Source organism: Eublepharis macularius, chromosome 1 (genome assembly GCF_028583425.1).
Source record: "Eublepharis macularius isolate TG4126 chromosome 1, MPM_Emac_v1.0, whole genome shotgun sequence".
In the NCBI taxonomy this organism is placed as follows: Eukaryota; Metazoa; Chordata; class Lepidosauria; order Squamata; family Eublepharidae; genus Eublepharis; species Eublepharis macularius.
Genome location: NC_072790.1, coordinates 140,783,269 through 141,071,626, shown reverse-complemented (window position 1 = coordinate 141,071,626; position 288,358 = coordinate 140,783,269).

Sequence of the window (288,358 nt, the reverse complement as noted above, 5' to 3'; positions counted from 1 at the left end):
GAAATCAACATTAACGAAGATTGCTTATTCTATTAGCTCGCCACGTGGGGTTTTGTTCCTGAGTGGGCAGGCGAAATCGAGCCAAAAGCCCTTACAAAAGCGGGTGCCTTTCAAAGGACGACTGGAAGAGAGGCTGCAGCACTCTGTATTTTTATCCTGCATAAATATAGACACAGAGTTGCTGTGTGGCAGGCACCCGAGTACACAAAGAGCGTACATTTGTGTGCGTTCGCGCGCGTGCATTCTCGATCTGCACGGAACTGCAGGACTAAAGAAGAGAAGACAAAGAGGTGGGGGAGGAGACAGAAAGAACAGAAGAAGGAATCATCATTAATTGCAAATGTGCCAGGAGCAGCAAGCTTCCCTAATGGTTTGATTTATAAGCAGGATAATAAAAATCCCATTAGGTTTCTCATTGAGAAAAAAAGAAGCCGGGGGAGGGGGGGGGAGAAAGCCCGCACGTGTGTCACTGAGGCAAGCATTGACGCAGGCAGCTCTGACGTCAGCAGCCTCAGCAGCAGGGACGGGACTGGGTGAATGGAACGGGGGGGGCGGGGGGCGAGCGCGAGCTGCCGCCTCTCCATTCACTCCCGCAGTCAACGCCAATTCGCCTCCCCTCCCCCGCGAGCAGATTCCCGCCTGTGATTGCAGCAGCCCTCATCAACGTGCCAGGCACGGAGCAAGGTGCAAGTCCAGCTGCTCGTAGCCTGTCCCTCGGGTCGGTGGGTGGGAGGGAGGGTGAGGGGATATCTGTGTGGAGAAGCAAAGGAGAATAAAGGAGGAGGGAAGAGGGCATATGGCAGTCTGCCGCTTTGATGCCCGCGTGGGATTGAATGAATGAAGGCAGGCCGAGCCACTCGTCTAACACTAGGCTGAAGGCATTTGCAGGCTTGTTGCTGGTCGCGCAGCTACCCAATATACATCGCCTGTTCCCCTTGCCGGTGAAACCGGGGCGTCTTCACACAGGGTACTCGCTTTCATTTTTGGATTTCTGAGACCTACAAAACGAATGGCCCAATACACCTTCATTGGCTAGCCCAGAAGGTACAGTCCGTTCCAGAACCACTCCTGACTGCTTTCTGTTGCACGTTGTCTACATGACTTTGTTATGTGCTATTTGTGGCACATATGAATGTTGTTAATGTGAGGCAGAATACAGGCAAGAAATCAAATGTACTTTTCCCCAGCAGATTTTATATTTGCATAACAGACTGACACACAAATCAGTATAAACCCTTGTGGGTAAAAACATGCCCACATAAGGCACAAATGACAGAAGATGCGCAAAAATACTTTCCATGTGTGAAAATGACCACAGGATCTGTTCTTCAAATTGAGCCCTAACGTGAAGCTTACACTGAAGAGCACGTTCATTCAGTTTCTCTTCTGCATTCTTCTTCTTCTCACACCAGTTTACAAATGTAGCCCCAAAAAGCACAAGGGAGGACTACACTATTCCAAAGGTAAGATGCAAAAGTAAAGGAGGAGCATGGCATCAGAAGTGCTTGCGTCTGAGGAACAGTCCAGGCAATAAGAATGGGTTTGAAAGGAAACCTACTTAGGTTCCGTGTATGATAGATCTGGGGTGTGTGTGTACATACTGTCTCAGCACATGTGATCCCTATAGGCTGCACAGCATCTGTTCTGCTCACTGTCACTGCCAGGTACTCAAAGTAGCTGTGAGACTTACTTCTGAGTAAGGCAGGCTTAGGATGACTCCCACAATATGCTTAATTGTGAACTAAATATTCAGAATTTTGAGAAGAATTTTAACAATTGTAGTTTGGCTGTTTTCGAGATTATAAGAGGCTGTCAGTTGTGGGTGAGGGATTGTGCTCAAAGCAGATTCCAGATGTACAGATAGAGGACCCAGAAGGGCTTGCAGGGGACCTCATTTTCTCCACCCCCACTATTTCCATTTTCCCTTCTCTGAAAGCCCCTATACCCCTTTTCCTGTTCCTATCCTTGTCACCAACCAATTAGCCTACCTTTATCTGCCCATCTTCAGCTTTCTCTCCTTCACTTCTCTTGGCAGTGTCTACTTGTGAAAGTTTAGGGATCCCATTTCTCCAGTGGGGGTGGGGGATCCCCTGTTCCCAGCCTCCACCCCCCACCATAGCTTCTCTGGCCCATGTGGGAACTTTCACTTCCTTGTCGTGCTGGGAATGATGTCATTCCTGACACAACAAGGAAGTCCTCCGAGGTAAATTCTCCCTGTGTCCCCCCCCCACAACCCCTCTTACCCGCCAGTTTGGGCCCTGAGGGACCTAAAAACCCTATGAAAACTGAGGCCAAGTTGTGTGATGTCGGATGCTGGGGACCAGGCCCAGTTGTGCAGTGGGGAACCTACAAAGACTTGCAGAGGGTCATCTCATGTTCCCCTCTCCCCCTATTTCCTCTTTTCCTTCCCTGAAAGTCCCCATACCTTTCTCCTTTTGCTTCTTCTTTCTCCTCTTGCTATCCACCAGCCAACCTTTGTCTGCTTCCTGGTCTTCAGCTTTCCCTCTCCTTGCCAGCCTCTGGCTCAAGGTCACTCAGTAAGCTTCCATGGCAGAGTGAGGATTTGAAACTGGGTCCCCTAAATCCTAGCCTGAAATTCTAACCACTACACCACAATGGCTTTCATGAGATAGCTGCTGTTGAACAGTAGCAAGCAACTGGGTCTGGGTGAATCATGCAGGCTGCATGGTATCAAATCCCCTGGTGGTTGCTGCTGGGCCTGATCCCACTGCCAAATGCCAAAACAGCCTTGGAAAGGGCCCTACCACCACCCCTCCTTTGATGATGGAAACCAAAGACAGAAGGCAGGCAATAATGTTGTGGATGCCTAGCAATGGCCACTGAGGATATTTGTTTTTTTAAAGCTACAGGGTCTGCTTCTATGATTTGGGGGAAGGGTTAATCCTTTTTTTTTAAGCATTCAGATTTTTCTGCAAACCTGAGGCATTTTCAGGTTTATAGAAAGATCTCTCTTGTATGTTCATGGCTCCAATTTCAGGATTTAAGTATCCACTGATTTGGCCAAGCTGAGCATTAGATATATTGATTTCTTGACTTAATTTGTATCCCACAGTTCTATGAGAAAGTCAGAATGGTATTTTGGTCTCTCAGAGTCTTAAGAGATATGTTACACTGAAGGAGAGAGTCAAGGCCATCCAGTGAACTTCATAGCTGAACATGGATTCATAAGGGTTTTTTCCCGCATGCACAACCAATAATCTTGTTCTTATTACCCTGTCTTCTACATCCCTTTAGTAATTTTTTTTTTTTTGTAAATAGGTTTACCAAATCCAGTTAAAAGATTCGCTGGCTATATGGCATTTTTCAGTGTTGTCAAAATTACTACAGATAGAACATGTGCCGAGCAGGAAGAGACAAAATTCCAGCTTGATGTTTATATCTTTGGGAAAAGATAAAGACATGAACAATACCATAATTTTAAAATAATAGGTTAATGCATTGTGGTAGCTGCCTTTGGAGGAAATCACTGCTGCTTCACACAAGACTATTAAACACCCAATGATCTCTGTAATGCGTACTCTTTCAAAGGGATTATTCACCTTGAGGATTAAAATTCTGAATATAAAATTCTTCTTTGCTTCTGGAAATAAAACTGAACATTCACTTAGGCAGGGTGAGCTTACACATACATGACACTTACCGTGCAATTGTAGGTAGAGTTACTCTTTCATAAGTCTATTGAAGTCAATAGCCATAGAATGGGGTAACTCTGTTTAGGACTGCACAGTAAATGTTACTGAATTTAACTTAGTACTGCGTTCAATTTGATTAATTCCTTGTTCACACAATTTTTTGGGAATAGTTACCTCCTCTCCTTTTTTGCTTTTCTGCTTAATCATACAGCAGACTAAAAGTTACGCTACCTCACATATATATTGTTTCATAGCAAACACTACAGATAAGAGAAAAGGACTGTCAGTCTATGGAAGACAGGATATGCTGAAGCTGACTCCCCACCCTTGCAGCAAGAAATCCAGGCTCTTGAGTAAATGGGTTTTATTGAGATATCTTGGCTTCGCCATACGTATGTCCATAGGATACACAGAAGCAATTTAAAAGCGTCTGGCTGTACACAGGTTCCTTGTTAAGAATCACACAGTGAGTACATGATACACTATAACTACCCCTCTACATGTCCCCCACCCTCTTAGCCCATCCAGCAGAACATAATCAGTAGCAGGACGGATGGAGCTGTCCCAAGGCCGCTGTGGCGAGCCATCCGAGATAAGGTCTCCGCCATACTGGAATCTGGAAAGCAACAAGGGAACAGATGCACGAGGGTATTGCAACATACTATCTAAAACTGTGTAACAGTATGGAGGGACTGTGGGCAACAGACCTGACATTTCTGCTCCCACAAAGGACCCCTCACCCCCCGGGTCCCAGTTTGTCTGGGTACAGTTTGTGGAAGTTGGCCATGAGTCGTGGGGCGTTGACATGGGAGTGTTCGACCCACTCCCGGAATGCTTCGTTGAAGTCTCGCCACCTGGTTAAGTAATAAAGTCTTTTGTTTTTTTATTTTAGAGTCAAGAACCTCCTCTACTTCATAGTGGACTTGTCCATCTATTAGGGTAGGATGGGAAACCCCCTTTTCTGGATGCCATTCGTCCGGGGTGGGGGCTTTTTTCAAGAGGCTGAAGTGGAAGGTTGAGTGGACTTGGTGTAGGTTCTTTGGGAGCTCTAGTTCTACAGTTACTTCATTGATTACCCTCTTGACCGGGAAGGGGCTAAGGTATTTGAGTCCTAGTTTTTTGCATGGCTGCTCACTTCTAAAGTTTTTTGTAGAGATGTACACCCAGTCTCCAGGTAGTAGTTTCCATTGCTCAGTGCGGTTTCTGTCCACAATTTTTTTATAATCCTCTTTGGCTTTCCTTAAGGTTTCTTGTATTATTTCCCACTGGGATGTCAATGTAGACCACCATTCCCCCAGATCTCCAGCTTTATGGGATTCGGGGCTGGTTGCAAATGGTAGGGCCGTTCCTTCATATCCTTGTACTATTTTGAAGGGTGAGGCTCCAGTTGAGCTATGGATTGCATTGTTGTATGCGTATTTGGCAAAATGGATAAAGTCTGTCCAATTATCTTGTTGATAATTGATGTAGCAACGTAAGAATTGTTCCAGCACTTGGTTAGTGCATTCAGTTTGTCCGTCAATTTGAGGATGATGAGCAGAGCTTATCCCTTGTTCAATGCCAGCGACTTGGAGGAGCTCCTGCCAGACGTTGGCATGAATTTTACGCCTCGGTCTGAAATTACCTTGAGAGGAAAAGAGTGTAGTCTTACTACATGTTTCATGAACAAGCTAGCTGTTTTTTGGGAGGTGGGGATAGTAGTACAAGGTATAAAATGGGCTTGTTTGGAGAACAGGTCTACTACTACTAGAATACACGTGTATCCCTTTGAGGGTGGCAAGTCTGTGATAAAGTCCATTGAGATTACTGCCCATGGTCTGGGCGGGGTCTCCAGGGGTTGTAGTAGTTTTGGGGCTTTCCCCACTGAGATTTCCCCATGACGCACATTGGGCAGGATGAAACATATTGAGAGATGTCTCGTCTCATGTTGGGCCACCAGAATTGCCATTGCACTAAGTGGAGGGTTTTTAAGTAGCCGAAATGGCCAGCTAGTTTAGAGTCATGGCATTGCTGTAGGATTTCTTTCCTTAAGCTGTGTGGTATGTAGAGTTTACTGCCTTGGTACCACTCGCTATTCTCCGCTTGCGTTAGCTTGCTTTTGGGTGTGCTCCCCCCCTCCTTTTCCACCTCGGCTTTTACTTTCTCTCTCCACTCTGAAAGATCAGTTTTCTGGCTGATTTGCATTTTCACTGCTCTGCTGCGTGTCGTCACCACCCCTCCCAATTGGGTGAGAACATTGTGTCGATAATCTCCCTCTGGCTGTCATGCTGGGGAATGTGTGAAAGTGCATCCGCTAGGAAATTTGCCCGCCCTGGGAGGTATTTCAATGTAAACTCGAATTTGGAAAAGAACTCTGCCCACCGTAATTGTTTCGCATTTAACTTTCGGGGGGCGTGTAGTGCTTCTAGGTTTTTATGGTCCATCCAGACCTCGAACGGGTTTTTGGCCCCCTCCAACCATTGCCTCCATGTAGTGAGGGCGAGTTTTACAGCAAATGCTTCCTTTCCCCACATGCTCCAATTGCGCTCAGTGTCTGTAAACTTTTTGGACAGATAGGTGCAGGGGCGCAATTTCCCCCCCTCATTGGTCTGTAGTAAAACCCTGCCCACTGCTGTATCACTTGCGTCCACTTGCACTACGAATTTACAGTTCTCGTCTGGGTGTTGTGACACCGGCTCTGAGGCAAACCTCTGTTTTAGTTTTTCAAATGCTTGTTGACATTTCCCCGTCCAGTTTAACTTAGTGCTAGGTTTTTTTCTCTTGCAGCCCTTTGCCCTTGGTTTTCAGCAAATCTGTTAAGGTTAAAGCTACTTGCGCGAAGTTTTTTATAAACAGTCTATAGAAATTGGCAAACCCTAGGAAGGATGGTAACTGCCTTCTTGTTTGGGGTGCTTCCCACCCCACCACTGCCTGGATTTTGACAGGGTCCATTTTAAGCCCCTAATGGGAAATTCAGTACCCTAGAAAGTCCAGTTCCTCTTTATGAAATTCACACTTTGACAATTTCACGGGCAACTTGTGTTTCATTAAGGCAGTTAATACTTTTTGGACTAATTCCACATATGATTTTTTATCAGCTGAATAGATAACAACGTCATCTAGGTAAACAACCACCCCCTTGTACAGATATTTGTGCAGTATTTCATTAACGAGGTTCATAAACACACCTGGGGCTCCTTTCAAGCCGAACGGCATGACCAGGTACTCAAATTGCCCCAATGGGTTATTGAAGGTGGTTTTCCATTCATCTCTTCCCCCCACCCCCGTATTCTCACCCGGAAGTAGGCGTCTTTTAAGTTCAAGGTTTTGGTGTTGACCTATAAAGCCCTATGTGGACTGGGCCCAGCATGCCTTTGGGACTGCCTCTCCCCATATGTTCCCCGGAGATCGCTTCGATCAGCCACTAAGCACTTGCTGATGGTCCCTGGCCCCAGGGAGGTCCACCTGGCCTCTACCAGAGCCAGGGCCTTTTCGGTCCTGGCTCCGACCTGGTGGAACTCTCTGTCTGAGGAAACTAGGGCCCAGCAGGATTTGTTATCTTTCTACCGGGCCTGCAAGATGGAGATGTTTCACCAGGCATTTGGTGGGGGCTAGGCTGTGCTCTCGCCGGCCATACCACTGAAGACCTTCCACCACCCATGCAGGAAAATGCTGTATTTTAATATTTTATACCCGCCAATTTTAACTGTTTATGATATGTTTTAATGTTTTTATGTTTTTACTGTTTTAAACTGTTGTTAAACCGCCTTGAGCCTGTCTGACGAGGAGGGCAGTCTAGAAATGTGATGAAATAAAATAAAATAAGTCCAACTTCAAAAAGACTTTGCCTTGGGCCACCACGCTTAGTAGGTCCCGGATCAAGGGGAGCGGGTACGCATTGGACATGGATATGGCATTTATTCCCCTGAAGTCTGTGCACAACCGCAGGCCTCCATCCTTTTTCTTGACAAACAATACCGGTGCAGCGTGGGGGGAGCTGGCTGGGCGGATGAAGCAGCGTTCCAGGTTTTTGTCAATAAAATTCCTTAGCTCCTGTCTCTCAGTTGGGCTCATCGAGTACAGTTTTCCCTTAGGTCGCTTTTCACCGGGGACGAGTTCAATAGGTCAGTCTGTGCTTCGGTGTGGGGGGAGCTCATCTGCCTCCTTGTCATCAAAAGCTAGCCAGAGGTCTCGATATTCGAGGGGAATGGACCCCTCCTCCTCCTCCGTGAATAAGGTGACTTCTAATGGGGAGTGCGCCTCCCTGCCCCACACCTTCACCCAGGCATGCGTAGCACATTTGTCCCCTTTGAATACTATCATCCCTCTGGACCATTTGATATAGAGGTCGTGATCCCAGAGCCAGCGACTCCCCAACACTAAGAGGTATTTTGCTACATTGCTGACTACATATGTTCTGGTTTCCCAGTGCTCTCCCATGCTGGTCGGAACCAGCTCAGTTTCATATGGGGCTGGGCTCATGCTGGACCCATCCATTTGCTCAAAGACTATTGGTTCTTTTAGTTCTAGGGTGTTCAAACCCAGCCCGTTAACTAAGGCGGGCGACATTATATCGCGGGAGCATCCCGAGTCTATAAGGGCTTGCACCCGCACATCGGTCCCTTTTTTTGGGTTTAATAGCATCACTGGCATAAACAGTATGGCCCCACCTAGGGTGGGGTGATTTCCTTTGTGATCTGCCATTGGGACCGCTTCATGGCAGATCTGTCCCATTTCCCGGATACATCCCACCCTTGGTGTCCAGGTCCTCTACGTCTCCCGGGCTTTCTTCTGCATCTAAACCGGTCTCCGGCTTGCCGTGCTTGGGGGACAGCTTGGGGGACGGCTTTCGGTGTCCCGGTGGGGGTTTCTGGCCACCACAACTCCTATCTGCTGGTGGCCACCATCAGACTCTCTGCTTCTATGGAGAGCTGAAAGGTCTTCCACGTGCAATCCGCCCCGGCCTCTCGCCCCACCTGGGCCTCTGGGATGGAAGTCAATTGGGGGTCCAGGCCACTGCTATGTCCTGTGCCTACGGAGTAGCACACAAACAAAGCTGCAGCGAGCCATCCAAGATAAGGTCTCTGTCATGCTAGAATCTGGAAAGCAACAAGGGAACAGGTGCATGAGGCTATTGCGACATACTATCTAAAACTGTGTAACAGTATGGACCTGACAAGAACATTCTTTCCATGAATATGTAGGTGGGAGGAGAGTAGAAGAATTAGTTCCTTCATGGGACTATCTGCCCTGTTGTAGCTTGCTTGTCTCCTCTTTGCTTGAAATATCTCACTGAATGATACCTAATTATACTGCAGTGATATCACGGTTATGAATTCTCATACAGTTTGAAGAATTAAGAGATTGGGTCTTATGACAGATTTAGAATGTGAACTTTATTCAAACACTAAAAAAAATTAACTCAATAGTCAGTGCAAGTTGGAAGCCTACAGCACATACCTTGGGACGTCTGTCCAAAGTGTTTATCCATTTTTAAATTATTTATATCCTGTCTTTCCCCTGGAGGGCCCAATGTGGCTTATAATGAACTAGCACCAGAGCCCATTGTGTGAAACAATACAATGGGCTCTAACTGTGGGGATTTGGGAGGGCCATGCCGGTGGCGCATCTCTCCCAAAGCTGTGCGCTGGGCCACCGCACCTGGGCTGCTGTGCTTGAGCCGCTGCACTACCTTGCACCCCTAGACCGGACCACTGTGCTGGACCTTCCTGGGCCTTCCTGCTGCCTCCATGGCCCATCAAAAATGGGCTCTAGAAAACAGCTCCTATGCATTTGACCTCAAACAGGCTAAAATCAGCCCACTGTGGAGCGCAGGAGCACTCCAAGGTCCATCGTGCCTCCTCAGCCTGCTCAGGGCCTGCTGTGGGGCTGCTGCTGCACTGGGCCTCGCTGCTGCTGCTGCAGGCCAAAATCCAGCTGAAAATCTCCATCGTGGGGTCCCTGCTAAGGAGGTGGACATGGGCATTTTGGGCTGGTGGATGCTGTGGCCACCCTGAAACCTCCTGCTGCAGCTGGCCAGATTCTCCATGCCACGGGCAGAAGGGCCACTCACTGTGACTGCAAAGACCGCTGGATGGCAGCTGGGAGGGATTGGACTGGGAGGCTCATCCAGTCTGGGTAGCCCCTTGGCTAACTTGGCCAGGCCTACTGCAACTGTTAACCCAGTGAGTATTGACAGAGAGTAGGTTTGTGCATGCGCACCCTCACACATAAGCCCTGATCTCCCTGGACAAGTATTCCACGTGGAAGGATCAATCCAGAGGAGCTGCTGCCCCTCCTCCAAACTTTTCTTTTTCTTCAGTACTCTCTGGGTTGACAGTCTCAGTCAGAATGGGGGACTGGCAGATCCTTGACTACATCTGGATGTTCTCCTGCTGACGTGGCTGCTTGGTGCTCTGATCCTGTGAGAGAGACAGTCAAGCGGTTGCGCACCTGCAATCGCAGGGGAGTTATGAGAGTGAGCACCCAGTCACCCTGACCCCCACTTGCACTCTCTCCTCTGCCTGAGGGGTGAGCCAGCCTGGGGGAGTCTGAATGGAGCCCCAACATGGGCTGCTAGAACACCCCTCCTCCTCCAAAACACCTATGTCAAGTGCAGCTCCCTGGGCAACTGCCTTTTTGGCAGGCATGGGCCATCCCTGGGCAATTGCCCCCCCCCCACCAATGGGCCAATGGCTAGCCTCAACCGTACAGGCCAGTAGTTGGGGGCACTGGTGAGGGGAGAGGAGAGGCTGATGTGAATGAGGAAGCTGGCTTCTTAGGTCCATCTTACCTGTCCGAGTGCCCTTACTTCCTACCCCTGAGCCAGGACTCAGTAGATGAGTAACCTGTAAAGGAACTTGAACGGGAGTTGTTAGTTGGACATTTTGGAGTTAGCACATCTCAATTTTTGCAAAGTACCCCCTGCACACTCTTGCCCCATCACTGTGTGCACTCTCTCCCCCGTAATGCTTTAAGTTCATGCTGCAGAAGGTCTCAGGTGGAGCCTCTGGCCATGTCTCTACTTATCTGGGTACATGGATGCCTCGTCTAGAGGTTATGTAGGGTGGCTGGTGGACTGATTAGGCACTGGGGAGGCAGCTTAGCCATCGCAGGCACATGAGCAGATTGGTCACCAAGGTAGTTGGCATCCTATGCACCTCTGGGCCACTTGGGTAGGGCAGGACATGTGTGCACGTGTGGGTGTGTGTATGACTTTTCCCTTACAATGGGTGTCTATGGGCTACAGCACCTTTTTTCAAGGCATAACTTTCCACTGCTGCTGAAGGCATTCCCGTGCCGGAAAGGGCTTAGAGAGCGAACTAACTCACGTCTTGCTTTCCATCATGCTGGAGCAAGGAGTTATACCCTGGAGCAAGGAATTATACCCTAATTATGCCTATGCCCAGCTGCAGTGGCCAATCTGGTCTACAGATTCACAGAAGAGCGTCTAAAAATGGTACTCTTTTGAATTTGAGTTTAGTTATGCACGAAGCAAACTGACTTTTTTTTTTTTTTTACAATGAAGCTAACTATTGTTGCATAATTATGGCTAGCTATTTTGATGTGAGACACAGCAAATTTGGTGACAATAAATGTTGGCTACATCAGAAAATTTGCCGAAGAAAGGGGCGAGTAATTTTGCATTCTTTTTTGATGAGAAAATACTTTTGTGCGAGAAACTGACTTTAAAAGCATAAAAAAATTTAAATGCCACACCTCTAGATTACTGCCATGAATTCTTCTCCTGTTCTCTTTTGTGAGAAATTTTGATTTAATTACAGGACTTGTTCAAGGCTGACATGACATTATTCTACTTTTAAAAGAAAAGCCAGGAACAGTTTTGGTTTGGAAATAGGTATGTGACTGTTCCTTGGAAATGCTAAGATACACATTTATCCAGAATGTTCAGAGAGTCCTTTACAAATGGTGCTTCGTAGAATTAGTTGATGAGGATATCTTTGGTGTGCAGGCCTCATTGTTTCTTTGAAACTTGCTCATTCACATATTTTTATTTATTTTAATTCATTTATACCTTGCATTGTAGCTTTGGTTGTTCTTCTTTGTTTACATATATTTTAACTTACTTTAGATTGCTTTGAATGTCTAGTGCGGCAGAAAGGTGGTAAATAGTTTTCCAAAAGTAATTTATTTTTTTAATTTTAATTTTATTTACTTCTTTTGGACCCCATCTTTCTCCCTATTGATGACCTAAATCAGTTTACATCTTTCTCCTCTCCTCTATTTTATCCTCACAACAACCCTGTGAGGTAGATTAGGCTGAGAGTATGAGACTGGCCCAAGGTCTCCCAGCAAGCTAAGAACATAGAAATGTAAGAATAACCTCTGGATCAGATCAGGGGTACATCTGGACTAGAATCCCGTTTCACACAGTGGCCAAACTGGAGGGCCAATTGAACAGGCCCAGGCCCTCCCCTGCAGCTGCCTTCCAGCACTAAAATTTAGAGGTTTAACTGCTCATTGAGTAAAGAAGTGTTGCCTTTTATCTGTTCTGAGCCTTTCCCAACAATTTCTAGTATAATGGGAGAGGAAAAAGAACCTCTTTCAATCAACTTTTCCACCCCATACATAATTTTATAAACCTTTATCACGTCTCCCCATAACAATCTTTTTTCTAGACTGAAAAGTCCCAAATTCTCCAGTCTTTCCCCATAGGAAAGGTGCTCCAGCCTTCTAATCATCTTGGTTGTTCTTCTTTGTACTTTTTCTAATTCTACAATGTCCTTTTTGAGTAAACGATGCAAAACTGCATTTTTACTCAAATGGGAGGGCTGCATTGTAGGGATGGGGTCTCAGGTGCTTCACTAACAAGTTGGGGACCATAGACTTCATCACCATTTTTGCCTCATATATTATCTGCTGCTTTAAATATGTACTCCTATGTACAACCAAAGCTCCATGCTGTCTAATGTTAGTTCCAGAATTTATTATGTTTTGCTACAGTATCTCTACTATGTCTTCGATCTTTGCTAATGCTATGTCTTTAAACTTGTATATGTTTACCTTATGGTATTGTATTGAAATGTACTTACTTGATACTGATTGTATTAACCTCATACTGTATAATCCGCCTTGAGTCTCAGTGAGAAAGGCGGACTATAAATGACTTAAATAAAAATAAATAAGTAAATATGGCAACCAGGACTGCACACAGTATTCCAAATGAGGCCACATCATAGCATATATTTGAATATTTGAATGCCCATATACAAGGCATTCAAATATTGTCTGCTTTATTTTCAATCCCTTTCCTAATAGTTCCTAGCAGGGCTTTTTTCTGGGAAAAGAGGTGGTGGAAATCAGTGGGTTGCCGTCAAAGAAAATGGTCACATGGCTGGTGGCTCCGCCCCCTGATCTCCAGACAGAGGGGAGTTTAGATTCCCCTCTGTCTGGAGATCAGGGGGCAGGGCCACCAGCCATGTGACCATTTTCAAGAGGTTCCGGAACTCCGTTCCCCCTGAAAAAAAGCCCTGGTTCCTAGCATGCAGTTTGCGTTTTTCATCACTGCTGCACACTGAGTTGACATTTTCACTGAGCTTTCTACAGCAACTCCAAGATCTCTTTCAACCTCAGTCTCAGATCAGACCCCACCAGCATTTTAAAATATTTTTAAATTTTAAGATAGGATTTTTGTTGTCACGTGCTTATGCACATTGAGCTTTATTCACCATGTGGTTGCTCATTCACTCACCAAATCTAGAGAGAGCCTACTGTAGATCTTTACAACCCACCTTGATTTTCTCTGTCAAGAATAATTTGGTATCTGCTGTAAACTTGACTAGTACACTCAGCCCCAATTCCAAATTATTTATGAACAAATTGAATAGTACCAGTCCAGATACCTATCCTTGTGGGACCCCATTGCTTACTTCTTTGCATTGCAAGAACTGAACATTAAATCCATGATAGATTTAATCCATGGGGATTTAAACATGGGTCTCTCAGATTCTAGTCTGACAATCTAACCACTACTCCCCACTGACTGGGTGCAAGCCGAAACACAGAAAATTATGGAGAGTATTGGGGGGAGAGGGGAGAAAAAAGTAGCTTCACAAAGAAGCAACCCCTGGCCCCTGTGAAAGTTGCTGGAGATTTCTCAGGAAGGGGTGAAATGGAGATACATGAATATAGATGAGGCAAGGTTGGATTCTGGGCCTCACTTGAATCTTTAGAGAATATCCTGTTGTCCCAGAATGCAAGCAGAGGCACTTTCCAAGGGATCAGTGATTGGTAGTTGTGATACCCCCTCTTTGACAGAGGATCCCTTACAAAGGTTTTCTTCAATATCAGTAAAACACCAGAGATCTAGAACCTGGCTTTCTAGTTCCCAAGGAATCATCTTACATTTTTGCAGCACGCCTTGCTGTTTGTTAAGTTTGACTATTACTAATGTAGTTGGCTTGAATGTAGATCTGCAGCTATTCTCCTGCCCTGTGGCCAGTGGGGTTTTCCTTGATGATGATGACTTTTACACAAGTTTTGTGTTCCCATTTGGGCTCACAGCTGCAGCAGATTGTTTCCAAGAATTGTTGACCACCTGTTTCCCCAAGCTTTCTCTGCACTTCCTTGAACCACTTTTGACCTGATGTTTCCTAATGGTATGCAGCTGAAGTTCATTTGACTTCCATGTTGAAGGTCATATGTGCTTCAAAAATTGCACTTTGGCAGCAGTTCCACTGCCCTGTTCTTCCACAGCTGCCATATCCTCCCCTGAGCCACCAGGGGGTTCAGTTCTTTTTTAAAAAAAAGGGAATAGCTAGATCACTATGGCGTTATAACATTAGACTGATCTACTTACTGGGACCTCTGAATTCCCAGATTTCATTTTTTTAAGTTAGCCTCCAGCCCTTTTTGTTGCTGAGATTCAGTTTCCCTTACTATAGCCCCAAAGAAAAGGATTAGAGATTGCAAATTCAGAGGATTTAGCAGCTAGATCAATGTTATAGTGATCTACCTACTGCCAGTTTGAATAAAAGATGCCCCCCAAACCTCCTATCGCATGTGAGAGGAAATGGCAGCTGTGGAGTAATAGGGCAGGGGTAAGGGCGTGCCATAGTGCTACATTTGGGGTTGCCAACCTCCAAGCAAGGCCTGGAGATCCCCTAGAATTGCAATATCTCCAGACAACAAAGATCAGTTCACCTGGAGAAAATGGCTGCTTTGGAGGGCAGAATTTGGCATCATACTCTGCTGAAGTCTCTGCTTTCCCCAAACTCCACCCTCCCTGGGATCCACCCTCTAAATCTCCAGAAATTTCCCAACCCAGAGCTGGCAACCCTAGTTAAATTGGCTGCCATAGTGGCAACAGGAAAATTACAAGGGATTGTTGTGTAGCAATTCACCCCATGAAGTGTCCATCCCAGTTTGGACAATTAGTTGGTTTGCTGATCCTTTAGTATCCTTTAATATGGAGGAGGAGCTGGTGCACATTTCTACTGTTTTCCCATGTGTCTAAAGTAATGTGTAATGTAGGTCCTCCACACATAGGCCCATAAATTCAAGGGTTTAATTCACATGCTCTCTCCCCTTCTGAGGAGGATGACCAGTATGAATGCAGGCCCCAGCAGGCACAGGCCCATCTGTGGAGATCCCATTTCATATGGTACATCAGGGTCTGCTGAAAAGGAACTGCATATGCATATGCAGGCTCTTTGATCATTCAAAAGGATCTGCTGGTTTTGTTGCTTAATGCAGGCAAGGAAAAAACATCAAGCAGGATACTTAACAAGCATTCTGGCTTCCAGAATGCTCTGCAAGAGCCGATGTCCACAGACAGTTCGTTAGATGAGCTGGTGGGGGACTGGCATGACTGTCTCTCAAAAGCCATCGACAAAATTGCTCCCCGTCACCCTCCCCGTCCCTGTGTCAGACTGGCTCCCTGGTACATGGAGGAGCTACGTCAGATGAAGTGGGAACAGAGACGGCTTCAGTGTTCAGAGTTCAGTGGTGGTAGAATCAGGGCAAAGAGGCGAGATCATCTTACAGTATTTAAGAAGGCCTATAAGGTGGCTGTGAAGGTGACGAGGGAATACTTGGCCACCTCCATAGCATCTGCAAGCTCATGCCTGGCAAAATTGTTTCATGTAGTTCAGTCCTTGGTCTCCCTCTCGCAGGAGGACTGTCAAATTAGAAATTTGACCATCAGCTGTGAGGCTTTGGGGAGCTTTTTTGCAGACAAAATCTTGACTCTCTGCTGCAACCTGCCTGCCACGGTTGATACAGTAAGGGAACTGGAGACTCCTTGGCCGTCTTCCTGTCCAACTTTGGCTCACTTCAGCTTGGTCACCCAGGAGCAAGTGGACAGGATCCTGCAGCTGGTCAGGCCCACTACGTGCTCCCTGGACCCCTGCCCGTCATAGCTGGTGAAAGCCAGTGTCGATGGGTTGGGGGCCCAATTGGAGGATATTATTAATTCATCATTGAGCTCCGGGGTTTTTCCTGGGGCATTAAAGGAAGCTGTAGTGAGGCCTCTTTTGAAAAAAACCATCTTTGGATCGCATTGACCCATCCAGTTACCACCCAGTATCGAACCTCCCGTTTCTGGGAAAGGTGATTGAGAGGGCGGTGGTGGAACAGCTGCAGGTCTTCCTGGAAGAGGCCTCTGTCCTGGACCCATACCGGTCCGGTTTTGGTCTGGGACATGGGATGGATACAGTTGGGAGTGCCAGACCCCTGGTGGTGGTGGGAGATACCCCGCCCTTGCCCCCCCACTTACCTGGCCAGCGGGGGGGGGGCGCACACCCTCCATGTGCACTTCCCTGAAGAGCTGCATGCTCCCACGGATCGGACCGGTTTCGAGACGCTGCGGAGCGCTCCTGCACTCCGCAGCGCCTCAAAACGGCCCTGTTTTGGTGCAGATCAGGCCCATTTTGAGCTGCTGTGGAGCGTGGGAGCACTCCTGCGCACCACAGCATCCCAAAATGGGCCTGATCCGCGCCAAAACGGCTGCAGATCAGGCCCATTTTGGCCTGGATTGGGCCCATTTTGGGATTCTGTGGCACGCAGGAGCACTCCCGCACTCCACAGTGGCTCAAAATGGGCCCAATCCAGGCCAAAACGAGCCTGTTTTGAGGCGCTACAGAGTGCAGGAGCTCTTGAGCTCTGCAGCACCTCAAAATGGGCCCAATCTGCGGGCGCATTTTGGGCCACTATGGAGTGCAGGAACGTCCCTGCAGAGTGTGGGTGCACTGAGGGGGGGCATGCACAGCATGATGACATCTCTTCCCAAAAGTGATGTCATTGCGCTTTGCGCGCGCGCACCCCCCTTGCAGGGCAGAGGTAAGAGCCAGGCCCCAATCCCCCACTGGGAGCTTGACGGGGCCTGGCAACCCTAGATACAGTGCTGGTCACGGATGACCTCTGTAGGCACCTGGATTGAGGCGGGTTGGTGCTGCTGATTTTGTTAGATCTTTCAGCAGCATTTGACACGGTAGACCATGAGTTGTTGGCCCACCACCTTGCTGATGTGGGGATTCAAGGGAAGGCCTTGCAGTGGCTTGTCTCTTTTCTCCACGGTCGGGGACAGAGGGTAGCATTGGGGGAGAGGTTGTCCACACACCAGCCTTTGGTGTCCCTCAGGGGGTGATACTCTCTCTCCTGTTTTTCAGTCTTTATATGCGCCCCCTCGCCCAGCTGGTGTGGAGGTTTGGACTGGGTTGTCATCAATATGCAGAAGACACCCAGTTGTATCTGCTGATGGGTGATCGACCTGGTTCTGCCCCTGATGCCCTGTTGAGAGCTTTGGAGGCCGTGTCTGGATGGGTGGCACAGAGCAGGCTGAAATTGAATCCTGCAAAGACTGAGGTCCTGTACTTGGGCCGTGGGCTGTCAGAGGCAGGGATCCATCTCTTGGCCTTTGCGGGGTGGTATCACTTGTGCCCATACCATCAGTCAGGAGTTTGGGCATGATCCTTGATTCCTCATCTATGGAGGTCCAGATTGCAATGGTTGCCCAAGCTGCTTTTTTCCATCTTCAGCAGGCCAGGCAGCTAGCCCCCTATCTCTCAGCCCAGGACCTAATGACAGTGATCCATGCAATGGTCACCTCCAGGTTGGATTACTGTAACTCGCTTTATGCAGGGCTGCCCTTGAGTATGATCCGGAGACTACAGCAGGTTCAGAATGCTGCTGCATGTGTTCTCATGGGTGTTCCTTACAGGACACATATTACACCAATTCTGCAGCAGCTCCACTGGCTCCCTGTGGAATTCTGGATTCGGTTCAAGGTGCTGGTTTTGACCTATAAAGCCCTAAACAAACTGGAACCAGCATACCTGAGGGACTGCCTCTCCCCATATTTACCCCAGAGAATGCTCCAATCAGCTGGAAAACATCTGCTGGTGGCCCCTGGCCCCAGGGAGGCTAGGTTGGCCTTGACTAGGGCTAGGGCCTTTTCGGTCCTGTCCCCAACCTGGTGGAACTCTCTGTCTGAGGACACCTGGGCCTGTTAGGATCTTGTATCATTTCAGCAGGCCTGTAAGACGGAGATGTTCTGCCAGGCATATGGTTGGGGCCAGCATGAGATCCTTACTGAGCCTCCCACTGATCTCCCACTAAGTGTAGGGTTATACAGCATCCACTGGCCGGCTGCCCGATGAATGGATAGAGCACGGGGCTATGTAGTGCTCACTTGTTAGCTGATCCACATATGGGTTGCAGTACATTATCTGTCCACTTCCCTCCCCCTGTATGTTGATGGGCAGGAACCTGGAATTGACCTCATCTTGGGACAGTTAAAATCTGTTTAATTGTTGATTTTATGATGAACCGTTGTTTTATATTGTGTTGTATTTTTATAATTGTTGTACCTTGCCCTGAGCCTGCTTGTGGGAAGGGCGGGTTAGAAATGTAATACATAACAACAACAACAACAATAACAAGATGTTTTATTCATATGTTACAGCCCCTGCTTCACTTTCTCCTCCATCTCTCTCCTCTCTCTCCTCTCAGGTCTAGAGGGCCTAGTCTGCCTAGCAACAAAGTACAGTCTCCCTAATGAGTGGTGGTTGTGGAAAGAGCCCTCAAGTCAGAGTTGACCTAGGGCGACCCTTGGTGGGGTTATCATGGCAAGAGACTTAACAGAGATGATTTACCATTGCCTGCCTCTGCAATCCTGGTCTTCATTGGAGGTCTCCCATTCAATTACTAACCAAGGCTGACCCTGCTTAGCCTCTGATATCTGACAAGATCAGACTCACCTGGGCTATCCAGATCAGAGTCTCCCTAATGGGACAAACTTCTAAATGTTAACAATGTGTTAACTTGCAAAGCCACTATTAAAACACAACAGTTGGACAGTTAAATGTCTGAACCGGTACTGAGGCTTTGATCTGGCTTTCCAATCTGAGCAGCTCATATTTGGTTGTAGGTGAGGCTGCTTTCAGATTGCCCACATGTGCTCATCTGTCAGGTCTTCAACGTATCTGTATACTTATCTGCATACTCTCTGCTTTGCTTCCCCCTCTGCCTATCCAGTGATGACCTGTCTGCTCCAATTGGTCATGGCTGTGTGTGTCTTCAGACCATCAGTCCTGACAGTGCCTGTATCCCAGGAAGGTCCAATGAGGGGATCACGTCCCTAGAACACCCAGGATTCCTTACCTGATGAAGAGTTGCCAGAGTCCATTGCCTGGGTCATGGCAGAATGAATACACTCATCTTATTACATAAATCCAATGTAAAAAAAAAATCAGTGTTAACCAACCCAAGAGAAGGAAATAGGCCTTTTATGCATGGGTATGAATCAAAGTGAGTACTACAACAGTGAGAAACAAACTGAAATGAAATTTGATGAAGAGCCCTGGTGCATGGCATGTTCTTTATGCTATATCTAAACTGTAGCTTTCACCAGCAGTGATAGCATTACGTAAACAGGGTGGAGAAAAATTCCCACAAGTACAGCATTTTCCTCATTCGGATAGGTGAAAGATCCTTTTTTTTGTAAGTCAAAATTGGATGCCCATTTCACTCATAGAATGGAAAAAGTTTACAGTTAGAATGTGTAACAATACAAACTACTTGTCTTCAAGAAGCCCATCTCCTGTGTTTCTGCATGAGTCACTGTTCTGGGCGTACCCCTTCTGAAGGCAGATAACTTTAACAGGAGTGAGGAATGTTCTCATCATGTCCAACACAAAGAAGCAAAAGAATTATCAAAAGGATAGAATAATAATCATGCAGAATTGCAGAGGACAGCCTCATCTGTGAGTGGATATTGTGGGCTTTATTTTCTTGATACACACAGTTTGAGAATTAAAAAAAGACACCAGTGGCAAGAAGGATTTTGTGTTGCAGTCATTGAGTGAAGCTGTATCATGCACACTGATCCTGTTAGTCTGTTTGGCAAAAAGCAGCACAGGAAGCAACATAGTCTCTGGGTGGTTTGCAGATGTCAGGCGCACTGATTCAATGTTCCTAACTCTAGCAAAACCCTCCATCTGGAAGCAATCCTAGTGCTCTCAGTGCCCACCCAGAGTCTTTGTGAAAGACTGAGATAAACACCCCACAGTGTTTTTTCTTCCGTTAGTGTTCAGCATTTGATTCTTTCCCCTCTCTGCCACTGGACTGCAGGGTTTCTTATACATCTCTGTGCCATCTTAAATACAGAGCAAGGATTGCTTGGCACTTTTATTTCTCCCTCTAGTCTGGATTTCAAATTTTATGCCCTTTAATGCATAGTGCAGTCAGTCCTGCCAAGACAGTAAATAACATCATGAATGGCCCTTTGTAAGCACAGCTGACAACTTGGGCTGGTGACACCTCCTTTGATTAAAAATAAAGTGTTCACAAATGGAGCTGTGATTATGGAAGGTCCTTGCTTATGAAGCAAAAAGAAGAAGAAAAGGAAGAAACGTCCACGTATTCATTAGGCTAAAATCAATGGCAGCCTCCATCTCTTGTATGATGAATTTACCAAAGCCTTCAACTACAAGCTATGAGGGCTGAAACTATTATTCGGGGCCTCATTTGGAATGTAATAAGTTTCCAGGTGTTTTTATACAGAGATTACCCTGAGTCCCTGATGCAATCATTTAGGACACTGGTGAGTTACAAACCACTCCCCATCAAAGGGCCAAGCAACAAGTGACGAATGACACTTTCCTGGCAAGTGAACAGACTCATGTGTATTCCTCCCTGTTCACTTGCCCTCCACTTGATCAAATGCAAGCATCCAAGCAATTTTGAGACTTCAGTAGTGATATTTGCAAAAATCTGAGCAGTGTCTGCCCATCATTATCTGCAAGCTATCCCAATCATGTAGACAGTCTCCATGTTGGGAGTACCAGTAGCTGCTAACAATGGTTATGGCAGTTAGCAGCTTGCAATCAATGGGGTAGATCCAAGCATCTTCCAAGTAGCCTTCCTCCAGCTTAAGGAGGCTTTCTTCAAGTTAAGTGGCTCGTCCTCTAAAAGAAGATGTGTTGAAGAAGAAGAAGAAGAAGAAGAGTTTGTTTTATACCCCACCCTTCTCTATCTGAAGGAATCTTGGAGCAGCTTATAACCACCTTCCCTTCTTCTCCCCCCAACAGATCCTGTGATGTAGGTGAGGATGAGAGAGCTGTGACTGACCCAAGGTCACCCAGCTGGCTTCAAGCAGAGGATTGGGGAATCAAGCCCAGTTTTAAGAGTCCTGCTGCTTTTAAACACCAAACTGGATGCAACTTGATTAAGTTGGAGGAAGATTATTTAGACTGGAGGAGGGCTTCATGTTCAAGCCAAAGGTAAAGGTGGGCTATAAATATTGTAATAAATCAATAATCTTTGCTAAAGTAGTAGGATTGGAGTGGGATGCATTCCAATATAGAGGCATGTGTAGGCCTTAAAGAAACATGGTTCTTATTATTAAAATATGCATAGTTGGCTTTTCCTTCCGTGTGAAGTACTGGTTTAGAATCACTGCCCTGTAGTCAGAGGTTATATCTGGAGAGTCTGTGTGAACCTGGCCCTTTGAAAACTGAAAAATTTACACATGTATGAAGAGCCCATACAGATATCCCTGAAGTTATGGTCTGGTCTACCCATGCAGCAGGAAGAGGTGGTTAAATGGATTGTAGCCATTTCAGACTGTAAGAAGAAATGTTTTGTATATTTCTCACCAGAAAACCAACCCCCTCCTCCCGCTCCTGTAAGTAAAACAAAAAGGCCACCTTGGTGACATGTGTAGACTACTTATTTAATCTGAGAGTTTGAATCAATAACCAGGGCCATCTAGTCCATCCCTCTGTCAGCACAGGAATCACTACTATAATATCCCCAACAAACAAGTATTGAATTGATGCTTAAAACCCCCCAACAATGAAGAATCCCCCACCTCACCAGGGAGGCTTTCCCAATGTCAAACACATCACACCATCAGGAAAGACCATGCCTAGAATCAAGTGGGGAGGTAAGGAGGTAGATAAATGAAGAGCTTTAGGAATATAGGCTGTTGGGTGAAGCACTGAAGCTACTTAATTGGCATGTTAGGAGTAGTATGTGTAGCTGGTTTGCTTACTGTCATCTTGTGGAGAATGAAGGCTGGCCATTTTTGAATGGGGTGGGGAGAGGAGGGGGCTTTTAAAAAAAGACCTCAGCTGATAAAGCAGAAAAAAGGTGAAGGCTGGTCTGCTTTCTTGATATAATTTGTTTCACTTCCTGCGGTGTGGGTCCTCCCTCCTAGCCTCTGCTAACTGAAATCATGTCCTAGGGAAGAGGATGACTCTTACATTGTCCCTTTGGATTGGAGCTGACTTCTTCTACTGTAGGGCCTTCCCTCCTAGCCTCTGCTGGCTGAAATCACTTGCTGGGCCTGAGGCTTTCTCTTTACATTGGTGGCCTGGCCGGCTCCAGGGAACTGTGGTAGTCACTCCTGCCACCACATACTCGACAAGAAAGCAGCACTTTCAGGACATTTTCCACAGGACCCAGGAGTTACCGTCTGCCAAACTACATTGGCCAAAGGGCAATACTTTCAAAGCCCAGGATTTAGCTGAGGACTACATTCTTAATGAACCATGGTCCATGAGTAAAGGCTCTGATCCTTTGGGTGAGGAAGGGAAAGGAGTTTGGGGGGTGGGAAGTACTATATTCAACTGTGCAAATCATATTTCAGACTATAGGTCTTCATATGATTTTTGAATGCTCCTCTGGGTAAAGAATATCCTGCAAGAAGAAAAATAGTTCAATAACTAATGAGTTGGGTTAAAACCTGATGTGCTAGCATTTTTTATTTACAGGAAATTTTTTACATGCAGGGAGGGGGCATTTTACATTTTGTTTTAACTGAGCCACTGTCTGACTGCTTTGGTCAAATGGCTGAAAGTGACAAAAAATGAAACTGAATCCAGACAAGATGAAAGTGAAGCTAGTTGGGAAGTCTTGGAGGATATTATGCTTCCTATTTTCAGTCTGGTTCTGCTGTTCCTTGCTGACTCAGTTAAGAGTCTAGGAGTTATACTGGGTCCAGAATTACTGCTGGAGAAGCAAGTTTATGCAGCTACAAAAATGCTTTTTTCCCAGCTCTGTCTAGCTCAGAAGATGGCTGCCTAACTTGCCTTGGCTGATCTGACCACCTGGATCCATGCCACAGTAACATTAAGACTAGATTACTGTAATGATCTCTACATCATTCTCCCCTGCAAGTCAGCTTGGAGATTACAGTTGGTGCAAAATGCTGCAACTTGATTATTATCAGGAGCTAGGCAAAGCATGCATATTACTTGCATTCTGCAGTCACCCCATTGGCTACCCATCAGTTACTGGGCTCAATTCAAGGTTTTGGCTATCACATACAAGCCCCTCATGGGCCTTCATATCTGCAGGACCATCTCTGCCCCTGTCCTGCACCATGACAGCTTTGCTCATGCGAGCGGGCTTTCTGCAGGTGTCACCCTGCAAATGGGCAAGATCCATACATGTGCATTTTCTGTTGTGGCCCCACGCTCCGGACTTGTCTGCCTGATGAGGTTAGGAAGGCCTCCACTCTCTTGGCTTTTAAAGAAATGTGCAAAACTGAATTATTCGGGAGGGCTTGTTTACAGAAGTAACAGAGCTGTACTGTAATGAAGTGGTGGAAAGGTTTTGGTAAAGAGATTGGGACTGTGGATTATACTGTGACTAGTGTGTACTGCCTGTTGCTGTAAGTATGTACCTACATAATTTCTACATTGTTTAATGTGTAATTTTAAAATTCTTATGCTTTGTTTCCACTCTTGTTTCAGATTTCTCTGTGCATTCAGATTTCTGTAATCCAGATCCTTTTGCACTGTTTGTTGGATGTCTCTTTCTGTGTAATCTGTCTTGAGTCTCGGTGAAAAAAATGGACTATAAATAATAGAAATACATGAATTTGGAGCTAGCAAGCAAAGGGATGCTTACACAGGCAACTTTGCAGAAGCAAAGAGTCTCTTTTAAACCAGCCTACTGCCCATGTAGAACAGTGTGCTTAGTTAACCCTTCAGGACAGCACCCACTTGGGCCAGTGTAACTATTTTGCCTCACTAGCCTTGTGTTTAAATCAGGTTGTAAATCACAGTCCCACTACCACCGATTTTAAACCTCTTTTTCAGGTTCTGGGCTTCACAGGAAGTTCAGGGCAGTCACAATATGCCATCGGTCTGGTCTGTAATTATCAGACAGAGACCCCTAAACCAAATCCACGTGGTCCCCTCTCTCCTATTCCCAGGGATTCACCATTCAGGCTGCCCATTCCCTCAGATCGCTACCCTTTGCCCAGCTGAATGCCAAGGTCTATTGGAGTCAGAGACCTCAGTATTTTTTTTCTCATATGCTGCCATCATTTAGTTTAGATATATTAGCCGTGGCCAGAAAAGCTGGTGTGTGTTTTATTTTCTCTGAGACCCCAGACATCCAACAGCAAAAAGGAGTTAAACTTTATTTACAATTTCAGCAACATTTAGATAAGACAAATACAGAGATACATTGTTTCTACTATTTGACCTTTTGATGCCAGTTCATTCTAGCAGTCAGTAGTCACAAAGTATCAGTCTGCAGAACTCTGCTCTATTCAGGTTGCTCCCTTCACAAACTCAGATAATCCTCTTTTCAGGCTGTCTCCTTTCCAATTGCTCTAACGGATCTCAGCTGCCCCCGGACCCATCATTCTGACAGCTCTTAACTGGTTTTTTGGGAGGGGCTGGAACTGGTCCTGCCCATCATACAGGCCCAAGGCCTAGCTTACATGCCCTGCAAAATGAAGGGGTAGAATGAGCTGTACCACAGCAGACTGCAGGTGGGAGAACATCTTTTGAATGCTTTCCTTTGTAAGAACTTCCTGCCAATAAAAAAACCATTGTACAGGAGAAAGGAGGTTCCAGCCTTGCTTTCTGCATGCTGTTCTTTTCCATACAGGAGATAATGGGACCATCTGCATTGCCACCTCATTTTATTGCATGTAAAGAACACAGCTTGCCTAAAAGGCAGCTTGAGGCTAGAGTTTTCAGTATTTGAGTGAATTGCACCATGTGTGGAAGGGGGGGGCACAATTTTTGTGTGTGGTGTGTGTATGTATGTGCTGTCAAGCTGCTTTTGATTCATAGCAATCCTATGAATTAACAACCTCTAAAATGTTTAATCATTCACATGTACAGATCTTGCAAACAGCTCTTGCAAACAGAAGGCCATGGCTTCGCAGTTTTGAGTAAAAATGCTCCACTCAAGATGAAAATGAGCACAAAAGGGATCAAACTGAACAAGAAACCCTTTCCCTGATATGTCAGGGTTTGTTTTTTTTTTTAACTTGCAGAGAGTTGGTGTGGGGGAAACATTTAAAAAATGGCATACGGCCTGAGGTTATGCAAGCCACCACACTCTCTCTGAGCCAGGATTTAGTCTCATTTTTTGCAGGTGCTGACCAGGCTCATCCTGTCCTAGATGACAATGGCAACAAGAAGGATCCCTTTCTGACTACCCAATGCTGCTGTCAGTTTCTCTACATCTTTTATCCAGGGACATGCATTCTGCAGTCTGTTATCCCTGGACTTAAGTTTTCTTTTTATTTTCCTCCTAGCACTTCACCAGACTAAAATATGAAACGGCAAACATTTGTTTATGTTCCCAGCAATGCACTCAAGGGGGAAATGCTCCAGTTCCCTTCCTCCTGTTAAGGAAGGGATTGCATGAAGCCGGCACCAGCCTCTCCGCGTCGCTGGCCTCGGCTCAGTGCGAACAGGCACGTAGGTCTCGGCTGGCCCAGCGTACCTGATGCCAGGCCCTCCACGCAGGAATGTCGCGGTGCCTCCGGATTTTAAGAATGAGCAGGGACAGCCCCCGGGAGCCGAGTCTGCGGGGAGGGGGCGGCTCGCTGCAGTCAGGGCCGCGTGCCTGCTTGCGTGCGTGTTTTGATTCAGGGCGAGCAATGGGAGCGCTGGGCAGCGCTGATGCGGCCGCGCTTGCTCCTATCCGGGAGCCGCGTGCTGTTGGCAGGCAGTTTCTTCGGGTTATTGAGCATCTTTCCGAGTGCAGTTTTTAGAGCACTGGAGCGGCAGCGGGCGAGCGAGCGCTTCGTACCTCGCCGGGGATGACGGCTGCCCCGGCGGTGTGTGGGTGGGGGTTCCCGGGTCATTCCCCTCTTTTGGGGCGCGGCTGTGTATGTGCGGAGACAGTGGGTCCAGCAAGTGGGAATTTGGGGTTATTAGAGCGGGGATCGTTTAAAGAACCTCCTCTCCCTCCCCCCTTACACAACTCTCCTACACCAACTTCTGACACGGAGTAGAGACACCGTCACCAGCCGAACTCACGCACTAACCGGGTAGTCAAGTCTGGGGGGGGGGGGGAGAGCCTATCCTCTGCCGTCTGTGAGGGGATCCGTGCTGCCTTGAATAGCACGTCTGAATCACTCCCCCCCCCTCCCCAGATTATCACAGCAAGTATTTCGGGGCTGCGCTGCTGCCCCGGTGCGCCTGGCCCTTTCTCGTTTGCGCGACGGGCAACAATTCAGTAGGAGCGGCTTTCCTGGAACGAGGAGGGGGACGTTTCCTGATGAATTATTTTGCCCGCGAGGAGCCGCGGGCAACACAAAAAGGGAGGGCAATCCCAATACGGGAGTGGTTTCACTTCCCACTGTTGTCGGAGAAAAGCAAGGGCGTTTGGGCAGTCCGGTCGCGCCCCCCCCCCCTTCTCCAACTCCAAGCGAGTCGGATCCAGCCGGCAAGTTCTGTGGCTTTGTCTCGCCTGGCAGCGGCATTTCTGGCTTCCTGCCTCTAGCTCTTTCTCTGTTCCTGTTCTGTCCCCCTGCGTTTGTTTGGGGCGTCGGCAGGGAGCGGCGGGCTGCAAATCATCCTGGCTTCCAAGTCTCTTGCTGAAAGGTCCAAGCTGCTTACGTCTGAGCGCCCCTTATCATTTCAATGAATGCCAATTGCAGCCTTGGCGCTGTTATAGCAATGAAGCTACAGACGTCATTGCCTCCTGTTGGACGTGAGAGGCGGCCAGCCCCTCTCAGCCCCCTTTGCGCTTCAGAAAAACTCCTTAATTTCCAGGCAGCTTGACAGTCTTTCTTTGAGATCCTGCGCACCAGCAGCCCGTCGCTATACTGATCTTCTCCCCCTAAAGCTCTACAGCCCATAAGCTGCTTGGGGAGAAAAAACAAACCCGGAAAGCGGCGGACTGCGGGATCGAGAGGATCTCTCACCTTTGTGTGTGCTTAAGGGGCAACCAGCCGGGCAAAGGATCCGGCCAACATGTGGCTTTTTGATGCGCGCGTAAAGGAAGACTTGTTGAGCGCGAGATTCGCTCCCAAGGCTCGGGGGAAGACGGCCTCTTCTGGCTCTTACCGCTGGAGTCCGGAAACCTCGAGGCGGGGTCCCCAGAGCGCCTTGAATGTCAGGCGTTTGCGCGCCCCTCGGCGCCTTCTGGACTGCACGCCAGGAAAGGGACCCCCTCGCTTTCAAAGTTGCCGGGAAGGGCGAGACAGCTGAGATAGACCGTGCTGCGTAGTGTGGGGGGTAAGTTGCTTCGATCAAAGCCAGGACGCACCGGCCGAGGAGAGCGGCGAACTAGGAACAAGTGGGCAGAGGGGCGGAGAAGGTGTGCCGGAAGAGCAGCAGTGCGAGCTGAGAGCGATCGGCTTTCTGCCATTCAGCAAAACTAATTTGCTCGATCGCTTTGGAACGGAACGGGTTAAGTAACGCGGGGAAGGGGGGGGCTGACTTGCTCCCGAGGGTTGCGAGCTCCCAGGTCGAGGCCCCGCTGCTACGACACTAACAGCAACCGTGTGCTTCCTGCCAACCAAGCCCCGCCGAGGTCAATGGGGCTCGCGCCCTCCCGGCTCCAGGACCGCAGCCCGAGTCCCCCCAATCCCAGAGTTAAAGCTGGATTCTCCCCGCCTGCTGCCCTGGAACTTAAACCGCCTAGTCAGGCTGCACAACGCCCCTGCAGGCAACTCAGCGCTCTGGTGGCGCTGGCAGGTTCTGGCGAAGCCCGCTAGCCCCCTGCGCCTCTCTCCCCAGCCCCGCTCGCCCTTGTTGTTCCAGGTTCCTTATAAACGCCCCCTTGTAATCTGCAAGAATCCTGTAAAAAAAAAGTATATATTTATATAGCTGACACCCCCCGCCCCCGTGCAGCAGGGCTCGTTTGATGCAAAGCAGCGGAGAGGTTTCCTCCATCTGACCCCCCCCCCCCAATTGTCCACCGTCTTGATTTTGCACCTCCACCTCCCAGTTGGGTGAGGCGCGAGGGAGGGGGGCAGACAGCGCCTATAAAGTGCAACTCTCCTTAGACGTGGGGCTACACGGATGGGGTTGTGATTTGTAGGATCTCTCCACTTAGTCCCTGCCTCTTCCTTGCTCTCCAGCCACTCCAAAGTCTCTTCCCCTCTTTTAAAGCAGCGATTCCTTTCCATCTGCGGCGGCGGCGGTGTGTGCGTGCCTCTCTTTCCCTTTTCTCCTTCCTCCCTCGACACACACTCATCTCCCTGGAGAAAGAGGCGCAAACCCAACTCCCCAGTACCTCCAGATGTCGAAGAAACGTAAAACCCCCGAGGGTGGAGGATCCGGCCTCACTGAGGAGGAACCTGAAACCCGGTTGGGGGACAGCGATGAGCAAGGTAGGGGGGGGAGTCGATTAGTTTGCAATCGCCCGTGGGGAGGGAAAGGTGCAAGAGAATCCCAGCACTGGAATGTTCATGGGAGTTGGTTTTGACCACCCCAGCAGCAAAATCTCTGGAGGCATCTGTCAAATTTAGGCCGGATCACCTCCAGCCAGGTTGTTCCTATATGTTTTTGAGGCATTGTTGAACTTTTGGGAGTGCAAGAGTTAAAAGGCGGGCGGGGCCCGGAGGGGGATTGATTGTTTGATTGTAGGCTGGCTGATCAATGCTTCGCCATTCCCCCCCCCTCCCCATGTGTGCGCACCTTCCATTCTTTCTCTTCCAGACTATGGAGAAGAGATCGGTGTGTTTTGAGGGGTCCTGTGGGGAGGGCACAGTGAGTGGATCTCTATGGACCATATGGAAATAGGGTATATTCCACCTTTCCTTTAGTAAGAAGACCCCATCTCAGTTAGGATGTTGATTGCAGCATGCCCAGGCGTCAAATGTTTTAGTTGCCTTGCACTTAAGGAAAGTTGAGTTTTTCCTCTGCTGCAATCTTTTTCTTTTCTGCACCTTGGTGGCGAAAGCATCTGTTTGCTCTCCTATTAGAAGCTGGGTTGGTTTGGGGGAAAATATCAGCATTCTCCCACCTATGGTATTAGAGAGTTATGTTGCTGGGATTTGTTCTTTCAATTCAAATGCTAGTTTCTCTGCTTATTCAGCCTAACTGGGCCTAGAATTAACTCAAAGCTAGGCAAACAGTATTGCAGGGTTTCTGATTATGATGCAGAGAAAGGGGGGGGGGGAATAATGGTCCAGGTTGTTTGATGATAGCTGCAAAAAACAAGCAGGCAATCCAAAATTCTCTGGTGAAGTCTGATCCAGTTATGCATGTATTTCTTTCTGTGGTAGAATTGAGATGGTGCTTTGGCTTCAGAAAGTGCAAAATCTTAGAGCATGTAGATAGAGAATGCATGACATCCAATATGGAGTCTATCGTCCTCCTTGTACAAGATGTTGAGGATCAAGAAGTCGCAAAAAGCATTTGGGCTTGTGAAATTCACTCTGCACCATAAATGAGCATGGGAGGAATGGTGTGCTGGGTTTTTTTGGTCTAAAATGCATCATATCCAGTTCCTGGTGTGCTCTTCCATTCTTATAATGACGCAGTCATGGCGTTGTACCATTTGTTTAGAAAGGGCTTGTTCAGTTGTTCAGCTTTTTTTTTTTAAAAAAAACCTGTTTTTAGAGTCTTTGCACTTTAGTATTAAAACAATCAATTCCATCCTCAAAGCATTGGTCTGTGGGAACAAATGTACTCACTTGGAGGCAAATCTAGACTTTATAGACATAATTCTATACGTTGTTCTTTCTCTTTTACTCTTGGTTGGAAGATAGTGACTTTATTTTTCTATCCCCTAGAAATTCTTACTTGTTTCATTGGTTCTCTCTAATAGACTTGAAAACTGGACTATGCAATATATCATTTTCATTGGGTTACTACTGGTATATATGGAAGCGCATAGAGAGTGATGTTGCAGTGTAGTGCTGTATATGAGTGTGGTGGCTTTAAAAATAGTGTTTCTCCTCAGACCTTTGGTTATGTAATGGTGAACAAAACCACATTTCTTTAATAACACTTTTCTTATTTTGAAAATACACAAACCACACAATAGAATGCAAATGAAGCCATTTAGGAGTTAGCAGTATATGACTGGCTTGCAAATGAAAGGGTGGTTGCCTACCTCTTGCTCTGCTCACCTCATTCCCCCCTCCCCTCTGCTGCTGCCAAGGCATTGTGTGCGATTCTGAGTCTCCCTTTCAAAGCCTCAAAAGACTGCTGGTCCTCTGCAGGCTTGAGAGGACAGGAGGATCAAAGCACAGAATGCACCGGACTCAGCACTGCCTTCCTCTGGGCAATGCTGAAATGAAGACGTGCCTGGCATTTGCTGGAGGTGAGTGGTATGCTACAAGCCTGGCGTACTCATTTCAGTGAGCAAATCAAGGGTCGCTTCCATCTTAGGAATGTACGTGAACCAAATCAAACCGACTAGGCTTGTGTACCTACATGAGGTACATTCTGTCAAGATTCATGTATGCTCCTTCATACTGAAGAAGTATGGAACTGAACTTAGAATGTTGTTCTGGCTCTATTTATCATGCTAATTTTTTTAAAGCACCCCCCTTCTCTATCTTCCTAAATGAGAGCAAAAGGAATTCTGCTAGCTAAGTGTATGAAAATATAACTGTAAAAACCATTTGGAGCATGCAGTATACCACAACATCGGAGACATTACTTTCTGTACATCTAACAGTGGCCGTGATTTCCCTTGCCCCATTGGACATCTGCTTTGCTATACTGTATGTTATGGATTGTTCTGAAATGATTTCCTTGTAGCTGCATTTAAAAAAAAAACAATTATATAGACACAGAATAATGGGTTTCAATGCCTGTAAGACTGGGGTTTAACCCAGTGGAAAGTCACAACGCATAAATGTGAATCCATGTGGGGCACTTCTACCATTGGCTCTGTTTTCTTTTGGAATGATTGGTCTTATTTATTAATAGATGTAAATCTACTAGGATTTCCAGAGGCTGCAAAAATCCAGCACAATTGTAGAAGCCTTTCTGCTTTAAGTTAATGAAAGCAGAAGAACAGGTGATGACAGAAGGTTGGAGGGACTGATCTAAGTGTTGCCACCTGAATTCTGTGCAGTATGTGGTAAATCAGAGTGTACTCTTCTGGAAAGCAAAGAGGTGTTCTTTAAGAACTGATAGGTGGTCCACTGGCCCATATTATCTGAACAACAAAATTTAATTGCTGCATAACCTCACAATCAGCTTTCATCTCTTTGTCTTGTATATACAAGCCTATGGTACAGAATTTTGATACTCCTAGGATGGCTGTTGTTTCTCAAAAAGCCTTTCATGAATGTTTTTACTACATTTCTCTTCCACTAGGACATATCAAGATGCTGAGAAACTTCAATCTTGATTTCAGTTTGGAAGTTCCTCAGTGTATAGCTTCTGCAGTAATGTAGCTAAATATGGGAGGAGGCACGGAAATAAACACAATTCTATTGGATTAAAAAATAATGGTTTAATTTTTGGTGGGATGGATACATCAGGTGTTCCATTGTGCTTTTCATCAGATGTCTGGTGAAAATAAAATGATGTACCATAAAATGCTGCCTTAATAATTTGTTTTCATAAGAATTTTTTTGCTGGGCCAGACCAAAGGTCTAGTCTTGCACTTTGACTTCAATGGTAACTAGTCTGATGTCCTCAGAAAATTCACAAGCAGTGCATGAAGACAGCAACCATTCATTGTTTGCCTCCAAGATCTGGCTTTTTGCTGTAATAACTAAAAATGAATGGATAGAATACTTTTCAATGAGTTATTTTAAGCGTGTAGATATGTATCAGGTCAATTGTGATTTGGTGCTGTACTTATGAGCTATCTTGGTTAGGATTTGGAACTCCATTCGATAAGACGCTGGAAGGTTTGTAATTGGACCTCCAAGCTTCTTTTAGGACTGTTTTAAACTTCTGGATAAACAGGTTTAGTGGACAACTATACCATGTTAAACAGCTGAGATAAGAGCCAGTTCTTGGATCTCTTTTTCTTGCCGGTGTCTTCCTTGTGTCACTGCTAGACAGCTTTGTGGTTGCATAGTAGCTGGAGTGTTTCATTTCCCTTCACCATTCAAGCAGTTTTTGCATCTGTGAAATCATCTCCCCCAGTCATGAATGGTTGGGTTATGTAATTAAATAACATAGAAGGGGACACTACAACACACAATGTTGTGAAAAAACACTCCCGTGGAAATAACCTCTGTGATTACATATACTGACTTTTTTTAGACTTAAAAATATAGTGTTTATTTATGATTGCTGGCTAATCAATTTGCTCACTGTTTATATATTGCATTTACAAGAGCTCTTTGGCAAGTGTGATAGCATGCATGTAGGCATGAAATATTTTGTACTGTCTGAATATGCAAAAAGTAATGCAACAGTCTTGATTTGTTCATGAATAACCAAACTAATTGCTGAAAAACTGTCTCTGTTCATGGCTGGCAGAACATAAACTGAACTGCCATGTGTTTGAGCATCCCTTGACATCTTTAATTTTCTTTAAAAGTAGCCTGCAGGAATCAGAGAGGATAATTTGGCCTGAAATAATAGTGTTTTTGTAAAATTCCCTCTCCATGGTGTTGCTTGTCTTTTTTCCCCCACTGAGGTTAATAGTGCAAGGGTGGAGGGGGTCTGATCTTGAGTCTGGGAAATAGGAGGGGAAGAGTTAATCCCGCCCCCACCAGTATGTTGCTCCCAATGCAAAGCCAGTACTCTGTGGTTGTTGGGGGTTTTCCGGGCTGGTGTATTGCCTTCGACAATACACCAGTACTCTGTGCTTGCTTTTAAAGAAAATAAGACCTCTGGAACTGCAGTTATGGATCTCCGGCATCTCCTCTGTTTGAGCCCTATCTTTTCCTCCCATCTTGCAATATTAGCACTTGCTTGTTGATGGTGCATCAAACATGTATTGCTTCCTGAGATTTGTAGTTTGGTTTCATTTGCTTGGCACCTACTTCATAACATGAATATGATGGGTATGCACTTGAAAATCCACCCTCCTCCTCCTCCAGGAACAAGAGAGGGTTCTGAATCTAGAGAAAACATTTAGATGCACATCAGTGTTTACAAGAAAGAGACAAGAAAAATCACCAAAATAGACTCCATCTTCCAGGGTGCTTGGTTAGGTGGTTTAGTCACATGGTTCAAAGCAATCAAAGAGTTCCACTGGTAATAATGGATTAATGCTAGGGAACTTGTATATATGCACTTACAAAAACTCCACATGAGGTACTTGCAGAATGTTGGTCTGGTAAAAATTAACTGCACAACTGCTGAATCTTGTTTAACATTCTGCACTGGTGATGAACTTCTGGGGAAATGGTGCTCAGTTCATAATATGGCTGGACAAATCTATGTACTGAACCTGGTAATTATGAACTTGTTTAAATGCATGGATCTCGTCTTCAGTTATATATATTCCAAACATAATCCTAGAAGATTTGTTTGGCTAATTGTGAGATCTGAGTTTGAACATGAGATATTACTTTTTTAATTCCATACAGAGTATGGAATAAAATGGGTATGTAATGGGTGATTCTTTCATCTGCAGCACTGGATCTGAATCAGCCATTTGTGAGAATAGGACAATTGAGGGTATCCAATCATTTATGGGCCTTGCGGAGGTGGACTTTCCTGGATCTCTTTTCTTCTGAAGTCTACTAAACTACCTTAAATGTTGTTTCGGTGTGTGTGTGTGTGTGTGTGTGTGTCACAGGATTCTCATGAACAGCATAGTGAGCAAAGTGGAAGCCAACTGTGGGAGTGGGGAATTGGAGGAAATTGCTTTCTTCTTTTCTGCAAACAGGAATGTAATTTGATTGGAGAAACATCAAAGTTTGACACATGCTTCTTTTAAAGAAAAGCTAAGAGAAGGTTACTGTTAGTATGAATATTGCAGTCTGAAAATGTCCACTGTTGGCATCTGTGTCACTGTAGGAACACTTTGCTTATGCAGATCTTGACATCTTCAATGTAGACAAAACATACTCAATTCATTTTGTATGTTGTTCCAAGTGGACATGATAAAAAACTGCTTCAAATTGTTTTTAATCAGAGATTGCAGGATCTACCCATCTTCACTTTCATCAGTCTATAATTCTCATGTTGCCCAAGAAGCTATTTCTAGCAACCTGCAACATAGCACAAGGTGCTAGAGTTGGGGATCCCAGCAAGAACCTACTGTGTGCATGGAAGCTTGTGATGCCTGAAGACTTGCATAGCATTGGGATGAAAAATATCAGCTTAAATGGCATTTGTTCCCACATAGATGTACCTAGGATCCCATCCCATGGGTCTCAGCTTACCCTGTCTTCTTCCAACCCTGGATTTTTATTTGTTGTGGTTAGCTTAAAATGGTGAAAAATGCGTGCAGAGATAGAAAGTAGTATAGGTAGAGAAATGGATGCATTAGGAAAAGATTCATAGGCTGTGAAATAATGTCTTTTAGAAACTCTCTGGAGAAAAATAACTTAAACTAGTTGCTGCTGCTTGGTCAATTGTTTCTCTCTGATAAATGTGAGCTTTTCTACTCTTGCTCATTCAGGGCTTGTCTACACGGAGAGAGTATTCTTTGATACTGAAGCTATATTGGTAAACCTGGCTTAGTTATTTCAAATTGGGCTTTGCTCCCAGTACTTCATAGACAGCAGTGTTGACCTGGACAGAACTGGGAGGAGAAAGAAGAGAGAGGCATCTACTGAGCTAAGTTTTCATATAGTAGCCCAGTAGGGGTCAAATGACCCACACAGACTTCTTTCCTTTTCAGCTACACTTCTGTCTATATTATGGCTTGATGCAAATGCCTTCTACATATGGAGCTTGCAGCAGAATCCGATTAAGAGCAGCCATATACCCATTTTTGCATGCAAGGCCTACAGATTCAGCAGGGCATAACTGTTGCATTGCATTGTGGGTAGGATTATCACCTCACGGAGCTTGGCCTTTTAGTTTGGGCAGAGAAGAATTGTGTCTTTGAGTGTGTTTTAAAAGAACTTACTGACAAAAGACAGAAGAATTATCCACTACATGGCAGGCTATTCATATGTATGGAAAATAAATCTTTGCTAAGTTATTAAGACAAGATATGCCCTAACACTACTTACTACTAAAGTTCTATTTAATCTGTCCCCAATTTAGAATAGGAGCTGGTAGATTTCTGGAGATATTGGGGATGGAATGTTAGCAAAATACCCACAACTGATTATATAAGTACAGACTTTTGATACCTGATGCTAAACATCATGGGAAGAATAAGCTTTTTTAATGTGTGTGGAAAATTATTTATATACAATTTGGCATAGTGAGCAAATAAACTATTATTTCACAATACTGGAAGTGTTAATAGTTGGTTTATAACAAGTCTTTGAAGTAAGAATCAATATATCTAGTTCTCAGTATTCCCCGTCTGTGAATACATACATCCTGAGATTGGGGCCATTGATAGACAAGAGAGGTTTTTCTACAAACCTGAGAACAGACCCAGGTTTGTGGTAAAATCTGAAATCTTAGACAAATAAATGGGATTTTAAATGCCTTAAAATGATAGAATCAGCATGTGTAGCTTTAAGGAATAAATGCCCTCCGTGGCTGTTGCTAGGCAACCACAGCAGTCATGCTGGCCTTCAACCCTTGGTTTCTGTCAGTAAAAGGCAGGGGAAGTGGGCAGAACCCTTTTCAGGGCTGTTTCAGCCTTTGAGGGAGGACATCAGAGCCAGCTAATGCAACAACCACCACATTATTTCCATGACTCACCTAAGCCTGGATGCTTGCTACTGTTCAACAGCAGCCACCTCACAAAAGCCTGTGTGGTGCATTGGGTAGAGTTTCAGACTAGGATCCGGGAGTCCCAAATTTGAATCACCACTCTGCCATGGAAGCTTGCTATGTGACCTTGGACCAGTCATACACTCTCAGTCTAATCTACCTCACAAGGTAATTGTGAGGATAGAATGGAGGAGAGTAAAATGATGTAAGCTGCTTTGGATTCCAGTGGTGGGGGAGGTGGAGTATAAATGAAATAATAAATATAGCTGAAGATGGGAGGGCAGATAAAAATTAGGTTGGTTGGTGAGTGGGAAGGAGAGAAGGAAGCAGGGAAGGGTGAGGGTATGGGGGTTTCCAAGCAAAGGGAAAGAGGAAATAGTGTGGGGGAAAGGGATACAGGGGAAATGAGGTGCCACATGTAAGTCATTGCAGGTGCACAACTGGGCTTGTCCTGGTGACTGGCACTGCAATTCAGCCATAGTATTTCCAGGTAGAGGCTGCCAGGGGGAAGGAGGGAGGAAAAGCTGAAGACACAGAGGCAGATAAAGGTAGGTTGGCTGGTGGGGTGGGAAAGAGAGAAGGAAGCAGGAAAAGAGGAGAGGATGTGGTGGATTTCAGAGAAGGGATAGATGAAATAGGGGAGAAGAAATGAAATTTCCCCAACAAGTCCTTATGGGTTGCCCAATTGTAATTTCTATTTCTCAACTTAGGATATAGTTTTGTGTGTGCACATAAGTTTTGTTACAGGATCTATTATTTTAACACAATTCATTATAGTAGAAATATGGAATAACATATAGCGGACAGGAAGACATTTCTGTGGCTAGACCTGTAAATTTATTTGGGAATTGGATTAGATTCCTAGCAGCAAATGTTCCAAGTAATACTGTAGTCAAGAATCAAGAAATGTTTGTATTGATTCATAAAATCATAGGGTTGAAAGGTTCCTCCAGGGTCATTTAATCCAACCCCTTGCACAGTGCAGGAAATTTACAACTACCTCCCCTCCCCACACACCCCAGTAACCCCTGCTCCATGCCTAGAAGTCATATGCACTAAAAATCTACATTTTTGATTGTAATAAATAATATGCCCTAACCTGGCTAACCCAGGCAAGCCCAATCTCTTTAGATATTGGAAGCTAAGCAGGGTCGGCCTTGGTTAGTTGGTTAGTAATTGAATGGGAGACCTCCAACAAAGACCAGGTTTGCTATGCAGAGGCAGGGAATGGCAAACAATCTGTTAGTCTCTTGCTTTGAAAACCCCAGCAGGGGTTGCTATAAGTCAGCCATGACTCGATGGCACTCTCCACCACCACCAATAAATCATGCATTTTAATGCATCTGAATATCTCTCTGTAGGTGTATGCTTTCAGGGTGTATGAAGCACAAAAGGATGTTATGGAGTAGTATATAAAAACTTGGAAGATGTGGGTGTCAGGGCTTGCCGCAGCTGCCGCTGGGCGTGGCACTGGGCGGTCTGCTCCTGACGTCACAGGGGGGCCAGGGACTCTGCAGGACCCTGCTCTGTGGAAGGAGGGGCGGTATACCTCACCCAGACTCCCTCTCAGTCCACTCGCTGGCCTGCTCAACCTGGCCTGCTTACCCTCTGTGTCCTCCATCTCCTCCTTCCAGAACTCTCCTCCAAGCCTCCACCCTTGCATCCTACTGCTCTCACTCCACATCATCACTCCTCACTCACACCCACCACCCCAGAGCTCTTCCCAGCCACCCTTTATAGGGTTTCCTTTCTCCACCCCGCCCTCCTTCCAGGCTTGTTCCCTCTCCTGACTGGGCCCAGCTGTGCATTCCTCCAGGTGTTTCCCTCCAACCACTAATCCCTCCTGGGCCCTTTTGCCATGCTGGCAGGGTGGGGTTGAGTGCGAGCCATCCCCAGCTGAGGGCTCCTTGGCCTTGCTCACGAGGAGCTGCCCCAGCCAGCCCTTGTGCTATTGAGCTTGCCTGGCCTTGCTCACGAGGAGCTGCCCCGGCCAGCCTCTGTGCTATTGGGCTTGCCTGGCCTTGCTCCCGAGGAGCTGCCCCAGCCAGCCTCTGAGCTACTGAGCTTGCCTGGCCTTGCTCACGAGGAGCTGCCCCAGCCAGCCTCTGTGCTATTGGGCTTGCCTGGCCCTGCTCACGAGGAGCTGCCTTAGCCAGCTTCTGCGCTGCCTGCTCAGCAATGCTGGGCGGGGTTACCCATCTCCTCCCCCAGAATGCCTGTGGCAGCCCCCCCTGGAGAGGCTTGGCTTCTAGCAACTCCTGAGCCAGGCTGCTGTCTTCTAGCCATGGTGTGGCTCTGGGCTGCAGCGGCGGCGTCCTCTCCCTGCCAGGTAAGGGCTCTGCTTGGGTTGCTGCTGCTGCTGCTGGACCCACCTTCTCCCTGCTGTGTCCCTTTCCCTCCAGCCTGCTTAGCCCCCTCTCTTCCCCCTGGAGGGTGGGGCTGGCTGGTTTCTCCTTGCCCCCTCCACCCCTCTGAGGTACTGGCCTTTTGCCCCTTCCCCATGGAGTAGGTAGGTTCTGGCCCTGGTTGCCGGCTTGGGGGGTGGAGTTGCTGCCACCCTTTTGTCCCCTGCTGTTCCCTCTTGTCAAGTCTGGGGGCTGGGGCTCAGACCCCGGACACACCCCCCCGCTTGGCTTTGAGTTGTGGGGGTCTGGCTCAGTCTCAAACATGCGGGACATATAGTCCGCGTCCACATGCCGTGCCCCCCGGCGGTATTTGATGGTAAATTGGAAGGGTAGAAGGGAGAGGTACCAGCGTAGCACCCTGGGGTTGTGCGCCTTCATGCGATGGAGCCACTGCAGGGGTGCATGGTCCGTCAGCAGTATAAAGGGGTTGTTGGCCAGGTAGTACTGCAGGGCCCCCACCGCCCACTTGACCGCTAGGGCCTCCCGCTCCACCGTGGCATAGCGCTTCTCGGCGGGCTGTAGCTTCCGACTCAGGAAGAGAATCGGGACGTCTGCTCCGTCACGTTCCTGGGTCAGCACAGCCCCGAGGCCGGTGTCCGAAGCGTCTGTGGCCAGTGTGAAGGGCCGGTCAAAGTCCGGGTTCCACAGGGCAGTGGCGTTAGAGAGGGCGGAACGCAGGTCTTTGAAAGCTGCCTCTAGTTCTGGGGTCCACCGGACTTGGTTGGGCAGCCCCTTCCTTAAGCTGTCCGTCAGGGGCGCCGCTCGGGAGGCAAAGTGGGGGATGAACCGCCCATAATACCCCAGCAGTCCTAGGAATCTCCGAACCTGCTTCTTGGTCTTGGGCTGTGGGGCGTCGGCTATTGAGGCCACCTTGTCCGGTGGTGGCCTGACTTGTCCTCCCCCGACCACGAAGCCCAGGTATTGGAGTTCCTGGAACCCCAGGTGGCTCTTTTTTGGGTTCGCCCTTAGCCCAGCTCGTTGGAGGGCCCTTAAGACGGCTTCCAGGTGTTGGAGGTGGGTGGGCCAGTCGGGGCTGAAGATAATAATATCATCAATGTATGCCATGGCGTACGCCCGGCACTCTCCCAGCACCTGGTCCACCAGCCGCTGAAAGGTGGCCGCCGCCCCATGCAGGCCAAACGGCATCTTCTTGAATTGGAGGAGGCCTTGGGGGGTGGCAAAGGCCGTCTTCTCCCGGTCCTCTAGCCGTACGGGCACCTGCCAGTAGCCCTTTGTTAAGTCCAGGGCCGACAGGTAGCGGGCGGACCCCAGGTGGTCCACCAGCACGTCTGCTCGGGGCATGGGGTAGGCGTCGAACTGGGCCACCTTATTCAGTTCGCGATAGTCAATGCAAAACCGGGTGGTCCCGTCTGGCTTGGGAACCAGGACTATCGGGCTCCTCCAGGCACTCCGTGAGGGTTCGATTACACCCAGCCGGAGCATCTCATTTGTCTCCTTCTCCACTGCCTCCCACCGCTTCCTGGGGATGGGGCGCCAGGTAGCCCGAGCTGTCTGCCCCGGGCTAGTTGGGATGGCATGTTGAATCAGGCTGGTGCTGCCTGGCCTGCGGGAGAAGACCCCGGGAACCCGTGCGCAGAGGTCTCGTAGCTGGGCCCGTTGAGCTGGATCAAGCTGGGGGTCCACCTTGGGCGCCTCAAACTCCGGGGCTTCAGAGGTCCACGGCAGCTCACTGTCAGGAAGCTCCAATGGGTCCTCAGCCATGCCACACTCCTCTTCGGGGCGCTCGTGCCACTGCTTCAGGAGGTTCACATGCAGGGTCTTCCGCCGACGTCGGCCGACCCCGCACTGGACTTCATAGGTAGTGGGGCCCAGCACCCTTCGAATCGGGTAGGGGCCCCTCCAAGCGTCCCCTCCCTCTCTGGGAAATACCGAGTGGTGCACCAGGACCTTCTCTCCAGCCTGGAAAGTCCTCATCCGTGCACCCCGGTCGTAGGCGGCTTTCTGCTTCGCCTGGGTGCGAGTCAGTCTGCGGTTCGCCTCGGCTTGGGACTGTTGCACCCGATCACGGAGCTGGCTCACGTACTCCTGTGGGGTGGGCGCAGGGTTGCTGGCCTGGGGCCCCCAGCGTTCTGTCAGCCGGGAGAGCATCCCTCGTGGCTTGCGCCCATATAGCAGCTCGAATGGGCTGAAGCCAGTGGAGGCCTGCGGGGTCTCCCTGAGGGCGAACATGAGCGGGTCGATGTACAGGTCCCACTGGTGAGGCTTGTCCCGTGTCATCTTCTTCAGGGCCTCCTTGACAGTCTGGTTCAGCCGCTCTGCCAAACCATCTGTTTGAGGGTGGTAAGCCGAGGTGAACACCTGCCGGATCCCCAAATTCCGGCAGAGTTGGCGCATGGCTGTGGCACGGAACGGGCCCCCTCGATCCGTCAGGATTTCATCTGGCAGCCCCACCATCGCAAAAAACTTGGACAGGGCCCGGACCACCCCCGGGGTCTGCATGGTTTTCAGCGGGATGACCTCGGGGAACCGCGTGGCATAGTCCACAATCACCAGGGCAAAGCGATGGCCCCGGGGTGTGCGTGGCAGCGGTCCAATGAAGTCCATTGCGATCCGTTGGAAGGGTGTCTCCATGACGGGTAGCGGGGAGAGGGGGGCCTTCGGTGGGCGGCGGGCTGCCACCCGCTGGCAGGTGGGACATGAGCGGCAGTGGGCCTTCACATCTGCATTCACGGAGGGCCAGAAGAACTGTTCAAGGATCTTCTTCAGGGTCTTGTGGTGCCCCAGATGCCCGGCCCACGCATGCTCATGGGCCGTGCGGAGGACTTCGGCCCGGTAGGCCGCCGGCACCAATAGCTGGCGGACCTCCCCCTGGCCACTTGGGGCACGAGCTAGGCGAACCCAAACCCCTCCTTGCTTCTCGATGCGAGGGAGCCGCTGGGACCTCCGTTCATCCCGCACCTGCTCCTCCTCACGAGCGGCTGTCTCTCGCAAGCGCTGCAAGGACTCATCTGCCCCTTGGGCATCGCGGAATGGGCGGTCTGCCGGGGGTCCCGCTGGGTCTTCAACCTGTGGATCTGCCCCTGGTCTGACAGAGGGACCCTCGCCCGGGTCGTTGGCCTCCTCCACTTGCAGAGCAGTGGCAACTTGAGGGCCTGCCAATTCCCCTGCCGCCTCCAGCAGCAGCCCGGCATTCCCGGGGGCGTCTCTTCCCAATTTCTCCGTTGCCTGCTTGAGGAGCCTGAAGAACCCTGGGGCGTCTCTTCCCAGCAGCACTGGCACGGGTAGGTGGGCTACCCGGGCAACTTCCATTTGGTGGCAGACCCCTAGGTACTCTATTGTGATTAGGGCCGTAGGGTACGGCTGGGTGCGGCCCATCACGTCTGTCACCGGGATCCAGCGGTGCACTGGGGTGGCAGCTGGGAGAAGCTGGGGTTGAATTGCTGAGACTGCACTCCCGGAGTCCAATAGGGCTTGTAGGATCAGCCGGCCTATCCTCACGGTGGCGCATAGACTCTGCACCTGCTTGCCAGGCGGTGGGTTATTTTCCCAAACGAAGGCGCAAACCCTTGGCAAGGCCTCTGTGAGCGCGCCGGCTTGCATCTGCGGCTCTGCCGTCAGTGTTAGTTCCGCTGGAGCAGCTGGGTAGGCTGCCTCCAGCCTTCCCCACATCCTATCCTGGCGTTCCTCCAGCCACAGTCCGAGCTCCACTGGGGTGGCGGCCTTGGGAGGCCGCCCCTTGACTGGCGCCTGCGTCGGAACGTCTCTCCCCGTACGGGCCACCAACTTGTCAGGGCTTGCCGCAGCTGCCGCTGGGCGTGGCACTGGGCGGTCTGCTCCTGACGTCACAGGGGGGCCAGGGACTCTGCAGGACCCTGCTCTGTGGAAGGAGGGGCGGTATACCTCACCCAGACTCCCTCTCAGTCCACTCGCTGGCCTGCTCAACCTGGCCTGCTTACCCTCTGTGTCCTCCATCTCCTCCTTCCAGAACTCTCCTCCAAGCCTCCACCCTTGCATCCTACTGCTCTCACTCCACATCATCACTCCTCACTCACACCCACCACCCCAGAGCTCTTCCCAGCCACCCTTTATAGGGTTTCCTTTCTCCACCCCGCCCTCCTTCCAGGCTTGTTCCCTCTCCTGACTGGGCCCAGCTGTGCATTCCTCCAGGTGTTTCCCTCCAACCACTAATCCCTCCTGGGCCCTTTTGCCATGCTGGCAGGGTGGGGTTGAGTGCGAGCCATCCCCAGCTGAGGGCTCCTTGGCCTTGCTCACGAGGAGCTGCCCCAGCCAGCCCTTGTGCTATTGAGCTTGCCTGGCCTTGCTCACGAGGAGCTGCCCCGGCCAGCCTCTGTGCTATTGGGCTTGCCTGGCCTTGCTCCCGAGGAGCTGCCCCAGCCAGCCTCTGAGCTACTGAGCTTGCCTGGCCTTGCTCACGAGGAGCTGCCCCAGCCAGCCTCTGTGCTATTGGGCTTGCCTGGCCCTGCTCACGAGGAGCTGCCTTAGCCAGCTTCTGCGCTGCCTGCTCAGCAATGCTGGGCGGGGTTACCCATCTCCTCCCCCAGAATGCCTGTGGCAGCCCCCCCTGGAGAGGCTTGGCTTCTAGCAACTCCTGAGCCAGGCTGCTGTCTTCTAGCCATGGTGTGGCTCTGGGCTGCAGCGGCGGCGTCCTCTCCCTGCCAGGTAAGGGCTCTGCTTGGGTTGCTGCTGCTGCTGCTGGACCCACCTTCTCCCTGCTGTGTCCCTTTCCCTCCAGCCTGCTTAGCCCCCTCTCTTCCCCCTGGAGGGTGGGGCTGGCTGGTTTCTCCTTGCCCCCTCCACCCCTCTGAGGTACTGGCCTTTTGCCCCTTCCCCATGGAGTAGGTAGGTTCTGGCCCTGGTTGCCAGCTTGGGGGGTGGAGTTGCTGCCACCCTTTTGTCCCCTGCTGTTCCCTCTTGTCAAGTCTGGGGGCTGGGGCTCAGACCCCGGACAGTGGGTTCAAATCTTTGCTCATCCAAACAAACCTAACTGGGTAACCTTGGGAAAAATCTCTTGCTCTCTGTCTAACCTGCCACAATGCCCGACTGTTATTAAGATTTTCAGGATTCTTTTGGCATATTCTAAAATCTACTATAGAGAGGACCGCCTCTCCATGATTTTACTGCTTATGGCCTCTTGCTTAGAATCTATAAGCACGTTCCGGGGAGGGGGGGAGCATGGATCGCTGGTGTATTTGTTGCCTTTCATGTTGGAGGACCTTTGCAGAAACCAATCTTGCCTTTCTGAGCAATTAGAGTCCCAGAATCTGATTGTTTTGGTTTACATTTCTGCAGTTAAAAAACTAATGTGAGCATTTGAAATTCGTACCTAAAGACTGAGGTATTGTATTTAAATATTAGTCTTAAAGCCCTTCAGATAGATGTTTGTAATAGTAGTAGTGTGCTTGCTGTGGTGGCAGGGTGGTGCCCTATTTTTGCTGTGGGCCTTGGGGACTGGTCGGTTTCCTCAGTTGATTGCTGAGGAAAGTTACAAAGGGAATTTTTTGGTCTTTTTTAATGACATCAATGTTGCAACATTGCCATTTAATTTGTTCTTCCACATGTCTGCCCTTCCTTTACATTTTTATGGTTGTGGAGTCAGTTTATTTTCTTCCTCACATGCCTTAAATATTCAGGATTTTCATGTGAGGGTGCTGTCTTCATCAGGGGCAACATCAGTGACATCACAGCACCACCCTTTTATTTTTTGCTAGATCAATATAAGGGCAGGATTTTTGTTAAAAAAAAGATAGAAAATGAACACACTACCAGTCTTTACGGGGGAAGCCTAAAAGGGGAGCAGCTTTGTTATCCATACATAAGTCCTCCCCATGGTCTGAACCATATGACAAACTGACAGTGCCCAGAGCAGCAGCAGCAGCTTGATGCTTTTCAAATTGTGTTGGTTTTTCTGGTGCCAGAAGTGGCACCCTCTCCCCAGACCATAAGGGCTTTTCAATTTTTTAAAATCAATTTCATATCTATTTATTGACCTGTTGTAATAGTAGGCACAGTAGGTTTTCTGAATCCCCGGCTTTCATTCTTTTAAAAAGTAAGTCTCTAGTCCCTTCTTTTGTGGAGATATAAGGGAAAAGTCATATCTCCACAATGGAAAAGGCTAGAGACTTTTTTTTTCTTAAACAAAAGCCAGGAATTCAGCAAACCCGCTACATCTGCTATTAAAATGGTCACTCAGTATAGTTGTATGAAAATGATGATTTAAAAAAAGATCAAAAACAAAACCAGGAAGGGAGGGGAGGAAGGTGGGGGAGTAACAGTTTGACAATGATGAATATTGAATAATGAAAATGTGGGTTGAAGATTGGTGGACATAGGCAGGATAAACAAAACTGAATGAAGTATTACTCACAAGGGGAAAAAATCTACTCAAAACTGGCTTCCGGTAAAAGTGTTCTCAAAAAGAACGGGAAAAACAAAGAAGTGAAAATGAAAGACAAAAAAAAAACACCTTGGAGAAATCAAAGGATAAACTGAAGCAGTATGGGGTCAAAGAAAAAAACTCATGTGGAAAACCGCTTGGTTTTGTACATAAACCTGCTGTAAGCAGATATGGCTTAAGGACATGTCCATGATTCAGTATTTTTAAAATTCATTTCATTTCAAACTGCTTTAACTACTCTGGCTTCCAATCAGAAAAGCTTGGGAAATATAATTCACTAGAATCAGTTTTTTGGGAAGTGCTGAAGATGTCTCTAATCTTTGCATTAGACCCAAGACCCTAGGTCACAGATCAAGGACTTTCTGCTATCCCTACTGCTCAAGGTCCTGTGGCCCCCCTAGGAAATACTGGGCAAATGTTTCTCCATCTACACTCCCAAGATGTAATGACAACTCACACTCCTTGAAATATAAAGAAAGGAACATGAAAAACTGTCTGTCTTGTTAAATAAGCAATGCAGTCCCATAAGTCTAAGGAAGATTTGCCCCACAGGTGTGCAGCTGAAAATATGAGCTCTACTAACAATTCTACTGATGTACAGTTGCCTGGCATATGTGCTTTACGTATGGGTGACATCCAATCTGGTAATCCCCAAATAGTAGGCACCCTGTGGTAACAATTAGGCTCTGCTGCACTGAATTGGATTTGTGGACACTTTTGTCTGTTCACTTGGGGTTATTTACATACTAAGATGTCAATTTTGCTATTTAATGCTTGAAAAATTTAGTAAATCCATAATAATTATGATTGTAGTACTTGTTGCTGTGCTTCAGCTATTAGAGCTGCTATACTGTGAAGTCATTACTGTGAATGCTACTGGGGCTATAGGTTTTAAACAGGAGTAAGTTAAAGAACAGAGAATTTTTCCACAGAACTTTCCAGGGTTAGGATAAGATAGCTGCTGAAGGATTAAGTAGATCTTTCCTGAAGAAAACGTTACATCATCTTTGCCCATCATCTTCCAGAGCCTATTACTGAAGAGGTGAAGGAGGCACTGCTACCATCTTGCTTTATTTCTGCTTAAAGAAAATCTTCTCCTATTGAAATTGCTACTTTATTGGGGAAGAAGGGTCCATACCATTTTTGCCAAGACTGTGGGTTGTATAGAATTGCATCGTCGTTGAGGAGCAAACCATATAGGCCAGGCAAATTGCAATACTCTTAGCTTGGAGGTTGACATTCTCCCACTAGCTGAACAAACTAGCACACTACATACTATTATTTTCTGAAGTGGGTTTTATACAGGTTTTAAAAATCCTGACACCTTAGTTAAAAAAACCCTCTGTAGTGAGTGAATCAGTAGATAACTTGAAACAGATTTTACAATATATTGAATTTTTTATGGGTTTTCTTTCTTTAGCAGACCTTCTCCTAATGGAAGAAGCTGTGTTCTCTTCATTGCCAGGACTTTGTCAATGCAGGTGCCTTCCTGGCTTTCTAAAGACCGTTCATTGTTGGGACTTTCAATGTCTGGTTCCTCTAGGACAGCAGTATGATAACAAGACATATGCTACTGTGTAATAAAGAACATCTCTTCCACATCTGCAGTGATTGGCCCTCTGTTTCCATATGTGCAGCCAAGACCTCTGGTGCATCTAATACAGATATATACGTGGGTGGCTGGGCTTCAGTATTTAAGGTATTAAAAAGCTCTGGCCATTAAGCAGCGGAAAAGGTTATTCTCTTACCTGTAGCTTGTTCCTCACTATTGTGTACCTCCTGGTGCTTGGCTTGTGTTTCCAGTCTTCATCTGCCTTGATCTGTTGCCCTCTGCCCTGGCCTTGACAGGGTAAGGTCAGAACTGAGGCTTCTCCTGTTCCTGTGATATCACATGCTTGCAGCTTTACAAGTCTCCTGCTCTGTGGGTTTTGAGTCTGGGGAGGCTGAAGATTCATGAGCTTTGTTCAACTCTTACCAACTAAGGACATTCTGATCACTACAGGGATCTAAAGAGTATGGGATGGGGATTTATTTTCCTCCTTTCTCACTGAGATTCAAGGGTGATTACTCAGTGTAAGATAATGCAACCAGATAGTATGAGACATCCAACAAAAATGTAATAGGACTAGGATTGCAATAATGAGGAACAATGCAAAAAAAAAAGTATCAGACATAATATAGAAAACAATGCAATAAAAGCAAGATAATGCATACAGTGAACAGTGGAATATATGACAACTCTGTTATAAAATAACCTATAGAAAATTTGTTATTCTACCATTTTGAAACTATTAAATGATCTATCTAGATAGTATCTAGCTTGCAAAATGATGCCTAAAAGGAAAAAAGTTACTCCAAACTGTGTAGTCCAAAGAAACCTATTCAGTCTATGTTTGTTGAGTAAGTGGGTTGCTGAAAGTGTTGTACCATGAAACTGATGGGAAAAGACAAGTTGCCTCTGCAAATCAGAAGCTCACCAATGTGTTCTATAAACATAAATGAGGTTTGTTAGCATTAAAACAGGCAATTACTGAGATGTTTAAGAACTACCAATATGATGTTATATATGCCATGCCTGCTTGACAAACTACCCTCTGACCTAGGCACTTATACAGATGAGTAGTTAGCCTGTCTGATTGGGATTTCTTTAAACAGCCAGAAGGGATAATTAGATGCAGGTAGATTTGGTGACCAGCAGTATGATATGAACCATCATATCTGCAAAAGAAGTGAGGGCCCTGGTTTGTGAAAGTGGATTACTGTTAACAAGATTGTTTCAGGTGGGTAGCCATGTTAGTCTGCAGTAGTAGAGCAAGATTTAAGTCCAGTTGCACCTTAGAGAACAACAAGATTTGTCAAGGGTATAAAGCTTTAGAGAGTCAGAGCTCCATTCTTCAGCTACAGAGAGGAGAGGAGATCCCTGAGCCTTTATATCCCAGACATAAGGTGGGAGAATGTTACAAAGAAGGCAATCAGTATACAAAGGTACAACACACCTTGGTTAGAGAAAGAGGGAAAGGCTTAGGGGTGGGAAATGCAGAAAATTAGCATCTCTAGCGAAATAAGAATCCTGGGGACATGGGCCAGAATAGGAGCATAGGATTCTTATCTCACCTCACGGCAGATACTAATTTTTTGCATTTCCCACCCCTGAGCATTTCTTCCCTGCTCTAATCAAGTTGCACTGTACTTTAGCATCCTGACTAGACATGTGCCCGCCCGCCAGGCCAAAGAGAAGAGCGCTGGTATTCCCAGCAAGGGCAGGAATGTGGGTGATAACAGTGGGTGCCAGGCCTGGTGGGCATGGGAAAGCGGCGGCGAGCCGCCTCCCCTCAGGGGGGGGGGAGTCTGACCACTCACAGGCGGCACCCCCCATGTGCCCGCCTGCCGAGCCAAAAAAGAGCGCACTGGTATTCCTGACATGGGTGGGAGAGGACATGACATTCGGACAGGGGCCTGATTCCCCAGCAACTGCAGGTCCTCACTTCGGGGTTCCACTAAAGAAAATTTCAACAGCAGTGGACAGTACCCACCTTCCTGCCTTGCCGGAAAGGATGGGAGGGAGAGGACATGTCATGAGGAGGGGGAGGGGGAAGATCCCCAAGCATCTGCGGGTCCTCACCTGAGGGTCCCACTGAGGAACAGTGTGGCAGCGGCAGCCAACAGTACACACCTTCCTGCCTTGCCGGAAAGGATGGGAGGGAGAGGACCTGTCATGTGGAGGGATAAGTGGGAAGATCCCCCCCAACCTCCAGCCCAAAGAGGAGTGCGCTGGTATTCCCGGAGTGGGTTGGAGAGGACATGTCATCATGAGGAGGGGGAGGGGGAAGATCCCCCAGCATCCGCGGGTCCTCACCCAGGGGTCCCACTGAGGAACAGTGTGGCAGCGGCAGCCAACAGTACACACCTTCCTGACTTGCCAGAAAGGATGGGAGGGAGAGGACCTGTCATGTGGGGGGTAAGTGGGAAGATCCCCCCCCAACCTCCAGGCCAAAGAGGAGTGCGCTGGTATTCCCGGAGTGGGTGGGAGAGGACATGTCATTATGAGGAGGGGGAGGGGGAAGATCCCTCAGCATCCGCAGGTCCTCACCCGAGGGTTCCACTGAGGAACAGTGCGGCAGCGGCAGCCAACAGTACACACCTTCCTGCCTTGCCAGAAAGAATGGGAGGGAGAGGACCTGTCATGTGGGGGGTAAGTGGGAAGATCCCCCCCAACCTCCAGGCCAAAGAGGAGTGCGCTGGTATTCCCGGAGTGGGTTGGAGAGGACATGTCATCATGAGGAGGGGGAGGGGGAAGATCCCCCAGCATCCGCGGGTCCTCACCCAGGGGTCCCACTGAGGAACAGTGCGGCAGCGGCAGCCAACAGTACACACCTTCCTGACTTGCCAGAAAGGATGGGAGGGAGAGGACCTGTCATGTGGGGGGTAAGTGGGAAGATCCCCCCCCAACCTCCAGGCCAAAGAGGAGTGCGCTGGTATTCCCGGAGTGGGTGGGAGAGGACATGTCATCATGAGGAGGGGGAGGGGGAAGATCCCCCAGCATCCACGGGTCCTCACCCAGGGGTCCCACTGAGGAACAGTGTGGCAGCGGCAGCGAACAGTACACACCTTCCTGACTTGCCAGAAAGGATGGGAGGGAGAGGACCTGTCATGTGGGGGGTAAGTGGGAAGATCCCCCCCCCAACCTCCAGGCCAAAGAGGAGTGCGCTGGTATTCCCGGAGTGGGTGGGAGAGAACATGTCATTATGAGGAGGGGGAGGGGGAAGATCCCTCAGCATCCGCAGGTCCTCACCTGAGGGTTCCACTGAGGAACAGTGCGGCAGCGGCAGCCAACAGTACACACCTTCCTGCCTTGCCAGAAAGAATGGGAGGGAGAGGACCTGTCATGTGGGGGTAAGTGGGAAGATCCCCCCCCCAACCTCCAGGCCAAAGAGGAGTGCGCTGGTATTCCCGGAGTGGGTTGGAGAGGACATGTCATCATGAGGAGGGGGAGGGGGAAGATCCCCCAGCATCCGCGGGTCCTCACCCAGGGGTCCCACTGAGGAACAGTGCGGCAGCGGCAGCCAACAGTACACACCTTCCTGCCTTGCCAGAAAGGATGGGAGGGAGAGGACCTGTCATGTGGGGGGTAAGTGGGAAGATCCCCCCCCAACCTCCAGGCCAAAGAGGAGTGCGCTGGTATTCCCGGAGTGGGTGGGAGAGGACATGTCATCATGAGGAGGGGGAGGGGGAAGATCCCCCAGCATCCGTGGGTCCGCCACCCTCAGGGGGTGGGGGGTCTGTGCCTGCACACCAGGCCAAAGAGGAGCGCTCTGGTATTCCCAGTGCAGGCCAGAAGGTGTGTAATGGCGGCGGCCGCCGGGCCTGGTGGGCATGGGGAGGCGGTGGTGAGCTGCTTCCCCTCAGGGGGCAGGGGGTCTGGTCGCTCACTGGCAGCACCCCCCATGTGCCCACCCACCAGGCCGAACAGGAGCGCGCTGGTATTCCCGGCGTGGGTGGGAGATGACATGACATTTGGACGGGGGCCTGATCCCCCAGCAACTGTGGGTCCTCACCTTAGGGTCCCACTAAGGAAAATTTCAACAGCAGCCAACAGTACCCACCTTCCTGCCTTGCCGGAAAGGATGGGAGGGAGAGGACCTGTCGTGTGGGGAGTAAGTGGGAAGATCCCCCTCCCCAACCTCCTGGTCAAAGAGGAGCGTGCTGGTATTCCCGGAGTGGGTGGGAGAGGACATGTCATCATGAGAAGGAGGAGACGGAAGATTCCCCAGCATCCGTGGGTCCTCACCCGAGGGTCCCACTGAGGAACAGTGTGGCGGCAGCAGCCAACAGTACACACCTTCCTGCCTTGCCAGAAAGGATAGGAGGGAGAGGACCTGTCATGTGGGGGGGGGGGTAAGTGGGAAGATCCCCCCTCCCAACCTCCAGGCCAAAGAGGAGTATGCTGGTATTCCTGGTGTGGAGGGGCCGGGAATCTCTATCTGTCTCTACATACAGTTCTCCAACCATATACCATTCTTTAACTGTTAACATTCTTTCTCTAATGTTTGTGCATACATTCTTGTGTCCTTTTCATTATACTGATATATTCTGTACTGTTTGTCTTTTTCTCTGTTTTTGATTTTCAATCCTTTTCTCCATGGATGTGGCATGTTCTGTTCGATTCTATATCTCCTTGATGCATTCACATTCTATTTCTACTTCTAGAATGGTTGATATCTGTGTGCCCCTTTCTATCTGTTTCTCTGTTTCTCCCTCTCACTGTCTATTTGCAACTTTCTATCTCTCTCTGTCTCTTCTTATGTGATTCCATCACTATTTATCTGAATCTATCTCTTTCTACGTATATAGCTGTCTTTTTGTCTCTTTCAGTAACTATGTTGTTTTCTATATTCCATTCTCTATCATCATCCATATGTAGGCTTGTGTGTCCATCTTTTTCCAATGGTTTTGTTTTTGTTTTCCAATACATCTTTCTATCTGTCTCTTTGTCTTGTTCTGTCCGACATGATGAGGGGGAGGGGGAAGATCCCCCAGCAGCCGTGGGTCCTCACCCGAGGGTACCACTGAGGAGTAATACGGTGGCAGCTGACAGTACCCACATTCCTGCCTTGATAGAAAGGACGGGAGTTGCGGGACACATTCCCACCCAGCTGAAAGGCGTCCCGTCAGTCCCGTTAACAGGGGAGCCACCACGTTGTCAATTGACTGTATCCCTATACAATAGAATCGGCTGCGCAATTGCAACTGAGCTGCGTAACCAAGGAGGGAGCAGTAATAGGATAGTCCCTCATGAAGCAGGGGCTGACCTGATCCGTTGTCCTGCCTTTGTGGAAAGTAGGGGATGGGCAGGACAGGAGACATTGTTTGGACGGGTCAGAGTGGTTCCTGAGAGGGGGAGAAGGAAACCTGACAGCAGCAGCAGCAGCTGACATCAGCCACCTTCCTGCCTTTGCAGGAAGGACATGAGTCGAGCGACCCATTCCCCCCTGCTCAGAGGCCTCAGTGTTTGCGATGGATGGGGGCACCGTGCAGCTGAACTATATGTGAAACAGTTCCTGAGCTGCTGCGCAAGTGCCCAAAGGAGGCTGCCATCAGCATCAACCACCTTCCTGCCTTGCCAGAAAGGATGGGAGGGAGAGGACCTGTCATGTGGGGGGTAAGTGGGAAGATCCCCCCGCAACTGCCAGGCCAAAGAGGAGAGCGCTGATATTCCCAGCATGGAAATAATGTGTCATTTGGACCAGGGGCCTGATCCCCCAGCCACCATGGGTCCTCACCCGAGGGTCCCACTGAGGAACAGTGCGGCGGCAGCCACCTCCTGAGCCATCAGCCTCGAGGTTGTAAGTGGCGCTGTCCCAGACACCGAGGGTACAACCTCCACGAGTGCGGCCTGCCGGATTACTCTGCTCTCACCAGCATTACCCTCAGGGCAAAGTGACCCTCTCACTGACCCCCACTCAGAAGAGCTGGTGGCCCCCTTTCTCCCCCCAATGGATGTTTCCCTGGGTGAGGAGGAAGACAGGCTCGGGTGGTGCCTCTTCAGGTGCTGAGTCAGGGCCATCGAAGACAGGTGCTTCGGGTTTTTGCCCTTGCGCACCAGGATATCACAGGCACGGCACAGCACCACACGGGTGTCATCAGGAAGGGCCTGAAAGTGCCTCCATATGGACGTGTTGAAACGTCGACCGCTAACTGTCCCAGGGGAAGGAGGAAGAACAGTTACAGGCTGCGCTGCGGGGCTGGACACAGATGACAGGGTGAGGGGTGGACTGCAGGCGGGGACACCACCGAGAGTTTGGAATGGGGATGGGAGGTATCTTTCATAACACACACATCATTCCTCCAGGAATCCGTCGCCCGCCGACCCCTCCTCAAAATGTTGAGAGAGATTCTCTCCCCCCTGCGCAAAGACCTCTTTTGCCTCCTCCACAGCCCACACAGGTGAATTGGGGGGAGCGAGAGGACTCTCTGCGGCCCCCGAGCCACACCCAATACTGCTTTCCGCAACGGAACCAGGAGGACTGCCATTGCACTTCACCCCACAACCACCCTTGGCGGCCAACACAAGAGGAAGACTCATTGTGCCACCCAATTAGAATTAGGCAGACAGGAAAGGAGATGACTCTGTGTGCCCTCAACCATGGTGCCCACTGAGCTTGGCCCCAGGGCCTGGCAGCAGCCCTGGAACCAGAGTCTGAGGCTAGAGCTCTAGCCCAGCACACCAAGATGCCTGACCACCAGATCAGGCATTGGAAATAATACTGTGAGCCGTCCACTGCAGTGCCCACTGAGCTTGGCCCCAGAGCCAGGCAGCAGCCCTAACACCATAGGGAGGGAGGGACTAGAGCCCTAGCCCACCACTGCCACAGACCTGACCCGATCAGGCACTGATCAATAATCAATGTGAGCCCTCAGCCGAGGTGCCCACTGAGCTTGGCCCCAGAGCCAGGCAGCAGCCCTGGAACCAGAGGAGATAGATCCCTATCCCCCAAATTGAAGATGAATTATACTCTCTCTCCCCAAAGGCTAGCAAGTGGCAAGCAACAGCTCTGTCCCACTCCACTGCTCACTGAAAGTGAAACCCAGCCTGGGAGCCCATGACTATTTATAAGCACAGGTCCCATTGAGCAATGCAGGAGGTCTGTGTTTCGCCATCAGAGCTGCCTATCAGGGTTTGCAGGGATGAGATTGGAGTGCCCGTGGCTACAGGACACCCCCTTCCTCCTCCCTCCCCTGGGTGTCTTCTCCCCACTTGCAACCTCTTTGCAGCTCCGTGTTTGGAAGGAAGACCTTCCGATCAAGGTAAGCTGGGCTTCCATTTGGATTTCCAGGGCTACAGAAGGAGCGCAGACAGAGTTCAGGCATTCCCCCGGCTCCGTTGGCAGGGGAATTGATTGCTGGCGCCTGAGTGTCTGGCTTCCCGAACTGTGGCCGAACGCACCGAACCAGGTCTCTTCCGAATGCTGGTTCATTGGCTGTGGACGATCACGAGCCGCCGGGTCGCGATTGCGCGATCGCCATTTTCGTGGGTTTTTGAAGTTCGTAATGTGCTTCATGCCCATCTCTAATCCTGACTCCCACTCCCCCCTTTCTGACTGGTATATAAGGGCTGAGGGAACTGGAATTATGAAATTGTGTATTTTATCTTTTATTATGCATTGTTGTTTTAATTTGTTGTACCACTATATAATGTTGTAACCTGCCCTGAGCCTGCTCACGGGGAGGGCAGGCAAGAAATCTAATAAATTAAATTACATTATATCTGATGAAGGGAGTGTTGACTTTTAAAATACCCTGGATTGTTTTTCTGTTGTTAATTTAATAATAAGTAGTTCTAGACCTGTTAACAGTTGGTCGGATCCAGCAGAAGATTTATATGACTACGGGGGCAATTTCCACCAAATTTCCCCCCTCCTGCCCCAGACCTCAGACTAGGCAGCATTTGGAGGGGGCATTTCAGACTGCAGTGGGAGCTGGGGAGACATAGTCATGCTCCTCTGATGAAAATCCCTTCTGTCAGCAGAAATGTCCACTGGACCCAAGCCTTTGCTAGGGTATTTTTTTATAGTTTCCATTTTTATCAATCTTAGGCAAACAATACCAATCAACTGCAATGTGACACTATTAGATGATGACTGAAAACGTCTGGGAGTTGAGAGGACATTGAAGGAGATCCTATTAAGACAACAGTTGGTTAATTTTTTTGCTCAAGGGCCATATATGGATATGGAAATTGCATGGGAGACATAGATGCTAACAAGTTTTTTAAAAGGTTCTTCTTGTATCATTATTATAGCTAACCATCAACAATCTAGAAATTAGCATCATAAGACCCTGTGAAAGACACAGGTTTGCAATAAATCCAATAGAACAGGGGTCCCCAACCCCCAGTCTGCGGACCTGTCCCGGTCCATGGCCTGTTAGCAACCGGGCCGCACAGGAGGAAAGTGGCAGGCATGCGCAGAGCCGGCTCCAGGGAGCAGGTGAGGTAGGTGGTTGCCAATCCCCCCAGATGGGACCATCTAGTTGCAGGAAAACAAGCTCAGGGCTCCCACTGATTCTGCATTGTGGTGAGTTGTATAATTATTTCATTATATATTATAATGTAATAATAGAAATAAAGTGCACAATTGTATCATTCCAAAACCATCCCCCTCCCCCTCTGGTCCGTGGAAGAACTGTCTTCCACGAAACCGGTCCTTGGTGCCAAAAAGGTTGGGGACCGCTGCAATAGAACATCACACCACCATACCATAATCTGAAAGGGCACAGCCAAAGACAAGTCTTCCAGTTGTTCATTCCTCACACCACATATTCTTCTCTGTGATTTGGCCACCTCAGAATTTAAAATATTTCCCCCCACCCCCACCGAGTTTTGCAGACTCTTGGCTACTAAATCAAAGTGGAGCATCCCAAAGATGTGAGACGATGGATATTAAAAGTGAGAGAAGGGGACTTGAGTAGGAGGACAGGGCAGCTTCCTTCAGGGAGGATTGTCTGCATACCTCATCACTGCCACAGGTATCATAGGATGGTGATAAATGACCATCCTATGATGGTGACCATCATAGGATGGTCTAGAAAGTCCATGGGTCAACAGCCTCCAAGTCAAGGGCAAGGGAAGGAAATGTTGACAAAGAAATTGCTTCATTCTTTGTTGGAGATTGTTGCTGTCTAGAGAAAACCCTCTGGACAGCTCTCTTCTGCCCACTAGAAGACGGTTAAGATACTTTCCCCCCTCCATTTCAAAAGGCATTGGGGTCATTGTAGAGATAATCCCTCTTGGCCTTGATTTTATTGTTGCATAAGTTTGAAACCACTTTAGGAGTCCAGCCAAGCTGGGAATGATGAGTAGGATTTTTTAAAAAACGAAGTAGAACCTCTATTGCACTGCTGAAGCTGTGAGGACTCTTCATTGAATGGTATTTACTGAATTGGGTCCAAGCAAATTTAACATACAAGTTGAATAAACTCCCGAATGCTGCACTGGAAAATTTCTGTTGTGTTTTTATTATCAAACTTCTTTTCCATAATGCTTTATTTATTTATTTATTTATTTATTTATTTATTTATTTATTTATTTATTTATTTATTTATTTATTTATTTATTTATTTATTGCATTTCTAGACTGCCCTCCCTGTCAGATGGGCTCAGGGCAGTGTAACAGCATGCAATTTGTAACATGCAGTTTAATAACAATAAAAATATTATAAATAAATAAATATTATACCCATAAACTGCTTTTAGTGCTTTAAAATGAATTTTGTATATCTAATAGGTATTGATTGCCTGAAATTGAACCCTTTACCTTGCTTGGCTTTCCTCCTTTCATTCTGTTCTGAAGAAAGGAGCTGAGTCATTCGGAGCTGAAGGTAACAGCTGCTGAATTAGATACAGGCTCAGATAATGTTTAAAATGCATAGCAAGAGCAGTACTTGACTGATTCTCACACCCCACTTTCATGGCAAATACTGAAATGTGTGTGTGAACCATTGTGGCCAGCTGTCTTCAGTATAAAATCTGCCAAAGGGTAAACCTTTAGGGATCCAGAACCTGCTCTCTCTCTTTCGTTCCTGCGTATATCTTTGCAAGTGCTAATGCTTCTCATCTCTGTTGTCTTTCAAACCATATTTTATGCCACGTATTTGAATAATTTCTCCAGACTTTAGCAGTGTGGATATCACTTTTTGTTTGATTTCCAAATAAATAAATAATCCCTTCATTGTTGTAATATTTGGTTTCCATTGGAAACAGTGCCACTTATTGGAGTCTGAGGTGGGGCAGGTACTTGTAGCTCTGTGGTCAGTTGGAAACAATCTCTCTCTTCTCATGCCCTTCCCTTGATCTTTCAGCTATGTTTTCTGATACTCCCATGGTGTGCACTCTGGGGAATGTAGTTCTTGGGTGCCTGCTTGATATTCAGAGCAACATGTAAGCATGCGTATGAGGAAAGACAGAAAGAGAAAGTAAAAAGACAGGAGAGAAGAGGATGAGGCTTCAGAGCAAGGCAATAAGTGGCATTCATTTACTCAGTGTTTTTCCCATTCAGTTTTGTTACTCCAGTTTTTTTTAAAATTCATTAGGGAAACTAGTAGTTTTCATTCTAACTGCGTTGTTAACAGTGTACTGATCTGGTTAATATATCATGAAAGAAGCTCAATAGGCAAAGAAGATGGCCTATGCAAACTTATGGGCTGTTTGTCATTCTTAGGTTCTGAGCTCATGCCCATTACATTTCAGTATCTGTGCTATTTGTTCAAATACACTTTTTTCATTTTGATGTGCGTCAGTGAGGTTCAGTATTGCTAGATCTTTTAAAAGTTGCTTTGCTTATTACAAGTTGTTTGGAAGCTGTTTTACGCTTGAAACCTTAAAAAATTAGGAATGCACAGTTGAATGTTTACTATTCATGATCTTCCAAAGTTATCTTTTTTATTCTATGTACTCCTTCTCCATATCTTGGACAAGATTTTGAGGGACTGGCAATTAAAATTAGATCAATTTATTTTTAACTCTAAAAACCCAAGAACAGCAAAACTTCTATGGTATTGTCCTATTTGAGGAGGAGGGTGGGGCATTCTGAACATTTCTTTATATTATGATGCATATCAGTTGAGAGACATCTAATTCTTTGTTTATCCCTCTCTAAAGATGTACGCTGGTTAGAGTTAGAGAGTTTTAAATTTAAGGAGAAAGCAGGTTACCATTTTTTATTTGAGAATGCTTTGTGCAAAAAATTAAAGTTGAATTCACTGTCAACATTCCATGGCCCTATTATGGTATGGAGGAAATGGAAAGGGTGCTATCCCCAGGGATCTCCCCATTGACCCCCATTTTATACCACCTCAAATTTGTTTCAGTTAAAAGTTATAGTTCATAGTGTAGAGATTCTTTTCTTAATCAAATCACTTCAATGAATGCAAATATAACGCTATTAAATAATAGTCAATTTTGGACTGAAGGAAGGATTTTGAAAGGAATAAAATGGTTGCTGAAATGTCAAATTTTAAATTTAAAAAGAAGGAAGTTAACGAGCAGTTAAACAGACCATTAACTGAATTTGAAGAATTATAGATAAGAAAGAGGGAATATCGATAAGGAAGAGGGAATATTAATCACTAAAATATATAGGATTTTATTAAATCAGGAACATGTTCCAAGGCAGATGATTAAAAATAGTTGGGAAAGAATTGTATATTAAATTTAATGATCAGGATTGGAATCAAATATCTCAATTTCCCTTTAAATCCATTTCAAGAAGTTTACAAGAACATGCACTAAAGATGTATCAGGGGTGGTATCAGACCCCACTTAGGATAGGCCACTTAATGAAAGTAGAGAATAAAAATTGTTGGAGAGGTTGTGGTGAATTAGGCACATTTCTACATATGTGGTGGTCCTGTCCAGTTATAGCAAATTTCTGGGAATCAATATTTAAAGAGATTATTAAAATAACCCGGGAATAAATAAAACTGATTGTTCAATTACCTTTGCTCAATTTATATAGTAATGAAAATTTTTTATGTAAGTAAAAAACACTTCTTAATTTTCTTTTTGTTACAGCTAGGATAATTATTGCCCAATGTTGGAAAAATGCTAAAGAGATTTCCTTGGATAGGTGGTGCGCTAAATTAAGAAATATAGTGGCACTTGAAAAATTAGCAAATAATATTAGATTAATTCAGGGGGAAAAAAAGAATGATTATTTTAAGATAATCTGGAATGGTTTCATAATTCTAATGGAATTTCCAGAATATAGCTCTTTTAAAAATGTTCTTCAATTGGATGGAGACCCTTATCTCAGATTTGACCAAGGTATTGAATAGTTATTTTACAGAATATTATTATTTAGAAATGGATTTAATGAGCTTATGTTAAATTATAACCAACTTGGATGGAAGCTGTTTTCTCCCCCTCTTCCTTTTTACCTCTTTGTGTGTTTTTTAAAGTTCTTTGTTTGTGATGTAAATGTATCTGTTTGTAGTATAAAATAATAAAAGTATATTAAAAAAAATAAAACTAATTATGATCTGACGCAAACCTTGCCTGATTTAGGAATGCAGAAAAAGCTCTGAACTGGAAAAAAATATATGCAGACATTTAAGATCAGTTAGATCCTTTTGATTTTACACTAATTGTGGTGCTGATGCCTATTTCCCCCCCCCCCAACAGCTAATAGGGGCTGTAAGAGCAGAGTGAATTGGCAGATATGTTCATGATAGGAACATCACCCATTCAGAATACTTAGCCTACCTTCCCACCAAATGGGATGATTCTGACAATTCTGTGTTCAGCATTTTTACTTTCTGCTTAACACTGTGAGGGATTTGTATTAGCACAGACCAGAAAACAGATTTGAAATAGGTTTAACTCAGTTACATGGGAGTGGGACATGTCATCATGAGAAGGGGGAGAGGGAAGATTCCCCAGCATCCGTGGGTCCTCACCCGAGGGTCCCACTGAGGAACAGTGTGGCGGCAGCAGCCAACAGTACACACCTTCCTGCCTTGCCGGAAAGGATGGGAGGGAGAGGACCTGTCATGTGGGGGGTAAGTGGGAAGATCCCCCCTCCCAACCTCCAGGCCAAAGAGGAGTATGCTGGTATTCCTGGTGTGGAGGGGCCGGGAATCTCTATCTGTCTCTACATACAGTTCTCCAACCATATACCATTCTTTAACCGTTAACATTCTTTCTCTAATGTTTGTGCATATATTCTTGTGTCCTTTTCATTATACTGATATATTCTGTACTGTTTGTCTTTTTCTCTGTTTTTGATTTTCAATCCTTTTCTCCATGGATGTGGCATGTTCTGTTCGATTCTATATCTCCTTGATGCATTCACATTCTATTTCTACTTCTAGAATGGTTGATATCTGTGTGCCCCTTTCTATCTGTTTCTCTGTTTCTCCCTCTCACTGTCTATTTGCAACTTTCTATCTCTCTCTGTCTCTTCTTATGTGATTCCACCACTATTTATCTGAATCTATCTCTTTCTACGTATATAGCTGTCTTTTTGTCTCTTTCAATAACTATGTTGTTTTCTATATTCCATTCTCTATCATCATCCATATGTAGGCTTGTGTGTCCATCTTTTTCCAATGGTTTTGTTTTTGTTTTCCAATACATCTTTCTATCTGTCTCTTTGTCTTGTTCTGTCTGACATGATGAGGGGGAGGGGGAAGATCCCCCAGCAGCCGTGGGTCCTCACCCGAGGGTACCACTGAGGAGTAATACGGTGGCAGCTGACAGTACCCACATTCCTGCCTTGACAGAAAGGACGGGAGTTGCGGGACACATTCCCACCCAGCTGAAAGGGGTCCTGTCAGTCCCGTTGACAGGGGAGCCACCACGTTGTCAATTGACTGTATCCCTATACAATAGAATCGGCTGCGCAATTGCAACTGAGCTGCGTAACCAAGGAGGGAGCAGTAATAGGATAGTCCCTCATGAAGCAGGGGCTGACCTGATCCGTTGTCCTGCCTTTGTGGAAAGTAGGGGATGGGCAGGACAGGAGACATTGTTTGGACGGGTCAGAGTGGTTCCTGAGAGGGGGAGAAGGAAACCTGACAGCAGCAGCAGCAGCTGACATCAGCCAACTTCCTGCCTTTGCAGGAAGGACATGAGTCGAGCGACCCATTCCCCCCTGCTCAGAGGCCTCAGCGTTTGCGATGGATGGGGGCACCGTGCAGCTGAACTATATGTGAAACAGTTCCTGAGCTGCTGCGCAAGTGCCCAAAGGAGGCTGCCATCAGCATCAACCACCTTCCTGCCTTGCCAGAAAGGATGGGAGGGAGAGGACCTGTCATGTGGGGGGTAAGTGGGAAGATCCCCCCGCAACTGCCAGGCCAAAGAGGAGAGCGCTGATATTCCCAGCATGGAAATAATGTGTCATTTGGACCAGGGGCCTGATCCCCCAGCCACCATGGGTCCTCACCCGAGGGTCCCACTGAGGAACAGTGCGGCAGCAGCCACCTCCTGAGCCATCAGCCTCGAGGTTGTAAGTGGCGCTGTCCCAGACACCGAGGGTACAACCTCCACGAGTGCGGCCTGCCGGAGTGCTCTGCTCTCACCAGCATCACCCTCAGGGCAAAGTGACCCTCTCACTGACCCCCACTCAGAAGAGCTGGTGGCCCCCTTTCTCCCCCCAATGGATGTTTCCCTGGGTGAGGAGGAAGACAGGCTCGGGTGGTGCTTCTTCAGGTGGCGAGTCAGGGCCGTTTTAGACAGGTGCTTCGGGATTTTGCCCTTGCGCACCAGGACATCACAGGCATGGCACCGCACCATACATGGGTCATCAGGAAGGGCCCGAAAGTGCCTCCATATGGAGGCGTTGAAACGTCGACTGCTAACTGTCTCAGGGGAAGGAGGACGAACGGTTACAGGCTGTGCTGTGGAGCTGGACACAGACGACGGGGTGAGGGGTGGACTGCAGGCAGAGACGCAACCGAGAGTTTGGGATAGGGATGGAAGGGATGTTTTGTAACACACACCTTTCCTCCAGGGATCCATCGCCCACCCACACCTCCTCAAAATGTCGAGAGAGATTCTCTCCCCCCTGCGCAAAGCCCTCTTTTGCCTCCTCCACAGCCCACACAGGTGAATTCGGGGGAGCGGGAGGACTCTCTGCGGCCCCTGAGCCACACCCAACACTGCTTTCCACAAATGAACCAGGAGGACTGCCATTGCACTTCACCCCACAACCACCCTTGGTGGCCAACACAAGAGGAAGACTCATTGTGCCACCGAACTAGAATTAAGGAGGACAGGAAAGGAGATGACTCTGTATGCCCTCCACCACGGTGCCCACTGAGCTTGGCCCCAGGGCCTGGCAGCAGCCCTGGAACCAGAGTCTGAGGCTAGAGCTCTAGCCCAGCACACCAAGATGCCTGACCACCAGATCAGGCATTGGAAATAATACTGTGAGCTGTCCACTGCAGGGCCCACTGAGCTTGGCCCCAGAGCCAGGCAGCAGCCCTAACACCATAGGGAGGGAGGGACTAGAACCCTAGCCCACCACTCCCACAGACCTGAACAGATCAGGCACTTATGTGAGCCCTCAGCCGAGGTGCCCACTGAGCTTGGCCCCAGGGCCTGGCAGCAGCACTGGAACCAGAGGGTGGGGCTACAGCTGTAGCCCAGCACACCAAGATGCCTGGACGGAACAGGCACAGAAACTAAGAATAATAATAGTAATAATAAGAATCCTAATTAAAATGATAATGATTGTGATAATGATTGATTGATTGATAATGATTGATTAATTGATAATGATTGGTGAGCTCTCAGCCCAGGTGCCCACCCAGCTTGGCCCCAGGGCCTAGCAGCAGCCCTGGCAGCAGAGGGAGGGAGGGACTAGAGCCCTAGCCCACCACTCTCACAGACCTGACCCGATCAGGCACTTATGTGAGCCCTCAGCCGAGGTGCCCACTGAGCTTGGCCCCAGAGCCAGGCAGCAGCCCTGGAACCAGAGGAGATAGATCCCTATCCCCCAAATCGAAGATGAATTATACTCTCTCTCCCCAAAGGCTAGCAACTGGCAAGCATGAGCTCTGTCCCACTCCACTGCTCACTGAGAGTGAAACCCAGCCTGGGAGCCCACGACTATTTATAAGCACAGGTCCCATTGAGCAATGCAGGAGGTCTGTGTTTCGCCATCAGAGCTGCCTATCAGGGTTTGCAGGGATGAGATTGGAGTGCCCGTGGCTACCAGACACCCCCTTCCCCTCCCTCCCCTGGGTGTCTTCTCCCAACTTGTAACCGTTTTGCAGCTCCATGGTTGGAATGAAGACCTTCCGATCAAGGTAAGCTGGGCTTTCATTCGGATTTCCAGGGCGACAGAAGGAGTGCAGACAGAGTTCAGGCATTCCCCCGGCTCCATTGCCAGGGGAATTGATTGCTGGCGCCTGAGTGTCTGGCTTCCCAAACCGTGGCCGAACGCACCGAACCAGCCTTCTTCCGAATGCTGGTTCATTGGCCGTGGACGATCACGAGCCGCCGGGTCGCGATCGCGCAATCGCTATTTTTGTGGGTTTTTGAAGTTCGTAATGCAGTTCGTGCCCATTTCTAGTCACAACATCATAATCACATAAAATACAGAGGTATAAATACATAAGCATATTTAAAACAGCACAACCTGTATATATAAAGACAAGTGTCCTGACTGACTGATCAACACCCAGCCCAAACTCCTGGACCTAGAAATGTGAAATTTGGGGAGAACGTTCCTTTTGTGATGTAGAAGCTCACAAAGAAGGGATTTTGAGAAATTTGCCCCCTAAGGGGGTAAAAATGGGTAAAATGTGTTTTCCCATAGGGATATAGCTTCCCTGTGTGGCTGGGAGGCTGCTCATTCCCCTCCACCAACTACCAACTCAGCCTCCCTGAGATCATTTGCATATGCGGCCTTGATTGGTCATCATCCCAACATTCTAAACACTATGCAGGACACATGCAGTACCTCAGGACACATTCTATGACTCCCCGTCATTGAATGTGTCCTAAGGTAAAAATACAACTCCCAGTCTGCCCCTCTAGGGTTGCCAATCTCCCTGTGGGGCCTGGCTTTCCTGTGTGGCTGGCAGGCTGATGGATCAGCTGTGGAACTCTTTTTTCTGAGGAAAAAAATCAGGCAAAGGAAACTACAGACAGTTGAAAAAAGACAGTACAAGACTCCTAAATAGGGATTTTATATAAAAGTCAGTATGGCAGCTGAGTTTTTAAATGTTTATGTCAAGATGGTACACAACCTTTCTAGGATCCATTTCAATGAGAACCTCTCACACGAACCTGCTGAAGTGCCCACCACACCACCCCTCTCTCAATCCAACTCCACCTCACACCTCTTGCAGCCATCACCTCTTACTGCTGCCAAGAAGCCTTCTGGCAGATGTTGTGCAAGATACTCCGATGCTAAAAAGAGTAAGAAACTTAGAGATACAGCAAGGAAATATGCACGTCCTGCTCCTGTGGTACACCAAGCAGCAGTGGTCAAGTACCAGGAAGATCACCCCGAGGTGCACAGAGCTGCAGAGTCTCTCTATGAGCAAAGCAATCCTGGAAGACAAGTAGAGAGGTGCTCACTTCCATGGAAGGTCAAGGCTCATTCAGGCATGGCAGATGATCCTTCACTACTTTTAAGCTACCTCTTAACCTCATCCATACAGAAACACCCCTGTTCAGCATCTCAAAACAAAGCAACATGGCCCAAGTGCTGTGGAACTGTAAGCTCATTGTTTGGGATGAATGCACCTGGGTTCCTAGCCCACAAGCTTCTCCTCAAAGTGGGGGCTGCAGTGATGCTGCTCCAGAACCTCAGCCCACCCAAACTCTGCAATGGCACCAGACTACAATGAAAGCTTCTACAGGAATATCATCGAGGCTACATTGTTTCCCAGCAGTGCTCAGGGGGTGGGGGGAGTTGGTGTTCATACCACGCATACCATTCATACCATCAGAGAACCCCTTCAAAGTCATGAGACTGCAGTTCGCCCTCAAGGCCTGCTTTCCTATGATGATGAACAAGTCCCAGGGGCAGACATTGAAGGTGGCAGGAATTGACTTGAGGGAGGACTGCTTCTCACATGGGCAGTTCTACGTGGCCTGCTTCAGAGTGAGCTCACCCAGCAACCTGGTGATCCTAGTACCTGAGGGGAAAACCACCCATGAGGTCTACAAAGAGGTCCTTCAGTAGAAAAAAAAAGGTTGTACATAGTTTTCACATAAGTATTATAAGTGGATTTAAAGTAGTTAAATACCGTAGTGAAGCACGGGCATCAAGCTAGTAAATATATAAATACACCATAAAATCCAATAGAAACAAACAAGGAAGTATAAAGTACAATAATGATGCCAAGATATGGCATACAAATCCAACAAATACCCTCAATCACTGTGAGGTTAGATACAGGGAGCTCCGCTGAGATCTAACCAGCAGGATTGGAGGAGTCAGAACAAACCCACAGTAAGAAGGCCGGCAGGAATGTTCACCTGCATCTCAACCATCATTATAGGCCTGGCAGAAAAATTCTGTTTTACAGGCCCGGTGGAACTGTAAAAAGTCCCACAGGGCCTGGGTCTCTATGGAGAGAGTGTTCCTGATCAGTCCTGATCAAGGCCAGCTGAACATCCCTAGGGCCAGGAATCATCAGCAGATGTTGATCAGCTGAATGTAATGTCCTCCAGGGAACCTATGTTGAGAGACTGTCCTGCAGATATGTTGTCCCAGTCTGCTAAGGGCTTTAAGACCAAAACCTTGAATTTGATTTGGAATTCAATTGAGAGCCAATGCAGCTGGTGCAGCACAGGTTGTATAAGTGCCCTGATTAGAGTTCCTGTAAGGACATGTGCCACTGCATTCTGAACCAGTTGCAGTGTCCAGGCCAATCTCAAGGGCATCCTTGCATAGAGTGAGTTACAGTGGTCCAATCAGAAGGTGACCATTGCATGGATCACTGTCACTAGGTTGCAGGCGGAGAGATAGGAAGCAAGTTGCCTGACCTGAGAAATATAGAAAAATGCAAATCTGGCAACTGCTGTGACCTGGGCCTCCATTGACAAGGACCCAGACTCCTCACCACTGAGATAGGCAACAATAACACCACATCAAGGGTTGGGAGACGGATTCCCGAACTCATTGGTCCATGGCCCAGGTGCAGGACCTTCATCTGCATAGGATTCAGTTTCAGTCAATTCTGTTTAAGCCACACAGTCACAGCATCCAAAGCCCTGGCCAAAACTTCTGGGGTGGCATCTAGTTGACTGCCCATCACCAGATACAACTGGATGTCATCAGTGATGACAACCCAGTCCAAAACTTCAGGTCAACTGGGTGTGGGGGTGCATATAAATGTTAAATAAGTTTGTGGAAAGAATTGCCCCATGGGAGACACCACATACCAATGGGTAGCTAGGTGACATCTGCTCCCCAAGTGCTACCCTCTGTCTCCCGACTGTGGAGAAGACTAGCCACTGTAAGGCAGCCCCACATGTCCCCATATTGGTGAGGGGGTGGGTCAAAAGATCATAATCGGCCATGTCAAACAGTGCCATGAGATCCAACAAGACCAGTAGTGCCAACCCGCCTTGAGCCAGATACCGATGAAGATCACCTGTGAGGGAGACCAATGTCATCTCCATCCCATGGCCAGGCAGGAATCCGGACTGGAACAGATCCAAGACAGAGGCCAAAGTAGTGATGAGATGGAGAGATAATCTCATCCTTCATCATGACTGTTCTATCTCACAGTTCCTATATGTAATCTGATCCTCCTTTCCCTTGGGTTGCCTCAATGTTTGACAAAAACAGGGCTTGTTTAGGGTGCATGGAAATGCCCTAATGCCACTCCCCTCTGGGATGGGGATGTCTGGCCCATAATTATGCATAGTATAAAAATTTTCTCTGGATTTAAGAAGTTAAACTGAGAGAGAAATTAGGAAAAGAAAGAACTCAAGCCTTCAAGGAAAAGCTCATTTCTAAAGTAAGGCAACTTTTGAGAGGGATTAGAAACATGGGATTTTTTAAAAAAAATACAGCCTTTCCTTGGCTTTTGGTTTCCTGAACATGCTGAAAACTTGCTTAAAAAAATCAAATATATAAAAACACATCTGGCAAAAACAACAAGAAAGAAGTTCAGTGAGAAACAAGGTTTGTCTAACTATTCTCATATTGCTGTTTAGGTTATACTCTCTCTTAATTATCAGCCATATTGCCTTGAATTATTGTCTCATCAATCTGTCAAGCTATTGCTTAAGTAAGTGATATAGTGGGTGGAGCACTTGGTTCAGCTTCTGGAGAAAATAAGGTAGGAATAGATGCTAAATTGCCCAATTTCTTTGTCTAACCAGCATCTGGCACAAGGCTGTTTCAAACATACAGCAATAGAGGGTGGACTTAACAGACGATTGGCTTAACAGAGAACCACAGTCAATCTTGACAAGTGTATGTGTATGATATATGTATTTGCAAATGCCTGCTTGTCATACTAACGCTTTGGACACTTAAGATTAAGTTAAAAATGCATCTGCAAAAAAGAGGATCATGTGTTGCAAAACAGAAGCAAAAGGGAGACTGTGCTTTATAGAGCATTTAACCCTTTTTATTATTTCACTTCCTTGAAGAAATACTCTTTCTTAAATACTCTCTCTTTAAAGAGATGCTCTTTCTTAAAGAATTTCTCAACAAGTCCCATTCATTTAGCTTTGCATCCCAAAATGACGGCTTGGATCTTTGAGCTAGAGGTGGGTTTTCCAGTGGGGGACAGATCAGAATAAAATGTTTCAGAGGCTCAGCAGTCCTTTTAATAGTATGAGTTAAATAGAATTAATTTGACTGCTCTGTCATTTATTGGTTACAAAATTGTGATCTTGTAATTGTAATTTTGATAATAATGTAGCAGCTTTTCCTTTTGTTCAAAGAGTATGGGCAGTCTCTGTAATACAAAAAGAATGTAATTGTTTTTTTGTATGGATATGTGCTCATGCACTCTTGATAGATAAAAAGATAGTATACAATAAACTCTGAAAGACATGGAGAAGGGAAAAATCTTCCAAGTGTGAAGTGTACCCTCTTTTCTGAGTGGGGCAGATAGCACAGCTCAGAGGGCAGCCTTGGTCTTGCTTCACCCCCACCTGCCCAATACCCATTTCATGCTCTGCTCCAATGTGAGAATATCTCCATCATAGCATGATAAGCAACTGCATTTTTGCTCTGAATTCTTTTTTTGTTGTTGACAATGACCTGTAATGAGGCTGAAGCCCTATTAGCAAATATTCCACTCAGGAGAGAGGAACTCTTAAGCAGGAATTTCTTCAGACCAAGGTAACAAGGTGAGAGAAAGGAGGTGCCTCTCTTCACAGTGGCTGCTCTCCTGCAGGCTTATTGAAAGTGCAACTTAAGCTCGCCAAATACAAGTTCACAATAGGGATTCTTGTTTTTCAATGCAAGCTTAAAAAAATACATTCTAGGTATAAACTTGCACCCAAATGTCATTTTAAAAATTGTAATTTTTTCATATTTGCATTCTGTAAAACAGCTTGAATTCCAGTTTCATCACATCAGTTGAAACTATCATTTCACGTTTGGTTCATATGAACCTATTACTTGTGAGGCTTTCTTCCTCAAGTTTGGATTGACAGCAAACCCCTATAAGTCAGGTACTTCAGGGTACTTACATACTTCCGGGATGTTTACAAGTTGGGCATGATGGAGATAACCATGCTCTGTTCTTGTCAGCCCCCGTCCCCGTGCCCTGATGCTAAAGAGAAGTGCTCCAAATCTAAAATTTGTCCTTATTTTCCACTGTTTGTTTGAATAGAGCTTAATGTGTTGTGCTATGGAAATCTCCAGGACAGAAAGAGGTTAAGTTTACAGAGAATGAAGTATTTATACATGGGTGGCAGCCACTGTTTTCTTCTACACATGATGATTCTCATCTTGCAGTGAGGTGATGCAACTACCCTGCTTGCTTCCATAGACAATCAAATCACACTCTGGTTTTTGAGTGTTTGGCACACGTGTGGAAAAGATACCCAGGTCTGATTATTTGGGCTTCCTGTTTAACTACCCAGGCAAAAGGAAAATATTCATTAGAGGAATTGTTTTTCTCAACTGCAGAACAAGTTGGCTTGCTAGTGAAATAATGACTGGCTTCGTAGCATGTCATATGTACGAGACTGCAGTGTTGGCAACTGTAGCTGCCCACTGATTCATTCCCATCTGTTCCTGCCTTACACAACAGTAGGTAACACAGAGGAGGAAACAGAATGCAATACCTTTACATAATGTGGAGTTGGCAGCCTCTTGCAATTAATGGGTTTAGGAGAGGACAGAGAAGATGCTAGTTTTGACTACCGTTACTAGGAGCCTGACCTTAGCTTGTTAGAAATGTAGTGCACTATGCAATAATACGTTGTTAATTGGAAACCAGTCTTCCTCTGTGGCTGTTTTATGGTGGGTCAAGTTCTTGATCCTTGTGAGTCTTCCAGGAGGTGAGAGAACCGCAGGCAAGGGAGATTATGGGTTACTGAGAAGTGGTAAGCTGGTTTATATGGGCACAGTTGCTTCTACATTTTACGTTCTGAGCAATCTGTGAGAAGAATGCCCATCAAGTGAAAATGCCATTATCTGGTACGTATCTTTGGCATCTTCTCCCTGTCTTTGGCTTCACACCTTGTGTCCATTGTGAGAAATGAAAGGTCAGGAAGGTAAATGTGTGTGTAAAAATTGTGAGACAAAAGGAGGGGGGAGAGAGTGGCAAGATAAAGAAGCTCCTTTAATCTGCCTCCCCTTCTTTCAGTTTTTCATGTGTACCTCTCCTTCTGAAGCTAACTGGAACTCTTTCTGGCATGTAGAGGAGAGAAAGGTTGAGTTAGTAGTGACCACAGTCAGTTCTGGGTTGTGAGGGCCCCAGGTAGAAGGTTCTTAGGGCCCCTCCCCTCTTCTACCCACCACCAGGCCCCCAAACATGCCCTCCTTGTCTATCCCCTGTCTGTGTCCTTTCCTTGCCTGCTTGTGAGTTCTCCCACCGCCTACACTCACCACCACTTGCAGTCTTTCCTTAGTGGCATTGGGCAGTGTGTGTAGCAGGGAGCATGGTGGAGCTCTAGTAAATAAGTGAAGGGAGGTTGACAGCAGGGAGCCCTGATAGCTGCCCTGGGCTCTGCCAGCTGCCCCACCTCAGGATATGCTGGTGCTTGCCCTGATAACAACAGAATGGGGGTGAGGAAGATTTGGCCTTGATGGCCTTCCTAAATCTTTGGCTGTTTTCACACTGCCTACCGGCCACGGAACATCATGCTGAGCTCCCAGAACGACAGCGTCTTCCTTGCGCAATTTCGGCGCAATGTTCTATGGCCAGTAAGCAGTGTGAAAATGGCCTTCATCTAAAAAGTTTACCAACCTACAGATGTGTTTGTCTGCTGCAGCTGCTTCTGACAAAACCTGGCATTTTTCTGACGTGGAAGCATTCTTTCAGTCAGACCCCCAACTCCTTTATTTTTAAGCATACCAAAGAGGTTTATTCCTAAAATTAGAAGTTTCCATTTTCATTTTAGATGAGCTGCCAACCTAACTGCAAAGTTTCAGCTGTCAGCTCTTTACCCGTTACAGAATATGCAGGACGGGTCTGGCATTCCCACCCTATGTCCTGGTAACAGTCCGAGATAAACTGTGGGTTCTTCTCAATTGCCACGCACGTGGTACATGGTTCAGGTCACAATTCTGGCACCTGACCAATTTAAGTAGCCTCTCCAGGACTGTGTCGGTTCAGGAAAATGGCACCGGGAGGGAGCCGAAGCCTCTTCTCTGCACATGTCACAATCAAGATCTGACTTAGGCATCACATGTGTGGGAATTAAGGAGAACCTACAATTCACGTCTGACAGTTACACAGGACACAGGGTTGGACTCCAGACCCAACCTGTGTACTAAGGTGTCAAGAGGCACTATATGCGCATAGGGTCATTGTGTGGGTAATGGCAGGCCTATATGTTGCATGATAATTGTTCCCGAACATTATTTTTAACAAAAGGCAGACCAGCATCAGGATAGAGAGGATTGTAAACACTTTTCTCTTGTCCCATTTCTGCACCCCAAATCATTTCAGCTTAAGCTGTTCTTATACCCGTTGAGGAAAAGGTATGGATACTTGTAGCTGCTAGGAGTTGGTAATTTGGGGGGACAGGTAGAAAAATGGTATAAGAGGTTTGTGCACCTCTCTTCCCTTTAAATCTCAGTTCCTGTGGCCTCGTTCTAAAACAAGAGCTAGGAAAATCACAGGACTACACATGGGGAGGTGGAGCCAGTGTGATATGTCATACCAGGACTGGGAAGGTCTAGACTCAAATCTCCACTCAACCTTGGAGCTCACTGGATGACTCTGAGTCAATCACACTCTCCCATCCTAACCTACATTATAGGGTTGTTGAGAGGATAAAGTGGGAGGGGAAAACTATGTATGTTGCACTGAAAAACAAAGGCTGTGTCTTCATGCAAAACAAACCAAAAAAAGAAGATGCTTGAAAATAATGCAGTGTATCTTCTAACAGCTGGCACAGACTGTTCCTCATGAAACTCTAGCCCAGTTATTTTGCTACTATGTGTGTGTAGGCTGGAAGGTATAATAAAATACTCTTTATATAAAAACCTCAAACAAACCCCAGATCCTGGGACCAGTTTCCTTATTATATTATCTGTATAACCTATCTGCATAAAGAAAACATCACATTAATTGCTCCCTATAAGCATTCATGGATAAAATCAGTGACTGCAATCAGGGCCACAGTTTGAAGTAAGGAGAGTCACTCCACCACTTCTACTCACTGGAATGAATGGAATGGAAATGTTGAGTTTTGAAATGCCAGTCCAGTGGAAGCAAAACCTGCTCGCTGTCCCCAACACTGGCAAGGAAAAAGAATTAGCCCAACACTGGTCCTTGGATTATAGGATTCTTATAAGAACACAAGGAAAGCTCTGTGAGAGTGGACTAAAGCTCCATCTAGTCCAGGATCCTGTTTCCCACAGCTGCCAGCCAAATGCCTTCCGGAAACCCACAAGCATAGTAAGAAGGCCACTATCCCTGCGCCCTGCTCATTTTGTCAGTCTTTAAGCTGAATCTAACCAATTGTATGTTGTCAGGCTATGGAGGACAGGATATGGCAGACAGATCCCTGTACCATTGCAAGAAGAAGTCCAGGCTCTTGGTTAAATGGTTTTATTCAGAAATCAAATCATTTCCATATATATGTCTATAGGATTATTCAGAAGCAAGGTAAGCATCTAAGCAATAAGAGCAAGATTGACAGGAATAGTCATTCTTGGGAAAAATGTAAACAGTAAACAGGATTTGTGGCGCGAATTTGCCCTGAAAACATCTCGCATAGCTGTACTATCAAGCTGAGACACTGAGAAAGCAGGAGATCAAAGTCGAGACATAGCAGTGCCTGGGAGTGAGTAGTCTACAAGGTCATGAACACTGAAAATTTCTGCAGTCCGTTAGATAAGCACCTGCAAGCAGCCTGTGAAAGAAACAGTTATGTCATTGGCAACAGGACATCCAGTTACAGTATGAAACATTGGTTCAGTATTAGCATTGGCATGGATAGAGCTCAGACGTGACATATATACAGTTTAACTGAATTTGCTTTTCTATGTTGGGCAATGTATCTATTTTCAGAAGTAACCACAAGTTGTTACAGACCCTGCTGCATGAGTTTGCATGTGAACAGATTCCAATCTGTTAGCTGGGCTGTGATGAGATTCTTATAGCATTTCATCTGTAATTGAAATAGGGAAAGAAAACAGTCTTCTTTGTAGTCTTGAGAAACTACAGTGACACTTATCCTTCTGTCTGACTAGTTGTGATATACCTGCTTAAAGGGAGAATGTACAACTTCTCTCTCTTTTTTATACCAACTTTCAATAATAAAAACCAGTTCTAATGAAAGTTTGTGTAGCATTTTAAAAAGGTTCAGCAGCTTTTGAACATATGTACGACTGCCCTCTACTGGACTATTTAAGAACTGTTGAAGCAAGATTGCTGCTACAGGTGCTGTGATTTAAAGAGGGAGATTGACATGGCTTTTATCGTGCCAAAAATCATCGTCCTCAAATGCTTTTACCCCTACTAGGGAAACCTTACAACTACTTGAACTTTTTCCAATAAAAGAATAAAAGCGGATGCCCTTTTAACCTGTAATCCCTGTTTTCTATATTAAAAGTTTGGGGCAAGTCATGAAACTTGTTCATTAATTTCTCAAATGATTTCTCAAGTTACTTATGTCTGTTATAAAGGCATTTCCTCAGGCATCTGAAATGGGAGTATGATCCTTTTTTAATTAATAGTGTTATATAACAAAAAATCAAAACCTAAAAATCTCCAATTACACAAAAACTAATAAAACAAAAACAACTAACCAACATATAGGAATTACAAAACATACAAATAATACATAGAAATAACATAAAAAGAAAGAACAGATTAAATAAATTAAAAGGCCTTCAAATTTTCTCAACAACAAATATTGGTATCATTTTCAAATTTACACTTGCTCTAAGTAATGATTAAAATCTAATTTCTCAGGAGTCGTATACTATTGATACATCATATAAAAATTCTCCTTAAGACTGGAACGTAATGTAAATTTCAACCCTTTTAACCAGATATTTTTCCATTGTTCCATTAATATATCATAACCAAAGTTTTTAGACCACTTAATCAGACATTCTTTGACTTGATCTTTTTCTGTCTCAAATTTCTACACAAGTTTATACATTTTAGCCAGAACATGTTCATCATTTGTACACAATTCTGTCTTAGACTGATCAAAATCATATTGGCTCTTACAAACTTTAAACTTTTCCATCATTTGCATATAAGTAAACAATTGGCAAGTGTATCCTTTTGCTAAAAAAATCCTCTCTTGATTTTATTTTAACACCACCCTGTGAGAATACTAGCATGTCTTGATATGTTAACCAATTAGAAGGACTTACCAACTCCCTTCTAAAATGTTCCTTTTGTAGCAATAGTCACAAAGGTATTTTTGGACAAATTCTAAGTTTATATTTGTTCCAAATTCTCAACAAGTCACACCTAACATAATGGTTATTAAATTCTGCACTAACTTTGGCTTTATCACACCACAAATAACCATGCCATCCAAATCTTAAGTCATGTACTTCTAAATCCAGTCATATTCTGTTTTTTCAACCAAATCCAGTCTTTCATCCATAGAAAGAAATTTGCAGCAAAACGTGATTTCAGATTGGGCAAGCCCATTCCGCCTCTTTCCTTGGCATCCTTCAAAATGTAAAATTTAACCCTTGGTTTTTCCCTTTGCTGTATAAATCTAAATATATCTTTCTGCCATTGTTTAAATGGTGCCTCCGTTGTCAGAAGTGGAATTGTCTGGAATAAAAATATTCTGGATAAATCATTCGTTTTAATCGTAGCTATTCTTCCCAAAAGTGATAATTGAATTTTCTCCCATCTTGCTAAATCTGTTTTAATTTCATTCCAGTTCTTAATATAATTATTTTGATGCAACATACAATTCATCTTAGTCCAAACAATACCTAGAAGTATGATCCTTTGTTAATCCTGTTAAGCATGAACCTCTGTCTGTGTCTGTCATTGGCCCAAATGTTTTACAGTCCCTTAGAGATAGCTTCCTCTCCTTCAGGCCAGCAACAATGGCAAAACTGTAGCCCAAGGGTGCTAAGATGGAAAGATCCTCTGTAGTGACCCTCTTTACCCCATGTTAGTATAATGATATAAGAGCTAGAGATGGGCACGATCCAAAAAAAAATACCAATTAAGCCATTCATGGATCCGGGCCGCTGCCAAACCCAGGCCACCGATTCTAACCGATCAAGTCCCATTTCCGATCCGGAATCGGGAAGGCCAAGGCGGGAGGGCACACCGCTGTTTCCAGCGATGTAGGAATGAATGGTGGTTGGTGGCAGCGGCCGCCAGGCCCGGCAGGCAGGGGGAGGCGGCGATGAGCCACCTCCCTTCAGGGAGGGAGGGGACATTCACACACACACACACACACACACACACACACACACACACACACACACACACACACACTTAGAGTAGAGGGGGGAGTTTTTAACCCGGCAATGAGCCGCCTCCCCTCAGGGAGGGGACATTCCCAGGGCCGGATCTACGGTTGCCAGCGCCCAGGGCAACCGTAGTCAGGCTCTTGCGTGCGCGCACTCTCCGGGGTCGCCCCCCCGCCCACGCAGCAAGCTGGCTGTCCCGGTGCGCTGTGGAGCTGGGGGCAGTGCCCCCTGTCCTGGGGAAAGACAAACGGCGCAGGCGGCCTCCCAGCCTCCCGTGCTGCCTTTTGCCTTTCCTTTGTGCCCATGGCTTCAGAACACCCCCTTCCCCCTCCCTTCCCTGGGTTGCTGCTCCGTGATTGGAAGGAAGCCTGCTAATCAAGGAAAGCTGGGCTTCCATTCGTGTTTCGAGGGCGACAGAAGGAGGGCAAACACAGCTCATTCCCCTGGCTCCGTTGCCCCGGGAATAAATTACTGGCGCCAGAGTGTCTGCAATTCCGAACAGAAACCGATATATCCGATCAAGTCCCGAACAAGCAAACCCCCGACTGCTGGATCGGTTGCCGTGGACGGAACTGATTAGCTGAGTCACGATGACGCAAATGCCAAAATCGGGTTTTTTTTGAAATCGTAATTCAGATCGTGCCCATGTCTAATAAGAGCTCAAAGTTTGTCTTTTTTCTTAGATACCAATAATGAGCTGTGAAGAATAGCAGAACCACAGTGAGACTCTCTTCCCCAGTGCAAATTTCAAACTTGTGAAGACTAACGAGTAGCTCAATTCTAGCAAAGTTCTATGGGAAATTTAATCATAACACATTTAGACAGACACCATCCTCAGATTGCTTGCTTGCCTTAGACCTCTTTTCTACTGGGCCCACTGTCACGGCTTTTCTTCCTTTTCAGGAGGCAGGCCATTTAACCTACGGGCAGGAAGATCATCTTGGGTTACTTCACCCCCTCGCCAGAATGTTATAAATGTTTTAAGGTTCTGACCGTTTTGACCCTTTTGATGATGCTAGCCAGTAGGATTAATTAAGATGGAAGAAAAATGCTTGCCTTAATTTTTGCCTCTGTAGTCCATGGTCTGGTAATATTTAGATTAGATTACTTCAGTGCATTCCATGTGGGGCTACCCTTGAGGACTATCCAGAAGCTACAGTTGGTACAGAATCACAGAATCACAGAGTTGGAAGGGGCCATACAGACCTTCTAGTCCAATGCAAGATGAGCCTAAAGCCCGTTGCTTCGGGTCCTATCCTCTGCTGCCAATTGGAACAGCTCCTTGGCCTCTTCCAAATGACAGCCTTTCAAATATTTAAAGACAGCAATCATGTACCCCCTCAACCTCCTCTTCTCCAAACTAAACATTCCCAAGGCCCTCAGCCTTTCCTCATAGGGCTCAGTCTGCAGACCCCTGATCATCCTCGTCGCTCTCTTCTGCACCCTCTCAATTTTGTCCACATCCTTTTTGAAGTGAGGCCTCCAGAACTGCACACAGAACTCCAGGTGTGGCCTGACCAAGGCAGTATAGAGAGCGGCTATGACCTCCTGCGATTTTGATGCAATGGCCCTTTTGATACAACCCAAGACTGAGTTTGCCTTTTTTGCCACAGCATCACACTGACTGCTCATACTTAGTTTACAGTCCACTCTTACCCCAAGATCTCTTTCTCATACACTACTACCCAGAAGTGTATCCCCCATCCAGTATTTGTGCTTCACATTTTTGTGGCCCAGATGTAATACTGTGCACTTATCTATGTTGAATTGCATCCTGTTCAGAACTGCCCACTTCCCCAGATTATTCAGGTATTGTTGAATTTTAATTCTATCTTCTTGGGTGTTTGCCACTCATCCCAATTTGGTATCATCAGCAAATTTAATGAGTAGCCTGTTTACCCCTTCATCCAGATCATTGATAAAAATATTGAAAAGTACCAGGCCCATAACCGAACCCTGTGGCACCTCACTGGACACCTCCCTCCAATCTGGCTGCGGCCAGAACATTGACTAAAATATGGTTGTTGGGGGTTTTCCGGGCTGTATTGCCGTGGTCTTGGCATTGTAGTTCCTGACGTTTCGCCAGCAGCTGTGGCTGGCATCTTCAGAGGTGTAGCACCAAAAGACAGAGATCTCTCAGTGTCACCGTGTGGAAAGATGTAGGTCATTTGTATCTACTCAGGAGGGGTGGGGTTGAGCTGAGTCATTCTGTAAGAGTTTCCCAGGGTGTGGAATGCTAATGGCGGGAGGCTTCACTGTAACCTGAGGAGGTTCTTTTGCATATGGATTGGTGCTTGATGTGCTAATCTTCTCTGCAGGGCTATTGTCGGGTGTGGAGTGTTTTGTTGGCCTGGTGTTTTTCAGAACTGGAGCCCATGCTCTGTTCATTCTTAAGGTTTCTTCTTTCCTGTTGAAGTTTTGCTTATGCTTGTGAATTTCAATGGCTTCCCTGTGCAGTCTGACAAAGTAGTTGGAAGTGTTGTCCAGTATTTTGGTGTCCTGGAATAAGATACTGTGCCCTGTTTGAGTTAGGCTATGTTCAGCCACTGCTGATTTTTCAGGCTGTCCAAGTCTGCAGTGTCTTTCATGTTCTTTTATTCTTGTCTGGATGCTACGCTTTGTGGTCCCGATGTAAACTTGTCCACAGCTGCAGGGTATACGGTATACTCCTGCAGAGGTGAGGGGGTCTCTGCTGTCTTTTGCTGATCGTAGCATCTGTTGTATTTTTCGGGTGGGTCTGAATACTGCTTGAAGGTTATGCTTTTCCATAAGCTTTCCCATCTGATCAGTAATTCCTTTGATATATGGCAAAAACACTTTTCCTGTAGGTGACTGTTTTTCCTTGGTTGTTTGATTCATCCTGGGTTTGATTGCTCTTCGGATTTCATTTCTGGAGTAGCCATTTGCCTGAAGTGCGTGGTTTAGATGATTAATTTCCTCATTGAGAAAGCGCGGCTCACATATCCGTCTTGCACGATCCACTAATGTTTTCATTATGCCTCTTTTCTGTCGGGGGTGGTGATTGGAGTTTTTGTGTAAGTACCGATCAGTGTGAGTTGGTTTCCTGTAGACCTTGTGACCTAACTGAAAGTTTGCTTTGCGGATGACCAAGGTATCCAGGAATGAGAGTTTTCCCTCACTTTCTTTCTCCATTGTGAATTGTATGTTCAGGTGGATGTTGTTGAGATGATTCAAAAACTCCCTCAATTCTTCCTCCCCATGGCTCCAAATGATGAATGTATCATCCACAAACCGGAACCATACACTGGAGAACATCGTTCTGAACAACCATCGTTCTCCGGCCGTGAAAGCCTTCGACAATACATTGACTAAAATAGTTGTAGACTCCAGTGTTGTTTCATCTATGCTGGCTCCCAATTTGTTTCTGTGCCCAATTCAGGATACTGGTATTGATATTTAAAGCCTTATATGGCTTGTAACCAGCATTTCTTAAGGACCTCCTTTTCCTATATGAATATACCCATCAACTCCAGTCATCTTTGAAGCCCTGCTTTGGCTGCCCCACCATCTGAGGACAGGCAGGTGGCAACTTGAGAAAGGGCCTTCTTGGTTGTGGCACCAAAACTGTGGAACTTCCTTCCCTGGAAGATTTATTGGTTTCCCTCTGTTGTTGTGTTCCCTTTATTGTTGTTTGTTGTTCCTCTATTTTCATGAAGACTTGTTTTGCTTGACATACTCCCAGTAACTGCTATTTGCCCTCCTTCCTGGATGTGTGCCCTATTGTATTGTTTATTGAATGTCCCAGCTGTTATCGTACTGACATATTCTATGTCTCAGTGAAAAAAGAGGATTATAAGTAACATAAATAAATAATAAATAAAAACGTTTATAAATTGTATTTGGATTGCTTAAATATTTTATATACATTTGTATTTTAGATGCTGTTTTTAATGTATCGATGTTTTTAATATATTGATATTTTCATGTTGAAATGTTTAATGTTTTTATGTATGCTGGCTTGGGGACTCTATTTGGGTAGAAGAGTGGCATAGAAATGTTTTAAATAGAGAATCCTAATCAGGGCTTTTTTTTCAGCAGGAACGCGGTGAAATGGAGTTCTGGAACCTCTTGAAAATGGTCACATGGCTGGTGGCCCTGCTCCCTGATCTCCAGACAGAGGGGAGTTTAGATTGCCCTCCGCGCCGCTGGGCAATCTAAACTCCTCTTTGTCTGGGCAATCTAGATTGCTGCTGGGCAATCTAAACTCCTCTGTGTCTGGAGATCAGGGGGCGGGGCCACCAGCCATGTGACCATTTTCTACAAAGGCAACCCACTGAGTTCCACCACCTCTTTTCCCAGAAAAAAAAGCCCTGATCCTAATTAATCACTTCTGCTCCCCAGGGCTCTTTTTTATAAGCTACAGAGGAGGGAAAAACCACTAACAGTTTATAGTAAATTGGAGTGGATGTGTGTGACATAGGGGGGAATGTGAGCCCAACTCTAATTTCCACTCAAACATCCCCACATAGCACACAGAAGGTGAGATAAAAATGTCCCTCCTATCTGTCTGAGGCTAGATGAGAGCCTCTGCAGCTAGTACTGCAAAGTAATTGTGCTACAGTGCTGGACTTTTCAGGTTTATGGCAGATTACATCTGGAGTTCCTGTTGCACTCAACCATGCTGAGCCTTCCTAGATAATTCTGAATTGTTTTCTATATTTTATAAACCATCCTGAGTCTTACTGAGAATGGCTGACTAGAAAGAAATATGCACTGATGATATCGGTAGGCACTGGAGAGAAGGTCTCTAGCCACACAGGACATCTCAGGTAGGAGTGTCAGGAGCCAACCTGAGGAGTGTGTGGGGGGGGGGAGTGGGAACTTATCTCTCGCACACAAACTTTGTGCATGCGTGCTCCTGCACCTCTACCCATCATGCCGGAAAATGATATCATTTTCCAGCACAATGTGGAAGCATACACTTCGTGCCTTCCCCCATGTCCCTTCATCTTGCTGGCCAGATGAGCAGAGGTTGGGGGGCAGGGGCTGGGGGCAGGGAATTCCCTGCCCTAGGGTTGCTAGTCCCCCACTCCCGCTCTCCACTTCCCGCCTCCACTTACCTGGCTGGTGGGGGGAAAAGTGGGGGAGGGTGGGCGGCGTGCTCCTGTGCACTGCAGTGGGCCAATTTGGGCCCCTAATGGCCCACTGCGGAGTTTGGGAGCACTGCTGGGAGGGCCCTGGAGAGTTCCTGTGCTTCACAGCAGGCCAATTTATGCCACAAGTGGACCCAATTCAGTCCCAAATAGACCAAAATCGGCCTGTTGCAGAGTGCAGGAGCGCTTCCAAGGGCAGCATGAGGCCCTGCTCGATGATGTTACTTCCAGGAAGTGACTTCATCATACAGCCCAGGAGTGCACATGCAAGACACCAACCAAGGTAAGTGCCAGGTCTCCCACCTCCTGTCTGGAGGGTGAGGGAACCTGGCAGCCCTATCCTGCCCCTTGCAGGAAAATGACAACCCTAATCAGAGGTCATCTCTGCCACCTCTTGCCTAGCTGGGGGAGGAAGGAGAAGAGGGCCAGTCAGGGTCCAGTCTATACTGTGCAGGCCATAGCTACCAAGGAGGCCCTGATTGTGCCCTGGCTGCTCTCATAGTATCAGTTGACAGTGTTTCTCTGAATGTTGTGTTATACTGCAGCCTGTGTAGCACATCATCATTGGAATGTACTAGAGCCTAAAGGCCTATGTCCGTTATCAGGCTTGGTAATAATCAACCAGATGGCCAGTAGATGTCTGGAAAAATAATAATGGCAATTTCAAAATAAAATCTGAACAAACAGCATTCATCTTTCCCTTATGTCAACTGAGGTTATGTTGTCATATGTTCTTTTGCTGGGTCCTTTGGACTACCGGTAATCAGAGACGCATGGAAGGCGTATTTGGTCAAACTGTTCATCTTATTGAGACACATTGTATGTATGTAATGGATTTGCTATGGACAGGGAACAAATATTTCACAGCCTAAAAGACCATAAAAATGACACTAACAATGCAGATATACATCAGAGATTGGCAGTACCAAGAAGATAGCTGTCACTAGTGGCAAAGCAGGAATTCATGGCTGTGAAGTAAGGTCATAAAATGGATGGCTGCTTATTGAAAGCTGGCAATGATTTTTTAATATTTTTAAATAAGTAGATTAGAATTTGAAAGTTCTAGATAAAGCTGTCAGGATGATGTGTTGGGCTGCAATAAATCCCGAAGTCAGCTTAGTTCATTGGGGGAAAAGCAGTCAGTCTTTTTGTTTCTTAGTATCTGGTGTAAAAATACCAAAAATGTTTAAGTAGACTATAGATTTTCCTGGTGAGTTGTACTTCACAGTAGAAATGTCTGTACAGCACTGCAAATGTTGTGATTATTAATGTAGGTTAGTTCTGTTTCTATAATGCTCAGTCCAATGAACACAGGAGTAAATTCTATTGAATTCAAGGGAACATTTTTAAGGAGTTGACTGTAAGCCTAAAGACCACAGAAAACACTTCCCAAGACCAACACCTGCAAAGCTTTCATTCTACCTTTTCCTAGGTTCCTTAGCAAATTACTGCTTTATCCTTTCCTCCACAGACCTGAACATGGTCCTTGGGAACTCTGTTGACTCACCCACTTCTTCCTCGGAGATTTATCAGTCCTGCCCACTCTGAATAGTAATATCATTGAGCAGTTCCGCTCATACAGCTAGGATGGTTTGTCCGGGCTGGTCCTGTGCTAGACTGTGGACCATACAGGTGCTTTTAAATTTCTGCCAGTTCACTAATTCTGTACATTGCATGGAACTCCAAAGGCACAAAGGGGCAACTATTGATTATATTGCTGCAACTTGTATACAAAAAATGTTGTGCTGAAATCTTTGCTTCCATGTGTGTGAAACACCCTCTAATGGCCTTGATCCCCATATAAAAATAATAGAATAGACATGGTCATCTTCATTGTACGTATATAGCCTTGAATGTTTTTGTGAGCCACTTGCATGCAGTTCAAAATTTCATACCTTCCCCTGCCCAATTATAGAGAAGTCTCTTTCATTTTAAATTGTAGCTAGGATACCATTAGCAGTGTGTCTCAGGTACAAAGTCAAGATTGCATAATCCAAACCTATAACTCTGAAGCCAAGAGGACAATGCCAGAAACACTGCTGTTTGATGATTAATACTTAACTCCTGCTGAAGAGTGAAGATGAACTGGTTATACAGCAGGTGTATGGCAAAGATGCAAATAAGATCGATAGCCTTCCCACAACTACTAGGCTTACATTTACAGTGGAAAATCTGCTTGAAATCTGTAACTTGGCTGTTCCAAACTGGTATTGCCATTTGAAAAACTGGACTCCTGGCATGCCACTGAAGGTAAACCTCTGTGGCTATACTATTGTTTGCCTGGTTGGCTGGGTATGGGTGCATGGGGATCACTAGAAGACAGGCATTCAGCATAGGCAGATCAGAGCTGGAGCTGTCTGTTGGTTCCAGGCTCCAGAATAGGAGCAGCGTGCTTGGAGGATGCTTGGAGACTTACATATACTAGGGACCATGGGGGAGGGGGTCTTCTCCTTCTAAGGAGAAGACCTCCTTCCTCCCGGTGTACACTATCATCTCACCATGAGTAGCACTCAGTGGCCCAGATAGTAGTGTTAATTGAATCCAATTCTCATCATTTTTAGGCTATTTTCTCATTAAAAGCAATGTAGTTATAGTATCTCTGACCTGGATAGCCCAAACAAGCTTGAAATGTCAGGTCTTGGATGGTATGCAAGGTCGGTCTTTATTAATAATTGGATGGGGGACTTCCAAGGAAGATCAGGTTTTATATGCATAAGCAAACCACCTATGTTAATCTCTTGTCTTGAAAACCCCAGCAGCAGAGGTCACCATAAGTCAGCTGTGACTTGATGGCACTCTCCACCACTAGTTGTGCTATAGAAGTGCAAGTTATCTCAAAGGTATTTTGACATGGACCATGACCTAGTATTGCCATGTCTCTCACATGGGCAGGAAAGGTACCACTGGTAACTTTTGTTGCCCTCCACTACTTTGAGCAGCAGTGGGAGAAATTTTTTTGAAAGTTGGTAGCACATGAATTGTGACATCACTTCTGGGAAAACTTGGAAGTGACATCACATCACTCTGGGAATCACTTTATCTCTATGATAACCAGAAGCTCTGATTTATAGAATTTCTGGAGATTCCTAGAGTGATGTGATGTCCAGTTTTTCCCAGAAGTGATATCACCGAGTGGCCCTCATGTCCCTGCCTCTCAAGCTCCTGCCTATACATCCATGAAATGTGTCATGTTTAAAATCCAGTTCATGATTTTAGTTCTATTTAAGCACAATTTTGTTACATACATAACACATTATTGAAATAGCAACCTGATTTTTTAAAATCCATTTTTCCTGAAAAAGACTAATGCCAGTAACTAATGTACTATCTGTTGAATAAAAATATGCAATTCTTCACAAAATGTTAAAACACACACAGGCTAAATGATAGTTCCCTCCCCCATCCCTTCTTGATACAGTGCTGGTATTTAAAAAAATGCATTAAAGAACTTGGTTTAACATAATTGAGAAGTAGGTATGAAATTACCTGGATCAGAGTCCCATGGCTGATACATTTTTACCTGTTTTAAGATTTCTGTCAGCTTTGGAGATCTTGCTCTTCTGAGTCAACAGATTGCAGATTAGGAATTGGCTGCAGTCTTCCCCAGCACAATCTGCAACAATAATTTTATCCTGTGATTTAATTATATATTCCCAAATTAATGTTCCCATAGAAATGTTAGCTCTGCCACAATGCACATATGTAGTATTATCAAGAACTGTTAATTTATGCTCTTCTCCATGCTGGAACTCTGGGCACTGGTGTGAAGAAAAGAATCCCCAGTATTGAAATAGGTTGCTTTTAGAGCATGGAGGGCACTTGCTATTGGCCTGTTGCAGGGCTCCTTCTGGAGGCAATGGCAAGCACCCAGGATCCAAAGGAGTTTCTACTGCCCCTGGCATTGCAATGCCAAGTTCCTTAATAGCTTCTCAATCTCTTTCACAGATCAACACAGCCGTTCCTGGTTTCTTCACTACCACCGAGAAATTATTCTAGGTTAGCCTGTATTTATCTCATCTTGTCAATAAAATGATCTATGGTTGTTGTGGATTTTCCGGGCTGTATAGCCGTGGTCTTGGGAGACCAAGACCACGGCTATACAGCCCAGAAAATCCACAACAACCATCGTTCTCCGGCCGTGAAAGCCTTCGACAATATAATAAAATCTGTTTGCCACAGATCTGGCAAATAAAGTAGTGGAGCAACTTTTGGTCTCTTGACTGAAAAAATCACGGCAACCACTTCTGCAGGCCACAAGCAAACTGGCCTAGTTTCTCTATGAGATAGTGCGACATGCTGGAAAGGAATAGCCTTGGAGAAGGACAGAATAATATGGCTTTGGGTAGTGTAGAAACAGTTTAGCCCATATCAATACATATATGTCTAGAAATTAAGGTTGCCAGGTCCCATTATCCTCCTGGTGGGAGGGGGGATCTGGCACTTACCTTAGGGATGTCTTCTCACACATGCGCACTTCCAGCAGGCACGATGATGTCACTTAAGTAAGTGATATTTTGTGCCTGGTGGGAACATGCTTACTGCACGCTGGCCTGGGAGGTTTCTGGCCTCCCAGGCCCATTCCCCAGGCCTTTCCCTGCTGCTGTCCAGGTGAGTGGCAGCGAGGGGCAGAGGCTGAGAGCAGGGGATCTCCCACCCTCACCAGGGGACCTGGCAGCTCTACTAGGCCTAAGTGCATGAAGAGTCTGAGCATGGCAAGTGTGGCCAAACAAGGACAGAAGATATAGTTCAAAGACAGGGCGAATTGGAGCCAAACCACATTATATGAATTACACGTGAATAACACGAAAACTTACTTACATGTGTTCCAATGTTGTTTTCAACTACACGCGCCAGGACTGCAGGACCTCCATCGAACCTGTGTTCGCGGTGGTACGGGTTTTCTCCGCATACCTCCAAGATATCCCATCATGCATCTCCCCTTTGCACAGATAGGAAGCAGAAGATATAGGAAATAAGGACGCTGTGCATTGCCGACTTACTGATTGTGACTGTGTACACGCGCCGTCGCGGCTACACTGGAGCAGAACATTTTGAATGCGTGCCTGGACCAGGACACATGCTCATCGATAGAATGCTGGACACAGGCGTTTGGGGTAAGACAGGACTCCTGACACTCACTCGGTCTCGTGTAATTCGTGTTGTGTGGTTCGACTCTTGGTTAGCGGTTAGCAGATAGTAATATGCATAAGAAACCTGTAACATTCATTAAGTTTCTGATGTTTATTTCTTTCTGATGTTCATTATTATGGTTAAAAGTAGCAAGAATGTATTAACAGCCTTTATATAATTTTAGAAGAAGTAAGAGCATAACTTTGTGTGTGTTTGAAATTAAGATAGTTAGCTAAGAATGTGCGCTCTATTAAGTGGGCCCATTAGCCATTGTTAGAGGTGAAAGCCTATAAATATGAGAGTTCTGAACTGATTATCTGCTTCTTCTTGGAATTGTTTATCAGCTTCTCCTTGCCTTGTGGTTCTGCTTACTTTTGGGGAAGACATTTATTGGACTTATTCAATGCTCCCTCTTCTTTTTATAATAATAATAATAAATAACATTCAATTTATATACCGCCCTTCAGGACAACTTAATTCCCACTCAGAGCAGTTTACAAAGTATGTCATTATTATCCCCACAACAAACACCCTGTGAGGTGGGTGGGGCTGAGAGAGCTCCAGAGAACTGTGACTAGCCCAAGGTCACCCAGATGGCTTCAAGTGGAGGAGTGGGGAATCAAACCCAGCTCTCCAGATTAGAGTCCTGCGCTCTTAACCACTACACCAAACTGGCTTTCTAAATTTCGGTGTAGAGTTAATGACTGACATTATCATACCCTTTTAAATTAGTCATTGTTAAAGCTGCTATAGATATGTTTCAATTAAGGATAAAATGGAGGCAAATATTCTTTAGTAGTATTTACTTGTAAACTGTAGTCACCCATATTGTAATATGTTCCTCTTGCTAGGAGGCTAATGGTCACATAGTTAGGAAAGCTAACTAAAAGCCTATGGCTTCTCAAAGAATGCCCATATCTAAAATAAGGTTACCAATCTTCATGTAGGGCCTGGAGATCTCCCAGAATTACAACTGATCTCCAAAGAACAGAGATCAGTTCTCCTGTAGAAAATGGCTGCTTCGGAGGGTGGACTCTATGGCTTTATACCCTGTTGAGGTCCTTCCCCTCCACTGATGTCCCTCCCCTTCCCAAACCCTTCACTCCCTAGGCTCCACTCTCAAATCTATAGGAATTTCCCAACCAAGAGTTGGAAACTCTTCTTAAAAGTCATGCAGAACACATTGCAGAGCATTGTCTGAAACTGGCTTAATGTGGGCGGGAAGGTCACAATTTGTTTTGCCAGAGGGAGGAGTGTCAGAGGATTTCAAAGGTCAGAGGAACTCATGGAGGCAAGATACTCTGGCAAGATAAACAGGGTTTTAATGGAAAGAAACAGGCAGTCCACAATACAGCATCCCTTAACACAGGGGAAAACAGCAGCAATCTTTTACGTATTGCTGGGGGCTCCATACAGAAACCAGTACATCCTTGAGCAGCTCCAGTGTAGGCTTTCTGAGTTTCTTCCACCTGTGTTACATACTGGTCCTCTGCTTACCAAGTGCAGCATCCAGGACCAGGAACACTTGACAGTCTGTTAGGTTATGCCAGCCTGGGGCTACTGTCTGTACATGTAACTCAGAGCAGAACCACAAGTGACAAAAGGCACAGATTGGACACTTGTCAGCTTCCCTCAAGTTTTGATGGGAAATGTAGGCATCCTGGTCTCGCAGCTTCGCTCTCTGACTGCTGTCCAATGGAGTTTTCAACTGTCACTTGTCCAACATTCCGCCAAGCTGCCTACATTTCCCATCAAAACTTGAGGGACGCTGACAAGTGTCCAATCTGTGCCTTTTGTCACTTGTGGTTCTGTTCTATGTTAATCCTTTCTTGGAAGGTTACAGTGGGAGGTAATCCTGCACCTCCTTGCAGCTATGGATATCTAGTGCTGGTGTGCTTGAAGCCAGAATGGGATCACTTGATAACATCATTCCCTGCTCCTCCTCCTCCAGGGTTCTTCCGCAATGGTACTACACAATTTTGTATTTTCAGCTATAGTTAGTGGGTAATTTTCTTTCCTATTCCAATTCTGCATCGTTAGCTCCAGGAATCTTCTCAGAAGTTAGATCTTTTATCTCCCAGTCCTGTGTAAAAACCAAGGTAGCTCCTAGAATTATCTAAGAGCACTAGTTAAAGGAGGTCATGGGGGAACCAGAGTGATAAACTATGTGCAACAATTCCATAGAAGTACCAATTAGAGGTGGGCACGGACTGAAAAATGGACCAAAATTTTGCACGGATCATGATGATTCAGTGTTCGTGAATCGAGTTGTGGGAGGCCTGTTTTCCATGGAACCATGGACTTTTTGCCAGTTCATAGGCCCGTGGTCCATTAGAGCCTCCTGGCACCACTGGCAAGCAGTGGTCCTGCCAGTCAGCTGGAGCGGGACAGGGGGTTAGCGCGCTCCTGGTGCCACGGGCAAGCAGCGCCAGGAGTGCTTTAACATTTAAATCCCCCCTGCTCCGGCTGACTGGTGGGGGTTAGAGTGCTCCTGGTGCCACTTCCAGTGCTGTGGGCCAGCTGGAGTTTAAAGGGCATCCCTCCTCTGCAGGCTAGCTGGCCTGGAAAGGGCCGTTTCCCTGCTGTGCAAGTGACAGGGAATGGGCCCTTTAAACATCAGTTGGCCTGTGGAAAGGGGATTCCTCCCTCTGTGGGCCAGCTGGTGCCCAGAAAGGGCCCTTTCCCTGCTGCGCAAGCTGCTGGCAAGCTGACTGGAGCAAGGGGGTGGGGATAGAGCACTTTTGGTGCTGCTGGCAAGCGGCGCTGGAAGCGCTTTAACATTTAAATCCCCCCTTGCTCCAGATGAAAGCGCTCTGGCCCCGGCCCGGACTGACAAACCAGTTGGTTCATGAACCGGGCTGGGCCATGAAAAGTTCGTGGTCCATGGGTCCATGAAACACCACAGACCATGGACCCATGGCCCATGGGTTTTTCCTGGTCTGTGCCCACCTCGAGTACCAATTCTTCTGGCTAGATCATTGGTTCTGAGCACTAAGGAAATATCTTTGCAAACAATTAAAGGAATGTTACAAAGCCTGGTTATTTGAAAACATACTGTATTTCTTATTGGCCATGAAAAAGAAAATATTAATCACAAATACATTTAATGTGTCCTGCATAATTTAACCATGAGTGAGCCTTTGGCCAGAGTGACTCTCCCATGCCAAAACTGCAGTGGTGCCTATGTCATTCTGGGAGGTCTTGGGAAAACTTGTATTACATTTTGAAAGTACTTCAGGGTCATGAATAGCAACACATTCTATTCCCAGGACTTTACTGGGAATAGAATGTGTTTCTCATCTGTAGTCTGCCTCCAAAGGCTGTGGCCTAAGTATGAGGTGAGTTAAGGACCCATACATAAATGAATCCTTCACTTGATGAACGTTTTAGAAAATATAGAAAATATATATACTATACACTATAGGAAGGAAAGGAATTGGTATCTTGCTATAGATCCAGAGGAGTTAGTTGTGTTAGTCTGTAGTAGCAAAACAGAAAAGAGTCTGATGAAGAGAACTGTGGTTCTTGAAAGCTTATGCTACAGTAAAGTTGGTTAGTCTTAAAGGTGCTACTGGTATGTTGCTATGGATTTCATTCAGGCAGACACGACATGTAAACTACTAAACCAACTTAAAGAATCTTTCCAGCTAACTCTTAGCTAATCATACCATTATCTTGGTTCTGCAACAATTGTCTACCAGTTTAAAGACATCCACAAAGCAGATGCTCAGCCATTGAGCCATAAGCCCTTATGTGGTGTGTTGTCTTCTAGAGCAATGAGGGGGTGAAAACTTCTAAAAATTGCCACTGCACTATGCTATTATGTCATTTCTAGTTTTGGACCTGGAGGTGATGTCACTATATGAGCAATACCTTAGGACTTCCCCAAATTTAAAATCCCAGAGCACTGCACAATACTATGATGTAATTTCTGGGTCCGAAACCAGAAGTGACATAATGGCATCACACAATGCCAATCCCCCTTCCCATTTCCCCCCACTGCTCTATGGAGCTGCTACAGGAGCACAGACCATAAGGGTTGGAGCTTGCACACAACAGCAGGCAACTTGACAGCCTGAGATGGAAATGATAGATAAAATTCCATTGCTGCTGTTGGTCACAATTGAGAAGCTGTGCTTGAGTTTTTTCACCATGGTGGCAACATCAAATACTCTTAAATGTGAGCTGTACAGTAATACTCTTCAAACTTTCCAGACTCAGGATCCACCTTTAACACCCAGGTGACAACAAAGAATGCACTGAGTTGCAAGTATGTGACAAGAAGTAACATGACAATATACTCCTGTGATAGAAAGAGTCACTTGACTTTGGTCAAAGATGAATTCTGTGCCTCGCTGAGTGACCTTTCCATGTTGACCTGTTGCTGCTTTCAGCTTGCATGCAAACAGAGGCAAGAGGTGTAGTGCCCTTGATCTCTTAAGTATGTGAACTAGCAGCAAATATTTCCAAAAAGTAACAAAAATGATGGTGGTATAGGGGCTTATGGATCCAGCAAGCGAAGCTCCACTACCTACCTGACAATCCCAAACCATAGGTTGAATGAAAACCATTGCTCTACAATGTTCCTTTCCTTTAAATCATAGCCAAATAGTATAAACGTATTGGTACATTATTTTGTTATTGCTCTTAATTCCAGTGGGTGTATGATAAGTAATATGTCACAAAGGTTTTTGACATTCAATGATGTCATTCATGTTAATCGAGTAAGATGGCTATTTCTAGATGGCTATGGCTAAAGGAAGTTCAATATGTTTCTAGGGTTGGTTTAGTTCACTAGTGACGATATACTATCACTGTCACCTAGGAAATGAAACATGTTGCTATGGGAACCTCAAGGCTGTATTATTACACATCCTCAAAATGTTGACAGTTTGGGAAAAGGCCTCTTTGTATGTGTGTGCAGGGTATATATAAATCTCAATGTTTTTTCTTAAATCAGTGTTGCAAAATTATAGTGTTGTGTGCTTAATGCTGTATGTAGGAGAAAGGGCCCACTTTGAGCCTGTTTTAAGCTAAGAGGCCCAAACTACCAAGAAGCTTACAAAGTCTCTGATGTTAATGTTGAAGGAATGTGTGGCAGCATACATAGTTTTAATTTTTGGGGTTCTATCGGGTAATGGTGTCTGAATTATTTTATCTAGTTTGAATATTTTCATATGACTTTTTAAGTTCATAAGCTTTCTAAATACCTTTTAAAGCATGCTTTCCTCTTGAGTGCTCTTTTGAATGTTGAATGCAGCTCCTATTTTTTAAAAAGTAATAATATTAGATAATTGGGAATGAAGCTGCAAAGAAGTGGATGCCACCCACATGAATTTGGAAAAGGAAATTTATTTGGTTGATGGGGGGAACAGATATGAAATCCTGTGTGCTGAATTAGGTCGCTATCCCGTAATCAGATAGAACTTCATCTTTAAGTCTCTCATATTAAAATCAATGGGATCTAAGCATGTGTAAATGTGTGCAAAGGCCTCTGAAGGTGTCTTGCACATAATATAGCCAATGGCTACAGGTTCTCAGGCAACTCCAGAAAAACTGGAATGCATGGGCAAAAAATGAGAAAGGTGGTGAAGGACAGAACAGCAGCTTTCATAAACAGATTCAAATGAAACATGAGCACATGAAACTGCCTTAACAGAGGACTGTGGTCTATCATTGTCGGTATTGTTTACTATGACTGACAACTGCTCTCCATAGTTTCAGGCTAAGATCTTTTACATCACTCAGCACCTGATCCTTGAAACTGGAGATCGAAACTAGGATGTTCTGCGTACAAAGCAGATGCCCGGCTACTCAGCCCCTCCCCTGGAGTATTGGGGATACTTAGCAAAGTATGGCTATATTCCTAAGAATATTTATAGAATCAGCAAATAATTTCTTTCCATCCTTTCTGGTAAATGAATGACTGGAAACAGTTCAAGAAGCCCAATTTCTTTTCAAGGGATTCTTCCTCCTTTGACTGTTATGTGGGCTCATGTAATAGCCTTTAGTACAGCTGGGTAATGCTGGCTGGTAAAACAAACAAAAATTATAACTTGCATTCTGACATGCCAAATGAAAAATCAACTTGGAAAGCTTTGCATTCAGCAAATTATTTATCAAACAAATGAAATCTTCATTTTTCTTTTCTCTTGCTCTGAGTATATAATCCCCCCCCCCGCCCCGAGCAGTCTCTCATTCAGTTTTCATAAGTGGTTGGTTTTCACTAATCTGAAATGCATTTACCCAGAAGAAAATATCATTGATTTTAATTCATCCTATGAACAAGTATATTTGCATGGATTAGCAGCCTTCTTTTAATGTTCAGGATGACTTGCAGAGCGTCAAAATAACAGATTTTGAGGACCATATGGGAAAATGAGAACTGTGCTTCAGGCAAAGTTTCTTCTTGTTTTCAGCCAATGCTAAAGTTTGCCTCCAGCATTATTCTGTTCGGACAGCTTGGAAAAGGCAGTCAACCACTCTGGAGTTCAGTGCTGCAGTTTCTGATGCCATACTTACATGCTGTGGACCCCTTATTGTTAGAAGAGGAAGACTTAATACTGTCCCTTTCTTCAGGTTTCAGAGGGGGGAAAACCAGAAAGTTAGAAAGAGAGGTCAGGGCATTGTTTTACTCCTTACTGCCCCAAACTATCCTTTGATATGTAGATGGATTATATCACATCAGCTGGGGCCTTACATGTCTGTCTGTCCCTCCATTCAGTAGTATGTTGGGGAGAACGTTAAGCTAGAGCCCTTCTCTTAGCATCTGTTTATTTTTTTAATAAGCAGGGAAGGATTTTTAGTAGAGATGAACATCAGATGAGCCCTCAGCTGCAGGTTTACCATTTTATCTGCTGTTGGTGAGAACCAGGCCCTCTTCATCTGTCCTGTTCTCTGCTAAATTTTGTAGCTTGTCACTGGTATGTTGCTTGCATGTGTTATCAAAATCCTAGAATCTGAAAGGTCATCCAGGTGAACATCTAACCACCTTGGGAAAGGACCTCTATTTCCATCCTTCACAAATCCATCCTTTACAAATCCATGCCTACACGGGAGTATGCAAAGAAAGGTGATTAGGAGGACTGAAAATTAGTTTTCTTCTCAGACAGGGCTTGGGGAAGTGACAGAGAAAGCTGCCAGGAGACTAGTTAGGTAGTTAAACTTTGCTCAATGAAGAACAAGAATTTACATCAGGGGCTGGATGAAGAGACAGGAATAGAGCTGGTTATCTTGTATCACTTAAGGAAATAGTGAATTAATGACTTGTGAGGGTATTGAAGGAAATATCCCAAGCTAACTCTATTTCAGTAGACTGAGATTCTGGGTCTATTGAGAAGTTCTCTCTCTCTCCCTCTCCCTCTCCCTCTCCCTCCCTCCCTCCCTCCCTCCCTCTCTCTCCCTCCCCCTCCCTCTCTCTCTCTGTCTCTCTCACAACTTCCTACATATACAGTTACACATTGCAGACTCTCTCCCAGTCTTTCTGCTGAAATTTCCACTGAAGGAGGTTATACTTCATGAGTTTCCAACCTCATTTTGTCTTGTGGACACTTCTGGATTTTGCAAACAAATAGTGGACATCATAATAAAATGGCTGCAAGATATGGGGAGGTGACCAACCAGTCACAAAATAGTAGCTACAAGGCAAGCATCATCTTATGGTGGAGGCAACTATTTCCAAATGGGTGCAGACACAAAACTGATTTCTTTTCTGAAGTAACTTCTGCTCCACTGAGGTGGAAGAAAGCTATGATTGGCTGTTTGCTTTACGGAAGGAGGAGGTGGGTGCCAGTTAACACAATGGTGCCCCTGGGCACTGTATTGGAGGTCACTGTTCTTTCCTAGACAGCTGCTGTTGTCTGTTTACCTAACACTTAACCTTTAGCTATTTCTCTTGTTGCCTTACATTAGTTGCTGCTTGTTTGTCCTCAGGTGAAAATGGTACATTGATCTGTTTATTAAAGATGATTAGTTGGGAGTTAACACCATCCTACATTTCCGCTAAGGTAGTCCCTTGACACTTTAAATGGTGGGAAAAGGTTGGCTGAAAATTGTGATAAAAGATGTGTTAATTTTGGTGAAGTCATAATGAAAGCAAGATGGCAATTTGCGTGTCTGCCTGTGGCTTGATCCAGCAACTTTGGGATGTGTTGGACTGAAATAGGTATGAAACAAGTAATTCCATAGGAATGCATTAACTTTAAGATCTATCCTTCCTTCCTTCCACTTATATACCACTTATCCACTATGTCTGGTGCTCAAGGTGGTTTATAGCATACATATAAAATACAAATATTATTCAATATTGAAATGGAATACAAACATTAAAAACCAATAACATAGTAAAATACAAAAATTAAAACCCTAAGTAGAATACAAACATTAAAACCTATACTTCTAAAAGATCGTCTAAAAGAACCATGCCATCCATAAACCCTACTCATGCCAATTGTCTATAATAAATAAATCATATGAAGTCAAGCCAGTAAATTTAAAATTATCTAAATCAGTCTCTGAATGCCAGATGAAACATCTCTGCTTTGCAGGCCCTCTGGAATTTTACTAAATCCTGGAGGGAGGGAGTCTCCTCTATTAATGTATTCCAGAGGGAGGGAGCCGCAACTGTAAAATCCCTCCCTCTGGTTGAATAGAATCAAATGGCCCTAGGGCCAGGATCCACTAACAGGCCCTGAGTTGCAGACCATAGTGGCCAGCTACAAGCCAAGCATCCTCTTACTGTGGAGGCAAGTGTTTCCAGATGGCTATTCCCTGCAGGCACAAAACTGATTTCTTTTCTGAAGTAACTTCTGCTTCACTGAGGAAGAAAGCTAGGACTGGTGGTCCCATAGTGGACCATTAAAACCAACACCTTGAATTTGATTTAGAAACCAACTGGAAACCAGTGCAGTTACTTCAAGATCAAAGTGATATCCACTAACCATGGTGGGCCGGTCAGCAGTCTGGCAGCTGCATTCTCTACCAATTGGAGTCTCTGAAACTCCTTCAAAGGTAGCCCTACACAAATTTCCCCAAAACAACAAATTTTATAGAAAAATGGTTCCCCTTTTTTGAATACACTTCTAAAGAAAATCTATATCCTCCCAATAAAATATACCAAACAATCCTGAATCTATAATCCAAAATATAGCAGATCATTCAACTTGAATTTGTCTTTCCATGTTTTACCTTTCTCTGTTATGTAGTTTTTAACAATTTACCTATGTTGTATTTCATATTGTAAACAGTTTTGTTAATAATTGAAATAAAAATATTTTTTAAAAAAGGGTAGCCCTACGCAGAGTGAGTTATGGTAATCTAGACGAGAGGTGACCATAGCATGAATCATTGTGCAAGGTCAGACCAAGACAAATATGGGGACAATTGGCGAGCCCAGTGAAGATGGTAGAATGCTGATCTTGCCACGGTGGACATTTGCTTGTTTATGGATAGTGTAGAATCCAGCCACACTCCCAAACTCATGACAGAGTCCACCCCTGTAAGCTGGATTCCATCAAGTGATGGAAGAGCAGGGTCCACTATCATCATGGACTGAACCAGTACCATGACTTCCATTTTTGATTCATTTAACTTCAGCCAACTATACCTCATCAACCAACTATGGCATCCAGGCACTGGGCAGGGACTGAGAGCCTCAGGCTGCTTATCCAGTAGGATATAAAGCTGGGAGCCATCAGCATAGTGGTGGCACCCAACTCCAAATCCCTTGACAATCTCTACTAAAGGGAGCATATAAATATTGAATAAGTTTGGGGAAAGAATTGATCCCTGAGAGACTCCACAAGAGAGTTCCCGCCAGGCCGACTTCTCCTCCCCAATGGCACCCCTAAAAGAATCATCCTTGGAGGAATGAGGAGAACCAAGCCTCTCACCCTCAGTGACCAAAACTGAGTGGTCAAAAGTGTCAAACACTGCCAACAGATCTAACAAAATCAGCAGCGCATGCCCACCTTTATCCAGGTGGAATCAGATATTGTCAACTAGCACCATCAAAGCTGTCTCTCTCTTTTTTTTATTAACTACATTAACTAATGATACAGAGGGAAAGAAAGGGAACAAGGGAAGGAAAGAAAAAAAAAACAGCAACATATAACAACACTACACTACACATAATGCTTTCCCTTCATACTGCCATTATTAAAAAAATTACAGCTTTGTATGATATTGATGGAGTGGCTGACCTTGCCAAATACAAATTACAATTCAAATTAAGTCTTCCTCCCCCTCCTGGGCCCCAGACGCAATTCTCTCTGAGCAACTGCAGCCGCAGTGCTCGTTTCCTCCCCCCCTCCTTCAGACTTCGCCTTTTCTTCTTGCTTGGTGTCTTGCTGAAATTCCGGATTTTTGTCCTCAAAATCCCTTAGTTGATCTTCTGATGTTATCTTGTAAGCTTGATCTTTGAAACTGAACCAAATACCTTCCGGAAATAGCCATTTGTACTTTATTCCACGTTCCCTCAGAAGAGCTGCGAGCTTTTTATACTTAAATCTTCTTTTCCGAACTAAAAATGGGACGTCTTTCAGTATCTTGACTTTATTGCCCAAAAAGTCCAGATCCGCATTGTATGAGTTGTATAGGATAGTGTCTCGGATCCTTTTAGATGAAAGATCGATGATGATCTCACGAGGCAGATGACGCTTCGTTGCATATTTTGAAGAAGCCCGACGGACTTCCAAAATGGTGCTTTTTACCTCTTCTTTAGTTGCCTTCACGGGTGTCGCCAATAGTTCCGAGACCAGACCCCATAAATCCTCATTTTCCTCCTCTTTCACGTTCTGGAGGCGCAAAATTGTCTGTGTTCATTCCACTTGTAGCCCGATCAGCTGGTTCTCCACCAGCTTTAACTCTTTATTCGTTGCCCTCACGAGTGACGCATTTTCCCGAGCAGACTTCTCTGCCCCCCCCGCTACTTCCTTAATGGTTTTCACTTCGCTCTCAATTAAGCCCACCCTTTGATCTGTTTCATTCAGCTTGTCAACAAAGGGTTTTATGGCTTCGATAACCGACCTCTTCACCAATTCCTCGAGCGACTCTCCTTTCCCCTGGAGGGCAGCCGAAATTGACTTGCCCAAAGCGGGACTCTGTTTTTTCACTGCCATTTTAGGGGGGGGGGACCGCCAACCAAATTCTGAAACTCAGCGAGGGGGAAGAACGAGCCTTCTTAGCTTCAGATCCCACCACTCCTTCGCGTGCGCTTGTAATAACAGAAGGGATTCGCTTACTTACAGGCTTCCGCCTAGTTCTGTTCTTTGCCGTTTTCCATGGCCCGGCAGCACTCAAGGCACCACGCACGTCTGCCAGCCTCCATAGGAACAGACGGGCAATTTACCCCCCGCATTAGTTTTCAGGGGGCTCTTCCCGCAGCGTTCCGGACCCTGCCTCCCTCACTGGGAGTCCTGGGGGCTAATCTTCGCAGATCAGCCGCCCGGTCAGGGTGCTCGGGCGCTTCCTCCTGGACCTGCGGAGAGGAGCGTCCGACATGGCCGAGAAAACGAAACCGAATCACCATCAGAGCTGTCTCGATGCCAAAACCAGGCCTGAAGCTGGACTGGAATGGGTCCAACACAGGTGTTTGCATCAAGAAATCCTGGAGCTGTTCTGCCACCACCCTCTCAATTACCTTGCCCTGAAATGGCAAATTTGAGGCTGGGCAGTAATTTGCTAGCTCATTCTTATCCCAGGAGGCTTTCTTCAAAAACAGTCTTACTATCACCTCCTTGAGTGAACTAGTGAACTGTCCCTATGTGAGAGAGAAACTAATAATGTCCTTCAAGGATCTTGTCACCACATCCTGGCAGGATTTTACCAACCAGGAAGGCTGGCCGAGGGGCCTGATTAAATTTTCTCTTTAGCAGGATTTCAGTCATCATAGTGATTTTGGAATAATATACTTTCCCTAAAATTGAACCTTCCTATAGTTACTTGCATCACATTCTCTTCTGAATAGTCACCTGAAAGTGGATTCCACAGCAAGGTTAGTAGGCAGTGCTGTTTTTACTGACTGATTGCTTCAAAGACCAATGAGAAACAAGAGAACAGGGACATTGGGGGGGAAAATCCCAGCACAGGTTGCTGAGCAACAATATGACATCAGCATGCTTGGTCTATTTTTATAGCACAAAGGTTGCAGAAGACTGTAAAATCATTTATTTCTTTGATTGCTGAATGAAAGCAATGAACTAGCCATCTTATGATGGGGAGAAAATTACAAGGATGCTCCCACAGTAGGTCCTGTTACCCTCTCCAAATACTATATGCACTGAATGCCTTATATTAAACAGACAGTTTCTATACACATGAAGAATAACTTGAATATTCAAGCATCATCTTACATACTAAGTTACCCAGTATAACAGTGAAATCCTAAGCAGAGTTACTCCAGTCCAAGCTAATTGAAATCAGTGGGCTTAGACTGGAGTAACTCTGCTTAGGATTTCACTGTGTGTGTGCATGTGTTGAGCATGTGCATGCACCAAATGAGCTATTACATCATTGAAAGACCAACATTTAATACTTAGCATTATGTTATGCAGAGAGGACACTTGATGGCCATGTCCTGCTCTCATCTTGTGGGCACTTATTGCAACCAATTGCATACTGTGGAAGTCCATGCAAGTTGATAACTTCTACTATTGCCTGAGTCCACTTTAACAAGCATTTACGTGATGCACAATTCTCAGTGTTTCAGTCTTGTGTGCCTGATATACAGTGGTTATATTATGGGTGTGGAAATAGTGAAAAGCATGCAGAATAGATAGCTGTAAAACTGGTCACAGTAAAAAAGCAGACAACAGCTGTGTGGTGTGGGGAATGCATCAAAATGTATTTTGATAATAGTCTGAGTTGTACTGTTAGGCATGTTTTTACATACGGCTTGCTCAGTGGTGTGTGTTTTACAGTCCTATCCTATACAAGGTTACTTGGAAATCAAAGCTGATGTTTTCAGCAGAGCATATACCCATGTGCATTAGGCCTGCAATGTGAAAGGCATGATTTTTAAAACCTGCATTTTGTTTATTAGAGCTCAGTTAATGCATATCTACCCATTCGCTTATGCTTCTTCATTATTGGAGCCATTCCTCTTGTTTTAAATTTGAATGTGCATATATACACCCATTCATCCTGGACACCTCACTGATTTCTTTTTGAGGAGAGTGGGAAAAATAGCGTAATTTCCGAACTCATACTGTCCTAGTTCTTTTACAACCTCAAAGCTGTTCCTCTCCTTTTTTAATATATCAAAATGATTTGGTGTGTGAAGGGCTACATGTCTGCAGTTAAACATCCTCAACACTATGAAATGTTGAGTCCACAGCCTGATAGAAAGCCCATGTATATGAGAAACTTGCAAAGATAACATTCAGGATCTCAAGAGTCAAACCAAAATAAAATCAATGTAACAAGAAGTGGACTGGTACAGAATACTTTAAAAAGAGGTCGCTCAGCTGATGAGATTAGCCTTTTGAGCATCCTTGAGCGTCTACTACCACCCTGTGGTAGAAACAAAGAGAGACACTCAGCCACATTTTCCTAAACTACAGTGTATATCAGCTTCATGTAACTAACCTTCAGTTGCCAAGAAAACAGGGTTAACATACCTGTAACTTATGTTCATCGAGTTCTTCTGTGCTGACACACATGGGGACTGCGCAGGCGCAGGCCAGCCGCCGGAGAATTCTTTATCGCATCTATAGCTCCGAAGGGGCCGTTTGTTGCGCGCCTCAGCGACCGTTTTCCCGCCCAAACGGTCACATGTCCTTCCAGCGACCAACGGCCCCTTCCCTCAGTTCTCCCTTGCCACTGCTATCCTATACACATAGCCACAATCCTTTAAAACATCGATTTTGTTATAGCCATCACCTTATCGTGCATTGGAATTCACAGCGGGGTAGGAGGGAGGGATGTGTGTCAGCACAGAAGAACTCGATGAACATAAGTTACAGGTATGTTAACCCTGTTTTCATCTTCGTTCTTCTGTGCCTCCACACATGGGAGAGTACCAAGCTTCACAAAATAAGGAAGGTGGGGTGAAATCCAACTCAATTTTATTATATAACACCAGTCCTAGTACCAGGACTAAGAAATAAATAAATAAATAAATTATTGTTCAGTAACATTTAACTTGTTCAATAAATATATATACATATATACATATATACACAAAGGGTCATTGTCAGTTATTACAACAATACCCTCCAGCATCCCTTTAGGAAAACAGGGAGTGAAGGACAGCTTTGGCTACAGAAACCTCTTGCTCTGCATTGACATCCATAGCATAGTGTTTAATAAACGTGTCAGCAGAGGACCACGTAGCTGCCTTACAGATATTAGCCAGCGGCACACCCCTGATGAGTGCCGAAGAGGCTTTTTGAGACCATGTGGAATGGGCTCTGACCTGCAGTGGGCAAACCACCCCAGCCAGAGAATAGGCCTTACTAATGGCCGATACGATCCACCGTGACAGGGTCTGTGAAGATGCCCTGTGACCCTTGTCCTTGGCCCCAAAACAGACAAACAAGTGGGGACCAGTACGGAAGTCCTTTGTCCTATCTAAATAAAAAGCCAAGGCCCTCTTTAAATCTAAGGCATGAAGGGCCTTTTCCCCTTTGGATGATGGCTGTGGAAAAAACGCAGGCAGCGTAATATCCTGCGACAGGTGAAAGGCAGACACCACCTTTGGCAGGAATGTAAGGCATGGCCGCAGGACCACCCTATTACTGTGGAATAGAAGGAAAGGTGGGTCAGCCCTAAGCACTGACAACTCACTAACCCTCCTGGCAGATGTCATAGCCACCAAAAACGCTACCTTGTAGGACAACAAGTCCAAAGGGCAAGTGGCTAACGGCTCAAACGGAGGCAACATCAGCCTCGACAGCACCAGGGATAGAGACCATTGAGGCACAGGGGGTGACACAGGCGGGTAAAGATTAAACATCCCCTTCAGGAACGGGCGGGATTTACAGTGTGAGAACACTGTGCTACCGTCTACCCGATCATGAAAAACGGAAATAACTGCAAGATGGACCTTAAGGGAGGTAACTTTTAACCCTTGGTCCCTCAGCTGACACAGGTAGTTAAATATAAGCCCCAGGGGGCTACTGGTAGGCACCACTTCTTTAGCAAGTGCCCAAGCCTCAAACCTACGCCACTTAGCCTCATAGGTTCGCCTAGTGGACGGCTTCCTTGTGTTCAGCAAGACCTTCTCCACCTGCTCTGAGAAAACTACAGGCGGGTAGGATCCGCCATACAGTCAGGTGCAGCTTTTTTGGTTCATGGTGGAGCAGGTCTCCATTCCGCAGGAGATCCTGCTGGGGAGGCAGACTCACATACGCCCGATTGGACATCTGCAGTAGTTTGGGGAACCATACTTGCCTCGGCCAGAAGGGTGCCACTAGAATGCAATCTGCATTGTCATGTTCTAATTTGTCCAGCACCCTCGGTATTAGTGGGAATGGTGGAAACATATAGTGCAACCTGTGGGTCCACATAAACTGGAAGGCATCCCCAATAGAGAGGGGTCGCTCCCTGCCCTTGAACAAAATATCTGGGCCTTGGTGTTCGCTTAAGTTGCAAACAAATCTATGTCCGGATGCCCCCACATTCGGAAGATCGGCCCAATGTACTCTGCGCTCAATTCCCACTCGTGGTCCAACATGTGCACCCTGCTCAGGGCATCTGCCCGAATGTTGTCTGATCCCGCTACGTGTATAGCCCGAAGCATCACACCATTCTGGATCGCCCAGAGCCAAACGAACGTGGCCTCTCTGCAGAGAATCATAGATGCTGTGCCCCCTTGCTGGTTTAGGTAATACATGGCAGTCGTGTTGTCCGTCTGCACCAACACCTGACGGTTTTGTAGAAGTGCTGTAAAGGACACAAGTGCAAAACGAATAGCCCTTAACTCAAGTACATTAATGTGCAGGTTCTTTTCCCTTTCTGTCCAAACATCTTGTACACATGCAGCACCACAGTAAGCACCCCATCCTAATAGGGACGCATCAGTGGTCACTGTGACCTCAGGATGCTGGTAACCAAACAGTGTTCCCTTAAACAAGTTGTCATCTGACATCCACCAGTCAAGGGAGGATAGAATAGCGCTAGGTATGGACAACTTGAGAGACGGAGGATGACGAAAGGCGTCATACTTCCTCACGAACCAATTCTGAAGTGGGCGCATACGCAGTCTAGCAAAGGGGACCACAGAGGTGGCCGCTGCCATATGCCCCAATAAACACTGGATGGTGCGAACAGATTGGAACCGGTTCCTCTTAAACATGGATACCAGACCCTTCAGAGACTTAGCCCTCTCAAGGGGGAGCAGTGCCTTACCTTCTACAGAGTCTAACATTGCCCCAATATAGGAGACCTTATGGCTGGGCACCAGTTTAGATTTCTCAAAATTAACCAGAAGCCCCAAGCGTTTGCAAGTGCTCAGTACCAATTCCACATCTTGCAGCAGCTTAGCCTCTGAACCAGCCATGATGAGCCAGTCATCAAGGTAGGGAAAGACGGCACAGCCCTCCTCCCGAAGGAAGGAGACCACAGGAGCCACACACTTAGTAAATACCCGTGGCGCCATGGACAGGCCAAAGAGGAGCACCTTATAACGAAACACCCTTTGCTGGTAAACGAAGCTCAAGTATTTCCTGTGCTCCTCACGTATTCCCACATGAAAATAAGCGCCCTTCAAATCAAGGACAGCAAACCAATCCCCTTTCCTCAGCAAGGTGATTACTGCTGACAGCGTGACCATTTTGAACTTGGTCACCCTTAGAAAGGCATTAAGGCCTCTCAAATCTAGAATGGGGTGTAAACCTCCATCCTTCTTGGGGACTAAGAAGAACCGAGAGAAGAACCCTCTCTCAGACCCGTCGTAGGCCACCTCTTCCACAGCACCCTTGGCCAAGAGCGACACTATTTCCGCATCCAGCTCTGCCATAGTATTATTAACAGCCGTTAGAGGCAAGCTACACCTAGGCAGTTCTAAGAATTCCAGCCCGTATCCTTTATCAACGATTGTTAAGACCCATGAGTCAGATGTTATTGACTCCCAGTCAAACAGGAAAGGCTTCAGCCTGTCTGAAAAGTTCAAGGATGCATTCATTTTCGTTTTCTCAGCCATGTCAGATGCTCCTCTCGCTGGCTCGAGAGGAAGCGGCCGAGCACCCTGTCCGGGCGGCTGATCTGCGAAGATTAGCCCCCAAAACTCCCAGTGAGGGAGGCTGGTCCGGGACGCTGCGGGAAGAGCCCCCCGGAATCAATGCGGGGGGTTAATTTCCCGTTTGTCCCTACGGAGGCCGGCGGACGTGCGCGGCGCCTCGAGTGCTGCCGGGCCATGAGAAACGGCAAAGAGCAGAACTAGGCGAGAGCCTACAAGCAAGCGAATTCCTTCTGTTATTACAAGCGCACGTGAAGGAGAGGTGAGATCTGAAGCTAAGAAGGCTCACTCTTCCCCTTTGCGGAGTTCCAAAATTTGGTTGGCGGCCCCCCCCCAAATGACAACAAAAAAACAAAGTCCTGCCCTTGGCAAGTCAGTTTCGGCTGCCTTAAAGGGAGAATCGCTGGAGGAAATAATACGGAGGGCGGTTGGTGAAGCTATAAAACCCTTTGTTGACAAGCTGAATGAAACAGATCAAAGGGTGGGCTTAATTGAGAGCGAAGTGAAAACCATCAAGGAAGCAGCGGGGGGGGGCAGAGAAGTCTGCTCGGGAAAGTGCGTCACTCGTGAAGGCTACGAATAAAGAGCTTAAACTGGTGGAGAATCAGTTGATCGGGCTACAAGTGGAACGAACACAGACAATTTTGCACCTCCAGAATGTGAAAGAGGAGGAAAACGAGGATTTATGGGGTCTTGTCTTGGAACTATTGGCGACACCCGCGAGGGCAACTAAAGAAGAAATAAAAAGCGCCATTTTGGAAGCCCGTCGGGCTACCTCAAAATATGCAATGAAGCGTCAGTTGCCGCGCGAGATCATCATCAATTTTTCATTTAAGAGGATCCGGGACACTATCCTATACAATTCATACAATGCGGATTTGGACTTCTTGGGCAACAAAATTAAGATATTGAAAGACGTCCCATTTCTAGTTCGGAAAAGACGTTTTAAGTATAAAAAGTTCGCAGCTCTTCTGAGAGAACGGGGAATAAAGTACAAATGGTTATTCCCGGAAGGAATCTGGTTCAGCCATAAAGATCAAGCCTTTAAGATATTATCAGAAGATCAACTAAGGGATTTTGAGGACAGGAACCCAGAATTCCAGTGCACCAAACAAGACGAAAAGGAGAAGTCTGAGGGGGAGGGGGAGGAAACGAGCACTGCGGCTGCAGTTGCTCAGAGAGAACTGCGTCCGGGACCCAGGAGGGGAAGAAAAATTTAACTTGAAATTAAATTGTAATTTGCATTTAGTAAGGTCAACCACTCCATCAATATAATATAAAGCTTTAACTTTTGAATAATGGCAGTATGAAGGAAAAACAGAAATGTAGTGTTTAGTGTTTGTAGGGCACCTTCCCCTTTTTTCCACCCCTCCCTCCCTTTTTTTTTCCTCTCTTTTTTCCCATCCCTTGTGTTATTGTAGTCTTTTGTAGTCACTGTTTTGTAGGGTATGTATGTATGTAGTAGTTGTATGTTAGATATTAAAAAAAATTAAAAAAAATGAAAAGTTCAAGGATGCGGCTGGATCATCCTGTCAGTACTGCCTCCCAGGCCCCTGCTGATCTCTCTGCTGGGCCGGGGGCTGAGGCGTGCGGGGTTTGAAGGGCTTACGCCTCCTGGGCTGTTGTGCAGGAGTGTAGTGGCGCTGAGCGTAGGCAGGGTACTGCTGGTAATAGGGCCGCTGGTATCTGCCCTGATGGTGGTACGGAGTGTACCTTGCAGCGTACCGAGGCCTGGAAGCAGGCTTGTCCGCCGGGGCCAGTCCCAAGGACCGGGCAGTCTGTCTGTCCTCTTTCTTTTTCTTCAGCGCCTCATCCGTGGTTGTGGAGAACAAAGAGTCCCCTTCAAAAGGTAGGCCTTCAACCCTTGTCCTCACTTCCTGCGGGAGAGCCGTTGACCGGAGCCAAGAGTGACGCCTGAGGACCACCGCCGAAGCCATTCCCTGTGCAGCAGTGTCTGCAGCATGGCTCCCAGCATTCATCTGCTTCTTGGACAAACGGATGGCTTCTGTCTGCAGCAGGGACACCACTGCCTTCTTGTCAGCAGGAAAATCCCCAACGTAGGCAGCCAGCTTCTCCCAGAGGTATAGTTGATAGCCAACCATGATAGTCTGGTAGTTGGCTATCCGAAGGCTCAAGGAGGAGATTGAATACTGGCGCCTGCCCATAGCATCGATCTTCCGGCCCCCCGTCTGGGGGTACGGAAGAGGGGCCCGACCGACGAGGCTGGATCTCCTCAGCAACCAATGAGGAGGGTGGAGGGTGTTTCACCAACGACTGCCAGGTGCCCTGTTTGATCTTATACATTTGCTCAATCCTTTTAGACGTAGCAGGCTGGTCACAGGGCACCTTCCACACCTTCTCCACTATCTCCTCAATACCTTCCAGCATGGGGAAGCCCACCGTAGCCGGGTTGTCCCCGTAGATCCGATGCAGGAGCTTGTCTTTGGTCTGTGGCATGGCCGAGGAAATATCCATCTCCAGCGCCTTAGCCATGCGAGCCATCTGATCCGCATAGATCCGCAGATCCTCATAGGGGGAGCTGGTACTTGGCACCACGTTGTCATCTGGCGACGGTTCAGACCACGACTCTGACCTGTAGTCACAGACGTCCTCAGCCCCTTCTTCATCAGAATCAGGCACCGACTCTTCTCCTTGGAAGGATGGAGGCAGCCAACCTTGCCTCGAGGTGGATGGCCTCGGTTCCGAGTAGTCGAACCCGGCAGGGGCCTCCTTCCACTGACAATGATAGGCCGGAGGGATGTATGAGGCCTGTCGGTGCCGAGACTCAAGGGAGTGCCTGGAACCGACGCTCCCCACTTCCTAACGGCGCCAACTCTGCATGGAAGACGCCGGAGACTGGAGAGTAGCCGGAGGTGTCGACGGTCGGCTCCGATGGTGGGCAGACGGGCTCGGATCCGCGACAGGGGAATGATCGCTAGGGATCACAATGAAAGCCCCCGGATCCGGCACCTCTTCTGGAGCTGGCGAGCCCAAGTGAGGGGAGGGCGTGCGAGGAACCACCATCACGACCTTGTCTGCTGAAGCCCGACGAGGCGACCAAGAGCGCCGACATTTAGCCTTCTTCGGTTTCTTCGAAGGGGGCTCTGAAGAGGCCCTCGGAACCAACGCCCTCTCAGTGGGTGGCCTTTTGCTTGGGCCTGGCTTCGGATCCGACACCTTCCTAGGGGTCGACTTCCCGGTGGCGAGTTGTTGTGTCGGCGCCGCACCAGCCGTCGGGTCCACAGGCGGCCTTGTATCCGCCCTCTTCGGTTCCGACCCCGAAGCCTTCTTCGGATCCGAGCGCGCCAAAGCCGCGTCTTGGGGCGACTTAACCGGCCCTCGCGCTGGAGAGGCTGCTCTCGACGCCGCAGCACTCGTCGGCCGGGATTTCGACGCCGACTTCGAGGAAGCCACTGAGCCCGCTCGGGAACGCTTTTCAGCGGAGGGGCTAGGGCCAGCCTGGGGGGAAGGCAATGGAGTACCCTCAGACATCACCCGCTGCCCCAAGGAGGAGTTCAAGCGGGCCTTGCGCTCCTGCCGGGCCTTGTGAGTAAAGTTTTGGCAGATCTTACATGCCGAAATGTTGTGGGTCTCCCCCAGGCAAAACAAACACAAATCATGGCCATCGGTTTGGACCATTTTTGCGTGGCACTGAATGCAGTGCTTGAATAAGGCTTCTGAGGCCATATTAGGGTCAGGCAAAAAAAAGGCATCGTCAAAATGGTCCGAGTTTATAATTACCGAATTCAGTCAAGTCCAAATCAGTTAGAAGAAGAATAGTAGAGTCCGAAGTCCGAAGTCAAAACCAGAACAATCACCAGATCAATCACAAAAGCACGGAGCTGCGAAGCAGACGTTCTCTCCAAGCGGCGGCAAGAAGAGAACTGAGGGAAGGGGCCGTTGGTTGCTGGAAGGACATGTGACCATTTGGGCGGGAAAACGGTCGCTGAGGCACGCGACAAACGGCCCCTTCAGAGCTATAGAAGCGATAAAGAATTCTCCGGCGGCTGGCCTGCGCCTGCGCAGTCCCCATGTGTGGGGGCACAGAAGAATGAAGATGAACAATTGTTGGTTGGTTTTTTTCCCAGGGCAGGAGGGCAAGGATGGCTAACTTCTGAACCTACCTTCTTGGAAGCTGGTTCTTCAGAGGTATGATGAATCGATACGTTTGTAGTCCTGTAATATGCATGTTGAGCTAATGCCGAATCTATTGTTAGTAGCATATATAGGTAAAATGCACACTTATGATTTTAAACTTCTTTATTACTATAATATAGTAATATTATTGTATTACCATACCAGAGGAGAAGGGAATGTTGGTTCACCCCCTTTCTCCTAGCAGTAAATAGCTTTAAGGGTATGCTTCTTATGTGATTAGCTTCCTTGTAATGAGAGAGGCCACTGGAAACTGTTGTGCCTTTTGGAAACAAGAAGACTATCAAAGGAAGTAGCACAACTGCAGGTCCTGCATCACATTCCAAAGAACAACTGGACATGAGGGAACTTTTAGGTAGGTTGCTGTATTGGTCTGTGCAGTAGAACAATAGGATTGGAATCTGAAGAAGGGAATTCTGGCTTTTGAAAGCTTCTACCAGGAAAATCTTTTTGGCCTTTAAGTTGACACTGGACTCAAATTTTGCTGGACACCAAGAAAGTTTAAGTTTTAGCCAACTACTCCAGATGAAAGTAACTCTCTGCCCAACCTTCTCTTTAGTTGCCTTCTTTTCTTTCACTTACTCATTCTCCCCACCACCACTTTTTATATAGGTTGCCTATTTAAGAACACATCTTCTAATCTTGTGTTTTCTCACATGTTTAGAACTCCTATTGGCCCCACATTGAAAATTTAACATTAGAAGAAAAATAAAATGATTTTTCTGCTGTTCTTGTTGAAGTCAAACGCAGCATTACATCATAAAAACAAAGCAAAATTTCTTTCTAAATCCAAATCTTTCCAAGCCAGTTTAGGCTATTCTACCAGGGGACACACAGTCCTCCTTTGGTGGGGGTAAAAGGCAACACCTGCATCAGGATTCTGTCCATTCTCAAAATCTTGGGCACAAACTTTCCAGGTGCCAGTTTCACGGTTTCAGTCCTCATCTTTGCCTCTGTGACCAAATAAACAAAGGATAAAATGAAGAAGAGAATGATGCAAGCCTCTTTGGGTCCCCATTGGGGAGAAAGGCAGGCTGTAAATGAAATAAACTATAAATAAAATATAATCCTTGACCATCAGGAAGCCATCAGATTGCCAAAAAGGGTGGTGGTCAGCTGTTCCTTGATACAGTAGGATCGCGATTTGTCATTGTACCCTTTCCAGGTAAAGGGCCACATTGAGCATGATACAGGCCTGGGGTTCCAGTTCTCAAAGAAGGGTAATTGTGTAGGTTAGCAAGAATTAAACACAGACAACATTGGCTACTTTTATATTTTTCCATGCCACCTTTGTATGTGGGTGCACAATCACGTGGAAAGCAAATTTTAGGCTCCTGGAACCCTCCCTTTGTGCGGATGCTGCCTCTGAATTTGGTAAAGTGCTGTTGTTGACCAGGGCATCAGTGTGCCAGATCAGTAGTAGTGGATCTTGAAAATGTTATATGTGACTTGATTTATTTATCCTATTTATTGGTCTTGCTGGAATAAAATACTGTTGCTGTAGCATGGGGCACAGAGCCAAGAAGACTGTCAGATTTGTTAATAATGGCATTAGAAAATGTATTGCATGATTGATGGTTAGAAAAACTCATTCCATGTTAACAAAGCAAATCATTGCATCTTTTTTCTTGAACTCAGTCATGTCATGGTAGGCATTTAATAAATTTACAGCATTCAGGAAATTGGGAAGGAAGGTGTGCACACTCTAGGATGCTTTAGTGAGTGAATTGCAGAAGTTGCTCTTGGAGAGCAAGTTGTAGGCTCTTGGAACCCTCTCTTTGTGCAGATGCTGCCTCTGAATTTGGTGAGGGGCTGTTGTTGACCAAGGCATCAGTGGGGCAGATCTGTAGTAGTGATATAGAACAGCAACTAAAGGGACTTTTGACCATGACCAGAGAGATCCAGATTCAAATTCCCACTGAAGGTAAATGGGCAGCCTGGGGCCAACCATACGTTCTGAGCTTAACCTAGAGAAAGGAACTTTGAGACAGGGTGACCAAACTTCAAGTGGGGAAGGGGTGAGACTCCAGCAGAGTATAATCCTATAGACTCCACCCTCCAAAGCAGCTATTTCTTCCAGGGGAACTGATCTCTGTCATCTGGAGATTAGTTGTAATCCATTGTAATTCCAGGAGATCTCCAGCCCCCACTTGGAGACTGGCAGCCCTAGTCTGGGGTCAGCTGCTCAGAACACATAACTTCAGTATTGGGTCAACTGCTCTAGCTAGCTATTTGCTTACAAGCCCAATTCAAACTGCTGGTTATTTTTAAGACCCTTCACGCCCTAGGACCTTCATACTTACTGAACCCTATTTCCATGCACAAACTACTTTCTTCAGACAGCTTTCTCCTTATGCTGCCCTCTTTTAGGATTGTCCATAGAGATATAGCTAGGTGACAGGCTTCTTCTGTGGTGGGTCCAGTCCTTTGGAATGGCCTACCAGAGTGGATACAGAATAGAGTGGCCAGGCCCTCTGGTGGAGGTGGGGTGGGGGGTGGGAAAAGCAGGGGAACAGACCACCAGGGCATGAAGACAACAAGAAAGATGAGTGCAGAGTCCCCCCTCCCCTGCTGGGAGGGTAAGAAGGCCTGGCAAGGCTAGCACAGAGGGCACCTTCACTTGCTGCATTTAGGAAGACCTACAATTTTCCTTTAGTAGTCACAGAAGAACTGGGGCTTCTTCATGTGATTCTGAGACTCTCTGGGTTATTTCTTAGCAGGATTTCACAATTTTTTTTAATACTTATTTATGAATGGGCACGCTGGCACTAGCACTTTAAATGAAGTAAAGTTTCTAGCTACAGTAAAGTTACTTATAGCGGCTTGTGTTTCTCTGCTATTTAGCATTGACTTTTTGTACCTGTCTATTTTCTACTGTAAATGAAATTAGTGGAATTGTGTTTTTTGAAATTATTGTATAAAACCCAGAAAATTATTGTATAAAACTCCTTCTGCCCTGGGCAGAAGGACAATGGGGACTATCAGTTTGGCAAAGCCCGCGCCAGGTTCAGCCCATGGGCTGAGGTGGCGCGGGGTGAGTGAAGCTGACAGTTCTAGGGGTGTGCAAAAAAAAAATTGGGTTCCCTCCCCATGCGAGGCGACTGAAGTTGATAGTCTCCTTCTCCTGCCACCTGGGTGGTAGGAGAACGGGGCTGTCAGTTTCACAGACCCCATGCTGGCTTCAGCTATGGGCTGAAGTCCGTGCAGGGTGAGTGAAGCTGACAGCCCCCTTCTTCTGCCGCCCGAGCGGCAGTAGAACAGGGCTGTCAGTTTCACAGACCCCTTGCTGGGTTCAGCTGATGGGCTGAAGCTGTCGTGGGATGAGTGAAGCTGACAGCCTGGTTCCCCTGCTGATGGGGCTGTCAGCTTCACACACACTGCACCAGATTCAGCCGATGGGCTGAAGCCAGCTTGGTGTGTGTGATAGTGACAGTCCTGTTCTCCTACTGCTGCAAGCAGCAGGAGAAGGGGGCTGTCTGTTTTAAATGCCCAGCGCCAGCTTCAGCAGCCAGCGCCAGGCGTTTGAAATTCCACGAACCACGAACCAATTCGTGACCTGGGAAAAGGTTGTGAAAGTTCATGGTTTCTGGTTCGTGGATCCAGCTATGCTTTTTTCAGTTTGTGCCCATGTCTAGTCTCAAGACTTCAAAATCAGTATCAATGATACTGTGGCATCTCTTCCAGTTTTCAAACTGGAACTTTCAGAACTAGAAGTGATGTCACAGCATTGCATGCTGTATGAAATCCCCAAATCTCTATGGCTTTTACTGTAAAGATTTTGGAAGTTTCTAGAGCGCCTCACAATGGCATAACATCACTTCCCTTTTTGCACTCCATTTTGTTCCTACTGATCCACAGAATGGCCACAGGAGCACAGGTAGTTGCGCAGGAGGTTGCCCATTAGAGTGGGCAAATGGACAACCCTAAATCCTAGCAACAGCAGCAACTTGCTTATATGTTAACAAGGCTAAGTCCAAAAGAGCCCCCAAGCTCTTAATCTGAAGAGAGCTCAACCTCATCTAGGTCTGATAGATCAACACTAGCCTTACCCACCACTGTTACCTCCATCTTGTCTCTGTTCTCCTTATTTACCTTCAGTTACTTGACCAGAATCTCAAGACAGGCCATGGGAACTGTTCTGTTTCCTGCTGTCCATAAACTGTAGGAATGTGGCCACAGTATGCTAGAGTTGTATTTTTTTATAGTGGTGGTCCTCTTTGCTTGTGTGGGAACTATTCAGGGTGTCCTTGTTTATGTGAAAAAGGAACAGTATAGCAGGAGTCCTACTGAGGCTGTTGTTGTATGCAGTGCCTTTGGCTTTGAAATATTACTAGTATTTGAATGCCTAGGAAAAAAGCCATCTTTTTAAAAAATAAAAGCTGATGTGTTTATAAAATATTTAGTCACTGTGTTATGTTTAGGAGAATATGCAGGCAGAGGCTCTGTTGAATGTAAACCTTGCCTGAGTTATTACCATCTTCAATTGCTACCCCATGGCAAGCTATACTGACACTCATGGGCAATGCAATTAGCAAAGGATTAATTTTTCTGAAGGGAGGGTGTCTTCTTTCTCTCCCTTCTCTGTGTTATAGCATCTTCATAAACAGAAAAGAGCACACACATTTGCAGATCAGTGCTTCTATTTTAATTTTGTTTGGCTGCCAGGTTTTCATCCTTATGAGACCCTCTGAGCATGCTCCCTTCTCTTCCAACCAACAAGACAAAACCCAGAGTTTTGCAAAGTATTTTAGCCTATTACTTCAAGACCTTCAAAGCAATGTGTCAATTTTCTAAATAACAAAATTCCAGTGAGTACCTTGTTAAAGTCAACAGAATATAATACAAATAAAGATTTTTAAAAGTCTACTTTTGGTTTTTTTGTTGTGCTTTGAAAAAAATATTGCCTGGTTTGTTTGATTTTATTTATATACTAGCTTGATGCCCGTGATTCACTATGGTATTTAACTACTTTAAATCCACTTATAATACTTATGGGTATGTAACATTTTTTGGTTTGGGGGGGGGGGGGTTGAGTAGGTTGTGTAGTATAATAGCATAGTACCCGAGCTTCACAAAGGTGTTTGAATAAAGCAAAGTGTGTTGATGCCGAAAACTGATGAAGTGAATTTTGAAATGTAACATTTATTAAAGAGATTTTAAAAGGAAAATATTGTAGTGCAAGAAATAAAGTGAAAAATACGTACAACCTTTTTTTTTCTTCTGAAGGACCTCTTTGTAGACCTCATTGGTGGTTTTCCTCTCAGGTTCACCAGGTTGCTGGGTGAGCTCACTCTGGAGCAGGCCACATAGAACTCCCCATGTGAGAAGCAGTCCTCCTGCAAGTCAATTCCTGCCACCTTCAGTATCTCCCCTGGGACTTGTTGATCGTCATAGCAAAGCAGACCTTGCAGGCGTACTGCAGTCACTTGAATTCAAAGGGGTTCTCTGATGGTATGAATGGTATGTGTGGTATGAACACCGACTCCCCCCGCCCCCGAAACACTGCCAGTGAACAATGTGGCCTCAATGATATCCTTGCAGAGGCTTTCACTTGTAGTCTGGTGCCATTGCAGAGTTTGGGTGGGCTGAGGTTCTGTAGCAGCATCACTGGATCCCCCACTTTGAGGAGTAGCTTGTGGTCTGGGAAGCCAGGAGGGTTGAGCATACTGACGAACTCTATAGGATAGTGGACTGCATCATCCATTTGCACCACTGAGTCCACAGATCTGTACTTCATTTTCAGTGAGTTAAGTTGTGCTTCATTAATGATGGCAGACTTGTCGAACTGGGGGGTCAGAATGGCACGCTTGCACAGCCAGTCCATGGACTTCTCCGTGATACTGACGACATCAGGGTATATCGTGGCTGTTAGGTCTGCTAGGGTTGTCACTACTGTGCCCACGCCTGCAGGGATGGTCACCTTTCCTTTGGACTCAGGATATGATCCGTCTCCTATTTTTAGTAGGAATTCGGAAAATTCCCCAGCAAACACCTCACCTCTCACCTCATGTTCTTTCTTAGTGAGAGTTTCTTGATGAGGGGCCACAGATAAAATGCCTTGACACACATGGTAACCTCGTCAGCATGAGTTCCCCTTGGGGCTACTGGCAGAGTCTGCCAGAAGTCTCCAGCCAGCAGCACTGTGACTCCCCCCATTTCTCTCTCCTTGCCCCTGACATATTTGAGGGTTATGCTCAGTGCCTCAAAACACCCCTTAAGCGCCATGGTGCTCTCATCCCAAACAATGAGCTTAGTTTCACAGCACTTGGGCCATGTTGCTTTGTTTTGAGATGCTGAACAGGGGTGTTTCTGTATGGATGAGGTTAAGAGGTAGTTTAAAGGTAGTGAAGGATCATCTGCCATGCCTGAGTGAGCCTTGACCTTCCATGGAAGTGAGCGCTTCTCTACTTGTCTTCCAGATTTGCTTTGCTCATAGAGAGACTCTGCTGCTCTGTGCACCATGGGGTGATCTTGCTGGTACTTGGCCACTGCTGCTTGGTGCATCACAGGAGCAGGACGTGCATATTTCCTTGCTGCATCTCTAAGTTTCTTACTCTTTTTAGCATTGGAGTATCTTGCACAACATCTTCTAGAAGGCTTCTTGGCAGCAGTAAGAGGTGATGGCTGCAAGAGGTGTGAGGTGGAGTTGGATTGAGGGAGGGGTGGTGTGGTGGGCACTTCGGCAGGTTCATGTGAGAGGTTTGCATTGAGATGGCCCCTAGAAAGGTTGTGTACCATCTTGCCATGAACATTTAAAAACTCAGCTGCCATACTGACTTTTATATAAAATCCCTATTCAGGAGTCTTGTACTGTCTTTCTTCAACTGTCTGCAGTTTCCTTTGCCTGATTTTTACCTCAGAATACAGAGTTCCACAGCTGATCCATCAGCCTGCCAGCCACACAGGAAAGCCAGGCCCCACAGGGAGATGGCAACCCTAGAGGGGCAGACTGGGAGTTGTATTTTTACCTCAGGACACATTCAATGACTGGGAGTCATTGAATGTGTCTTGTGGTACTGCATGTGTCCTGCATAGTGTTTAGAATGTTGGGATGATGACCAATCAAGGCCGCATATGCAAATGACCTCAAGGGGGCTGAGTTGGCAGTTGGTGGCGAAGGAGAGGAGCACCCTGCCAGCCACCCAGGGAAGCTGTATCCCTATGGGAAAACACATTTTACCCCTTTATACCCCCTAAGGGGGCGAATTTCTTAAAATCCCTTTTTAGTGAGCTTCTACATCACAAAAGGAACGTTCTCCCCAAATTTCACATTTCTAGGTCCAGAGGTTTGGTCTGGGCATTGATGAGTCAGTCAGGATGCTTGTCTTTATAGAGAGAGAGACTAGCTTGATGCCCGTGCTTCGCTACGGTATTTAACTACTTTAAATCCAGTTATAATATTTATGGATACGTAACATTTTTTGGTTTGTGGGTTTTTTTTAAAAAATTGGTTTTGTAGTATAATAGCATAGTACCCAAGCTTCACAAAGGTGTTTGAATAAAGCGAAGCGTGTTGAAGCCGAAAACTGATTAAGTGAATTTTGAAATGTAACATTTATTGAAGAGATTTTAAAAGGAAAAGATTGTAGTGCAAGAAATAAAGTGAAAATACATACAACCTTTTTTTTCTACTGAAGGACCTCTTTGTAGACCTCATTGGTGATTTTCCCCTCAGGATCACCAGGCTACTGGGTGAGCTCACTCTGGAGCAGGCCCCATAGAACTGCCCATGTGAGAAGCAGTCCTCCCTCAAGGCAATTCCTGCCACTTTCAGTATCTACCCCTGGGACTTGTTGATCATCATAGCAAAGCAGGCCTTGAGGGGGAACTGCAGTCTCTTGATCTCGAAGAGGTTCTCTGATGGTATGTGTGGTATGAACAGCGACTCCCCCTGAGCACTGCTGATGAACAATGTGGCCTCAATGATGTTCCTGTGGAGGGCTTTCACTCATAGTCTGCCATTGCAGAGTTTGAGTGGGTTGAGGTTCTGGACCAGCATCACTGGAGCCCCCACTTTGAGGAGAAGCTTGTGGTCTGGGAAGCCAGGAGGGTTGAGCATGTTGAGAAACTCCACACGGTAGTGGACTGCATCATCCATTTGCACCACTGAGTCCACAGATCTGTACTCCATTTTTGCCCCTTTGAGGGAGTTAAGTTGTGTTTCATTAATGAAGGAAGCCTTGTCATTCTTGGCTGTCAGAATGGCACGCTTGCACAGCCCGTCCATGGATTACTCCCTGATAGTGGCAATATCAGAGTATATCGTGGCTGTTAGGTCTGCTAGGGTCATCACTGCTGTGCCCAGGCCTGCAGGGATGGTCACCTTTTCCTTGGACTCAAGACTTGCTGGTACTTGGCCACTGCTTCTCAGTGCACCGCAGGAGTACAATGTGCAAATTTCTTTGCCACATCTCTAAGTTGCTTCCTCCTTTTAGCATAGGTATATCTTACACAACATCTGCCAGGAGGCTTCTTGGGGGCAGTAAGAAGATGATGGCTGCAAGAGGTGTGAGGTGGAGTCGGACTGAGGGAGGGATGGTGTGGTGGGCACTTTGGCAGGTTCATGTGAGAGGTTCACATTGAAATGTCCCCAAGAAAGGTCGTGCACCATCTCCCCATGAACATTTAAAAACTCAGTTGCCATACTGACTTTTATATAAAATCCCTTTTCAGGAGTCTTGTACTGTCTTTCTTCAACTGTCTGCAATTTCCTTTTACCTATTTTTTTCTTCAGTTCCACAGCTGACCCATCAGCCTGCCAGCCACACAGGGAAAGCCAGGCCCCACAGGGAGATTGGCAGCCTTAGACTGGGAGTTGTATTTTTACCTCAAGACACATTCACCCCCAATAGCAAGTATATACTCTTTAGAATGCTGGAGAGATAACCAGTCAAGGCTGCATATGCAAATGACCTCAGGGAAGAGTGGCAGTTGGCAGGCGGGGGTGGGGGGAAGGACCCTGCCAGCCACCCAGGGAAGCTGTATCCCTATGGGAAAACACATTTTACTCCTTTTTACCCCCTTAGGGGGCAAATTTCTTAAAACCCCTTCTTAGTGAGCCCCTACATCACAAAAGGAACGTCCTCCCCAAATTTCACGTTTCTAGGTCCAGGGGATTGGGCTGGGTGTTGATGTCAGGACACTTGTCTTTATATGTATAGATTTACTTACTTTTTTATAGCTGGTCTTTCTCACTGAAACTCAAGGCAGATTACAAAATATAAAAACAATCTTATCATACAGCATAAGATACCAAAACGACTAGGACTACAAAATTAGAAAACAGTGCAAACGAAGAAATGTTTTATTGTTTAATACATTGAGCGATTGTTGGAAAGGAATAAGCTCCAATCAACAGGCAAGCACTTGGGAAATGGTTTGTGCTGTTCTCTTGCTTCACATAGATCTGGAAATGAGAAAAAGCTTCAGTGGGGTACACATTTGAGCAGAATATAGCCAATGTCTACTAGCATCCACCAGAGGGCGTTCTGTCTCTTTAGCAGTTGCTTTAGAGACAACAGGGCAGGGGGAAGGCTTGATAAATATAACAACTAGCTAGGATAGCTTAGCAGCTATGATCTAGGGGGTTCCTAGTTTAAATACCTCCTTTATTATGGCTTCAATAGGGTGGCAAGCCACTCTCTCACAATCCCCAGCTGCTTAGTAGCACTGTCTTGGATTAAAGGGCTGCTGTAAAACTTGTGAAGTGGTGTAATACTGACAGGACTATGCACATGCAAAGTATTATTGAGAATCGGTGACAACTTGGGTGAGGAATTTGGATTCTTTCCAGTGTGTTCGATTTCCATTAATAGAATGAGGGCAGGAGATTTTCACTTATTTGCCACTTATTTTGTGGAGATCAGTGGACTGCATCAGGAGGGGAAAGGCAGGGAAATTCTGTTCTGTTAACAGTGCCTCCTATATGCAGAAATGTTTGTCAAGATCCAACTCATTGTCTTTTATCCTTTCTTCACATAATAGCAAGAGCATAAACAAATTTGTTTAAAAAACCCTAAAGACTAGCAACTAACTTTTGTCAGTGTATTCATATATATTATAAGATTGTTTCTTTTGGCCTACAGTGACTTCTTCAGCTATTCAATGCAAGAAAACAATGTACTTGTGGTAAAGCCTGGCTAGCCCCACTGCTTTCTTTGTAGCTGCCATGTTGAAAGTTGTGAACGTTGGTTCATTTGGCTCTTGTATTGCTTGGAAACTAAGGTTTCCCAAGTAAGCCAAAAAGAGATCAAGATTATAAAGTGGACCTAGTCACTGAAAAGGTCCCCTCAGACATCTCCATTTCCTACAGAGAGTGGGATTTGTGGGTATAACCTCAGGAATGTCTCTCCTCAGTGTGAGGAATGGAGGATTAGTTATGGGCTGCTCTATGTAATGACCACCCGCCTCAAGAGTTCAGCCTCCAGCTTCTTTCCTACTACAGGCTGAGATTCGAACTAGAGATGGGCACGATCAGCAATACAAACAAAAAAAAAAGCCATGAACAGCCCAATCTGCTGTTCACGAACAAGCTGTTCGTGAGGCCCCATTCTAAACGAACAGGTGGTTGTTGCAAGCCTTGTTCATTGCTGTTCGTCAAGCCAGACAGTCTGGCACCTGCAATCAATTCCCTTGGCAACGTAGGCAGGGATTGTTTGAATTCTGTCTGAACTCCTGCTGTTGCCCTGGAAGCCCCAATCTAAGCCCAATTTAGCTTGATAGGCGGGTCTTTCTTTCAAGTGTGGAGCTCCAAATTTGTTACAAGGGAGCAAAAACCAGGGGGGAGGGGGGCTCCCAGTTCTGGCTTTGCAGACAGTGGCGAGGGAGAGACAGTTGCTGTTGGAATTTTGATAGAGTGCATTGGAGCTTGAATTTTCTTTGTGTGTGGTGGGATAGGGATGCACCCCTTCAAATTCCAGGGCTGCTGCCAGGCTTTGGGCCAAGCTATTATTTCTTATTGGTACCTTTCCTGGTGCCTGCTCAGGTCAGGTTTCTGGGAGTGGTGCAGTAGGGATTTATCCCTTCAAGTTCCAGGGCTGCTTCCAGACTCTGGGCCAAGCTATTATTTCTTATTGGTACCTTTCCTGGTGCCTGCTCAGGTCAGGTTTCTGGGAGTGGTGCAGTAGGGATCTTGACCAAACTTGGATGATGGCTGGAGGAGAGCCTGCTGGCCCCCACGAACATCCAGCCACAAACATGTTCATGAACAGGGCCATGTTCATGGTTGTTTGTGAGTCCCTGTTCATGGATGGCAATGAACAACGAACATCATGTTCGTTTTTTTCTGTTTGTGCCCATCTCTAATTAGAACACCCTCTTCCTTGTGTTGTGTATTTTGGTTGTACACATGCTTCTTTATATAAAATAACCCAACCTTATCCACTGTTTCTCTTCAGTTTTCAAGGATCCTCTTAAGGCAGCAGGTTACACAGAAAGTCACCCTCTTCCAGCATCAAGCCTTGATGATGAGAGGTGAAAGGGAAGAAATTCCTGATTACACAAGGCAGCCCATGGATGTCAAACAAGTAATGTGATTCCTCCCTTGACTGCATAGATGGGGTTTGGTTGGTGTGTGGGGGAGAGGAGGTTCAGGGAAACTTTGTCTGGGGCCCTGTGGTGGCTCTTAGCAGTGGACACTACTTTAGAATTTGTATGAGCCCAGCATGTAAAAAAACCCTTGCACCTCATGAGAAGCATGAGGTTTTTGTGTGTTTCCAGAAAGTGAAATCATCACACAGGGCCGGGGAGCATTGTGCTCCATGTGAGAAGGAAGTAGGGAGGCATGTGTCATGGGCTGGGCCAGCCCAAGCAGGGTGGTTCAAGTCCAAGCACCAGCATAAAGCCCAAGGGGAGTTCTAGGGTCAAAAGCCAAGTCCAAACTGTGGTCAGAGCATGAACTAAATGCCAGAAGTGAGTCCAGATTCCAAGAGCCAGATCAGGTACAGTCCAAGGTCAGTTGCCAATAGCATCAGGTCCAAAGGCAGGCACGAGCAAGGTACATGGCACACAGCGTGGTTGCAGGTAGTTTGACACTTTGCTTCCATACCTGGCAGTTCCCTCAGCTCAGCTTTTATAGCCAGGCATGGATTACGGCCAGCTGCTAGGGCTCCATCCTACTGCTACTCATCATCGCTCTCCAGCAGCTGGCGTTGGATCAGGAGATGAGCACTGTGCCGTCTCTCCTGCAGCTCCAGCCTCAGCCTTTGTCTGCAGTGTTCTTTACACGTGGGCAAACCTGAGAGGGTGGAAGCCCCTAGCTGGGCTTCCCCTGTGGTGCTGGCAGTCCCTGACTGAGCTTCCCCTGTGGAAGTCCCTGGCTGAGCTTCCTCTGTGGTGCTGGGGCTGGAGAGTACTGGCGGCTCTGCTTCAGCTGCTGGCTGTAAGCTCCGATTAGCCAGCAACCTAGTGTGTTAGAATGATGTGCGATAAAAATTAAGAAAAGATAGAACATATTGTATTTTAGGGCTAAAACACTGGATGAAGTCTCTCCTTGTTCTGGCAGTAAATCCCAAATAACTTGTAACTGTTTGCTTGTGCTAATTACTTGGTAGAGGTTCTGATTTGTGGCAACCCCTCGTGGGGTTTTTCAAGGCAAGAGACTATCTCCCATTCAATTACTAACCCTGCTTAGCTTCGGAAATCTGACTAGATCAGGCTCACCTGGGTTATCCTGTTTCTAGGTGATCTGCTCTTAAAAGCTTGACTTAATTATCTGATAATTCAAGAGTGTTGTTTAGAAAATCTCAGTGAATAATTGAATGGTAACTTTTAAAAATGAATTACTAATAGCAGTGGCCAAGAGGGAGTGGTAATGTTTATCTGCTAAAAGAGCTAGGTGTGCAGATAAACCATTACCATGATCATTTAATACTGCAAAGCTGAAGATTGGAAAGATGATAGATTATCATAGTTTTTTAAAAAGACCAATAATTGCAGATCTATGGTTGAAATTGGTTTGGAGCTGCCTTGGATCCCAGCAGGATAAAAATCTCCAAATAAGATGGAAATGACCAATTCTGAATTTGTAAAATGGGAGGTACTAGATTTCTGGCTTGATTGGCTTTAATTCAAGGGGTCTCCCAGCTTGTTTAGTCAGTGGATACTTCTGGAATTTTGTGTATGGGTACTGGGCATTACCACAAAATGGCTGCCATAGGGGATGGAACCAATACCAGTTGTTGTCAAAGATCCAGAGGAGTTAGCCATGTTAGTCTGTTGTTACAAAATAGTAAAAAGTCCAGTAGCACCTTTAAGACTAACCAATTTTATTGTAGCATAATTTTTTGAGAACCACAGTCCTCTTCATCAGATGCAGTTCTCTTCGTCAGTTGTTGTGAAGTTCCACAAGATGTTGGGAGGTTCCAACCGAAGCATCCTCCTACAATGAGTGCAGCTGTTTCTGAAGGGATGCTACCAAAACACTGGGATCTCATGAAGCATCTCATCCTTCAAAGGAGTACCGAAAAGCAAGGGCTCGATCTTTGCTTTGGGGAAGAAACACATTGGTGAGCTTCATGGCATACTCAGATGCCAGATTAGAGACTATTGCAAATTGGTGAGAGAAACTGAGCTAAGCACAATAACTTTTGTGAGATTGGCAGTCATTCATGCATAGCTTGTGCATATAGCACAAACTGCTGTCCAATAGGCAAACAAATAGGTAATTAAAAATGCTTCTTTATTTTGCACAAAACAGAAGGTACCTTGAAGAGCTCATTGTCTAGACAGACTAAGAAACAAAGTGGGAATAGAATGTTGTCTGTTTAAACAACTACAATATTAATACACTTTTGCATCAGAGGAAAGTAACGGTTTTATGAAATAATAAAGATTCTTTACTACTGTATTAGAGATGCTAGACTTGTGGACACTAAAGCATGTTATTATCTTGGCTTTAATGGCATCTTTCTCTCATGAGAGATGATTTATTTAGCAGAAAGACAGTGACATGTATTTAATGATCTGAAGACCTCACAGACCCAAACTTTCCTGCTCTCTCCCATCCCCACTGCAGTCCAAAGGCCCCCCCCTAAAATTTTGTACCTGGAGGACTGGGGTCAAGTGAAGTCTTCAGGAGGGAGGGATCAGTAGATATCACCTCCCTCTCTTCTGAATACTTAAGTGTCTTTTAGTCTTTGGCACTGCATCGTTGGATATGGATACAGGCCACCATGTCAATTATATGCACACCAGGACAGCCACCTTTGGGTCTTAAAAATATTGTCTCCTTGGACATGGAGGGTGGAGAATGGTTAGAACTTGGCAAACAGAGAGAAGCCTAGATAGAATCTAGAGGGGAAGAACAAAAGCCAGGGCAGGTTCTTCTGGGCCATCAATGGAATCTGGATAGAACCTGAAGGAATAGCAAAGATAACAGAGTTTAGCAAAATCTATTTTATAAGATAGATGTCGTGGGAAATACCAAGATTTCACTCTACAGATGTGAGGAGGCAGATAATTGGAAGGCATTTGTGACTTCATAAGAGATTCTCAGGCTGGACTTACTTTTTATACATGACATAAAGATGTTTTACTAAAATGTGATGACTTCTCCTATTTCCCCCTGTGGCATGTACAGATATTCATTAAAAAGATGTTCCAGAGTAAGAGTAGTTTCACGCTACAGAGGAGGAGGAGAGAATTTGATATTGAGGCACGACTTTCAGCAGCAACCCTGTGATGTGCACAATATGTGGTTCACATCTTAAGAAGCTTCTCTACAATACTTCCCTTCATTTTGACATCATGTAAGTCTTTTCCTATAGCTCCAAATGGCAGTAATGCTCCATATAAGGCTACCCAAAGCTGTAAATTTTATCTTTGTTTATTTTTCATCCATCCTCTAATCTGCACTTTTTATTTTTTTAAAGATTTCAGTGGGACTAAGGGACACCTCCCATCCATTGTGCTACAACTTATAGTTCATAGACCAGAAATCTGCTTTTCAGACTATAAACGTAGTTCTCTAGCTACAGAAACAGGGTTTCTGTTGTTCTGAATGGTTTTTTTCCTTTCCATTTTGGCTTCAGTTCATAAAATGATAGATTCAGTATTATATAATTGCAAATTCCCTCTATATGGAAATGTACTAGTTGTGTATTTTCAAAAGAGTATAATCTGGGTGCCAAAATAAAACTTTGACTTCATTCTCCAATGGGAAGAATAGCTTGCTTAGAAACAGGGGGAAGGCCTTTGTGCAATACTATATAATCTTTATTGATGCTAACAAGTACAAGAGCAAAGTTTCAGGATGACAATATGCAGCACAGGACCTTTTCCTGGAAATTGCCAAGAGAAGAACAAAGAGTCCGTCCAAACAACAGGCCTTAAACTAATACCAAGACTCCCAGCAATTCTCAGAGAGTTTCTTTCATCAGACATCAGGGCCGTTTCCAGATGGCTTACCTTCACCCGGGACGTCACGCCTCGTTGCGGGGAAAATGCGAAATATCGCGTTTCCTCGTGCGAGTTTTGCGCGACGTCGGTCAAAACTCGCGTGAGGAAACGTGATCTTTCGCATTTTCCCCACAACGAGGCGCGATGTCCCGGGTGAAGGTAAGCCATTTGGAAACGGCCCAGGAAAGGGGTGGTGGGGGAGGGGGGAGAATAAAGGGATGATTCTGCACCTGGTGGTGAACAATATTTTTTAAAGAACACCAGGCTTCCTTATTAAAGGATGCACTATATTTCACAAAAAAGTAACTACAGTACTATATACTTGTCAAATATAGAGGGTTTTGGTTATGATAAAGGTATGCTGAATATTCAGCAAAAATAAGGTAAAGTTTGGAGTCAGTGGAACATTATCTGTAAAATATCACAGTACCCCCTTTGGATGAACAGAGTCAGCTGGTGTAGCATAATGGTTAAGTAGTTGGTCTGCGGTGCAGAACTTTGCTGGTTTAAATCTCACTACTGCCATGAACTTACCAGGTGGCCTTTGGTAAGCCATTCCTCTCAGTTCTAGCTCCCCAGCTGCATTGTGGGGATAATAATACTGTCTTTGTTCACAGCTCTGAGTGAGCACTAATTTGCCAGAAGAGCGGTATACAAATGAACTGTTGTTGTTACTTCAGGTGTTTTCCACATGGGGACAGGTTTGTGTGGTTTCTCCATTGATGCTACAACTGCCGATACAGCTCAGCAGCGATTGGGCTTCTACAAGGCAGGTTTCCCCACAATTTCTCTGACCCAGTCCCTTGGCAGTGGCCATCCCCCCCTCCCCCAGGTCACTGGGGCTTTTTCAGTTTTTTTAAAACTGTCAATTTAATATAGTTACATCAATATAACATAACAACATGTGTATCCTGTTCTTGGAATTCCCAGCTTTCATTTAAAAAGTTTAAGTCTGGTAGGGCTAAACTACACGAGACGCCTGACACGTGTTGGGTTCTCACAAGTTTACCTGGGTTGGCAGTGGGTTGGGAGGGAAAGAATCAGCGAGGGGAGCCCAAGGAGACTCCTTCCACTCTCTGTGAGAAGGGATGGTTGAGTCTAGCAGTGGTGGTGGTGGTAGCAGCGGCTTCTGCCATTACTAGCTGCCTGGCAACTTTGGGCTCTCTCACTGACTCTTTTCCTCCCATCCTGCAGCTGAGTACACTACCCAGGTAAACTTATGAGAACCCAACAGGTGTCAGGCATCTTGTGTAGTTTGGCCCATAGAAGCTTACTAAAAAAAAAAAAAAAGAAAGAAAGAAAGAACCATCAGAATTCAGTGGACCCAGTGCAGATTGTTATAACATTCTATTGATATAATGACATTCAGTAGACAATTTAAAACAAAAACAGGGAAAATGGATGCCATGTGGGCAGCAAAATCTGAACTTTACTACCCACTTAGCAGAGATCCAGACTTTACGGCCATGTTTCCCAAAAGCAGGTTTGAAAAATATCTTGAGATAAGCCAGGAAAACCCTGGGAGGTGCACAAATGCACCACAATGCTGTGGGGAAGGAGGGGTAAAAACCCTGCTTCCTAATGGCATTGAAGAAGGAGCAAATAATCTGTGTGGAAATGGCCCCAGTCAATAAGCATTAAGTGGCATAAGGACTCTAGCTTGAGTCTGTAATATGCACTTTATCTCTGAAACCTGGGCACCAGTGCTCATTTTTTTATATGATCTCAATCCACTTTCCCCTTATCCAGAACTGGTCCATCAGAACCAGCCAGTCTGTTGCGACATACAGCATAGTGGAGGAGATATGTGCTTATGTGGGGAAAAGGCAAGTCTGGGTTTGAAGAGTGGATTTGCTGTTATGCTGACAATTTAATTTTCAGCGTATTTGAACACAGGGAGGATTAGAATCCTTTTAATATTTTTATAAATATTATGCTAAAGCCGTGATTTGTTTCTTCCTAAGTAAACTGTGCAACCCAAATTTTGGATCTTTTTCATCTACTGCTTTCCTATAAAAGTCAGTGTAATGTTGCACAAAGGCTTGTTGACCCAGTGATTCTCATCCTTCTTTCACAACAGTGGAAAATTCAGACTGGAATTGGCTACTCTGGGGTGTTTGTTTTGTGGTGCTACAATGGACAGGATCAGATTTGTATCCTCTTTCTTGGCTTCTCAGTGCTACGGGGTTCTCTTGCTCTGCTGGCATGAAGGACCTAGTAGGGGCCACCACCCCCCTCCCCCAGAGAGAGAGAGAGAGAGAGAGAGCGCATGTAAGATACAAGTGCGCTATTCAATGTGTTTACTTAAAGGAGATCATGTAGCAAGTCTAGGAAGGATCTTGATACTAGATAAGGTGGTGAACTTGTTTTGAGGGCCTCAGTCAGTGATGAATCTGGCTTTGGTATGAGGCAGCTTCTTGTAACTGTGTATGATCAGCTCTGTACGCTGGAAGAAAGCTAGCTAAAACTGATCCAGGATCAGCTCTGGATGCTGGAAGAAGGCTAGCTGAAAGTGGTCCAGGACAGTGTCCTCCTTTCACAATATAGTATAGTTACAGCCTTTGCATGCAGACATGGAGAGTCAGCACCTACAGATGGGATAATAATGAGCCAAGTTTATCCATTTTACACCAAAGGGGAATCTGCAGCAAACCCATTTTCAAACCACAGCTGCAGTGTGGAGCAATTGGTGGGATGTGGAAGAATAAAATATCCTTTGTTCATACAGACAAGGCCACTCTGGCTCTGAGGGTCCTCCTTACCAAGCTTGCAAGATGCTCAAGGGAGGTGCTTCACTTCCTATCCCTCTAGTCACTGGACCTATGAATCAAGCATAATGACACCACGCAAGAGGTTCGTTTCCCTGGTCCCTTAAGGTACCAAGTCCCGTGTTCTCGTCTGAGGAGTACTTCTTCTTCTTTCTTTTTTAAATTTCAACAACTTTTATTAATTATAGAACAGGAGTACTTCTTTATCATACCAATGATACCCCAATGTTCACCTAAGCTATACCATGTACCACTCAACTCTATCTGGACTGCTACCTCTACAAGGGATAGGCAGCTCTTTTTTTGTCCCACCCGACAAATGACACCCATGGAACCTAGCTGCAGATCCCTACAGGAAAATACCATAGCCCTAATCAGAATGGTTATTTCCATTGCTCCTGTACAGGTGCAGATAACAATGCTTGATGCCCAGATGTGTGATCTATGCAACCATGGAATGTACATGCAATGTACTGATCAAGTACATTGATATAATTGGTTATATATATAGTGAATTTGTAGGGCATGCTTGGCTCTAATACGGCAAGAATTTTAGGTCTGTTCCTTGCTTGGGATATAGCACAGGAAGGGTAGTAGATGCAATGCTTGATGTCAGCCAGAGCCTGGCAAGGGAAAAAATCTTACAGCAGCCACCTTATCACTCACTCTCCAGGGGGCAAAGATGCTGATGGAGGAGGGCAGCCAGGTGTTCAACCACACCTAATTTGCTGGTACTTTGGCTCCTATGGCTGCTGGGACAAATGGTCTTGCAGATTCAGACATGAATGCTCAATCTGCAGCATCTCCCACTCCTTCAGCCCATGCCTCAGGGTAGGGGTCCAAGAGCAGACAAGCAGGGTCCAGGGTTGAAGAAGTGTGAGCAGAGAAACAGGAAATGCTTCTCAGAAAGATGCACAGCCCAATGAAGCTCCCAAATCTAATGCACCTGTAGCAGCTACCTGCCCTCATAATTTAGAACATATTATTTGGTGGAGGGTTGTACACATGTTTTTAGGATCCCAGCAGTAGGTTGCAGGGTGTACAGCATGGTCAGGAATATGAAGTCAGTTACAGGGATGGAAGATATGGGGGTGGGGGGGAGAGAGAAGGAAACTGAGGAAGGCAGAGTAGCAGGCCCTTTCATCTCCCTCCCCCTAGAAAACCTACAGATTACACTGCTAGAATAGGGATGGTTGGTGTCCGCCAGTGGCGGGCAATCTCCTGGCAATCCCTTCCTTTCCCTGCTGGTCACCAGCTGATCGGTGAGAGGAGGCAGGCCTGGGAAAGGAGGGCATGCACCCCCTTGGTGATGTCACTTCCAGTACATCACACTGTAGGTGCAATTGTGGAAGAACCTCCAAGGAGGATTAGGGAATGGTGTTGTCAGGTGGTCCAATTCTGGCTTCAAGGATACCAGTGCTAAATACCCCTAGTCATAAGCAGATGCAGGATTATCTCCTCCTTGTGACCTCCTAAGTGATAGTTAAAAGAGCTACCAGAGTGCCAGGTGCAGATTTCCAGGTATTGCTGGTCCTGGAAGCTGCACCTGGCAAGCAGAGGCCCAGTATGTAATAGGAAAAGGAAGCTACTTGGGGATGTGTGAGGTATTATGAATTAAGGTGTTTGTTTCTCCTAAATTAAGAGATTACTGTTTGGTGTCCCCTACACTGAGGGATTGTTGTTTTGTTTCCCCTGTGGAAAGGGAGTGCTGTATGCCTGCTTCTTTCCCCCTAGTTAAAGCCATCATCTTGCCAAAGTATCTTGCCTCAATTGAATTTTTTTTGACCTCCCAAATCCTCAGAAAAACCCTTGCCTTTGGCAGAACACACACTGGGGATGACTTTTTAGGAATCAATCCAAAACGTATCAAAAAGATAAGTCACTGGTACTCCCACTAGGGGGAACCTGGCAACCCTATCTGGATAAGAGTGTTTGCTGGAATTCCCTGACACTGACCTAGGTGATAAGTGGCCCCCTTAATTACATAACTCTTCTCTTTTGTTTGCTATCTTTATAGGAACAAACACACAAACTTCTTTTCTGGCACAGAAATGCCTGATGCACTGCACTCTGAAACAGTTAACTGGTACAGTATACAATCATTTGTTACGTGAAAGTTTAACAGTAATAACACTCATGATTAGGGCTGATCTAAAATATACTTTTTCTGCAACTTTAAAAAAATGCCCCCTTTACGCCTGCTTTTTTAGCATTGCTTGCAACATTGTTGTTTCTTGTTTTCTTTGCTATTATAGATGACCTCACATTGGCTATGTAATCCCATGATGCCATCCTGCTCCCCATATGGTTCTTGTGGTCAGAATGGGAAAAAAAGAAGCCATAACTAACAGGGAAGAATGATATCAATGCACCAACAGCAAGAACTAATGGCACCCGGCAGGATTTAACAAGGGAATGTGCATACAAAAATGCTTTCCAGGAAATATATTCCTGAAATTATTATTTTCAGTCTCGAAAGCAAAACTAAAAAATCTTAAGCACAGCATCTAATTAAATAATACATAAAGCATGGTACCCAATAGAATTTCCAGTCCCCTGGTGGGGGCAGGGGATGCTCCATTCACAGACTCCACCCCCCGCCACCACTTACCTGGCTGGTGCGGTGCGGAAGGTGCAGGGACAAGCCTCCCGGGGCGAGATCCTGGTGCAGTGCAGCAATGTCACTCCGAGGAGTGACGCTATAGTGCAGGCCTCAGGAGTAGACATGGGCCCGATCCAAAAAAAAATTCCGATTCAGCCGATCGTGGATCTGGGCTGCTGCCGAACGTAGGCCACCAATTCTAAACGATCAACTCTTGTTTCTGGTCCGCAATCAGGAATCGGGGAGGCCAGCACCCAGGGCAACCGTAGTCAGGCTCTTGCGCACACACGCGCGCTCCTGAGTCGCCCCCGCCCCTGCAGCAAGCCGGCTGTCCCAGTGCGCTGCGGAGCTGGCAGCAGCGCGAGTGGCTCGGAGGCTGCCCGCACTGTTCACCTGCCCCTCAAGACAAGGGGTGGCCGGCTTGCCTGCACGCCCCTTGTCCTGGGGAAAGGCGAACGGCGCAGGTGGCCTCCCAGCCACCCGCACTGCCTTTTGCCTTTCCCCAGGACAAGGGGTGGCCGGCTTGCCCACGTGCCCCTTGTCCTGGGGAAAGGCAAATGGTGCAGGCGGTCTCCCAGCCTCCCACGCTGCCTTTTGCCTTTCCTTTGTGCCCACCCCCTTCCCCCTCCCTCCCCTGGGTTGCTGCTCTGTGGTTGGAAGGAAGCCTGCTAATCAAGGAAAGCTGGGCTTCCATTCGTGTTTCGAGGGCGACAGAAGGAGGGCAAACACAGCTCATTTCCCTGATTTTGTTGCCCCGGGAATAAATTACTAGCGCAAGAGTGTCTGCAATTCCGAACAGAAACTGACCCATCTGATCAAGTCCTGAACAAGCAAACTCCCGACTGCTGGATTGGTTGCCATGGACAGAACTGATTAGCTGAGTCACGATGGCGCAAACGCCAAAATCGGGGGGGGGGGGTTGAAATCGTAATTCAGATCGTGCCCATCTCTACTCAGGAGTGCTCCCAGGACCTGCACAATGTGACTCCCAGAAGTGATGTCAGTGTGCCAGGAGTGCGTTTGGACTTCATGCATGTGTGAAGATGTTGTCAAGGTAAGTGCCAGGTCCCCCCTCCCACTGGAAGGGTAAAGGGACCTTGTAACCCTACCTGTAAGGATTTTCCTCTGCCCCACTATTTCTCCTTTCACTTCTCTGCCACCCCCACTAGAGTTTCCTCTTTTCCTGCTTCCTTTCTCTCCTTTCCATCCACCAGCCAACACACCCTTATTTGCCCCATAATGACTTGCTGTTTTTGTAATCTTAAACCTTTCCCTTTGGACCTTTAATCCAGCTCCTCCTTACTTTACCTTAAACTTATATCTCAGTGGGCCTCTGGTTACAACCAACACTTTTTATTTCTCCTCACTCAAAGCTTCAGTTGTACTCTACCCAAACTTTTACTTTGAGAATACGTTCTCTTTTGTGTTTATGTGACCTTTATATTGCTGCCTCCCTGACTTCCTCAAATGCCGCCAAAAGCTTTCACATTAGACTGTGTCAGTTTAACTGGTAATATAGAAAGGCTTGTTACAGATAGTAGTCTGGCAGAACATTCAGCATGTGAGGGTTGTTGTGAGGGGTAAAAAGGGATCTTTCTTGCTTAAACCAGTGTTGAATTTAAAGGAAATAAATGTGATAATTGCAGAGTTTTGATAAGCTTATTGCTTTGATGGTTTCAAAAATGATTATATCTCCTTAAAGGTATTTTTACAGGGTCACACAAGAGTAATTTTCTACCTAGACCTTCACTAACAGAATAAACTCTCATCTCATCCACACAGACAGAGATCCACTCAGGCATTTCTACATAGCTTGCCTGACCTAGGTAAATTAATCTCTGTCTCAGACTGAGTGAGGCGCACATGCGGCTTGCCTGACTTAGACAGAATTAGGCTTTCAGAACTCAAATGCCAGAACAGCCTAGGCAACAGTACTGCCAGCATTTCAGGCTTGATTTCTTTCAGCAAAAGCCAGGGGGAGAGGCAGTGCCTTTTCCAGGGCTGTTCTGGCATTTGAGGGAGGAGTCATTAGGGCCGGGCCTGACTTGCTACCATCTGACTTGCATTACTCACCTAGGAGTAACTGTTTGCTACTTTTCAACAGCAGCTATATAAGCCCACTTATCACAAGTTGAAAGCAAGAGAAAATACAATGGTGGAGCTGCAGCCTTCTCAACCGTGTGTGTTTCAGTCTGTGTGAAATTTACATGAATAATTCAGGGAGGAGGATGTGGCTCAGTGGTAGAGAATCTGCTTGGCATACAGAAGGAAATTTCCTGGCATCTCCTTTTAAAAGGAATAAGTGGTAGATGATGTGCAAGACCTCCAAGACTCTGGAGAGTAGACAATACAGATCTTATTGGACTAATCGTCTGATTCAGTATAAGGCAGCTTAATATGCTTATATATTACTTAGGAGTACATCTGTCTCCCGCAATTTCATTGACTTATTTGTTTATGTATTAGATTTTCTGTCCTTCCTCCAAGGAGTTCCAGGTAGTAAACATGATCTCTCTACCTCTCTATTTATCCTCAGAAGAACACTATAATTCATTGGTGAGATCTACACTTAAAACCTATATGGCTGAACTAGGTTTGATTGATCCTTGGGCGCATGTTACTCCCAAAGAACAGAGACTATACCGTTATTTCTTCTTTACATCATAACAGTTTTCAATTAGATTATTTCCTTGCCTCAGCTGTGTTGATGCCTCAGATTAAAGCATGTGATATAGATGTAATTGTTATTTCTGATCATGCCCCTGTTTCATTAATTCTCCAGTTTCTTGATTAGGTTAGACCACCAAGATTATGGTGTCTTAATGTCTCTTTGCTCACCAACAAAACTTTTAAATAGACATGGGCACGAACGGAAAAAAAACCCTGAACATGCTGTTGATTGTTCGTTGCCATCCACGAACAATGAACATCAACGAACCTGACCTGTTTAATGAACAGGTTCATTGTTCGTTGTTCGTGGGGGCCAGAACGGCCCCTGTGGGACTTAGAGAGCCAATTAGGGTGTACACCCTGAAAATATTTGGGTTTCCTGCTTTGAGTTTACCTGAAAAAGGCTCACAGAGCACTATGACCAACTAACTAAGGTCAATGAACATAGAACAAAGCAGTAAATACTGTATCAAGTCTTCACTGAATACAATTCAAAAATCACAATACAGCGTAAGCTGCCATGACACTCAAGGCACAATAGGTCAATACACAATGAAATCTTAAGTTCACCATAAAGTTCAGAGGGCGTCCACGCCTATGTTGCCAGGGGAATTGATTGAAAGGCATCAGACTGTCTGGCTTGATGAATGGCTGACGAAGGCAACAAACAAGGCTTGCAACGGCCACTTGTTCGTTTAGAATGGGGCCTCGCGAACAGCTTGTTCACAAACAGCAGATTGGGTTGTTCTTGGCTTTTTTTTGTTCGTATTACTGTTCATGCCCATCTCTACTTTTAAAACACAGATGATAGCTGAGCTTGCAGAGTATTTTAATATTAATCAAGGAACTGTGAATACTGGTGCTATTCAATGAGAATCTTGTAAAGCTTTTATCAGAGGAAGGATTATTGCACATACATCTTACAAGAAAAAGCTTAGAGAAAGGGAAGAAATTAACATGAAAAATAAAATGAAATATTTGTTAACTCAATTTGCTGCATCTCCCAATCCAGATCTCTATCTAGAGTTGCAATAGGTTAAATACAATTTGAATAATATATTGTCAATGAAAGCAGAACATGCTTTGACATGCTTGTGCTAGTCATACTGGGAAAGAGGAGATCAAGCTGGCAGATTATTGGCCAACCTTTTAAGGCAGCGAAAGAACAAGAATTATATTCCTATGATTGAGGATGAGGAGATGTAATTCATACTACCTCAACTGAAATAATTTTGCAGTTGCAAAATTTTACTCTAATTGTATAGTAAGGGGAAAGAAACATCAGGAGAAGGCTTGAAAACTTTTTCCCCCCACCATGATCTTCCATATTTAGATATGGTTCAATGACAGCTACTTGCTGAACTTTTGCATATGGATGAAATTAAGGCGGAGATAATGAATCTCTGGTAAATCTCCAGGACCAGATGGGTTCCCTATTGAATGGTATAAAACCTTTTCAGATTTTAAATTCCAAAATTATATCAATTGTAACAACAACAACAACTGCACTTATAATGTACAAATTCCAATAATTTGTACACACTAACACATTTTTCTGATGATAAACACTAAAATTCAGAAGACTAAATCCTCCTTTATTAATGGAGAGTTCAATCCTCTTTAAATAAATCTTGGGTGACGTTGAATCCCACATAAATTTCCGAAACAAAGTATTAATTTTATGAATATATCTACAAGGTATAAAAAAGGATTGCACGCAAAATATATATAATTTGAGGTATAATATTCATTTTGACTGTATTTACTTTACTCCATATTGATAGATTTAGGGTTGCCCATCTTTCCAAATCCAAGGACATATCTGAGATTGGTTTATTAAAATTACTACAAAATCATGTCCTTGGGATCAATATTCCAAGACAATTAATAGCATCTGGGCACCATCAAAAATGTCCCTCAATAATTACACTCTGTGATATACTGTCTCTCAATGGATTCAATTCTGATTTTGTCCAATTCATTAAATAACCGAGAATCAAAATTATTAATCAAATTCATTAGTTCAGGAATAGAAGATTGAGGTTCTGAAGTAAATAATAAAAGATCATTTGCATATAAAATAATTTTAAATTCTAAATCATTATGTTTAAAGCCACGTATATTGTCTAATAGCACAAGCCAGAGGTTCCAAATAGAGGCGGGCACAAACCAAAAAAATGAACTGTACAGTTCATAGTTCGTCGTGTTTCACGAACCACAAACCACCATGAACTTTGTCCGGCTCATGAAACGGTTTGTTTGGTTCATGCTTTGGGCCCTATCGTAGATGAAAGTAGGTTATAAATTAAGTAAATAACTAATAAATATTGCTGAAGATGGGGACAAATAAGAAGTGGGTAGGTGAGAAGGAAGGAAAGAAGAAAGCAGGGAAAGGTAAGTATATACGGGTTGCCAGGAAGATGGAAAGAGGAAATATTATGGAGAAAGGGATAGAGGGGAAAATAAAGTGCCCTCTGCAAGTCTTTGCTGGTGTGCAACTGGGACAGGCCTAGGTGCTGGTACTGTGCAACTTGGCCATAGTTTTCCTGGGTAAAGGTTTCTAGAAGAGAAGCTGTCTCCCACCCACCCCCCACCACTCACCTAGGGGAACAGGCCTCCCAGGTGCAATCTTGAGGTGGTGTGACAATCTCATTTCCCAGAAATGATGTCATTACACCGCCCTGGGAATGCTTCCAAGCCGTGCATGATGACTTGGGAGTGCGTGCACGCAAAGACGACAACAAAGGGAAGTGCTGGGTCCCCCCTCCCACCAGGAGAGTAAGGGGACCTAGCAATCCTAGTTCCACCCAATATCTGCTTTGGGGCTCTGTTTCTAGATCTCACCATAGAAAAAGATTTTTTAAATTCCAAATTTTAAATGACAACTTGAGCACTTCCTGGTCTACAGATCCAAATGAGAAAACAACCTAGTAGCTCAATTTGCACAACACTGTGTGTACATTCATGAAGATCTGTGAAAACATATATATTACAGAAACTAAAATGGCTATTGAAAATAGCAAGAGTCCAGTTGCACCTATAAGACTAACAAAATTTGTGGTAGGGTGTGAACTTTCGTGATCCATAGCTCACTTCTTCAGATACAGCTATAATGTGAATCCATCTGTCCATATATCTTGGAGAGTGGAGTGATTGCAGAAGCTGAATGAAAATGGTCAGTGAATGACAATGGCAGGCATGATAGAACAGAGTGGGGTAGTGTGTGTGAAGAAATTAGCATTGGTAATGAGAAAGGAAACCAATGTCTCAATTCAGTCCAGGTGAATGCATTGTCTTGAGCTTCGTTATCAGTTGCAATTCAGCAGTCTCTCTTTCTAATCTCCCTTTGAAATTCCTCTGCAGGAGAACTGCTACGTTTAGGTCAGCAACTGAATGTCCTGAAAGGTTAAAATGTCCCCCCACGGCTTTTGAATGTTTTGGTTTCTGATGTCAGAGTTATATCCATTAATTCTTTGTCGAAAGGACTGGGCAGTTTGTCCAATGTAGAGAGTGGAGGGGCATTGCTGACATGTGATTGTGTAAATCACATAGGAGGATGAGCAGGAATATTGGAGCTACTGATGGTGTTGCTTGGATCTATATGAGAGCAAAGTTTGGTTTGTTTCAGGCCTTGGTACCAGAGTCCATGTTAGTGTTAAGTAGTTTATCATTGTGGGTGAGGTTAGCAGGCTGTCTGTAAGCAAGAAAAGGTCAGCCCCCCAGTGCCTGTGTGAGGAAAGTGTCACAATCCAGCATGGGTTGTAGGTCATTGATAATGCATTGGAGTGACTTCCGGCTTGGGATCCATGGAGGTCTAACGCAGCTCAGGGAGCTGGGCTGTCCGAGTCGCTGTTTGTAGGGCTGGAGGGGTGCAAACTGCCCGCAGCCCCCTGTTCTCAGGCGGAGAACAGGCAAGTATGCTCAAGACCTTGAGGGTGCGTTGATCTCGGGTGTGAGGGGGTTCTACGTAACGAGCCCCCATCCACCCTTGAGGTCCCACCCGAAGAGAGGTTGTTGAGATCTCTGCAGCGACTTTGGAGTCAAATTTTGGCATAAGACCTACATGCCCAAGCTTCAGCAAACTAAGAAGGGAACCTGAATCGATTGGATAATCGAAGCAGTGATTACAACCCAAGAGAAACATCTAAGAAGGTAAAGATTGCTATCTCTCACTACGGGACTGATTACAATAAGAAATAAAGTGCCAAAGAGATCTAGAAAACTGCAAAAGACTTGATATATAACTGAGGAAACTCCGGCAAATAAATTATTAAAAAGTGACATTGTAAAGAAAAGTTAGAACGGAAAAACGATTATTGTTTACATACCTGCGGCTAGAGAGAGATAGTGGACTGTGAGAAACTTTCAACATCGCGAGAACTGCTGTGAAACAGAGAGGAACAGGAAGTGCGTCAGAACCATAAAGAGCTTGGCGAGAAGCGGCTTGTAAGCAGCGGAAGTGGAATATCGCCATTTTTGAAGAGGACAAAGCTGCGGCTTCAAGAAAAACGGAAGTAGGCCATCTTAGACAAGGGTAAGGGCGGTTGCCTCAGAATAAAACCATAGAGAAAAGATGCCCGACATTTTGGACCGCGTAAATATCAGTTTTTACAAAAAAAAACCCCTAAACTTTGACTTTTAAAAATAAAGGAAAATAATAAAATCGCGCCACGGAGCTAAGGAAAAGAGCAGACGCGTGGGAGCGAAGTAGAGCTAGCCCCACGATGTCGAAGAAGGAATGGCAAATGGTGCTGGAAAACCTAGACAAAAAAGTTTCGGAAGGGAATAAAGAGCTTAAAGATATGATGCAAGAGATGGAGAAAAATTTGAAAGACTTTAAAGAGTCACTTAAATCGGAGATGGCAGAATTAGCGAAGAATATGGATCAGGTTCAAAAAGAAATGCAAGTTACACAGCAGAGAGTTAACGCAGTAGGAAAGGCGGCTGATACCTTGGCAGATGTGCAGAGAATGGAGCTGAGAGGCGTGAAGGGAAGAATGGCCATAGCTGAATGTAAACAAATGGAAAGACAAGTGAGATTTCGTGGAATCCCGGAAGTTTTGGAAAAAACAGCCCAAGAGCAGATTACAGAAATTTTGGCGGCATACCTGGGAAAAGAAGAAGAGGAGATTGCAGTGCTTCTGGACGTGGCATACAGAATTAAATCAAAATTTGCAGCTCAAAGGAAGTTGCCAAGAGATATGATTGTGCAATTTACAACTAGAAAGACAAGAGAGTCAATTGTGAGTAAACAATTTCAGGACCCATTAGAGGTTGATGGGAAAGTGGTGAGAATCATGAAAGAACTACCCAGATCGGTGTTTTTTTTTTTTAGAAAATTTTTATTGGTGAGTATACTTTTCAAATTCAATACATACATTCCCTCAATATCTAATTAACCCTATCCCCCACCCTTTTCCTCCCCCCTCTCTATCGACTTCCAACAGCTTTCCAACCCTTACCCCCTCTTATTACTTGATAATTCCCTTAGTCTAAGCACATTCTAATTTTTTTTCCAGGTATTCTATCATATATATCAAATATCCTATCAATATAGCATGCTTCTATCAATTATACTATCAAATATTCTATCAGTATAATATACATCTATCAATTATACTATCAATATAGTATAAATCTTATACCCCTCAATATAGACCAGTATGATATGATATGATATGATATGGTATGGTATGATAATATAATATCATATCATATCATATCATATCATATCATATCATATCATATCATATCATATCATATCATATCATATCATATCATATCATATCATATCATATCATATCATATCATATCATATCATATATAACAAAAGTCTTAGTTTAAACATATTCTATTTCTTTTAAACATATATTCTATCAAATATACTATTGTCATTATAATATGTATTAACACCCCTACTGTGCACCCTGCCACCAATGTGGCACCGTACACAGCACCATACTGCACATTCATTATATAATATACAATCTAATCTACCAACATAATAGTATATATAGTATGCCCCATCAGTATATTTGTTTAACTATTCCCTTATTCATATACTCTGATAAAGGTATTACTTATCATAACCTCCCTATCTTATTCTTTAAAAAATCAGTTCTAAATTTCATCCCTCTTCTGCTATATTATAATCCAAGCTTAGATTAAAATAGATATAAATTCTTAATGGTAAAGTCACTTCTCTCTTCTGTTTAAAATGTCTTATTTCAAAAGTTCTCAAACTGCCACAGTTCTCCTTTCACATCCCATTTTTTTTCCAAAAATTGTTTCAGTTTCGCCCAGTCCACCAAATACTGTCCCGGATCTAGGTCTTTAAGTTTTCTTGTCATTTTATCCATCTCTGCCATGTACAGCAATTTGTAAATCCAGTCCTCTGCAGTAGGTACTTCTTGCACTTTCCATTTCTGCGCATACAGTAATCTTGCTGCAGCTGTCATATAAAATAACAATGTTCTATTTTGCACTGGAACATTCTCCATTCCCAAATTTAGTAGCAGCAGTTCTGGGTTCTTATTTATTTGGGTTTGTAACACCTCATTAATTACTTCTATTATATCTCCCCAGTACTGCTTCACTACTTCACAAGTCCACCACATATGGTATAATGATCCTTCGTGCTTTTTGCATTTCCAGCACTTATCTGACATTTTAGCATTCCCCAGCGCAATTTTCTTCGGTGTTAGGTACCATCTGTATATCATCTTGTATACATTTTCTTTAATATTCGTACACGTTGTAATCTTAATTGTATTCTTCCACAAGTGCTCCAATGCCTCCATTGCTATTTCTTTATGAAAATTTATTGCCCACTTCACCATCTGTACTTTCACTGTTTCATCCTCCGTGTACCATTTTAGAAGTATCTTATAGATCTTTGAGATTTGTTTCTTGCCTTCTTGTAGCATTACTTCTTCCAATTCTGTATTTTCCATTCTTATTCCGACTACCCAGATCGGTGTTGTTGGAGAGGAAGAAGTATAGAGAGCTGGTCCAGATGTTAAAAGACATGAAAATCAGATACAGATGGGAAATACCTGAAGGACTGGCTTTCGAATTTGGTGGTGTAAGGAAAATCATCAGATCTGGCCAGGAGATGGAAACGTTTATTAGGGACAATGAAAAAGACATACCAAAAGGAGCTAAAATTTGATCATGGAGTGTAAAATCATATCTTGGGATGTAAATGGACTAAATTCACCTTTTAAACGTAAGACTATTTTCCACTGGCTTTTAAAACAAAAATGTAATATAGTGTGTTTGCAAGAGACACATATTAAAAAACAAGATGTGAAATATTTGAAACTTGCAAAACTTGGAAATGAATTTGTAGCAGCTTCCAAAAAGAAAAAGAGAGGAGTTGTATTATATATAAAGGAGGAGCTACAGCCAAAACTGGTTCTAAGTGATACAGATGCTAGATATATTGCAGTGGAAATAATTTGGAACTCTAAGAAGCTTTTGGTGATTGGAATTTAAGCGCCCAATGGGGCAAAAGAAAATTTTTTCAAGGACTTACAGGAACAATTAGATGAATTGACGTATGATCAAATAATTTTGGCAGGTGACTTCAATGGAGTTACAAATTTGGAAGAAGACAAGAAATCTAAAAGTGCACAGAAAAAGAGAGGACTTTTGCCAAAATCGTGTTTTGCGATTAAGGAACAAGAAAGTTTGGAAGATGTGTGGAGGAGACAAAATCCGAAAAATAGACAATATACATTTTACTCCACAAGACATTTTACACTATCAAGAATTGACATGATCTGGGCCTCCAAAGAACTGGTGGTATGGACTAGAGATGTGGAGATAATGCCCAAGGTAGGCTCAGATCACAATCCAGTTATGTGGAGGTTTGGGAAAAATAAAAAGAAAAGAGGATGGAGGATAAATGAAGACTTGCTGCAAACGGAAAAAAATATGCCATTGTTACAAAGAGAGACCAAATTTTTTATACAGTGCAATTTGAATAAGGATGTACCAACTAACAAGGTATGGGACACATATAAAGCTGTTATTAGAGGAACATTAATGGATCTGAATGCAAGAGCAAGGAGGAGTAGGGAAGAAAAGAGACTTGAAATTATGGAAAAAATTAAAGCCAAAGAGATACAACTTAAAAAAAGACCAGGAAAAAAGAAAATATTTCAGGATATGAAGATCCTGCAGGAACAATTGACGGCAATGAACAATAAAGAATTGGAGTGGAATTTAAAAAAAAATGAAACAGAAGTCATTTGAAGGTGCAAATAAGCCTGGGAAATATTTAGCGTGGCAATTAAAAAAAAGGGGGAGAAGAAAATCATAACTAAGATTCGAGAGGAAGATAAAACATTGACAGATCAATCAGCCATTAGTAGAGCCTTTTTTAAAATTTTATGCAAAGCTGTACCAAAAGAAAGAGGTGAACAGAGATTCAATAGCGGAATATTTGGAGAAAGTGAAGCTTCCAGTAATTTCAGAGGAATGGAAAGAGAAGTTAAATAGGGAAGTGACAGAGGAAGAAATAAAAGAAGCTATACAATCAACAAAATTAGGGAAAGCACCGGGACCAGATGGAATAACAGCAAATTTCTATAGAATGATGTACAATGAGCTGACACCGTTTCTAAGTGAGGTAATTAACAGAATATTACAAGGCCAAAAGATTCCTGATTCATGGAATGAAGCTAATATATCATTGATCCCGAAAGATGGACAGGATTTGACCAACGTTAAGAATTATCGGCCAATTTCGTTGCTGAATAATTACTATAAAATATTTGCGAAAATTATGGCGGAAAGATTAAAGGGATGGATGTCGGAATCTATTGCAGAAGAACAAGCTGGATTCCTACCCAATAGACAAATTAAGGACAATTTAAGGACAGTAATAAACGCTATTCAATATTACGATAAGCACTGTGATAGGGAAGTTGGTTTCTTTTTTGTAGACGTGGAAAAAGCATTTGACAATTTGAACTGGGATTGTATGTTTGCCACTATGGAAAAGCTGCAAATGGGAGAAAAGTTCACACAAGCAGTTAAAGGAATTTACAAAGACCAGTGTGCAGCGATTGTAGTTAACGATGGTTTGACTAAAAAATTGAAAATAGGTAAAGGTACAAGACAAGGTTGCCCTTTATCTCCATTGTTGTTCATTTTGATTTTGGAAATTTTGCTGATTCAAATTCGAGAGGACGATACAATCCATGGCATAAAAATAAAGGAATTTTCCTACAAAGTCAGGGCATTTGCGGATGATGTAATGTTGATAGTGGAAGATCCAATAGACAATATGCCAAAAATAATGGATAAAATAAAGGAATTTGGTGATTTGGCGGGATTTCATGTGAACAAAAAGAAGTCGAAGATATTGTGTAAGAACATGACGAAGCAAAAACAGCAAGAATTAATGGATATAACGGACTGTGAGGTAGCTAATAAAGTGAAATATTTAGGAATTGAGTTGACTGCAAAAAATATAGATTTATTTAAAAATAATTATGAGAAATTGTGGCAACAAATAGAAAGAGATTTGATAAAATGGAATAAATTAAATTTGTCATGGTTGGGAAGAATAGCAACAGTGAAGATGAATGTGCTACCACGTGTGATGTTTTTGCTGCAAACTATTCCAATTATCCGAGACTTCAAACAATTTGACAAATGGCAAAGAAAAATTTCAGACTTTGTGTGGGCAGGCAGGAAACCCCGAGTGAAAATGAAGGTATTACAAGACTCGAAAGAAAGAGGGGGGCTGCAACTGCCAAACATGAGATTATATTATGAAGCAATTTGTCTGACATGGTTAAAAGATTGGATAACGTTAAAAGACCATAAACTGCTGACTTTGAAGGGACACAAAAAGTTGTTTGGATGGCATGCCTATTTGTGGTATGATAAAGTTAAAGCGGACTTTATGTTTTTGCATCACTATATCAGAAGAAGCCTTTTCACAATCTGGAAGAAATATAAGAATTACATGGAAAGAGGTATCCCTTCATGGGTGGTACCATATGAAGTAATAGATCCAAGAACTGTTTATAATGAACAACAATGTTTAACGTATAAAGAGATAATGTCGATAGAACATAGAATACCAAAAATAAAGACACAAGAAGAGTTATCTCCTCACTATGGATGGTTTCAATATAGGCAAATTAGGGATCTTTACAACTCGGACTGTCTAAAGGGAGGAATAAGACTAAAAAACTCGGAGTTAGAAGAAGTGATTCTACAAGAAGGCAAAAAAGATATTTTGAAAATATACAAAATACTTTTAAAATGGTATACAGAAGACGAGACAGTCAAAGTCCAGATGGTGAAATGGGCAATAAACCTTCATAAAGAAATAACAATGGAATCATGGGAATACTTGTGGAAAAATACTTTGAAGATTTCAACTTGTACCAACATTAAAGAGAATGTATACAAAATGATGTATAGGTGGTATTTAATGCCTAAGAAGATTGTGCATGGAAATGCAAATATGTCAGATAAATGCTGGAAATGTAAAAAGCATGAAGGATCATTTTATCATATGTGGTGGACTTGTGAGGTAGCTAAGCAATACTGGAGAGATATAATAGAAATAATTAATGAGGTTTTGCAAACCCAAATAAATAAGAACCCAGAGCTGTTGCTACTGAACTTGGGAGTGGAAGAAGTTCCAAGGCAGTACAGAACATTGCTATTTTACATGACTACAGCAGCAAGACTTTTGTATGCGCAGAAATGGAAAGTGCAAGAAATACCAACTATAGAGGATTGGATTTACAAATTGCTGTACATGGCTGAGATGGACAAAATGACAAGAAAACTTAAAGATCTTGATGCAGGAGAATATATTGCAGACTGGGAGAAATTGAAACAATATCTAGAAAAAAATGGGATGTGAAAGGAGGATTGTGGCAGTTTGAGAATTATTAATATGTGACTTTATAAAGGGGAGAGAGAAGTAACTTTACCATTAATGGGGAAACTTAGCTATTAATTAATCTAAGCTAATATTAGTAATAAGGAGATTGTATTAAAATAGATAGTTTAAACAGTGAAATGTAGATTGATATATTAGAAAATTGGAGATATAGAAGAATTTGAACATGCTTAGAATAAGTGATATAACATATATAGGATTTAGAAAAATTATGGTTAAGAGTAATTTGAGTAATAAGAGGGGTTTGGGGTTGGAAAGCTGTTGGAAGTCAGTAAGGAGGGGGGGAAGGGTGGGGGCTGATATAATTTAGATAAGATGGGGAATTTGTGTATTGAATAACATTGTATGTACTCACCAATAATTTAAAAAAAAAAGATAATGCATTGGAGTGGCTTGAAGTGTGGGCTGTAGGTGACCACCAATGGTGTTCTGCTGTTATTTTGGGGGGGGGGGGCTTGTCTTGTAGCAAGCTGTCCCTGGATGTCATTCCAGACTTTCAAATAATCTTTCTCACTATGTCAGGGGGATATTGTAGTTGCAAAAATGTCTGTTGCAGATCCTTCAAGTGACTATCTCTGTCTGAGGGGTTGGAGCAGATGCAGCTATTGCATGGGGCTTGGCTATACACAATGGATTGCTTGATGTGGTTGGGTGGTGGCTCGAGGCATGTAGGTATGTTTGCTGATCTGTTGGTTTCTGGTATAATGTGGTACTTACATGTCCCTCGTGTATCCATACTGTGGTGTCCAGGAAGTTTATTTCTTGTGTAGAGTGATTTATAGTTTGATGGTGGGGTGGAAGTTGTGGAAAGCCTGATGAAATCTCTTGAGGGCTTCTTTGCCATGGATCCAGACAATAAAAATGTCATCAATGAATCTCAAGTAAAGGAGAGGTGCCAATGAGAAGGTGTTCAGAAAATGCTGTTCTAAGTCTGCTGTGACAATGTTAACATACTGGGGAGCCATGTAGGTGCCCATGGCTGTGCCACTGATCTGGAGGTATAGGTTATCATCAAACCTGAAGTAGTTATGGGTGAGAACAAACATGCAGAGTTCAGTGGCAAGATCTGCTGTGGTCTTGTTCAGGATGATGTTTCTAATGGCTCGTGGTCTATTCTGATGGTGGATGTTGGTGTACAAGGACTAAATATCCATGGTGGCTAGAATGCTGTTTTCTGGGAGATGGTCGATGGACTGCAGTTTCCTCAGGAAGTCTGTGGTATCACAGACATAGCTGGGGGTATTAATGACGTATGGTCTCAGAATGAAGTCCATAAATCCTGATACTACTTCCATGATGGTGCCTATGCTCGAGACAATGAGATGTCCAGGATTGCCAGATTTGTGTATCTTTGGCAGGAAGTAGAAAGTCCCTGGTTGAGGTTCCTGGAGTGTATCCATATAAATTTGTTCCTGTATGTATGTGTGTTGGGACTGTCTTCATGATTTTGTTGAGTTCCTGCTGGTATTCATGTGTGTGGTCTGAGGATAGCAGCTTGTAGAAACTGGTGTTGGAGAGCTGTTGTCCAGCTTCTCGTATGTAGTCTATCTTGTCCATGATGACAATGGCTCCTCCCTTGTCAGCTTATTTTATTATAATGTCTGGATTGTGAACAACAATGGCAGGTGTGACAGTGACAAATTTTGTTAGTCTTATAGGTGCTACTGGACTTGCTCTTTTCTGCTGCTACAGACAGACTAACACGGCTGTCTATCTTGATCTAAAATGGCTACTGTATTCAGTCGAAAAGCAAAAAAGTCCCACTCTGTCCTGAAATCATTAATCAATATCTGGGACAATTTAATTACAGACAAAACAACATCATGATTAGTGCTAATATAAGCAAATGGCAATACTATTTTAAAAGTTTCCCTTTACCCTGGAATATTGAAAACAAGCTACATGTTAAACAAACGTCTGGGCAGTCTGAGGACTGGTCTTCCTGTTACCATATCTCAATGGCAAGTGCCAATGCAGTATGTGATTATTGTGGGTATTGCTTGCCTTGAGGATCCTCAGGGTCATATGAAGCATTTCCATACTACCAGCCAATAAACTTTACAAATGTGGCAGAGAGTAACTGTATGGATATCTCCTGTTGTCAAGTAGAGCAGTACACAGCCCAATCCTAAGATGCAAGGTGTAGAGAGGGATCTAGCATTAAGGTGGCTCTTTGATTTTTTGTTGTTGTCAGCCTAGCATCCATTCCCAGTAAAACAATACAGGGAACTTGAAGTGCAGTCCTAAGAACGCTTTCTGAGGGAGTAAGCTCCACTGAATAGACCTGAGTAAGACTCTGAGTAGATGTGCTCATTGGCTACAGTTATGGGATGCCACCTGTTAACTGTGCATGTACAACAATAAAAGAATCTCCTAAAACCATAGACATGTGGGGAATTCCTAGAACACTTTAACATCACTTTCCATCCCCATTTTTGCTCCCACTAGAATGAAGAGCCCCACCAGGGCTTGGAGCCCAGAGATGGGCATTTGCTTGCTGCTCCCAGGTAACTGGTAACCTATGCTCACATAATTTATATATTTAAAAACCTTCTAACTTGTTTTTCTTCTGAAACTGCTTACAAAGAATTTAAACACCAAATCAACAATTGAAACCCATCTAAAAAAAATCTAATAACAGCATTAAATAAAAACTAAAGGTCTGTATAAAAGCCACCCTCAAAGGCCCTCTGAATTAGCTCTACTTTTGTAGAACTTCCTAAAGACTAATAGAGTAGGCAGTTTCCTCACAATTTCAGGAAGGCTGTTGTATAATACTGGGTCTGCTACTAAAAAGAGGGAGAGAGCACACAGAAACAGGCATAGTGTTGCCATCCTCCAGGTGGTAGCTGGAGATTTCCTGGAGTTACAACAGATCTCCAGACTACAGAGATTGGTTCCCCTGGAAAAAATGGCTGATTTGGAAGGTAGCATTATACCCACTAAGGTCCCTCCCCAAACCATGCTCTTCCTAAGCTCCTCCGACAAAATCTCCAGGAATTTCCCAGTTTGGAGTTAGCAACCTTATCAGCAGGAGTCCCTCATAGGCCTGCAAGAGGGAACAGTCAAGAGAAACTGCCAGAGTTGCCAGCCTTCATCATCTTAATGTAATGTATGTTCATGTACCACTATTTGAGGAGTTTGAGTATAATTCAGTTCAAAACACATCAACAGTACAATCCTAAACAGAGTTACACTCTCCTAAGCCCATTGACTTCAGTGATCTTAGAAGGGTGTAATTTTGCTTAGGACTGCATTGCTAAAGATACATTAAATTTTAGAAATTCAAATTTGTAAACATTGCCTTTAAAATCATTTAGCCAAGTTTCTGGTTATAATAATCTTTCAACAGGTTTAGACCAGAGGTCACTGAATTTATCAAGGGGGAGGATCTTGGCATCACGTTTCTGTTCCCTGGCAACGAGAAATACAGAGGTCATATAACATTGGCAATATTCAGATTACACCTCATCCTCCTGGGCCTCCAGTGTTCTTTAACCCCCACCCCCAAGTTGTGATGTAGGCTCTATATTTCTTGGGCCTTTGAGAAATGCAGTAAAGCTGATAAGAAACTGCAAATGGAAGTTTATTTTTATTCAGCAATGTGAGAAAACTGGGAAGTGCTGGTCTAACCTTAAGGGTCTTTGCTAACTTCTTAGTAAACAGTTTTGTTAGTTTGTTACCCACTCATGCTTTCTGCTCATTTGGAAGTTCAGAATAAATGGATATGCACTGAAGGAGGAAGAATATTTGGCAAAATTGCACTCATTGCATCAGTGATTCTTCAGTTAGTCATTGCTTGTCAGCAAAATAGCTGAGAAGGAAGTAACATTTGTTTCATTCCCTCCCATCACATACCTGGCAAATTCCAGCCCAACAGCTCATGGAAGGCTTGGTACTGCCTTAAACATCACCATGCAAGCTCTTCATAGATGATTTGCTTATTAATCAAGGAAAAGACAGCCTTAATCTAAATGTTAGCTCCAAGGGCAGCTACTTAGATACATGGTAGGCTGCAGCTTCAATGCTATTGTTCTCTGTCAAAAGGCTGTTTTTTTCTAGACCTTCAGCGAGTTGGCTGTGTGATTTGTATCACTGAGGACAAATTAAATTGGTTTAGAATGAAGGTAATGCTTATTCAGGATGCACTGCTCTTGGTCAGACAGTGGAAGTGTAACTTTTGCTTGATTCAAACTCAACGAGAAATACTTCTTCAATTAAAGAATTAAAGGTCAAGTCCTTGGACAATTTGATCCAAACTTGTGATACTTATATTAATGAAAGTAACAATAAGCAAACTTCAAATCCTTTTTTTCTACTTCATACATACATCTTAAATAACAGTATATATAGGAAAATAGTTTACATGTTCAGACCAGTTGTGCTAGGGTTACCAATAGAGGTGGGCACGATCCCAAAAAAAACAACGATCCAGCTGATCATGGATCGGCGCCAGCGACGATCCCGAATTAATGATCCACACCGATCATCTCCCGTTCCCGATCCGTGGATCGTGGATCGTGGAGGTCAAAGCGGGGCGTGCTGCTATTCCCAGCTATGTGGGAAGGTGGGTGGTGGCGGCCGCTGCCGGGCCCAGCGGGCATGGGGAGATGGCAACAAGCTGCCTCCCCTCAGGGGGCGGGGGGTCTGGCCGCTCGCCGGTGGCACCCCCCATGTGCCCGCCCACCAGGCCGAAGAGGAGCGCGCTGGTATTCCAGGCGAGAAAAGAATGGTGGGTGATGACGGCGGCATCTGTGTTTGTGTTTGGCCGTCTGTGTTTGGCCGTCAGAGCTGCCTATCAGGGTTTGCAGGAATGAGATTGGAGTGCCCATGGCTACAGAACACCCCCTTCCCCCTCCCTCCCCTGGGTGTCTTTTCCCAACTGGTGACTGCTTTGCTGCTCCATGGTTGGAAGGAAGCCCTGCTGATCAAGGAAAGCTGGGCTTCCATTTGGATTTCCAGGGCGACAGAAGGAGGGCAAACACAGCTCAGGCATTCCCCTGGCTCCGTTGCCTGGGGAATAGATTGCTGGCGCCTGAGTGTCTGGATCCCCGATCCAAGCCCGATCGCCCCAATCCAGGCCCCTCCCGATCGCTGGATTGTTGGCCGTGGACGATCATGATCCACTGATTCACGATCGCGTGATCGCCATTATCGTGGGGTTTTTTTGATCATAATGCGGATCGTGCTCATCTCTAGTTACCAACTCTGGATTGGGAAATTCCTGGAAATTTGGGGTTGGATCCTGGGGATGTCAGAGTGTGGGGAAGGGAAGGACCCCAGTGGGGTATAATGCCCTAGAATCTACCCTCCAAAGCTGCAATTTTTCCCAGGGGAACTGATCTCTTTAGTCTGAAAAACCAATAGTAATTCCAAGAGATCTCTAGGCCCAACCTGGAGGTTGGCAACTTTGTGTTGCATCCATCAGACCAGGAGTTGCAACAGTCTGTTCTGACTAGGGTTACCAGGTGTCTGGTTTTCACCTGGACAGACCAGTATTTTCTTGGGCAATCTGAGTTCTCTGAAGTTCATGGCAGGCAAAGCTGTGGGAGGCCCAGCCACGTCGGACACCGCCTTGCTTCTTCCTATCCCTTCCTAGGCTGGGCCTGCCCATTGCCAATCCCTCAGAACCATGTATCACACAGGAACAGGCCTCTGCAGCAGGGCAGCACTCATCTGAGGTCAGCAGCAACAGGGAGGCAACAAGATGCTCTGCAGACAACCATACTGGAGAAGGGCTGATGTCTGCTCCTCCTCCTCTCTCTCAAGTTTTGGGATCTCATAAGGGGGAGGGAAGAGGCCATAACCACAATGCTATATCAGGGGGGTGGTATAGTATCTTGGGCCCTCATATAAGTTGTAGTGGGGGCAGAAATGACTGCTTCCTCCCCCCAATGCACTGCTGATAGTGGTGGGCTGCACTAAGTTCTGGAACTGTATTTTATTATAACTGATGCTGTCATTGCTATTATTGTGATTTTAATATGTATTGAAATTCTTGTAACCCGCCTGCGCCCGGAAGTTTGGGGCTACAGTGGCTGTTAGCAGAGCCGGGTTCACACTCCTGCCTCAATGGGGACCCGCTCGGTTTGTACTGTATTTTATTATAACTGATGCTGTCATTGCTATTATTGTGATTTTAATGTGTATTGAAATTCTTGTAATCTGCCCTGAGCCCGCTTGCGGGGAGGGTGGACTAGAAGTTTAATAAATGAAATGAAATGCATCTCCCTCTTCCTCCTCAGCTTCCCCTGGCAAAGGCTCACCAGGCAATGATTAGGGATTCGAGGTCCCCTGGTGAGAGTAGGGAATCCTCCACTCCCACTCTTCACCCCCCCACACTACCAATCACCTGGCCAGTGGGGGGGGAGGAAAGGGAACAGGCCTCCCGGACACACTTTCAGTGCAGTGCGATGACATCACTCCCAGGAGTGACGTCATTGTGCCATCCCAGGAGCGCTCCCGTGTTTTGCAGTGGGCCAATGTGGGCCCCAAATGGGCCAGATTGGGCCTGTTTGGGACACAATTTGCCCCACAGCGAAGTGTGAGAGCACACCTAGGCCCTGCATGATGACATCACTTCCTAGAAGTGATGTCATCACACCACTCTGGGAGCACATGCGTGATGACATTGCAGAAGGTGAGTGTCAGTTCCTCTCTCCCACTGGGAGGGTAAAGGAACTGGGCAACTCTAGCAGTGCCAGGACCAGGAGTGTGCTTGAACATCGTTGCTCTAGTGAGGGGGGGGGGGGTGTCCAGTATTTTTTCTGAAACCAGATGGCAACCTTATTTTTAACTTTAATCAAGATAGTCCCTTACAGTCAAGTGGACCGGTAACTCTGCTCTGACTTGAAGCATCATTTATTCGCTACTTCTCCAAGAATTTCTTGTAGTCCTAAAATATTAATGTGTAAATGTGTAGATAAATTGGGGTTCTCTTGAGGCAAGCTCCTTGCTACTTCAAGTCCTCCAGTAGTTCTTGGAAAATTTATATTGTATCTATGCAGACTTTCACAATAACGATCAAAATACAAATTAACAGCCAACACAAGTCCCCTTTTCAATAATCACCATAAGGAATTCTCATATCTAAGACATCAACATATAATTTTAAAGACAAGCTGCAGTCCTGAGACAATCCACGTGCAACTTCGGGACCTCCAAATCACTTTAGGAAGATTGTGCCCTTTTTTTTTCTTAAATGGAATAACCCAAATCTTCAGGGTTACACAAGCTGAGATGGCATTACATAACCAAATGTAATTGGTTAATCAATCCATGGAAGGGCAGTTTGAAAACATATAATGGTGCAAAGCATGCAGCTATTAAAAAATAAATCTTTTGCGGTTCTTTCAGGAAACTTCTCCCTCAAAATCCCCACTTGAACCTAAGTGTGCACTCAAGAATATATTGCTTAACTCCACAGTATAATCACTATATCGACTGACACATTAACTAGAAGAGAAATCATGCTTTTTCCCAGTGACAGCATATTGCTGTTCAAATGTTGGTCAAATGTGATACCCCACAAAAGAAATGCACTCTTCAGGGAAGTCAGGGACACTTGTGTTTTAGCTACTTGATGGTCTGGATATGCCCTTACAAGCAAGGCCATTATTTCTGTCACATAACTTAGATTTACCGTTTAATTCTATTCTTCAAATTTAGTGCCATTATGCACACAATCAAATTCTATCATAGGCTATTACTTCAATTTAATAATTCGATGTATTCCATTATTGCATATGATGAATGGACACTTGCATAATTTGCCACATGGATATACTGGAGGTCCTTCCATGTACATGGACATGAGTTTGTCACACACGACTATATACATGGAATTTCTTTCATGTACCCAGCATGTTTATGTACAGAATTTATTAAAAGTGAATTGGCTCTTATTCATGGCACTGCCAAAATTTGCATTTGAATAGCAAAGACATTTCAAAAGTAACTTCTGTTGCGTGAGTTCAAGGCATCACAGATCTCTCCCCCACACTGGCAGAACTGTCAAACTGAAAACGTTTGCCGTGCAAAGACTAAATTCTGTTTTTCTTCCCACAAACCAATTCAGAATTAATAAGCATAGCAAGACCTCTGCATGGACACTGACAGAAAATTGTCCATTTTCCCTGCAAAATTTGGAAACAATCCTGAGATTGGGAAGGTTAATTTTTGTTTACCTTGACATTTTGTCCATGTAGAACTTAACTAAACAACAGAAATATGCTATGAATTGTTTGGATATTCTGAGTTCTTGCTAGCACCACCCCCGCTAAAAGATCCCTTTCAAATCCATCCTCCTGTCACAGTTGGTTCACAAAGCAGGCAAATACATGAAGCTGCATCCAGATATCCCAATCCACAGTTTATTGTGACATCAATACGGTCATTGTTAGGGGTTGTTGCACAACTCTCCCAGAAGGCTTCCATCTTTGGTACAACACTCATCCTAGCATATCCCCATCTAATGTATCAGTTTGACAGAGTTGTCAGCACCTTTAAAAGTGTGGAACAAAGGGATTGCTAGGCAGGTGCAGAGCCCCAATAAACAAATCTGATGTGAAAGCAGAGCTCACACATTCCTGAGGCCCCAATGAAGTCACTTTCAGTTGAAAACTAGAAGCTACAGGGTTTCAGTGGGGATAAAATCGGCCTCAGAGTTTTCTCTATATTTGGAGGTGATTTGCCCCCTACTGAGACCCTTAGTTTCCAATTTTCAACCAGAAATGCATCACTGGGGCCCATTTCATCACATGCTCCTTTGGCCCATGGCCCCCTTTCCGCTTTCCTCCCCACCAGCCCAGGTAAGCAGAGGTAGGGGGTTGAAAGGTGGGGCCAGGAGATCCCCAACCCCCAGAAGGAGGGTGGCAATCCTAGCAGAGAGACCTCTAGGAAAGGGCTATGGCTCTGTGGTATAGCGTCTGTTTGGCATGCAGAAAGTCCCAGGTTGAATCCCCAGCATCTGCACAAAAAAAGGATCACGTGGTACATGATGTGAAAGACCTCTGACCAAGACCCTGGAGAGCCGCTGCTAGTCTGAGCAGTGTTTTTTTTATTTCCTATATTGGCATACTTCTGTTCATTGATGTGCAATTTCTCTAAACTTTTGGGTCAGTGCTAAACAACTAAGCCATAAGCAGAGGCATTGCTGTGCAGGCACAAACATTAATAAACCTACATTGATTTCCCATGATACAAATTACAGAGATTTCAAATGATCCCTGACTAATATTAAAGGCCTATTGATAAAAGCATTTTAGAATGTTGTAGCCACAGGTAAATCCTGTGTGCTGTCTCCTGTTCTCTGACTAATCAATCAGTAGCATCTGCTGTCATCATGAACAGGGCACTGGAAAATCTCTACTAACACATATTTTAGTGTGATTTTTGCAACAGTGGCCATATAACTGGCTATGAGCTGGAAGCTGTTATTTGTAGGGTTTTTCAGAGCTTTCCCCCTAGACTTTTGGATTCTCAGTATTTATGTGATTAAACTCTGGTGGTAAATTAATTATGTATTTTATTTTTCTTTTTAAAAACCCATGGGTTCACCAGTAATAATAATAAATAATAATATTTGATTTCTATACCACCCTTCAGGACAACTTAATGCCCACTCAAAGCGGTTTACAAAGTATGTTATTATTACCCCCACAACAACAATCACCCTGTGAGGTGGGTGGGGCTGAGAGAGCTAGAAGCTGTGACTGACCCAAGGTCACCCAGCTGGCTTCAAGTGGAGGAGTGGGGAATCAAACCTGGTTCTTCAGACTAGAGTCCTGCACTCTTAACCACTACACCTTGGAGTGACATGGGTTGGAAACTCAGAGCTCTAGCTGTACAGCATCACAGTGCAAGACTGATTCACCACCCAAGTGGCTGCTGGGGGAACTTTATCTGTGGAGGACAATAACACAGGAGGAGGTGATGGGCACAGCTTGCGTTTGTGGTCATCATCCAGACTGGCATCACTGCCAACCAGGTCCAAGTTGGGTATGGATGGGAGCAGTGGTGCCCTTAGCACCCATACAACCTTGGTCCACAGTGGGTAGCAGATATACTGCCTCAGCCTTGGACCCAGTTGTGGCAGCCCAGGAGGAGAGTGCAGGGGTTGCAAAATCACTGGGATCAGCAGAGGTAATAAGCAAACTCAAGGGCGGGGGAGGGAATGACAACAGGCACTGTTTCTGCATGATAGCACTTCACCTACCTAGGTAAATTGTCCTGCTCTGTCTTGAATAACAGTGGCCATCATGGGGATTTTCCCCACCCCTGAGCATGCACCAATCATCTTCAGACCACTGTGATTCAGAGCATTGATCACTTGCATACCTATTTTGTGTGTTCACTGTGTGCCCCATCAGAAATTGGACTGACTCATTATTCTGTGCAACTCAGGAATGACTGAAGTGGCACAGCCAAATTCTTCCCTTAAGGTTTCCTGAAAGGGGGCGGGGCACCTGTCGCCAGAGTCCTTTAAGTTCCATTAGCAGAAATGAGTTATTATATTTTCTGCTGTTTTGTCTGGAATATTGTAGAGAAAGCATTGTGCAGAACATGAATGGAGGCAAACCATTTTGTTGAAATAAAAGGGCAAAGTTATATAAAAATGTTTTGACAATGCATATTTCTGTTTTAAATAGTATTTTAAACAACATTTTGCTGTCATAACAGTGAATTGCAATTTTGGATTTGGAACAGAATCACTAGCAGCTTGTGACTGGTATGCTGCCTAGGTCACAAACATGCTCAGAATAATGAGCTGTAACTTCAAAGAGGTAGCATTATGTGTTGGTGGAATGCTATTTTGAAACAATTGGCTGCACCGTAAAGAAGCTTATACTTGGGAGTCATTGCCTTAGTAGTGATCCATGTTGCCCATCATTGCACAGAGGTGAATAAAATAATGGGCCCTCTCTCTGAAAGCTTACCATTCTCAGAAAACAGATCATGTGGCAGGTATTTTAAAGACTGAAATTTCAATCTCTGTCAACAGACAGGAGATTATGCTTTTCACAAGTCCCATTTTGCTGACTGGACAGTTATGGAGGTCACACATGAGGTCCCCATAAAATTAGGTGGGGAAAAAGAGAAGCATCTCCATTTTCATCTGACACATCCTATTTAACACACTCTGACACAGTGAGCCACTAAAGCTAGATTCATTCCAGCAATTGGAGAAAATGTCAGGAAAAAATGTCCTGCATGAGCAGTTGGCGGCTGATAAGGCCATCATTCATTTCATTACAGGTTATGCTCTCCGGGACGTTGCCTCCAGTCCAACAGTGCCCTGGAACAAATCCTCCAACAAAAGTCTGGAGAGCCCACTGAGAATGTTTCCTCAAACAAAAGCAAAGGCCAGAGAGGAGCTGAGATGGATTTGCTTGTCTGAACCACAAAGAAAGCAAAAGCAACTGGAATGAATGGTTCTAATTGGCTGAATGTAGCATTAAAACATCATCCTTCTGACAGTGGAAGAGTTGCTCCTGCTTATCTTTGGTATCACAGGGGTTCTGATGATTGGTTGCTGAGGACACTGTTAGCCCAGCAGCTGTAATGGACAGTGAACTAGACAGTGAACTAGAGATACCTTGACTTGTGGGAGTCTAATAAGAAGAGTTAAAAATAATAACTGCATTTATAATCTTGGGGTTAAAGGATCATTTGATGGTGAATGTCCTGGTATTAACTCGTTTTTGCTCATTCACGACCATGTACTGAGTAATTTGCTGGTGGTGACTATTAACTGACTTAAAAAAATTTAATACTGAAGTTTCTTGAGTGTTGGAGGAGCCTTCCCTGAAACAATATGAACAATATACTAAAAACAATCACCACAAAGCCTCTGATTGCTTCAGTGCAGCAGTACTAGCCTCTCTGTGTGTGAACATCATCTTATGGCAGCCCTATGCTCACGATGACACAGCAGATCTGTGATGCCTCTTTCATCTTTTTCTGTGACAGCAATGCAGCAAGGTGAGGGCTGTTAACTTGACTCCAGTAGCTGCACTAGAGGTGGTGGTGTTTAACATATTTCCTCTGGGCCATTTTTATGACCAGAAGCTTCCCCCACTTCTTTGGCACCAACAGAGAGCATATGGGGACCCTGGGGATTACTTTTTTACCATTGAGGGAAAATATGGGAGGGAAGAGATGAAGAGACCTGATAATAAAAATAGCCAGTGGAAAAAGCATGAAGCAATGCATCCCCTAGTGCAGTTGCTGCAACCGGATATGCAGGTTCTTTAAGTCCCCCACATCAGTGTTGGCTGGCCCTTAGTATTGACTTTCCAACTTAATGTACATCTGCATGCATAGCTGAAGCTCTGATGTGGAATCATTGGCACTGAAGCACCAATAGCTTTGATGTTAGAGCAGGCATGACGCTGAACTTGCCCTTCTGCTTCATCCAAGTTCTGGGCATCATTTCCATGGCGTGTCCATGGCTTATCTAAGCGATGCTATTTCACTCTGCAGAGCCCCATCTCACATTACAGCTGGGGGCATCTATTGTAATGCTGATCCTTGTGTATAAGTCCATTGTCATCTCTACTGCTGCTACTAATCCACAACTACTTGGCAAGAAAACTGTTTATCCATTCTGCTGCAGGACAAAGAGCAAGGGCTGTAGAAAATGAATGTGGATGAGATCAGGGGAGTACATTGAGCTCTGAGAACAGCACCCGTGTAGAGAAGTGCTACAGTGGCAAGCTAAGACTGTGGAGATCCCAGGTTCAAATTCCCACTCAGCTTGGGGAGCTTGGGCCAGTCTTTCACTTTCAGTTTAACTTATCTCACAGAGTTGCAGTAAGGATAAAATTGGTGTGTGGGGGAGGGCTTTGTCTACCACTCTCATTTCTTTGGAGAAAATGCAATATAAGCATATATGTGTATGTGGTGGTGTTAGCTGACATATGGCTACCCCTAGTGGGGTGTTTAGGGCAAGAGACTCACAGAGATAGTGTGCCATTGCCTGGCTCTGCAATTCTAGTCTTCATTGGAGGTCTCCCATCCAGTTACTAACCAAGGCTGGCCCTGCTTAGCTTCTGAGATCTGACGAGATTGGGCTTGCCTGGGCTATCCAGGTCAGAACATATATGTATGTAGATAGGAAAAAATGTTCAATTAATATAGATTAGACACTGAGCTGAATTTCTTAGCAACAAGACAGATTTTATGGAATTCATATACCAATTAGCAACAAAGTCTGCTGTGGGAAAAATACAATGGGATCTAGAAAGGGCAGGGTGGATGGGCCAGGCATTGCCCTCTCCTCAGCACACCTATTGGCCGGGCATTGCCCCCTCCCCCACGCACCAATTTGGATGGGGCAGGGTGGCTGTGCAGGGCATTGCCCCCTCCCCATGCCCCGATCTGAGTAGGGGGAGGGCAGGGTGGCAGGCTGGTCATTATCCCTCCCCTGTGTCCAGAGCTGGCTCACAAGCAACAACAATACCTTATGATAGGATTTGATATAAAAATGATAACAACTACAGAAGCATAATTTGCATAGCCTTTCAAAGAGGCTGAAAAAAAAGTATAAACGTCTTTTATATGGTAAGCTGCCTTGAGTTCCTGCAAGATAGGAAGGTGGCTAATAAATGTTTAAATAAAGAAAATAAGACAGTTCAATGTGAAAAACTGTCTTGGGCTAGAGGAAAATTCCAACCCTGGCTGATGGGTTTAAGCTTTCATTTAAGTGAGGATGGGAGACTGGGTAATTGAGTTCCCATCCCAAAGTTCTGTGCTCCATAATTGCCTAGGCAAGGCATGAGGCTTTAATTCAAAGAGCTGTCCTGGAGAAGTATACCTTTTATGACCCTTTTGTTACCAGAACTGCTATTTTAATGGGGGAAATTAGCTTGCAGTCTGGATTTGAATTAGTGCGGATCTTAACCAGCTATCCCAGAGTCCTTCTTTCAGATCACTCGTGCAATAAAGAGGCGAGACTAATAAAGATAAAACGTGTTTTACTAATAGTGTTGCGTATGCCTAAAATAACGCACACAAACAAGGTACATACAAAGAACTAGGAAATAAAGAGTTGGAAAAATAGAGCCAGTTGCATTAGCAGGAGAGCCCACTTGAGATCGAAGGAACTGGGTATACTCACCTGGTCACGGCGTGGAAGAAAGATGTAGCAGCGAAGCGTGGTGGTATCTAATGCCTGCACTAGACCCGTAGAAAGAGAGGCAGTGGAGGTTCAGGATAGGAATGGCATGCGCACCTCATGGCCAGGGAGGCCGGCTTAAACACCCCAAAACGTACCCTGGGGCAGGTGCCTTTCCCTGTGGTTCTCAAAAGGGGAACAAAGGCTTAATGGCTCTACAACTACCCTAGATAGGCCACTTTAGTGTCTGATTGTAAGATTGTGACACCTCGGGAAGAGGGGACAAAGGAGGGGAAGGGAATACCGGGCGGGTTGATTGGATTGACCAGGAAGTTGGTGTTGTCTTGACGGCATCAGCTCTGGAATGCGGTGGCTGCATTGAGATACGTCCATTAGCTGTTTTGGACAGTCGGCACTTAGCTTCCATTCCAGGGCGGCTTCCAAGATACGTAGAGTGGGGTGAGGTCGGCCGCTGCGGACGTGACCGGCTCGCTTTCACGAAATGGCAGCCTCAAAGGAAACTGTCCAGGCTGGCTCTTTACTGCTTGGGAACATGGCTTCTTCCTTGGCACGGCTTGGGCTTGCTAGCAGGCTGCCCAGCGGTGGGGGCAGACTCAGTGGCCGGCCTACAAGGTCCCCTCCAAGGGGGTGCCTGGCCAGGCTTGTGGAGAATCTTTCCGGCTGGCACTGAGATGCTGGCAGCATGGCTCTGTGCCCATGTGAGATAGGTGCTCAAGGAGGCAGGAGACAGACATGGATGGCACAGTCCATTGCAGCAAGGAGAACAGGAGGAGGAGGGGGTCCTTGGCAACACCTTGAGCTCCTAGATGGAAAGGTGGAATAAAAATGGATAAATTGCTAGTGTCACATACATATACCCTTCCACTCAACCCGAGGGTCTTTTGCACTTCATTCTCAGTCCTGAGAGCAGTTTAACACAGACAGGAGAATGGGGGGGGAAATTGGCAAGGATGTTTGGTAAGTAGATGCAGACTCCCATTTGGGCCAAAAAAGGGGATAGGTCTTCTAAGGAGAGGAAACTTTCCCTACCCAGTCAAGCAGAGAGGTAGCTTTAGAGAGTGAAAATATCCTTGGTTGGGCGTGCTTGGAAATTGTCTTTGGAGACCTTAAGATTCAGTTAACAAAAAACCTGAAGGAACGCAATGGTGTTGGAAGAGAAAGGGTTTGGGGTACTAGAAAGTGAGTACCAGCATTCTTAAAACCAAAGGAGAAAGAGAACACTAAAAGTGTACTGGAGTATGTGGAGAAAATAAAAGTATCTGTGAAGAGCGTAAGAACTAAAATCTTTGCATGTACTGATTTTACCTCAAAGATTTCTATGTTGAATTACCTCAGAAATTTTCAAACTCTGATTTCACCTGACCTTTCCTCTTAAAACCAAAGGAGAAAGAAAACACTAAAAGTGTACTGGAGTATGTGGGGGAAATAAAAGTATCTGTGAAGAGCGTAAGAACTAAAATCTCTGCATGTACAGATTTTACCTCAAAGATTTCTATGTTGAATTACCTCAGAAATTTTCAAACTCTGATTTCGCCTGCCCTTTCCTCTCTAAAATAAATAAAAGAGTCAGCTACTTTTGAATTTAAAAAAACCCTTTGATGCTATTTCTGCAGTTTGACAAAGAGAAGGAGGGAACATCATAGTGCCCTTCTCTGGCCTTCCTTTCATTCTTGCTGCCCTTGTGTTTGCTTTGGCTTACTTGGTGACTTAGGGCCAAACTACAAGTGACGCCTGACACTAGTTGGACACTTGTCAGCTTCCCTCAAATTTTGATGGGAAATGCAGGCAGCTTGATGGAATGTTGGACAAGTGACAGTTGAAAAGTCCATTGGGCAGCAGTCGGAGAGCCAAGCTGCAGGACCAGGATGCCTACATTTCCCATCAAAACTTAAGGGAAGCTGACAAGTGTCCAACTAGTGTCAGATGTCACTTGTAGTTCGGCCCTTAGACACCAGCATGTTTTGTTGCCTTATTTATTTATTTATTTATTTATTTATTTATTTATTTATTTATTTATTTATTTATTTTTTATTTATTTATTTATTTATTTATGTTAACTATAGCCTTTCTTGCTGGGACTCAAGGTGGGTTGTGCAATACAACCAACAGGAAGGAACATCCAATGGACAATGCAGTATGCTTTTGACTTGTAGAAATATGTAGATACTCATATGTTGCATAGCTACATAATTAATGGGAAGCATGAAAAAAAGGTTTCTATTCATCATCTTGGAATATGCCCTGAACAGTTTTTTGTCTTGCCATCTATATCTCATTTTGCAGAAAAATCATCAAATCTTTTTAAAAATGCATTGAGGGGGGGGATTAATCCTCCCAACAAAATAGAAGCAATGCCTGTAGCTTTAAGAAACTTGGTAGCCATTGTCGAAGTTGCTAGGCAACCACAGCAGTATTGTCAATTTTCAACCTTTGGTGTCTGTCAGTAAAAGGCAGGAGGAAAGGCTGTTTATTGAACTACATCTGTCAGCGATCACAGGGCAACTTAAACATCACATTACTTGCATGACTCACCCAGGATTGGTTGTTTGCTACTGTTCAACAGCAGCTACCCCACAAAAACCAGTGTAGTGTATAGTGTGTGTGTGTTACGTGCTGTCAAGTCACATCCGACCTATGGCAACCCTATGAATGAAAGACCTCCAAAACGTCCTATCATTAACAGACTTGCTGAGATCCTGCAAATTGGAGGACGTGGCTTTTAATTGAGTCAAGCCATCTTGTTTTAGGTCTTCCTCTTTTCCTGCTGCCTTCCACTTTTCCTAGCATTATTGACTTTCCCAGAGAATCTTATTTTCCTGTGATGTGACCAAAGTACAATAGCCTTAGTCTTGTCATTTTAGCTTCTAGGGAGAATTCAGGCTTGATTTAATTTAGTACCCACTTATTTGTCTTTCTGGCTGTCCTTGGTATCAGCAAAAGTCACCTCCAGCACCACATTTCAAATGAATCAATTTTCTTCCTGTCAGCTTTCTTCACTGTCCAGCTTTCACATCTATGCATAGCAATGAGGAATAATATAGTTTGGATTATCTTGATCTTGGTTCCCAGAAATACATCTTTAAGGATCTTATCTAGCTCCTTCACATCTGACTTTCAAATTAGGATCTGGGAAATCCAGGTTTGAATTGTCACTCTCCCTGGGAGCTCACTGGATGACTTTGGGCCAGTTACACATTCTTGGCATAACCTACCTCACAGGGTTGGTGTGAGGATAAGATGAAGTGGAAGAAAATGATGTAAGCTGCTTTGGATCCCCATTGCAGAGAAAGGTGAATGATAAATGAAATAAATAATAAATATACTGAAGATTGGAGGTAGGTAAAAGGCAGGTTGGTGAGTGGGAAGGAGAGGATGCAGAAAAAGATGAGGACATAAGAGTTGCCAGGAGGAGGGAAAGAGAAAATTGTGTGAGAAGTGGGAAACTGAGCCCCCTCCCCCACATGTCCTGTTCCTCATTATGCAACTGTGTTGAGCACTGCAGCCAGCACTGCACAACTGTTTTCTCAGGAACAGGATGCTGGGGGAGGAAAGAAGGGAAATCTAAAGATGGGGGGGAGATAAAGGTTTGTGGGAAGGAGAGAAGGAAGCAAGAAAAGGGGAGAGACTATGGAGGCTTTCAGGGAAGGGAAAGGAGATCTTGGGGAAGGAGTGAATGACCTTAACAATCATTTCAGCCATAAGGATACTTTTGCTCTATTACAAATGGGAGAAAAGCTCAAAGAGCACCGTGACTAGGGGTGTGCAATTCAGTATTCTGATTAGGTTAAAAATACTGAATCAGGGCCGTTTCGGTTTTTTTCAGTATTACTGAAACTTTTTCTGAATACCGAAAAATTTCGGTAATACTGAAACAGAGATTGCCAAAACGATTTGGCCATTGTTGAAAACCTCCCGGTTTTCCGGGGGTCTGAGGGGGGCATTTTCTGTCCAAATCACACCAAACTTGGTGGAGACCTTCTCCTAACTCTCCTCTAGCTACCCCCCCCAAGTTTCAGAAAGATTGGACTTTGGGGGGCCATGTTATGCCCCCCCAAAGAAGGTGCCCCCATCCTCCTACACTCTCCATGGTTCTCTATGGGGAAAAACAAGTCATCTTTCTAGGTGGCTTGGGGTGGCATTTTGCAAGCAAAATGCAACCAACTTTCAGGGGACCTGCTCCCACCTGTCCTCCCACCCTCCACCAAGTTTCAGGCAGATTCCACTTTGGGGGGCCATTTTACGGCCTCCCAAAAAGGTGCCCTTATCCACCGCCACTCCATTATTCCCTATGGGGGAAATAAGACAGGCTTGTCTGGCTAGGGGTGGCATTTTGTATGCAAAATGCCCCCAAACTTCAGGGGCCCAGCTTTAGGTAACACCACAGGGGGGGCACACCAAAGGGCATGCCAACAGTATCGTACACAAAAATAACACAACTCACTTCACATTAAAGAATCACCCAAAACACAATTGCTGTCAAAAACACTTTATTTCTTTAACTGCTTTAGGTTACACAGTAGGAGGGCACAATTTGGCATACCCCCCTGCTGTGTTACCTAAAGCTGTTCAAGAAATAAAATGTTTTTGAAAGGAATTGTGTTTTTGTGATTCTCTGATGTTAAGTGAGTTGTGTTATTTTTCTCTGTGGGGGACTGCTGGTGTAATGTGCCACAATGCTTTGCCAACTTGTACTTTGAAAGTGAGAAAATATTTTTTAAAAAACTTTATTCAGTGTGTGCTTGTGTTTTATTCTTTGTTGTGCAGTTGGTTCCCATCATAGGGAACAATGGGGCTGGCCGGCCAGCCATCTCTGTAGGTGGTGGGGGAATTTGGGGGAGGGTGTCTGTGGTTCAGGTGCTCTTTCACAGGGACAAGCTCGCACTCAGGAGTGTGCCCACCATTGTGGCACCCCTGGGCTGTGCATAATTGCCCTGGGAAAGAGAGTTTAAAAGTTCCCATCACAGGGAACAATGGGGGACGGCTGGCCAGCCTGCTCCTGGGGTAGTGGCTGGTGTGGGAATGTTGGGGAGGGTGTCTTTTGGTCAGTGTGGGGCTGTGGGGGTGGATTTAAAAGGGGGACTGTGCCTGTGGCCATAGATGCCACATTCCATGGGTTCCTGCTGTGGGAGATTTTCCCATAACAGGAATCAATAGAAAGTGGCTGGCCACAGGACAGGGAAGGTTAGGTTTTGGGGAGAGGTGTGTTTTATTTGGCAGTTTGGGTGCAGGTGGACTGTGGCTGTGGCCATTGGCAGCCCCAATCCCATGTGTTTCTATGGTGTGGAAGTCTTCCCCACAGTAGAAAGACAAAGCGGTGTGGCAGGAGAACCACATTTGGGGGGGGGCATAAAATGGCCCCCCAAAGTGGGATCAGCTTGGGCCTTGGTGGAGGGTGGGAGGACAGGTGGGAGATGGGCCCCTGAAGTTTGGGGGCATTTTGCATGCAAAATGCCACCCCTAGCCAGACAAGCCTGTCTTATTCCCCCATAGGAAATAATGGAGAAAGGGGGGGCTAAGAGCAGCATCTTTGGGAGGCCATAAAATGCCCCCCCAAGTGAGATCTGCTTGAGCCTTGGTGGAGGGAGGGGGGACAGGTAGGAGGAGGTCCTCTGAAGTTTGGGGGCATTTTGCATGCAAAATGCCACCCCTAGCCAGACAAGCCTCTCTTATTTCCCCCATAGGGAATAGTGGAATGGAGGTGGATAGGGGCACCTTTTTGGGGAGGCCATAAAATGGCCCCCCCAAAGTGGAATCTGCCTGAAACGTGGTGGAGGGTGGGAGGACAGGTGGGAGCAGGTCCCCTGAAAGTTGGTTGCATTTTGCTTGCAAAATGCCACCCCAAGCCACCTAGAAAGATGACTTGTTTTTCCCCATAGAGAACCATGGAGAGTGTAGGAGGATGGGGACACCTTCTTTGGGGGGGCATAACATGGCAGTAAGTAAAGTGCAGTATGCTTATATACAATAAATAACAATAGAAAAGTGACTACTACAATATATATAAAGTGACAGTGCCTCAAATTACAAGAATTAATTTGAAGTGCAATACACTATCATTATAAATTTAATAAATACAATCTTTGAGGGAAATGCCCATCAAATCCGAGAAGGATGTGAAAAAGTTTTCATTGAAGAGTAACTGCAACAGGGGTACTAGTATGTCTGTCCCATTTCTGTCGTCCTTCTTCCGGACAGTTACCACAAGTAGAAATCACAATTTAAAGTAAGGAACATTCCCAAGCCATCTCAAATGAGTATTCAGGCAGCTATTACAAATGGGGGCTTGCCACAGGCTATTACTTTCCCCCTCCAGATTCAGGTTTCCTTCAGATTTCAGGCAAATAATAAAAGTTAAGAAACTCTTTGTGCTTATCCACATGTCATGTTAGCCATTTTGAAGAGCTACCCTTGTTTCATTTTACAGCTGAGAATGGAGTCAATCCAGGCAGAAACCTTGCACTAATTCTCTGGCATTTTTTCGTCAGTGAGCTAGGGTAGATTTATAATCTAGAATGACCTTCACAATGTGGTTTAAATACTTGCTCCTTCTTCCCTGGGCATCCTGGGACCTGTATTTCTTACAACAGCTGCAATGCAATGGGATTTTGTCAGGATAGATTTTCAGTGTGAAAACTGAGTCAGGAGTCAAAAAGATTCCTGACAGATAACCCCTATCTTTCACACTCTTGTGCTTGGGTTGGGGGTAGGGAGGTTTTATAGTCATTGTTTACCAAATCTGCTGCTTTTGCACTATTTGTTTTAAGTAAAGAAGTCTTTCAAGTGTGTGGTCCAATCTGGGATCATTTTACTTGCTTCATTTATACCCTGCCTTTCCACCCAAAATGGCTTACATTGTTTTCCATTTTATCCTGTGAGGTATGTTAGGTTGAGAGTGTGTGACTGGTGAGCTCCCAAAACTCTAACCACTACATCACACTAGGTCTCATCACGTAGTCAATATAACGTTGATATGGCTTTGTGTGACAGTGGCTAAAATTCAAAGGTGCCATTCCACATGTGGAAGCACCTTTCTTTAATCAAAGGACTGTTTTACAGGTTTTTTTAGACATTCCACAAGAAAAGTGAAACCAAAGATGTACTGGTAAAAGCACGAGTATTGCTATAAATACAGCCTGCTATAGCAGTGCACAAACTGTTCATGCAGAACAATGCTTACAATAATTTTGCCCATGCTTCATTAGATCCAACCCTCTAACCCAATGAAGCACTCCCATGGCTCTCAATATGCCAAAGGGGACATATTGGTAAAAAGGATGGACATATTTGTGAAATGCACCATGTTATTGTTTTGCCTCAGTGCTAATTTTTATCTTAGCCTTCTTACAATTCAGGGTTGCAGCAGGTGACTTAGCTTGAGACAGAGAGTGACTAGCTTAATGTTCCTGGATGAGCAAGGATTTGAATCAAGGTCCTCTCATTAAAGTCCAGCACTTTATTCACTTATAACATGTAGGGTTTGGGTGCTCTGTGCAGTGGGTTGAGGGAGAGGTTGTTTGTTTTGTTTGATGTGCAGGCTAATAATTCTTTCTTGGGAGAACAAAACACAAATGGAATTTTTAGCCAGGATTGCTTGGCAGAATGCCATGACAGTTAAGCTGCTGTAAAATCAATATAAATTTGTAGTGTATTCCTTCACCATTTACTATCGGTATTTATGACTTGAAAAGTGTAACATCCCATTAATATCCTATCAACTACAGATCTTTCACTCCTTGAATTATTTCAATTATGTAACTTTACCCTTATGAAACGGCTTCTTCTCATGTGTTTTTCATTTCTGCAGCATATTTTAAGAACCTTATTGTTAGTCTTAATATTCTTAGCTATTTGTGTCTCATTATTCCTTTATGCACTTCAAGCATCATCTTTACCTTCCTTCTGATTTTCCTTTTAAAACTAACAATACTGTAGTTTTTATTCAGTTTTTAAAGAACTTCGTTTTTACTTGCAATTAAGTTAAGCAGCTTGTCACTCAGGCACATTGGTTTAGAAATTCTATGCTTAATTTCACATAAATCCTCCCCCGGGCCAACTCTTTTTAAACTTTAGCCAATTTTCTGCTATGTTTTTTTGTTCAAAGTGTTCATTAATTTTTGCTCTTCAAGTTATCTTTGGTCTTATTTTGAAACTCTTGATGAACTGTGGCAGTTATTTCACAATCTGTTCTGACTGATGTTTAGGGAGATAGAATAACCTATTTTGAAGAAATAGGAGGCCAAAAATTAAACATGCTTGTGAGTGAGAAGTGCTGGGTCCTTCCTCCCCACTGTCCCTTCCCCTGGCACTTTTCTCTTAGCTGGACTCTGAGATGGGAAGTTAGCCAATCTGGGGGGGGGAGTCTGGGGGAATGTCTGTCAGGAGGGTAAGTAGGATTGCTAACTCCCATTTTGGAAGTTCCTGGAGATTTAGGGTTGGTGCCTGGGGTTGGTGGAGTGTGGGGAGGAGAGAGAACTTAGCAGGGATCTGATGCCCTTGAGTTCACCCTCTGGAGCTGCCATTTCCTCCAAGGGAACTTATCTCTGTAGTCTAGAGATGATCAGATGTAATTATGAGAGAATGCTGGGCCCCTTTGAGGCTGGTAATCCTTGATATAAGTCATTTCAGAGGATGACTCAGCAGTCAGTACCCCTCACCCATATGCCTTTTTGTTCATAAAATGAGCCCTCTCTCACTTTATATGTGATTGGGGAAGACCTGCACTGAGAGAGAGAGAGAGAGAGAGAGAGAGAGAGAGAGATCTGGAGCATCACATTTAGGAGCTATATGATAACAGCAACTCTATAAAACATTATGTCTTGTCCGAGGCTAGTGAATGATCCTCACTTTTTAAAAAAAGCACCCTATTGAGAGAAGTTCTATAATGTGTGCTTATCTCTTTAACAGAAAAAAAAGCTTTCATACAGAAAGTAAGGGAAAGGAACCAGGGGATCAACTAAGGTAAAAGATTGTGCATCTTGTCATTCACATTACATTATGGAACAGTGTTCTAAAGCAACAAAAGGTATCTGAGACCCATACAAAGGAATAGGCTTTTCACAGAAAAGCCCAGTGCTGTAATCCCTACATCAAATTGACTCAGATATTTTCTACTGATTATTTTGTTGAGTTTTGATTTTAACAAGGAAGTCAAAATAAGCAAGAATGGCAGCTTTGTGATTACATCATCCTGCAATCCAGTTACAAATATAACCACACATTTTTCATTAAACACAAACTCTGTCATCTTAAGTATTTTTCTTTGTACAATAGCACAATTGGCATCACTGACCAAACAAAACAAAAACAAAAAGAACAAAAGCATGCATGCACACATGAGCACACACTACAGAGGAAAAGGAGAAGCAGGAACAGTAGGGAAAAATCCAAGTGTCCAGTCAAGTATATCAGTAGCCAAGAATTTGATCAAACCATTTGCTAACACTCATTGCCAGGATGCACCCCAACAAGAAGAAGAGAAAAATGCAAATAGCATAATTATTAAGTGGTAATATTAGAAGCATTAATATTTTGACGGCAAAATCCTGTCCCTTCGCTGTGGACTGCCGCCCACTGTTGATACAGTAAGGGAACTGGAGACCCTTGGCCGTCTTCTGGGTCCGTATTAGATCATTTCAGGCTGCTCTCCCGGGACTATGTTGACAGGACCCTGCAGGGGACGAGGCCAAGCACCTGTCCTCTGGACCCCTGTCCATCCTGGCTGGTGAAGGCCAGCTCGGAGGGGCTACGGAACCATTTGGAGGCCATTGTTAACATCTCCCTGGGTTTTTCCAGGAGCGTTAAAGGAGGCGGTAGTGCGGCCCCTCCTGAAAAAAACATCTTTGGACCCCACCGACCCATCCAGTTACCGCCCAGTGTCGAACCTCCCATTCCTGGGCAAGGTGATTGAGAGGGCGGTGGCGGTACAACTGCAGGAATTCCTGAATGATGCTGTAATCCTGGACCCGTTCCAGTCTGACTTCCGTCCTGGCCATGGGATGGAGACGGCCTTGGTTGCCCTCACAGATGACCTTCGCAGGCATCTGGATCGAGGCGGGTCAGCGCTGCTTGTGTTACTCGATCTCACAGCAGCGTTTGACACGGTTGACTATGATTTGTTGACCAGCCACCTTGCCAATGTGGGGATTAGGGGGAGAGCCTTACAGTGGCTGGTCTCCTTTCTCCAGGGTCAGGGACAGAGGGTGGCGCTCGGGGGAGATCTATCACCCCATCACCCTTTGGTGTGCGGGGTTCCCCAAGGGGCAATACTCTCCCCGATGTTATTTAACATCTACATGCACCCCCTCACCCAGTTGGTGCGGAGGTTTGGGCTGGGCTGTCATCAATACGCGGATGACACCCAGCTTTTTCTGTTGATGGACGGCCGGCCAGACACGGCCCCAGACAATCTGGCCAGAGGTCTGGAGGCTGTGACGGCATGGTTGAAACAGAGCAGGCTGAAATTGAACCCAGTGAAGACAGAGGTCCTGCAACTGGGACGGGGGCTCCCTGCCCTGGATGGGACACCACTGGCAACTTTGCCAGTGGTGAAGAGTCTGGGTGTGCTCCTGGATGTCTCCCTATCCATGGAGGCCCAGGTCACGGCGGTTGCCAAGTCTGCATTTTTCCATCTTCGTCAGATCAGGCAACTTGCTCCCTACCTGATGCCCCAGGACCTGGCTACAGTGATCCATGCAACGGTCACCTCCAGGCTAGATTACTGTAACTCACTCTATGCTGTTCTACCCCTGGGCCTGATCCGGAAACTACAATTGGTCCAGAATGCAGCAGCGTGGGTCCTGACTGGTATATCTTACCAGTCACATATCACACCGGTCCTGTGCCAGCTGCACTGGCTTCCGGTTGAATTCCAAATCAGGTTCAAGGTGTTGATTCTTACCTTTAAAGCCCTGAGCAGGTTCGGACCGGCATAACTTTGGGACCGCCTCTCCCTGTACATTCCCTGGAGACTGCTTCGATCAGCAGATAAATGTTTACTGGTGGTCCCTGGCCCTAAGGAAGCCCGCCTCGCTTCAACCAGGCCCAGGGCCTTTTCAGTCCTGGCCCCAGCTTGGTGGAACGCTCTGTCAATGGAGACCTGGGCCCAGCAGGACATATTATCATTTCGCCGGGCCTGTAAGACAGAGCTGTTCTGCCAGGCGTTTGGTGGTTGAAGGGGGAGGTGCCATGTTGGCCTCCCACCTTTGGGGTGGGGGAGGGTTCTCCCCACCATTGCACTTGGTTAATTTATTTCATTATTGTTTTGTATATTGATTTTAGTATTGTTGTTTTTTGTTTTTATCAATTTTAAACTGTTCACTGCCCAGAGCCCCTGGGATGGGCGGTATATAAATTGAAATATGAAAAAAAAATTAACATTCTAAATATAAGAATGCTTCTGATTATTCATACATTCATGTAAATGGAGAGATGGTGATATATCCTATGATGTGCGTGTAATAGTGTATTACTCTCTCAGCCTCCTCCCTGAGTCCGCTATAAATGACAAGTAGTCATTTGCTGCAGGAGGGCAGCCTTTGGGGTCTACAGGGCTTGTGAAAGGTAGGTCCCATCACTGGTGTTACAACTATAAGGAGACAAGAGATCTCTTACAGAGAACTCTCACCACTCACCAAACTACAATTCCTAGGAACCCATGATAAAACATCTACGTTTTGTGGTATGTATAGGCGTAGCCCCTTCAATGCAGTATAACTGATACTAATCTCTCATGAAGGCTTAAGATTGGATGCCATATTGTTTTTTTAAACGTCAAGTTGGGCAAAAAAGTGAAAAAATTAGCTTTACATTTTAGCATTAGCTAGGTTATATGTAAACTCTGCATGTTATTGTTGCTATTGTTCAATTGGTTATAATAGTACAGCGAGTTCCTCCTACTCCAGATCCCCAGTCCTTAGGTTTGTAGCTTTCATGGACAAGCTGCTTAAATAAAAACATAACGTTATTAGGTGATGCGTCTCTCTGTTCTTTTTCTATCTGCTCGCTATTATTTTTTTCTTTCTCCACCACAAGATTTTGTTTTAAATCCCTTTTTGCCATGTTTCATGAGAAGTAGGTATATGGTTTTTAAAAAGTTGACCTTGGTATAGCTGGTCACAAAAATCCTCCTTGTAATATTTGAGAAATAATGTTCCACAAGTAGAGGAAGTTAAGGAGCAGGCCGTAATGCCCGCCTCTTTGCCTGACTGGGATCAGAAGTGGAGCAGGTGGCAATGCCTGCCCCCCTTCTCTCAGTCAGGATCAGGCACAGAGCAGGTGCCAATGTCTACCCCTTCACCTAGCTGTAATCAGGCATGGAGCAGGTGGCAATGCCCGCCCCCTCTTCACTCAGCCAGTATCAGGCACAGAGGAAGTGGCCATCCCCTGCCCCACCCCTGCCTTCATCCGGTTGTTATCAGTGACGGAGGAGGAGGGAATGCCCACCTGCTCACCCTCCTCTTTCTGAATCCCATTGTATTTTCCCCACAATGGGCTTTGTTGATAGCATACATATAATATGGAAGTCACTGATCCTAGCTTCCTAGTGTGCACACCTGTGTTATATATCAGGTCCCTGTTATTAAATAACTATTCTTTCTTCCCCACAGATTTTTTTAAAAAAACTTCTCCTGTTCATTCCATACTACACACTCATCACATGTACATACTACTTTTAAAAGTGTACATATTAGTCATAACTTGCAAACGGATGCTTAGATTTTACCTTTAGTTGAGTATATCCTGCTTTTCTCTGCAATGGGGACTAAAAGCAGCTTTCAATACAAAGAGAGGGATGGGTAGGAGATTTCTGAATGAAGGTTTCCCCCTCCTTTCTGCTGGATCTTCCACTAAGCTCTAGGCTATGACCCTCAGGCTCAGAGGTAAGAACAAGAGCCCTTGGGCTTTTGCCCTTAGGCTTGTGCTCAAGAGCTCATCCCTCTGTGAATGAGAGCAGAGAGCTTTCATTCAGCTGTTGCTAGCCATCTAATCAGCTCTTCCCTGCTTCCTCCTGTGCCAGAGAAATCAAGTACTGTCAGTTGGTCAAACAAACAAAAAATATAAGCTGTCTCACAAGGTTGATGGTGGGAGAAGGGGGAACAAGGCAAGAAATGTTATCAGCCTTGAGATTCAGTGATATGGCAAGATATTAAGATTAATGTAGAATATAATAAAATGTACAGTGTTTTGGTACTGTCCATCTTTCCATGCTTTCTAAAGATATATCATTATTTTGCTGTGTGTCTGTTCAAAAGCATTTCTGAGGCTCTCTTTCCTATTATGTCTAATAACAAAGTTTTATTAGGTTCCATGTAATTAGACACTTAAGTATAAACCATGCTTAAGTGGTCTCCTGCCCCTTTCGGTGGTTCAGATTTAGCAGCAAATATTCCAATATCTACAAAAACATTGCGTCTGAAAAGTTTTTATGTAACAGTTGTGATAATGAAATATTTGTCTTCTGCCTCTTGAATGTTCCTAAAATAAATAACTTCTCATTGTGCAATGATCCCTTTTGAATTAAATTCTTCCTTTGGTCTAACAATCCATACTAATGAGAAGTAGTTTTTTTCCCCAGTGGATTTAAAGTTCAGAGCCATCATGACTTTCATAGCAGTTAAAAAAATGACAATATGGCTACATTAATTTTCGAAGTTCAGTAAAACAGGTAAACTCTTAGTATGGTAGCAAGATCTAAAAGACTGGTTTTGGATCTAAACTGAAATCTATTTAATACATAACACCCTGCCCCCTGATGCATATAAACTGCCTGATGTGTGCTTGTGGCAGCAAAAAAAACAAAAAACCTCTGTCCTTGAGACGAGGGCCGGATCTATGGTTGCCAGCACCCAGGGCAACCATAGTCAGGCCCTGCGTGCGCGTGCTCCTGGCGCTGTGTGATGATGTCACTCCCATTACGTCGTCAAGCTGGGGTGCCCCCCCGGCCCCGCAGCAAGCCAGCTGTCCCGGCATGCCACAGAGCTGGTGGCAGCACGAGTGGCTTGGAGGATGCCCACGCCGTTCACCTACCCCCAGGACAAGGGGCAGCCGGCTTGCCGCACGCCCCTTGTCCTGGGGAAAGGCGAATGGCACAGGCAGCCTCCGAGCCACCCGCACTGCCTTTTGCCTTTCCCCAGGACAAGGGGCGGCCGGCTAGCCACGCACCCCTTGTCCTGGGGAAAGGCGAACAGCGCGGGCTGCCTCCGAGCCACCCGCGCTGCCTTTTGCCTTTCCCCAGGACAAGGGGCGGCCGGCTTGCCACGTGCCCTTTGTCCTGGGGAAAGGCGAACGGCGTGGGCGGCTTCCCAGCCACCTGCGCTGCCTTTTGCCTTTCCCAAGGACAAGGGGCACGCGGCAAGCCGGTCGCCCCTTGTCCTGGGGAAAGGCAAAAGGCAGCGTGGGTGGCTGGGAGGCCGCCCGCGCCATTTGCCTTTCCCCAGGCACGCTCCTGGGGCTGGCAGTGCGCTCCTGGGGCTGGCAACTGTGCCCGGTGCCCCCTCTTTGGCAGCGCCGGGGGCAGACTACCTCCCCTGCCCCACTCCCGTCGATCTGGCCCTGTTTGAGACAGTTTGTAAACACATGATTTTCCTACCTGGATACTATCATTATGTAGGGAAAAAATCTAATCTCTGAAGCAGACTGAGCAGCAGTCACATCTATACTAATCAGTCTTAATTCCTTACTTGTAAAATGGGGATAGTAAGAGTTTTCCTCAGATGGTAATGGTTCTAGTAAAGACAAATGAAGTAAAGAAGCATTATTTCCCCATCTGAGTAGTGCCTTCTCCATCAATCTGTTAATACATTATGAGTCAGTATTGAGATAATTTCATTTAATATATTAGATTTCTTGCCCACCCTCCCCACAGATGGGCCTAACCAGGGTCCCAGTAAGGATACATGCCACTGTGTTCTGGGTAGCCCTACATAGAGCAAGTTACAGTAATCTAATCTGGAGATGACCGTTGCTTGGATCACTGTAGCTGGATGGCCAGTCGAGAGGTAGGGAACAAGCTGCGTGATCTGAGGGAGATAGGAGAATGCAGATCTGGCAATTGCCATGACCTGGGCCTCCATTGAAAGAGAGGCATCGAGGACCATGCCCAGGCTCTTCACTGTCACCATAGGTACCAGCAGTGCCCCATCTAGGGCTGGGAACCATATTCCCAAACCCATCAACCCTCAATCCAGGTACCGGACCTCCATCTTCATAGGGTTCAACTTCAGTCGACTCTGCTTTATCCATCCAGCCACCGCTTCCAATGCCCTGGTCAGTGTATCCAGTGCAGCATCTGGCCAACCATCTAACAATAGGTATAACTGGGTGTCACCTGCATATTGATGATAACATTCCTCTTCCAAACTGTGGTGTCATAAGCTTATACCTTTTCCTTTGTATACCGTTGTATACCTATACCTTTGTATTTTGCCCACAAACTAGTGGTACTGAAAGTTATGATCAAATAATAGAAGAAAAGGGCCAGAGATTAAACTTTATATCTGGACAAGTCCTAATCAAGGTTTCCTGGTACCCTAGGTGAACTATTACTTTGGTGCCATGCCCCTTCCTTCAATACAAAGAAAAGTGAGAAGTTTAGAATGAATATTTTCATCATGGCATCTACAGAAGATGACCAGAGTCAACAAATATGGAGATTCCAGAAGCCAGTTAATGCCAAGCTTCCTGCCCAGCCACCACTTCAGTATGGCCATCTGGAACCAACAGTTCCAGATGGAATGACGGAATCTGTCAGCCTACCCAGCCACCAGCAGTACTAGTGAATGAGCAAGCAACAGGACAGATAGGGTGACAGGTGTGGAGCAGCTTTGGGAGAGAGGATGGTAATGTATGCCCACTGAATCTCAGAATTTATTACTTTATTTTATATTCTGACTTCCTTCCATTGTGGCATTCCAGGCAGCATGGGTCTTCTGTAGAAGCATGGATCATACTTGTTCCTGGGACACAATTTGCTCTTGTTATTGCAGGCGGGAAAACTATAATGGAAGGTGACTGAGGTTGAGACAAGCCCAAGCCACATGGGGTCAATGTAGGATGAGCCATCCTCACTGGGCAGGCCTTCTGAGGTAAGCAGCAGCTACTCTTGTCAGTACTGCTTACCTAGAATAGACAGTAGATCCAGAGGAGTTAGCCATGTTAGTCTGTAGTAGCAAAAAAAGAGTCCATTAGCACCCATAAGACTAACCAACTTTATTGTAGCATAAGCTTTCGAGAGCCACAGCTCTCTTCATCAGATGCACCTCGAAAGCTTATGCTACAATAAAGTTGATTAGTCTTAAAGGTGCTACTGGACTATTTACTATTTTAGAATAGACAGTGCAGCCAACTGTTGAGGCCGATTCTGTATGCATGCTTACCCTCTAGCTTTCCATCCCTTCTCTTGAGAGTACCTATAGAATAGAGCTTGAGTGTCTACCTTCCAGCTGCTGTGCATGCATGAATTCCCTACATGACTGCCATTTTACTCTTACTCCCCCAGTTTTTCTGGTGGAAAAGCAGTTCCACTGTGGAGAGAATTCCCACCCCGCAATTGATTGGTAGCCCTTTCAGGTGAGTCCTCTGGAGAAGACAGTGAAGTGCTATTGCTTGGCATGACTGGCAAAGAGAGCAAGGAGGGTCTAAGGTTGGCACTGGATGTCCCTTTTGCTCCATGGCTGCTTCCCACTGCTGACTCCAGCAGCGGCAGCCACACATTGAAGTGGCCCAGACAGCTCCAGCCACACTGTGTTGGTCTCACAGACAGTCTATTGAGTAGTAGCAGTGGTGAAATGAGTAGAAGGAGGAAGGGGAAGAAGGATAGGGTGTGGGCAGTGGCTTCTCTTTAGCCTCCAGGCACATGGGAAAGGGGAGGTGTCTCTTGCCTTTTTGGTGCCCTTAGGTGATTGCCTAGGTTTGCCCAGTGAGTGAGCCAACCCTGTATCTAGGTTTGATCAAACCATGGTTGGTGAGGAAGAAGGAAGTGCAGAAGCATGTGAGGGGAAGGTGGGTGAGCATGGAGTATGCCACCATGATATCTGGGCATGAACAGCCAAATTTTGTTTTGCTTTAATAGATGAAGCAAACTTGTGTAAGCACAGTATAGTAAAGGTGACTTACAGTGCAATCCTAAAAACACTTTTCTGGGAGTAACCTCTTTGAATATACCTGAGACTTATTCAGAGTATACCTGCTTAGGATAGCTCTGTTAGATATCCAGTGTAGCGCAACAGATACAGAGCTGGAATTAAACTAGAGAGGCCTGTGTTGAAATCCCTGCTTAGCCATTATGTTCACTTGATGGGCTTGCACCAATCACTCTGCCCAGTTGGGTGAATAAAGTGGGATATATGCCCCATGTGTGCCACCTTGAATTCTCAGGAGGAAGGAAAGGACAAAAATGTAATAAACAAAATATACTACAAAAGACTACCTCTGGGAAACTTCCATTCATTTTGGTGTGTGTAAAATACATTGTTTTAAACTATACATAAATATAAGGTACTAAAAACTTTCTCAGTGAAAGAGGAATGAAAGGTTTTAAAGACAAAGCTGTGCATATAAGTGACCAAATTGTTTATATTTTTGACTACAATGTGGATTTGAGAAAAGACTGGACTGTATTCTCTGATCTCTTAAGGTTAGAGCTAAAATGTTACAGTATCCAGCAACAGAAGGTGATGATGCAAATATGTTGCCATGGTTTGTAAAGTAAATGAGATAAGGTGGGTTTGGCAGGTCTCTAGAGGTTGGTTTGTGTGGGTGTTGCAAATGTCACACTGAAGACTTGTCTAAAAATTTCTACAAAAAATCCTCTCTAAAGATATTAGCCCCCCCTTCCACCCACCTAACCCTACATTAATTTGGAAGCATTAATATTGTTATAGAAATGCATAATTCACTGCTATAGCCTATAGTAAAAGGTTAGGGATCCAGTTTCTCCTTTGCTCTCAGATTCCTCTGTCACTTACAGCTTATCTCTCCTGAACCCCATTAAGTTGTCTATATGTAATGCATTCTTTTAAAAAAAATGTCTTAAAATCATCAAATCCCCTCCCATGACAGTTATCAGAGGACTTTCCTCACTATTGAACCCATCTCTGTGCCACATCACATTTTTACTTGGCAATCACTTTTGCTTTGCTATACTGTTGGGTTTGTTGTAGTAAACTTTTCACATGATATAAAAATGATACATTTTCTTAAACATGCAGCAAACATATGCTAGAGAGCCACATGTCTCCAAACTGTACTGCCTAGAATCTAAGGTCATGTGCCTCCCATTCACACTTTACATCCTACTCATAGTAAACACCAACAAAGTTACGGCAAACATTACTGCCATGCATCCACCATCACTAGGCTGAAATCATGGGAATAGACTTTCCAATTTCGGGGGGTGGGGGTGGGGGGGGGCTGGGCCAGATGGGTTGCTGTGCTAGGTCCTTAAAAGAACCAGTCCCTGGTGATGTCATAGGGAGGGGCCTCTACTATCTATGGAGGCAGGGCCATGGGGCATTTAGGGAGAGGCTCCCTACAAAATTAGGGGGAGTGGGGCACCCCCCCCTAACAACACCACTGGGCTGAGTCAAACCTAGGAAAAGGTGGAAGTTGGCCAGTGGTTATAGCGGTATCTCAGCGATCTTCTGATTATCCAAGGTTGTGTATGTGTATGTGTGTGTGTACACACGCATGCAGACATACAGATTCCTTGGGTTTTATCCTTCAGGTGTCATCATTCTTTTTCTCTTTACCATTGAACTTTTCCTGTTACCATAACAATATCAAGGCTTCAACTTGAGGCAGGCATGGTACCTATTGTAAAGCTTGTATCCCTGATAGATTCTTAATGGAGCTTTTGAAATACCCCCCCAGCCCTCTCCATGTCAAATCTGTTGTCCATCTGAGGATGGTCAGTCATTTTTTTTCACAGACAAATGCTATCTTACATAAGAGCAGTTACAGTAGATGGTAGCATGACTGATGTAATTCACAGAGGATCCTGACGAATTTTTAAAAAATTACTTAACAGAAGAGAAAGAGCTACTTGTAAAAAGGAACTAGATGGCATGTCACTTCATTTCACATGACGCCTACGGTTAGCATTTTAGATCAGTTTGTAACAAAAAGTGGAGAACAATTTAATTCAATCTGTAGCCACAGATTTAGGATGAATATATAGGAAGATAGGAATTATTAGGACTCCTAATGGTGAAAAGGGTCTCCTTATGGCCTTGGTTGAAGTCCAGGTGGCCATAAATTCATAGGCTGTAAGCTCCTCAAGGCAGATATCTGGTTTTTTAAAATCTGTGTTACTCTGTAAAGTGTTGTAGTAATTTATGAACAACAACAACAACAATAATAAGATGTTCATGATCACTTTCTTATGGCTTATTCTAATGATGGATGAATGACAGTCCTGGCCAGGTTTTATTCTATGCATTATATTTCTCTACACGCTGATTGAAAATTAGAAAGAACAAGCAAAGAGCCCATGAGACTTGGAGGGGGGAATCCCATCCTTTCCCCTGCTAGCCTACCTGAAGTGCTTCCACCACTTCCTCTCCCACCTGCCTGCCTGGCACATGTGGCAGGGTGGTGGTTGCTGCAGCTCTTGCTCCTCTTCCCTTGCCCACCTGCCTGAGAGAGATGGTGTTGGTGGTAGAGTGGGTGAGTGGTCGCTCCCTCTCCCCCATTGCCCACAGAGGAGAGGCAGTGGCAGGTCTGATATTTGCAGCCTTGGTGGCAAAGGGTGGCGGGCGGGGGGCTCCCAGTCCTCCTCCCCTGACTTGCCACCTGCCTGCCTGCAGAGGAGAGGTGACAGTGGAGAGAGTTTCAGCAGTAGGCTTCCAATAGCTCCATTTGGCTGGCTGTTACCTTTCTTCCTTTCCTCCCATCCCATTCACAGTAGGTTTACACAGTAGCTTGTCTGTGAAAATGCAAGATCCATGAGATAGCACAAGACAATGCAAGAGCAGACAATGTCCCACTGTTTGGGGGGGGGGATTTAATGCCCCTTTCATTTTATGGGGGTTTCACATTTTTCTGCACAACTGGGAAGACCTGGAGGTCTGCAGATTACTCCTTATCTGAGCAGTTCTTGTCAGCCCTTTTAGTCAAACATCATGTGTGCTGAACACACTCTTCAGAGTACTAAAAGGGTTCATGAAGTGTAAGGCAGGGAATCATGTTTTCTAAAGATACATCCAGATAAGTGCTGTATGGTGAGGAAGTATTAAGACTTTAAAGCTCTACATATAATAGGCAGCCAGGGTGGTATATGTCAGACTGTGGCTTGCTAAAAGTTGCAACTCAGCCTGCCTCTTGCAATAAGACAAAAGTCCATTGATTTCAAAAGGCTTTACTGGAGATAAACAACCAATAGAGTACACATTCCAAGATACACGGATCTTAGCTGAACTTGAAAATTGTTACGAATGCCAAGCAAAAGCTGAGGTACAGAATAAGCAGTTCCCTGCAGGCCCCATCCTCCCCCTCAGTTCTCAAAACAATCGGCCCGAGGGTGAGAAAGTGAAAGTTTCTCAAGGGTGTCGGAAAGGCAGATATATGTAGACACAACATTCCTCTTCTCTCTGTAAGCTTTCATCGAAAGGCTTGCCACCTGCAAAAGAAACTACTGACAAGATTAAAATGGAGTCTCTTTGGTTTAAACACAATCAGAACCTGACAGTATAGTGGTTACTGTGTTCAAGTTGGATCTGAGAAACCTAGGTTCAAAATGTCAGCCTGCCATGAAGAACCCCGGGTGATCCTGGGCCAGTTACCCTCTCTCAGCCAAACTTTCCTCACTGGGTTTTCTGCACAGAGCTTTTTCACCAGTTCTGGTCCCATACTTTTTTGACATCTCCTCTGGGTTCTGCACACATGGTCAAAATATACCCCGATTCAGTCTCCAATCTACTTCCCAGACTCTTTTGGTTCTGCACAGTGAAAAGCTGCCCCAATGCAGAATTGGCCTTTCCCTGTTCACATCACTAACTTTTTAAATATCAAAATAAAGATGGCTTTTTTGCAGTGCAGAATGTTTTCTTCAGTATAAGCCCTGGCCCTACATTTTGCCCTCCCCGTTATCCCCCTGTATCTTGACTGGCTGAAGAACAACTAACTTCCTTTTCTTTCCTTTCTTCCCTCACCACTCTCAGCTGTAACCCTTTTTTAAAAAAGCTGTCATTTGTGCGTGCAGGCTAACCTTTGCAATTAACCTCAGCAGTTAATCTCGGCAGTAAATCACTTTCTCACAACACAAGAAGTTATCAGGATGACACATTGGTTTTCCTGTTTTTTATTTTTATTTTTTTAAAAAAATAACATTGCAATGTTGCTGTTTTAACAAGAATAATAATTTTTTTAAAGGTTGCAGCATTAGGGGGGAAATGCTGCAATGGCTATCATAAAAATTCTGCAGAGAACCCTGCTTCATATTTCAAAGTTTCTGTCTAGAACATCTCAGTAAATCCATACAACTCTCTCTAATGTCTAAACAATACAATGCTGCAATGCACGTGCAAAGCAATCCCAAAAACCTTGCACTGACTGAACTGCTGATGTGTTGTTTTCTCCCAGAGAGTCTGCAGCAGAAATGGGGCATTTTTCTTGTGTAGAAAAAAAGACCCAGTTACCACTTTGGTTTGACTCCCTCAAGTGCAGAATTAAAGAACTGGAGGCCAGAACCAACGAATAAGCTGGTCTGATCTACACAAGCCAAATATGCAGAAAACTCGCTGTAAACTTGAGCATGCGGCAGAGGCTGGGGTTGTTGTGATGATAAAATGGAGAACTGTCTATGCTTCCTTAAGCTTCTTGGAGGAAGGGTAAGATAAAAATGTAATGCATAGACTGATGTAATAGACGACGGTGTCCCACAGCGGCATGGACATTGCAAGAGGAACTATAGCAGTTATCACCATTTACATCTGAGTCCCACAAAACCTCACAGATCCAGAGGCGGAGCAGTTGTCATCATGGACAAACATAATTATATACAAGAAGCAGAAAGACAACTCTCCAACACAACATTCTATAAAATACTACCTTCTGACCCCACGGAGCAATACAAAAGGGAACTCAATAAAATATTAAAAACACTCCCCATGGACATACAAGAATGCATCCATACGGACACACCCCAGGAACCACGACCAGGAAGATTCTACCTACTACCCCAAATCCACAAAACAGGTAACCCAGGACACCCAATTGTTTCAGGAAAATGCACCATCACAGTAGGAGTCTCAGGATACATGGACTCTATCCTCAGGCCCTATGCCACCAGCACACGCAGCTACTTACGGGACACCACTGACTTCCTCAGGAAAATACAGTCCATTGACAACTTACCAGATGACACTATCCTAGCAACCATGGATGTGGAGGCCCTGTACACCAATATCCCACATGCAGATGGACTGCAAGCCATATGGAATACTATCCCGGACAAAACCACAGCACACCTCGCCACTGAACTTTGTCACTTCGTATTCACTCACAATTACTTTGAATTTGGTGACAACTTATATCTACAGGTTAATGGCACAGCCATGGGCACACGCATGGCACCACAATATGCTAACATATTCACGGCGGACTTGGAGCAATGCTTCCTCAGCTCCCATCCACTGGAACCACTACTATATTTAAGATTCCTGGATGACATCTTCATCATTTGGACCCATGGGAAGGAAGCCCTTGAGAGATTTCATCAGGACTTCAATAACTTTCACCCTACTATCAACCTAAGCCTGGACCACTCTACACAACAGGTACACTTCCTGGACACCACTGTACAACTACATAATGGATGAATAAATACCACCTTATACCGGAAACCAACAGACCGATACTCATATCTACATGCCTCCAGCTTCCACCCTAAACATACCACTCGGTCTATTGTCTACAGCCAAGCCTTACGTTACAACCGTATCTGCTCCAATGCTCTCGACTGAGACTCACACTTAAGAGATTTACAACAAGCATTTCTGAGACTACAGTATCCACCAAATGAAGTGAAGAAACAAATCAACAGGGCCAGACTAGTACCCAGAAACAGTCTGCTCCAGGACAAACCTAAAGGAACTAACAACAGAACACCACTGGTTGTCACCTATAGCTCCCAGCTCAAACCCATCCAACGTATCATCAGTGAGCTACAACCCATCCTGGACAATGATACCTCTCTCTCAGAAGCCCTGGGTGGAAGACCTTTCCTTGCCTACAGACAGCCCCCCAATCTTTTTTTTGTAAAATTTTTATTGGGTTAGAACATTAATATTTTTACATTACATTGCATTCAATTATCCCCTAATTTTTCATTTCTAACCCCCTCCCTTTCCCCCCCTTTTGTTGACTTCCAACAGCTTTCCCACCCTCTGTCCCTTTTCCCTTACTTCTATTAATTTCCTCTATCTAAAACAAATATATATTCTCCATTATATTAAGCAGTACATCTTTAACTCTTTTACTCACTAAACATCCAAACTATACTTCTTTAGATAAACAATTTATCCCATTTTCCAGTTTTGAATATTTCTGTATGTCATAAACCATAAAAATTTCCCACATTTAAATCAAACAATTTGATTTGTTCTCTCTATATTAATCATTTCTTCTTTTTATAGTATTTCTATATAACTCATCACATAGTCAGTCATTTTAACTCTTCTATACATTCAGTTTGGTGCATATAAGTCTTATCAAGTAAAAAAAAAATATTGTTAATTACTCAATCCTCATGTTTAAACCGTTAATTATTCTCTATCAATATTCTATCAATTAACCTTTACATATCTATATATATCTCAATCAATTAATTAATCTAACTGCTTATAAATTCACATTTCTCTTCCTCCCCCGGTAAAGTCACCCCTCTCTTTTATACTTTTATTGTACTTCAGTAGTTCTCAAACTGCCACAGTTTTCCTCCCACCTCCCACTTCTTCTCCAGATATTGTTTCAGCTTCTCCCAGTCTGTGTTAAACTGCCCTGAGTCCAGATCTCTCAGTTTTCTTGTCATCTTGTCCATTTCAGCCATATACAGCAATTTGTAGATCCAATCTTCAATAGTTGGCACTTCTTGTACTTTCCATTTCTGCGCATACAAAAGTCTAGCTGCTGCAGTCATATAAAATATCAACGTCCTATGGTGGGCTGGGATTCCCTCCATTCCCAAGTTTAGCAGCAGGAGTTCTAGGTTCTTATTTATTTGAAACTGTAAAATTTCACTCATTTCTCTTATTATTTCCCCCCAGAACTGCCTAGCTACCTCACACGACCACCACATATGATAGAGGGAGCCCTCATGCTTTCTACATTTCCAGCATTTATTAGAAGTGTTCAAGTTTCCTAGCGCAATCTTCTTTGGTGTCATGTACCAACGATAGATCATTTTGAAAATGTTCTCTTTAATATTAATACATGTCGTTGTCTTCATTGTAGTTTTCCACAAGTATTCCCATGCCTCCATTGTTATTTCTTTATTAAAATTTATAGCCCATTTCACCATTTGTGTTTTAACTGTCTCATCCTCGGTATACCATTTCAACAGTACTTGGTATACCTTGGATATTCTTTTCTTGTCCTCTTTAAAAAGGGTCTGCTCTAGTTCCGAATTCTCTGTTCGTATACCTCCCTTTACAGAGTCCGAGTTATACAAATCTCTGATCTGTCTATACTGGAACCAATCGTAGTTCGGTGATAGTTCCTCTTGCGTCTTTATTCTAAGTTTAGACACTTCAGTTTTAGTTATTTCTTTGTACGTTAAACATTGTTGTTCATTATCAACAGCTCTCGGATCTATCACCTCGCATGGAACCACCCACAAAGGGGTTCCTTCTTGTAGGTAAATTCTGTACTTCTTCCAGATTGTATATAAACTTCTCCTTACAAAATGATGCAGGAACATCGAGTTGACCTTTACTTTGTCATGCCATAGGTATGCGTGCCATCCAAAAAATTTTTTATATCCCTCTAGGGCTAATAGTTTCTTATTCTTTAATGTCATCCACTCTTTTAACCAAACTAGGCAGATTGCATCATGGTAAAGTCTCAGGTTGGGCAGTTGCATTCCGCCTCTTTCCTTTGCATCTTGTAGAACTTTTACTTTCACTCGAGGCTTCTTGCCTGCCCAAACAAAATCTGATATTTTCCTCTGCCATTTTTCAAATTGTTTAGAGTCTCTGATGATTGGTATTGTCTGTAGCAAAAACATTACTCTTGGTAACACATTCATCTTAACTGCTGCAATCCTGCCCAACCATGACAAATTCAGTCTATTCCATTTGATCAAGTCTCTCTCTATCTGAGTCCATAATTTTTCATAATTATTCTTGAACAAATCTATATTTTTTGCAGTCAGCTCAACTCCCAAATATTTCACCTTACTAGTTACTTCACAGTCCGTTGTTTCCATTAACAATTGTTGTTTCTGCTTAGTCATGTTTTTACATAATATCTTTGACTTCTTTTTGTTAATGAAGAAACCTGCCAAGTCACCAAACTCCTTGATCTTGTCTATCACTTTTGGCATGTTCTCCAATGGATCTTCTACAATTAACATTATGTCATCTGCAAATGCTCTAACCTTGTATGAATAGTCCTTTATTTTTATTCCTCGTATTTCCTCGTCTTGTCGTATTTGTATCATCAGAATCTCCAATACTAAAATGAACAACAATGGAGATAACGGGCAACCTTGTCTTGTTCCTTTACTAATCGTCAATTTCTTGGTCAGTTCATCATTCACTACAATTGCTGCAGTCTGGTCTCTATAAATTTCTTTAATTGCTCTGATGAATCTTTCTCCCAATTGTAGCTTTTCCATAGTGGCAAACAAAAAATCCCAGTTTAAATTGTCAAACGCTTTTTCAGCGTCTGCAAAGAAGAAACCAACCTCTTTGTCACAACGCTTATCATAATATTCAATAGCATTGATCACTGTCCTTAAATTGTCTCTTATTTGTCTGTCTGGCAAAAAGCCTGCTTGTTCCTCCTCTATGACTTCCGAGAGCCACCCCTTCAGTCTCTCCGCCAATATCTTCGTAAAAATTTTATAATCATTGTTAAGTAGTGATATAGGTCTGTAATTTTTCACGTTAGTCAAATCTTGGCCCTCTTTTGGGATCAATGATATATTCGCTTCGCTCCAAGTGTCTGGAATTCTTTGATCCCTAAAAACTCCGTTCATCACCTCTTTTAGGAATGGTGCCAGTTCGTTGGCCATTGTCTTATAAAATTTAGCCGTAAGTCCATCTGGCCCTGGCGCCTTTCCTAGATTTGCAGATTGTATTGCCTTACTTATTTCCTCATCAGTTACTTCACTATTCAACTTATTTCTCCAAGCTTCCGAGATCTCTGGAAGTTTGGTTTTCTCCAAATATGATGCTATTGATTCTTTGGTTACTTCTTTTTTATTATACAGCTTAGCATAAAATTTATAAAAGGCTCTACTAATGGTAGTCTGCTCCAGGTACGTTTTATTTTCTTCACAGATTTTATTTATTATTTTCTTTTCCCTTTTCTTCTTCAATTGCCATGCCAAATATTTCCCAGGTTTATTAGCACCCTCAAAAGCTTTTTGATTCAGTCTTTTAAGGTTCCACTCCAATTCTTTATTACTCATTGCTGTTAACTGTTCTTGAAGAATTTTAATTTCCTGATGTATTTTCTTTTTCCCTGGTCTCTTTTTTAACTGTATTTCTTTGGCCTTTATTTTCTCCTCAATCTCTTGTCTTTTCTCCTCTTTCTTTTTCCTTGCTCTGCCATTTAAGTCCATTAGTATGCCCCTTACAACCGCCTTGTACGCGTCCCAAACTTTACTGGTTGGTACTTCTTTATTCACGTTATATTGTATAAAAAACTTTGTCTCTCTTCTCAATATTTCCATATTTTCACTTTCCTGTAGCAAGTCCTCATTTATTCTCCAGGCTTTCCTTTTTCTCCTTTTTCCAAATTTCCACATAATTGGATTGTGATCTGAGCCTACCATCGGCATTATTTCTACCTCCTTAGTCCATAACGCTAAGTCCTTTGAGGCCCAGATCATATCAATTCTTGATAATGTAAGATGCCTTGCAGAATAAAAAGTAAACTGTTTGGTTTTAGGATATTCTCTCCTCCATACATCTTCGAGAGTCTCTTGTTGAATCAACTCAAAAAAAAGCTTTGGCAATAGTCCTCTTTTCTTTTGTGCTGTTGTAGTCTTTTTATCTAGTTCCAAATCTGTCACTCCATTAAAATCTCCAGCAAGAATTATCTGGTCATATACAAGATCGTCTAAATGCTTCCTTAAATCCTCAAAGAAGCTTTCCTTTGCACCGTTAGGTGCATAAAGTCCGACTACCAACACTCTCTTTAAATTCCAATTACATTCCACCGCTACAAATCTAGCTTCCACATCTCTCATAACAAATTTTGGCTGCAGCTCCTCTTTTATGTACAACACCACTCCTCTTTTTTTCTTGTTAGAGGCCGCTACAAATTCTTTGCCCAATTTTCCAGATTTTAAATATTTTACATCCTGTTTTCTAATATGGGTCTCCTGCAAACAAACAATATCACATTTTTGTTTTAGTAGCCAATGAAAAATATTTTTCCTCTTATTCGGTGAGTTTAGTCCATTTACATTCCAAGATAATACATTACACTCCATATTCATGGTTTTGTTGGTAAGTCTTTTTCATTGTCCTTGATAAATCTCTCCATCTCCCGCTCAGATCTGATGCGTTTTTTTGCCCCTCCAAACTCAAAGGACACTCCTTCCGGTAACTCCCATCTGTATCTGATATTCATGTCCTTCAAAGTTTGAATTAGCACTCTATATTTTTTCCTGTCCAGTAACACTGATCTGGGCAGTTCCTTCATTATGATAATCGTCTTGCCATCAATCTCCAATGGATCTTGAAATTGTTTTGTCACAATCCTCTCTTTCATGTTTCTAGTTGTAAACTGCACAATCACATCCCTTGGTAGTTTCCTCTGGGTTGCAATTCTCGAGTTCACACGGTACGCCACATCTAGGATAGCCACAATTTCCTCCTCCTCCTTCCCCAGGTAATCAGCCAACACCTCAGTCATCTGTTCTTGCGCTGACTTCCCTTCCACTTCTGGCAGACCACGAAAACGAAGCTGCTTCTCCATGTGTTTAGTTTCTGCAACTGACATCCTCCCCTTCACCAGTCTCATCTCTGTTTGTTGCGTTTCTATTAAATTCTCCATCGCGTCTTCTACTGTTTTAACTCTCTGCTGCGTTCCTTGTAATTCACTACTAATCGTTTCCATGCCTTTTTTCACTTCTGACAGCTCCGACTTTACTGTCTGTGTAACTTCTTTGACCTCTTTAATAAGCTCCAATTTCGTGTCCTTAAGTTCTTTCATCATGTCTATAAGCTTTTTGTCCAAATTTTCTATTGCCGATTGCCACTCTTTTTTCGACATCGTGGGGCTTGCTTTAGCTCGCTCCCACGAATCTGCTCTCTTCCTTAGCTCCGTGGCGTATGTTTAAACGTTTTCCTTTTTTTCAAATGTCCCAATCTTTGCCAAAATTAATTTTTTGTATCCAAAATGTCGGGCGTCTTTTCTCTATGGTTTCTCTATGTTATTGTAATCCAAGATGGCCTACTTCCTCTTCCGCTGAAGCCGCGACCCTTCCCTTTTCAAAAATGGCGATTCCCTACTTCCTGTCCGTCGGCAAGGGCCGCTTCCCTCCAGCCACTCTATTGTTGTTACGCACTTCCTGTCTCCCGTCTTCCCACAGCAGGTCTCGCGATGGTGTCTTTTTCCCACAGCTCCAAAACCACAGGTATTCAAAACAATAGTCCGATTTTTGCAATAACTTCTTTAAATTTAGTCTCTTTTAAAATACAACTCCTGCCGAGTCTTCACCTCCTTTTCACTAGTCTGTTGCAGTTTAAAAATCTACTTTCTTTCCTCTCTGTTTTTATCAATCTGTCCCGTTTCAAGAGATAGCGATCTTTACCTTCTCTTCAACTTTCTCGGGTTGTAATCGCTGTTTCGATCTTAAATTCTCCTCTCGACTTCCCTCCCCGATCGAAGCTTGGGTATGTAGGTCTTATGCCAGCCGAATTGGCCCCAGAACTGCCGCAGAGATTATAGCCGACCCGTCGCAAGGTGGGACCTCAAGGATTGGGGGGGAGACTCCTTGAGTAGAGCCCCCCCTCATCCGAGATCTAGCTCACCCTAGGGTCTTGAGCGTTCTTTGCCTGCTCCCCGCCTGAGAGCAGTCGGCCGCGGGTTATTTTCACCCCTCCGGCCGGTTAAAACGGCAGTCCGGTCAGCTCCGCAAATGGAGCTGCGTTAGACCTCCATGAATCCCAAACCGGAAGTCAGACAGCCCCCCAATCTTAAACGACTTCTCACTTACAATCATGAATCGGCCAGCAGAGTCACCAGCACAGGTACCAGGCCCTGCAACAGACCCAGATGCCAGCTCTGCCCCTATATCTACCCAGGGAATACAATTACAGGACCCAATGGCATCAACTACACTGTCTCTGGCTCTTACAGCTGCTCATCCTCCAATCTGATATATGCCCTCATGTGCCAACAATGTCCTTCTGCTCTGTACATTGGACAAACCAGCCAACCTCTACGCAAAAGAATAAATGGACACAAATCTGACATTAGAAATGGAAACGTCCAAAAACCAGTGGGAGAACACTTCAATCTACCAGGACATTCCATCAAAGACTTAAAGGTCGCTGTGGTTCAACAGAAACCTTTCAAAAACAAAATCCAACGGGAGGTTGCTGAATTGGAATTCATATGCAAATTTGACTCTGTCAAGCTGGGACTGAATAGAGACTATGAATGGTTATCACATTATCACAGGTAACAGATTTTCTTTACAGAGGCGTGGTCTAGGGGAGCCCAGTGACGCCTGGTGTGGGCTTTCGGGGACCACAGTTCTCTTTGTCAGATGCATCTGGCAGGGAGAGCTGTGGTTATCGAAGGCTTATACTACATAGTAATTGGATGCTTTCACTGCTGCAAACTAACACGGCAAACTGACTCCACACCAAAAGGAGATGTTTACATTTACTAGCAAAGGAATGTTTGGGTTGCCTCCCCGCTAATTGCATCCTGTCCCCTTGTGATATATGTCCCCTTCTTTCTCCCCTCTCTCCCCTCCTCTTCTGTATTTGACCAGTTCGGATCATGCATCTGACGAAGAGAACTTGATTCTCGAAAGCTTATGCTACAATAAAATTGGTTAGTCTTAAAGGTGCTACTGGACTCTTTTTGACAAAACCTCACAACTCCATTCCCCTGCAGCAATTGTAATACAGTGACAGTCAACAATGATATCACCTCTACTTTTGCCACTGGATGGATCGATCAGCAGTTGAATGTTTCTGAAAACTGCAGGATTTTTTAATGCTTTAATGCTCCTGTAGAGAATGACAAATTTCTAGAGGTTGATTGTCTTGTCACTGATTCCCATGATAACATAATCCATGAATTGTGTTTTATGTTTAAACTACAGCTGAAGTTGAAAATGATAATTGAAATGCTTCTTCTAAAAGGACTTGCGATACTTTCACTTGAGGAATAACTTTTCAAATGTTGAGATTTAGGTGCATATCAAAAGTAGCAGTAAATATGATCCTACTCGGTAGCTTTTGTGTTGTTCAGTGTCAAGCTTAGATTTTGTTTATGCTCTGTTTTGCAGTTCCTAAATTCTGTATTGAATTTCTGCTTGTTTTCAAACTTTTGCAAATTTGCATTCATATACCCTATTACATTGTTTATTGAAATGTCACTGTAATTGATTGTACTGACTCACATTGTGTAATCCACCTTGTGTCTCAGTGAGAAAGGCAGACTATAAATAATGTAAATAAATAAATAACTCATTGATGACAGTTTGTAATTGCAACCCATTGTTGATTTTTGCAAGCTTAAAAAATCTGTTTCTAATAGAATGACAGCACCAAATGCCCTTATTTGTTCACCAAATATTGAATTAAAAATCCAAAATACGAAAATTCTTAAAATTATGCTGTTTTATGCCAAGGTAGCATTTCAGCATTATAACAGAATGACCATCTTACTTGAATGTTATTCTATATAACCCTCTTCCTGTTCTTAGGGGAATGAGATCATTCAATACAGTATTTATGTGTCCAACTATACAGATGCAGCATAAGTCAGTTCCTAGGGAAGCTAGTTTGGGAGACCAAAACAATGGGAAGGACCACTGTTAGGGGACATGGATTTTGCTATGCACATACTTCATAGAATGGAGGTAAAGACCATTGCTAATAATTTGTCTGATGAAGACCCTGCCTTTGAAAATGAGTGTACAATATATAATCAAGAGGGGTCCTCTTATATAAAAGGAATCCAGTGAGAGTAGGCCTAATCTTCTCTTCTGGGCTGCCCAGTCTATTTTCTTCTTCCTGTCAAAACTGATGTAGGACTGCACAAGCTCAAACGGCAGGGGGTGGGGTCAGTTGGAGTCTGGGGGGCTGACATGGCCTGCCAAGAGCAACAATAGTTTCAACTTGCTGCTGCGGTGGAGGACTAGTATGAATTGCTGAGGCTTCTTCAGCTACCTGTGGGGTTCTTACATTTCTAATCCATGCTATAGGAATTTAATATATTGTGACTGAAACCTGAGGAGGAAGAAGGTAGCAAGAAGCTTTAAGAGGTGTCATGCTGCCCCTTGCTACCTCTGAGAGTCATCCCTGTTCAGTTCCCAATCCCAAGACAATTTTTTTCTGCAAAGAAAAGATGTATTAATGTCTTTCTCTCTAATACTGTCTAATATTGAAATTTCTTTCAATATTAATGTCTTTCCAATGTTGACGTTAACAGCATGTACTTCTGAAAAGACCTCTGTACATGCATATATAGGTGTTGTCAAGTCACACAACCAAGTTATGGCAACCCCAGCTAGCAAGGGGCTTTGAAGCAAGTGAGAAGGAGAGGCGATAAACTTGTACATCCTAGAAAATATTGAAACAAACATTTGCAAGGAGTTTGTATCTGCTGTCTTACTATGTGAAGTGCTTTCACTTGATAATGTATATAATGAGGAAATGACCACCCAGTGGTAACTTTTCCCTCTCAAAATGGTTGTGTAATTTTTGTCAAGGATAAAAGAATGAAATATTAGGTAGAGGTCATACTGAGATCTAGCAGTAAAACAAATGTGTATAATAAATGTGAAAAACAGCAAACCGGGCATCAAGTACACCATTGAACAGTTGTTGGGGCTTCAGGGCTACAAGAATACTAACTTGACCAGACTGACTGCCCGCCCAGAGGACAGGTATGAGACTCCAGTTAGGGGTGCCAAATCCAGGTTGGGCTTGCCCTGGGAACCCCTGCCCCCACCTGCTGCCCCCTGGCCTCACTCACCTGGCTGGGGGGGGGGGAGACACAGGGATGGGTTGGATGCATTCCTACCATCCCCAATTGCTCTGGTGACAGAGGAATTGTGGTTTGTGCTGAAGCTGAGCTCTGTGAGAACTGCTCCTTCAGAGCTGGTTTATACTGAGCTCCACCTGAGCATGCACAGCAATTCCTCCATTGCACTAATTTTCCAACGCAACAGAGGAGTCACGGTATGCTCTGAAGTGTTCAGTGAAAACTGCCCCAAGAGGGGTGGTTGTCACAGCGCTAAGCTTCAGCGTGCACAATGATTCCTCCTTCATGCTGGAAAATGATATTTTCCTGTGTGACTGGGGAGTGTGGAAGTGCTAGGGATTTTAGGGCCCCTGGTGGGGGCAGGGGATACTCCACTTCCACCCTCTGTCCCCTGTCACCACTCACCTAGCTAGTGGGGGGGGGGAGGTGTGGGAACGAGCCTCCCAGCTGTGCTTTTGGAGCAGTGTGATGGGAATGATATCGTTGTGCTGCCCGAGAGCGCTCCCATGCTTTGCAGGGAGGCAGTTTGGGCCCCAAATGGGCTGAACTGGGTTTGTTCAGGGCCTAAATCATCCCAATGTGAAGCGCTCATGTGCCCCCACTCCTGTGCAATGACAACCAGCTCTCTCCATCCCCCACCCCACCCTGGGTGGAATCTGCCAGGTCTTAAAATAAAGGTTTTCAAAGACAGAGCTACGCAGGATTGCTGGGGGAGAGGAACTTTCCAATTGTTTGCTTTAAAAATCTCAAAGGAGAGAGGACTGGCCAGCTCCTTTCCACCCCTGCCTCCCCATGCTAGGGATAATGCTGAAAATTTACTTGGGGCTCAAACAGGCCGGTAATGTAGGGGACCTAAGAGACCTTCATTAAAAAAAAAACCTTCAAAGCAGCCACATGGGGCTGCTAATTTGATTGCAGAGGTGGTGCTAGAGAAGCTTTAAAACTTTCCTGTCTTTGAAAACTTTTATTTTTAGATCTGGTAGATTCCACCCAGAATGGGTGGGTGAGGGGAGAGATGGTCATTCCTCTCCCCACTGAGATTGCTAAAGAAAACAATTGCAAATTTTCATCATAGTCTCAGCAATAATAGCAGCCAGATTTGGGGGAGGGGGAGTAGTCAGCAGAGGTAGCAGAGGGCAGAGAGAGAATCCTTCCTCTCCCAGCAATCCTGAGCATCTCTGTCTTTTAAAACTACATTTCCCAGGTAAAATTGCATCACCCAGCACATTAAAGAACACGTGCCTGGCATCATGTTTAGCTTGGCCCAGAGCAACAGTGGCCACTAGTAGCAGCCATAGCCACTTTCACGGAGCTTTGGTGCTTTATGTCTGCCCTCTGAGAAGAACACTAATCAGGGGGGCCCAAGGGACAGCATCCCACTAAGTCTCTCCAAATCCCAGATTAATTAATGTGATGAAATGTAGAAGAAATGTTTGAGATTACGTGCATAAGAGATTCACAATAATATGCTAAGCAAAATTATTCCAATCTAAATCTATTGAATTTCAACAGGATTTGACTGAAGTTACTCTGCATAGGGTTGCACTGTGAAGCAACTAAACAGCAGCCATGAACTGCAATCCTAGTTTAGCTTCTAATCTTTCCCACTTCCCTTTATATCCCTTTTTTATTTGTAAGGCATAATTTTAGTGTAGGGTGCAGAAAGCAGGTGGTTTTCTAGAAGAATAGGATAGACAAGTGGGAAAACCACAAGGACTTGTAGTGGGCATCTCATCTGTCCCTTCCCTACCATGTCCTCTTTCCATGAACTATCCCCTGTACCCTCTATCTCTTTTCCTGCCTGCACCCACCGTTACCCCCTGACTGCACCTTTCCCCCTCTCCCCCAGCAGCCTCTCCCCTATGGACCAATTGCAGGTGCAGCTGAGCTGGGCCTAGTTGCATGGTGGGGAACCTGCAAAGAATTGCAGATAGTACTTCACTTTTCCATGTATCTCCTTCTTCCTCTTTTCCTCCTTTCCCTCCGTCCTTCTTTTCTTCCAATCCACTAAACAACTTTACTTTAATCTGTCCCCCCTTCTTCACTTATCTTTTATTAATCTACTTTATTTATATACTGCCTTTCTCCACAATAGGAACCCAAAAGAGCTTACATCATTCTCTCCTCCATATAATCCTCAAAACAATCCTTAGAGGCTGTGTGTGTGTGTGACCGGATCAAAGTCACCCAGTAAGCTTCTACAACAAAGAGGAGTTTCAAACTTGGGTCTCCCACTAGAGTTGCCATGCCTCCTTAACCTCCTGGTGGGAGGAGGGGTGACCTGGCACTTACCTTCCATTATCTTCTCTCTCATGCTCCTGGCAGGCATGATGACGTACTTCCAGAAGAGATGTCATAACACCCAGCTGTGGGCAAGCTCCTATCCTTCACAGGGAGGACCTGGCCTTTACCTCCATGATATTCTCATGTGTGTGCTTCTGACAGGTGCAATGATGTCACTTCCAGAAGTGATACCATCGCACCCAGCGGGATTGCACCTACTTCGTGTTGGACCAGGAGGGGCTTGTTGCTTGTGGCCTTTCCTCACACCAGCCAGGTGAGTGATGGCGGGGGGTGGAGGCTGGGAGCTGGGGATCCCCTACTCCCACTGGGGGACTGGCAGCCCTGTCTCCCCCATTCTGCTCTGAGACTACATCACACTGGCTTTTGTGGTGGGGGTTGTTGCACAATATTAAGCAAACAGGGCTGGGTGAGTTATGCAAGTCATGTGGTAATCAAGTCATCCAATGATTGCTTCTGAGCCTGGCCCTGATGAGTCCTTCCTCAAAGGTCAAAACACCCCTGGACAATGCCCTGTCCCCTCTCCCTGCTTTTTACTTACAGAAACCAAGCCTGGAATTCTGGCTAAACTGTTATGATTGCCTAGCAGCAGACACTGAGTGCGGGTTTTTATAAACCCCAATGTATTTTTTTTAGATTTCAGATTTTCCTGCAAACCTAGAGCTGGAGAGCCAGTTTGGGGTAGTGGTTAAGAGCAGTGAGACTCTAAACTGGAGAACCGGGTTTTATTCCCTACTCCTCTGCTTGAAGCCGGCTCGGTGACCTTGGGTCAGTCACAGCTCTTCGAGAACTCTCTCAGCCTCACTCACCTCACAGGGTGATTGTTGTGGGGATAATAATAACATACTGAGCATTAAGTTATCCTGAAGGGCAGTATATAAATTGAATGTTGTTGTTGTTGTTGTTCAGGTGTATAGGAAGTTCTGTCCTGTCCATTCATGGTTCCAGTCTCTTAATTTAAGTCTACTCAGATTAGGGCCACTTGGCTATTAGTATATAAGGTGTGATGCATGAGATATATAATGGATGTTTCACTATATTGCTGTGGTAAAATGAATAACATTATAATGAAAGCCAGAATCATTCTGAAGAGGCTACCTAGAAGGAAAAAAAAGGTAGGAACTGCCAAAATACACAGCCATTTTCAAAACATGACTTCTTTTTCATAAGGGATTCTAAACTGCACACACAACTAAAAAATAAGTCAGAAGAGATGACTCAACTGGATGACGAGCTCGACTCAGTCAACAATTGGCTTGGTGATTCTTTTGAGGGTTAGTAACTTCCAGCAGCTCTTCTTTGATGTTTGCATTTCTAGACATTTTTCCAGTCCATATTAGGATGTATTTTGGTTCATTCATTAAGCATAATATTTTCAGTTACCCTCTGGTTAAGACCTGTGTACATAGTAACTTAAATATTTATTACTCAAATGTGCTTAAAAAAAAATTCTTAGCATCTTGGGTTTGAAAAAGTTATGTTAGATTTGTGCTTTTTTACAATGACTCTTACCAATGTTTGTGCACCAACTCTGCATATGCAGCATTAGAGGTGAATGAATTAATGGAGTCATTTAACTTGCTTTCTGCATGCAAGTTGGGAGATTCTGTACATGATGTCATCCTGTTGCTCAGTTTTTAAAGGCAGTGTGTGTAACGTCTTGTTTTTTCATTGGCTTAAGTCCCCAGTTCCTTTGGGGAAATGATTTGAAATGTGAGCAGTGGAAGAAAATACATAGGTGAAGATTAGTGAGTGAAACTCTCTATATAAGTGAGAAGCTACGTTAGGAATGTTTATCTAAACCAAGCTTCAAAAGTCTGTTCCTTCAAATTCAGCAATATAAGCATTGTTTAGGTTTTTGTGTTAGAAGCTGAAAAAAAATACCCCAATGTTTGTGTTATATATATGCCCTTTTACTCTCAAGAGATGAACTGAAGGAAATTTCATTCTGATAACCTCTCTAAGGTTAAGCAGACACTGCATGTCAGACTAAGATTTTACTTGCTTTTTGAATGAATACCCGTACTTGTTAAGGATTCCTCTTAGTGCCCCTAAGGACATGTCCAAGTATCATTGGTAGTACTGGCCCCTGAATATGCTCTGGCAGCTGTGGAAATGGGGAAGATCCTGGTAGATTGCTAATGGTAGCTAAATATCATAGGAAATGAGTTTGTCTCAAGGCCTGCATTAGGCATCTGCTTTAGAATCAGCCCAGGCTATTTTACATTCCCTTTGTTTATTTAAATTGTATTGTTTAAATTAGTTGTGGTGACTGTAACATTCTGTAAGTCACTTTGGGTTCTTTTGGGGAGAAAAGCAACATAGAAAACCCCCAAACAATTAACAAGAGAAAAAAGAAGGTACTTCCAATTACCGAGGTTTAAATCTAATGTTTGTTTTGGCATGAAGATAGCTGTGACAGCCATGCTCGTCCTCCTTGTCTTTGTGAGTGAGCCCCAATGACCATGCACAATAAATGCAGTGGGCAGGATCAGTGCCTGATGCAGAATGCTGGTCCACTGGCTAAAACATGCACCTGGAAGTGCTTGTTGGTTTGTACCATAGATGAAAATAAATGTCTTTGATTGCTTCTAGATTAAAGACTTTTACTTGGTTAATAATTTGGCATTTGATCAACAAGTTAACTGATTCCACTTAATTTTTTAAAATAATGTCATTGTAAGATTAAAAAAAAATCACTCACTACTTGAAAGAAATACCAGCACCACTATTTTCTCTTCCACCCTTTTGAGATTCTTGAGAATAGAATTCTAATTGTTATTAGGCTCTAGCACAGTGCAGTAATTGAAAATATTTGGCTTACAAAATGGAGCATGGGGCAAATTTTAGAGTATCATCCCTGACATCATGATGTCACTTCTAGTTTTTTGCTGGAAGTAATGTCACATGCTGGTACAATGAAGGCACAATGCTAGTACAAGATCCTGTCCCCACCCCTAAAATTGTTCCAGCTATGGCTGGCAATCCTATTTTCCTCCACTTTTATTCCCAGTGGTGACCCAAAGTATCTCACAAAATAAGAAAATATAATTTAAATAAATAGGAAAAAACAAACAGTACAATATACTATACCCTAAGCTAGTCCTGGATCTGCTTATCCAGTTTACTGAGGCTAGCAGCTATGACTCCTTTGACTCTTGTCCTTTGGCCAAGTTTAGGACAAAAAACTGAAACAGAGGAGGAACTAAAGCTCAACTCAAATCTCAAGTCATGGGAAAAAGATGTTCCCAACCTTCCACCTAGGGTTGCCCTGCTCCCACCCTCCATCTCCCTGCCCCACTTACCTGGCCAGTGGGGGAGGAATGTGCCTCCTGGGAGTGTGCTCCCAGGCAGTGTTGCATACTCCTGCACTCTGCAGCAGTCTGAATCGGGCTGGATCGGGCCCGAATTGGGCTGAATCAGGCTGCTGTAGAGCGTGGCAGTGTTCCCACACTCTGCAGTGGCTCGATTTGGGCCCAAATCAGGCTGGATTCAGGCTGGATCAGGCTGCTGCGGAGCACGGCAGTGCTCCCATGTTCTGTAGAGGCTTGATTTGGGCCGAATTGGCCTGGATCTGACCTGATTGGGCTGAATCAGGCCTGATTCGGTCCTCTGAGGAGTACGGGAGCACTTCTGGGAGTGGCTGCAGCCTGCACGGTGACATCACTTCCCAGAAGCGACATCATCAAGTTCCGGGTTCCCCACCTCCTTCTAGGAACTCAGGGGGACCTGGCATCCTTACTTTCACCCCTGATTGACTGGTCAACATGAGTAATGTTTATGTTCTTTGAAATTTTACAGAACAAAGGTTTAGAATCAAATATGTGAGTTTTGAAATTCAGTTTTCAGTCCTTTTTGGCTATAATTGAAAAGCACATCAAATTTTAATGGCAGAGAATCACTAAATAACATATCTCCATCAGAAAGCAGGTCTCGAAATAAGCTTTGACTTCTGTAGGGGTATCAAAAAAGAGGAATACGACTTTTGAAAATGCTCTTTTATGTTAAAATGAGGTATAAGACCATCACCTACTTCTTTGTGCACAGTTGGCAGGTTGAATTCAAGAGAAGGCATGGTTTATTTAATATCAGTGGGGGAGTCCCAAGATTAAGATTCATCATAGGACTTGCATATCTTTTAATTTAGATTTGGCAGAGAGGCTTGCCAAGGCTGTTCATAGACTGAGTGCATTTCTTTCAAGTAGAAGTTTCTTGTGAGCAATAATGTCATCTGCTCACAATCATGTAAAATCCCTATGGCTCTTTAACAAGTTGTTTGCACAGAAGGGTGACGTTGGAGTTGGAGTTGGTGATGTTGGATGTTGGAGAGCTAGATAACAATGTAGCTCTCAGTTTGTATCTGAAGGGTAAACCACAAGAAGTCATTGTTCACTCAAACACTGACCCCCATAGCTTGTGATAAACCCAAGATCCGTCAAAAAAGCAAACTGAATAGCCAGCGTTGAAAACTGGCTCTTCAAATGTTTGAAAGAACAAAAAGCAAAAGGAAAAAAAATAAAAGCAGAAGACCACTTATGTTTTGAGATGATGTTGGGAAGCAGACACAGTAAATAGGATCAAAGCAGTCCTGAGAATCTGAGGCTTTTTAATGAAGTAAACTATGGAAATTTTTTAAGGACTTACATTTAAAAGAAATCTGTTTTGAATCAATTTGGCTTCTGTGCTGTATTTTATGTCAATGTGCCCACCTGATATATGCATGCAGAGACTTGAATTGTCAAATGAATTTCATGTTTAATAAAGGCAAAAGTAGTAGGTAAATCCCCATTAAGAATGAAAAAGGAATATTGGCTGGTTATTATTAAGAAACTATTTCACGTATTAAATAATATCAACGATACCTGAAAAATTACCTCTTTGGACAATTAAACAGTGGAAGGGGGAAAGGTTATGGTGTTTGGATTAGGAGATCACCATTACATGAAGATTTAATATACTTGATCACAACAATTTTCACAATACCAGAACAGAATTTTGTGGAAAGCTTGACAAAGTTTATGAGGAACAACTAGAATAGCAGACTGGTACTGTGTTTGCAGGCACAGTCTGGAAAATGGACCAAAATTTTGCACAGTCCGGCCCAGTTCATGGTTCATGAATACAGTTCATGGAACTCACCTTTTTCATGAATTTTGGTCTGTTTGGGCTGGTCTGTGGTCTGCGAGTCCAGACATCCTGGCGCCAATCTATCAATTCCCTAGGCAATGGAGAGGATGTCCACAGACCTTTTGCCGACTCCAGGTTGAGAAATTCCTGGAGATTTTGAGGGTGGAACCTGGACAGGATAGATTTTTGGAGACGAGGGGGACCTCAGCAAGGTATAATGCCATACAGTTCTCCCTCCAAAGGAGCTATTTTCTCAAGGGTAACAGTTCTCTGTCATCTGGATTGGCTGCAGAACATCCACCGCTCCCTTGCAGAATGGGAGCTCTCTGCTTGGCAGGCAGAGCTGCCTATTAAGGTTTTGAGGGCTAAGATTGGTGTTGCCATGGCTGCAGAGCTCCACCCTCTGTTGCCTAAGGAATTAATTATTTCATCTTGCTGCAAGCTTGTGGAGGAAAGGTGGGATAAAATGTGCTAGATAGATGTTAGGAAGGCTTAGGGGCTCAAGAGAGTGAGAATGAAGATGTAGGGGGGCACGATGTCACTGAGAACTTGACCCTCGGAGTGGGCTTGGAAATAAAATGATGATCTAGGTTTTCTTGACTCCTCATTTTACCTGTGACCATTTCAGATTGTGTATATGTAGGTATGTATATGTAGGTAACCAATCACTTTGTTGAATAAATAAATTAAAATGTTGTCAGAATGAGTTTGACATGAAATGGCATCTCCAGGTTTGCAGTCTCTCAACAAGCAAAGTAGCTCCAAAGCATACAGGATATTCACACAGTTGTCGAGGATTGTCAATCTCCAGGTGTGGCCTGGAGATCTCCAGGAATCACAGTTCATGTCCATATGACAGAGACCTGTTACTCTTGAGAAAATGGCTCCTTTGGAGGGAGATCTGTGTGGCATTATACCTTGCTGAGGTCCCCCCCTCCTAAAATTCATCCTGTCCAGGTTCCACCCTCAAAATCTCCAGGAATTTCTCAACCCAGAGTTGGCAAGCCTGCAATTGCTTGACACTTAAAATAAATAGAATAAGCTGTCAAATTATTCTGCATACTTTTTATTTCAATTGATTTGTCATTAGTTGTTGTGAATTTTCCGGGCTGTATCGCCGTGGTCTTGGCTGTATCGCCGTGGTCATGCCAAGACCAAGGTGATACAGCCTGGAAAATCCACAACAACCATTGTTCTCCAGCCATGAAAGCCTTCGACAATATATCGATTTGTCATTACTTGTGGATTTTTTTTAGAGTATCTGAAATGTTTGCTCTTTCAGAAATTAAGGGATTGAATCATTTATAGGCAGTCTGCATGTATGACAACTTCATTTCTGGAGTTATATAAGATGCTAACTTCTTAATAATTTTTGTGCTGGTAGTGTTTACCACTCTACTATTGAACAATTGTATTAACTAAAAAAACTTGACCTGGTTGGAAAAGTACAATGAAACAGTGATATTCATTGGTAGAGATTTTTACTTAGCAAAATCAGGTAGTTAGAAAATCTCCTTATCTTCATCCTATTCAAGCCTCAATTTTCTTCAAGCCTCAGTTCAAGGGCTAAGAGTAGGGAATGAAACATCTGAAAGCTGTTAACTCTGCCAACCTGAGACTAGAAGTATTGTCTCCTCTTCAGTTTTTAAATATACTTCAAAAACTGAACTTAGCAAACTTATTTCCTACCTATTGCATAGCTCTGAGAATTTACTGCACTCCCCCTGCCATTGCTGTCCAAGCTGAACCATCTTTCAGTAAACTTGCATGTATCAAAAACTACCTGAGATCCTCAATGAGCCAAACAACAGGATTTGAGTCCAGTGATACCTTAGAAACCAATAAGATTTTCAGGGTGTAAACTTTTGAGAGTCAGAGCTTCTTTCTTCAGACATGAGTAAGAATGGCGATCCCTGAACCTTTACATCCCTGCCAAAAGTGGGTGGGGTGTTAAAAGGGAGGGCATCAGGATGTAAAGGTACAAAGCAGCTTGTTTAGATGAGAGGGGTGTAACAAAGGAAGAAATTAGGATGTAATGGTACAATAATACAGTGCAGCTTGGTAGAGCAGAAATTAGCATCTATAGTGAGATAAGAATCCTAAGTCTCTATTCAGCTCCAGGATGGTTTATTGTTCTGAATTTGTGAATGAACTCCATTTCAGCAATATCACATAATGTCCCTTGAAGTTTCTCTGTCTAATGACAGCCATGTTTAGGTCAGCAATGGAATGTCCTGGATGATTACAGTGTTCTCCCACTGGTTTCTGAGTGTTGTGATTTCTAATATCAGATTTATATCTATTTATTCTTTTACATAGGGACTGACCTGTTTGTCCAGCGTAGAAAGTGGAAAGGCATTGCTGACACTTGATAGCATATATAATATTGGAAGATGAACAAGTAAATGAACCTGAGATGGTATAACTGGTGTTGTTAGGCCTAGTGATCGTGCTATCAGAGTAAATATGGGGACAGAGTTGGTATCTTGATTTATTGCATATCTCCATTTATAAAAGTGAAATGGAAACCTAGTGCTTTTTACAACAACACACAGTCAACTTTCAGTTGATGGATTTGTAAAGGACTATACAATTTTATGAAAAAAAGATATATATTTAACCCTTCTATGAGGTGGTAATGCATTTCCATGCACATGAATTGGGAAGTAACCCCTCATGATTAGAGATGGGCACGAATTGAAATATGAACCAAAGTTCATGATGAACCAGGCCAGTTCATGGTTCGCGAACCGGCGATTCGTCAGAGCCTATTTCTGACAAACCACCATGAACTTTAGGCTGGTTTGTTTGGTTCATTTTTGGTTCGTCACTGCAGACAGCCTGATGCCGATCAATCAGTTTCCTAGGCAACAGGGGATGGACTTCCTGCAGAACTTCTGCTGACTGGAAGTGGCCTTCTGCTGACCCGGAAGTGACGATTTGCTGACCTGGATGTCGTTTGGTTTCACAAACCAAACCAGCCAGTTCACAAACCGGGGTAGGTTCATGAAAGTTTGTGGTTCGTGAAATGCAACGAACCACGGACCGCACAGTTTGTTCTTTTCCAGTTCGTGCCTATCTCTGCTCATGATCATAGTATAATATTTCATAATGCAGTCTGTAAACACATTTATTGAGAAAAAATCTGGATAAGCATAGACCCACTGGTCCTATCAGATAAGTTACTACACTAGTGCCCTTACATAATATGTACATCTTTCTATGAGTCCTTAAAACTGTTACTGCTGAACGTTAAAAAAGCACAAGCAACTCTAATGTTTTCCAGCCTTGTGAAAAGGCTGAGAGCTGTTTTCCTCAAGAAAACAAGCTTACTTTCAAGGTCTATTCTGACAAAAGGAGGGGGGAGTCCTATCATGCCCTTGATATAAAAACAATGTGAACAATGGATTCTGGCTGGAGCCAGCCTGACTCTGGAGTACACGGCTCAGAAAAGTTTGAAGAGCAGAGGAAGGAATGTTGCATGTAGTCAAGAAGATGTTTAGCAGACTATTTGCATCAGTGGTATAGGGCCAGAATAATAAAAGAGATAGCACAGACTCTGTGTCACAGAGTGTAGTCTAACTGTGATAAACTTACATTGGTCTAGTAGGAAAGAAATGTAGCTTTCATAGTATCTGGGCAGTGAGCTTACATCTCCTTCCTTTCTTCCTGATGTGAGTAGGTAGTTCCTGATATTTGACAGAAATGACATAACCGGTCATGTGTTTGGATAGGAAATTCAAGGAGTGTGTTAATGATGAGCCTTTTCCTATTCTGCGCCCCACTTGCTTCTCTGGTGGCACCTATACTGCTATTTTCTCATGTAATTGGCAGCTGGTTTTGAAGGATGGAGGTGGCACGTTCTGCAAGAGAATCAGTAATCTGCCATTGTTTTTTCTACTATTGTCTTGTTTTTCTCACACAAAATAATGTGCTTAATTAAAGCATCATACATAATTAATGCAGCCTAGCTCTGCTGATGGTTGACTTCCTCTCCTTCTTCACTCTCAGATGCAATTCTGTTTGTCCATCTCAGACTGTTTGATGTTTAGTTTGTGAAGGCACTCCACAGGTATGCAGCTGTAAACATGGCAGCCACAAACTCTGTTGGAGTTCATGGCCCTTAGTTGGACAGAGACTTCCTGCTGTGTACCTTTTTGAGGAAAACAGCAGAAATATGGATCACCTGAGGCATTTCAGCTGAATAGTATCACCTATCTCTATACCTCTACTTGAAATTTGCATAAGATGACAAGCCACTAAGGAGAAAACCACATCGTTACGGTGATAGTTTATATACATATACTAATATTAAATTCTGACAATCCCCCTTTATTACAAGCTTAGTATAGGCATTAGGGGTGTACTTTATGAAATTTCCCAGCTGGAAAAAATACAAAAATAACTGTTTTCAGAGTTACTTTGTGATGCTCTAGAATGATGATACTAATCCTGCTTCTTTGGTAGAGAGGTAGAGAGTCGCTGCCACAGGGCTCCTTCTGCCTGCTGTCAGAGAGATGAGGAGAATCTCCTCATACCTCTGGCAGCAGGCAGAGCCAGCGCCACTGCGGGGCTCCTTCTGCCCACTGTCAGAGAGACGAGGGGAATCTCCTCATCCCTCTGGCAGTGGTCAGAGCTGCCGCTGCCACAAGGCCGCTTCTGCCCACTGTCAGAGGGACGGGGAGAGACTCCCCTCATCCCTCTGACAGCGGGCAGATCCGCCACCACGGGGCTCCTTCTGTCCGCTGTCAGAGAGATGAGGGCAAACTTCTCATCCCTCTGACAGTGGACAGAGCCGGTGCTGCTGCGGGGCCGCTTCTGCCCACTGTCAGAGGGATGAAGAGAGACTCCCCTCGTCCCTCTGACAGTGGACAGAGCTGTCGCCCCCACATGGCTGCTTCTGCCCACTGTCAGAGGGACAAGGAGAGACTCCCGTTGTCCCTCTGACAGCTGGCAGAGCTGGTGCTGCTGTGGGGCTCCTTCTGCCCACTGTCAGAGAGACAAGGGGAATCTCCTCGTCCCTCTGACAGTGGGCAGAGCCAGTGCCATGGAGCTGCTCCTTCCCAGTGCCAGCAGGACGGAGAGATTCTCTCCATCCCTCTCACACTGGGAGAGCCGGTGTTGCCCCCTTTGCTATCATTTTCTCTTCACAGTGACAAAAACTGTACTGCCTGTTGGAAGCTACTTTGAGGGATTACAAAACTGACCTTCCCAATGTACAATAGCCACCAAATTTGCAGGGGACATAGTTCTCAGTGTCCTCTGAAGACCCCCCCCAAGTTTCAGAGAGATTGCACCCCAGGAAAGGTATGATCCATGGGTTCCCCCCCCCCTTGCTGTCTATTTCTCTTCTGAGTGGCAAAAACTGGACTGTCTGCTGGAAGCTGAAGGGTTAAAGCCAGAAGGAAAGCCAGAAGGAGTTCAGACAGAGTTCAGTCCCTGAAAGGCGCCAGACTGTCAGGCTTGACGAATGGCTGCCGAACCCACCTGTTCGTTTGGAATGGGGACTCATGAACGGCTTGTTCACGAACAGACGAACGGGCTGTTTGTGGGTTTTTTTCATTCTTATTGCTGTTCGTGCCCATGTCTAGCCATGACCTCCAAGGCCTTCCTTATCTGCTCTCAGGTGAGGCTTCCTCGGGGGGGAAGGGGTGTGGGCGGGCCAGCTAGGTATAGTCATTCTAGCTGTTGTCAGGTCCTGTGCTGCCCATCTGGTAATCTCCATTGATCCAGGTAAGTTTGTCTTAGAAAACAATGACACACAGTGTAATTTATATCCATATCTTAAAGGCTCAGTTTTAAAGTAACTGCTCTACCCCATCTTCCTGTGTTTGATAGGTGTGGGTTCCCTTTGGTCCCTGGATTCCCGTATAGTATTAGGAAAATAAAAATTATTGTAAAGTTCCAGAAAGCTTAAACTAAGTTTGCATTCTGCCATTTTGCAGAGGTAATTCAGCATAATGTAAGATTGAATATTGGAACCACTGGAAAGCAATTTATTTCAAACCTGTTGGTTTTTGGAATTAAACTTTTCATGTTGCTAAGGTTGGTGCTATGAAGAGGTGGGGGGTATTTTAAAGAGCAGCATTTGCTTTACATAAGCCCTTGTTTCTATGGCACTCAAAAGCAAACAGTGGACTTTGTAGAAGAATGCAATGCAGTAGAATTTATTTTTATGTAACATTTTTGATACAGAGTGTAGCTTCACTATGAAACGTAGTATTTAAAAAAGAAAGCTGGTTACAATAACTTGTAACTTTAAAAAACAAGGAAAAAATAATGACCTTCTTATACATCATTATAACTTTTCCCTTTTGCTACCCCTAAATAGATTTAAGGATATTTACAGTAACTATTCATCTCATCAATAAAATGGAAATGAACAAATGGCAAATAAGGTTGCATAGTCTGTGTTGGTAACATTTATTATGTCCACTGCAAAAACAGTTTACCTTCCCTGGACAATCTTTTTTTAAGACTTGTCCCAAAATGGCAGCCCTATTCTAAGACCTCTGACACTAGTTGTAGCATCAGCACCACTAGTTTGGTATCCTATGGCCATTCTGCAGACGGGACATGTGACACAACCACCCCTCTGCAAGCCTCAAACTGCATAGTGATCACATCAGAATGCATGGCAACCCGACCAAGACCCACCAATCGGGACATGGCAGTCCAATCCACCGTGAGCAGTAGGTGCAGCCAGCTGCCATCCATCAGTATGGCCATGGCCTCCTAATGTCATACAGCCACTGCTCACAAGGAGGGGAAAAACAGCCAGTCCCTTTACTTCTGAAGAGGCTAGTGGTGTGAGCAGCAGGAGCCCTGGTATTAACTTACTCCAGTGAGCTCTGCAAATGTGGGTTTGAGTCCCTCCTGCAGCCGAGTTCCCCTTTGCCAGAGGACACTTAGAGGAGGAAATATGGCAAGTCCAGCCACAACATTCCCATATTCTTATAGTTCACTCAGCACAGGCAGTCCCAATGGACCACCCAAGATCTCTTCTATCACAGGAGAGGGATCCAGGGTGAGATCCAGGAACATCAACTTTTTCCTGGCCAGCGTGGGATCCAGAAACACCAACTTTTTTCCAGAAGAGGGGAATACAGACCCTGGAGCAGTAAGAAGGGAATGCTCAATTCTTCCCTTACCAAGGGAATTCTTCCCTTTCCAAATTCTTTCACTCCACCACCACCCCGCGAAAGCTCATTGGGGAAAGGTACTCTTATGGCAAATGAAGAGGCGTAGGTCTATGGGGGATGCTGGCCTGAAGGCAGAGCTCACCTTTTGCCCAGCAACAGGTGGAGCAGCAACAAACAGGAGGCAGAAGCTAGACTCAGAACCCATGCCTTCCACACCCACATGCTGTTCTCTAACTACTCACTCAACTGCCTACACAGGAACAAGACACACCATAGAGCATTAGGCATTCTCGTGGTATCCACAGAACTCTCCTCCAATACCACAGTTCCAATGAATCAGCTTTCCTCTTGTCTGCTTTCTTCACTGTCCAACTTTCACATCCATACATAGTAATGGAGAATACCATAGTATGAATTGTCTTGATGCTGGTCTCCAGCAATACTTCCTTACACTTAACCATCTTTTCTAGTACCTTCAAGGCTGCCCTTCGAAGTCTCAGTCTCCTTCTGATTTCTTGGTAGCAGTCTCCCATGGTACACTGGAAAATCATGGGAATAGCATAGCCAAGTTCCCTAGTTTGATTCCCATGTAGGGAGGGCTCAGGCAGTCCAGTTGAAATCCCTACAGGATTGATCTGAGATATGCCCACTTTCAGTGGTATAATATTGCACCAGCGTTGAGAACATTTCCAGGGTTGGGAAGGACTTTGAAAATTGAGAGGTCCCACTTCACCCACGGCATACTCCTGATGCCACCTAGTTATGGCATTGCAGTTTCAGTGGTATACCACCAATAAAGCACTGGTGGAAATTGCCACTGCCATATCTTTGGCTTATGCCTGCTTGTCTCTGGAATATGCTGGCATAGGGGTTAGTCACTAAGTGAAACCCTTTCAAGCCAAAACTTAGGATGGGGCTCTGAATATAGCAATAAATTGTTCTAATGCGATAGATGGCTGCTTAAAATGTTTTCACACTGATCTCTTTGCCCTGTTTTACGTACTCTGTGTATGGCAAGGTTAGAATTACTTCAAATGCAGCATCCTGCTAGTTTTAATAGTGAAAATCTTTTTATAGATAAGTCCCTCCTGAGTTTAAAATCATTCTTCTCTCTCCCCTTTTTATCCCTCCTGGATGTGACAAACATTTTATTTAAAACTCTGCAGGAAGAATCTTGAACTTTTGGAAAAGACTGCGTCTTTCTTAATGCAATGCTCAAACTGATTTAGTGTACATAGAAATTAGGCAGCCTGTTTAACAAATTTTACTTCCACATTTTTGATCATAACCAGATACATAGCTCTGGTTCTGACACTGTACAGGTGTAAACATAAAAATCCAATGCTCAGCATTGTCAGATACTTATTTGATGGCTCCATTTAAAAACTTCATTACAGTCTGTGTAACAAATTATTTGGGATTACTAATGCTAGTACAGTTGTTTTTTGCAGCAAATGATTGGGAATTCTGTATAAAAATCGTGGCATTTTTTAAAAGAAAGGTCTAAAACTTTATTTACATTCTTAAAATTAGTTTGCATGCTGCTCTTCTTTAAAGAAGTTCAGGCCATTTAGTTTAGACTGAGAGTTTAGACTCAGAGGCCCCATGGTTTGGAAGAAGCCATGGAAAATTGGAATAAGGGTGACCTATCCTCATGTGGCTTGAATCCTCAGCTCAAATCTCAATGGTCTTTCCACCACACCACAGCAAACAGACATTTTCAGGAACCAGTATGTTTGAAATAAGAATGTGTAACTTACTGGTGGTGGAAAGCACCCTCAAGCCATAGCTGACTTATGGTGACCCTCTGCTGGGGTTTTCAAGACAAGGGTCTAAAAGCGGCAGTTTGCCATTGCCTGCCTCTGCAACCCTGGTCTCTTTTGGAGGTCTCCCATCCAATTACTAACGACAGCCAACCCTGCTTAGATTCTGAGAGCTGATGAGATCAATCTTGCCTGGTCTTATTAGGATCCCATAATACGTGGTAGAAGGCTACAGAAATTGATAGGTCTGTTTCTAACTACATGTGCAAATCATTGCCATTCAATTAGTGGGTTCTGTATACATAAGTGAAGAGGATGGGAGATGGTTGTTGTAGGTTTTCCGGGCTGTATTGCCGTGGTCTTGGCATTGTAGTTCCTGACGTTTCGCCAGCAGCTGTGGCTGGCATCTTCAGAGGTGTAGCACCAAAAGACTCTCTGTCTTTTGGTGCTACACCTCTGAAGATGCCAGCCACAGCTGCTGGTGAAACATCAGGAACTACAATGCCAAGACCATGGCAATACAGCCCAGAAAACCCACAACAACCATCGTTCTCCGGCCGTGAAAGCCTTCGACAATACATTGAAGAGGATGGGAGTTACAGTTTTATTGGATAGTTGCAGTGTCACCCTAAGCAAGTCTACTCAGAATCCTACTCTGGTATCTTCAGTAGGGCTTAATCCCAGGAAAGTATTTTAGGATGGCACTGCTAGTGAATGGGTCAGCAGGATTGATTGTTTAATATCCATTTCTGTATTAAAGCACAGTGACACTTATCTAGCCAACTTCACAAAACAGGATTTCTCTGCTTCTCCCTCCTGCTGTAGCTGATTAAGCTCATTGAGATTTTGTTCCTGGTGGTCCGTAGACCCTCAGGAACAGCATAAAGAGCAAAGTGCAGTGAGAGGGGGGGATTGGTGGCGATAGCTGCACCATCTTTTGCAAACAGAAATGCCATTCTGTCAAAGGAACTGTGTGGTTGGATACAGCCCAGTTGGTTTAGAGGTGAAAGATGACTATTTTCTGACTGATTATTTGGCTTCAGTGGTTATGCAGAGTTTGAGAGCTAATAACAGTGGTGAACAGAGTAGGCAGCCAATGAAAGTGCAAGGGTATATAGCTCCATCATCTGGACAAAACTGCATCTTCTACCTAGGAGTGTTTTTCCCCCATCTCCCTGGTTTCCATCCAAGAGAGCTGTGTTTGATCCAGCTCTATTCTCTTGGGGTACAGCAGATGACTGTTGATGTCATCAATATGTTTTGATTACTTCCACCTTTTGCAAGATTTCTGCCTAACAACCCTGTATAAAAAGATGCTCTGGTTTGCCAGCATGGATAGATGATGGCTGGAATCCTAAGAACACTTTGCTGACAGTAAGCATAATTGAATAACATGGGACTTGCTTGATAGAGCTATTTAGAATTGCCCCTGATGTGTGTGTACTAGGCCTACTGGTTTCAGAAATAATTTGAGACTTATCAGTTCCCTTTTTAATGACCCCGAGGAATCAGGGTTGCCAGGTCCCCTGGGGGCCAACCCTGGGGATGGTGAGGCAGTGGGAAGAGGCAGCAGGCTCTTGTTTCTCAGAAAATTGGCCCCAAACTTAGTGTTTGGGACTGATTTTTAGAGAATCCTCCCCCCCCCGGCACAACCTGTCACATCCACATTGCTGTGGAAATGGTGCTATTTTCCGGCATGATGGGTAGTGTCTGCCCCTTAGGCCTGCCTCCAGTCTTTCCAGGTGCCTCTTCCCCCTTTCGACCAGATGAACTTAGGGGGTGGGAGGGGCACAGGCTTGTGGAGAATTCGGTGGGGTAATGGGCCTGGTAGGAATGAGCTGCTCAACAATCCTTCTGATAAGATGAAAATGCTTTCCAAGTACTAGAATTTGATATTAAGTAACAAATATTTAGCAGCCGCATTAGAGAGAACCCCTTACTAAAATATTCCTAGAAATTACTAACCTTTTTGGCTGATCTGTTTATTCAAGTTTTGATTGCTTCATTTCTTTGAATCTAAAATCTCTCCCTCTTAACCATCTTTTTCTCAGGATTAAAAAATAAGTCTTCTCCATTCAATGTCCTCTTTTAAATGAATCATATTAATTTTTAGGCTTTATTTTCCTAAATAAAGGCTTTATATTATTCAGCAAAATGACTGAGGTTGTAATTGCTTTCCGAGCAATTCTGAAACTTACTGAAATGTATGCCCTTTCCTGCAAGCAAGAGTCATATTGGTTTGTCAACTCTTTGGAGGAAAAAATATCCTGTCCCTTTAACAGAAGCTTGATGAGGTTTTATTTACTTGGTGATGTTATTTACCTCCATGTCCTGAAAAGCTGCAGCTGCTCATTTCCACACATTGCCTCTCTGTTAAAGAGGCAGGACACATGAGCAATTATATTCACTAAGGACATTTATTCCATTTTGGATGTAGCATTTTAATATTAGATCAGCTTACGTACTCACAGCCCCTTTATTTCCCAGTCATTCAAAATTTATTGTTACTGTAGTACATGTACTTTTTTCCATTTAAGAGTCTTTGTTTTTTATTTAAGCACTTTTCTAAGCTCCACTGATTTCAGAGGATTTAATTCTATGTAAATATGGTTAAGGATGTGATTAATTGCTATGATGAGGACATCTCAATCCAATCAATCAATCAATTTGATTTGTTAACACTGTTTGTAAACAGTTGTTTCCCCCAAAATAAAAGACTCTAGGCAGTATACAAAAAAACTGCAATATAGCATAACACCAGTAAAACATATAGAACTACCATAAAACTCACAATCAACAACAACCCAAGAGAAAACAGGTTCTCTTTCAAGAGAGTAGTTTTTACTGCCCTTCCTAAAATGATGTACAGGAGGCAATCTATAATTTTAAAGGACACTCATTCCAGTATGTTGGAGATAGGGGTTGCCAGTTCCAGGTTGGGAAATTCTTGGAGATTTGGGGGTGGAGCCTGATGAGGGTGCAGTTTGCAGAGGGACCTCAGCAGTGTATAATGTCATAAAGTCCTCTCTCAAAAGCTGCCATTTTCTTCTGGGAAACTGATCTATCTGGAGAGCAGTTGTAATTCCAGGTGATCTCCAGCCCTGTCCCCCAAGAGATTGGCAGCCTCCATTGGAGCAATTTCAGAAAATGCTGTGAAACAGGCAAATGCTGTACACGCTTCCCTAGAAGAAATTGTTAGAAAAAAATGCTGTAAGGAACATAAATTGTGCACTGTAAATAAATGAATTAGTTCTGTGCACGCAGGTACAGCAGCATCGAAGAGAACTGGGGCAAATCTATTCTGTTACCTGTCCATTCAAATCCCATTTGGAAATAATTATTTTGGTGATCATTGTCTACTCACCATGCTTGACTCTGCTGCTGTTTCACACACACCCCATGCTGTCCTGCTGCAGCACATTGCTTTGTGTGTCCCTCTCTCTGTCCATGCAGGAAGCTGACCATTAGGTTAAATGCAGAGAACAATTGAGCCAAATGTATGGTCAGTCATCATCTTGCCGAGAGCCTATTATCAACAAATGGGTGTGGGAAGAAATCCTTACCAGTTTCACCTTGGATTAGACCAGCATTTCCAGACTTGTATTCCTTGACCTAGGTGGAAAGCTTAAACCACTGCAATGGATTCATCTTCCATTTCATGCCTATTGGAGTTGGTGAGGCCTCATGGACCCCTAGTATTCCCTCAGTAATATATAAGAACAGCATCATTAGCAGGTAAGATTGCCAACTTTGGGTTTGGAAATCACTGGACATTTGCGGGTGGCACTTGGGGAGGTGAGCCCTGGGGGGGGAATCTCAGTGGGTCCCTCGGTGCCTATCTCCAAAGCAGCTATTTTCTCCAAGGGAAGTGATCTCTATAGTATGGAGATCAGTTGTAACTCTGGGAGATCTCCAGGCCCCACCTGGAGGTTGGCAAGCCTATCCAGAGGGAAGGAGTAGGGATAAACTGAGATGTCCTGATGCTGCATGAGGGAATGCCTGAAGTGTTTGCTAGAAAGCATGGTTCCAAGTTCAGTCCTTGAGCTCTAACTAGTAGCAACGTTCTCATGTTTCAGAACTGGGGTGGTGGTGATGGTTTCTGAAATACTGAGTGTAAGATTCTGCAGCCATTCAGGAACATGCAGAGGGTCTTTTTGAATCAACATGGTATAACTTTATTCAGCAGACACCAGAAAAGAACACAAGACCTAACTGAGACCTTCCTAACTGCCCTCCAGCCATTCACATCAGTAAAATCTGGACTGGAACTCCACCAGATTTCAAAATTCTGGAACTTACATAAAACAGACTACTGAACATTAAGCTGAGTTTCTTACAACCTGAGCCAAATCCTCTTTTGAATTTTAGTTTAACTTATATTAAGTTCAGCCCACTCTTAGCTACCCCAAACTCTTCTTTTTTCCCAGACAGTCCCCCAAAATACCAGACTGTCTGGGTGAATACTAGACACCTGGCAACCCTACTGGCTGGCGAGGGGGTGGAAAGTGCAGGGAATTCAACCAGGAGCTCTGGCGTGTGTGGGAGCGCACTCCAGAACTCTTTCTTATCGTGCTGGGAATGACGTCATTCCTGGCACAACAAGGAAGAGCTCTGGAGCGCACATGCATGCTCTAGATAAGTACCCCTGTGCCCCCCCAATGACCCCTCTATCCCTCGGGTTGGGCTCCAGCGGACCTGGCAACCCTCTCCATTGGAAACAACTGGTGAAAAAGGAAGGAAGGGAATGCTTCTTCTTCGGCATTCTTTAGGCCTAAAATCTGACAGTTTGCAATGATCCCTGGGAATTGAAGGTTGCCAGGGTTTCAGGCCCTTAAGGACTTCTTGGATTCTGGCAAAGCACAATATATTCCATTAAAATATAGTGAGATTTATCAGGTTGTCACTACCATGCAATTGTTCCCACTCTTCTTTTGTTCTTCCCTTACAAAAGACAAATCATCCCTACCTTTCAAAAGAGATGCCACCGTTTCATTGCAGAGTTGTTAGCAAATGGGTATGTTGTAATGCATATAAGAACCCAACAACCAGTCACAGTTGCTACGGGCCAAAGGCTTGCAGCTCTTCCAAAACATATACAGCATTTCCCAGTTAAAAACTCCCATTGCAGTTTGGCATGCTGTTTCAGCTTAGTGAAATCTTTCCAGCTACAGAAGTAGCGTATATTTTCTCATGATGTATAATTTTTGCAGAAACTTCATAACTCCAAAACAAAAAATGTTAAAAGCTTTGCAAGGCTGTCCTGCTAATTCTCTGAATATGCTTTTATTTCTGGATTTTATTTTTGCCTTCTTTTCATTTTATGTTAAATAGCCTACCATATTATTACAGTATTACAAAAACATGTATTCCACAAATTTACTGTTTTGTAAATTTGCAGCACAATCTAATGCAAAGTTATTCCTATTTAAGAACATTAAAATCAGTGCATTTTGACTGAAGTAGTTCTGCACAGAATTGCACTGTTGTCTCTCCTGCTGTTTTACTAACTTTGTTTCTGGGCAGCTGAGTAATATGAGTCATAGAAACTCAGCAGGTGATGCTGTCCGTGCTGCTTACTGCTATGTTAGAAAAAGGTTATGTACTAAATTTCTGTGTGGCAGATCATAGGAGAAGGACCAATAAAAGAACCAAAAGGTAGTGACTAGGGTTGCCAGTCAAGGGCTGACAATCCCCAGCAGCTTTTTTGGGTTGACACTGAAATGTCACTTCCAGTTAGGGTTGCCAGGCCCCCTCAATCTCTGGGGGGGGGGACAGGGGCCTGGCATTTACCTTTGGGGAGAGGGGTGTGTGCGCATGTGGAGCATGCGCCCTCACAGGCGTGATGATGTCACTTCAGGGGTGACATCATCGCTCAGCTGGGCGCTGCAGGACGCGCCCGAAACGGGCCGTTCTGCTGTGGATCAGACCCAGTTTTGAAGTGCTGAAGAGCAGCACCTCAAAACAGGCCTGATCCATGGTGGAACGGGCCTGTTTTGGGTGCTGTGGAGCGCAGGAGTGTTCCTGCGCTCTGCAGCACCTCAAAAACAAGCCCGATATGCACCAAACGGGCCCATTTTGGGGCGCTGCAGAGCACAGGAGTGCAGGAGTGCTCCTGCGCTCCACAGCTGCTGAAAACGGGCCTATTTTGCCATGGATCGGGCCTGTTTTGAGCACTGCGGAGTGCAAGAGTGCTCCTGCACTCTGCAGCAGCCCCGATCCAGGCCAAACTGGTCCCGATCCCGGTGGCAGCACCTCTGTAGCACCTCAAAACAAGCCCGATCCACAGTGGACCGGCCCCGTTTTGGGTGCTGTGGAGAGCAGGAGCGTTCCTGTGCTCTGCAGCACCTCAAAACAGGCCCGATCCGCGGTGGACCGGCCCCGTTTTAGGTACTGTGGAGCACAGGAGTGCTCCTGCACTCTGCAGCACCTAAAAAACGAGCCCAATCTGTGCCAAAATGGGCCCATTTGGGGGCGCTGTGGAGTGCAGGAGCGCTCCTGCACTTCGGAGTGCAGGAGTGCTCCTGCACTCTGCAGCAGCCCTGATCCAGGCCAAACTGGGTCCGATCCCAGTGGCTGCGGTGCACGGGAGTGCACCATGCCGTGGGGGAGTGTGCAAGGAAGGTGCGTGCCCCCTGCTGCTCAGGTAAGTGGGGGCAGGGTGTGGGGAGATCCCCCGCCCCTACCGGGGGTCTGGGATCCCTACTTCCAATTACGTAACCAGAAGTAACGTCATGTGTATCACCCCAAAAACTCTAGCAATCCCTGCTAGCGCATTGCAGTGACATGTATCATTACTTAGTTTTGCAACTGGTAATGATGTTGCAGAGTTGCCACGATGACACTTTCTCAGGAAATGTTTGCTGCTGCTGCACTGGGCACTCCTACTATAGCAGGAGACCTGGTTCTCCCAGTAGTGACTGTAACAAGTCAACCAGCAGCTTAACAAGTCACTAAGGCAATTTCTTCACTGCCTTACTTTTGCATGTTTTTTGCACCTTGATGGCTTTTTTTGCGATCCCATTTTCATGATGTACTGCTCACAGGCCACGTAAAATGACTTGACTTGTGCATCTGTCATGCTTCCAGAAGTTCACATGCAGCAAAAAAAGTGGTATTCTGGGTGGTGGATGAGCTCGCGTCACAGCTGATGAAAGCACATTCGCAGCACCTCTCTCTTATTTGTTAAATGATTCCCTACATTCAGAATTGCGCTATATCAATGTTTCAATATGTAAGTTTGGACAAGCCCTGCCCCAAGGAAACCTGTGATAGGCTATTAGTTTGCCCGCCGATTACATTTAAAAGTCATTGGTGGATCATCATGGTGACCAGTTCTGAAAACCTTTAAACATCGAATGTGCTCAGAATACCCTTTGTCTGAGGAGAGCAAAGCATTTGTGCTGTTAACATTTCCAAAACAATAAAAAAAAATTATCAGGGCTTGCATTATCCACAGTAAGAGGGGGCTGTTATTTTTATAGTATACTTTAAAAGTAAACTCTAAAATGAATTTCCTTGGCTGTCCCCATTACCACTGTCAGGAATAGTCCATCAAGATTCTTTTTTAGCGTGACATTGCAATAGTGGAATAAGAACCTACTGTAAAAAAAAAATGGGGGAAACTGTTGACTGGACTCGGAAGAGGCTTGTAGGATTGCTTTTCTGAGGTAGGAGAAACCGAGAAAGGAGTGGCTGAATATGTGTAGGCGTTCTCTTGAGAAGCAGTTCTAAGCATTGTACGCATGCAACAAAAAGTGCAAAAATGCATTTCAAAGCAGAAAAACCAGGAAATGTGCATTCTCAGATAAAGTGCAACGATAATGGGGAAATGATGGGATGTACATGGCTGAATTATGAGGATGTGTGTACTGATAAGAATAACATGACAGAATAGCAATAGTGTGCCGCTACAATATGGAAGTGTTTGGCTAATTCAATTTTTTTTACTTAGACAATATGCAGCCATGAAGGTTAAACTTTGGGGACTTTCCTGCAGGGGGAGTTCTGTAATAACTGGAGCCATACCTGGAGAGTCAGTTTGCTGTAGTGGTTAAGAGCGATGGGACTCTAACCTGGAAAACCAGGTTTGATTCTCCACTCCTCCACTTGAAGACAGCTGGGTGACCTTGGGTCAGTCACAGGTCTCTCTAGCTCCTTCAGTGCCACCCACCTCGCAGGATGATTGTTGTGGGGATAATAATAATATATTTTGTAAACCACTCTGAGTGGGTATTAAATTGTCCTGAAGGGTGGTATATAAATTGAATGTTTGTTGGTTATTGTTATTGCTACTATTATTAAAAGCCCTGCTTTACAGCATACTTGATTTAATATTATGTAATGGTGGAATCTAAAGTAAAGGTTTAAATGTGACCATGTGTGTTCCTTTAAATAATTATGACTTTCCTATTGATCCTTCTTTTCTTGTAATATGCAATCTTTCTGGTCAAAATCTTCATCAAATAATTAATGTTACTTGCTAGGAAGAATCACTGCAGAGCAATACAAAGCATTTCCTTTCTATGTTCAAAACATACAAAGCTTTGGGATGTCATTTGTTCGTTGGATATGGCTCAAAACACATAGTTTAAAATTGTATTCCAGCTATAGTCTAATATATAACACTACAATTAAGTTTATATTCTGTTCCAAACATGCATGCTATGTAACTGTGGAGCATAGTTTCCATAGCTCTACATACTCACAGCTGAGAAAACATGCTTTACATTTCTACTGAGTGCAATATTTTTTCTCCATTACAGAGACACAGTTGTATTATGAAGTTACAGTTATCACTGCACTAATAAGATACATCTGCATATGACTAAAGCAACAGTTTTGAAAAGAGCATGCTCTCTTTGTTTCTTGGATTATGTATATCCTGCAGTGTGCAGGATTTTAAAATGTGCCTTTTCCCATGTAACAGAGAAGGGAAAATTACTCCTTTAAAATGATGACTGCCACCCACAGTTTTATAAGTAATGACATTAAGAATATTTTTAAATTGGCTTCCCAATTTATCAAGACACTTAAAAAACTTTCAATTGATTTTAAAACCAGTTTATCTAACCAATTAATTGTCTATAGATTACATTATCTGAAATGTGACAAATTGTGCGAATGCATAATTTTCCTTTAGTTTTTCCCCTTATCAGTCTTTATTCTGAAAATGAAATGATAATAGGATTCAAAGCATTCCAGGAAAAAGGGGTTGGAGATAAGTAGTTCTGGGGAACACTAGAAATATGGAACTTAGGTCAGCAGCCACTCTGAGCCACTCACATTGTAAAATAAACTCTTAAATTGAAGAAAGGCTTTAGGCTGGAGGAAGAATCCAACTTTGGTCTGGGGAGTGGTAGGATAAGAGAATGATCTTCCCCAATGACAGAAACAGAAATGAGGAAAATTCAAGATGTCCATGTAAAACAACACCAGTTCTTAAATGCAAATACATAACAACAAGAAGAACAACAACAACAACCGATTTGTATATAGCCCTTCAGGACAACTTAATGTCCACTCAGAGCGGTTTACAAAGTATGCCATTATTATCCCCACAACAAAACACCCTGTGAAGGTGGGTGGGGCTGAGAGAGCTCCAGAGAACTGTGACTAGCCCAAGGTCACCCAGCTGGCTTCAAGTAGGGTTGACAGGCCCCCTCAATCTCCCAGCGGGAGATTGGGGCCTGGCTCTTACCTGGGGTGTGTGTGTGTGTGTGTGTGCGCGTGCGCACGCTTTGCGCGTGCGCGCTCCTGCAAGCGTGATGACATCACTTCTGTGAAGTGACATCATCACACAGCCCCTGGATTGTGCCGTTGGGGGCTCCTGCAGAGTGCAGGAACGCTCCTGCACTTTGCAGCAGCCCAAAACGGGCCCGATCCGCGCCCAAACGGGCGCAGATTGGGCCCATTTTGGCGCGAGTTGAGCCCGTTTTGGGCTCCTTTGGAGTGCAGGAACATTCCTGTGCTCCGCAGGGGCCCACAATGGGCCCAATCCACGCCAAAACGGGGTGGATCTGTGCCTGTTTTGGCGCGGATCGGGCCTGTTTTGACACAGATTGGGGCCCGTTTTGGGCCCCTGTGGAGCGCAGGAGCGTTCCTGCACTCCTCAGGGGCCCACAACGGGCCCAATCCGTGCCAAAACAGGCCCGATCCGTGCCCTTTTTGGCGCGGATTGAGCCCATTTTGACGCGGATTGGGTCCGTTGTGGGCCCCTGCGGAGTGCAGGAATGCTCCCGCGCTCCACAGGGGCCCTGATCCAGGCCAAAACAGGTCTGATCCTGGTGGCTGCTGTGTGCGGGGGTGCGCATTACCACAGGGGAGCGTGCATGGAAGTTGTGCGCCCCCTCGCTGGCCAGGTAAGTAGGGGCGGGGGTGGGAGGGGGGCGGGGGATCCCCCGCCCCCACCGGGGGTCTGGCAGCCCTAGCTTCAAGTGGAGGAGTGAGGAATCAAACCCGGCTCTCCCACGCTTTTAACCACTACACCAAACTGGCTCTCATTTCAGACTTTGATTTCAGCCCTAGAGGGGCTGATTATTCTTGTTACCAGTTAGTGAGTGACCTTGGCAATAAAACACAGGATGGATGATTGTATAAACAATTTATTTAGTGCAAATACAATTTTCACTAACCCCCCCCCCAAACTCTACATTCAACGATGTCTATTTTTCCTTTAGTAATTCATATTAGTCATTTTTTAAAAAGTCTATCAATGCACATTCTGCAAGTTTTCATTATTTATGTATTTATTTATTTAAATGTTGATACTCTATCTTTTGCCAAATTCTCACAGTGGCTTAAAACATGTTAGAAAACATAACTACAGTAAGGAAATCAATATCAATGTATACAAACAAAGATAAAGCCCAGTGATATTGAAATTAAAGAACCAACAGAGCATAAAAATTCTAGAGAAGCTCCAGTTAGAGATTATAAACACACAGTGCAATCCTAAATGTACTTCACTGGATTGAGAAGGGTGTCTCTATCTTTAAGTATTGCACTGTAAATGCTTTTTGGAATAGCCCTGACTTCATCTGCAATCTAAAGGATACCACAGAAGGAACCAAATTGGCCTATTTGGAGAGGGATTTCTGAAGCTTTGATGCCTGTGATGCCACAACTTAATTTTATTTATTTGGGAATTTTAATCCTGTTTTTCTCCATGAAATGTGGAATCAAAGCATTGTACAATATGAGGAAAAAGTAACAAACCATCAAATATAACAAATCTGTTGTCAGAGTTAATCAAGAGGGAAGGTAAAGTGTCACTAAGAGGGATCACATGAGGGTTTTTCTAGTGTGGGCATCCTTTCCTTTCCCAGGGAACTTTCAGCCCTCTGGCCCCACCAACACACACCCCTCTCCCTCCTGCTCTCTTCAGCTGTGGAACAGGAATGGGCCTTACTGGCTGCCACCACTCTGGTCTGGGAGTTCAACTACAGAGGGCCCTGAGCACACCTCCTTTCCCTTCACCTTTCCTAACAGTGTCCCTATGCTGGTGAGGGCATTGCCAGATGACTTGTTGAGCTTGAGATGTGAGAACCCAGTTAAAGTTAAGCAAATAGCTTTTTAAACAATAGCAATCACTAAACAAGTGGGGGAAATACATGGGAGAAACAGTTTAAGGTAGGGTTGCCAGATGGGCTCCGGGAGAATATCAGACCCCATGAAGGGGTGGTGTTGGTACTTATCTAGGGTTGTCAGGTTCTTATACCTTTCTTGCATGGGGGGAGGGGAAATCTAGCACTTATGCCTTCTTCATATTCATTTTCATGCCCATATGATGACAAAATTGGCCGCTGTGAAGTGCGAGAGCACATCTGGAGCCAGCACAATGATGTCACTTCAGGAAGTGATATTGTTGCACCCTGCCACAAGCACACCTGGTATGTGCTTTCCTAGACTGCCATCTGGTGTTGGGTGATCTTTGGGGGCTTGCCACCACCTGCAAATACAGGGCAAACCCCTGGGAGATTGCTTGCCTCTGGAAGACAACTGGGAAGACTATACTTAACAATGATTTTTCCGTGTGCGCAAAATGCGTGCACACTCCTGGCTCCAGGGTGATGTCATTACTTATGGAAGTAGGATTACCAGCCTCCAAGTAGTGGATAGAGGTCTCCCAGAATTACAAATGATCTCTAGGTCATAGAGATCAGTCCCTAGAAGAAAATGGCTGCTTTGGAGGGTGGATTCTAAGGCATCATACCCCACCCTCTCTAGGCTCCACCCCCAAAATTCTCCAAGAATTTTGCAACCTGGAGTTGGCAACCTTATCTAGAAGTAATATCATCATGGCAAGGTGTGCAGGTTCCCCTGCCATTCTAAGCACAGCATGGCCCAAAGAAGTGAAAAGCGTCCCAAGCCAGCTCCAACATACACATGTGACATGCACCCCCACTCCCTGCAGCTCCAGCAGCCCCTACCTTGGCCTCAAAGTAGATGCTGTGCTGGAAGGTGTTGTTGTTGTGTAGTGGAAGGTGCAAGTTGTGCCAGTTGTCCATGAGGCTGTAGTGGGAGTTGGTGGCCAGGGAAGCACTAACTGGCACGGTGAAGCTAAGCAGAGTGACCTGAGTGTGGGCAGTGGCAGCACTGGCCACCACCTCTGCCTGACCCCAACAAAGGAGGTTGGGCTGGGTTGGGTTGAGCGGGTACCCCTGATGAAAGCCAGGCAGAGCCTGCAACAAGCTGGAAGAGGAGCTTACAGTAGGATCTTCATCCAGAACTGGCCATGGACGGCGTTCGCCATTCAAGCTGTGATGCCAAGGGAAGCAGAGAGGCGGGGAGTGGAGAAGCAGGGAGCAGAGAGTCAGGGGCACTGTGGGTCAGCTTTTTGAGTGCCTCACCATACCACTCCCTCCCCTTCCTCACCTTTCCCTTCCCTTTCTTCTATCTCCCTCTCCCACAGTCTAGTGTCCAGTATTTTGAATGCATTTCCCCTGGACAGTACAAGAAAATACTGGACTGTCTGTGTGAAAACCAGACACCTGGCAACCCATGTGCACAATGATGTTCTAGAAGTGACGTCATCGTGCCTGCCAGGAGAGCATGCACTGTGCATGTGCCAGGGATGCCTGCCAGTGGTGGGCAATTGTCTGGCGCCTTGCAACCTCTCACCAGTTGCTGGTGACAGGTGGGCAAGGAGGCATCCACTGGGAGGTTGCTCACCAGCAGGGGGCACCTGTGATTTCCTAGATGGAAGTAAAAGCTCTGTCCCTGATAGCAACAGCCTCCCCAGGCATCCCTGGAACTCTTTTCTAAGAGAGGTCTGTCACATCCCTTTTATGGGAGCCTTGAATGGTAGCTGAAAACAGTCCTATTCCAGAAAGAATTTAGTTTGTAATCTCTAGATGGAACCACTTTGTAATTTTTGAAAATTAAGGTTGGGAGACCTGGACTGTTCTCATTGTATGGTGTAATGATTTATCATTGAAACCACTAAGACAATTTTTACTAAGTTGTCTTGTAATTTGAGTAACATTAAGCATTTGATTAGTTTCTGGTATCTGAAGCCTGTTTCTTTCAAAGCCTCTCAAAATTAGCTGGCCATATGGGTTGCCAGGACCCCAGACTTTCCTGGTGGGAGGGGGGCAACCTGGTACTCACCTGCATGAGGCTCTTTGTGCATGTGAGCTCCCTGTGTCTAGGCGCTGACGTCACTTCTGGAAGTGACATCATCACACTTTGCACATGAATGATCCCATACTTCATGTGGGGACAATTCTTTTAGAATTGGCCTGTTTGGGGCCAAAATCAGTCCCTGTGAAGCACAGGAGAACTCCTGTGAGAAGTGTGATGATGTCACTTCCTGCCAGGAGCACACCCACTGCATACTTGCCTGAGTTGCCTGTTGGTGGTCGGCGATCACTGTGAGGCTCCCCCCTCACTGGCGCCCCCACCTGACTGCTTGCCATCTTACCAGCTCCCCAGGCAGGTGTTCTCCAGCCTCAGATGGGCAGGGCAGGCAGCAGCGGCAGCTCTAGCTCCAGCTCCCTGCAAAATCCTCCTTGGCCTTCACAGGAACCTGAATTTAAAGGCCTCCCCTTGCCCCACCTCCCTGGCTCTTCTCCCAGTCTCCACCTGTCTCCCTTACTGGCCCTGCTCCCAGCCTATCTGATAGGAGGGCTGGGTAGACTCTGCAGTCTCTTGGTCCCACCCAGTCCATCCCAGCCTAGGGCGGAGCATTTGGTCTGCTCTCTGCCTGGCTCACCCCTGCTGCTTCTGAACCCTCCCCAGTGGCTCCCCTGGAAGCTTGGGGCCTGTGCCTGCCTGGGTTGTGCTGATGGCAATCTCCTGTGGGCCTGGATGAGGGAGAGCTGTCTGGGCAACTTCTGGAGAAGGGTGAGTCTGCTGAGAGGCTGCAGGCTGTTCCTCAGAGTTGTGCCTGAGTGTCGGTTGCAGCTGGCCTAAGGGTGAGGGAGGCCTGGGGGCCTGTAGAGGTTTTTACAGCTGAGGTACTGCCAGAGGCTGCGCTGCAAGGCCTGAAGATGGTGTCTGCTGCCACAGGGCTGGGGGGAGGTGTCGCCGGACAACCAGGCAGCTTGCAACCTCCTACCAATCACCAGCGATCAGCATGCAATGGGGCAAACTGCTGGGAGCTTGCAAGATTGTTTTAAAATTTGTCAAATAGAAAAAAATAAACAAGAACTTCTTATGGGATGTTATTTATGTATCTTCACACAAAGTAAAATTTAGAAACATGTCACGCAATATAACTTTACATAGTAAGAGTATCTGTAGGTAAGAATCCAAAATTGTAAGAAAAGAGGGAACAGAGTCCTGTTGTACCATAGATGTTAATGCATGTATTGTACCATGAGCTCCTTTTCCTGGAAAGCCAGGCAATAGCCACATTTTCAATCAGGGTAGTTGCTCAGTAGTTCACACAGAATGTTTGTAAGGTCAAGGCCTTAAGAGCATGGCCTGATAGATTTAATTATCCAAGATGATGAAAAATTCTGGAGAACTCAAAAGCTTGCACTCTTTGTGTCATTGTGGTTGATTCTAATAAAGGGTATCATGTGGTTTTTGTTTTTGTTGCATCTATCTGCAACCTCTTTCTACAATAATATAATAATAACATTAGATTTATATACCACCCTTCAAGATGACTTATCACCCACTCAGAGCAGTTTACAAAGTATGTTACTATTATCACCACAACAAAACACCCTGTGAGGTGGGTGGGGCTGAGAGAGCTAGAAGCTGTGACTGACCCAAGGTCACCCAGCTGCCTTTAAGTGGAGGAGTGGGGAATCAAAACCAGTTCTCCAGATTAGAGTCTTGCGTTCTTAACCACTACACCAAACTGGCTCTTAGGGGTTTAAGTTTCTGAAACAAGTTACAGGACAAATCTGCTCTGAAACTTAGGAGGATTTTCCTAAGCAAATTAGGCCATTTGATATGGATGTCTTCTTTCCAAAGGGAAAAAAAATCTCAGTAGGTATATTCAAATCCTTAAAGTAGCTCTTTAGACCTTGAACCACACTTATCCTGGCTCTCCACTTACTGTCCTCAGCTTTCATACACTCTAGTTAAATATGCTATTTGGGTTTGCTTCTTGAAGACTGGTGCTGACCTAGTAGAGTACAGGTTCAGTGTTAACAATGTTACACACGTTATTAGCAGTTACATGTACAAATGTTACACAGCGATAGTAACTGATGGGTCACCAATGGTTATAGATACAAAAGTCAACATTATGATGGTGGTAATGGAAGCCATAAGGTCTCAAAGTGAAATAGCATTAGCCTATCTTTTATAGACCTTCAAAGACTAAATTCATAGTTGTTTATGAGGAAATTGAACTTAAAGAGGTTAAATACTTTGAGATATCTCCAAATAAAGGGCCTTTGAAGATTAGCTGTTGTTGAGGGTTCAGTTTTCTTTTCCCTAGTTTGTTCATCTGGTACAGGGAGATCTGTTTTCCCACCACCTGGCATGTCAGTTGCAAAGGAGTTGCATTTTTTGTGCTCTTAGTTTTTTATTTGCTCTTGGTGGGCAAACAAAGAAGAGTTACCAAAAGAGTACCAGCCAGTCTTGTGTGTGCCTGCTTGCTTGTTCATCTGATCAAATGTGTTAAAAGCAAGAAAGGGAAGCTCTCATTGTAAGTGACTGTTTTGCTTTCTCAAATCCCTGTGATAATTCCCCCTGGGATTTTCTAGCAGTCTGATGCCCCACTTTCCCCATTTTATCCTGATTTCCCCCATTTCCTTTTATCCATCTGCCTTGAGATTACGAGTAACAAGAATACTTCTAGATTAGTGTTTCTGTCTTTATTAGGCATTGGAAAGGTTTGGACAGATTTGGTATTTAAAAATCAGAAATATTTGGATATCCTATGTATTGATTGTGACATTTTTAGACTGCCTTATAATACAAATTCTTGGTTGGTTTACAAAGATAGAAGTAATACGATAAAATCAGTAAAGCCCTTTGACAAATGACAATTAAAACATTTCAATAATTTTAACAAATAATCCTAGCAATAAGCAAGAGAAACGTAATATTTTAGCTCTTGAAAGGAAAACAGCAGCAGTCAAAAAGACTAAAGTAGTTAACAGTGAGAATTAATAGAGTCAGCTCAAACAGTAATTGTTGCCAGTAGCATGGGAAAATAAAAATATCACCTGGCAGCTAAAATACAAAAGTATAGGCATCAGACAAGTGGATTTAGGGAAGGAATGCCATAGTCATCAAAGAGAGAGCCCCACACATCTTCTGTAGAAGAGGGTACATAGAAAAGGGACTCTGATGATTTTAATAGGTTCATATGGGCAATTAAAGGAACTCTACTGTCAGGCCATTTGGGAGTTTAGAGGTATGAACCAACACCTTGAATAGTGCTCAGAAATGAACTGGCTGACACTGGGGTTATTGGACTACTGGCGAGGTGCGTTCTCATAAAAGTGCACCAGTTAGCAGTCTTACAGTTGTATTCTGTACAAATTTAAGTTTCCAAACTGTCTTCAAGAGCAGCTCCAAATAGAATATGTTGTAGTAATCTAATCTAAATGTGACCAGATTATGGATAACTATGGCTAATTCTCACTTTTCCGGAAGGATCATACCTAGTGTACCAACCAAATCTGATTAATGGCACTAAGTGCCATAAGTGAGACCTGAATGTTTATCTGAAGGCAGGGATCTAATGATTTCTGTCAGACAGTGGCTTACTAAAAGTTGCAATCCAGCCTATCTCTTGCAATTAGACATGAGTCCATTGGTTTCAACAGATTTTACTGAATATAAACAACCATTATAGTCCACTAACCAAGATGCAATATCTTGGCTGGTACACGAGTATTGTTACGAATGACAGGCAAAGGTTAAGGTACAGAATAGCATAACCCTGCAGGTCCCATCCTCCCCCCATAGTTCTCAAAACAAACGGCTTGAAGCTGAGAGAGTGGAACTTTCCCAAGGCTGGAAAGGTTGTAGTCATAACATTCCTCTTCTTTGAGATAACTGTTACTGGACTGCTTGTCACCTGCAAAAGAAGCACTGAAAACACTGACAGGATTAAAATGGAGTCTCTTTGGTTAGATCACATAAGAAACACAGTCAGTCCTGACATTTCTGCCCCCTCTAAAATGCCCTTCCCCCAGGTTTGAGAGGGTAGAGAGTGTGAAAAGATTTTAACAATCTAGGAGCATGAACATGAATATCCTCTAACCACTCATCAAATCCAGAATCAAAGTCCTTCCACCTGATGAGGTAAAACAGCTTATTACGTTTGATTTTAGAGTCCAAAATTTGCTGTACTTCATAATGGACTTGGTCATCAATCAAAGTTGGTATGGGAGGAGCACGGGTATGCCATTGATCTGCTGGGGGGACCTTTTTCAATAAGCTGATGTGAAAAGTAGGATGGACGTGACGGAGGTTCTTTGGTAAATCAAGTGCTACAGTCACTTTGTTGATGATTTTACAAACTGGAAAAGGTCCCAAAAACTTTAGTGCCAATTTATGGCTGGTTTGAGCCACTTTCAAATTTATTTGTAGATAAATAAACAAGGTCTCTTGGATGCAATTCCCATTCAGCCACACAATGGCGATCAGCGTATTTTTTATAGTCCTGTTTAGCTTTGTTAAGATGTTGCTGAATAAGAGTCCATTGTTGAGCTGCCTCCCCCCAGCATTCTGAAACATCTTTGGAAGTTGTTGCGGGGGGAAGAGCTTCAAAAGGAAATGGTTTAAAGTGATAGCCATAAACTACTTTGAATGGTGTTTCTCCGGTAGAAGCATGCACACTGTTGTTGTAAGAAAATTCTGCTAAAGGTAATAAATCAATCCAATTGTCCTACTGGAAATTGATGTAGCAACGGAGAAATTGTTCTAATATTTGATTAGTTTTTTCTGACTGTCCGTCGGTTTGCGGATGGTGGGCGGAGCTTAAACCTTGTTCAATTCCCATAAGTTGCATAAGCTCCCGCCAGAAGTTGGCAATGAATTGTCCGCCTCGGTCGGATATCACCTTTGATGGAAAAGAATGTAGTTTTACAATATATTTCAGAAAAATATCCGCCAACCTTTTTGCCGAAGGCATAGTAGTGCAGGGAATGAAGTGGGCTTGTTTTGAAAATAGATCCACTACAACCAAAATGCAGGTGTGATTTTTGGAGGGGGGAAGATCTGTGATGAAATCCATAGAAATAATTTCCCACGGTCTACTTGGGGTTTCAAGGGGCTGTAAGAGTCCAGGAGGCTTGCCTTTTCGCGTTTTGGCGCTGAGGCAAATAGGACACGAAGCCACATATTGCAAAATGTCTTTGCGCATGCCTGGCCACCAAAATTGCCTTTGGACCAGATGAAGTGTTTTTAAATATCCGTAATGGCCAGCTGTTGGGGCATTGTGACAGCGTTGCAGTACTTCTTTTCTTAAACTATTTGGTACATAAAATCGATCGCCCCAAAGCCATTCCCCTTGTTCAGATTGAATTAATTTCTCTTTAGGCACATTCTCCCCCTCCTTTTCGACTTCGCTTTTCAGTTTTTGTCTCCACCCCTGGTCTGAGTGAGGAGGTTGTGTTGTGCGGCTGCGCATAGTAACCACATCTCCCAGTTGCGTAGGCGAAAATACTGTGTCTATTGTCTCCTCCCTCCTGCTTTTGAGTTGGGGCATGCGCGAGAGGGCGTCCGCTAGGAAATTAGTTTTGCCAGGCAGGAATTTGAGGGTGAAATTGAATTTTGAAAAGTATTCCGCCCATCGCAATTGTTTGGCGTTGAGTCTCCGAGGACTACGTAACGCTTCTAAATTTTTGTGATCTGTCCAAACCTCAAAAGGATGGTGGGCCCCTTCTAGCCAATGTCTCCAAGTGAAGAGCGCCGCTTTTACAGCAAAAGCTTCCTTTTCCCAATTTCTTTCAGCTTCAGAAAATTTACGTGAAAGGTAGGCACAAGGTCGGAGAATATTGTCTTTCCCCCGCTGCAGGAGGACGCCCCCAATCGCGGTATCGCTGGCGTCCGCCTGTACTATGAATGGGCGATTTTCGTCGGGGTGTTGCAGCACTGGTTTGGATATAAATTGCTGCTTTAACAGATCAAAGGCTAATTGGCATTGCGGTGTCCATAATAATTTTGCTTTCGGTTTTTTAGCTTGCTCCCCTTTGTTTTTTGTTTTTAAGAGTTCTGTGAGGGGAAGAGTTATTTGGGCAAAGTTTTGTATAAATTCTCTATAGAAATTGGCAAACCCCAGAAAAGATTGCAGTTCTTTACGATTTGTGGGGGTTTGCCAGTCTTGAACTGCTTTCACTTTGCCCGGATCCATTTTTAACCCATCTTTTGAGATGCAATATCCCAAGTAACTGAGTTCAGTTTTGTGAAATTCACATTTAGACAATTTGATGGGCAATTTATTGCACATGAGAGTAGTTAATACTTGTTGCACTAAGTGTACATGTTCTTCTTCGGTTTCTGAGTAAATTAACACATCATCCAGGTAAACAACTACTCCTTTATATAAAAAGTCGTGCAATACTTCATTGATCATGGACATGAAAACCGAAGGGGCCCCGGCCAAGCCAAAAGGCATAACTAAATATTCGTACTGCTCTAAGGGCGTATTGAACGCAGTTTTCCACTCATCCCCCTCTTGTATACGAACGTGGAAATAGGCATCTTTTAAGTCCAATTTCGTGAAGATCTTACCTTGGGCCACAACGTTGAGTAGATCTCTGATGAGAGGTATGGGATAGGCGTTTGTGGAGGAGACTGCATTCAGTCCTCTGAAGTCAGTGCACAGTCTTAACCCTCCATTCTTCTTTTTAACAAACAATACTGGGGCGGCATGAGGGCTGTTTGCTGGTCGGATGAATCCCCTTTGGAGATTAGTGTCAATGAATTTTCGGAGCTCCTCTCTTTCATTTGGGCTCATTGGATAAAGTCTACCTTTGGGCAATGTGGCTTCAGGGATGATTTCTACTGCACAATCTGTTCTCCTGTGGGGAGGTAAAGTGTTGGCCTCTTCTTCGGTGAAGACTTGCAAATAGGCTCTGTAATGTTTAGGTATTTGATTAATTTCCTCCTGGGTTAAGAGTGCTTGTTCCATGAGGGTATGATTGTTACCCCAATTCTGGTCCCAGCGATGATTTCTGCAGCTATCATGTTTAAAGGTGATGCTTCCGGCTGTCCAATTTATGTCTGGGTTGTGTTCCCACAACCATCTGCTCCCCATAATTAAAGGGTACTTCACTGTAGAGCTAATTGCAAACGATATTGTCTCCCAATGTTGTCCCATGCCTGTGATGACAGGTACTGTTTCGATGGTGACTGGATTCATATTAGTGCCATCCATTTGTTCAAAAATGACTGGAGTTTCAAGATCTTTTATTGGGAGTACTAATCCGTTCACTAGAGCTGGTGCAATAATATCTCTGGAGCATCCAGAATCAATGAGCGCTTGCACCCGAATATGAGTCTTTCTTTCAGGATTGATTAACGTAACAGGCATGAATAGTATGGACCCTTGAGGTCTGTCCACTATGGGAATTGACTGAGTTTTGATCTGCCGTTTGGGTCCGTTTACGACAGATCCATTTCGTTTCCCGAATTAGGACTTTCGGGTGCTTCTTCACTGATTAGAGCAGTTGAATCAAAGTCCATAATTTCTTCTAGCTCTAATCCTTTCTCAGGAGGATTTCTTCAGAAAGTCCCTCTCCCTCTCGTAGTTCGTGGAGCAGGCGTTGGGCGGGACGTCGGGGGAAGAGTGGCAGGGGCTGGGTGCCGTGGTGGGAACGGAGTTCTTTGCACAGGCCGGAGTGGACATTGTGCTGCGAAGCGACCGCCTTGGCCACAATGTAGGCACAGTCCTTATTGCCATCTAGCATCTCTCGCTCCTCTAGCTGCAAATCCTGCTCCCCTGCCCCCTCTTACAATTATGGAGATTCGCCGGTGCCCTGCAGTTTGTTGTTGTTCCAAAAGACGTACTTCTTGCATACGGTTTTCCACTTCACAGGCTAATTGAATCCAACCCAAGAGTGTGGGGGGATTATCTTGCATAAGGGCCCGGTCCAACAATCTGGGATTCATGCCTTGTTTGAACAAAATTATTTTGGTGGATTCCTCACACCTTGGATATTTGGCGGCTAGCTGTCGGAACTTTGTAACATAGTCTCTAGCCGACATGCTACCTTGTCTAATCGACTGTAATTCCGTTCGGGCTCTGCTCTCCTCTAATGGGTCTTCATATTGCGCTCGGAGTGCATCTACCAAACCCTGTAGGGAATCTAATTCTGGGGCCCCCAATTCGTACAAGGCTACATACCATTCTGCTGCCTTTCCTTGCAACCGGGATCCCAAATGTTCGATTTGACTGGCCTCATCTTCGAACAAATGTCCCCAACGATTGAAGAATTGTAGTGCTTGTACTAGAAAAAATCCCAACTTTGAGGGGTCCCCGTCGAAAGTAGCTTCCAATTTTACCCATCCCATCGGTAACTCTTGAGGTGTGGTAACCGGTGCTGAGATTGGGTAGTATGGCACAGGTGCCAGTTCCTGCCTTGGCTGTCAGTCAGGTTGACGCAGGGGCGGTTGTATCGGAGGGTGCTGGGGCCTTGGCTGAGGGATCCCTTGGGGTCTCGGTATTGGAGGACTTTGCGGCCTCAGCTGCGGTCTCTACGGTCGTGGAGCTGGAGGGCCTTGCGGAGGTGGACCTCTCGGTCTTAGCGGTGGAGGTAGCCTAGGCGCTGGAAGTCGTGGGAGAAGCGGCTGCCCTTGTAGCGGCGGTGGCGGCGGTGGGAGTACTGGAGCCTCCTCCTGCGGTTGCAGAGGTGGTTCTCCTGGGAGGACCGGGAGCTCCTGCGGCTGTTCTTGTGGCTGCTCCTGCGGCTGCTCCTGCGGCTGCTCCTGCGGTGCCTCTTCCTCTTCTCCCGGTGGCCCTCCCGGCACATCAGGGGGAAGTTCCTCAGGTCTCTCATCTGCTGGTCCCTGAGGTTGTTCGGGCGGCTGTACCAGTTGTTGCTGATCGTCTGCTAGTAAGAGCGGTTGCTCCCTCAGGGTGGTACGTAGTCCCGGGACAATACTCTGCAGGGCTGCCAGGCCTTGGCCAACAACTCAGCTGCGGGCGCCCTCTTCTTGCGTGGGACCTTCCTCTGATCCTCCAACAATGAGTACAGAGAGCAGGTGAACAGCATGGGATAAACTCTCCTCCATACTACAAAGTATCTCCTCTAACATTTGTACACGTCCTGGGGCCGCCGTGGCACCCACCGTTTGAGAATATTCCTGGGGAGGTTCGTTGGGAATTTGGGTAGTTTCCATATATTCCACATAGGAAGCAATTGCCCGAGGCCATGGCCGAATTTCTCCCATGCCCCGGGCCCCGTTACCTTGCTCTTCTTCCGATATCCCCGCCAGGATTCCTTTCGCTAATCCTGTTACTGCTGAAATTCCAGCATCCACCGCTAAAGTTCGGCTCTGCAATTGTATCCAACTTTGTTCATTCGGCTCGCATTGCCCCGTCCACGGGGTGACTTCCGCGTAGTCCCAACTCATCACGTCGCAACGGGAGGTCTCCCACATCTGGGTACTTTCCGAACCCCTTCGGTCCCACTCTAATTGGTCGGCTTCTCGGTTCCAATGATACCACGGTTGGCTACTTGAATGCTCTGCTACCGAACCGACACTTCGTTTCCCGTCCATTTGCGACTTAGTAAATACCGCACTCGCTCTCCTTTCCCTCGTGTCCCTCGGCCTCGAACCCCACTGCCTCGGCGTAGGCAAGGATATCAGAGGTTCTGCTGCCGCCCTGGGCCGAGTTTCAGCTCTATCGGGTGCGAGGGTATACAGCGTAGTATGCCTGGACTCCGTTCCTCCCTGAACGGGTCGAGGAGGTTCCAGTCCTTCCGAGGCAGGGGAGGTATAAGGATCAAACAAAGGGTCCCTGTTGGACACGGCCTTGGTATCCGTCTGCCCCGGCTTAGGCATTGGAACAGATGTGATTCGTAACAAAATGTCAGACAGTGGCTTACTAAAAGTTGCAATCCAGCCTATCTCTTGCAATTAGACATGAGTCCATTGGTTTCAAAAGATTTTACTGAATATAAACAACCATTACAGTCCACTAACCAAGATGCAATATCTTGGCTGGTACACGAGTATTGTTATGAATGACAGGCAAAGGTTCAGGTACAGAATAGCATAACCCTGCAGGTCCCATCCTTCCCCCATAGTTCTCAAAACAAACGGCTTGAAGCTGAGAGAGTGAAACTTTCCCAAGGCTGGAAAGGTTGTAGTCATAACATTCCTCTTCTTTGAGATAACTGTTACTGGACTGCTTGTCACCTGCAAAAGAAGCACTGAAAACACTGACAGGATTAAAATGGAGTCTCTTTGGTTAGATCACATAAGAAACACAGTCAGTCCTGACAGATTTCAACATGCAATATTTAGTGAATATACAACCCTGCCTGAAATAGGCTCTCTTTCATTGTGATTAGCTATTTTGTCATTGAGCAGTATTAGTTTTCTGGACTGAATATCAATTTATTAAGCCTCATACAGCCTGTTACCAATTCTAGGACCTGTTCAGACCATCCATTGCCCAACTGAATTTGCTGCAGAGGAGAAACAGAGGGCCAAGCTAGAAGTGACAAATTACACTTGGATGGCAAATGAACAGACTCACATGCATTCCTCCCTGTTCACTTGCATGCCACTTGCACTCCACTCGATCCCATAGTGATCGACTTGCACATACTGATCTAGTACAGCGCAAGTGAACAGGGAGGAATACATGTGAGTCTGTTCACTTGCCATTCAAGTGTAATTCGTCACTTCTAGCTTGGCCCAGAGTTGCATGTAATTTAGCATATTAATGGCACATTAGTCCAAATCTATGGATGATTTCTGCAGGCAGTTTCATGTTAATATGGAATAACATGGGGGCTTAAACAGAACCCTATGAAATCCCATAGCATGTCATGGAGTTGAAGAGTAGCTCTCTAGATCACCTGGCAGATGCTGGTCAGCTAGATAGCAATGAAACCAACAGAGCACAATGTGCCAGATATCCTCTCTGTTAGCCACTTCCAAGGTGTTTTGGTCAATAGTGTTGAAACTTGTTGCGAATTCTATGAGGATGAACAGGTTCACACTTTGTCTTGGTCTCCCAATGGAAGTAATAAATCAAGGGGACCAGAATAGTTGTTTGGTTGAATTAGACGGCCAGAGTTAAGTAATGGTTACATTGTTGGACTGGAATCTGGGAGATGCAGGTTTGAATCCCCACTCTGCCTTGGAAGCTTGCTGGATGACCTGGAGCCAGTGGCCTGCTCTCATCCTGACTTTTCACATGATTGTTATGAGGATAAAATGGAGGTGAGGAGAATGTTTAAGCATGCCAGGTGCTCACTTATGGCAGGCAATCTACCCCTTGGGCACCAGTGGAAGAAACTGGGAGGGAAAGGGGTGGAAAGTTGGCATGCCAGCACCAAGGCCTGTTTAAACCAGAAGTGGCAAGAGCCACTCTGGCATTACTAAAAAAAAGTTTTGCAAAAAACAGAGCATCCTCAGGTACATGGGAGTGACATCAGTGCGTTGCTGGTGATGTAAGCATGTCCCTGATGCCATCATGACATAAATACAAGTCCCCCTACCAGCTGTGAGTAATTCTCCCTAAGAATGATGTAAACTGGTTTTGGTCCCTGGGGAGAAAGGGAGGGTGTAAATAAAATATATAATTCCAACTTTATTTTCCACTGGAGGAAGGGTTTCATTGATTTCTTCCCCACCCCATTGCACCCAGTATGGTTCCTGAATGTCCCTTAAACCTGGAACAATGGAGTTTTTTCAGGGGGGCATGATGGACTAAAGAGGTAAGGGCAGGCAGGAAAGTTCCATTCTATAAAGAGAGCCTGCTTACAATACTTTGATCCAATCCAGTAATAATAATAATAATATGACACCACCCTAAGTAGCTGCTTCTTATGTACTGGTCCCAATATAAATACACACTGCTTCCTCCTTGGAAAGTGATTACAGCTTTTAATTAGACTATGAATTAAACTATGAAGACAATGAATTAGACTAGGAAGACTAATTAGACCATGAAGACTAATTAGACTATGAATTAGACTATGAAGCCAGCAAAACTTCTTCCAGGGACAGCATAGGCTGCAATGTGAAAAAATATTTCTTGTAATCTAAACATATATAAGAATTATTAAATCAAACGTGGGTTTTTTCATGAGCCAATCTTACAATGTTAGAAATTTAACAACTATATTTGGTCTAAGTACACATTAAAATATAAAGTAGAAGCAAAAAGATCACAATTAGTGTTAGATTTATGCTACTTTATACAACTCTGAATGGGTGCTGTGGATGAACTTTAGTTTCCATATTTAAGCTGATCCTTAGGGGACAAATAATAGAAAAGTGAACTAGTAGGAAAAAGTCTCCGCTTCATGTAAAATGAGCAGTTAAGCTTCTTCATTAGGGTTTTTCACTTGGGATGTTTCTTGCTTAATGACAGCTACCAACAGCCTCTTCATAATCTTTAGCTGATTTAAATTCATGTTTTCATTAGAGTGATTAACAGTGCAATACTAAGCAGAGTTATACTCTTCTTAAGAGCTAATTGACTTGAATGGACTTTCAGTGCAATCCTAGAGTTACTGCTGTCACTGGAGTAACTCTTCTGAGGATTGCACTGTTTATGTGAAACTCTGCTTAGGATACCACTGTAATAGACTAGTAAAGTAGTATTGCAAAGTTTGTTGAAGGCTGTGAACTCTATAACAACAACATTCGATTTATATACCACCCTTCAGGACAACTTAATACCTACTCAGAGCGGTTTACAAAGTATGCCATTATTACCCCCACCACAAAGCACCCTGTGAGGTGGGTGGGGCTGAGAGAGCTCCAGAGAGCCATGACTAGCCCAAGGTCACCCAGCTGGCTTCAAGTGGGGGATGGGGAAATCAAACCCAGCTCTCCAGATTAGAGTCCCGTGCTCTTAACCACCATACCAAACTGGCTCTATAGCAATCTCAGTGGTGGCAAGAAATTCTGAATCTGAACTGTAAGCTTGTGTTGCAGTTTCAGCAGTGTAGTATCACTCACAATTCAGTATCTGCTATCAACTAAAAAGAAAACTGTTCCAGTTTTTCTATCATGTTACCTGTGTAACAGTAAAGATGCTTCCATTTTTTCCCCTTCTGCTTCTGTTGTTCTGGGTGATTGCCAACGCATTCCCCAGGTTACACAGCAAGCTTACAGCCATTCAGTGAGGCTGAATGGTTGTGCGTATTTGATATTTAAGGTTAATAATTCAGTGTGTAGCTCCCTAGATAAAATGGTGACAGACAAAATTAAATCAAGATGATTTCCTTTGGTTAAAAATAATGATTTTTAAAATTTATGATTTCAGGCCTATTTTGTAAAGATTGCAATTCTCACCCAATATTTAGAAATAAATTTCACGTTATGGGACTTACTTCTGAGTAAATGAGATAATGCTGGTAGTGATGAGGAAAAGACATGGTTAATTGGCTTTGTGATCAAGAACCAAAAGAACTGAAATATAGAAAAAGTGTGTGTGGTGTCTTCAAGTCAAAGTTGACTTACAGCAATCCCTGGTGGGGTTTTCATGGCAAAAGACTAACAAAGGTCATTTGCCATTGCCTGGTGTTCGTTGGAGGTCTCCCATCCAATTACTAACCAAAGCTGACTCTGCTTACCTTCTGAGATCTGATGAGATCAGGCTCACCTGGGTTATCCAGGTCAGTGCATGGAAAAAGTACAATACATTAAAAAGTACAGTTTTTATTAATTGCATGTAAAAACTATTCTGTGAAGTCAAAATATCTGGAACAGAATAAAAGAATATTAGAAAGCAACAAATACAACTAGTTCAGTTCTGTCTACATTGATTCTTAACTGTGGCAAATCTGCTTTGACGGTGGTTGAATGTCTTGAACTTAGTACAATTGCAAACACAGAAGTCCATGCAGACCTTTAGAAACAGGAAGATTTATACCTAAGAAATATTAACACGATGTAATGTTAATGGCATCCAGATGCCAATTACAAAACCAAAGGACTGTAGGTTAGGCAGTAGCACTTATGATACTTCCTTTTTCTTCTGAGCTTAATATTTTTAATATTGACTATTTTGTAACTAGGATTGCAAGACTGTGACCAGATGGCAGCTTCCTTTTGGCTTTTTTTTTTAGTTACACCAGAAGGGGGAAAGTATTTCAAGGACTAACTAGGTACTTGCTATTGTAACACTTTGTGTACAGTCCCTGCTTAGAAACCTGCACCCCATGCTGATTGGTCTAGCCCCAGGATCTGCTATTGGACAAGCAGCAAACAACATAAGAATCAGTCCCAGCTCTGCGTGGCTTATGGGTATCAGGAGCAAAAACCCATTTTGACAAAAAACAAGTTTTAGGACATGCAAAACTATAATCGGATATTTATTTTTCAATATACTTATATACATAAATAAAAAACCAACCTATGTAAAATATTCAGACTTTCTTTGTATTTGTTTGTTAGAAATCTTTAACCTGTTTCAATAATTTGATGTTGTATACATTGGTTTTTGTACATATGAATTGCTTTTTACTATAACAAAGCATCCCAGTCAGGGTCAACATCACCTAGCAGAAAGATTGTGTTTCTTTCAGAGTTTCTTTGTTAAATCTTACAAAAGTTATATTTGTTGATATAGGCAAATGTTCTGATCTTTGCACCAAAAAGAAAAATATAAACACGTTCCTACAAATTGTTTTTGTATATATGTTTAAAATATACATAGTTTAATCAATGCATATTTTAATCATAATAATTACGCTGGTAAACTTGCAATATATTTATTATTTTAATAATAAAGGTAGGAAAAAGATGCAATAAATTTTACCAGTGTTCAGGTGGGAGGAAAGAAACAGTATGATCATGAACAAACTGGCTGCATGTTCTCTTTTAATTATGTAAATAATTTCTTCAGACAGATGCAGGTATGTACATAAGATATTTATGCATATTATTAAAACTAAGTTACATATGTTTGATATATAAATATTTGATAATATTCATAGTATAGAATTTCTGCAATATTGTATAGGTCTTATAACTTGACATACAAAGTGAAGATTCTTTGAACTTGTATTTACTGGGATATTAATATGTGGACTTCAATTAGTTAGTATTAATTCTATGGGATATCCAATATTCTATGGGATATCCAATATTGAGTAGGGGTAACATGCAGAAGGACAGGAACCTGTTCATTTGCTTTTGAAACAAAAAATACTAATTATGATACTCTATATTTATAAAATTCAACAGGTCATTATTGCACCTTTCACATCTGAATATGTTTCTTAAAGTACTCACGCATGACCAGTATTATTTTATGTTTGCCACAGAAAAATAGCAGCATTACAGAGAACAAAAAAGGTAAGAGAAAGAATATTACTTGCTTTTATGGAGCTCATTTTACATCCTTAAAGTTATGCTAGTTTAGTAAAATTATTGTGGTTTATTGAGAACTTCTTTATTTTCCCAGATGTTGTTCAGAAGGAATTTTATAAAATGTTATCATGAATTAGGAAAAAATATCCTTTCTTCCTTCTTAAATAAGTTGGAAAACTTTAGACAGTTCCTTTTTTTATTACCGCTGACAGACAAGGAAATCTCAAATCACACTGTAAGAGAACAGCAGAATTTCTTTGGAGAGCCCCTGTACATTTTGAAACAATGTACTCATATGTGTTATTGATCAAAAATGTTGCAGCGACCAAATGCAAATATAATCTAGTGTAGCAGATTCGCTTTAGCTGTTAGAGGGGAGATCTTTGTTAAGGGATTTAATTTCTAATGTTGGAATGGTCATAAATAAAGGGAATCCGTCGAATATAACCATAGTGCTGTTTTCGTTTTCAAATTTTCTTCAGCGTTCACAGATAAAAATTCAGTACCGAAACTCAGCAAAAAAATAGCAATTGTTCGTTGTAATAAAAAAATAGCGAACAATATTCCCTTACAGATTTTATAGTAAAATAATAGTGGAGGTCCAACTATTTCCATTAATGAGGAATGAAAACCAAGCTTGCAGTAATATAAAGTTCAGTTTCTGTTGCGCTTGATTCCCGCACAGTATACGGGTGAGAAGTTCTTCATTATCACGAGAAAAGAGAAATAACTACCCGCCTGCGTCCCACTGCATTCCTGCGGAGATGATCAGCTCAGCCCCGCCGGAGTTTGCTCTGGTTTGTCCCAACAGTTGCCCCAAACGCGGCTCTCCAGCGCACAGAGGCGTTGTCTCCGCGCGTAACCTCGCATTCCCAGGTAACGCCTTTGCGCGGCTCTGATTCGCACGGCTGCGAGCAGAAGGGAAGGGCCGCAACGGGGCCCGCGCCTTTCCCTGGTGCTGAGAAAAGAGCGAGGACGAAAAGACACCTGCTGGAGTGACGCGCCCGCTCGGGCTGAGGATGCCGCGGCCGGCTGTGCTGCAAGTAGCTTTCGGTGACCGTCACACCTGACTGTCCCGGGCTCGAGGTTGTGGCCAGGCAGTGGCTCAGCTTTCCGCCTGGGCGCGCCAAACTTCGCTCTGCGCCTCCTAAACAGCCAGAGGCTGACGGACAAAATTTGGGGTGGGGGTGGAGAAAGTTTCTGGGTTAGTTTATTGGTCGTTTACTTTCTCTTGTTTGTCCGGCTTTCCCACGTGCAACCGCTAGTTTCTGGGCGCGCGTGAGACAAAGCGGCAGACCGCTTCGTAATTTTGGAGGGAAACTTTGCGAAGAAAGTCGGTGGGAGTTGAAAGGAAAGGGCGCAGGCATAGGCTTGGGTGCAGGCGCTCGAGTGGGGGCCTCGTGTGTCTGCCGAGCTGGGCCGTGGGACGACGTTTCTTCAGCACCTGCAGAGCGGCATTTCCAGTTGCTGAAGTGCAGTTTTCGGGGAAAGAAAGGGCTATCTTTGTGACACCGGGGTGGGGGGGGGGGAAGGCGTTTAGGATCTGTCTAAAAGTGTGCGGGAGCCAGGCTGGAGTGAACCTGGCGACGGGCACTCTCAGCACAGCTTCTCCTGTCCCGCTATCTCCGGGTGCCGCGCTCGCCGCCTTGGCTTGGAGTAAGGAGCGGAGGGAGGCGTCGGCTCGGGAGGGTCAGGCTCCACCAGTGGACGTTTTTCTGACGGCCCAGGCTGCAAATTAGAAACAGCACCGCAGCGGTCCCCCCCCCCCCTTTCGAGCTCACAGGCTGAAATATTTATATTGCGGAGAAAGTACCGAAGGGAGTGGCGGCGGGTCATGTGCGCACTTTTCCACGCGGGGGAGGCGGGATCAAAGCGACGGCGCTGGCAGCGCTTGGTTGAGAAGGGCGCTCTCGCTCTCCTCTAAGTGGGTGGAGGCGGCAGAAGACACTTTCTTGGAAAGGGTCTCTGGCCTGCACAGGCGAAGGGAGCCGCCAGCCGGCCCGGAAGACACAGTCCCTCCCCATTGCTGTGACTGGCAAAGGTCCTGCCTCAAACTCGCGCGGAAAGGGCGGGAGGGAAGAGCAATGGCCAACCCCGAGGAAGCGCACTTAGCCCGCCCCTAGGCCCCCCTGGCGGCAACTGCAGTGGGAGGCGGGGGACCCGGCTCTCGCACCAGCCCTGGCCAACTCCGCTCCCTTGCCCAGTAGAGCGGCGGCCGGGCTGCCTGCAGCTCCTCCCGCGACCTCGGAAGCAGCTGCCGCTGCGCAGAGGCGACGACCACAGCCTCCTACAGCCTCGTCTCTAGCGCGGCGGCTCCTTTCCGCGCTCCTCCAGTCCTCTCCTTCCCCACCTCTTCTCCATCTTCCTTTTACTTCTTGCCGCCGCCTCCTCTGCCTCCTCCTTTCAAGTCCTCGACTCCCTCCAACCTCACAACTCCCCGTGGGAGAGAAGGAGGGGAGGAAGCAATCCCGGCATCTGCCAGAGATGTTGGAGCGGTGGCGGCGGCGGCAGCGGCAGCAGCGCCTTTGATTGTCTACCCCGGCGGCGGCAGCAGGAGGCGGCTGCTTCTCCCTCCGTCCCTCCAGGATTTGCTGCTGCCCCCTTCCAGCTCCAGAGGCGCCACGGGCCAGCGCCGTCGTCCCCGGGAGCAGCAGCAGCAGCAGCGGCGAGCGCCCCCCGGCCCTCCTCGGCTTTTGTGCCGGGCTCTCTCTCGCGTGTGGTCCCGGAGTCTGCTAGGAGGAGGGGGAGCCGCCAGTGGTAGGAGCTGGGCGTCGAAAGAGCAGCGGGCGAGAGGCGCCTTCTTCACTTTCTCCTTCTCGGTCCCCTTGCTGCTAAGGCCAGACATGGAAGATGGATCTTCTTCGGCCAGCTGCTTTAGACGCTTTACCGAGTGTTTCCTGAGCCCAAGTAGGTGGTCGAGCGGGAAAGGGAGTCGCTTTGGCGGCTGTAGGCAAGAAAGCACGAATGGCGCGGCGTTAGGCTGGTGTGTGCATGGTCAGAAGCGCTGCTGCATGTGCAGGGGTGTGCGCGTGTGGATGTGCACATTATTTATCCGGTGGTGGGATCGGATAACAAGGCAAGCAGAAGGGGCTTCTACTGTGTGTTTGGCTGGATCCAGAAGAATAGCGCTCGCTGGAGGTAACATCTTTTAGCAAAAGTTACTGATTTTCCTGACTGCTGCACAGTGCTTGATGGGGTCCATATGGAGTGCTTTAGGAATAAGGCGCCCTGCTAGAGCTTGAAGTTGAAGCAGTGAAACATCTTCACATGGTTGTGGGTCTAAAATTATGAGAGGTCTCAAAGAGTACTTTGCATAGAACCCAACTACAGGACAAAGTGGAACTTGAATACTATGCAAAAGTTTTCATGTCCAGTTTGGCCACAGAAGTTGTGGCAAGGAGCGAAATATTGTGCTTATTTCTGTTCCCTTTCGTAGGCCTTAACTAAAGCAGTAATATAGATTTAAAACACTTTTCTTGGTGGAAAAATATGTACAAAAGAATTAAAGTACTGAAAAAGTTAATCATGGCAAGAAAATAGCAACCAGTCACACTGAATAACCCTGTGCTTTTTGCACCCCCTCCCCTTATTGCAGTGGAATTGTGTATATTTGTGATGGGGTGGTAATTGAAAAACATGGAAATTTTAAGAACAAAACGTGATACTATTTTCACTGATCAAAATTACTGCTTTTTAAACAGCAACTCTGTCATGACAGAAGACTGCAGGTTTTGGTTGTTAACAAATGAAGAAAAAGTATTTTATAGTGCATTATAATAAAAGCATGAAAAAGGAATTATTATAACTTAGCAGCAAAACAATGACTGCAGGTAGGTTTAGTTCTGCCAAATAAATGGGAGGCCAAAATTGTTGGTTTGAGGACAATCCTTAACACAGAATAGTTCATTTAGTGTTGACCTGTTCTTAGTAAGTGGTTATTTGCCACTGTCAGTATCTGCTTTTATGTCATCTGGTGACTTTAAACTATAGAAAGAACTGGAATGCTACAGTCACTTTTAAGTTGATAGTGGGAAGTACCATCAAATTACAGCTGACTTATTGTAATCTCAAGGCAAGACATGAATAGAGGTGGTTTGCCATTGCCTGCCTCTGTGTAAAAACTTCGGATTTCCTTGGTGGAATTAACCAGGGCTGACTGACCCTGCTTAGCTTGTGATATATGATGAGATTGAGCTATCTTGGACTATTCAGATCAGGGCTGCTTTAAATTAATCTAGGGTTAGTGGCTTTATGAATGCCCTTTTGTATTGCAGAGATGTTCAATCATATGCATCATTGGAACCATCAGTGGTTATTTTCTCAATGTTTGCTGTGTATATAGTGAATGGACAATATGCTAGACAGGTGTCCCACATTCTTTATGTCACATAACATTAGCACTTATGTAGCATCTCCATTTCAACATTTTGTTTGTAGCTGGTAGTTGTGTGCACATTGAGATTTGAGATTGGGCAGGTATTAATTTTTTTATGAAGTGGGATAGGTAAATAAATGGAGAGACTAGTTTGAGTCAGAGATGACATAAGCAATATGTAGGTGTCTCTAAGGGAATATCTGTACATGGCATGCAAAAACTTTGGAAGAAAGCATGAGGTTGTGAAGAAAAGAAAATGCAGTTCTGAGGAGAGAAAACACACAATGTGAAAATCAGCAAATCAACAGGGTTGGAAAAGGTTCAGTGTTCATTTGTCTTTTTCACTGGCTGTGGCTTGGTTTGCTTGTCCATGTGTGGTGATAAAAAGATGTTCTTACATGTGATTGCACTAATACTTCACATGTCCCCTCCAACACAGGAATGTTTTAAATATAGTAAAGAAATGTATAACTTTTTGCAGTGGTCCTTAAGAACAAATTAGATATGACCACAGGAGATGCATGTGTTAGGATTGTGTTATGGTTGGTCACTGCTGAATTCTTGCAGAGCAGTGGAGGGAGATTCATAGGTGGGAAAGAAGAACTCTTTTCTAACTCAAAATTTCCTGTCTAAAACAAGTTTTATTTTTTCCTTCCCACTGGGATTCTAAGAAATAAACTCCCTTCATGGAGAATAATGTCTTTAAGAAGGCAGTTTCAGAGGACCATAGGTGGAGAAATTTTAAGTAATGAACTAGTCATGTTCCTTAGGGGTTCTTGCCAAGTCAAAACGAGTTGTGACCTTACTTTCTGCCTTGTGCTTCAAGTATTTTGGTTCACCTTTGAATTCAAGAAACTATACAGACACAGACGTAGCTTGTACCTATCTCTGCATTTCTCTTTACTTGTCCTCTTCTTGTCCTAGTATTTGTTTCATATTATCATATGTATTATATTATAGAGTCCTCCTTGTAGGACTACTTTCCCCAGTATATAGCCCTGTAGAAATTTCATTCTTTGTACCAGGGCCTACTGGTTGTCCCTTCAAGTACGCATCAGCCAGTGCACATTTGTGGGTATTTTCAGCTGTATTATCTGTGTCAGTCTTCCTAGACATATTATGAGTTGTTTTTTTAAACAGGACAACTTATTAAAATCTGTAGTATGGCTAACAGAATCTAACTTCTCTGTGCCAACTGTGAAATTTTAATTTACACAGATTGCTGCTGAAAATTTCTTGGTTTCCTATAGCATAATAACAAGGTTTCATTATAGTCCTGAGCACCAGTTTCAGAGCTGCTGATATTAGAGCATTTATAAGATGGCAAAAGAATAACAAATAACTTGGTTTGTGTATTCCCTCACTATTGAAGTGATTCATACAAAACACCTGTGCCTACAATTATATATATATTTTTTGCTCTGGAGCATTTTAAAGAGTTGGTTGTCTTGATAATAAAATAAAAAGATTTCTAATCAATGCAAGAAATACTTTAATTGGCATGTGTTTCTGTACGTATTGTTAAAACAATCTGGGCCTCAACTTAATGTTTAGCCACACTCTTTTTGAAACATTTATGGAAATCTCATTAACTGGATTATTGTCAAGTTGTGATTAACTGAGAGGATGTTGAATCATACTGCTTATGTCAAAGTTTGTTTTAAAATATGCCTATTTAGAAAAGATGGCATGGGGGGGGCATTAGCAAATGTCATTTAACTCTCACTGTGTGATTTAATGATGCTTCTGCTTTAAATAATGTTGACATTTGTAACAATAAGAAAGCATTTCCTTGTTTTATCCTTTATTTTTAATATAGGGTATGTGCAAAAAGTTGTTCTGGCATTTGCCATGTTTGTTCCATATATGTCATGGTGCTCTGTCTCCTCTAGGAGTCCAAGTCTTGCTGCTGCAACACTTTCCCTGATGAGAGTGGAGCCCTTTAGAAATGTGGAGGATAGAGATGTGGAATACAGAGATATGTAAAGGCCTGGGGAAAAATTGGGAGAAAATAATTTCCCCCCCTTAGGGACTCCCCCCCCAAATTTGGGAAGAACTGAAAAAAGTTCCTATGAAATATTTTTCCTCTTCAGGAATGAATGGAATCACTCAAAGTGTGTAATGAGAATATTTTTATGTAAGATAATCTACAGCATCATCAAAATACTGTGTTTAAATATGATTTAACTGAGAAAAAATCTGAAGTCCTAAGTGGAGTTACACTCTTCTAAGCTCATGGATTTAGAAAGGTGCACATTTGTTTAGGATTGCACACTGATATATAATTCATTATATATGACATTAAAGAGTAAAATAAATTTAGAGATCATAACAAAGTAAGTACATTCTAGTTCTTCCGAACATTTCATTTTTTCTGAAAAGAAAAACATTTCCCCACCACAAGATAAATAAAAATAGTTGGCAGTTATACACATAAAAGTGAATAGCAGTGCTTGGTAGATGACACCTTTTATGCATTCATCCATCCTTCACAACACCTAAATTTTATTTGTTTAAGCTTTTTTCAGTGCACAGTTTGCTTTACAATCCTTAAGTTGTTTTGTTTCTGAGTGTATTTAATACCCCACATTTTTTCAAATGGGGATTGAGGCTAAATCATTTGTCCCTAGGGCTGTGGGAAATCTGGAGATAAATACTCTGTCTTTTAACAAACTCTTAATATGTGGAAATGGGCAATTAAAGCTTTTCATGGCAAGGAGGTAAATAACATCACCTGGTAAGTAACATCCAGGGATGTTATGGGACATTTTTTCTTCAGGCTGCTGGCAACAATATTTGCCCCCTCCCAATGAGATTGTGAGTGAGAAAAATTCTATTGTATAAGGTCAGAAGATGTGTGCCTTAGACATGTCTGTATGAATATGGTCCACTTTTCAGCTGGAGCCCAAATCCACACAAACAGCACAAGTGTAAGAAAGACGCCTGTCTCCTCTTTCTCCATGCCCAGGAAGTTGCTAGTTTAGGGTTTGCACTCTAAAACATCCTCAAATCTACCCTTCCCTAATCCGTATCCTAATAATAAGAAATCTGTGTTTAAATAGCGAGGCTTTATTACAAGCTTTTAAGAAACGTTGAGATTTGAATGGTGTGAAAACCAGAAATAAATTTAGTAAGCCAAATAGTACAAATATCTGGGCACAAAATCAGAGTACTAAGTACTCAGTATGCAATACGAAGTGCTTGCTAAAGAGCGAAGTACTTCAAAGACTCAAATTCCTAAGCATTTTACTCTAGTCAGAAGGTGAAGCAGGAGGCCACAAGGAGGAATGAACATGGCAAGAGAGAGATTATAGCTGTGGTAGCTGGCAACTCTTGGAGAACAACAGTTGTGATTATTTTCAACCAAAAGATCCACATGACTGCTGTTTGACTCCTGTATGCCCTGTGACCATCTCACATACATTAAGATATAAATGTTCATATTAAATATATAATTTTAACATTTTACTTATCAGAATATCTCTGAGCTTGTGTATCTGGTATGGGGAAGGTATGCAAGTCAGACTTCTGACCCAAAACAGTGTGCAAGCTTTCATCAGAGTTCCTCCGAATGCTTTATTTGGCTGGATGGGGAAAATGCTTCCTGTGTTAACAGTTCACTTCATTTGGACTCTAGCATTGCAGGAGACAAAGTGGTTAGAACTTCTCTCCCTACATTTTTTTTTAATTTTCAAGAAGTGTTCTTTCATGGGTTGATATTCAGCGTGGTAGTATGCCCCATTCATTCAGCTGCATGTGTTGATCCAGCCGGATATCAAGACCCCTTACATCTCTACAACCTTCATATACTCAATGTTATCTTGTGCACATTTCCTCAGAAGTAAGCAGAAAAAGGGGAAAGGCTATGGGAGTTTGCAGAGATGGAAGAGAGGAAATAATAGGGGGGATGAGACCCTATCTCGCAAATCTTTGTGGGTCCCCCACTTGTAAATATTATATTAGTATTAGTATGTGGGCCTCTACATACATATGTGTTCCAGGTCAGTGGTATGAAGAAACAGAAGATTAGGTAGAATGTAAAGGTTGCGTTTATGACATATCTCTGCTACAGTGTTCACGTTTACGTAAGTCAGCCTTGCAGTTTAAAGAACATTTATCATCCCACTAACCCACAGGAATTTGTAATGTGCCACGGATAATGAGTCTGGTAAGAAACTGCTTAGTAGAAAATGTTCTTAGACGATTGCTAATTGCATAGTGACATAACTGTAAAAAACAGTAATTTACACAGCACTTCAAGTAAATACTTAATTTTACACAAATATCTTTATTTAAAGGCCAATTTTTTGGTATGTATTTGGAAAATAAATTATTATTATTATTAACACAGATATTTTTAATCTTTATGGGAAAATTGAAATTAAATGATGATCTTAAAAAGAGTTTCTCATTAAAGTGAGAATTAAAGTGAAAATAAAGATCCAAGTTATATGCATGGTTAAAAAGATCTTAAAAGGCCTTGATGTTATTAATGTAATGATATAGTATGCAATACCGTACATGCTTACTTAAATTGAATTCGCTAGCACTTATTGCTGAATAAATATGTATAAGATCAGATTGCTTTTGCTCTTGATTAAATAGTAATTTTCCTGGTATTCATTAAATCTACATATTTTCACATTGAAAAATAAACCATGTTTTTGTGTCATACATTATTTGTAAAATAATTTTCTTCTTAATACGTTCTTCATGCTTGTTTGTTGTGTAACACATTAGCATTTTTATGTTAAGGCTAAAATGCCTGTTAAAGGTGCCTTGTTTTTTTAAAAAATTAACTATTGTACTCCCTCTGCTGGTTGTTGAACTGCAGACAGTTCAGTCCAGTCTTAAAGTTCTGATGTTAATGACATTAGAAATAATAAATTGTTCAGTCTCTCTCTGTCAATAAGATGGAAGAACTTTCTAAATAGAATTAAGTATATTAAAACTTCTCATAGGTGAATATTGCATTTTTACCCGTCCCTGGGCTGGATTACAATAGATTTAAAAGCAATCATTATATAAAATAATAGACAGAAGCAGCCCCTAATTTCCAAACCACGAGTTAAAAAAGGCTTTACCGCATAATTAAAATAATTAATATCGCAGGGGTTAACAGTCCATAAAAGCACAGTTCAATATTGCTATACACAAGGTGGCTACAAAAGAAAGGTCCTCTTAAAGATGACAGTCTTCAGTATATAGTGGATGCCAGCACATATATTATGAGATGGCATTCCAGAGTTGTAGCACTGACATTAAGTCTCCCTCTCTTGTACTTCTCCCCTGTACTTCAGGCAGTGAAGACAAAAACTGTAAGACCTTTGATAATGATCTCAGTGCCTGGACAGGTCTATATGAGATAAGGCAATTCTTGAGGTATTTTGTAGTCCTGAACCATTAGTGGTTTCAAAAGTCTGAATTGACACTTTAAACTGGGCCTGGAAACTACATGGGAACTAGAGTAGATGGGGAAAAGTAGGATTAATAGGAGAGTAGGATTAATAGGAGAGTCTTACGGCTGCATTCTGGACTAATTGCAGTTTTGAACGTTCTTCAAAGGCAGCCCCATATAGAGCATGTTATAGTATTCCAATCTGGATGTCACCAAGCTGTTAGTAGCCAGGGGTAGAACCCTGTTGTGTCTAAGGAGAGGTACAGCTTAGAGATGTGAAGGACCTGGAAAACAATGGAAAAATTCAGAAAACATTTCCCCCAAAGGAAAATGAAAATTGCGTTCCCTCTAACCAGTAGCCACAAAAGGAGGAAGACAGTATCTAGCTGGAACTACATCTAGCTGTGCATATATTATTCTTGACCCTTTTCTGTGGACCTTTTTCTGTCAAAATAATGTATTTTATGTCATTTAAACACAAAGCTTGTGGTTTCTGTTAAAATTTCTTTCCCACCTCCTTTTCAGATAGCAAAAAAGGTGCATGTGCGAAGGTAGCATAGGGAGCATTAGCTTGCAGTTTTCTCTCAACTGTTGAGTATATTTGCAGTTTTACTTGTAGAAAAAGAAGGCATTTATAACTTTTAAATTTCATAAATATGTCAGATATTGAAATTTTATATGCTGAGTAAGTTAAATGATGCATATTATGTTGTTAAAGCAGTAAAGCTCCCACTTTCCTCATTTTCCACAAGGGATACAAAACTGAATTATTCAACAGGGTTTTAAAAAATTTAGATAGGAGGGAAGTGGTCTCAGAAGGATGCATCAGTAGAGGCATAGGGACCACAGACTATTACTATGTGCTACTGTGTGCTACCTGTTGCTTTGGGTATGATCCTACAGGGTAGTTCTGTGTTGTTTAATGTATCAGTCTTAGAACTGCTTATACTTTGTTTCAGCATTTCTTCAATGCTCAATTGGATTTCTGCTGGTTTTAAATCTTTGCACATTTAGATTTATAGACCCTACTATGTTATTTATTGAAATGTCATTGAAATTGACTGTACTAATTCACACTGTAATCTGCCTTGAGTCTCAGTGGGAAAGGCAGACTATAAATAATGCAAATAAAGAAAATTAGTTTTAAGTTTCCTAAGACAGTAAGTATTGCATGTATTTCAATCCCCATCCCCCCGTTTCTCTTCATTTTCAGAGGGAAAACCCTGAAAAAAATGCTGTCCCCCCCCCCCAACCCGGCTTCAAAATTTCCAGAATTTACATCTGTAGCCCAGCTGGTAAACTGACTAAAGCTACTTAAAGGTATCCAGCCACAGCTGGCACCTGAGCCATCTAGGAGCAATGGGGTATCTACAAGAAAAGAGATATTTTTAGGTTTATTTAGGAGGTGCGCCAAAATATCCTCCCGTGTTTCACCTCTAAGCATTGCAGTTGGTTGGGGGCCTTGGCTGGTGTGCATCTTTTCCATACCTTCAATAATGCTTCAGATGAATTCCTGGGCCAGAGGAATCCTTTAGTTCGTCGTCGTCCTTCTGTGCAGCCCCACATTGGGACTGCGCATGCGCAGGCCGGCCGCGGAAAGATTTGACTAGCTATAGAATCGTGAAGAGGGGGACGCTCGCCGGTTCCGCGCGTGCGCGGTTCCGTTCCCGCCAAAACCGGCATACTTAAGGCGAGCGTCCCCCACATTCCCTCAGTTCCTTTTTCGCCGCCGTCGGAATTGGTCCTGCTAGCGTTCTTTTTCCAACTCTCACTATGGCCCTCTTCAAAAAATGTCAGAAATGTTCGACGAAGATGACCCACTCCGATGGGCACGACTTGTGCCTTCTCTGTCTCGGGGAAGGGCACATTGTTCAGCGCTGTGCTATTTGCCAGTCGTTTACACCCAAGGCCCGCCACGACCGTTCTGCTCGGCTGAAGGCCTTCCTCTGGGGGTCTAACCTTCTACCCCAAGATCAGGCGGGTAAGCAGGATGCGCCTCGTTCGGCCGCTTCTCCCGCTCCCGGGCCTTCGTCTGACCCGGCTCGTGGTTCCTCGGATCCGACCCCCTCGGAACCGGCTGCGGTACCGGCTACCCCCCTTGTGACCGAGGGTGCTACCCGCCCGAAGAAGCGCTCGGCGGAGCGCTCCGCTGTGGAACGGGCTGCTTCGGCGCCCCCGGCAAAAAAGTCGAAGTCTCGTTCGAAGCATCACAAACGAGACATCTCCGCTCCCGCCACTCGTGGCCCTTCGCCTGTGCCGGCGTCTCTTTCAGCTCCTCCGCCTGATGCCTTGCACACGCCGTCGCCGCCGCACACGCCTCCACCGCATATAGAGGATGATTACATCTCGGTTCCGAACTTCCCGGATCCGATCGTGGCCTTCGAACATGGCTTGCCATCCGCTCCTGCCTCTACTGATCCGTCCGTTCCGTCCTGGTCCCAACAGCAGGTCCCGGACGCCCGTTCGGTTCCGACCCCGTGGCTGCCTCCGGTGCAGAACTTCCCGGGCATAGGTGATGTGGCGACCTGGTCATCCTTCGTGTCCTGGCTCCAGTCATCGGCGGCGCTTGTCCAGCGCGCTGGCCTGGTCCCATCGGTACCTGCCTTCTCGTCGGCCGTGCCAGAGACGTCCGTGAGACAGCCAGGACACGCGGTCGCTCCTCCGACGCTGCCTCCGGTCTCCCGCGCGGAACCGATGCCATCTGCCTCTGCGCAGGTGCCGGAGTTCTCCGGTTCCGAGGATGAGGAGGGTCTGGCTTCCCCCTCTGAAGCTTCCTCCGACCTGGCGTGGGATCCGTCCCCTGGCGACGCCGTCGGTGAGTCCAGAGCATCCTCTCCCACCGAAGATCATCGTATGCTTCCTGAGCAGATGATCCGAATGGCAGTAGCTTTGGAGCTGGATGTCACTTCTTCTGCCACGAAGCACAAGAGTAAGGTCCTCCAGGCGCTATCCTCTGGTTCTTCGGCATCTGTGGCTTTCCCTCCGGTGGAGGATCTCGTTGATGCCGCGCACAACTTGTGGCAAGCACCGGCCTCGGTTCCGGCGACTGCTCGGAACCTGGAAAAATGTTATCGGCTGAAGCAGGAGGATTGTCCTTTTCTCTTCGCCCATCCGAAGCCTTCTTCCCTGGTCGCCGACGAGGTCAACGCTCGGTTCCGTCGAAACTCACAATCCGCTCCAGTGGATCGAGAAGGCCGGGAACTGGATGCCCTGGGTCGCAAGGTCTACTCCTCCGCGTCCCTTGCTTTTCGTATCGCCAACTTTCAAGCGATAATGGGATCATACAACCTGTTCCTATGGAACCGACTGTCAACCTACATTGCCGACTTGCCCGCTGCCAGTCGCCCCTTGGTCAAGGCTCTGCAAGCTGAGGCTGTGAAGCTCGCAAAACAGCAGATGACAGCCGGGAAAGATGTGGCTGACTGTTCGGCTCGCTCCATGGCTTCCTCTGTGGTCCTCCGAAGGCATGCTTGGCTCCGCTCCACGGCCCTGCCTCTGGATAAGCGGACGAAGGTTAAAGATTTCCCCTTCGAGGGGAGCCTCTTATTTTCGGAGAAGACGGATGAAGCCCTGTCCCTCATGAAGAAAAATCACCAAACGGCTAAGTCCCTCGGCGTGATTGCTGACCAGTCGGCCTCGAGGTATCGTGCTCCTCGGTTCCAGTCCTTCCAAACGCCCTACCAGTCTTCCCAGCCCTACCACCAGCGCCAAGGCCGCTATTCTTCCACTTACTACGGCCACCGTTCCTTCTCCGGTTCGCAGAAGGGTGCTGCTAAAAGGTCTTCTCGGAACCGAGGGAAACAGGGACCTCAACGCTCCCCGAAAGGTCCGGCGTCGGGTCCGAAGCAGCTCTTCTGACTAGATCTGGACGCTGCCCTGCCTGCCTCCCAGGATGTTGGCCAGACCCCCTTGTTTGGGAAGAGGCTCCGACCGTTTCTGCCCGTTTGGCGGACTATCACTACTGACTCCTGGGTGTTGTCTATTGTAGAGCATGGCTACAAATTGTTGTTCACCTGCACCCCCCCACTCTCTCTGCCCCCTCGTTATACACCTGTTTCTGGTTCACTGTTGAATAATAATGTTCAGGAGTTGCTTCTAAAGGGTGCTGTGCGTGTGGTTGATCTTTCCACCTCTCCCTATGGTTTCTATTCTAGGTACTTCCTAGTGGATAAGAAGGATGGTGGTTCTCGCCCTATCCTAGACCTCAGGGGTCTCAACTCCTACCTTGTGACCCAGAAATTCAGGATGCTCACCCTGTCCAAGGTTATAGAGCTTTTGGACACTGGAGTCTGGATGGCCATTATTGACCTGAAAGACGCCTACTTTCACATCTCTATACGTGAGGATTGTAGGAAATACCTCAGATTCTTCTGTGGGTCAGTGGCCTATGAATACACTGTTTTGCCTTTCGGGTTGGCTTCCGCCCCCCGAGTATTTACCAAATGTATGGCTGTGGTGGTGGGCATTTTACGCTCTCAAGGATGTGTCATCTACCCCTACTTAGATGATTGGCTCCTGGTTGGGCCATCTGCCCTTGGGCTCAGGGATCAGCTCTCCCTTGTCACTTCCCTGCTTAATAGCTTGGGCCTTCTCATTAATTTCGGAAAGTCCATATTTTTGCCTACGCCGACGATACGGTTTATTGGGGTAGCTCTGGACTCCTCTTTAGGGAGGGCGTTCCTACCTTTGGACCGTTTAAACCGCCTGGTTTCTCTGGTGCGTTATTTCCTATCTCATCGCTACCAGACGGCCTTACTTATTCAGACACTCCTTGGGCTTATGGCCTCCACTACGAGTGTAGTGCTTCTGGCACGCCTCCATATGCGGCCCCTGCAAACCTGGTTCCTTCGACGTTTTAACCCTCTTCTGATGTCCCCTCAGCGGAAGTTCTCCATCCCAAGGGGTGTGCTGCGCTCCCTGGTTTGGTGGTCCCTCCCTGAGAATTTATCCCGGGGCTCTCCATTTGGCACTTTCGTGGCTGACGTAACTGTCTCCACTGATGCCTCCAACCTCGGCTGGGGTGGCCGCTGTGGTTCTTTAACAGTGCAAGATGTCTGGTCGCCCTCTGAGGCCTCCTTGCACATCAATGTGTTAGAACTCCGTGCAATCCGGTACTCCCTTGCTTCCTTCACAGATGTGCTCCGGAACAAGCGGGTCCAGGTCCTGTCCGACAACACGACGGCCTGCTACTACGTGAACAAGCAAGGGGGAACGGTTTCACTTAGGCTCTGCAAGGAAGCCGCATGACTATGGTCTTGGGCGGCCCACAACAATGTCTACCCCAGAGCGATTCACATCGCGGGGGAGCTGAACGTGTCCGCAGACACCCTCAGCAGGGTGTTTCTCCCGCAGCACGAGTGGTCCCTTCAGCCCAAATATCTCCTTCCAGTTTTCCGCCAGTGGGGGTTTCCGGAGGTAGACCTCTTTGCTACGGCTTCCAACAGACAGGCCCCGCAGTTTTGCACCAGGGCTGGGGTGGATCCTCGATCCCTGGGAGATGCCTTCCAGATACCCTGGTCCCCAGGCTTCTTTTATGCCTTCCCTCCAACCCCGCTCCTGCACAAGGTTCTTTGCAGGATTCGAGCTTATCGCACCCACTGCATCCTGGTGGCTCCATATTGGCCTCGCCAGGAATGGTTCCCCCTCCTGCTCTCCCTTTCGAAGGGATGTTGCCTGCCCTTCCCAACCGCCCCGGACCTCTTGCTGCGGGACGGTGTGTGGCACCACAATGTGGGGGTTCTGAAGTTGACGGCCTGGCTCCTGCTGGCCCCGGAGTGACCTTCTCTGCTGAGGTCTTGCAGATCCTTTTAAACTCACGAAAGCTCTCCACTAGGCTGTCTTACCAGCGCAAGTGGTCCCGTTTTTCCCGTTGGTTGGCTCCCAAAGGGGCTTCCCCTTTTGTATGCCCCCTACCTTTAATTTTTGATTACCTGGTGGATCTCCACTCACGTGGTCTGGCTGTGAGCAGTATTAAGGTCCACCTGGCTGCGATCTCCGCTTTTCATGAGCGGATTGATGGGAGAACCGTGTTCAGCCATCACTTGTCCAAACAGTTTCTCAAGGGGCTTTTCAAAACCTTCCCTCCCAGGGTACCCCCGGTTCCACAGTGGAGTTTACCTTTGGTTCTGGCACAGTTGATGCTTCCGCCCTTTGAACCACTGGCTACCTGCCCGCTGGCATTGGTGACATTAAAGGTGGTGTTTCTGGTGGCTATTACCTCCTCCAGAAGGGTTGGGGAGATCTCTGCCTTTCTGGCTGATCCCCCTTTTCTTCAGTTCTTCCCTGATAAGGTTGTCCTGCACCCTAGTCTGGAGTTCCTCCCGAAGGTGGTAACCAAGTTTCATCTGCAACAGAAGGTTATCCTCCCTACATTTTTTCCCAACCCTTCTTCTCCAGGGGAACGAGCCTTGCACACTCTCGATTTGAAACGTGCTTTATTGTTTTATTTGCATGCAACAGCAACTTGTAGGAAGTCCCCTGCATTGTTCATTTGCTATTCTGGACCCCGTAAGGGTCTGCCTGCTTCCCCACAGTCCATTTCCCGCTGGTTGGTGTCTGCCGTTAAACTTTGTTATGCTAAAGCTGGTGTGCGGTGTCCTTTATCCGTGATCGCCCACTCTACCCGGGCGCAAGCTGCTTCTGCTGCATTCCTGCGAGGAGTTCCGCTTCGGGACGTCTGTCAAGCTGCCACCTGGTCGTCTCCTTCGATGTTCATCAAACACTACTCTGTGGACGTGAATGCGAGACGTGACTCGGCAGTTGGGACTGCTGTCCTGCACTCGTTGTTTCAGTGACACTCACACCCGCCCCCATTGGTGAGTAGCTCGCTATACTCCCAATGTGGGGCTGCACAGAAGGACGACGACGAAAAACAGTGTTTCTTACCAGTAACTGTTGTTCGTCGAGTATCTTCTGTGCAGACACACATTCCCTCCCTCCTGCCCCGCTGTGAGTGCTGTTTCGTACTATTTGGCCTCCGGCGGCTCAGGGGAACTGAGGGAATGTGGGGGACGCTCGCCTTAAGTATGCCGGTTTTGGCGGGAACGGAACCGCGCACGCGCGGAACCGGCGAGCGTCCCCCTCTTCACGATTCTATAGCTAGTCAAATCTTTCCGCGGCCGGCCTGCGCATGCGCAGTCCCAATGTGTGTCTGCACAGAAGATACTCGACGAACAACAGTTACTGGTAAGAAACACTGTTTATACTTGAATGCCTGTTCTCCTATAATACTGTAGGCATATGGTAAGTGTGGGTGTGAAATGTTGCTCATCATCAGTAATGTCATGATTACTAGTGAATGGGTGCTTTTGATGCTTGTGCTGGTAAATTCATGTACCACTTCAGATAGCAACAGGTGCTGTGACTTGGAGAAGAATAGCATTTTCCCAGGGATAAAATATTTCAGTGTTGAACATTGCAAGAATAGATTGTCCACACAAGTGTAGTGCTGCCTTAGTTAAAGGTGTTTTGATTCCCTGCAACAAGTAAACAATAATTCTTCCTTTGTCAAACACTTTTTAATATTTTTATTTTGTTTACCTTATAGGTGGGGAAAGTTTAAGAGACTGGGTAGCCCCTTGACATATTATCCCAGCATGAATTCTCATGCAACCTCTTAAACCCCTAAAAGTAGCAAACAGCATTCACGTTTTAAAATCTTTTCAAACTTATTTATTTCAGTGCTGTGCACTGGCCCCCTCTCTAGCAACAGGGATAAGTAGCTCCGATGATTTATTTCTTATGCCTCACAGAAACCCTTACTTCCTGAGATAAGCAAACTTCTGTACTCGCAACAAGACTCACCTGGTCTCACATTACAACAGACCAGTCAACTGGCAATCTTTTACCAGTCTGTTGGCAATCACACTAACCCTCCCAAACCATAGTTCTTTATACAGTGTTGGGTATGGGATTGTATTCAGTGGTTGTTTCTACTATTAGAGGTGGGGGGAATAATTTTCACCAGCTTCCCCATTATGCTGTTTTGAAGATTCCTTGTTCCCCCAAAACAGCAATTTGGGTATCATTTCATGCTGCAGCAGGAAGGGGGAGGTGAAGAAGTCAGCTTCAGTTGGTGCAAGTGCCTTCTATTAGCAGATTTAGTGGGAGGGGTCCATGCCATTATTTATAAACATAAGCCATTAGTTTAGAAGGTTGAAGTGAGTCTTGTTCAGTATTCTATGAGTTGTAGTGGAGGAATGGCCAACTTCTGTATCTTTGGTGGGCACTGTGTTCACCAGTTAGCAGTCTGAAAGTGTTTTTTACTGTACATACTGACTGGTTTAAGAATAGTAAATCTCTGTAATAAAGTTGGCTTCTCAGTTATGGAACATAATATTACATACGTGTGTACTTTTCATATTACTTGTTGGCATACAAAATCAAGGAGAGACGACAAAGTTTGGAGTGATTTCTTAAAGCTGGGTGTTTTTTTCCCTTCTCTTTACAAGTAAAACTATGAACAAACTTTTAAAAATTAAGTAGGGCTGCCAGGTGCTACAAAAATTAGTCCTTTGGCTACTCTTTTTATAGACTGTATATTAGTTTTTTCATTTTATTTTCATTTTGCAGCGTTTGCAAGTAAAATTGTTAAAGAGCCCCTTACTGGACCTGAATCTTGCTCTTCTACTACAGACCAATATGATTTCCCACATGAAAGAAAAATTGTTAATGGTTTCTTAGAGTTCTTCCTGGTTTTTTCCCCTTTAAATTTGGCTATCTTTTCAGTGTTATTTCTTCATATAGCTTTATTGTAGCTTGTGGTTTTCTTTGGTGTTCCTAATTTTTCAAAGCTTTTAAAATCAAGATATTTGTAATTCTTTTCCATTCATTTTCTTCCTTGGCAGTACAGGAACATCAATACCAATTCAAATGCAGTTATTGTTTTGCCTTACACACAAGGCTTTCTACCCTGCAGTGAGATAAAATCATGGATATTACTCAAATTCCCTACAGTTTGGTTCATATTTCATGTTGACTCTTCATTTCCTACTATCCCACTGCCATATGTCTGATGCCAGTAGAATTTTATTTCAGTCTGAGATATTAGTACTCATGGAAAGTGCAGACTGATGTAACAGGAAACCACAGTGAGCTGTTCCTGTGAGGGACACTGGATTTTTCCAAAAGCTCAGTCTTTAGTGCATAGTTGTTAATCAGTTTCCTATGTTCAGTTCTGATGCCCTCACTTAGGATTGCACTTATAACACCACTTCCTCATCTCCCATTCCTGCAATATATTTTAATTGAAATTAGTACTTTGATGATTGTGTAGTTTTGTTCGTCAGTAGAGGTGGGCATGGACCGGGGAAAAAACCATGGACCAACTGTGTTTCACAGACCACAAACTTTTCATGGATCTGCCCCAGTTCGGGGATTGGTTCTTTGGTCTGTGTTCCATCACTTCCAGGGTCCCTAGGATGGCCCCCTTCACACTCAGAGATGCCAAACTTGCAGGGAGTCTTCAGCAGGCTCTCCTCCAGCCCCCCACCAAGTTTGGTGAAGATTGGATTTTGGATGTCTAAGTTATAAACACCGAAAGCAGCTGCCTCCAGGAAAATTCCATTCGATATAATAGGAGCCGCAAATACCAATTGACTTGCATTGGCTCTGTTGAGATACATTGCAGCACCAAAAAATTGCAATGAAAACGTGGAATAGAGTTAGAGAATCTTCCTCTGAGAATGGAAAGTGCTCTGCAGAGGCGCTTATCTCTGTTATTTTTGCACAAACTTAGATGCACTGCTCTGCTCTGGGCGTAGGGTTGCCAGCCTCTAGGTGGTACTCAAACCAAAAGAGGCTATCAAAGATGCTCACCCACCCAAACTTGCCAAAAAACACAAATGAGCACTGATGCAGTGAACTAAATTCTTCACACAATGTTCACAAAAATAATTTAGTGAATTTGAAAGTAATATACAAGAGTGAATACAACATGTGAAATTCTAAAACATCATAATCACTATAATATCATCACAATCAATCACACACAGCAAGGTGTTACAACACCGAGTAGCATGTGTATCCTCAGAAAAGGGAAGAATCCCAAGAGTTCTCTTATGAGCTGTCTTCAGTCAGTACACTGAGGATTCCCGCTGAAACCGCGGGGGCAGATGAAAAGTCCCTCCGGACAAAGTGGAAAGGAGCTGGAAGACTGGGAGGAGAATGGAATGTGCAGGTGGAGAACAGCAACCGGGAGCCCCCGGGCGGCCCCCTCGGGGGCTCCCGGTTGCTGTTCTCCACCTGCACATTCCATTCTCCTCCCAGTCTTCCAGCTCCTTTCCACTTTGTCCGGAGGGACTTTTCATCTGCCCCCGCGGTTTCAGCGGGAATCCTCAGTGTACTGACTGAAGACAGCTCATAAGAGAACTCTTGGGATTCTTCCCTTTTCTGAGGATACACATGCTACTCAGTGTTGTAACACCTTGCTGTGTGTGATTGATTGTGATGATATTATAGTGATTATGATGTTTTAGAATTTCACATGTTGTATTCACTCTTGTATATTACTTTCAAATTCACTAAATTATTTTTGTGAACATTGTGTGAAGAATTTAGTTCACTGCATCAGTGCTCATTTGTGTTTTTTGGCAAGCCTCTAGGTGGTGGCTGGAGATCTCCCTGAAATGATCTTCAAGCCACAGTGATGAGTTCATCTGGATAAAACGGCTGCTTTGGAGGGAGATCTCTATGACGTTATACCCTGCTGAGATTCCTCCTGTCCCCAAACCCTTCCTTCTTCAGACCCCAGCCCCGAATTCTCCAGGAATTTCCCAGCCTGGAGCTCGCAGCCCTATCTGGGCCTGGAATAAAGCTGCCCCCCACCCAGTGGAATGACAGCCCCTGGGAGCAACTAAACTGCTCTGAGGCTGGAATGACAGGTGTCTGGGAACAGATCAAAGGGAGTTGGTAAAAGTTGGATCCAGATGATTTTAATTTAAATGGATCCTCATGAATTCATAGGATTTTTATATTGAAAGAAAAGAAAAAGGCCATCATATTATAGATCATGTCCTAGTGTACAGACAGCACCGAAACAATCGCACACCCACTGATCTGTGAAGCGGCCACGGCACAAAAACATGCTTCAAAAGCATGGATCCTTATGGATCCTCTTGATTTTTACATGGGGCCACCCAAAATCCACCACACAATCCCATATTATGTCTATTGTCACAAATTGCACCCCAAAAAACATGCATTCAGTGCTTCGTTGCATCACCATGGCGCAAAAACATGCTTCAAAACCATGGATCCTCATGGGCTAGTGGCAAGGAATTCCCAAAGGAGGGGATCCTTCAGATCCTTCGGGAATGAACCCAGCTATGAACAATGAGTCCCTTTGCTGGGATGCAGCCAGAGGGTGGCTGGCACTGGTGGACTCGGGGTCGGGAAGACCCATAGGGAAAGAAGTTAAAATTCCCCTTGTGGGGGAATGCATTCACACTTGGCGAGGACAGGGGGTGGTCCAGAGCCCTGACCTACCCAGGCATCTTCCCAGCTGGGACAAGAGCTCTAAATAATAATGATACTGTTAATAAGTATAATATATAAAAGTATTCTATGAGTCCTCACAGGCTTAGCCCCTCAGCCTGGCTGTGGAACAGAAGCAGCCAGAATCTCAAGCAAAAGCTTCAAATACTTCCCTGTGTGACTGAAAAATCTACCCTGCAGTTTCTCTGGGGCTTACTGCCTGCTGTAAACAGAAACCACTTGGTGAGGGGAGGGGGGAATTTAATTCTTCTGCTCTCATAGAGAAGAACAGGAGCTCTCTGACAGTTAGAGAAGGTCTGCAGATGTCCCCTCCACTGCCTAGGGAATTGATTGCTTGGCGCTGGCATTCTTGTTTCACGGACCACTGGACTGATGGATCAGCCCAAAAGTAGATGTACCTTTGAAAAACACCCGTCCCATGACCCACTGGTTTGTGAACACCAAACTGGGCCGGTCTGTGTCAAATTTTGGTCCATTTTTTGGTCCATGCCCACCTCTACTCTTCTCCTTTGAAGTGCATATCTGTCCTATTTTTTATGGTGCAATCAATAGTCTGGCACTATCTTCATGCATTCAGTACATCATTTGTTATAGTCCTACATTGTCTTTGAATGGAGATTTGTAGATTATCCCACAAAGGCTGAAAATGTAGTTAGAGCATACATTCCCTAATCATGTGGGTAACCTTATGGTTCTGGCCAGTTATGCTTGTCTTTTGATGTGCTTGGTTACTGATACATAGAGATACCAACTGTTGCTTGAATTTCATCCACTGCCACAAAGTTCCCTTTATGAAGTGAAAATTCTCCTTAGGGAAGGTTACTAGAGGAGGGTCAGTGAAGGGGAATATACTCTTAGTAATTTTTGTTCACAGTGACTGTCCTAAAATGAATTTTTTGTTAGGTCTCAGGCAGTACTTGCATATTTGGAACATTTTTCTTGTTTATTTTATTTATTTATTTTGTTCAGCTTATACCCTGCCCTTCCCACAAGCGGACTCAGGATGACTTCCAACAGGATATACAGTTAAAAAATACAATAAAGACATTATAACCACATTGGTCCAAATAATATGAAAAAGTTCAGGCGCCACCAAGCAAATCAGGCTGCTGCAAAGTCGCCATAAACAATGGGCACTGCCATGATGTAACTCCAGGGTGGCCACAAAAGGAGGTCGGGGCAGTCGGTTGGGGGGGATGCCTGCCCCGTAGTCAAAGGCCTGGCAGAACATCTCCATCTTGAAGGCCTTGCAGAACTGCAGGAGGTCCCGCAGCGCCCAGATCGCCATTGGACGAGCATTCCACCAGGCTGGGGCCAGCGCAGAAAACCCCCAGCAAGATGCATATACTTCACTCAACAGGCATGGAGTTCTCTCTCTCTTTCTGGCCTCATGATGTACATTCTTACAAGGGAGGGTCCATATCCAAGTGTGACTGCTGCAAATGAGAGCCAGTTTGGTGTAGTGGTTAAGAGTGTGGGACTCTAATCTGGAGAGCCAGGTTTGATTTTCCAGTCCTCCACTTTGAAGCCAGGTGGGTGACCTTGGGTCAGTCACAGCTTCTAGGAGCTCTCTCAGCCCCACCCACCTCACACGGTGATTATTGTTGTGGGGATAATAATAACATACTTTGTAAACCACTCTGAGTGGGTGTTAAGTTGTCCTAAAGGGTGGTATATAAATTGAATGGTGTTGTTGTTAAATCTAGTATTTTCCCAATCCCACTCCAACATATGTGATTTGTGTATATTGGCTTTAAACCCGTATTCCCTCAACATGTTAGCAGTGTTGCTCCACAAGGACAGGAAGATACACTGGATATGTAAGTATAATGAAGGGTGACACTTTTGGGCAGCGTCCCTGTGATGCCAGTGTGCTTTTCTGCTAGCATAAACTTGATACCAAAGCATTGTCATTGCCAGTGTAACCCCAACGCCAGTGCAATACCAATGTTTGCACAGCTGTTCACCATGAAACCCCATGTGCAGGTAAGCATCCTACAGGATGTATGTGTGTACAATATAAGAGGGATTTTTTTCACACTTTCTAAAATTTCCTAATTTTACCACTATAAATATTGAGAAAGTCCTCAGACTTTTTCATGTTGTACCTTTGGAATGAGTAAAATGTTTTTTAAGGGGGTGTATGCGCTTTGCGCGTGCGCAAAAGACCACCTTGTGCCTGGCCCAAGGTAAGTGCCAGGGACTCCATCCTCCCAATGGGAGGTGAGGGGTACCTGACAACCCTACATATCTTCCTCTCCCCCCCCCCATTGTCATGAAACTCTGATCCCAGGGGCACATTCCTTTTTTTTTTTAAAATACTTGATTGTTTTATTCCGAATATAACTACCCGTCACCGACATCACCCGTGTAGGGACCTCCAGGCGGTAGATACATAAATATTATTCCATACAATATTATTTCATATTCACAATTACTCCCAGTACAACTCTATTACTCTGTAGGTCATTCCACTTAGCCTTATAATTAAATTAACCTCTCAATTTCCTATTAACCGACTAATCATCCCAAATTGATTAAACGTTTCTAAGTACCCCACCATCCTTCTAAACCAATTCTCCTCTTGTTCCCTAACCTTTAACCCATTCATTCTACGTATCTGGGCCAGGGGCACATTCCAATCTGCAGGCCTGAGATGTGTACAGCTTGAACTAAAATCCAGCTGAGCAGCAAAGTGAGGCATACAGCATGTTTGTACTGTTCAAAGTAGCTAATTTCTCTCAGCATAGGCAGGCGTACTCCCTCTGTCTCTGGTAGCATAGGCCCCAGGAGGCAGGCGTTCTTATAGTGCCTCAGACGCAGGGCAGGGCTGAACAGCTGGCTTCTCTTTGCACAGGCAGGAGTTCGTTCTCTCTCTCTCTCTGTCTCCCTCTCTGGCAGCTCAGGCCCCAGGCACAACACAGTATATCATGCCAATGCCCGCATGTCCCTACCTCCATGGTTTCCTGCCTTACATCCCTAGTTGAATGGAAGGCTTCATTATCTATGTTTTTCTCCTATTTCTGACTGGGATAATTTATTTTCAATTGGTTTTGAAAATAATTTTCTGTAGATGTTTCTTTTAGTATATTTGCTTAGTTCAATTGTGTATGCTAATATGTTGGGTAATTGGTATCTTTTTAAATGGACAGCACTGAAACTTGTAAAGGCTATTCCTAATAAGGATTTCATACTTTGTTGCCAATTTCTTATTCGGCCATAGAACCCTATGAAAAAGGAAATTAATTGATTCTATGGGTCAAAATGGACATGATAGGACAGTGGCATATTTTTATTCACATTCATTCCTTTTCCATATAAAGCAGGAGTCAATTTTTATGCAGAAAGACATGTGCAAGTGAGAGGAACTAAACCTTCCCTGTTGGGAGCCTTACCTGACAGGAGTCCAGCTCTGATACCCAAAATGAGGTGGGCCAGGGAAGAAGCAGAAGAGTGCTGTAAGGTGAGGTTTACCTCTTCTTACTAACCCACTCCTTTTAGTGTTAAAAAAAACCCCTAACCCCTCACTTTACAAATGAGCAGAGCAGACAAATGTGGCTGCTTTATCATATTTGCTTGGTCTAGTATCACTAAACTGAGGAAGAAAAATCAGAACTTTTTTGATATCTAGTAAAATTACATGGTTCTTAAAATTCATATTTAATGTATTTTAAAAGTTAATTTATGTTAATAGTATCCTTTAATATTTTTTATTGGAACAAGTAATGGTAAATATTGTTTAGACAGTGTACTGGTATTATGCCAGAAGCCCTTCAGGCACTGTATATTAGGATCTTGTTTGTGAAATTATTGAGTGAAATGAACTCTCCATATGTTCTGAGGTATGCTTATTCTAACTTCACATTTTCTAGCACACTAATTTGGCATTAAGCTCTAGCACAAACGAATTCAAACTTGAGTATGCTATCTAGTTCCTATGATTTCTGCATTCATAGTGAAAAGTTCTAAAAGGTATAGGAAAAAAGGGTAACCTTTGGTTTTGTGGTGATACCACAGTCAGTAAGTCTCCATGGCTGAGTGGAAATGGGGGAAACATTCATTTGGTTACGTAAAGTCAAGTGGTTGTATTGCAGAAGCATAGGCTGTTAAATGGTTCTTAGTGGTCTGGCAACATTTCCCAAGTCTTTTCAGAGTCACAGTCATCCAAACCTCTCTAAAAGGTCTGCATTTTTCTTGCAAGTGCTTTCATCGACTCAACTTAATATACTCCTTGAGCAGTGCTGCTGAGCTCTAAAATTCAAATATAGTATGCCAGTTTCACATATTCCAGTCACTCTTTATAGAGTGGTACTCTGTCAATCACTTGATTTCAACCTGCACTTGATTTTTAATTCACAAACATTATTCATTGGTCTATGTATCCAGAGCCATTTTATAGCATGTATCTGTGTGCTTCCCCACATATAAAACCTTTCTCATTTTTACATAGGACTCATGTCAATAGAGAAAGCATTTTGTTCTCACCCACAGTTATAAATTTTTATCCCCTGCTCCCAAGTCAGGGCTCATTTCCTTTCATTCATTTAAGTTCATGGCTGTTTCAGTTTTTTAGCCAACCCTGGTGGTTGCTATGGGCTGTGCCAGAGATGTGATTGCTTTTGCCATGGTATGCTGGGGGCTTTCCCTCACAATCAACTTATTTTTGATTTTATTTGCAGTCAGTCCACAAGTACGGGAATAAGTTTGGGTATGGTTCTTCTCTCCCTCTGCATTTTTACAGTTGTGGAGGCTTTATTTTCTTCATGTGCTTAAATAATCAGGATTTCAAGCAAGGGTGCTGTCATCAATGGTCACATCATCAGTGGCATTACCATACCCCTCCTTTAATTTTGTGAGCATTCAGATATCAATATAGAAGGGCAGAATTAAGCACACTGCTTGTTTTTGCATTGGGGAGCCTAAAAGGGGAGCAGCTGCACCACCTGCCCCTAATACCCCCACTCCATGGTCCAACCCAGAATGCCCTGCCTGAACAGGTTGACCCAGAGAGAGGGGCCTGAGGCCAGCACCGTTGGGGCAATCAACCTCTGAGGTGACAGAACTTGGAATAGCAGCCGCTATGCCCCTTAGAAAACTACATCACTTTTTTCTGATGCTGGAAATGGCTGCACCTGCTCCCCTGAGCCACCAGGGCTTTTGCAATTTTTTTCAAAGAAAGCATCACTTCCATATCACAGTATTGATATACTGTTGTAATAATAGGTGCAGAAGGTTCTCTGAATTCCGAGCTTTCATTTAAAAAAAAAAGTCTCTATCCCCTTGCATTGCAGAGATACACCTTTTTCCTTATATCTCCACAAGGGAAGGGGTTGAAAACCTTACTTTTTTTAAAAAAATGAAAGCTGGGAATTCAGAGATCTGCTGCATTTATTATTACAATGAGATAATGATTATAGCTGTATGAAAGTGACAGTCTTTAAAAACTATATTGATAATGAAACAGGGAGGAGTAGTTTGATGATGATGAGTGGCCAGTAATCAGAAAATGGGTTGGAGGTGGAAGGAAAAAACAAAAAATCTGAAGCAAAACCTAAAGAAAACAAATGCATGGAGGTAAGGCAAGATGCCATTGATTTGTTGAGTTCCAACAGTATCTCTCTTGTGTGACTCAGCAGAACACTGACTGAAGATGGCAGCAGCTGAGAGGGGCACAGAGGCAAAGCAAGACGCTGATCAGCTGGGCACTGGCCTTGCCTTTTGCTGTGTGGCTGAGCTGGTCAGCAGTCTGATCGATTGGGTGGCTGTGGCCTGGTTCCAGTCTGGTTCAGGGAGGGAGCCATGTGGCCAGAAGCTGCAGCAGCTGAGGAGAGCTTTTTGTAAAGACAACTTTGGTTAATGGTTGTTGGGGGTTTTCCGGGCTGTATTGCCGTGGTCTTGGCATTGTAGTTCCTGACGTTTCGCCAGCAGCTGTGGCTGGCATCTTCAGAGGTGTAGCACCAAAAGACAGAGATCTCTCAGTGTCACAGTCTGTGACTGTGACACTGAGAGATCTCTGTCTTTTGGTGACTGTCTGTGACTGTGACACTGAGAGATCTCTGTCTTTTGGTGCTACACCTCTGAAGATGCCAGCCACAGCTGCTGGCGAAACGTCAGGAACTACAATGCCAAGACCACGGCAATACAGCCCGGAAAACCCCCAACAACCATCGTTCTCCGGCCGTGAAAGCCTTCGACAATACAACTTTGGTTAAATTTGTATGTGAATACAATACTTCTCGCGTTACTGCAGAGCAGACAGGGAAGAAAATCATCTTCCTTTTGGGTGAGTTTGGTATCTGTATCATTCAGAGCTGTATCCACTTTGAAAGTTATATCCACATGAACTCGGATGTGTTTTGACCTTTTGGTTATTTCTAGCTATCCAGTAGATGAGGAAAGGACTCTCCTTTTAATTGCTATACTATATATTATTGTTATTGTTTGCTTAAAAAATGCAAGACATTTGTCAGCAAAATGTTTTTTTGTTTTCCCATTATGTTGATATGGGGAATCCTGTATAATTGATTTAACTGTAAAGACCTTTTAAAGACTTTTAAAAATGTTTTATCTGTTGAAAGAACCCACCTCTCTAATGCATAATTCATCCACGGAAAATCACTAAACTTAAAAAAAAATGCTTTTTGATGAAGACACTGTGTTCTCTCCTGGCTTTTTTTGATCTGGGCTTTGCATTCTTGGAAACTAAAGTACATTTGGTGAAGTATCACATCATGTGGAATGTTTCCATTTGGTATACTTGTATTTAATCAAATCATTTTTCATATATTTTAGGTCTAAATAAACATTAAAATCTTTTGGGCAAGGACATGCTGAGCTCCACATTGTGTAAGTTTAAATGATGAAGTAATCTCAATTTTGTGTTTGAATTTGGGATTATATGTCCTCAGGAGAGTTTATTTTGAGTGGATGTGAGGTACTCCCCCTCCCACACAAGAGAAATAAGCAGTTTCAGCTGATTTCCCCTTCCTAGTACAGTGCCGCATCGTATGCCTTATTCAAGGGTTTCCTGACTTACAAGAGTGCTTTGGGGGAGGCTACAGTGGGAAGGGGGAAGTGAGAAAAATGCATTGCACTCATGAAACTCTACTTGGGATCCAACCCATTTTTTAAAATCTATCTCAAAAGTTTGTGCTGTGCTGTCAGCACATATGAATTACAGAGTATTGTCAATTAATATGGTTGTGTGAGATCTGAACATATATAGTTTACATTATCTTGTGTTGGTCTATGATACTCAGAGGTATCAGTAAGCTAATTCTAGGATAAATGGTTTATTCTTTCATTTATACTTAACATTCATTTAAATGGCACGAGGTGGTGTGACTCATTGCTCATATGGCCTTCTGTTCCTCTATAGTGAGGAAATGGCATTTGTGGGGAAAAAACTGTGTGTATGGCTAAATGTTGTCTGCGTCTGTTATACATATAGCAATATAAAGTATACACAACTGAAAAAATGTTCTGAAGTAGATTAATTTTCATCAAGTTTATTTAAATCAAGAAAAAAACCCACAGATTTAAATGTATTCTATACTTTATGTATTTCTGGACTAAATGCATACTGATAAGTTGCTGAAACAGTAAAAAAAAAAGGCCTTGTAAACTAGGTAAAACCTTCCATTGGAACATAATACAAACATTTCTAGTTATGCTTTCTTCTTTCCCTTGTACTACAAAATTATGTTTAAAGATAAGAGGTAATTATATAGTTAATTTTTGTTTGGTGCTCTCTTTCATACGCCAAGAAACAAAGCAAGATCACCTGTTTCATAGAAGTGCTGTTTCTGAAGACAGAAGTGCCAGATGATCAGCCAAGTACCCAGAATTTGTAATTACTGTACAAAACCATATTTCTCTTTGACATGGAAAGTAAGTGTTTGATCATAAATTATTAAATTTTCATAATAATAAATACATTGCCTGGCATATTGTGTCTATAAGGCTTGACAGATACTTATCCTCCCTCCTCTTTATGTAGAAAAACAGTGTAATTTAATGCGTTGGACAGAGATAGGATGGAATCAATTGCAAGAGATTATAAATGATTGTAAGTATATAGTACTTTTAACATTGTTTATTTAAACAGTTTTGTCTTGCTCTTCATTTGAAAGATTTCTGGAGAAGCTTACAGATTTAAAAATATAAACAAAACTATATTAAAAACATTTGTTTGTGTTTTGTTTAATGTTTTAAGTGTTGCTTTTAATACGAATTGTTAAGAGCTTGTTTTAATGATTTTGCTTGTTTGCTGCCTTAGGAACCCTAAGTTATGTGAGAAGGCAACCTAGAAGTGTGTTAAACAAGCAAACACATGCTAACTGCCACATGTATAAAACTCCCAACAGTAGCAACATAAAGCATGAAATAAAACACAGCACAGGAGTGAGGTAAAACAGCTTAAAATCATCACCGTAATGACGTATGGTGTAACAAATAAAGCAAACCCAGTGATTAAACTGTAACAATAGAAAGGGGACAATCATCACCAGACATATTTAAGCATAAAAAAGCATCACATCTGTAACAATGGAGGATCAGGTCTCGGCGGTTGCCAGGTCCTCTTTTTACTATCTTCGTCAGGCCAGGCAGCTTGCCCCCTATCTATCGTCTCGCGACTTGACTACAGTGGTCCAAGCAATGGTCACCACTAGACTGGACTACTGTAACGTGCTCTACGCTGGGCTTCCTTTGAGCCTGATCCGGTGGTTACAACTGGTGCAGAATGCAGCGGTGCGAGTTATTACCAGAACACCAATATGGGAACATATAACACCGGTACTGCGCCAGCTGCATTGGCTACCGGTGGAGTACCGAATCAGGTTCAAGGTTTTGGTACTAACCTATAAAGCTCTAAGTGGACTGGGACCGTTGTACCTGTGGGACCGCCTCTCCCCATATGAGCCCCAGAGGACTCTTCGCTCGAGCGACAAACATCTGTTAAAGATCCCTGGCCGTAGGGAGGCCCGCCTAGCATCAACCAGGGCCAGGGCATTTTCGGCCCTGGCCCCAACCTGGTGCAACGCTCTGTCTTGCGAGACCAGGGCCCGGCAGGACTTGTTATCATTTCGCCAGGCCTGCAAGACAGAGCTGTTCCGCCAAGCATATGGGTGATGCTGGGCAGTGCCCCTTCCCACTAGTGTGTGTGTGGGGGGTGAGATTCTGTGCCCTCCCGCCCAAAGTAATCTCACATCTTTATACGATCGCTGTAATTTTTCTCTATAGACTGTGATAGGTGAATGTATAATGTGCTGCTATGTTTTTATTGTTGATAGCTGTATTTATATGGTGCTAATATATGTTTTAAATGAATGATATGTATTATTTATATTTTTAATGGCTACTACTGATGAATTGTATAGTGTGTTTTAAATTGTTGTGATCTGCCCTGAGCCCACTTGGTTGGGGTGGACTATAAATTTAAGTAAATAAATAAATAAATAAATCTTGAATTTTTTTTCCAATAGAAGGAAATGGTGGTAGTGGGAGGGTGACAACCAGTATCAAAGGAACAAGAACATACACATTGTCAGAAGCCCTTGGTGGAACCTGGTAACCAGCACTTAATAGATGTTGTGATGGTCCGACTCCATGTGCTGTGGCTCCTGACACTCGATATGGCTATCAGTGCTGCAGCCATAGGAACAGCTCCCAACACCATGCTCCTTGGCATGGCCCTGGGTGCTGCATCTCTTTGGCTCTTGACTTCATGATCCTGGGTGAGCCTGCAGGCCCAAGCACTGTTTCTGGGCCTCCAACCGCTTGATCTTAAGAGGCATTGAGATGCTGTTGGGAGGGTGAGGCTTGGATGGGGAGTCAGGAGGTTTGAAAGGGGTGGGTGGTGGTGCTGCAAGGGAAGCTGGAGGATGGGCAGTGGACAGCACTGGTGCAGCAGAGCAGAGTGCAGCTTACAGGCATCAAGGAGGCAGGTCAACCCCACAGGAAGCAGGGGATGCCAGGCCAACTGGAGGAGGCTGGCCCTCTAGGAAGGTGGAGGTGGTACAGTTGGCTATGGGCTTTAGAGGAAGGCCATGAGCAGGCCAGCTTGGTTTGCCCCAGCACACCCCCCCCCCCACAGCAGCTTCCTAGCCTTGAGGACACACAGCAGAGCCAGGAGAGCACAGAGGCCAGCAGAAGTGGGCACGGTGGAAGCGGTGAAGGGAACAGCACAGAGAGTGAGACGGGGAGGAGGACCCAGTGTTAGCCAGAGCACCCTCTCTCTGACGCCTTAGGAGAATCTTCACAGATGTGTTTCTGGGCAGATATTTGAGGGGAGGTTATTCTACATTTTGGGTATTGCGACTGAGCAGTCCTTGCTCCTTGTGGCAACCTGCCTCATCTCTGATAAAGGATGGAGTCATAGCAGAGCCTCTAGAATCGACAGGTACATGTGGGAGTAAAACAATCCTTTAACTACCTTGATTTCAAGCTGTTTAGGGCTTTAGAGGTCATAGCCTGAAAGCAACCACATGGCTAGTTCAGTTTTCTTAAGAGTGGTATGGATTTGAAACCTTAGCTGTTATATTTTGTGCCAATTGAAATGCAACCCTGTAGAGCATGTTAAAGTATCCTAACCTTTATTCCCTGTTTTTGTCCAAGGAAGTTCTAATGTTTCCATTAGAGAAACTAGAAAAAAAACCCCTCATGAAATGTTCTCTTTTTTAGTAGGATGGTCAGAAATGTTTTTCAGGGCAAGATTTTAAGTATTGTATTAGCTTCTCCTTACTCCCTCAAAATACTTTGTAATAACTGTAATAATTACAGTTATTAGTATATTCACATTCCTTCATTTTCTGCAGTACGTAGAAGAAAATGGTAATATACATACTAAATCTAGAAATTTAAGCTTGTGAAAGGGTACAGAAGTGTGTTCCAATTAAGATTGCTAACTTCCAGGTACTGGCTTGAGGTATTCCAGAATTACAACTGGTCTCCAGATGACAGAGGTAAGTTCCCCTGGAGAAAATTGGTGGCTTTGGAGATTGCACTGTATGACATTATACCCCCACTGAGGTCCCTCCACAAAACCTGATACCCTACCCAAATCTCCAGGAATGTCCCAACCTGGAGTTGGCAACCCTGGTTCCAGTCTGTCAATCTTAGCTGTATATTGATTTATGTTGATGTAATCAGAGAGGTTTATAATACCAAATTATAAATACAACCAATAAAGAAACTAGACTAAAACAACTAATTATAATTATACCAAAATAATTAAATTTTAAACCATTTAAAATAGCAAATCAAGAGCATTTAAACAATTTGAAGACCACGTGTCTGATGAAACAAAAATGTTTTCATGTGTCTTTTTAAACGAGGGAATTAAACATGAAAAGGTTGTGCTTCTCATGATTGTTACTCTTGCTTCAGTGACAAATCTTAGAAGATACGGAGGGGTCTGCATGTACATACTGCCATCTGGGCCCAGACTATTTGAGCCCAGCATCTTGAATTGTGCCTGTAAACACATTGATACTCACTGCAGATGTTGAAGAACTGGAGTTACATGTTTACTTCAGCTTAAAGCCAACAGTAGACAGCTAACAGCATTTGGGGCTAATTGAAAGTTCCAGAATCCAGACCATCTTCAAGGGCAGTTGCACTTATTATAATATATTTCACTGTTCTAATTTGGATTTCACCAAGGTGTGACTGTCTCTGATTCAGAAGTGGTTGTAGTGTGAATTCAGTCTGTGACAGGGAGGAATATGGAGAGAAGTACAGGGTTGGGTGATATTTACCAGTCTAGAAGAAAAGGACATCCATAGAAAGAGCAGCTTTGAATGACCAGTGCTTCATGGCAAGAAGAGAAAGGGCTCAGACTTGAAGATGTGTGGGTGGGTCCATAGCACATGCACAGCTATGGCAGAGGGTAGCTCAATTATACTGTGGAACATATCCTGGGGTAGGATGGCATCTTCTGCGCCAAAACAATAATTTAATGGCTATCTCTGAAGGTGAGATAATGAAACTGGGAAAGGTTTGATTAAACCTTCCTGGGTGTTATTAAAGGTAGAAAGGTGCTTGATGACCTAAGATGTTTGGGACAGATCCCCCAATAGTCCAGATTGGGGGAGTGGATAAGGGAAGATCAGCAGGACATGGAGGTGATTAATTCAGGAACTCCTGGAAGACCCTATTGTCTTAGGATCTTTGCACATCTCTGAGGATGTGGGGCTGAAAGCTAGTCTTGCCTCATGACTCAGATGTCAGTAATTTTCCAACTCCCAGCTGGGAGTTGGCAGCCATTTCCTGCCTCACTAGGCAGCATTTCTGTGTTTAAAACACAGGGGGAGAGGGGCCTTTGATATAGCCATATTAATAAGCTTCCCTATTAACGTAAGGGCAGGTTCAACTGCTAACTGAAGGTGCAGAAAAATCCTTCAGGGTTAGGCCCATTTGCCAGAAATACTGATAAATCATCTCATAATAATAAATAACAAGCGAGCATCGCATAGTGGTTAGAGTGTTGAACAGAATCTGGGAGACTTGAATTCAAATTTCTGCTCTTCTGTGGAAGTTTACTAGGTGACGTACGGCCAGTCATTCTCTCTGAGCCAGATTTACCTCACAGGGTTGTTGTGAGGATAATATGGAGGAGGGGAGACTATTGCAAGCTGTTTTAGGTCTCCATGGGGGGAAAGGGGAGTATAAAGCTAAATAAATATGTGAATGAGCCTGGGGGATACTTGGGTTCATGTACTCATCTTCTCCCCTCTGTCCATGAGATGACTAGGTGAAATTGGCAGCCTTCTTCCTCTAAGCTTCACTTGAAAATAGATGTCTGTATTATGTAGTTAGCAGAGTTAGAAATATTTATTTTTATGTAAATTTTAATGTAAAATTTTTATGTAAAATTTAAATTTTATTTACAGTTTTTTTCTTTAAAATAACCTGTTTTAAAAGGAAATCTGAATGTAATGAAAAATTGTGTTGAAGTCTGCATTTACCAATCTCTCAAAACTGAATCATGACCTTCTATCAAATAGAACAGAGTTCAAGGCTGCTTTTCTTTGTAAAAGAGAGAATGAAGGGGGTGGGGTGGGGAATTTGACTTCTGAGGTTAAGCATTAACACTAACTTGTGTATTGTATTATTGTGGAGATCTTACTGGAGGATTGAAAATCGTCACGGGCATTAGAATTTAGGAGAAAACATCTTACATTTCTCTTGAACAATCCGCTGAGCCTGTATGGATGAACTGTTTGCTTTTATGCCATCCCATAGTGAGCTGTGTAGTGTTATTGCTTCTCAAACGAAGAATGTTTCTGATTCTAATCAAACATTAATTTTTAACCCCCCAGGTTTCTAAAAGATTTCGATCACAATTGTAGAGATCTTCAAGATAATGCAGCCTCACAAAGATTGCAGTATAATAAAAGGTTCTGACTGTTTTGGCTCACTTGTGTAAAATTGCAGTGTAAAGCAAAATGGAATCTGTTGAGGTTAGTAAGAAAGGAGAAATGAAAACAAACTACTTGCAGAATATTACCACTGTTCCAGCATTTAAAACTGCTAAATGCTTGCTAGCTTGAGTAAAATTTCATAAGCAGCTCTCATGATAAGACCTTGTGGAGCAGGACTTTCTGGCTTCCTCTTCCAGTTGAAGCCTAATGGGCCTTCCCAGAAATTTGGTTCCTGGATTTAGCAGACCCACAGCAACAGCATAGGGTCATGTGTGTGTGAGAGTTTTGTGGATATCTTCACTCCTTCGTCCAAAGGTACAGCTGCCCTGAGGGCCGGCGCGCCCATTGAGGCCAGGTAGGCGGTGGCCTCAGGGTGCCGGAGGGAGCGCCGGAGGAGGCGTGGGGGGGCAGGGCGGGGCGGGAGTGCGCGCCACAAAGCAGCAGCCTCCTATCCCTCCTGCCCCGCCGCCACCGCCAGTACAAGCCCCCAGCTGGGCACAGCTGCCGCAGGCAGGCATCTGTGGCGGCGCAGGCAACCGAGCGGGAGAGCTCAGAGGCCACCCGCGCACCGGCACGGCTGCCCGCCCCAGAGATCGGGCAGGTGGCGGTGCGCGCACCTGCGTGCGCCCGGCCGGCCGGCCGCGAGCGCTGCAAACCCTTGTACCGCCCCTCGCTGCCCTAAAGTCTTTGGAACTGAATGGGTAGAGACATGCCATTGTATATTATTCACTATAACATACGTATGTATCATGTTTCACTAACCTCTTATATTGATTCATTCAGAGATGTTAGTAGACTGACTAATAATTTTCTTGCAGTTTTAACTGCAGGGAACCCCATATTAGTGAAAGCGAAGCTTTCTTCTAAGAAGTACTATTATTGAAAAGTGTTTACTTCTCCAAGTAAAAAGTATTACATTGTTAAAGAAATAATTTGTTTTTATGGCTTTCCTGTAGCTATACATATGTGTGTTCACCCAGACATTGTGTGAGAAATGTAGCCGTGTGTTGGACTACTCTTTGGCCAAATAGTGGCTTCTTCATGATGAAGAACCTTGGGATCATTTGCTCCCTCTCCCTACCACCTTGCACAGCACATTGAGATTAATTAATTTCAGGTATAGATCTAGCTGCAATTTGTTGTGATGTCTGTATCTGCCATTTTAACAGTTTGTTTCTTGACTACAAATCAGGTTTATATTCCATGATTTATCCCAGGAACTGGTTTGGTTCTTGTTATAAAGAAACCAGTATTTGTTCATGATTTCTGGATATGACACTTTCTCACACATTGCTGACACTTCTATACAATTAAGAACACCTGTTTGAAATTGTTGGATTCATCTTTTTAAACTATCAAATGCAAACTTTTGGTTCTAACCATTGTGTGTTTTTATTAATTATTTCAGTGTTTTTAATAAGCTCACTGAGATCTATTTCTAGCAAAACAAAAAGGGTTTTTATAAGGTGTGTGATTAACCCTTCTTAAAATAAAAGTGGTGCAATTTTCTTGAGCCTGGACTCAAGTGTTTCTGTTTGTGGACAGTGGCCTATTCACTTGGTATATTGGGGCAAACCTTGTCACCAAAGGACTTTTACACCATTTTTTGGTCATGTTTCATGTGACATACTTGCATTGTTAGAAAAGTGAAGTGCTTTTATTCCAACACCCCCCCCCCCCATTATAACATAGTATTATGATAATAGAATTAAAAACTAAAAACAAAAATGGGGATTTCTTTTTTTTGGGGGGGGGACTGGCTGGCATTTGGGAATTGGGTTTGAGGCACAGAATGTTAGCAACATTTAAATGATACATTTTGAATGAGCTTTATTAAGATTTCATATATTTTTAATGTTCTAGAGTCTCATAATGTCATTAATTGAAAGTGGGAAGCACATTGTCCTTCATAATCTCCTCCTTTCCAACCAGCATCACTTCCATTTTGTCTGGTTTCAGTTTCAATTTGTTATCTATCAGCCATTTGACTGGAGTTGTCTGGTAGTGACTAACAATAATAATGTTCAATTTATATACTGCCCTTCAGGACAACTTAATGTCACAATCTGAGCGGTTTACAAAGTGTATTATTATCCTCATGTTAATCACCCTGTGTGGTGTGTGGGGCTGAGAGAGTGCTGGAAGAGCTGTGACTGACCCAAGGGTCACCCAGGTCACCCAGCTGACTTCAAGCAGAGGAGTGGGGAATCAAACCTGGCTCTCCCAATTGGAGTCCTGCCGCCCTTAACCACTACACCAAACAGGCTCTCTTTGGAATCCAGAAGGCTCCATGAGTCTCTGTAGGTGGAACATTTTAATGGTTCTTCCTTTTTCCCCAGAGTCAAGATTATAGTTAGCCTTGCCTTCAGTAGCTAAAGATCAAACCATGGTTCAGGCTGAATTCCCAGTCCTGAAAGAAGACTTTCAAGGCTCAGTACAAAATACAAAGTGCTATGTGTGGCTTCTTTTGTATGTTGGGCACGTCACTGTTTGAGAAGGGCCCAGGGCTGCCAAAGAAACTATGAAATCCTGGGCCAGCCCTGACAATATTCAGTATGGTGGAGACCTAGATGTCTCCAGCACCACAGCTGAGAGCACCTCTGTCAGCTCAGAAGGGGTGTTTACTGGGAAACTTGGTGGCCAATAGACAAGCATTTATCTTTAGCCCCCATTGTGTAAAGAGCATTCAGTCAATGCCAGCTATAGTTTGAATTGGAAACCTGTGGAAGTTACAAGATTCAGCCACCCGTGCAGCATTGGTGGAGAACTGCATAACTAGGCAGAGTTAGTTGGAACAGCCTCACCACATCATTTTCTTCCAACTATTTTTCTAGTATGTAAGCCAGGTCAATTGCATCTTCCTGCAACAATTTGCAGTTTTGTGCCTTGTTGATTTAGCATTGCATAGAATTAGCAAAGTGGGGAAAATGGGAGGTGGGTGGGTCCTGCACCGTCAATTCTCAGGATGCTGTGGAGATCAGCTAGCCAGTGAGCATCTTTGCCAGATACTGGCTATCTTTGATAAATCTGACCGCCATATCTAGCAGCTGCCATGCACTAGAATATTGCATTCACCATACATCTTGCTTCAGGTAGAGATTACTTCCACAATTACAAAGATAAGCTAGAAAGACCTCAAATTCAGTATGTTAGCATCCACAGATAATTGTCCAACAGTTGAGGCCTACAGTTGTGATGTTTTCATGTAGGGGTTGCCCAGCAGGTGATATTTCTGTGCCAACTGTTTCTGGTCTGCAGGTATGTAACTGGTAGAGCTCTTTGGCGGGAAAGGTGCTTCTTATAATCATTGTTTACAATGGCTGGGTCCTAGCTGTGTGCCCAAGGCTAAAAGCTACAGGCCCAGGGTCCTTGTGCTCTTGACCTTCAGCTCATGCCTTCAGCACAAGGCCTCTCTTAAATGCCCATCCCCTAGCAAATACCTGTGAACAACAAGGGAAGAATTCTCCCGTGGTCCTGGGAGTGGGGCAGTCATCCATGACTCGTGGGTAGCTCCTCCTCCTTTCCTGCAGGGTCGGACAAACGTGCGATCCAAGGGGGGAGGGGCTTCCCTCAGCTCTCCAGTTTTTTCCGGCCCTGCCTTTGCAGGGAGGCGAACACCTTTGCTCTGTAGAGCAAAACCGACCTAGGGAAGCAGTCTTTGGAGAAGGCGCAGGCTCGCAGGGGAAAAGGAAGGACTTGTTCCTCCACCCCCCCCACCATCGGAAGTAGAAACAGCTGAGCAGAGTGACTTGCGAGCAGCAGAACCGACATTTCCTTGGCAGGAGGGATCCGATTTTGCAGGGGCAAGCGGCAAAGCTCAGGAAACGTCCCAGCAGCCGTGCAAAACGGAAGCGGCCACTTTTGGCGCCAATTGACCAGCGGCGCGGCCGCGGCTGCAGCAGAGAGCAGCGGCAGCGGCAGAAAATAAGCGGCGGGCCCCAATTCACGCCGGAACGCCTGAATAAGGTAGGAAATATCGGCTTGGGGGGGGGTATGTGTATCTGTTAGATGGAACAGACTAAACAAGGGGTTTTGATGCGGACCTCTGGGGGGTTGCTAAGCCCTGTTTAAAACGCAGCACTTTGTGCTTTCACTTTCCCAGGCAAGAAATTTTGGCGGGAATGGCCGCGGAGGCAAACGCGTCCCAGGGAAAGAAGCTGGAAGCGACCCTTAGTGGCATGGAGTCCCCAATCTCACCATTATCCCCACTCTTAGCTCAAGGGGGGAGTATGGATACAGAACCTGATCTCTCTGGCCACAAAGCTAAGGCTAATATACTGGCTTGGATCAGATCAGAAATTAAGAAAGGTCTGGAGGGGGCAGTGAACGATCTCAGAAAGCAGTCTATTCCCCCCAGTAAGGAGAAAGCTGGAAAAGCCTTTTCAGGGAGAAAAAGACATGCAAAACCAGTGGCACTCCCAAAATCAAAGAGAAAAAAAGCAGACAAATGGTTAGGGGGTGACTCCAGCCTATCAGAGGAGTCCCCTTCGGGGTCAGATTGCCAGGAGCAGTCCTCAGAGAGTGAAGAAGGACAACTCTCAGATGAGGAGGAGGAGGAAATGGGCCATGTGCAGACCAGGCTTTTTCCCCAAGAGGTTTACAATAAACTGTTGGCTAAGGTGTTAAGGACTCTGGAGATCACTCAGGCTCATACAGTATCTCAAGATTCAGAACAGTCATACCCACAGGGTTTGGAAAGGGCACTCCCCAAGATGGAACCAAATCAATCTGGGGTGCCCCTTCCAGCGGCTTTCCATAGCATTCTCAAGGCGGAATGGGATAATCCTGCCAAACCCAAAGCTTATCAGTCTGTATTCAATAAATTTTACTCCCTGACGTCTGATTCAGCGAAACAGGTTAGATTGCCTACTGTGGATGATCCCATCTCCTCCTTGCTACCTCTTCAATACTGCCTATGGATGCAGAAGGAGTACCAAAGGACCCGTCAGACAAAAAGATAGAGCAAGCGCTACGCAGAAATTACAAAGCATCATTGGCGGCGCTAACAGCATCGGCTACGGGTTCCCTCTTTGCCAGAGCTGCATACACCTGGGCCTCAGACCTGGCTGCAGCAGAGAGTGAGGTTTCCAAGGAAATTAAGAATGAAGCAAAGAAGATAGCTCTTGCATCAGCCTTTGCAGCAGATGCCACATTAGACTCCTTCCAAATGTCCTCCAGGGCCATGGGCTATAATGTTGCTGCCCGACGTAACACCTGGCTCAGGAATTGGGACGTGGATCCTCAGGCACGTAGCAGAGTGGCAGCGATTCCTTTTTCTGGGAGTAAGCTCTTCGGAGATGCCTTGGACAGGTATCTAGTGGAGGACACAGAAAAGAAAAAGGTCCTGCCCTCCAGAAAAAGGGATGTAAAATACAAAGGAAGGCAGTCCTTTCGGGATAACAAAAGAACCCCGAGAATGGGATCGGACAGGCCCTTTCGGAACAGATGGCAAACCAGACAGAGGAGCGAATATCGTCCCTTCAACTTCAGAAAATCAGCCCCGCAAGCAAAGGGCCAAAAGAAGGGAAGTCAGGCATGACTATATCCCTATGGATGTACAGATTGGGGGAAGACTACGGCTTTTCTCCGAACAGTGGAGTCTGACGATCTCAGACAAATGGGTACTGGACATAGTATACAAGGGCTATTCTTTGGAGTTCGACAAAATCCCTCGACATCGCTTCATACAATTACCGCGGGATCCCAGCCAACAGAAGCACCTCAAAGTGCAGGAAGCCATTCAACACCTCCTGAGGATAAGGGCTGTAGAACCAGTACCAACGAGGCAACGAAGGCAAGGAGTGTATTCAGTGTTTTTCATTGTTCCAAAGAAGAACGGGGACGTACGGGCCATTCTGGACTTGAAATGGTTAAATCGCTATGTGAAGTCTCGCAGATTCAAGATGGAGACAATGAAGTCCACCATACAAGCCATACAAAAGGGGGATTTTATGGCCTCCATAGATCTCTCGGAGGCCTATTTGCACATCTCCATAAGAGAATCTCACAGAAAGTATTTTCGTTTTGCATACAACGGAAACCACTACCAATACAGAGCCTTGCCTTTTGGTCTCAAGTCATCACCCAGAGTATTCACCAAGGTCTTGGTGACTCTAGTGGCCTATCTCCGGACTCAAGGAATAGCCCTGTCTCCGTACCTCGACGATATTCTGATAAAAGCCCCATCCCTACAGTTAGCCCAAAGGGCACTAGAGACAACAATAGATTGCCTGGAAAGGCACGGATTTGTCATCAACAAGCAGAAAAGCACTTTGACACCGACACAGGAGATCACCCACCTGGGAGTTGTGGTCAACACTATCAAGGACAGAGCCTTTGTATCCTTGGAGTGGAGGAAGAAGCTTGTGAGGATGATACAGGAAGTGCAGATGAAACGACGGGTGGATGTCATGTTGTTAGCACAGTTGCTGGGAATGATGGTGTCTTGCCAGGAGACACTCCAATGGTCCAGATTCCACACGCGCCCACTTCAGAGTTTCCTGAGGCCATACATGAGGTTTATAATACACAGGCGGGAAAAGATCTTACAAGTCCCGGACGACCTGTCCAAGGAAATGGAATGGTGGACAGACCCAGTCAGATTCGTGGACGGCATTCCTCTCCGAGAGCCGAAAAGGGTGGTGCTAACCACGGATGCGAGTCTGATGGGATGGGGAGCACACATACAAGGCAAAGTGATCCAAGGTTCCTGGAACCAAACAGAAAAGTGTCTCAATATAAACCTACTAGAACTAAGAGCCATAAAAAACGGCTTAAGGGAGCTGCAGAGTTGGCTGAAGGGCCATCATGTTCTGGTTCAAACCGACAACATGACGGCAAAGGCTTATGTGAACAAACAAGGCGGTACCAGGTTCAAAGCATTGAATACGGAGGCGAAGGAAATTCTTCTCTGGGCAGAGATGAACCTAGAGTCTCTAAAGGCAGTACACGTGGCAGGTCAGCAGAACCATCTGGCGGACTGGCTGAGCAGAAACCTGATAGATCAATCAGAGTGGAGGCTGAACCCTCAAGTCTTCACTCAGATATGCAAGAGATTTGGAAATCCGAAAGTGGACCTGTTTGCGAGGGCTCGGAACACTCAGCTTCCGAGGTTCTTTTCCAGACAGAAGGACCGACAGGCAGTGGGAATAGATGCGCTGAACACGGACTGGCCGAAGGTTCTTCTTTACGCCTTTCCACCTCTGAGGATCATACACAGGGTGATTCAGAAAGTCATGGAACAACAGGCAGAGGTAATCTTAGTTGCACCCTTCTGGCCCAGAAGACCATGGTTTCAGGAGTTGTGGAGGCTGTCACAGGTGGAGCCGTGGAGACTCCCGTGCAGAGAGGATCTACTAACTCAAGAAGGCATTTGTCATCCAAATCCGGGAGCATTAAGACTGGCAGCTTGGAGGTTGAGCGCAGCCAATTGAAAGACTTAGGATATGCTGATACTGTCATTTCCACAATGTTAGCTTCGCGAAAAGGTTCAACAAATAGGAGTTATAACAGCACGTGGCAAGTGTTCCAGTCGTGGTGTGCGGATCGGAATATAGACCCAACGACAGCATCGATCAGGCAAGTCTTGCTGTTTTTGCAAGATGGACTGGACAAAGGTCTCAGCACCAGCACATTGAAGAGACAAGTGGCGGCGTTGTCGACGGTGAAGGGATCCATAAAAGGAACATTGCTCACAAAGCACGCACATATTAAGAGATTTTTGAAAGGGGCTGCATTGCATAATCCTCCACAAGTTCATAGGTTTCCTACGTGGAACCTTAATTTAGTGCTTACGGCTCTAACGAAGGAGCCCTTTGAACCAATGGCGACTTGTTCTCTTAAAAATTTGACTCTAAAAACAATTTTCTTGGTTGGGATAACATCAGCTAGGAGGGTGTCAGAGATAAGGGCGTTGTCCGTAAATAAGGAATTGTGTACCTTTCACAATGATAAGGTGGTACTTCGATTAGACCCCACCTTTGTCCCAAAGGTGAACTCTCCCTTTCATAGGGGAGAGGAGGTTATTCTACCTTCCTTTTGTACCAATCCCAAACATGAGAAGGAAAAGGAGTGGCACAAGTTAGATGTCAAGAGGGCATTGAGTTATTACATAGATAGAACGCGACATGTTCGCAAGGTTGAAAATCTGTTTGTATCCTTTAGGGCCTCTTCTATGGGGGACAGGGTATCGACTTCCACGCTCAGTAGATGGATTAAGGAATGTATAGTCTTGGCATACGGGACTAGGAAGGCAGAGTTACCCTCGGGGATCACAGCGCATTCCTTAAGGGGGGCGGCCACGTCTGCAGCTTATAGGTCCTTTCCTTCCCTGGAAAGGATATGTAGGGCGGCAACGTGGAAATCAGTACATACCTTTACCAGACACTATAAGATAGATCAGATGGCGTCTGCAGAGGCAGCCTTTGGAAGACGTGTTCTACAACACGTCCTGTAAGGGTATGAGTAGTTCCTGCCCTGACTTACTGCTAGATATATATCCCACGAGTCATGGATGACTGCCCCACTCCCAGGACCACAGGAGAATGGAAGATTCTGTCACTTACTGTGAAGCTTCTTTCTCTGTGGTCCGGGAGTGGGGCAGTCCAATCCCACCCTAGTTTCAGGATTCTGATGCTTTATAGTTGTAGGAAAGTCTAGAATGTTTATAGGTTACACATGGGTTGTTAAGAGAACAGGAAAATAAAGGTTGTGTTGAAGTTTATTACTTGTTTGTGTTTCCTTTCTATGAGTGTCTGTTGGTGTGAGTTCAATTACTGACAGGCAAAGAGACTGGAGGGGTATTCCGGGCTTGAACACGAACTGGAGAGCTGAGGGAAGCCCCTCCCCCCTAGGATCGCACGTTTGTCTGACCCTGCAGGAAAGGAGGAGGAGCTACCCACGAGTCATGGATGACTGCCCCACTCCCGGACCACAGAGAAAGAAGCTTCACGGTAAGTGACAGAATCTTCCAATCTCAGCAGGGGAAAGGAGTGAAGATTGCAACCAGCTGACGATTATGTCCCCATCAAAGACAAATCCTCCATGGAGCCTCCGTCAGTGAAGTCCCTGCTCTGTTGTATTCCGCTCAGAGCCTGTTTGCAGGGAGTGTGGATTAGAAATCTAATAATAACAATTAAAAAATCTCCAGCACAAGGTCTCTCTTAAATGTCCATCCCCAAATGTCCATCCCCAAGCACATGGCATAGGCAGGCATACCAACTGGTATCTGCTATAGAAGATAACGGCATGCTGTGTTGTGCATGTCCAGGGCCAATAAGTAAGGAGAAGGGAAGGGAAAAAATCTTCCATTGAAGACTGCTGGGATTTCTTGCTCCATGCACAGCTTGAGCATGGAAAGATGGATTGTGGTGTATTCTTTTAAACATGCTATGTATCTGAAAACATGCTATTCATAGAGTTATAAAAATTGAACTGTTTTTTTTTAATGGATTCATGGATTATTTAAAGTGAACACTTTCATCCAGTTGTCACTTGAAGATAAACATTTGTTAAGAATACTAGCAGCAAAGAATAAATACAACTTGGACATAAAGAACGATTTTGAAATCAATTATTATGAAATATAATAAGGAGAGTAATCTTTGGGGGGCGTTTACTGATACTGTTGCATTTTTTGTGTATCCACAGATTTGGCCATGTTAGAATCTAATATAATGATGCTCATTATGTCCTCAAATTTGAGAAAATGTAGTGTTAGAAGGTGATATGTACTTGGCTCCAGGAATGATTTTTTCTAGAAAAAAATTCGAGTCCCTTATTTGCCAGAGCTAATAAAAATTATAACAGTGAAGAAAACTTAGCTGGACTTAATTTAAACAAAAAAGTACTTGTATTCTAAAAGTAAAGATTCTAATGTACAAATTTGCATGCTATTTTGAATAATCTATAAATGTAATTGTACTAACGTTTGCCAGGAAATTTAATAATGTGTTTCTGTATACAACCTGTAACACTAAATTATGTGTAACTTAAAAGGATGATAGAATAGAGATACATCAGTCTTGTATATGAGTCCCTGCAATAAGACAGGATATATTTATATCTAAAGTATACTCATAACAGTTTAAATATTTTTAGAAGATGATCATGATACAGCCTGTGCAGGCTGTGTATTACACTATTGTTCTTAGCTCTAGGAAACTTTTGTAATAGTTAAATGAAATCTGATTTTCTTTAGTTTAAAACTGCTTCTTCTAATTCTGTTGTCAGTCCCTGCATTCAAATGTCTTGAACAAACAGGTGCAACTCTGGTTTTTGTCAGTATTCACTTGCACCATCTCCTTTCTATTCACAAAGTATGATTAATTCCTTGTTTCAGAAATGTTCAGTCTAACTAATTTGTTCTGACATTCATATGATGGTGCTTGATTAAGCTGGTGTTTGTTTTTTGCCCAGAAAATGGGATTCTAAACCATTTCCTGATTAGTGGGAAAAAACAGCTCTTGTTTGTCAACGTGCCCGTATTCCAACATTAACACGAATAGCAGTTAACTGCATCTTATTTTCCTACCTAAAGAAGACCCTACCTTCTTTATAACTCCCTCTATCCTATGTTCCCTAGAATAAAATTTCTCCTTTTCCTCCCCCTATTTTTCTAGATCTTTTATCACTCTTTCTTTCTTCCCTGATTCATTTTCAGATTGTCAGAACTCTCCATCAACGTAAAATTTGAGTCATGGTTTGCCAGAGGTTTATGTTAGATGCAAAACAACAAGGCAAATCCCGGTCTAAACTGACAACAAACAAAGTGGAAACCCACCCGGGAAATGAGAAAATATATCAATATATTATGGCATGAGAACCATCAAAAATATCATAGGTGTGCTCAATAACCATACAATTGTACAAAAAGTGCATTCATGTGTTCATAATACATCCAGAAATCCAGAATTTCTTATCTCAGTCCTCTGCTTGGATTGATGTGGTTGTTACATATTTACTGTGGTGATTAAAGCAGGAGCTTCTGAACTGAATAAGCAAGGCAGGCTGTTTTTGGCCCTTTAATTTTCTAGTTTAATGGTAACCTGGGTAAATTAGTCATAACTTGCCTTTACTATGATTTAAAAATAACTTATATAAATAAAAATATTCTGTTTGTTTTATCTAATTTTCTTAAAATTAAAAAGTCCATGCCCATCTCTAGCAGTTACCTTCACTTTTTAAGTTGTGTATCTTCAGTTAATTTTGTCATCCATTTTTTCTTTATCCATTGTTTCAGAAATTGAGGACTGTGATTTCACCATTTTCTGGATATCAAAATTGTAGCAGCTATCAGTAAATTCCATAACAGTTCTTGATGTTCAAGTCTTCTAAATCACTAATTATTTGTAAAAAGCCCTCTGGGGGAGCGTTGGGGAAAACGGTGGTTATGAAGGTGTTAGCCTAAAAGGGCCCCACCCACTCCTGGCCCATTTAAGGAGAAGGCAGGAGGAGTAGAAGGAGTACAGAAAGTCTTTATTGCAACAAAGGGAGGAACAGGTTCTTAACACAAAGAAATTTACCTCAGGTTCCTCCCAGAAAACAAAGCTGCTGCCCCTTTTATACTGAAGGCATCCTGTTCCATATATGGTAATCCAAGCTAATTGGCCTATTTCAGTGCTGCAGTGACGTTCAAGGCACAAGTGTGTCTAAAGAGTTAAACAAGTTAACTTGATCACATGTCCTCTGGCTCTGCCTGTGATCAATCAGTATACTTTAGGAGCACTAGGCCAGACTAGGCCCAATGTCAGGTATGTGCCATCAAAGGGATGAAAGCAGGAAAATGGTGCTGATGGGAACTTTCAAAATGTGCACCTTCCTTTCTTGGATGGCACTCTTCCCAAAAAGATAGGAGCAAAACAGTCAGCCACTTTAACCTAAAAGTTCTGATCAGGGATATTTTTTATCCAAAGCCTGAGGAAACACTTTTAAAAGTATTATAGAAAGATAAGTGCATGAAAATTATGTGCTGCTGTCTTTTATAATGAGTGCCTGGACTCAGTGAGTGCAACATTAAAATCTTTTTCAGTACTTTAATCAAGATAATTTTATTTTGGGACAAATCACAAAGCCATGAGTGGTATGCACTTCAGCCTTCTTATAAGAATCTTATGCTCAAATGATTAACAATGCATATTTTATTGCACTGTTTGCCCAAGCCATATGCTCTTCTTGACTACAATTTACTTTTCCACTGAAATCAAGGGCTTAATGAGGCTTATTTGTTATCCTCATTCTATGAATAATATATCACATAGCAATATCTTCCTCCAGTAGATTTTTAGTATTGCAAATGGCCATTTTATTACTAGTATTGCAAATGGCCATTTTATTATTTCCTATTTATTTTTAAATTAATTCTGTGAATAATTTAAATAAAAACAATGTTGTCTTGGGTGATATCTTCACTTTTCAGCTAATAGACCATTTGGATAAGTGGAAGGAATTTTAATAGTTCCCTAGCAAAATGGTTTGTGTGTGTATTTGTGTGTAGAGAAATACAGTACAAGGATTTCTAGATGATATAGTGCATCTCTCTCTAAACTCAGCATGCAATGATTTGCTGCACTATAGGATTCCTTTTTAAAAAGACCACACTCCCTGTTGGGATGGTAAGTAGATTTTTGGGTTAAGTGTCTCTTAAGTGCTTTACTTTTAGCCACTATTCACATATACTGGAGAAAATGAAAGATTGCACTTAGGGACGCTGTTGGAGTATGAGCTAAACTAGTTTACTGCACATGGCAAACTCCAGCAATTGAAAATGAAGCAGATTCAGTTACCTGGAATTTGGTCAGTTGGCATTCTTGTGGTATTCAGAGATTAACAGGATGGAAAAACTGCAAAAGCTGCAGATTTTTAAAGCTTTAAACAAAATTGAGTTGAATACTTTTGTATTTTCTTTGTATAGAATGGGTGTGTATTCAGCTTCACATGCATGAATCCTTGCTGCTCTTTTTTAGGAGCAGAAGGCTGGTTTGTTTAATACTTGAAAGGTGGTACAATATGTATGCGGTTGTTTTAAAGTACTGTATTAGTGCTTGATGATTTTATATTTTATGCGGTTACATTTTATCATTGTATTTATTATATTGTTGTGATCCACTCTAAGCCTGTTCATGGGGAGAGCAGAATATAAATGTAATTAATTAATTAAATAAATTAGTTATTCTGAATATAATAGTGGGATTTGGGTCAAGTAGCATCTTAGAGACTAGCTAGATTTCCAGGATGTGAGCTTTCAAGAGTCAAAGCTCAAAGGGAGCTTTGCCTGTCTGCATAGCCTCTGTGCAGTAAGAATTGAAACATACAAACTTTTCAGCGTGAGGTGGTGGAAGTCATTATAGCCTCGTTTCCCAAATTTGTTGTGTTCTTCCAGAAGCCACTTAAATGAGTTGAAACAGCAATTTCTGTGTGTATTTTTGGCTCTTTTTTGTTATGCACATTCCTATTCCCAACCCTTTCTTCCATGGAGGAATGCCTAAATTAATTTTTCAATTCTCAAGGGACCCTTACATATGAAAACATTTACAGTCCCCCCCCCAAATAAATTGATGGCAGGGAGCACAATTCAATTACTGCTTGATTATTGTCGAAAAAAACCTTATTTGTAAGGAGCTGATACACACACATGCACGCATTCTTATGTAACAATATTGTAAGGAAAAAAGTAAAGCATTTTCTCTGTCTTTTTATATTACTTTTTTCAAATATCAGAATATCAAATCAAAATAAAGTTGACTTAAACATCAAAATAAAGCTCACATACAAAATCAATATAAGGTTTTCTTTCAGTCTGATATTTGGTCTTGTTCATTTTTGTACACAGTTTAATTCTCAGCCGATTTGTTGCAGAACCCTTGAGGTTCTGCAGAACCCTGGTTTTAGAAACACTGAGTTAGTCTCTACCCCCCCCATTTTAGATGTCACTAAGATTATCCCATCACTTTTGTTTAGAGATGCTATAGGAGCAACAGATCAACTCAGAAGGTAGTGGGATAGTAGCCAGGTCTTCCACTCAAGAGAGGAGCTCTATAACCTTTTAAGTAAAGATCACTATTAGATTTTTCTCTTCCTTGGATGCATGAACAAGACCTGGGTATATTGCACAGCTTGGAAGAAGCCATAGGCAAGATGCATAATTTAATTTATTTACTATATTTATAGCCCAGCTTTCTCTCTGAGGCTCAAAGTGGATTACACAGTGTCACACAATAAGACATCCAATAACAGAAATTTTAAGAGAAATAAACAATACTTGTATGCAGGCAGATGTGGAATAAAGAGAGCTGACACCACTGTGGGATAATGAAATGGGAATTATTATTATTTTTGTTGTTGTTAACATTGATCAAAAGGATCTGCAGCATCCATAGGCCAATACAATCCATAACTAGTTGCAGTCCAGGCAGTTGTTGGGATGCAGAAGAGTCAGGCCTTCTCTTTGTGTGAATTCTGGATTTAAAAGATGAGGTAACCCTGCCTCTGACCCCTGAGTTGTCAAGTGTCTATGACACAGGCTTCTCCTTGCCAAGGATTCTTTAGTACTTGAGGAAGGTGTATCATGCCCCTTCCCCCAGCCAGAAGCTCTCTGTGTTGAGGATAATGGCATCCCTCAAGGAGTTTGTTTCCTAGCTCCAAGAAGGTATCAAGACCCCAGGCTTCTGGTTTGAGGATTACCTTTTTACCCTTCAATGGAGAGTGCTCAGCTAAGCTTTACTGCACACCATTCAATCAACTAACTCCATGTGACTACTGCCACAAAGTGGGAGGGGACTGCATAGGCAAGATTAATACTTTTACTTACTTGATGGTGGTGGAAAGAGCCCTCAAGTCAGAGTTGACTCATGGCAACCCCTGGTGGAGTTTTCATGACAAGACACTAACAGAGGTGGTTCGCCATTGACTATCTCTGCAATCCTGGTCTTTGTTGGAGGTCTCCCATCCAATTACTAACCAAGGTTGACCCTGCTTAGCTTCTGAGATCTGACAAGATCAGGCTCATCTGGGCTATCAAGGTCAGGGCACTTACTTACTTACTGTATTTATAGTCAGCATTTTCACTGAGGCTCAAAGTGGATTACAAAGTGTAAAACCATGAGGCATCCAGTAACATTAAGTTTTAAGACAAATGAGTAGGGTTTTTTAAAAGTCCTGTTTCAAATTGTCTGGATAAGAACATAAGAAGGGCCTTTCTTGATCAGTTAGTCCAGCCTCTTGTCTCACTCGGAGTCTCTCTACATGAGACATCTTACACGAGAATGCTCAAGTGTAGGGAGACACAATATTAGCTGGGAAGCTCAGTTTCACCTGTCTACAAAAAGCTGGCAGATATTGCTCCTCAGAGGGTTTGTTAATTTCATCTTTGTTGATTCTGGGCAAAGCAGGCAACCTATGTGGAAGCCTGAAAGGGGTTTTATTCTAATTCATTCAGACAATCTGTGTGAAGCCTGGACTGTTTGTGTGATTCTGGTTAAAGCAGACAAGCTGTGTACGACTTGAGGTTTTGTATTTGTGTGGTATTTAGAGGAATTCTGCCTAATTCAGGCAAACTGTGAGTTTGGGGCAGTCTAAGTATATCTGAGAGAGCAATTATTCTGTTTAAGTCAAGCAAATTGTGTTTGTGCCTGAGAGAGAAAGTCTGTGTATATCTGAGTGAGAGATTGATCCAACTAAATTAGACAAGCTGTGTGGAAAGGCCCGAGTGAATCTAAGTCTGTGTGAAGTTTATTCTATTAGGGAAGATCTGTGTGGAAAATTACTTTATGTGACTGAGTCTGTGTAATGAGTCTGTATCTTAAGAAGAGATAATGATTTAAACCGCCAAGCTTAAAAACTATTCTGAAACCAATACTGTTATCAAAACTCTGCAACCATCAAGCTTATATACCTACACATAAATTCTATTTTTGTTTGCGAAAAGAAGATCCTTTATTTTCCTCACAACCACCCTCACATGCTGACCATTCTGCCACACTAATACAGAAACACTTTGTGTTAATTTCATCTTCAGGAACACTTTGTGTTCCTGTACTACATGTTACAACAAAGAGATCTAAGGCAAAAACCTGTTGTGGCTGCGAAAACCTTTTAAAAGAGTCAGGGAGGCAGCAATATACAGGTCACACAAACGCAACAGGAAAGGTGTTTTTGAGGTATAAGGCTGGGTAAAGCAGAGAACACCTAAGATCTGAGGGAGTAGAAATATAAAGAGTATTTATTAGGACCAGAGCCCTCCTGCAGTATAAGTTCAGGGCAAGATGAGGAGGAGCTGAAGTCCAAGGTAGAAAGTACAAAAGAATTGAAGGTGTATTATCTCATGTAATGCATACAGTAAATACAACTATTTAAGACAATGTGCCTGACCACACACAAAGTAGACATAAAGATGTTATACACAATCATGGAATGTGTTACATTCCAGTCCTCCCCCCAAAAGAACTTTGATTTCAGTGTGGGCAACTCAGAGAGTTAGTAGTATTTTCAGTTGCCCGTGAATCTCCTTAGGTCTGGTCAGGAACATTCAAACCAAACATGGAGTGCGTAGCCACAGCAGAAAATGTACAGTGGCCAACCAGTTTCTTTGTAGTGCCCGCAACAGGGCATAAAGGTCGAGTCTGTTGCCTCCTGGCCCTGGTATTCTGAGGTTTGCTGCATCTGAATGTGGAGGTTCCCTACAGTAGCTACTGGTAGACTTATCTTCCATGACTCTGTCTAATACCCATTGAAAGCTGTCTATGCCTGTGGCCATTGCTACATTCTCTGGCAGTGAATTCTACACTTAAATCACTCGTGTAAACAATATTTTGTCCCTATTGAAGCTACTGCCCATCAACTTCTTTGGATGCCCTTGAGTTCTAATATTTTTGAGAAAAAGTTCTCTGTCCATTCTCTATCCCATACATAATTTTATAAACCTCTGTCATGTCCCCTTTAGTCATCTTGTTTCTAAACTGAAAAGTCCCAGGCCGTTAAATGCATACTTTTCTGTATTTTGTGTATTTGTGAGGGAGTGGCCAAATGGGGGCAGGGGAGTTCACATTTGCCTCACTGTTTTAGTCTAACTTGATGCTGAGAGAAGATGTGACTTGTCAATTGGTACTTGAATGATGTCATAGAGATCTTGGTATGAATGTTCTAAAAAGAGTCAGTCTGTTAGCTGAAGAAAGGTGGTTTTGTTCATCATCATCTGTGTGTCTGTCATTCAATGAAGGCATAACTTTCTTTTTAGCTCAAACTGTAACCAACTACTGTTAGGAGACAACTTTTTTAATCTTCCTGAAATTATTTGTGTTGAACGTACTTACAAGAACATGGACAACCCCAGTGAGAAAGAAATCAAGTTATCGACTAGAAGAGGTTTATCTCAAACACCAGTTTCCTTAAAATCAGAAAGTAAAAGCTACTTTAGACCTAAAATGAAGGACTATTTTGATATAGCAGAGAAAAAACTGGGTGAGCAATTTTCAAGTGAATACTTGAATAGAGCAGAGAGCTATTTATTGAAAAAATGCTATAAGAAAAGAAGGAACCTGTGAAATTCAGATGTTGTCTTCTGTCTCTGTGCTGTACAGAGTGAGTAATGGAAACAGGACCTAAGCTGACTGGCACGAGTACTGTTGATGAAGAGAAGCTTTATTTAGAAGCAATTCACATACAATTAAGTCTTGTTTACACAGGTAGCCAGCTGGCTTTTTTCAAATTGCCACGAGTTAGATGAAATATTACATATAATTTATTTTTGCTAATTTTATCTGGGAAGTGATGCTGGGAATAGGGGTATATAATGTGTGCCTCCTGTATTGATTTACTGATCAAAATCACCCATCTGCATGCTGCTAGCCAGGACTGGTTCCAGAGTTTGGGGGCGCTGGGAACTCTGTGCCTCTTTTCCCACCTACTGACCCACATGCCTGTGCATCTTTCCCCTTACCCCCTCATATACTCTTATCACCATCTATGCTCACAGATGCCTGGAACACTCACATGTCTTTTTCCTGATGATGATGTGTATGGTTGGGAGCATGGATGGCAGAGTACTTGTGAGTGGGTGAGAGGAAGGATGAACTTGTGTGCAGCAGTGGAGGTGCACAGGCAGCTGGTCAGCAGTGGTGGTCCCACCAGCTGCGGAAATTCAGTGTATGCTGATACCAGCTGTTTTGCTCGTTGTGTGTCAGAAAATGTCTCCTAATAGGATACATGTATTCTGCCCCCACATAACAGCTAATAGGAACATTTGGAACCATTTAGATCAGACAAATGGCATAGGAAGAGTTCAATATCACTCTTCCCAGTGTTATTTACCAAATCAAATAAATAGCCCATGTGACTTGTTTGAAATAAAAACCAAACCATACCACAATATACCTTGACTATGAATTGCCAGTGTCATGTCTAACTGGATCTTCAGTTTGTACAGATATTTTGCGTTGAGTCAGAAACACTCTTTAAGTGCAAGAGTTTACAAATTTTGGTTGACCTTTGTAGCTAGTCAGCATTTGTAATTGCTGTCTTCTCTCTTCTGGTATTGTACTGGGCTTCGGAGGCATGTAGAAACACAGTGACGCTCTACTTCTTTGGAACACCTCCAAACCTCAACATTACTGCAAGAGCAAGCCTTGCACTATTCCTTCAGGCTTAGGAAGAGGAGGGCAATGGGATTTTGTCTACCATTGTCTTTGGCGGTGTTCAGAAGTAACACTGATTTGGAGTGATCCCAAATCCCAGTGTTACTATTGGATGAACTTGAGCCCCTTCTCCCAAGTTCAAGAGAAGGTTGGGGAGGTGGGAGGAGGTAATTATTGCAGTCATGTCAAGCTTTTAAGATGTTCAGAAGTTAAGATGTCTGTGGCCATTTGAACATTTATTTCTGAATCCAAACAAATTGTTATAGTATTTTATTCTCCTTAATATGTAGGTCTCTTCTTCAACCCAAAAAGTCCCTCAGGGAAAAGCAAAGTATTTATATTCCTATATTCACTAGAGGTATACATCTGTTATCCCTCTTTCCCTCTAAGGAGCCCAGGGCAATATTTATGCCCCCCTTTCTATTTTATCCTCACAACAATATGGTGGTAGGTTAGGCAGAAAGAGAGAGTGACTGGCCCAAGGCAACCCAGTGAGCTTTACAGCCGAGTTGGAATTTGAACTTTGGTCTTCCTGGGTCTTCGAGCACTTTAGCTGTTACGCTACATGAACTGCACTCCAATGACCATGAGATATACAATTGCACTGCTAATGCAAGTGGTAGAACTTGATTGTGGGAGAGAGGACATTCTTTATACAATACCTCTAGGAAGCTTAGGATACAAGAATTTATTCTTTTTTATGGAGAAATCTTGCTTGTGCTGAATGTTATGTGTTGGGGATTTTTAGATGAACAGACATTATCAGAAGGCTGATGTTACCAAATCTGTTGTCTTAACAGCTTTGTTTAAATAAAAACTTTTGCTATTAAAAACTTCATGCAATAGTTAATTAATTAGTTAAAAACATTTGTTAGCCACCATTCTATCATGCAGGAACTTCAGACTGCTTATAAGTAAAAACAACCATGAAATGAATAAAAAAACAAAGTTTAAAAGCACGGTTTAAGACTGCCAAAAAATGTAGAAACTAAAGTTAATTAAAAGCAGCCCTAAGTAAAAATATATTAAGAAACAAAGCTTACAGAATATAGAAACTGGCCAGAAGTATAATTATTCAAAGGCTTTGCTGCTCTTTTGCATGGATATACCTGATATCTCATTAAAGGTTGTATAACGTGATCTTTGTGGTTTAGCTTTGAAACTTAATGTGGCCAAGTGAAATCTAGTTTTCTGCTGAACGATCCTATATGTAAAAGGAAATTAATTTTGAGAGCACAATCCTGCACTTTTGCATTTGTCATAAGTATGTAATATGTACAGGAAATTTATTTTAGCAGTGTATAAGCATTCTTGTTACATTTTCAGCTAGAATAACACTCCTTAAAGGCAGATAGTCTATAGATCCAATCCTATATTTGTTTCTAACAGTATGTCCCAAAATAGGTTCTTTTCTGTACTTTTTCATCAGTTCTGACCCCATACTGTGCTGATTTCTCTCCAGAATTCTGCACACTCAGTCAAAAATATCTCAATTTAGTCTCCAAACTGCTTCCCAGACTTTTTTTGCATTCTGCACAAAGGGCTGCATCTGCTGCAGAATAGATTTTTCCTGGCTTTTCTGCCGCATTTCTCCCTGCACACATACCACAGGTTTTTTTTTCCTAGTGAAGACAAACCATGACTTTTATGAAGTTCGGAGTGCTTTCTTCGGTGTGAGACCTGGCCCCTGGACCAGCCTTTCACCCTCCCCTTTATCCACCTGTGTTCTGATTGGTTGAACAGCATCCAATCTCCTTTTCCCCCCTGAATTTTTATTTAGATATTTTTTTAAAACAGTAACATTGCAACATTGATTCCTTAAAAAAAAACAAAAAAACTTTGCAACTGACGAAGGAAAAAGGCTGCAATATGGCTAACAGAAAAACTGCAGAGAGCCCTGAATCACACTTGATATTTTAAAGTTTCCCAGTGCTTCCTGTGCTTTTTAGTCCATTCTTTTTTGGCCTTTTTTTTTTTTTAAACAGCAACATTTTGTGCCTTAAAAATAACAAGAACAAAAAAAACCTAGTAAGTTTCCTCAACCAATCAACTGACCAGTCCTCAGCTGGTCAGCTGACAAAACTCACATATCCTCAACTGATCAACTGACAGCAACTCAGGCCGATCAACTGATGAAAGTGATGTGTTCCTCAGAAAAGTCCACAGCAGAAACAAAACATTTTTGTAGTGCAGAATAACTGAAAACCAGAGTACGTGCGCATATGGAAGAAACCTATATTTGGAAACATGTAGAAACCATGGCTTCAACGAAGTTTTTGTAGCCATATTGGTCCAACAGAGCAATAGCAATAGCCAAGCAAGAGAGGTGTTCCTTTTTATTTGATGACCTTCAGAATGATCAGAGTGACTGACATTCAGAATGCTGTAAGAGAACTTCAGAATTCTACAGAGCTGTTTCTGAAGAGTAAGCATTCCAAGGAGAAACTATATTTGTTTTTCAAGTAATGATGCATGTTAGTTAATAGCAATTTTAAACTGAGAGATCAGGCAAAGCGGAAGGATTAAATGTTAAAGTAATTGGATTACAAAGTACTTTTTTCTTATAGGGATGGAATTGTACTTTATTCTGAATCAAGAAGTAAAATGTAAATGGAATTTGCATGGTCTTGCTCAAGCAAAATATCTGTAGAAATGAAATAGAAGTTTAATTGGCAATTAAAATTAGTGAAATTTCTCTGTGTGTGTGTTTTGTTGGAGAGAGTGATTGCAAAATTTGCTTGCTGTCGAATACTCTCGAAAGCAAAAGTCACAACAAATATATTGGAGCGCACTCAGGTGAAACACTGAAATATCACTGAAATATCTATAGTTATAAATATAGTGAAATATATAATGTTATTCAGTATTTTAA